Source organism: Zootoca vivipara, chromosome 1 (assembly GCF_965207765.1).
Source record: "Zootoca vivipara chromosome 1, rZooViv2.hap1.1, whole genome shotgun sequence".
Taxonomy (NCBI): Eukaryota; Metazoa; Chordata; class Lepidosauria; order Squamata; family Lacertidae; genus Zootoca; species Zootoca vivipara.
Window position 1 is genome coordinate 128,354,786 of NC_142582.1, and position 283,995 is coordinate 128,638,780.

Sequence of the window (283,995 nt, forward strand, 5' to 3'; positions counted from 1 at the left end):
GTGCTTGAACCCCCGCTGGCTTTTAGCTTCCGCTCCTCATTCCATGTATGTCTGCACCTTTCAACCTAGAATAGTACTTTCGTCCTTTGATGAAGAGGGGTTCTAGCCCACAAAAAGCTTCAGCTGTTGTCTTTCTTCAGCTGTGCAGAATTAAAACATTTTCTATTAAAGACTAGCTTGACTTCCTCTTCAGGATTAATGTTGCTTATTAGCTTTAATAGCACTCTCCTATCATGCTTACTCATAAGTAAGCAGCCGAAAAATTGTCCCAAGGAAAGGACTACTCTCAAGTCTAAATGCTGTATGCTTCTCTCTCCCCACCATATCTCATACCTCCAATATGCCTTGTGTGAGCCACTGCTCAATGTGGATAAAGAGATGTTTGTGCTGCAAGGGGAAGCAAGCTGTTCTTTCTTTGTAGTGCAGACGTTTTGTGCCTGTGTTGTATTTCTAGTAAATGCAAGTTGCTCAGAGATCCTTAGTTTTTTTTTAAAAAAAACAACAACAGAAGATCTGCAATAGTCCTCCCACCTTGTTGACAAAAGGACAATTCTTTATAAATGTGAAGAAGAATTAGGAATTTTGTGCTCTCCATCAACTTTCCAAGTGATGAAAAGAAGGTAGCTTCATAAAGGAGTGCTTTTTTGTCGTCAGTAGGGTGGAAACTTCTGCCATGATTATGAGTAGAGCTTTTTACTGAGGATTATAAGAGGATAAAATAAAATTTCATGAGGGCCTATCTCTTGTCTTAGGATTCATGCTTCTTAAATCACTTCGGCCCATCTTTTATGTGCTTGTACTCTTTGCACTCCAGATGTCCTTATGAATGCACTGGTTGTTCAGGATGGTAATTATGGAACTAGGGACAGTGTTCGAAACTCCCATTGTTCTAGGCACATTGTGCGACAGAATTTCATAAGCACAAGCAGTTTCTGAGCTCTGGGCGCAGTACTGTGCCTAAGATTTCAGATTAAAACTGCAGAGTGGAAGGAAAGGGGGACCTCTTTCTGTCTCCTGACTTCCAGCTACTTTCTGAAGACTGGAGAAGAGACCCTCTTAAGAATATTAGGGAGTGGGCAGGGGACGGACTAGACCATGTGAGAAAGGACCATAATATTTTAGCTGCAGTTCATTCATTTTCAGCTTTGTGTTCTTGTTATTAAAAAAAAAGCGCGCCTAGGCATTCTGTTGTTGTGCCCATAACATAGGTTTAAGGTGCCATTTAGCTCCTAGCTTTCATATCAGTTTAAAACACAGGGTAATGCTTTCACTTTAATAGTCAAATAAAACTAAAAGGGTATGAAAATACCTTAAATGTGTCTTTTGCAGAAGCTGTCGGATGGTGATTGGACGAGTGGAACATGGCGGAGAAAAGCCAGGCGAAGCGATTACGGGAGGGAGAAGACAGAAAAATGGACTGGCGCAAATGGAAGCAGGAAAAGAAGGAGGAGATGAAGAAATGGAAGGAGCTGAAGCTGTTGAGGAAACTGGATAAGAAGATGATGCAGGAAGTGACAGAGAAACAGAAAGAGGAGGAAAAGCCCATTGAAGATAAAGGACGGAACTACACGGTCAGCGTTGCCCTTCCAGGCTCCATTCTCAGCAACGCCCAGTCGGCAGAGTTGCGGACTTACCTTGCCGGGCAGATTGCCAGGGCCTGTGTCATCTTCTGCGTGGACGAGATTGTGGTGTTTGATGAGCAAGGGGAGGATTCAAAGACGGTGGAAGGTGAATTTGAAGGGATCAAGAAGAGAGGTCAGGCGTGTGTGCAGCTGGCACGGATTCTGCAGTACCTGGAATGTCCCCAATACCTTAGGAAGTCTTTTTTCCCCAAACACCAGGACCTCCAGTTTGCAGGGCTCTTAAACCCCTTAGACAGCCCCCACCACGTGCGGATAGGGGAGGAATCAGAGTATCGGGAAGGAGTGGTTTTGTCACGGCCCACCAAGCCTGGTCGGGGATCCTTTGTGAACTGTGGAATGCAAAAGGAGGTACAGATCGATAAGCAGTTGGAGGCAGGCCTTCGTGTTACAGTGCGTCTCAACCCACAGCAAAATCCAGAGAGCAAAACACAGAAGGGGGTGGTCGTTTCATCGCACCAGCCCCGAACTACTTCTGGGCTCTACTGGGGCTACAGTGTCCGCTTGGCATCCTGTCTGAGTGCTGTGTTTGCTGAGTCCCCATATAAAGAAGGCTACGATCTCTCCATTGGAACCTCTGAGCGAGGGGCCTCTGTGGACCAGGCAACTCTGCCTCCTTTCAGACATGCTCTGATAGTTTTCGGAGGCTTGCAAGGCCTGGAGGCAAGCGTGGACATGGACCTAAACCTGGAGGTCACAGATCCAAGCACCTTGTTTGACTTTTATTTGAACACCTGTCCGGGGCAGGGCAGCCGCACCATCAGGACCGAGGAAGCAATTCTCATCTCTCTGTCAGCGCTGAGACCTCGGATCGAAGAAGCAGTGAAGAAAGGTAGCAGCCTCTGAACAGAAGCAGAAACTCAAGCATCCAACCTGGGCAGACCGTCATCAATCTTTACCTCTCCCAGCCAACTTAACACCAAAATGTGAAGCAGGACCATCTTCTCTCTCTGGTGGGAGTTCAGGAAACTCACCTCCCTGCTGCCACTGGATGACTGAGAGCAGAACAGGTTGGAGCAGGGGTCAGCCAACGTTTTCAGCAGGGGGCTGGTCCACTGTCCCTCAGACCTTGCGGGGGACTGGACTATATTTTGGAGAAAAAATGAACGAATTCCTATGCCCCACAAACAACCCAGATATGCATTTTAAATAAAAGCACACATTCTACTCATGTAAAAACACGCTGATTCCCGGACCATACGCAAGCCGGATTTAGAAGGCAATTGGGCCGGATCTGGCCCCCAGGCCTTGGTTTGCCAACCCATAGGTTGGAGAGCAGCCAGACACAAACAGAGGGGGAAAGGGGAAAGCACGCCTTGGTTTAAGACCGCTTTGGTTTGAGAACGGAGTTCTGGAAGAGATTAAGTTCATAAACCATGGTACCACTGTATTGGGGTTTTAGTCTCTGGTTTTTCGCTTTTTGAAATGCTGGGTCTGTAGGTGGAAACATTTTGGTTCAGTTAAGATTGTTTGGGCCAGCTTCATTAATTAGCTATTTGGGTTTGCTTTTGGTCGAAAAAATGTGCTGAATATTAAATCATTAATGCCCTATCATTTTGAACAGAGAACATTGCTACTGAGCAGTTTCATCCATTGTATGAAAGGAATTGTTTCTTATATGGTTTCCTAGAAGTATTTCATATGAGCTTAAGTATATTGTATAATTTACTTTTGTACTTCCACCAGTTTGAACTCCATCTTGTACCCCACTTTCAAGAAGCACTTGTTTGATATTTGTAGGGGGAAATATGCCGGCACCTCCTTCACAGTATTTAAATTGTTTTAGTTAAGAAGGATTTGCAAGCAATAGAAATTTACACCAGTTTTCAAATCAACACAAAATAAAACAGTTGTGACATTTACAGAGAATGAGGTAGATATTCATCATACTTCTGGCTGCATAGTCATCTTGTCATCTGTGACACACAAGTTGGAATGGGGTGGGGAGAGGATGTCCTTCCTCCTTTGTAATTTACAGTAGCTTAATTCTGCCACCTGTGGCTAACTTGCTAGGTGTTTCTTTTTGCAGGTTGGATACAGAAAATACAGGACTGTTCATGAAGGTTTTAAGCAGGGCTCCACAAATTGCTGGGCTTAGTAGTAGTGAGCCATTTGTATTGGCCACTGGCTCCTCTCCTACACAGAATCCTCTGGCACACATGGGAAGGAGCTGAGTCAGCTTTTCACCTACACTGGACTTTCTCAACACACTGGAAACAGCAAGAGAGATGCTTGTAATATCTTCCAAATGAGGTACTAAAAGAGGCAGGCTCCTTCTTTGTGTGTGTCAGAGAACTTGGAGAGAGAGAGAGAGAGAGAGAGTAGAGTCTCTTTCCAACCTGTTTTGAAGAATGTCTGCAAAGAATGCAAATGAGGTAGTGTATCTTGCTTTGTCCAGGACAGGCACCCCCAAACTTAGGCCCTCCAGATGTTTTAGACTACAATTCCCATCTTCCCCGACCACTGGTTGTTAGTTAGGGATCATGGGAATTGTAGGTCAAAACATCTGGAGGGCCGCAGTTTGGGAATGCCTGGTCCAGGACATCTAGGAATTGCCAGAAAGAGACCATTAGTAACTGCTGGTCACGCTTGACTGTATTTATGGATGCTTGCACTTGACTACCCAGGACAGTGGTTTTCAAACAGTAGGGCAGCCTCCCTTTAACATGTGGAAAGAGAATTCAAAGTCAAAAAGAGATAGATCCTTAAGCCATGTAGAACCTTCCTATCTAGCAGGCCAAGACATGATGGGCTGAACACCCAAGCAGAAAATCTTCATTGATTCATACTGAGTTTAAGTGGATGAGTGAGCTCCTACCTAATTTGGCAGGAGCTTCTCCCTTTTTCTAAAACTGTTACCTTGTTGGAAAAGTGTCCCACATGCAAAGACCTTTGCATGCCATGAGCAGACTGTTGGTTCTGATTTGACAAGGGGAATAATAGGACAGAATTGATTGAGAAAGGGGTGGCAAGTTCATACTGAGCTGGGGTCTATAAGCTCTTGTACAAAATGCTGATACTTTGTATCTATTATTCCAGCAGCAATTTCTTTCTTTGAAACTTAACCCAATGAGGCATCAGAGGGACGCGTTCAGCATGGCGATGACAAATAAACTTGGGAGCACCTTGCAAAGGACCCTGTGGTGCCAAATGGCATGTAACGGAGGATGCTGCCGCCGTTGTGAAGCTGGGCTATCTAACTCAAGAGGAAGATAATCCGCACGGCACATAGGATGAGCGGGACAGCTGAGTGAGGGCTGCTGCACTTTATATGTTGATGCCGCAGACAAGATGGCTGTAAACTACGACTGAGACGGTGGGTCTTAGCACTGGCTCTGAATAGTTGATCCCGATATACGCAGTACAGTGTATTTTTTTGCATTGTGATTGCAGTTGGGGGAGGAAACACAGCTGCACTGTAGGTAAACCAAATACTCCAGCCATAGACATTGCCTGCTAGTAGACAGCTATTATTAAAGCGACCCTGCTAGGTAGATGGGTGGGAATGGGGTGTGAACTTCAATCCTTACATAATATGAAAATAATAAAGACCGAACTATCACAAGAGTATTCTGTGTCTTTGTAAAATAAACTTGTATCACATAGCAAATTAGTACTTCATATCATAGCTGACATGCTGTCCTTCGTGTAGTGAATGCTGTTTGATGTCTGTTGGGAGACTCAGTTCTGATGCTTTTGGTTTTTGTTACGCAATTAGGCTTAACTTAGGTTATTTGTTCTAGCTAGCATATATCTGAATAGGTCCTCATAAACCTGGGCACCAAGAAGGGAAGGAAATGTATGTAGCTGCATTTTTATTTTCCTCTTCTGTTTTGCCTCATGTCCCAGTTCTTAAATGAAACAAGGTGTGAGTGTCTGATTTTATTTTAGGGAGGGGGACGCTAGCTGGGTTGTACACTTCAAAGGAAGTAATTATCCTTAGACGCTCAGATGTTCGACTTGGGCAGTTGCCACTGTAGGCTGCATCAACTTGTTGGACATCAGTTTCTTTAAAAAAAAACCTTGGACATTGTACTAACTCAGAGTTTGTGGTACAAAAAGTGGCTACAGTTGAATACACAAATTCATGCTATTAACCTATGTGTAAAAGTCTACTTTTTTTTAAGAAACACAGTGAACACAATGGGAGGAATGAATGGCTTGGTTTACATGTTGGGTTGGGTTTTTGTTTGGTGTTATGTGAATGAGGCTTGAGCTTGTGTGCTGCCCCCTCCCCCTGCAGGCTTTGATTTCAACCTCCTTATGTGAAACCTTGATTTACTGTTAAAGTCAGACCAGCAAACTAGTAGATGTGCTTTCCCTCGTATTCAAACCAGAATGCCTGAGAGCCCAAGAATCTCTCACAATGCAAAAACATTAACTGCTGTTGTGTTAGAGGTGAGCCAATTCAATGTGAATCAGCTCCCATGCTGCATTTCATCACAAGACTGCTTTTATTATCATAGTTTGAATAATAATAATAATAATAATAATAATAATAATAATATATTTATTTATACCCCGCCCATCTGGCTTTCTCCCAGCCACTCTGGGTGGCTCCCAGTCGAGGGCTGCCTTCAGATGTCTTTTAAAAATAGGATAGCTGCTTATTTCCTTGACATCTGATGGAAGGGTGTTCCACAGGGCAAGCACCACTATCGAGAAGGCCCTCTGTCTGGTTCCCTGTAATCTCACTTCTCGCAATGAGAGAACTGCCAGAAGGCCCTCGGTGTCCAGGCTGAATGATGGGGGTGGAGACGCTCCTTCAGGTATACTGGACCAAGAGGTAACTAGAGCAAGCACCACTCTGGCGAGACAGTCCGCGGGCAGGTAGGGTCTCAGCCTGCGTACCAGATGGAGCTGCCCTGGACACAGAATTAACCTGTGCCTCCATGGACAGCTGTGAGTACAAAATGACTTCCAGGCTGCAGACATGGTCCGTCAGGGGCACAGTTACCCCATTCAGGACCAGAGAGTCCCCCCCCACCCGCCTGCCCCCTATCCCCCCAAAACAGTACTTCTGTCTTGTCAGGATTCAACCTCAATCTGTTAGCTGCCATCCAACCTCCAACCGCCTCCAGACACTCACACAGGACATTCACCGCCTTCACTGGTTCTGATTTGAAAGAGAGGTAGAGCTGGGTGTCATCTGCATATTGATGAACACCCAACCCAAACCCCCTGATGATATCTCCCAGCAGCTTCATATAGATATTAAAAAGTGATATCCAAGAATAGGCTACAGCTCTTGCTGCTTTGTGGCACAAAAAATATATTGGGAAAGACTGCTAAGACTTCATAGAGTAACACTTTTAATCTGCAAAACCTGAGTGTGTCCCACCCACTGTGTGCTAAGGTAAGAAGGAAGCAGCTGAATAAATTCCTGTTGCTTGCACACTCCACCATTGCCGCCTGCCTTTTTTCCTGCTGTCTGCTCACTGCTTTTCTCCTGCCCATAAGAGCTACTAACAATGATTTTTCCAAAGAAAGAAAAAGCAGTTCAGCTCTATAGCAGCTGTAACATATTTTTGTCATGCCAGGCTCTCCGTGGCTACTTGATTGAGATGGAGATGAACAGTGATTAGAGAATCCTGGAAAAGTTTTGGGTGTCCCTCCAGTTACTGATCTGGCTAAATTGGACATTAACAGTTTTTAGAAACTTGGAAATATAGTTTGAACAGATACCTTTTAAAATGCATTTTAAAATTAATACATCATAAATAATTTACATGCTGCTGTGAATGTTATGATAATGCCAAAGGTATAATACTTGTTCCAGCCTGAGCACCCCCCCCCCAAAAAAAATCTGTCTTGCAAACAGTGATTCAGGCACCTTCCTTCTGTTTTTCTCCAGGTTCTGGTCTCTCAATTGCTGCCTCTCCAGAGCAGTATTCTAGCTCCATAACACCACAACTAGAAGAAAACTTTATATTACCAGTTGGTGCCCTTTAATGCTGAAAGCAGTAATGTGCACATTGATAATAGAATTGTAGAGAAGGGACCACAAGGATCTTCTAGCCCAACCCTCTGCAAGGCAGGGATCTAAGATTAAGAGCCTCACACTCTACCGACTGAGCTATAAGAGGGTCTAGACTGGTAATGACAGCAGTATAGAGAAGGAATAGGCACTGTCAGCTGCTGGAGGATTTTACTATAATTTATTGAACCAGGCAACTTGGAATACAGATATTGCCATTTGTGCAGAAGCGTTAGAGCAGAGGGAATGCCTAGGGGGAAAACAGCCAGGCTTTCTAGAGTTGTAACTTCTTTTTCTATTTGCTAGGTGCCTTTCAAGTTGCTTACCGTCCTGTTCCAGAGAGCATTTGGAAATCAGTGTTTTGTTTATCCACCAAGCTATCTGGAAAGGTAAGATAATTTCTCAATATTTGCTTGCTATGTAGTGTGAAGGTTTTTCCCTCCCCTTAATTTGCATGTTGCCTTTTGTGCTTTGTTGTGTCAGAATTGAATAATCATATATGCTGATAGTGAACTCATTCTCTAAGTGCTAATCCTTATGGAGCTAGTCCAACACACAAGTAAAATCCAATCATAGGCATCCCAATGTTTTTCCTCTGTAAAGCTCTGCTTGTGTGGAATAATGGCACTTTTTCTTCCATCCTCGCTGCAAGCAGCAGCAAATGAAAAAGCAGCTAGACTGATTTTCATTGCTGGTTTTTTTCTTCTTTGTGGAATGCTCCTTGTAAGGAGGTCCCTGGATGCCTGTCGGAATGGATAGCTAAGAGCCTGGTCAGTCAAAGTTGCTAATATTTTTTGTGTTTAATGAGAAACCAGGCATTTTGCAAAGAAAAGCAATGTGATCTCAGAAATAGCTCTGCATAGGGTGATTTAAGTTTGGTTGACATCCTCCTGGAGGGATGTGGCTGATTAATCCCATGCTGCTTGGGAAACACCTAAAAATACCACATTGTATAGCTTTGTCTACTGCCTTGGTTCAGCTGATTCCTTCCTACTCATAGCTATACAGGACAACCACCAATGGGAATTGGGGGGGGGGGGAGGTAGAAGGGCAGAGAAAAGTTATGTGATGTTAAGATTACAAATAGTAATGGTGTATTGCAGAAGCAAATGTTTAGTTTTGGCTTCCACCCAAGCTCAGTAGCTCTTTTCTGTATTCTCAGCTTATGCATTCTATTATGTGCAAATAATTCCTTTAATTGTATGGTGTTAGCTATGTACTGTTTGATTTTTCTCTCTAAAGGGGACAGGCTTTTTTTTTTTTTTTTGCCAGTTGGACACAGTATCTTCAAAACATTTGTGTGATTTGTCTCTTCCCCTTGGATGAGAACATAGCGCTTTCCCCAATATTTGAATGTTTGTGTCATTTTAATCTTTTCCTTCAACAGAATTGTGACCATGAACGTACAGATCCCTGCAGAAAATCCTTCCCAAGGCACAGAACGGTGTGAGCTTGTGCGTATGGCCGGAACCATGATGAAACATCAGCTATCTTGCTTGCGGGATTCAGTAAATTTGTGTTGACTGCTTATAAACTGTTCTTCATTAAGCTTTCATTGTATCCAAGCACTGACAGAATGTCTCAAGATGAACAGATACTTTAAACACTGATGATTTATGGAATAAAAGCCTATTTTATGATTACATTGGGCATCTTTTGTTTACCTTGCAGTAGCTAGGTGCTTGGACAAACATGCTTTGTGGATGTTTAAGACTCTCTTCTAAGGGTTGTGCATTTGGGTCCTAATGTGTGAGCACCACAGCTGCTTCTTGGATGCTGCTGCTTTCCGGCTGAGGAGCCGTTTATGGATAAACAAGAGAGTAGCCATTGAAAGACTAATTGTCTGCTGCACATGTAGAAGACCTCTAGCTCCCAATATAAATCCTGTGCATTGCATCTTAAGTCCTAATAATAGGGTTGTCTTGCCTGTTTTACTCACTGAAGGGTCACTATTGGCAATAGTTGCACCTCTTAATTTAGAACGAGAGCTCCTTTTTTGAATGAGACCTTGCGTCTCCAGCTGTTTTTGAACTACAGTTCCCATCCCGGACCACTGGTCCTGCAAGCTAGGGATGATGGGAGTTGTAGTCCAAAAACAGTTGGAGACCCAAGTTTGGGAAATGCTGGCCTAGACCAGCCTATCTGAAGAAGTGTGCATGCACACGAAAGCTCATACTAATGACAAACTTAGTTGGTCTCTAAAGTGCTACTGGAAGGAATTTTTCTATTTTATTTTTATTTTGTTTCGCTGGGCTAGACCATCATTCACTGGCCCTGCTCAGCTTTTGCCTGTTTGGAAGGTATCACTGAATTGTGCTGATGCTTCTTATTGTCTGGCTGTGTGTAAGGAATATAGCTAAGAGTCCCATCTATTGCTGCAACTATTTTACTGCTGATCTCTACTACCAGAATGTGTCTCCTGCACTTGAGTGAATGTGGGATCTTGGGGTGAAGGTTCCCCATTCACAGAAGTAGAAGCTTCCCCTACATTTGTAAAGAGGTTTCTCATACCTGCTGGATTGCACATAATAACTCTTCTCTTTACGTACAAATTATCTGTAGCACATATATAAAGTTCATTGTGCTGTGAATCACACAGTGCTTGTTTGCATCCTGCTTAGTCACACTAATTTATGACGTAAGCAGGGCTGTGGTTTGGGGATGACTGACGAGAAACTGGAAACATGGTCTTGAGTACAGGACTGTAAATACACTGAGAAACCTTTTTTTTAGGAACAGGAAGTAGTAGTGAGTCAAGTGACAGTGCCACTGGTCAGCTGAATTATCATTAATAAATATTGTGTGGTTCAGCATCTTCCCAGTAGGAAGCTGCAATCGTGATTGTATCAAATTCATAGGTAGAAGTATGATAACTCTTAATTGGTGAAAATATTTCCTTTCACCTTACTTTTTTTGTAGGAAAGTAGGCAAAAATATCTCACCACTGGCAGCTCCTTCAAAACTAGTGCTCATTCAAGAATGTCAATACTAAATTATTCAAAAATAAGCAGGATCATGTAAGACATGCTCCAGTCCATGTACAGTGGTACCTCGGTTTATGAACACAATTGGTTCTGGAAGTCTCTTCATAAACTGAAGCGAGCTTTCCCATTGAAAGTACAATGGAAAGTGGATTAATCTGTTCCAGATGGTCCGCGGAGTACTTAAACTGAAGTGAGCTTTCCCATTGAAAGTAATGGAAAGTGGATTAATCCGTTCCAGGTGGGTCCGCAGAGTACTCAACCGGAAGCGTACTTAACCCGAAGCATGGGTGTAATTGGTTCCGGAAGTCTGTTCATAAACTGAAGCAAACTTTCCCATTGAAAGTAATGGAAAGTGATTTAATCCGTTCCAGACGGGTCCGCGGCGTTCATAAACAGTGTTCATAAACCGAGGTTCCACTGTACTGATTTATGTAAATGATGGCAGAAAGCTGCTGTGGGAGAGAATGTTAAAATAACCCTGTTATTCACAGGGGCAGCTGAGTACACAAGTTGGCTTTGACTGTAGACAAAGTAGATGGAGAACATGAGGAGATACGTAGCATCCCATGCCCCACTTATGGCCTCAAAGGCATGTGGCTGGCTGCTGGACCACCTGCATCTATGGTCAGTGTAAGCAATTGACAAAGTATCTGAAATATTCATGAATGCCAAGATTGTCACAAAATAGTGAGCAAGCTTTTGTATTTTGTGTGGGTGTTAAGCAAAAGTGGGCGAGTGGGTGAAATGGTGGCTTAATCTGCTAACTATGAGCTGAAAACAACTTTCTGGACAGGAAATGCTAGGCCTCCCACTAATAGGCTTCCCCCAAATTTGCCCTGGAGGGTTCTCAGGTAAAAAAATTAATTTTTTTTCATACTAGAAATTTTGTTTAAGCATTGCCATCTAAATGAGTGTAATAAATTGGAAAGTTAAGTAGTTTTTGAACAACAGCAATCTCATCTGAGCACAAAGTTCTGGTTTCTCTCAAGAATCTGGTGTGAAAATCTCACTGTAAAATCATAGCATTTTCCAGCTACTGCAAAAATTAGTTGAAAGTGATCACCACACTAAAGCACAGCACTACACAAAATACTGCAACAATTTTCTTCTTTCAACCAGGGCTCAGATTACGTTTTCACAACCACCACTCTGTTACATGAAGCCAGAAATCAACACCCAACAGCATTAGTCAGATCCCTTCTATTCAAGCATGACCAAGCTTCAGGCTCACTATTTGCCCTCAAGCCATCCCACCTGAATTGGAAGAGGAAAGATAAAGCTTGAGTGTGACATCTTACCATATAGCAAGTGTGACTTTTCAGACAGATACATATTGTTCATGCTTTATACAAGCTTCTTACATGCTGCATGAGTACTTGCAATCTCACAGCAGCAGTAATCATATCTACTATAATACAATCCAGACAACAGGAAAATTGGACTGCTAGGTAGGGAGGTTGAATCATAAGCTTGTCCAATGATGGGATACAGCCCTGATATTCTTTGTATGACCAGGTATCTGGGCTGCTACCTTCTGACCGGAGGGAGCAAGTTTTTTTTTACCATTTCTTTAAGGCCTGGATTCAAGAAGGCTGAGGAGTGTAGTTCTCTGAGTAATGGGTGCAATCTAGCATGCTACATCAGGGTGCCCAATGTGTTTTCCTTCAACAACATACTTTCTCCACACCACCACCCATGTAACAACCAATTTGCTTTTGGAAATTTCAAAAGGGTTTGCTATGTAGCACTGAGGAGGGAAAATACAGTTGTGGCATTTCAAGACAAGCTGCAAGTCGCCATCACTGCACAAAATTTATTTGGCTCCTAGCCAGGTATATCTTCCTGTTTTCATTAGGCTCCTCCATCAATCCCTTACTCCCATTGTCCTAGCCTTTGGACAAATAATTGATACTCAAATATAAACAGTAATTGGAAAAAATTTTTAGTGCAAGTTGGTCACTCAAAATAGTCTTCCAGCACATACATCATAGCAAATACATACACAGGCCTGTGGTATAGATTAAAACATTTGCTTTAAAGTAGCAATGTCCTACATATTTTCATCATCTGATTCATCTTCTTCTTTCAGAGATTCCTGTAGAAATAAAGAGAAAAGATCAGGTCCTACTGCTTCCTTGCCAACAGACAGCAACCTGTATGTTACACATACACCAGGAATCTAGCTGTCCCCACAATTTGTGGAATTAAATAGCTGAAATTTTATAACTACTTTACATAAAACGACAAATTCTACAGCAGCCTGCATCATCACTTCTCCAAGGTAACTGGTATTATAAGACCCAACAGTTTCTGGACCAGATTATCTTTTGTAAACTAAAATTACTTAAAAGGAATTAGAAGAGATGTTTTCCTCCCAGGAATGTAAGCAGAAGGTCCCCAGTTCAATCCCTGGCACCTCCAGCTGGAATAGACTACTGAGCAAGATGTACCAATGTATGATGTCTAATGCAGCTTCCTATGTACAACAGCCAGTGAAGTTCCAGCACTTACCTTAGCGTATTTCTCTGCTTCTTCCTTAATGTCTTTCGGGACAATTTCATGTTTTCCCTTGGTTACTACAAATGAAAGAGAATTTTTTTATTTTTATTTCAGAATGCAAACCTATCTTCTAAGTCAGGCATCCCCAAACTTCGGCCCACCAGATGTTTTGGACTAAAATTCCCATCTTCCCCAACCACTGGTCTTGTTAGCTAGGGATCATGGGAGTTGTAGGCCAAAACATCTGGAGGGCCGCAGTTTGGAGGTGCCTGTTCTAAGTATATACAAATGTGCCACAAACTCATTTTGTGGTACTGTTTCCTGAAAAACAGTATGGGCTACAGTCATACAGTAGACTCATTAAAACCAACTGACTTAAGTCACGGCTTCTGATTTCAATGGATCTACTCCTGAGCAGACGTTGTATACAGCCATGTTATTTAGATTATGTACCCCCATACGAGGGCACATGTCTTCGATTTTAAGTCAAGGATGGGGAACCAGAGACCCGAAAGCTGTTGTTGGCCTCTAACCTCCAACAACCCCAGCCACCAGTCAGGGGTGATGTGAGTTAGAGACTGGCAGCATCTGGAGGGACACAGGTTCACTGTTTTAGATACGCTGTTAATTAAGGAGAAATCACAGCAAGTTACAAAATTAACTATTTTCATAAAGCAGTAAACAGTAATGAAGAAAGAGAAGATCTGAACGATACATTACTTTCTCCAACCCAACTGAGTTCAAGTTCAAAAGCTTTGTCTTTTACTTCATCATGGACTATGTAGATTCTAGAAAAAGTTAACACAGAAAAAGTAGTTATTCCAAGTATCTATCAAGAAGTATAGTAAAGGTAAAGGGACCCCTGACCATTAGGTCCAGTCACAGACGACTCGGGTTGTGGCGCTCATCTCGCTTTATTGGCCGAGGGAGCCGGCAGACAGCTTCCAGGTCATGTGGCCAGCATGACTAAACCGCTTCTGGTGAACCAGAGCAGCACACAGAAACGCCATTTACCTTCCCGCTGTAGCGGTACCTATTTATCTACTTGCACTTTGATGTGCTTTCGAACTGCTAGGTTGGCAGGAGCAGGGACCGAGCAACGGGAACGGTAGTTTGAAATCAAATAGGGTCATAATATGGATGTCCATTTTATCTGAACTGCTAGATCCCAGCCCACCATCCAAAGACAATTCAATGTAAGAACTGCCCCAGTGAATCAACCCAAACCAACATTGTAAGAAACTTACATTTTTGCAACTTCTTTAACAACATCACGGCAAGTCATATCTTTCATCTGTGGATATACAAATACTGTGAGCATTTTAATCACATACTATTGTGTTTACTGTCTTCTCAAATAAAGCTCACAAACCCAATGCACTATAGTTAAGTGTGAAATAAATTCTCAGGAAGCTCCTTTCTGCACCAATCTAATTCCTGAAGAACCAAGATTATATCTACACACATCCTTTGTTATTCACAAAGCTCTTTGAAGGTCAAGTTTGAACTGGTGACAGCAGTCCAGTATTTTACTGAGAAGGCAACACTTCTAGATACCTGGATGAATAAGCCCAGAAAATTCCTGCCCTGTGGAAAAATTGTTTCAGATACACCTGGGATGTTTGTTTAGAAGCTAAGTCTCAAGGCAATGACTTACCTGGAGCTTTTCAATCTCTGTCTTTGCAGCTTGTCTTGCTTTCCCAATGGCACATCCCCAATAACCCTGTAAATGCAACAGAAACAACTTTAAACCAAACAATAGCTGTAATTATTGCGAACGTTTTACATAGTGTTGGAATATCACAAACAAATGCATGCATGTGCCTTATCAAACAGCAGTGCAGTTCTAACCTAAATTCAGACGCAGTTCATACTGTGTCAGTCCTATTCCAGAGACCTGCACAAGTATCCTGAACATCTGGCGATCTTCTGGACTAGGGATCAGTAAGCAGCACAATACCAACCGCCAGCTGCTCCCCGCTGCCCCAAGCACTAAACTAAAGGACTTCAGTGGAGGAGCAAGAGTCACACAACTGCCTATCTACTAACTGTTCCCCACCTATAATTTAACTCACGTATGAAACGCCTGATGGGTCTATCATGTATAGCTGAGCACCTTCATCATCACCATCATAGGAACCCAACATAAAGCTGGAAATGTAAAAAAATTTGTTAGAGGAATTGCCAGACAGAGAATAAATGACAAAAGGTCTGCAATCCTACAAACACTTAACAAGTACCACTGAGTTTAATGGGGCCTACTTTCGAGTAAGCAATTTGGGAATGTTTCACTGAAATCAGCTGCACAAGCCACAGCCCATGACTAACACAGATGTGTTTCTATTGGGAAACTTCTGTATGTACTTGCCACCCTATTTTGTAATGTACCATTGGGTTCATATTTAACTACTATAACTTGCCTACTATAGGCATCACTTTGCCAAATGGTAAATATAGTTCTACCACACTTCTCTTCACTCAGATAACACTTACTGGAAAAGCTCTGTTCGTGGTAGAACAGCACAAATAAATATCTTCCCGAATTATTACATGTGGACTATGTCAAGATGAGAATAGTTGCCTAAGATCATGGAGCCTTAAGGTATGTTTTGCTGACCCATGGATACTTAAGATGCCCAATATTTTTTTAGCTTTTAGCATACCCAGAATTTTAACAGAAAGGTTAAGATGTCCAATATTTGTTATTCCAAATCAGAACTTATGAGGGCAACCATTTTTATTCAGCTGATTTAAAATAAGCTATGCATATACTTCTAGGGGTAGGTCACATACTGAGGAGAGAATAGGATTTAACCTATTCTTACTAGTGAACTGTGAATATATTCGGTTGGATCCAGAATTGCATGGAGTGGAACTCTGCTAATTGGACGCTCCCTTGGCAGAGGAAAAACAGGCATTTTTTGACAATTCCCCTCACCATGCTGTCCCTCAATGCCTCCAAAAGTCTAGTCTGGAGGGTTGGCAAGCCCTCGAAAACAATGTGAGAGAAGAAACTGGGCAGAAATCATTTTTAAAGCCTTCTTTAAAAAAACAACTGCTCTTCAGCCAAGAGAGACTTTCAGAGAAGCTTCAAGAGTCAGTCATAAAAAACTATCTCCATCCAGAAGGAGTTTCAATTGGATCCAATGCAGACAAACAGAAAGAGTAAAACAGCAGGTCTGGATCCAAGCCATTGAATATTCTTAGTAATGCTGAAAGGATTTTTTTTTTATAAAACACACTGACACATTTTGAATATAATCCAACAGAACCCAGAGGAGGCACATTTTTGAAAGCAGAACTTATTTCCCCTTGAGGAAGGACTCTGTCAAAACATGCCTGGCTAAACTCTCCATCTAGCACCAGGTTGTGTTTTTCTTCCCTCCCTCCTTGCCCCTCCCCTTTTGGCTGATGCTTTCCTTTTCTTTTTCACTCTTAAGCAGTCTTGGTGGATTTTTTAAGAGACTGTGTTAAGTAAGCATTCCAGATTCCCAAGTTCAAGCAGCAAGAGTGCATTCCTGTGGAATGCCCTCCCACCAGATGTCAAAAACTACCTGACATTTAAAAAACATCTGAAGGCAGATCTGTTTAGGGAAGTTTTTAAAAAAATTATTAAAGATTTCTTGAATTACAAAGGTGTGTGCAGTGTCATTTTAATGTATTTTAATTTTTGTTGGAAGCCACCCAGGGTGGCTTGGGAAACCCAGCTGGATGGGTGTGGTACAAACAATAAATTTATTATTATTATTATTATTATTATTATTATTATTATTATTATTATTATTACTATAGATGTGGAGATCGTGCCTTCTGAAGCTTGCAAGAATCCAGCAGAGCATCTTCACTTGATTATTACCCTTGTTTGTGCATTTACTGCTCAGAGATAAAGGCTTTTAAATTGTGTTTTACAAATGTATTTTTTTCATATACAAACACACATTTTAAGTTACTGTCTGGTCTGAACTCTGGTTGGCAAGTGTGTTGTGAATTGCAGTATAAATGAATAAAAGCTCTTACCTGCAACCAAAAGGTCTGACAGCACTGTACAGAGTATAGGCGTGGACATACATAGCCACTCTGTCTGCAAGATGCTGTTGGGAAGGAGGGAAGAATGGTAAGAGCACTGGAAATATTTTTAAATAAGTTTCCTGCAAAGCATCTGACGCATACTGTGCTTTTCATAGGTTGCATATGGACAGAAGCAAAAAGAAACAAAGCTCCTTACTTTCAATGGAATATTATAACCATAGTTGGATCTGAAGTTAGAAGCTTCTTCCCTCGCTATGTCAGCCAAAGAACGGGCATCAGCCAGGAGTCCTGCGACTGCCTGAAATAAACATCAGCCATCTTAGAACAAAAATCAAAACAGAAATGTGAGTCAACATACCATACTTCCCATGTATCACTCTGGAATTATCCTTTACAACAGACACATGATTGCCAGGCACATGTTTCCAGAACTGGTCAAACTAGCATTTCCAACCTTGCAAGTTGACGCCTCCAGCTTTCCTTCCTGGTTACAAGCTAAAAGTTACCAGTGACTTATCCAAGAGGCCATTTGACAGGGGGATAAGCCTCAGCATGTGCTAAACAGCAATAAATGCTCAAAGATACCAAGGACCAACTCACCATTCCAACATGTCGATCGACATTAAAGAGCCGTTTATTGGATCCTTCTTCGTACAGTTTGGACAGAACTAATTTTTCGACTCCGAAGACTACACCATCTTTACACCGTATCCCAATTGCTGTACTGAAAAAAAAAAGTTACGATACAGTAATCAGTTAAAAGTATTTCTTGCTAGGACTTTTCAGTCCCATTTTCAATCAGAAGGTGTTCAAGGAAAAACAGGTTAACAGTACTTTTAAAAACATCAATAAAAACCAACCTAATTAATTTAAAAAACAAACAATATGACCAATCTACAATAAACACTATCCGTAAGTGATGAAAACGAGCCCAGTTCAGGAAAGGCCTGCACATGATGCTTATAAGAGAACCACAAGGTATATTATATGGCTTTGGAACTAAAATATTACAGTTTTAGTATTTATTCAAATTTTCATCTTTTTAGGATAGTACTGGATCAAGATAAAAAGCTACTACTATCAAATACAGTAGAGAAAACATACACATGTACTATGGGAGGAATTCAACATCAAGCTAAGGCAATTGTTCTGTTAGGTTACATACGTTGACTTTCCAGTCAGAACACCCAACCCTCTCATTATCCCCCCTCACTGTTCTCGGGGGTTCCAACAACTCCCACAGAGCTAATAGGGTGGGGGCACAAGCAGAGGAAAGAGGGAAAGCCTGGTTAAACAAGTCCTGGAGCAGGGCTTCCACTGATGGGACACATTACTTGAATCCTATCCATTTTGACAGAACTTCAACTTAGTATAGCACTAACATTTTGAACCACCAATGGAGCATGTGTTACCTTGCCTAGTACAGTGGTACCTGAGGTTACAGACTCCGCTAACCCAGAAACAGTACCTCAGGTTAAGAACTTTGCTTCAGGATGAGAACAGAAATCGTGCGCCGGTGGCGTGGCGGCAGCAAGAGGCCCCTTTAGCTAAAGTAGTACCTCAGGTTAAGAACAGTTTCAGGTTAAGAACGTACCTCCAGAACGAATTAAGTTCTTAACCCAAGGTACCACTGTATGTGCAACCTCACTGCACTGTTTTAAAAAAGCTTCCTCCTTATGGTATGAAAATATAGCCTAAATGAAACAATACATTTCATAGACACTGATTTCCTAAGAAAATCATATGTGTATACACTGACTTCAATAATATCCAAACTTCTTACAGCTAATTAAAGTTTTACACCACCATGTAACTTTTTTTTTTAAAAAAAATCATCAAATCAAATGAATTTTATAGCTGTCAACTGCAGTCCTAGGCACACTTCCATGTGGGTAAGTATCTCTGAGGAAACATGCACAGACTGGGCTTTAGATGAAAGTACTGTAGGTTCGACTGAAATTAGTTTGACTAACTGCCATCATATCATGTATCTGCCAAGGTGGAACAATGAAAAAGCAGCAATCCTGTTCCCTACAGAGGTTCAGAGCAAAACATTGGTTGATTTTAATGAAAACAGAGGCTTCACATTATTCTATTGTAATTTTATTGGTGTGAGCCGCCCTGAGCCTGGTTTTGACTGGGGAGGGGGGGGGTATAAATAAAAATTTATTACTACTACTACTACTACTACTACTACGTACCTTGGAGTAAAAATGTATAATGGCAGGCTGTAAAGCTAAAACCCAACTTCACTCATTGATGTCACTTCCAAATAGGACTTACAGTCATACCTCGGTTTAAGTACGCTTCGGTTTGAGTACTTTCAGTTTAAGTACTCCGCGGACCCGTCTGGAACGGATTAATTCACTTTCCATTACTTTCAATGGGAAAGTACGCTTCAGGTTAAGTACAGACTTCCGGAACCAATTGTGTACTTAAAACTGAGGTACCACTGTATTCCCAAGTAAGCAAGGTACAAGAATGAGTTCACAGAATTCAAGAGGTCAGAACATATGCATATAAAGACATGTAAAAGTAGGTAAAGGACCACTGGATGATGAAGTCCACTTAAGGGCTACTATGGGGGACACATGTGGCACTGTGGTCAAAACCACTGAGCCTCTTGGGAAAATAAAAGCGCCTGCAGTTCTGTGGAAAAACCCATGCTTTGCATGCAGGACCAGGTAGCTGCATGTAATAGGAAATATCTTTGTCTGACGCTGTACAACAAGAGTGGGGAAGTGTACGTGGCTAGTGGGCTGGATCCTTCAGTACTCCACGCCCTGTAGATCAACTTTGACCTACCAATCACATGTCAAAAGTAACGTCAGATGACAACTTCAGAGGGGCTCAGTGTAATCGCCAATCAGCTGCTGCAGCAAGCCCTTCTGAAGTCCATTTGTGGGCACAATTCTTCAAAATGTGCCTGCAAACAAAGCAGGGCTTGCACAAATAGAGCTCATTTTAAGCCCCCAATTGTTGCCTGCTTATACCCATCATATATGATGGCAGAGGGTCACTATTTGTGGAAGATTGTCTCAGGGACCACATGCCAGGCCTAATTAGGCCTGTGAACTGGAAAATTCCCAATCCACTAAGGATAATCCACTGCCAGTCAAAGGAGGCTATACTGTGGTATATTGTCTAGTGGTATGATGCAGTATAAAGCAATTTCATTTGTAAGTTCTACTGTTTAGTCTCTGCAAGTGTGTTATTTTTAACATTATGTTGTACTGTATATCAGGTTTTAGTCATTTAAAAAAAGGTTTAAATAAATAACAGGTTTTACTCTTACCTGCTATTCTCCACAGCTTTCATAGCATATTCTACTTGAAATACTCTGCCATCTGGAGAAAATGTAGATGCCGACAAGTCATACTGCAAAAGAGAAGAATACATTTGCAGATTTCCCCCCAAAGAACAGCAAGAGGCAGTAGAACTGGGATTCCTTAGTCAATTTCACTGCAGGCCTCACTGTATAAATAAGGTGTGTTGCTCTCCTATTATAAAAACAATCCCTAAATTTGCACATTTCTCAAACTGAATATTTGTTTTATTTAATTTAAACATTATTCCACTTAACTGCAATAGATAGCATACAAAATAAAAATCTGTTAAAACTATGTATTTTATGATTTACACATGAAACAAATGCAATAATGGAAGAAATCATTCTGCCCAATAAATGAAAATCTGGGGGCTATGGCCTATAGAAAGCCAACTTCTAATTCCAAGCACATTTACTGAGCACTGAGTCGCACAAAGTTCAAAATTAGGGTTGCAGCCTTAGAGAACTAAGCTCCTATGTAGCCAACAATTGCTTAACATTTGTAGTCCCTCTTATATGGAAAGAGAAAGAAAAAGATGTTTGAAATGTATGCATACTGAAGCAAATAAATATTCATGTTTGACATAAAAATAGAATGTATGTTTTGTGTAATTAATTTTTTGTTGTCACTCTCACATAAACTAAGAGCAAGCAGTAATTATTAAGTGCACATACCGTGCACTATTTTCTGAAATTGCAAAGCATTCTGCATATACCGTATATATTGAGACATACCCTTAGAAGTGGCACAATATATGATTCAAGCAATTCATTACACACTTTGTATATTTAGGAAATATCTGAAAATGCTAATTCAAAAAAAAAAAATGATTTAAGTTGTGTCTTTTCTTGTCATTTATAAACTACCTTGATTTTATTAAAACAATCCACACTGTACTATAAACCAATAGCATTCCAGAACGGCCAGGAAAGCACAACAAGCTGTTCCACAATACAGTAACATCTAGTCACACTGGACAGTTTGAATCACCTCATACTTCAAGAACCCCATCCCCACAAAAGGGAGTTCCTGAAGCAGAGTAAGGGTAGGAAAACTTGCAGTGCAGCAACACAAGTCTGCATCTGACATTACAGGGAAGAAAAACAGGCAGCATGGGGCTGCTGTTTTCTGCTGCAGCCCAAGTAACATGAAGGCCTAATTTCAGTCTTAGAGAATCACTGAGGCAATGACCTCAGTTGTCATCTTAGACACTTACACAGTATACCGGTAGTACAGAAATCAGGCATTTGTTTGGAGTGTGTTTATTCATCCTTTGTTTGAGACCTATCAATTATTGGGTGATAAAATAAATATATTGTCTGTTCACCAGTCTTCAGCAAGTTTTCAGGTGAATAAGGCTGCCTCCTGGGTTTTTGTATTTGGAAATAAATGCATTTTGTTTTAATTATATTTATATTATGCATGTATTGCTGCCTTTGTGAGCTCCATTCTCTTTTTCTTCTGCAGAGCTACAGTAATTGGTTCTTGGTACCATGTGTAGAAACTTCAGTGACTTGGACGAGTCAACAGCTACCTCTCCTGGCCAACCAAGAACTGCAGTGACTTTCTTCCATTTCAACTTTTCCTCTTAAAAGACCATTTCACACATTATACAATGGAAAATCCAGATCATTATTTCAGATGTTGGGTGTGGATGTAAATTCATGTATTTTTTCATAGGCCTCTGGCTAGCCCAGCCTAAAAGCTAATGTACAAGCTTCTCAGAAAAGATTGCAGTGCTAAACATTGAGGTTTGTAAAGGTAAAGGGACCCCTGACCATTAGGTCCAGACTCTGGGGTTGCGGCGCTCATCTCGCGTTATTGGCCGAGAGAGCTGGCGTACAGCTTCCAGGTCATGTGGCCAGCATGACAAAGCCGCTTCTGGCGGACCAGAGCAGCACACGGAAACGCCGTTTACCTTCCCGCTGTAGCAGTACCTATTTATCTACTTGCACTTTGAGGTGCTTTCAAACTTGCTAGGTGGGCAGGAGCTGGGACCGAGCAATGGGAGCTCACCCCGTCACGGGGATTCGAACCGCCGACCTTCTGATCAGCTAGCCCTAGGCTCAGTGGTTTAACCCACAGCGCCACCCACGTTTGAGGTTTGTAGCAGTAGACAAAGTCTATTCCAATGAAAGCTTGCTTAAAGTTTGAGACAGTGACAGAAATTGCACATCACACCATGACATAGATTGGTCCTCACGACTTTATAGCTCAATGAGAATCTGGGGTGGGAAGGCCAAACAAATCTTAGTGCCAGAGTGCACGAAAACACCGTTTACCTTCCCACTGCAGCAGTATCTGTTTATCTACTTGCACAGGTATGCTTTCGAACTGCTGGGTTGGCATGAGCTGGGGCAGAGCAACAGGAGCTCACCAAGAAGCTCAATGGTTTTAGACCACAGCGCCACCCACTCCCTCCAAACAACCCATGTGTAGACCTCCCCACAGTTTGGTATGTTTCCACCCACTTCAAGAAAGCCAGATCCTTAATTATCCTTTAATGTTATATAAAATACTGTACAAAAATATATTTAACAGTTTAGCCATCTACTATCCTTTTCTTAGGGACGCAGGTGGCGCTGTGGGTTAAACCACAGAGCCTAGGGCAGGCATCCCCAAACTTCGGCCCTCCAGATGTTTTGGACTACAATTCCCATCTTCCCCGACCACTGGTCCTATTAGCTAGGGATCATGGGAGTTGTAGGCCAAAACATCTGGAGGGCCGCAGTTTGGGGATGCCTGGCCTAGGGCTTCCGATCAGAAGGTTGGCGGATCGAATCCCCGCGATGGGGTGAGCTCCCGTTGTTCGGTCCCAGCTCCCAGCCAGGCAACAATCAAAAGAGCACTTTAAGGCTCCTGGTTTATGTCAGACAGGCCCCCTCCCTGTTGGCCTTCCCAAATACTTTTAAAAAAATAATCCAGTAAAGTTTTAACTGACTTCTGATTTTTTGTACACCGTTTAGAGACATTTTTGATTAAGCCTAGTTTATAAATTGATGATAATAGTAATTACTCCACACAAGTTCTTATACATACAAGTTTGATTGTATTTTTGCGCCTCTTTCCGAAGACATGAATCCCAAAGCGGCTTACAAACAAGCAACAACAACAACATAACAAAACATCACAAGCACAGCATAAATCATAAAATAATTAACGAAACATCATTTATAAAACACTTAGCAAAGCAGCAACTGAGAAATAGGCTAAACATCACAATTATAGCGTTAAGTCCTATTTATATAAACATTTATAATCCATAAAACGATATATTTTGTATGGAGCAGGTTGGTGTTTGGTAGGGGGGATGGACTTAGCGGGCCAAATTAGACCCTTGCCAGGAGAACACTGGCCCACAGACCTGTCGCTAATTTAAAGGATGCACACCTTTTAATCACATCCCACGTTTTCTCTCCTCTCCCAGCTTCTCCCCAAAAGGCCTTTTGCTTTCGGTTTCCCCCAAGTGACTCAGCAGCAGTAGCAGAGTCCTCCCCCCTCTCGTGACGTCACACGCCTCTCTTCACAGACCCCCTTTTGCGACAGAGTCCGCTGAGGAGAAAGAAGGCCGCCCTTTCTTCCTGCCTCGCCCGCATTCCAAGCCCCTCAGGGGCTTTCCCCAGGGACAGCGCTCCCCACCCCCGCCTCCCAATGCTTCTCTTTCCCCTCAGGGGTCACTCACCCCGGTGCCGATCGAACTCATGGCGGCGGAGAGCCGAAAGCCGAAACAACCGTTTCCTCCGCCTCCTCGCCAGCCGGCCTGCTTGCCTTTCCCCTTCGCCTCTCCAGACCCCCTCAGGCAGCCACCCGCTCGCGCTTCTCACCCACCGCTCAACAACGCGCCCGCCCATTGGACGGGCACACCGCGCTCCTGGCCAATGGCCTTTCACGCTGGTGTTTTGCGGCTGGAGGGCGGAGCCACGAACGCTTTGCATGCGCGCTCGTAGAGACCGCCGAGTCATTGCAGGAAAGGGCGGAGCGCGCACGCTCGTCAGAAGCGGAGATGGAGTACGCACGGGTAGCTCAAGTAGACCAACAACCCTTCTCGGAAGCAGCTTTGCACACTGCCCGGCTAGCTCAGTCGGTAGAGCATGGGACTCTTAATCCCAGGGTCGTGGGTTCGAGCCCCACGTTGGGCGCGGTTGTTTTTTCCCCTTTTCTTTTGTGGTAGTTTATCTACAAAATAAATGCATGCAAAATAAAACCCATTGAGCAAAACGAATCGTTTCTTCTCTCAAGAGTTAACGAGTCAAACTGTTGGAATCTTGCACACACACACAGTATTCCCTGGGGACTATGATCTACAGTATTCGTTTCTACAGCTCGGATTCATCCTTCCAAGGGTGTGTTGTAAATGTATTCGGCTGATTATACCGCGCAACCGAAACCAATTGCAGAGCGCCTGTCATTTCTGCACAATTTTTCAGTTTAGCCTAAAAAAGCATGCTTCGTTTTTAAATGGCAGGCATTGCAATAGGTGTCTCCCCAAGAGAGCTGTTCTTGCTGCTGAGAATCTCTCTGATAAAACAGAAGTTGATGTCTACTCCCAGGTAAACCTACATAGGATTGCCACCTTAAAAGAGAAGCACATGGGGTGAAAGAGATTAAGTAAAATGTGTTTCGAATCAATGACGATTTGAATTTATAGGAATTCATAGGGAGAGAAGGGAAAAGTAACATATATACTTCATGTTACAGGTAGGTAGCCGTGTCGGTCTGCTGTAGTCAAAACAAAATAAAAAAAATTGGCTTCCAATCACCCATTCCCACCACCCTTCTGAGTAATACCCCTCCCCACCCTCTCACTATATATAAGGGTCTGGTGACTTTTGTTTCAGTGTATTTGAAGAAGTGTGCATGCATATGAAAGCTCATACCAACGACAAACTTAGTTGGTCTTCAAGGTGCTACTGGAAGGATTTTTTATTATTATATATACTTCATGCACACCGAACTGTGTTATAAACTGCGCTATATACTGTTCTTCAATATACCTCATTGTTTGTATAATCAATGCAACCACACCAAATGGCATAAATGCTGTGTTTCTTTTAGCCTCTTGCTGCTTTTATTCTTTGTGTCAATTTCCCCAATAATGCAGTTTGCCAAATCCACAGGGTGAAAAGGGTTCCCCACCCCAGGTTTAAAATATTTTTGTGGCTGTTTTCCATAGCTCAGAGCATATTATGAAAATGAAATTAATGTAATACCCATTGAAACACAGACAAAAATAAAACTAACAAAAACCAAAGCTACAAAACCACAGAACTAATTGTGCATGGAGTGATCTAGTGCCCAGCCTGTCACTAAAAAGCCAGTCAAATCCATAAACCAAAATATGCCTGGCAGCCCTTTAGAAAGGCAAGTAAGCAAATGGAACTGTATTAATCCCTGCCTGTTGCAAATTCACTTGGCTGGATGAAGAGAAGCAGAGCTGGGAATATTTAAAGTGTGACCCCAGCACATGGGAAGGATGACCTTGAGGCTTCCCATCAATCCCACACCATGGATGCTTCCTTTCTGTTCCTCCCTGTGGGAACTTTGCACATTCCAGTGGAAGAAATGTAGTGTTACATTACATCATCGATTGTGATTTCCCAACACACAAACACAGAGAGAAAATCTCATTCTTCCTGCAGATGCCAAGTTTCTCTGTACTGTACAGTGCATTGACAGAAGAGGGAGCTCTTTTCCTTTGAAAGTAGTCAAAACAAAGCAGAAATATGTCTTCAGGGTTGAGGCCCCATTGAAAGAGATGAAATAGGAGTGGATAGATAGGCAGAAGCAGCACATTCTTCTCACAGGGATTGGTGAGTAAAGGAGCAGCCTTTGGACATGTGCTTTCTTATTAATCATCCAACGAAAAGTGTGACCACTGCAGTGGGAAAATGCAATAGTAATAATCTATTACACCCAAAACATGCTGTAATGAGCTCCGTATACCTGGAAGACTGGGGATAATCAGGTTCAAATTTCCCTCTCAGCCGCAAAGCTCACTGGGTAACCTTGGGCCATTCATTTTCTCTCGGCCTAACCTACCTCACAGGATTATTGTAAAGATAAAATGCAGAGAAAAGGATCACCGTGAACCACTGGTCCTTTTTTTTTTTTTTTAAATATTTTTATTAATTTTCCAATTAAAACCAATTATATCACATTCAATATTTCAAATTATACACATATATATATCAATCAAACCGAATGTTATGCCAAATCATCTAAATAATTTATTTTTGGGTTCCCATGCTTCAAGAAATTGGGAATTCCTCGCAACTGTCCACTGCCGTCTTATTTCTAAAGTTCAAATCGTCCTCCAAGCTCATAATATTCCAAATCTTCCCCTTACAGTCACATAGGTGTTTTCCACTTTCATCCGATTGTTCCAGCTGCTGAGATAAATATCAAACGAAGTTTCACAGATGTTCTTTCTCCTGTGTGAGTTAATCAGTCCAGCCTCCCCATAAATCTTCTTAGTGGAGCTCGAACCACTGGTCCTGAGACACTTGCAGGAAAGCCAGGACTCATTTCACCAACATTATTTTCATAGATTTGTAGAGTTGGAAGGGGTGACAAGGGTCATCTACTCCAACCCACTGCAATGCAGGAATCATACATGACAGGTGGCCATCCAATCTCTGCTTAAAAACCTCCAAGAAAGGAGAGTCTACAACCTCCCGAGGGAGTCCGTTCCACTGTCAAACAGTTCTTACTGTCAAAGTTTTTCCATATGTTTAGTTGGAATCTCCTTTCTTGTAACTTGAAGCCATTGGTTCGTGTCCTACCCTATTGAGGTAGATGACAGAACTTTATAAAACCATGTGTGGTATGGAGAAAGTGGATAAGAAAGTTTTCCCTCTTACTTCATATGTTAGAGCTCAGGGTCATCCATCCTGGGAGTGACGGGGTGGGGGTTATTGTTTTTGTTGGATACTACATTGTGCATTTTTGTGGTTCAAACCACTCTGCAACCTTTGGATAACAGGCAATATAGAAATTAAATAAATCAATAAATCCATATCCAATGGAACTGAAGGGTGGGAGGTTCAGGACAGACAAAAAGGAAGTAAATTACAGTATCTGACAAGGGTACAGTTGTAAATGTATGGCATTTACAGCCACAGAGGATAAGGTTATCCGAATCAGCATGACTCTGAATACCAGTACAGTAGCTTGGAAACTTCCCAGAGGCAACTACAGCAGTTGCCCGCTGTGGGAACAGGGCGCTGGACCTGGTCTGATCTATCAGTGCTCTCATGTTCTTACCATTGTACATAATTCATTTATCAATCCTAATGCATATTGGTGTGTGTGTGTGTGTGTGCGCGCTTTTAAGAATTATGTCTGTTTCATTCCATTTTTATTACTGTTTGCCAGCTGCCTCAAACCTTTGGAGAAATAGGTTAGGATAGAATTTTTTGCGGGGTGGGAGGGGGTAGCTGTTGTACACAGAATCATAGAACTGTAGAGTTGGAATGGACCCCAAGAGTCATCTAGTCCAACCCTCTGCAATGTAGCAATCTTTGGCCCAACAACTCTGAGATTAAAACTCTCAAGCTCTCATGCCTCTTGGCTCGACATCACTGGAGGTGATTTTACGGGGGGACATAGAATTTGAGGAGGTGACACGAAAGTGTTCAATCTGTCCTTTGGACCACATCAACAAGACCAGGGGGGGGGGGAGAGGGCCTTGTCATCTGGGCAGCCCCGGACCTCCATATACACTGCCCAGGGTTGCACCCTGGGGAGGCCACTCTGCAGTTTGACTTCATCCCCAGAGGCGCACTCCATTGTCTCTCAGGGACAGAAGGATGCCAACAGTAAGGGCACAGCAGCAGCACATGTGCTAGTCACCTATTAGAATCATCGAATTGTAGAGTTGGAAGGGATCCCAAGGGTCATCTAGTGTGGCGCTGATAACACCAAGGTTGCAGGTTCGATTCCCCGTATGGGACAATGAAAAATTCCTGCATTGCAGGGGGTTGGACTAGATGGTCCTCAGGACCCTTCCAACTCTACAGTTCTGTGACAGGTGACCAATCCAACCTCTGCTTTGATGCTGCAGTCATTGGACGCTGCCAGACTCAGGGCACAGGAGGCCAGTTGAGGCCACCGCCTCAGGCAGCATGGTTCCACAGGGGCAGCAGATCCCTGATGCGGATCTCTACCCCCTCACTCACCCCTTCTTCCCTGGTGGACCATTTTGTGGCTCGCCCTGGGGGGGGGGGCAAATCATTTGGCCCGTGTACCTCAGTGCTGCCTACACGGACGGGCAGCAGCATCTCTGCAGGGCTCCAGCCACCCAGCGACGGAAGATGCATGTGGGAACCAGCCCCGGGCGGCCCGACCCCATCCACCTCCCATAGAAACTCGGTCGAGGCTGGAATCAGCGAAACGAGGCGGGCAGCTGGGGGGGAGGCGGCGCGCTCTGCACGTTCTCAGAGGCACTCTTTCCCACAGGTGCCCCTGAGGATGTGCAGAGCGCCGTGAGGCGCGTGGTGGGGGGCAACCCGAAACCATGAGGCACTACGGGGGTTCAAAGTCCCGCCGCCACCGCCGCCCCTTTAACGGGCGGGGAAGCGGGGGGCGTCTGCCTGCCTGGATGAAAGGCCGGGCCGACGCCGCGGACGTGCCGGTGCCGCCTCTCCCTCCCTCTCCGCCCCGAAGGCCCGTCGCCGTGTGAGGAGGAGCCGTCGCCGCCTGCTCACGGCTGCCGCCGCTCCGCCTCCTCCTGCTGCCGCCGCCGCTGCTGCCCTTCCTCCTTCCCTCGCTTCCCCTTTCCTGACAAGCCGCCGGCCGGGCTCCTGCTTCCCCCTCAGGTACGTCGCGCTCCGGCTTTTTCTTCTTCTTCTTCCTCCTTCTCCTCCTCGTCCTCCTCCGCCGCCACCGCCTCTCCTCTCCCTCGGCCCGCGAGGCCGTCTCGTTAGTCAGCAGCCGGGCCCGCCCGGGTGTCTCGGCCTAGGCCGGCGGGCCCTACGGGGCTCCGTGAGGGGAAAGAGCGGCGGGTTGGCGGGGTCTCCCGGCCCCGCGGATCAGGGGTCGCCTCGTGGAAGAGAAAGGGGGGGCTCGGAAGAAGCCCCCACCCACTCCTGTGCAGGCCTCGCGGGGTTATTGGGGGGGGGGCATAAGGGCGGAGAGGGGGAGATGGGCGGCACTCTCGGGCGTCTTCTGCTTCTGCCGCTCAGGAACAAGGAATGGGGGCTTTGGGGGGGGAGGAAAGGGGGAACCCCCAAAATAATTAAGTGGGAAGTAGTTTCCTCCAGAGTCGGGGAATCCTGTTCTCAGACTGTTTCCCCCCTTCCCCCCCTTTTAATAGGAGAAATATTCCCCCCACCCACCCACAAATTCACCCCTAGAAGTCCCCACCCTTCTGGTTAGGAAATCCTGCGGAGATGTAAGGAAGGGTTGCTTCCCTTTTTCTAGCCTGTGCTGAAGGAATATAGGGAATCTCCCCCCCCCCATTTTAAAAAATTGTTTGGCCTTTTTAGTCCGCATTAAAAAAAAAACCTGACAATCCAAGTTGGGGCACACCTGGGCTTGAGCTCTCACACCTGGGAGTGTGTCCTGTTGAGCACAGTGCGATTTGCTTCTGAGTAGGCATTGCTTTGCGCTGGGAGTGGGACTAGAAAATGCCAGCCTGTCTGTGGGTGTACCTGAAGGGTGTGTGTCCCTCCAGCCCCATGATAATAAATCTGGGGTGCTAAACCTGTGGTCCCCATGTGTTCTGGATCTTCTCACTGTTACCCCCCCCCCACATAGCTGCCAAGTTTTCCCTTTTCTCGCGAGGAAGCCTATTCAGCATAAGGGAAAATCCCTGTAAAAAAGGGATAACTTGGCAGCTATGCCCCCCCCCGCCCCTCCGTTCATAAAAGCTAGGGGTCCCTAACTGTGCCTTCAAATCCCTGCTGATAAAATAGTTTGGGGCGGGGTCTTCTGTTTCATAGAAGAAAGGGTGCTAAAGTTGTAAGGAGGCCTTCAAGACTAAAGGATATGCTCTTACCTATGGAGCTGTGTGTTTTAAAATTTATATTTTATTTCATTGATGTCCTGCTTTTCTCCCAAGGAGCTCAAGGTAGAATACCCATCCCATTTTATGCCCACACACCCCATTTTATCCTCACAACAGCACTCTGGTTAGACTGAGCACTTTCAAGGGTCACCCAGCAAGCCTCCTAATTTGAACCCTGATCTCCAGTCATCATCCAATACTCTTAACCACCATTGCACACACAAGTTCATTTTAGCTAAAAGATTCTTTAGGGATAGACTTCCTGGGATAGACTTCCTGGGTGAAGGCGATGGCAGTCTTCGGAAGAAAGTCCTGTGGGAATATGGAGGGTGAATTCTGAGTGACATGGTGTAATTAATGAGAATCTGATTAGAGTGCAATATCTTGGGGAGATGTGTAGTATTTATGAGGAGGGATAGGCTGAGGTGTGGACTCCTAATTTTTGAAGGGCTCAAGGGAATGGAATTCATGCCTCGCAAGTTTGCTTTGCGGGAAGATGATCCAATGCTTGGGGGTTCTATGCTCCCAGTGCTATGGTTCCTTCGTTGGCCCTGAATGCATTTCTGGTTCACTCCTGGAGTGTTGGAATTCCTTCAGGAGTTCATTGCAGGTTCGTCTAATTATCGGTGCTCCCTCGTGACACTCTCATTGTGGACTTGATGGATCTTGATGATAGAGTGAGATGTAGACTTTGCGTCCAAGTCTCAAAGCAGACTTTTCTCTGCCTTGCTTTAACTTATTTACATTTGGATCAAGTTCTCAGTGCTGGTTTAAGTTTCAGAAATGAAATGTCAGCGTTCAAAAGAAAAATTGGCTGTGGATTTTGCCCTTCACAGGAAATAAGAAATTATACGTTGGTGGGCCCACTTTGGAAAATAGTTCTCATTGTGCCTGTGCTGTTCATATATGGTTCCTGGAAGATTAAGGAAATCTTGTGCTATACCTAAGGTAGACTTTAGGTGGTTTCTTAGGTATGTTGGCTCAAGCCTTGGTGTGAATTCTTCTTGGAAGGCTGTTCATCTGTGCTTGGCTGAACATGGGTGGGGGAAACAAAGACTTGGTTCAGGCAGGCTAATGCCTAGCAGTACAGGAACGAACTGGCACAAGCCTTGCGCTTGCATTCCCTTTCTCCCCTTTCTCCATGTTAAAAAACGTCCACTTCAGAGCTAATCACAGTTGCTCATGATGTTGGAGCACAAGGAACTGTGTTCAGATCCAGAACAGAAACTTTCTATTGGCTCATGTGTGATAGGGAAAGGAAGGAAGGGGATGTTTACATACCTTTGTCTAAACCTGGCTGTCAGTCTTCCTCTAAATTCGTAGAGCCTAGGGCTTGCTGATCAGAAGGTCGGTGGTTCGGATCCCCGTGATGGGGTGAGCTCCCGTTGCTCAGTCCCTGCTCCTGCCCACCTAGCAGTTCGAAAGCACGTCAAAGTGCAAGTAGATAAATAGGTACTGCTCCAGCAGGAAGGTAAATGGCGTTTCTGTGTGCTGCTCTGGTTCGCCAGAAGCAGCTTTGTCATGCTGGCCACATGACCTGGAAGCTGTACGTCGGCTCCCTCGGCCAATAACACGAGATGAGCGCCGCAACCCTAGAGTCAGTCACAACTGGACCTAACGGTCAGGGGTCCCTTTACCTTTAATGCCATGGTTGACCAAGTGAATTGTGAAAGAACATTGTCACCAATTAAAACATTTGAGGGAGGAGAGGCATTCAAGCAAGTGAACTAAATAGTTCATATAATAAAAGAAATGTAACTGCTGAAACAGATCAATTTCGTCACTTATTCTAAGGCATTTCTCTCCTCCCTCACCCCATTTTACTTTATTGAAAGCACTGCAATGTGTAAGTGAGGCCAGTCCTTCAATTGCAATGAAAAGTGAACATCGTTTTGCTCTTTATAAATTCTGGAACAGGGACTTGAAAAGCTTATGTTGGAGGAAGTAGAAGTGTACTACGGTAATAGGTTCTAGGCATAACTATTTCTATAAAGGTACCCCTCTTCACTCTTGCATGACAGCTGCATGAGTCTGCTATATACAGTATGCACCATGGCTTAATCATCAGGTTTAGCTTGATAAAACAGTTTCAGTAATAGATTCTCTGGGTTCCCTTTACTGCTTGCTGGGAATGTTGTAGGGACTTGGCATCTTGCATTTCTTCAAAAGATGTGGCGTACAGTACTTTGCTTCAGATGTCACTGACTTTAGGGAAGCAGTAGCTGTTAATAGAGCAGCAAATGAAGTCTTAACCCTCCAGTCCTAAATATACTTCTCTTGGACCTGTCCCATTGATTTCAGTGAACTTCCAAATATGTATGTGCTTAGACTACAGCCTAAAACGAATAGATCGTGTAGTTCTGTTTTCCTTGTATGTTAAAATTACAATAGTCATCTTCATCTTAAAGTAATGGAAAAGGTGAATATGAAGTTAAGGCATTTGTGTGGAAACTCTGAGTACAGTAGCTCTAATTAATTACTACTCGGCCTACAGCCTCCCTTTCAGGCTATGATAAAGTCTCAGGGATATGATTCTGAAGCTGCCTCCCCACCCCACCCCTGGTATATATGTGGGCAAATGTGTGAATAAACGAGCAATGAGCTTTCATTGCATTGCTTTTCTGTTCACCAACCTTGGATTCTTTTTTATTTTGATTTATGTATTTTGTGGTTCTGTAGTGTGATTTTATCCTGTGAACTGCCCTGAGACCTGCGGGTATAGGGCTGTTTACAAATTTAATAAATAATAACAATAACCTTGCAATTCAAACTCTAGTACAGGCTTCCTCAACCTCGGCGCTCTAGATGTTTTTGGCCTACAACTCCCAGGATCCCTAGCTAGCAGGACCAGTGGTCAGGAGGGGTGATGGGAATTGTGGTCTCAAAACATCTGGAGGGCCAAGGTTGAGGAAGCCTGCTCTAGTAGTTTACTTCTTGCCTATGTGTGCTATAATAATAATTAAATGGTCCTTAAATTTATGGACTTTAAAAATGAGCTGTTATGATTTCTAAGGTGATGTCCTAGTAATAATGTAATTCTCCCCCTAATCTGTTAGATGTGGAGTCCAAGCTTTGTTTACTCACTACATAAGAAGATAAGAGTTCTGCTGAATCAGGCCAAGGGCCAATGTAGTCCAGCATCCTGGTTTTCACAGTGGCCAGCCAGATGCCTATGGGAAACTTGTGAGCCCTGAGCGCAACAGCTCTGCCTCCTGCTATTTCCAGCAACTGGTATTCATTCAGAAGCAGCATGCTGCCTGCAATGGTGGAGGTAGAACATAGTCTGTCAATGGCTAATAACTATGATGGCTATTGTCAATTGATTAGTCTAACCTGCTTTTAAAGCTATCCAGGTGAGTGGCCACCTGTGCCTTTTATGGGAGTGAATTATATAGTTCAGCTATTTGCTATGTGAAGAAGCAGATTCTTTCAAATCCAACATTCATGTCCACCAGATGTCTGCAAGTTTGAGTGTTTACGGGAGTAAACCTCACTCTTAAGTGTGTACTGGAGTTTTTAGTTTGTATTCTAGAGCTAAACAATTGTATGAGTAGAACGTGTTCTGCTTGTACAGCAGGCTCTCCCCCTTCTGCCCTTGCACCCCCCCCTAAATCTGCTCTGGAGGAATCTGCAGAACAAATTTAGAGAGTATGTGGGGACAGGAGAAGGGGAGAGCATTCTGTCGCACAAGGAGAAATCTTTGTGCTGACAGAACTTTCCCCTTAGCTCTGTGTTGAATACATCCTGAAGCAGGGATCCCCAAAGCAGGGGGCCGGATGCGGCCCAATTGCCTTCTAAATCCGGCCCGCGGACGGTTCGGGAATCAGCATGTTTTTACATGAATAGAATGTGTTCTTTTATTTAAAATGCATCTCTGGTTATTTGTGGGACCTGCCTGGTGTTTTTACATGAGTAGAATGTGTCCTTTTATTTAAAATGCATCTCTGGGTTATTTGTGGGGCATAGGAATTCATTCATATTTTTTTTCAAAATATAATCCGGCCCCCCACAAGGTCTGAGGGACAGTGGACCGGCCCCCTGCTGAAAAAGTTTGCTGACCCCTGGACCTGAAGTATTGTAAAAGCCTGATAGAATCCCCACCTACAAAAAAAGTTGAGATTCCTGTCTCTTTAAAATTGTAATCAAGGATAAGACCTAAAATGTGAAGGTGTTCTTGAGGAATCTGATGCATATGCCAGATACTGTAAACAGGCTACAGAACTGGTAACACTGGAAACAACTATGCCATGCTAACCTTTTAATCTAACTAGCTGATCCTTTTTCTATACGCAGGATTTTCTCAACATAAGGAGTTTAGCAGCGGGTGGCTCGGAGGAAGACTCTTACAAGGGCCAGGAGTAGATGCTTAAAGCAGTGAAAATATTGGTAACGCTCCTTGTCCTATGCAGATTTAGTTGTGCCTAAACCTGCTGGGATCAACAGGCTTGGAAATGCCTGACATTGTGAAGGAACAGGCTGCCAGGAGTACTTAACTGAAAATCAAGCTGAAGATTGGTTATTTATTCAAGGAATAAAGTGAAGCACTCAAAATAGCATATACTGTACATAAATAGTGCCTACAGGACAAGTATATTGAAGTATGGTACTAACTCCTGGTAATGGAATAATGTTTGGTTTGGTTGCAATATCTTGCCGTCTAAAGAATGTGTATTTTAATGGGATTATTGGTTAGTAAGAGTTGGTAAGAACAGTATGCAGGAAGCTGGCCCTTGAGGATTGCGTGAACTGTTTAACAGTGAAATCAATTACTAGATGGGGATTTCCACACACACACTGCTAAATATAGTAATTTAAATTCCTGGTCCTTCAGCCTCAAAACTTTAATGAAAAGAAAGCTGTTGCACCTACAACACATTGGAAAGGGCACTGTTTAAATCTAAAATAGCATGCCTTAATCCAGTGCTTGCTTGTTGCAAATGCTGTCATTCAAGCTGCGCACAACGCAAGTGGGTTTTTGTTTTGTTTTTCCATTTGCTGTGTGCTCCAATTGAACTGCAAGAGCAGCTTACCAGAGGTCAATCAGTCAGTCTGTGACTTAAGATGGTTCTTCTAGACTACACTAGCTAGCTTTCTAAACCAAGTTACTGGAAAGTCAGTGCAATCAGAAAATGGCTCTTCCTCCTCTATTAAGGTTTGGCAGCTTGGTGATCCCCTAAGCATAACACAGGGATTGTCAACCAGCTGTGAAGGGTGCAGAATGTAGCCAGCAGGCTGCATCTGACTTGACAGATCAGAAGTAGTGTATACCTGACCAATATATGGGAGTGATAATGAAAACTTTATAGGGTTGTCATCAAGATAAATAAGTGGGAAATGTTGCTGCTAGTTCAGAGCCTTAAGGAGAAGGTAGAGTGCCAATTTAAATAACCTTAATAACTGTGAAGAAAGGCAGTAGTAACTGTGTTCTATAAAAACATGAGCCACTGTGGCCCTTCCCTCTGTTAAGTGGTGCAGCAAATACCGTAGCATGCCTTTGGTCATGAATTATTTCTATTGAAGACTGCAAACAAGAGTTTAGCATGCAGGCTGCAATTGTGAACCCACTTACCTAAGAGTAAGCCCCACTGAATCTGTGTTGCAGCCATAATTGTTCTGAATATGTACCATAGTTTCAATAGAGGAAAAGAAAGCACAACTTTCCTCTTGAAAAGCCTTTGCTGCTTCCTTTGGAAGGAATTGTAAAAGCACAACAAGTTTGTTTGGATCAAGGTTGGCTCTGTTTTGGGGTTCTCAACTAGAATCTCTCAGTTCTCTGTGTGGCTGTTAAGCTTGCAGGCTTCCCACAGGCAACTTGGGAGAACAGGATGCTGGACTAGATGGGCTATTGGCCTGATCCAGTAGGCTGTCCTTGGGAGTTGAAGATATTCCAGCATTCTGAGTCCTTGGGCAACCAGATGGTATGATCAGGAAAGAGCTGTACCTCGGAGTGCTGGGGCCCATAGAAGGCCTGTTCATTTGTTTATAGCATTTTTACCTTGCTCTTTGGTCAAGAAGGCTACCCCCAGCAACTTAAAAGAACAGCGGACAGTCCCTGCACTCAGGCTTAACAGTCTGAACAGGCTGTATTGTTGGATGCTGTGCCCAGGTCCTGCTTGCAGGCTTCCCACGGGCATCTGGTTGGCCACTGTTTCCTCAGGTGGCACAATGAGTCAGTGCACCTGACTGTTAAAACGGGAGGTTGTTGGTTTGAGGCCACCCAGGGATGGCTGTGGGCAGGATCCCTGGATTACTGGGGGTTGGACTAGATGACCCTTGGGATCCCTTCCAAATCTTAAGATTCCATGATTCTATGTGAGCAGGGTGCTGGACTAGAGGGGCCATTGAATGGATCCAGTAGGCTCTTCTTACAGTATGCTCTTAACCTTCATAATTAAAATATTTCCCCTTTTCTGCATAAAAAGGTGGGGAAACTGGTTTTTGGAGGAGATAGCAAATCTACATTTATGTAAATGTGTGTAAACGGTATCGCTGTTCTCTCAGTAAACACTCCGGATTCTCAATTAGTCTCTTAAGATGTTTTGATAGCATTTGCAGAACTTCCTTATTTAATGCTTGTCTGTTAACAATTCTACTTCATGTGTCTGAAGGCTGAAGCCTTGGAGAGCTCTTGCTTCAAAGTTAAGCGCTCAGGCTTCTTTAAGGGTATTCTCTCTTCCTCTTCAGAGAGTAATATTGGGAGCTGTGCCACGTTTCATACCATGTAAAAGGAAGAGCTAGACTGAGCTTGCAGAGGGCGGCGTGATTATGCAGCTATAGCTGTGTAGCAGCTCTCTCCCCTGCCCCCTTTCCACTCTTCCTGTGCTCCACCTTTTTCTACTTCTGAGATTAGATTATCATAGGTCAAAGTACTTCTAGTTGCTGTTTGAACCAGATTACAGTATGGGCGCTGGGAAAACTGAGCAGTTTGTGTTGGGGAACTTTAGTAAAAGCAGTAAAGTTTTCATTCCTCCCTTCAGGCAAAATGACTTGGGGGGGGAGAGGGGGGGAAGCTTTTCTGTGCCAGGGGTACAAGATAAGGGGTTGCTGAAGCAGCTTCCCCATGGAAGTCATAAACACATCACAGTGAAGATAATGAAATGGTGGTTTTGGTTCTGGAAAGATTTTAAAAAGTCCCCTTGCAGTGAACAGATTGAAGTCCTACTGCTCACTGCTGTTTCACAAAGTGGAACTAACTCATTTTTTCCCCTTTGCCCTCTTTCACATATGCTCAGATTTAGACAAAATACTTCAGATTCCTAAGAGTCAAAAGCAAATATTTATGGCTTGGCTTGTAGAACATTGAAAGAGAGACCCGATTAAATATTAGAATGCCAGCCCAACATTTTTAGAAGCCTAGGGAACCAGGCACCCAGGGTTTTTTACACCATGACATGCATATTTGACAGCCCTTTGAAAGTTAAATTAATCACTTTCTTGCAAGTAACATAAATTGCTCTTAAATAATGTTCCAGGTGGGTGGTATTAAACTGAGTTTAACCCACTGAAATTAATGAAAGTGACTAAGTTAGGTCCATTAATTTCAGTGAGCCTGCTCTGAGGAAAACTTAGTTGAATACCACCCAGTGTTGTTAAATAATTTTGATGGAAAAACACTGAAGTTTTGTAGCTGTCAATTGATGGTACAGTACTTTAGAGCCCACCAAAAGGTCACACAGCTCCTTGAAAGCACATGGTGTTTACAGGGTAACATGAGCAAAAGCCAGGACCCTGCCCTGAAGAGCTTACAATCTAAATATATACTGTGGTGCGCTGAGAGGTGGGGAAAGAGATGCAAGGATAAATAGTGATGATTGTAAGCAAATGCAATTATGCATCTTTAGAGTTTGTTACTGTTGGGGATTATGACTAACGGGATGAGCCAAAGTACTCGGTGTTTAGGATCTGCTTTTTCCTGTTCAGGTTTTAATAAGCCTTAGGAGTTGTTTTGATATGTGCTTTGCTCCCATATCAAGTGATATTATGAACAGTATGTTTTCCTGTTGAAACTGCAGGTGGTCTGTGGAAGTCTTTAAACCAGATTAAACCAGTGTCTGTCTTTGCCTGCCCCAGTTTTCATGAAGTTGGGAGTAGTCTCTGCATTCCTTTTTCCTAACTCTTTATATTTTAATGGAGGAATATAAAAAGCCGACTAGGAAATGTTTGCATTCCTTCCTTTTAAAGTATTTCTTTCTCCGTTGTGCTGGGTGATTGCTCAACATTTGAAATGTGGAAGTGTGTGCCACACAGTCCACGTGAAAAAAGTTTGTGTAACACTCGGTGCCCATCTTGGTCCCTTTATGAGTTTGTTTTGCAAGAGCTGAAAGTAAACACTGCAGCACACAATTCATAATTGCTCTGCTGCAACTAGCTGGACTTAATGAGTACTGTAGCTTAATTAGATTATATTTGAATGAATACATAAATTCTTCAAAATGAGCTTGAAGAGATATTAGTACATCAAATAAAGATGGAGAGATTTCAAATTTGCCTCGGTAGAAGCCTTCAATGAAAACCATTGTAGGGCAGTGACTATCCTAGGCCTTCATAACTTGTTTTATCGGGCTTTATGCAACCCAACAGCCATACAGGACCACCTCCAGTTTTAAGGAAGCTCTGGTGCCCTTTCATGGACCCCTCTGGTGGAGCGGTAGACAGATGCCTATGTGAAGCCCATAAGCAGGAAATGAGAGCGACATCACTCTCCTGCCCATGAAAATCCCCAGTAATTGGTGTTCAGAGGCCCACCATCTCTGATACTGGATGCAGACTACTTGATTAATGGCCATTGATAGACTTACCCTTCATGAATTTGTCTAATTCCCTTTTAAAAGCTGTCCAAGTTTATGACCATCACTACATCTTGTGATAGCATACTCAGTAGTTTGCCTGTGCGCTGTGTGAAGAAGTCATTTCTTTTGGCTGTCCTGATTCCTGAATCGCCTACCATTTAACTTTACTGGATGTCCTAGGGTTCTAGTATTGAGAGAGAGAGAGGGCGAGATAAGCTTCTCTGTATCCCCTTTCTCTATACCACGTTTAATTTTATACACCTCTGTCATCTCCCCGCTTTACACACCTTTTTTTGCTAAGCTAAGCAGCCCCAAACCTTTAGCCTTTCCTTACAGGGGAGTTGCTGTAGCCATTGATCATTTTGGCTGTACTGTTCTGCACTTTCCCCCAGCTCTACGATATACTTTTCAAGGTGTAGCGAACACCGTTTTGTACACAGTATCCGAAGTGCTCTTTTCATTCCCTTTTCTACTGATCACCAACAGGGAATTCACCTTTTTCATAGCTTCCTTGTATTGGATATTAGCAAGTTATTCACCGCAGCCCCAATATCTCCTCCCCCCTACTTAGTCACCACAGGTTCAGACCTCAGTAGTGTATATGTGAAGTTAGGGTTTTCTTCTTCTTCTCCCAAATGGAATCGGCTCTTCCTTACACTGAATGGCACTTGCCATTCTGCTGCCCATTCACCCAGTTTGGAGAGATGTTTTTGGAATTACTTGCGTTCTTCTTTTGTCTTTCCCACCCTGAATAATTTGGTATCATCAGCAAACTCTATACATATGCATGCAAAAGAATGTGCTATATTCAGAAGTAAGCCCCATTGAATTCAGGGGGACTTATTCCCAGATAATAACACATAAGATTGCAGGCTGAAGTTGCTGAATCAATGTCTACTCAGAAGATAGTCCTATTGAATTATTTGAGGCTTACTCGTAGGTAAGGGGGGATAGTATTGCAGCCTTAGTATCGGAAGGGATTGTGGGTTACTGATCCATCCCTGGTTTTAAGGAAGTGTACTTTATACATAAACCTTTCCTGGAAGGTGTTGCTTGTTTCAGCTTGGCTGGCAATCATTGTGTGTGTCATCCTTTCTCCTCAGTGTAATTTGGTTGTCTTTCCTGACTCAGCTAGAGCTGTTTGCTTTTTTCTTTTCTTTTTTTCTTCCTTTTTTCTTCTTGTTTTATTTCGCAATATTTTGCAATATTTCATTCAGTAACATCTTTAATCATTCCTTCAGTAGCACCTTAAAGACCAACTAAGTTTTTATTTTGGTATGAGCTTTCGTGTGCATGCACACTTCGTCAGATGCCCTGACGAAGTGGCATGCACACGAAAGGTGCATGCACACGAAAGCTCATACCAAAATAAAAACTTAGTTGGTCTTTAAGGTGCTACTGAAGGAATTTTTTTATTTTGTTTCGACTCAAACCAACACGGCTACCTACCTGTATCTTTAATCATTCTTTGCAATACATACTATACATATCTATCTATCTATCTATCTATTTTCCATATTTGTACCATTATGACTTCCCCGCACCCGTGCTCAGCTTCCATTGTTAGAGCTGTTTTCTTTTGTGGACCAGTTTCTCTGACTTACCAGGCTGAACTTGGATGAGGAGGGGTCTTCCTCTGAGCAGTGAGATGGGCTAAATTTTCATCGGGTCACTTCCCGTCTATCATCCCATCATTCACTTCCTCACTCCAAGCATACAGTGAGATGATGTTCTGTAGCAGTGCACATCCCGGGGGTAGAGAAGGCAGAATGTGATATGAGAGGCTGTTTCAATAATACATAGGCCCTAAAGTGAAATAATTGTCGTTTCATGGACAGAAAGATGAGTGTAATTTAGGATCCAATTCAGTCATGCATCCAATGAAGTGGACTGTGGTCCTCAAAAGTTATGTCATAATAAATTTGTTAGCTTTGAAGTGTTGCAAGACTCTGTGGTTGTTGTTTTTGTGTGTGTGTGTGTGTGTGTGTGTGTGTGTTTGTTTGTATGTTTGTTTGCAGCAACAGGCCAGCTGGAAATTGCCCCAGTACAGTATAACAAAATTGCATGCAGCTGCTGAAAACCAGCTGCAGCCATTACATTAACTCTTAAGGAATTTGGTGTGTGCTGGCTAGAGCTGAGATGGAGCAGAAGCAGGGAAGCAATGGAAAGGGGAGGCTCAAAAAGCAGGGAAACAGCAGGGTGGAGCTGGATTTTAAGAAGGATTTGGCATTTTGCAGTGGGAAGGAAGTGATTCACAAGTCTGTCCATTTTTGCAAACAAATCCATGAAAACTAAAAGCTGAGACATTTTTACTAGCATTTGACAGAAAGCAAATCATTTGGCTCATTGGCGTATGTGTGCTGAAAGCAGGGGAGAACAAGCTCTCCTACAGAAGTTTCCTCTCTGTCTCTTCAAGCTTTTCATAGCTGCCTCATTTATATTGATAAAGAGTCTCCAGTGCACTGGATTGAGGTGACCCTTCAGACCTATTGCTGATTTCTTTTTCTCCTCCTAGGTGTAGCTTAACCTCAGGAGATAGGAAGGAAGCTTTTATAACTTGTCATGCGTCACTAGTAGAGAAATACGGTATGTCTCTCCTTATATTTATGGTGCTTGATTCCTCCCCCCCCCCCCGCTTCCTTTCACAATCGTTCCACCAGATGCCTGGGAGTTTTATCAGCAGCATTGGGTTGCTTGCAGGATGATTTGAGCCTAGTCACAGCTTATTTCTGATAGTTTTGACCCTGGGAAGATGACTAAGCAGTTGTGTGCCAATGTAAATCCTTCTGGCATAGCTGTAGGCAGGACTTGGACTTGCAGGTAACTGATGGGGATGGCAAAATGTCCTTAAAAGCTTGGATTCATCTTTGATCCCAACTGAAGACCTTCCTCGCCACCACCCCAAATGACTTTAAAGAAAAGTCTTAAAATGGAAATGGCAAGTGACAAACTTCAGAATTTCATGCAACGTGTATAAACTGCAAGTACTGGTGGCATTTAAAATTGGTGAGGGATTTGGAGTTGAAGGATGAACAGTGAAGGAATCAAATTTGCAAGTGGAATTGAGTTATTCAGAATGAGCACTGTCTTAACTGGTTGGCTAGCCAGCAGAATGGCAGAGGAGATCTAACCGTAAATGGGCAGAACAGTGCATATTGTGTGATGACTCATCTCGATTCTGTGTGTGTTTTTGTGATTACTTGTGAAAGTGATCTTGGTTATATTGGAAAGATCTCTAGAATCTCAAGCGCAGTGATGTAGCAGTGAAATAAAGGCAGAAACGAATAAGGAAAGGGTTGACGCTAATAACAGCAAGTAACAATGGTGCTGTATAATTGTTTCCATGGACATGAGTAGAATGCAATGTATAGTTTTGGGTTCCTCATCTTGAATGCAACAGCTCAGTGAACATAAGAAGCTGTTTTCTAGACCATAGGTCTGTCTATCCCTGTATTGTTGACTCTTGCTGACAGTGACACTCCAGAATCTCAGGCGGGGTTATTTCCTATTGCTGTATGCTTTTTTCTGTCTAGAGATTGTAAGGAATGAACCGGGGATGTTTGGTTTTACAAAAATTCCTTCCAGCAGCACCTTAAAGACCAACTAAGTTTTTATTTTATTTTGCACACTTTTTCAGATACACACAAAGGTAAAGGTAAAGGTAAAGGAACCCCTGACCATTAGGTCCAGTCGTGACCGACTCTGGGGTTGCACGCTCATCTCGCATTATTGGCCGCGGGAGCCGGCGTATAGCTTCCAGGTCATGTGGCCAGCATGATAAAGCCACTTCTGGCGAACCAGAGCAGCACATGGAAACGCCGTTTACCTTCCCGCTGTAGCGGTTCCTATTTATCTACTTGCATTTTGACGTGCTTTCGAACTGAGCTCATACCAAAATAAAAACTTAGTTGGTCTTTAAGGTGCTGCTGGAAGGATTTTTTTTTTTGTTTCGACTACGTCAGACCAACACGGCTACCTACCTGTAACTGGTTTTACAAAGCATGTGCTCTGCCATGGAGCTATGCCCCCCACCCCCGCCATTCAAATGTTACCTTTGTGTGGGAAGTGCTATGGCTCAGTCTGATCCCATTGACACTCTGTGTAAGATATCCTACCTCTCTATGGTGTTGTCACCGACTTTGCATGAGAAGTCCTTTCAAAGTAGAAAGCTGGCACATTAAGCAAAAGGCTGAGCTAGAGCCTCCTGTGACCCACTAGCTTTCTGCATAATAGCTATCTGCATGCAGAAGTCTTGAGAAAATACAATCCTCTGTGTATGTTTCTAAATTGGGCAGACTTGGGAGGGTTGAACACATCCTCCACCCCACCCCACCCCCAAGCATCTGAATTAGCTCTGACTTGGTCATGAAAATAGAACCAGGCTTAAAATCTCAATTTTTCATTGCTCATGTGGTATGACTTAAACTAAAAGGGCAGGTTTGCCCTACTTCATATTATATCAAAACCAAATTTAAGCAATTATTGGTGCAACACTTGATGATCCAAGAAAATGTCTCTCAAGATTTATTTTGGAGCTCTGGTACAAAATTGTGAATAAAGTTGCAATCCTAACCTCACTAACTTCAGAGTAAAGGTAAAGGTAAAGGGACCCCTGACCATTAGGTCCAGTCGTGACCGACTCTGGGGTTGCGCGCTCATCTCGCATTATTGGCCGAGGGAGCCGGCGTATAGCTTCCAGGTCATGTGGCCAGCATGACAAAGCCGCTTCTGGCAAACCAGAGCAGCACATGGAAACGCCGTTTACCTTCCCGCTGTAGCGGTTCCTATTTATCTACTTGCATTTTGACGTGCTTTCGAACTGCTAGGTTGGCAGGAGCTGGGACCAAGCAACGGGAGCTCACCCCGTCACAGGGATTCGAACCGCTGACCTTCTGATCAGCAAGCCCTAGGCTCAGTGGTTTAACTTCAGAGTAAGTCTCATTTAATTCACTGCTAGCACTCGTATTTGCTTTGAAATTGCTATGGTCTATGTAAGAAATGTCCCTTGGAGCCAAGCGGTACCTAGCAACATGTTCATGAAGATTCTCAGCTTTCTGAAGCTTTAGTTCTAAATGGAAAACTCAGATTGGTTTCTAGAGTCAAATCGTACTGGAGTATTGGCAGAGTTATTTACCAACAATTCTGATTGCACCATTGAGGGCACTAGGAGAAGGGGACGACAGAGGACAAGATGGTTGGACAGTGTTCTCGAAGCTACGAACATGAGTTTGACCAAACTGCGGGAGGCAGTGCAAGACAGGAGTGCCTGGCGTGCTATGATCCATGGGGTCACGAAGAGTCGGACACGACTAAATGACTAAACAACAAAGATAAGGACAGCATGCAAGAAGCTGAATTGGTCTTCTGAAGCCAATGCGTATACCGACTCTTGTTTTTGTCTAGAAACAAAAAATATTCCTGTAGTTCTTACTGGTAATAGAGCATTGAACATGAAAAATGCAAGTTTTGCTTCTGTTTAGCCCATACTTGCACCTCCACTATATCTGTCCACAAGCGGACTTCCTTTGAAGGGTATGTAAAAGAAAATACTGGTACTTGTAAGTTTCCTCTAAATCAGGCATCCCCAAACTTCGGCCCTCCAGATGTTTTGGACTACAATTCCCATCTTCCCTGACTGGTCCTCATAGGTAGGGATCATAGGAGTTGTAGGCCAAAACATCTGGAGGGCCGCAGTTTGGGGATGCCTGCTCTAAATGTTCTAATGCTAGTAAATTTGTTGGGGAGATTAAAGTAATGTGTGTGTAGTTCTGAATTCTCATGGGACTTTTCATAGATAAAACCCCTATGATACATTACTGGTGTAAGGTTACATGCTAAACTTAGTACTGTACCATGCTTTTGGCATGGCAAGTATACAAGAGGAGTAGCAGTATTTATCTTTTCAATGAGCTAGTCTTCACAATATGGAATCATTTGTTTCCTAAACTGAAGCTTGTATGGGTGCTATTCTCTGACCTTGAATATTACTGTTTTTAAAAAAACCCACATTTAAACACAAACTCTTCAAACACATACAGGGAATTGGTGGGATAAAGAATGATATTTGAGGGGGGAGTGTTGGTTAAATTTTATGTGATTTGGTTAGAGCAAATATATTAAATGTAGAGCAAGTGTATTAACTGAGCAGCATTTTTTAAAAAGTCATACTGCCTATGGAACAAATGTCTGCAGGTGGGTGAGAGAGACTCGATCAGTGCATTAAAACACTCTTCCCTTTATAGAACTTTCTTTATCCTTGTGTGTCTTGATGGGAAGCCTTTTGCTCATTTTCCATGTCCTGATCTTGTGTGATGCTTGAACTGAGCCATTCAGAGAGGCAAATTTAACCATACAGTACTTCATATAGCTGAGGGCAAAATCCTTTCTAGAGTAATCTTCCAAGTCTCATTGAAACAGGCAGAAGATTTGCTACAGTGGAGCTCAGCTCCTGCTATGCTTATAGTTGTTCTATCTAAAGTCACGCAGGTCTATCCACAAGCCCTGCATTGGTGGAATAATGCCTGTGAAATCACATGGAAGCTGCTTAAAACTCCTCTGGGGAAAAGCTGGGCCAGAGAGTGGCATGTTAAGTATTGAGCTGGGCTAGTTGAAATGCCCCTGGTAGATTGTCACTGTCTCAAAACTACCCTAACTCAATTTAGAATCTTGTGTGCTGGTTCATGTGTAACCCTTTTTCTCTTTTGGAAAATTCTTCCATGCAGTCAACATGTATTACTAGAACTGCATATGCATGTATTGTACATTGTTTTAAATGTGGTCTAATTGACTTCATCCATTTGCATTTTATTTATTTATGCCATTTCTATACCACTGAATATATATATATATATATATATATATATATATGGTGTACAGACAGTGAAAGCAGCAGCGACAAACAGACCACTCGAACAATAAATATTACAGAAACACAGCTGCATGTAAAATGTTGCATTAATGCAAAATTACTAGCAACCACAATGCAGTTATCAATTCCAAGACACCTCCTCTTTCATGCTCCTGGCTTTTACCCGGAACTCCACCCATCACTCCTGGCTCTTACTTAGGGCGAAGACAAACTCACAGCCTCACCCATATAAATCTCCCAAAGCGGAGAATTCCTGGAACCTGCTGATATCACCTTAGTACAGTGGACCCTCCGGATACGAACTTAATTCGTTCTGGGGGTCCGTTCGCACCCCCAAAATTACGCAAATAGAGGCGCACCTCTGCACACACACACACAGCGCAATTGAGCGCTTCTGCGCATGCACAAGGTGCACAGAGCTCTTCTGCGCATGCACGCAGCGAAACCCAGAATCGTACACTTCCAGATTTGCCATGACCGTAACCCGAAGATTCCATATCCAGAGGGATACATAAGTAGAGGTACGACTGTAGTCTCTCACTCTAGGCTTGCTTTTCATGGGCAGGCCCAAGGTAGATGGAGCATCCTCAGGCTGCCCCCAGCTGTGTCTCATTCATTCTCTGCAGCCAGCCCCAGGTATAGCAAATTTGAAGAGTTTTCCATGGAGTCCCAAGGAAAGACTAAAAAGACACTCTTCCCAGTTCTTTCTCTAACCTCTGCCCATTTCTTCTTTGTATATAGCGACTATCAAATGTGATTAATAAAAATAATAATTATACAGGTTTGGAAAAGCAGGGTAAGCAATATGCAGATGTTAGTGTGCTCTGTCTCTGCTTGATATGTGTTGGATTACTGATGCCTACAGCTTTTGATGAACATACTTTGGCATGTGTGTAGAAATACCCTCTTCATACTAATTTGCTAGGTTGGAATGGGTCATTCCTCCTTCAGTTCCACGCTATCAGTAACTCCTTTCATTCCTCCTACTTAACAATAGAGCTATTGAATCTGCGGAAGGTTAACGAAGCATTTTTCTTCGTCAGCTGCCCAGTCTCTTTGTATGTGTGAACAGCAGACTGAATAGAAATAACAGACAAAATGTTACCGGGTCGCTGTGATGCGCGCTTTAAGTTGAAGGCCTGTTTGGGTTTCCAGATTGCCGGCTCCCTTGGGGTTTTGTTGCAGAAACCTGAAGTACTCCATAACATCTTTTTCCCATTTTGTTTTGTTGTGTCAAAACATAGGAGTGTGCTTCACCAGGCAGACTTCAGTTTCCAGTTGAGAATTCTTCTTAATCGCTTCCTCCTCTTTTCCCCAGCCTCAGATTATGTCTGTCCTTCAGGATGGAGCTCAATATCATTCTGCGTCAGCTACAAGTCTAGGGAGGTGTGATGTCTCTCCCATCTCTGGGTAGCAGAAACGGCCGTGAACTGTCCTGAGACTGCATGCTAGGGCCCAGACTACATGTATCTTTGTGTATGTGTGTGTGGTTTTTAAATAGGAGCTGCAGCTGGGGAGGGGGAAGAAACATTTGGATCAGGGTCATGCTGTGCTTGATTTTTGTTGGGAATGAAGCATGGATCAGGGAGCCCTTGTTGCTGCTATTAAAAAATATACACCAATGAACCCACCCATACAACTGTATGCAAACATGTCTTTGATTTAAAGTATACTTTTGGGGGGCCCTAGGAAATGAAGACTCAAAAACATAAGAGCAGCCCTTCTAGATCAGATTGATGTATAGTTATAGCATCTACGGTATATAGAACCTTCAGGTCCAAGAACAATATGCCTCTTAATACCAGGGTTTTTTTTGGGGGGGGGAGCACTTGGGATAGTAGTGAGAGTTCTGGAGGTGTGCTGAGATGAATACAGGAAGCGGCCAGTTTAGTGTTAAAATGCTAGACAAAAAGCACAGGAAACTCTTCTTCAGGCAGCCCATAGGGTGGATAGGATGTTTATACGCTCCAGGTTGGGGGAAACCCTCCACCTACGTCGGCATCTGTTCTCACTGAAATTTCTGTTCTCGTCTGGCACTTGGAGAAATAATGTTCACTACTCATAACTTCCTCTGTCGTATTCCTGCTAACAACTCTTAGTTGCTTATGTTCTACCCAAAAAAGCACAGAGATCTCACACATACACTGCCTCTGCTCTTTTCAAGCTCCCCCCCCCCCGCCTCACCCAGTATAGAGGTGAGATTGGTCTTATAGAGCTGGAATCCTGTTCTGATCCAAGGTGGATTTTAAAATTCATGTGCTTTTTATCCGGGAGTAGTGAGGACACTGATTCCTCCATCCTTTCTCTTGTTCATCTAAAGAAATGATGTTAATAGAGGGTGAATGTTCTTTCTAGTGGTGAATAGAATTGAGCCAGCCCTCTGGCTTGTCTCTGAAGAATAGCTGAACTCGCAATTGTCCAGGGTATTACTGCACTGTGGTGTTGGCTAGTAAGTGTAAGAATTGCAGCTATTCCCTCTCTTCCCTCCCTCCCCTGATCCCAAGGCCTTGGGAGCTTTGCCAAACAGCATTCTTCTGTGCATGTATGTGGAAGATAGGAATGCAGAGCATCCTACTTGCTCACTGGTTAAATTTTGGTCATTGTTTCGCATGAAGGAAGTTGACTGCTCTGTTCTCAGACGTACGTTATGGGCAGCTCAGTCTTTGCACAATCTTCCAGCATAACCCCTGGAACCCTCAGAGTTATCCTGGTGCTGAACATCTGGTCAAATCAAACACCTTCTGTCTATATCATTTGCTAGGGTAACCCAAGGCTTCGCGTGAACAAGGGTAGGTACTGTAAGCCCACAACTTATGTGCATTTAACTTGTACAGTTTCCAGATTTACACACATGAGGGTTCTGGGAGAAGAGACTTTGGGAATCCCATTGAACCCAGTGTATTTTCACTATACATGACTTTGGTTTTAGACACGATCCCTGGAACGTAACCCAAGCGAAAATTGCAGGGCAGGATCTGAAGAGTAGTTGGACAAGACATTCTAGGGTTGATTACTGCAATACGCTCTTCTGGGGGCTACCATTGGAGACTCTGAAACATATTATCAATTGCTAGGGTACATTCACATCCCCCCCCCCCTGCACTGGCCAGTTACACAGGTTGCTAATTTGCTTCTGGGCAAATACAAAGTGCTGGTTCTAAGCTTTTCAGTCTTGGACGCATACCTTCAAGTTCACCTTTCCCTTTTTGATCCAACCTACCAGTTGAAGGCAAGTCAGAAGGCACAATTTGCCATCCTCTCTTTACGGTGGATCTTTATAGTAATGGCTAGAAACAAGAGCTTCACAGTTATGACCCCACAAGCGTTGGAACCTCCTTCCTGAATAAGATAGGAAATAATAGCAGAAGCAGTTGCCTGATTTACATCGCTACATACCGTACGTAATGCTAGTGGTGGCTTTGAGTATTTATGGAGAAAAGCCTCTGTAGATGTAAAACACCTTGTTTGTTTGTTATGACTGTGGAAATGATGTGGCTTCTTTTTAGACAGAGCTGGCAACATAATTTAAAGTTATGACTGGAACCTATCTTATCACTGCAACAAGTTATACCGGTAGCAAGCTGGGGGATGACACACAAATTGTGAGCAAGTTTCCAAAGCTGTGGATTAGTATACTGGAGAGGAGATTACTACTGCTAAGAACAAAGTTCTTATCCATTTGCTTTTAAACTGCCACAAAGCTAATTTTTGAAGTGTAGTTTTGCCATTAAAATGGATTCTGTAAAACTACGAGTCCTTTCTCCTGGGTGAATAGAATATAATCTTATTTAAACCAACTGGATTTTGAAATAAATCCAACTTCAAAATGGATCTTGAATTAAATATAAACATGTCTAAATTCATCATCACTCAAAATGGAATGCTCTGCTATATTGTAAGTTACTTTTGTTGCGCTGCCCAGGTCTAGAACCTCACAAGGGGTACCGTATATTCCGGCGTATAAGGCCAGGCATATAAGACGACCCCCAACTTTTCCAGTTAAAATATAGAGTTTGGGATATACTCGTGGTATAAGAAATACGACCCGGCGTATAAGACGACCCCCGACTTTTGAGAAGATTTTCCTGGGTTAAAAAGTAGTCTTATGTGTACTTATTGGTTGTTTAGCAGTTAACCATGGTTCGTTGTTTACCAAGATCCCTGGTTATTACCTAACGTGAAGCTGAGATTCTTTGAAACTGAATTCAAGGGGAATGGGGAGGCCTGAGCCTGACACTTAGTTCAGGCTCATTCCATCATGGTTTACTACTCCACATGGTTTACTACTCAGTATTCACAAAAGCCTTCAAAGTTCACATTAGGAGGGTTACTGCTTCCTTGATGGCTCCTGTTCCCAGAGTCCTTTCCATGTTCCTCCCTCCATAGAATCATCTCTGTGTTACTGCCAAGCTGGCTTGAAGTGGAACAGTTGTGGACTCTCCTTCCTTGGAGGTTTTAAAGCAGAGGTTGGACGGTTGTCTGTCATGGGTGCTTTAGTTGAGATCCCTGCATTGCAGGAGGTTGGAAGAGATGACCCTTGAGCGTCCCTTTCAACTCTATGAAGTATAGCTAAGCTTACAGTGGCTGAGGTCAGCCCTTGCTGAATAATAGTCAAGTTTAGGGTGGGAGGAAACACAAAAGGGAAGAATATCATTCAAGAAGTGCTTAAGAACATAAATGAGGTCAGGACCCTTGCCCGTGCAGAAGTCATATTCTTTTTCCTTGAACTCTTTGGAGCTCTTAGTTCAGGCATGCATTGATAATGTTTGTAGGCTTGGAAACCTAGAAGTACCATAGAATGAGCTTCCTGTTAGCTGCCTTGCAAAGCTCGCATGGTGCCTGGACCTAGTTGGCAATTCTTTCCTCCCTTTGCCAAAACATTGCAGCCAGAATAAATCACACCTACAGTATGATGACGGTAAAGCAGCATAATTGACCATAGACCTTAGTGCAGAATTCCATCTTTGTAAGAAGCTGTGTAATTATACTCCTTCCCAGGCTTGGAAAAATCCTAGACATCGAAAAGCTGATGCTGATGCCTAAGAATGTCTCCTTTCTACCCTCCCTGCATGGAACTGGAAAACAGAGGGGGGGATTCCCAAACCCCTAATTCTGGCGCCTGCAACTCTTCCATAATAACAGCCCACCAGCCTGCAAGTCTGTGTTTGCCTTCTTTAAACCACTTTAACTGTGTGAGGTAGGGGGGAGAAGTGCAGTTGGAAAGCCTTTGGGGGTGACAAAAACGGAGGAAATGAGGTAGGGTTGTGACTTCGTGGTAGAACACACGGCTTGCATGCAAAAAGTCTGTTTCATTGCCTAGCATCTCTGACTTGGGCTGGGGATTGCTCCTGTTTAAAACCCTGGAGAGCCACAGCAAGTTGTTGTAGGTCAGGCATCCCCAAACTGTGGCCCTCCTGGTGTTTTGGCCTACAACTCCCATGATCCCTAGCTAACAGGACCAGTGGTCAGGGATGATGGGGATTGTAGTCCAAAAAGTCTGGAGGGCCGAAGTTTGGGGATGCCTGTTGTAGGTCATAGGGAGACAATGTGATGTCCTCAAGATGTTGTTGGCGTCCAGCTCCCATCAGCCCCAGCCTATGTGGTCAGGGATAATGCAAATGAGAGTCCAACATCTTCGGGAGAGAGCGCACCACTCTGGCTACCATTGGTGGAGATGATGACTAGGCTCCCTATGTTCCACTTCTTAGAGTAGCTTAATCATTCACTCTGGGTAGAGCCCTCTCCCCAAATAATATAAGAGAATACTGTTGTTGTTGTTGTTGTTGTTGTTGTTGTTGTTGTTGTTGCCGCCTCCTCCTTCGAGTTATCTGCCAGTGCATTTTATGCCATTGATAGTCATATATTTTGTTCATTTTTTACACCTCTAATATTCTTAAGAGGATCTCTTCTCCAGTCCTCAGAGAGTAGCTGGAAGTGGAGAGGCAGAAAAAGGTCCTCCTTTCCTTCCACTCTGCAGTTTTAATCTGAAATCTTACTGTGCCCAGAGCTCAGAAACTGCTCACGCTAAAGAAATTCCTTGTTGCAAAATGCACCTAGGAACAATGGGAGTTTCGAACACTGTTGTGGACTTCTACTAGAGCTTCTCAATTTCACTGGAAATCTGCTATTTGTGTTCTTGCCCTTCCTTAAACTACCAAGTTCTGCAGGTTATACTGCAGAGCCTAGACTGCAAGTCAGAACCAGAGCACCGAGGTCAGTATAACAGCTTGATGACATCTGAGGGCAGCTCACCAGATGGTACAGATTCCCTGGTATGGTTGGAATGGGAGGCATTTACCTAGAGGGCTGAGATTATTGTGTTCAGCAAATGGCTTCATTGGATCAGTTTAATTGAGAGAACAAGAAGATCTGAGTGAGTCTCTTGTCGTCCTATTCTATGTTTAAAAGCAAACCAAAGGAAGAACCCTTAAAAACTGTATTCCATTAAAGCTTCTCTCTGAGATGTTAAGGACTAAACAGATACTAGCAGAAATTCAGCAGGCTCTTTCTGCCAAAAGTAAAATTACCTGAGTTTCTTTGGGGAATTTGCAGCGAGGGCTGGTTTTTTTGTGTCTCTCTTCTAATCATGGAACAATTTCAGCTTCAAAAAATCTTAAAATTGACGATCTAGTGCTTTTGGTAAGCATTGGATCTGACCATGGCAGAGAGGCTTGCATTTGGCCCCAAATTTAATCTGTGCTGTAAGGGGGAGGGATTACAGAGGAACCCCCCCCCCCCATCAGAAGCAGCCCGTCTCCAAGCAGCCATGAGAGCGAGGGGTCTGAAGAGGTGAGTCAGGAAGCGGAGAAGGAGTGCCAGGGCTCTGGCAGGACTAGAGAGCCCCTGCTCCATAGGCAGGAAGAGAGAGAGGCGGAAAGAGTGGACAGGAGTAGGGCAGACAGAAGACCAGTACCTCCGACGCCGGAACTGCGAAAGAGAAGGAAAGGAAGGCGCTTCTCCGTTCCGAGGCTTTTATGCTGGTCGAAAACGTGAAAGAGTTTAGTGCAGGAATCTGACTCGAGTGGGTAGACATGAAATGAGCAATCCGTTACACTGTAAATAATGTGCACCAATAAAAACGTCTGAAAGACGAGCATGTGGACGGTCGTTACTCAAGAGTAGTCACAACAAACCCTGACATGTGCCTAATGCAAGCTGAGCTTCCCTGGGAACATGTCACTGTATGTTGCCTCCCCTTTGTCAATTTCCTTAAGCTTGAGATGATTGTGGGCAAAGCGGGGCGTTGTCTGTGCAGACACATTTTTGTACTTTAAAGCTGTACTTTCCAGGTTCTGGAGCCTCTGGTATCATGGAACATAACACTGTGGAAGTGGGGACCCACACAGAGAGCAGAAAGGATTCAACTTAGTGCCATTCTTTATTTTCATCTTCTGTTTTTAAACGCTTCACCGCTTATATAAATAAATAACAAACTGTCATTATAGTAGTGACAACAATACTCATCCTACCTTGCACCCTCAATTACTTGCGAAAGCCTGGATGAAAATATGTCTTTTCTAGATGCCCGTAATGAGCATCCATTAATTTCCCCCATTGTTGCCATAGTATAAAACTTGTCTAAATGTAAACAACTGTTTCAGCCCTCCCGGGTTGTAATCATCGAATTGTAGAGTTGGAAGGGACACCGAGGGCCATCTAGTCCAACCCCCTGCAATGCAGGAATCTCAACTAAAGCATCCCTGAGAGATGGCCACCCAACCGCTGCTTAAAAACCTCCAATGAAGGAGCTCTTGCTTCTCCTTGTAATGCAGGCCTCCAGACCCCGTAGCTGCAGGGTTGGGAAAGAAGCTCTGTTAGGGCCCGACCAAAGGACCAGTAATCTCTGTTCATTTAGCTTTCACATCAGGGGTTGGGAGCAGTTTTCACAAACCAAATATGTGAAGTGGATCAGCAGTGGGTATTGTTCTGCAAGAGCAGCTGATTTCCCATATCTGTTGGGCGAGGCAGGGGAGCCAATTGTCTTCAGCTTTGTAGAGAAAGTGGTAAGTAATGGTAATAAAAAAATATTAAAATTAATTCTCAGTGATTTGGGCCTATTGTCAAGCCTAACCAGTAGGCACTGTGGCTCCGCCTTCCAGGGGGGCCTTAAAAGCACATTGACTGCAGATCCAGAGATGGTTTTTCGCTTCCCTTCTCTCTCCTTTCCTCCCCCCACTCTAAAACCCTGAGCTGGGGCTTGTTTTGTACCGGGCATCCAATGTGCTTGAAGCATCTCATCCGTCCTGTGCCCAGAGAGCCAGCTGTAGCCTCTCTCTCCAGATTCAGTTGTTGTGCCCTCCAAATCTCAGCGCAACTATGGGGGTGAAGCTTGCTGCCTACATTTGCCCTAAGCTGCAGCAGAAGGCTGAGCCTCCTCAGAGTAGTGCCTTCTTCCATAGGCCATGGTGAGTAGAATTGTTGGGCCTCTGCTCATTATGTGACTTCAGCAGCTCTTTTATGTATAGGTCCCAGGTCTTGGAGTTGTAAACCCTTGCGGCGCTTTGCAGAGCAAGGCCTGCTGAATTGCAGATGAGTCTTTGCTGCTCAATGGCAGATCATGGGCCTGTCTGATGAAGTTGCATTGCATAGGCTCAATAACCCCCTTGTGCTCTCTTACCAAACAAGGCGTTCTGCCCATATTGCCTGCTTGCTTTTTTGTAAATTAAAAAAGTTCGGCCTGTTCTGGAAAAACCTCAGTAGAAATGGTGGCGATGTGAGCCCATGTATTGCAAGGGTGAGCAGTTTTAAACCTGAGTGAGCGAGGCTAGCAAAGTAAGATTCCTGATAACTTTTATTACAAAATATGTATTTTAAGAAGAACACTTCCCTTGTGAGTGGCTAAGCAAATAACTGAAATTGTGCCTAGGCCTCCCTCCCCCCTCTGCTTCCTGGTGAAAAACCAGAATTTCAACAGATGGGGCAATATATGTTGGCATGCAATTTGGGGGGGGGACACGCCCTAAATTGCATGTAGCTAGGAGTGGCTGGCAGAGAGTAGCTCTTGCATGACTTGCCACCATAATGGAGACAAAACTGCTGCTGGGCCCAATGGACTGGTGGTTGGACTGCTAATAACCATGTCTGTTCGGGCAGCTTTTAAAACCTAAGAAGAGGTTTGCTGGATCTTCAGAGAATATATTCAGCCAGCCTACTATCCTTTCCCAGCAGTGACCAGCTGGCTCATCCAGCAGACCTCACAAACTGAGCATGAAGGCAATAGTTTTTGTCCCCAACACTAAATAATGGGGGGTGGGGGTGGGGTATTTCCTTTCACACCAAGGTTCCATTTAGCGATTCTGGCTGTTAGATTCATCAACTGTTTTTTCCAGTGAATTTGTCTGATCCTTTTTTGAAAAGTTAGCGAAGACGCTAGTTGCCACAGCAGCCACACCTTGAAGTGAATTCCATTACACTTCATTAGAAGTGCTTCATTACCCGTCAGTTTTGCCCTGAACATCATCTCATTACTGAGTTTTAGTATTATGGGAGAGAGGAGTGTTTACTCTTCCCCAATATTATATAATTATATAAACTTCTATTGTGTACTTTCTCAGTTGTATACCCCTCTAAAAATAATAATAATTAAGAGTGGCTGCTCTAATTACAGTTTGCTGCCCTTACCCTAAAGCCAAACGTTGATTGCAGGAAGTACAGACAACAAGGAAACATCCTTTTTTTTTTAATTGTACCTTTGAATTCAAAGCAGCAAGCAAATAAATAGTTGTCATGGGTTATTTATACATTATTTTATTGGAGAAAGGATCCACAAAGAGAGTGCACAACATTCAAATCCTCCGATTTGAAGTCTTAAAACAGAGCATTAAAATTGAGAACAAATAGGGAGGAATTTAAAGCTGCCTCCCAAAGCATGCCAGAACATTAAAAGTTTTAACAACTCGCATAAATGAGAGAGCCAACCTCTGGGGTGTTGCAACCAAGAGGGCCCTGCCCCTTCATTCCTGTGAAAGGCACATCTGCCAGTGCAGAGCCAGGCCTCAGATGAACACAGTAAAAATGGGATGCATTCACATGGAAGAAAGCAGCCCTTCGAATATTCTGGGCTGTGTGATACGTAGGGTTGTGAATGTGTTGGTTGTAAATACATAGAAGGACTGTAGACTATCTTTAGGGTTGGGCAGATGCCTCTGGAGGTGTTATGGATTGTAGACAAAGAAAAAGAAGGGAATGAATGTAAAAGGTTTAGTTCTGCTAAACACTTTGAAGCAGAATCAAACTCTCTGATGATTAGTGACATGCAAATTCTGCAGACCCCCCACATTTCTTGAAAGCATGAGATGACTGCGCTTCCGGAAGTCTTGTCCGGTTATAGATTCCCAGAGAGGTGTTTGCTTTGTGTGTGTGTTCAGGGACACACCTGATCTCTAAACATTGGAGAGTGTGGTTGAGCTGCCATGAAAGCTTATGGGTTTAAAGCTGCCCCCATAACTTTGCTGTGGTCTCTGATACTTTTCCGCACTTTGCATTTCTGACTTGTTGAGTAGTGCTGCTCTTTAATCTTTCTGGAGCTGTGCCCTGGGAGGTAGCTGGTCTTGGCACCAGATGGCCCTGAACTGTGCGAACTTGAATGGGGGACAAGGAAGCCTGTGCATTCTGAACTTGGGTGTGTGTCAGAGCAGCGTCACAGCCTGCGGGGCCTCTACTTTTGCCCCACAGGAGGAAAAAGGAGGGCAGCGCCCATTCCAAACCAACTTTGCCAACAATGGACTGTAAATTTCACGATAAGACTCTCATTGCCAGTTTGTTTGAAAATAGCATTCAGGTGTGTGTGTGTATATGAGAGAGAGAGAGAGAGAGAGAGAGAGAGAGAGAGAGAGAGAGAGAGAGAGAGAGAGAGTGTTCCTAAGGTTAAAGAAACATAATTACAAACAAATTCATCCAGGGGTTTTTGTGCCAAGTTATTGGACGTAGAGGAAGAACCAAAAGGGATTTGCTTCCCTCCCTTGCATTTTGTGGGCATCGATTTTTGGAGGGGATTTTAAAAAATGAAAATGGTGTACAACATCATAGAAGTGCTCCTAGGAAATAACCTGCAAAAATTCAGAAGGATGCCCAGCATTTTCCAACCAAGCACCACTAGCAAAGAGCAGCTTCTAGTCAGAAACCTTGTCCACCACTGATAGTTCTCATGTCGTGGCTCCTTTTAATGTTTTAAGGAATCCTTTCTGTACTGTATTGCTTCTTTTAAAATGGACTTTAAAAAAGGTTTTCTTAAGTAGTTTGCTTATTAACACCTTTCTCTATTTCCTTGCAGATTTATTCTTATAGGCAGTAGTGAACAAAAGCACAATGGAATTCTACGAGTCGACCTATTTCATTGTCCTCGTCCCCTCTGTCGTGATTGCTGTCATCTTCCTCTTCTTCTGGCTTTTTATGAAGGAAACTCTGTACGATGAAGTCCTCGCCAAACAAAAGAGGGACCAAAAGTTTCCACCTGCTAAGGCTGATAAAAAGAAGGCAGAGAAGAAGAAGAGCAAGAAGAAGGAGGCTCAGAATGGGAACCTCCACGAGTCTGACTCGGAGGCCGCCTCTCGAGACTTCAAGCTATCTGATGCTTTGGGGGCAGAAGAGGAGCATCTCTCTCCTGCCCCTTTGGGTGTGACAGAGGCCCCCAGTGGCCTCCGAGAGAGGAAGAAGAAGGAGAAGAAACGCAAAGGTAGCCCAGAGGAGCAGGCGCCCAAAGACCCGGACAGCACCAAGTCTGGAGGGAAGAAAGTGGAGTCAGTACCTGTGACGAAACAGCCCACCCCACCGTCCGATGGAGCTGGATCAAAGAAGAAGGCGGCACAAAAGAAGCAGAAGAATGGAATAGGTATCTTTATGCTAGAATTTGGGACTGGGGGGGGGGGGAGTTGGTTTAGCCCACTTAGGTTCCTAAGCTGTTGGGATGGATTAAAATACAAAATGGCACAATATATCTTTACTGCTTTTTCTCACCTCCACAAGCATTGCCCTAAGCAAAGCTTTGCTCCCAGTTTAAAAGACAAAGGGTGCTTCCAGACTGCCAGTGTTTTACAGATAGGCCTTGATTGATGATAAAATCAGGCTGTGCAAGCAGAGTGGGTTTGGCGCTCTTGCACAGCAAACCCACACCCCAAAAAATTAGACACTTTTGCCGTAAGGAAAACTAATCTGGAAATGCTCTGGAAAGTGTGCGATAACACTAATTGCGTGACGTGGTGTCATATAGTCTCCCTGCAGACTTTGGGCTCCATAAACAGGTCTGAAAGCAGCTTAAGTGTCCTGTTGCAGAATGCTTCCAAAAGAGGTTTGGGGTTATTTTGAGTCCCTGTGGAATTGCTAGCTAACTCCTGCTGCCTCCATAGAATTGGACTCATTTATTTCTGCTCCCCACCCAATAAATCCCACACTTTTTGGTGCTGTATTGTAGTAAGCCACCAATAGCAAAAATGGAAATATAAAAGGAGTGGAGAATAGTTTCAGCACGAGGCACTTTCTTCACCCTGCATTTGATCGCTGCTGTTAAGATATAGTAAAAGACTTTCCAGTATGCTTGAAGGCTAGCTGGTGTCGCAGGTTCAGCATAAAAGTTCTCGCCAAAGCATGCAGTCTTTCCTCATTTCCAGATTACTTCTGCACCAGCATCCTGTGTTGCAATTGCTTAATGCTCTTGCATTATCCCAGATTGTTATCGCTCTACCAGTCCCCTTCCACCCTCTTCTCTCTTCTCTTTATTTTTACAATAAAATTGTGCTGCTTCTTTATGTACACATTTGATGGTTGCTACTGAGGTGCTGCTGCAAGATGCTCTATATGCTGCAGTTTTTAGGTTTTCTTTATTTATTTTTCAATAATGCTGCAGTGATTCAATAGCAGCTCTGTGGTCTGAGCGCAATACAAGTGAGGTGATGTTTTGCAAAACTTAGTTTCAAAATCAGATGCGGAATAAGGATGCGGACCTTGCTGCTTAACAACCCCATGACTTCCATGAGGAAGTGGCTCTTTAGTATTTCAGTAGCGTTGCTATGTAAAACTTCATATTGGCATGTAAGTTTGCCTGCTACCTCTTATATCGGGAGGCTGAACCCCTGATAGTTTTGCACCTCCTGGTGTTCTTATAGCAGAGTTTTGCCTCGTATCTGTGGAGTGCAGCTCCAAAAACAGGCATGTTCGGTTGGCCCAAGCAAGCTTTTGGGCTGTTCAGAACTTGTCCCCAGACCCAGATGTTCAGAGTAAAAACAAAACAAAAACAGTTGTGGTATTTCTAATCCACCGTTCATTCTTGGTTGCAGTTCTGTGTTGACTCTTCTGCTTGCCTATATTTAAAGCCTTCCACACAGGTGCTTCTGATAAATAACAGCTATAACTACTTCTGTTTCTTTAAATATTAGCAACATGTTTGTCATTATGATAGGAGAGGGTATATACGGAGACAGAGCTTGTATATTGTAAGGATCATGGTATTATTATTGATGTTTGTGTGTAAGTGTGTCTCACTTTGGCACAGTGACACAGCATCCTTGGTGGGGGGGCATGGGTGTATATATGTATATATAATCTATATGGATGGCACCTAACACAGGACGGTCTCTAGATTATTTACAACTGAATTTTAAAACATGCAAAATTGTTTGTAGGCTTCCTGTTGATTGCAGTCACCCATTTTTGGGTGCTGGGCAAATTTGCCTCTGCATTGTTCCCAAGTGCAGCGTGTACCTTCTGGCTTCCCTACAGGGGTGAATTCAATTTCATAATTCAGTAAAGGTGAAAACTTGGAAACCAATGGAGCTCAGGGTTTATACCATTCCCCTGCATCTTGAGATCCCAACCATTAACAATTGAGGCTGTTCTTCCTTGCATAGCCTCAGCCTGTGTTCCGTTTCTTGGTATTCCATTTCTTGGTCATGTTAGAGTGTGACAGAATGTTGAGGTCTGTCCTGACAGTGTCTAAATACATACATATATACATGTACACATACCATGTTAGATCACTCTAAAGCCTGATGTGTCTTGTCTTTTATAGATGACCAGGATGCCAAGACTGATTCAGTTCTATCCCCGACTAAAAAGCAGGACCCTCTCCTATTGCATCATGAGATAAAACAAGAAAGTGTATCAGGCAAGAAGAAAGTTTCTGCAAAGAAACAAAAGACAGATAATGGTAATATACAGATTTCTCGTTCTCATTCTTCTTTTCAGATCCTTTCATCGTCAGTGGGGATGGAGTAACTGCCATGAGTTTAATTTTCAGGATTTGTCCTCTGCATTCTGAGACACTACTCAAAAATGTTTGGGAAAATAAAGTTTCTATTGGATCTATCTAAATCTAATGACGTTTTGACCTATACATACAGGATCTTGTTAACTTTTGTTGATAGACTTACGTATGCTATTGCTGTTCTCGTTTCATTTCTCTCTCTCCTTTCCCTGTGTGTGCTCATTTTTGATGTGACATTACAAACAGTTCATTCCTGCATTGATTGTGTGTGCATGCACATGCGTGTAAGCACGTTTACAGAATGACACTTTTAAAATTGTATGCATGTAGTGTGATTGTTTTATTTATTTAAGTTTCTATTCTTCCTTTCCTCCAAGGACCTCAAGGCAGCGTATATAATCCTCTATCCGCTGCTTCCAATTTTATACTCTTATTACCCCTGTAGTGTAAGTTAGACTGATAGAAGGTGACAGGTCCCAGTGAGCTTCACAACTAGTGTTAGAAACTCAGATATATAAGCTGGATGCCAAATAGCTGCTTGAACCAGGGTTACAGGTGCCAAAACGGAATCTCTAGTTAGCATTTGGGAGCCAGAAGGCTCAAAAGTCGTATTTTTCGAGAGAACCTTTTGGTTCCTGAAATTCATTCTGGTTGTGCAGATAAAATATCACAGATAGAATTCTACAGGGTGTGTTGTGAGTGTGTGAAAACAGGCAGGATCCGAGGATCCCCAGGCATGCACCTCCAGAGGTTGGAGGCATCAGGCGCCACCCTGGGGCAGGGCATCTTCACTGGGTCGCAAGTGGCCAGTAGCCAGGTGCAAAATGTGCCTGGCAAATTTTGAATGCTGCTCACAAATGAGTGGGGTTTAGAACCCTGGACTCTCTCTACTCAACCCACAATGCCACACTGACCCAGTCAATCATTTCATGCAACCTGATGAAGCAGGCGCTGCTTCCCTATGAAGCTTTATACACAACAAACTTCTTAGCAAGCAGAACAATTTCATCTGCTCTATATTGGCTCTTAGTGCTTTAAAGCTCAGGACAGGTCGTTTTTTTTGTTTTGTTTTTTGCTGTTACTGTTTTCCCTTTCAGGAATGTGCCTAGGTCACTTTTCTAACAAAAATGAACATCAGGCTCTGGTCCATCAGTATTTATCTGTCTCTGAAATCTCTATTCTGTCTTCCGGTAAACTGCTCAAGGCGGTAGGGTTTGACTCATGGGTCAAGCAATGGTATGTCAAGAATCCAGGCAGTAACTCTATGTCTGATTTAATAGCAAGCACTGCACAAACTTTGCTTCTTGTCCTCTTGGTCAAGGTGAGCGGGCTGGAGGTGCTCAAATGATTCTCTTGAAGGGGCTGAAACAAGTCTATGTGGAACAGCTACTCTGTGAGGTTACTTGTTCTCATGGGTGCAGAGGAGCCTAGTTCAGATGTTATTGGCCAAACCATGATTTGTGACTGCCTCGTGGTTCCCCCCCCCTTCTCTCACATAGAGTTCCTTCTCCCTTTCCTTCCCGGCCCTGACCATGGTTTGCTGTGACATCCAAATTGGGCAAACCATAGCTGCCTGCCACTAACAAGGAACTTCAAACCATGGGCTCTATAAGTCCATTTCGTGGTTTCAAATGGTTGTTTCTGTGAAAGCATTTCTGATCTGCTTTCCGGGTTGTTGTTGTTTTAAAAAAATGCCTAATAATAATAATAATAATAATATTTATACCCCGCCCATCTGGCTGGGTTTCTCCAGCCACTCTGGGCGGCTTCCAACCGAATATTAAAACAGTACAGCATTTGAAACAGTAAGAAGTTTCAAAACAAAACATGCAAGAACAACTAAGCGCAGTCAAACTCTGATCAGATTGAAAGTCTGTTTTCCAGTGGCATCAGAATTAACCTCATGGTGCAGGGCAGCTAAGTCTCCTGGGCAGGGAGTTTCACAGCCTGGGTGCTGCACATGTTCCACTCAACAGCATCCTGGAAGATGGCAGGATATGCACAAGGGTTTTCCCAGTTAATCTTGGTGGAGTGACAGATTCATATGGGGAGAGATTTTTTTGGGGGGGTGAATGTGCTGGTTCCAAATCAATTAGACTTTAACTGTAATGGCCAGCACTTTGCATTGAGAGTGGTCAGCAGTCCACCAGCCTGCAAATTGCTAATGACTGTCAACCTCATGGCTTGGCTACATCCAAAAACACGCCAGGGAGAACGCAGGCATCAGCTGTGACATGCACTGAGCAGGAGTTTGAACCCTGCATTAGGGACACCCCGCCCCCCGAAAAACTCTAGCTCTCAGGATAAGGAACTGATATGGTTCAATTAATGCTTTCAAATCATTTTTTTAAAAAAATTAAAAATAGTGTCATGGGGGGCATCTTCCACTTCCCTAAAGCTTGTAACCTATACACTTGAAACTACCGGTATACTACATCATGTGATTAGAAAAAACTCAGAAAGTTTCATCAAATGGTTGAGGAGTGGGTGAGAAAGAGACATCTGTGCTGAATGGCAAGCCTAGACATGAAAGAGTTATGCAATGGGGAAGGAAAAATCTGATGACTAGTTCTCTTGGTGCCTAGGTGTGGATGCGGATGGCGGTTCCTGTGTCAAGGTCTGTTGGTGCAGTCAGAAGAACTGTGCTGTGTCGCTGTAGGTTGTCCAAGTCCAAGGAATGGGGTTGGTGGAAGGAGTGTTCAGGCATGCTCCTTTCCCACCCCTGCAGCCCAAAGGGGCCAGAGAGGAAGTACAGCTCATGTTGGCCACATGAGCAATAATTGTTGCTTGGATTATTAGACTTGCTTATGTAGGTGAAAGATGCAAGGTTAATATTTAAGGTGGTTGCAGCACCATCTGCTGGAACTGTGGTTTTAGGCAAGGGTTTAGCAACTCTGATGGCCTAAGCTTTTTGTGTTTGTGTGCATGTCAGGTGTATGCAACAATGCAGTCACTGGTACATGCGCAGCTTCACATGCCTTGGTGTACTGAACCAAGGTGTAGAGAGTTGTGGGACTTGCAGTGCAAGGAGCCAAGCTTGCAGCTCCACAGTCTCCATTGATGGTGCCACATCTGACAACCATGTTAGCCATACTCTACAATTAAAGCTCTACAATTGAGGCTTTTCAATTGTTCTCTTCCATGCATATTTGTGTGTATGTGCACTTTTGGGTGCACTTAGGTCTGTTCCCCCTATGAACTCCAGCGGTGTTGCATAATCAATTGTGAGCTGTGATCTTTAGTAGTGTTGCATAATGACTTCTGATGACAAAGTGACAGCCACAAAGTTCTTACCCCATTCTTAATTAAAGTTAAAATAAACTGGAATAATTTAGGGTTTTCTTACTCTGATACAATGTGTGTTGGGGCTGGTCGGTATCTTGTTTTCAACATCGCAATATATGGCAAAGTCTGAAATAAGGATGGAGCTTTGTAGAGGCATTGGCTGGCTTCATACCAGGTCAAACATTATGAAACTGATAAATTTCTGAATAATTAAAGCACCTTTTGCCTGTGTTCCCTAAAACTCCAGCCATGACATTGGTAGACGAGCCTTTGATTCATGCAACGACTTATATCCCTTTGATGGATAATGCTGACCAGAACTTGGCAGGGGAAAAGAGAGAAGCGGCTGACTTGGTGAAACAAGATGGGATTGAAGCGCTGCAGAAAAGCAACTCCAAGAAGCTGAAGAATGAAACCGACAAAGGTACTGCGGTAGAGGACATGGCAGGGCCAAGGGAGGCCTGTGGGGTTGTGCTGCAGAGCGTGGAAATGCGGTCAGTGTGGCGAGAGCTGAGGTTTCCTTTCCATCATGTTTCTCTCCTTCATGGTTGAGGAGAGATGTGGGCAGATGTGCAATTTCCTGTAAATGGGCAGGAAGTAGAGGGAATCTTTCGGAGTTTTAGTCTTGCGATATAATTGGCTCCGCTCAGTCACCTTCTTCCCTTTCCCCACCAGATGTGCCTCTCTAAATGACGTTTGAATCTCGTTAGCTGTAAAGTTGCAAACCTGGGGCTTGGAGGGAAGTATGGCCCTCCAAGCCTATATGTCTGGCTGGCCCCAGGAGCTCTCACCAGGCTGCGCTCACTGCTGGTCCTGCTTTGCCCTCTCATTGCGTGTGTTTGCCTTGCTGGAATATGCCCTTGAACCTGCTTGCCTGGATGAGAGGGTAGAGGGGGTGGGTGTACCTAGGAACTAGCCTACTCCAGAAAGGTGAAATTTGCATCCATTGCCCCACCCACTTTTGCCTCTGGCCACACCCACCTTCGCATGCCCCCACCCTGGAAGGTCGCCCAGAAGAGAATGTGACCCTATGAGAGACAAAGCAGGTTTCGCTGAAGGTTTTTACTACTGGTTACATCAGTTTCCCCCAACTTGGGTCTCCGCCTGTTTTTGGACTACAACTCCCATCATCCCTAGCTAACAAGACCAGTGGTCAGGGATGATGGTCCTGGAGACCCCAGATTGGGAAACACTGGGTTAAATTGTACCAGAAGCACAATGTGACTACGTGAGCATTGGTGCAGGTGGCAGATAATATGGACTGAGTGCAATCCTGCATGTTACAATTGCAGCAGGACATACTGGCCAATCTTTTTGGCACAGGATCCTTTTAGCAGGCAATGCGAATGAAGCAATGCTTGTGTACACACACACATCTCTTGCAAAAGACCCTTGTGTGAACGGTAACAAATCAATGTGTCCTGCAGCAGTCATAACATGTGGCTGGCTCTGAAGCCTAGACCTGGCAAACATGCACATTGGTAATCGCGCCACAGTTTTTTCAGTGTTGCCTCTGCTCTCCCTTCCCCCGCCTCCGCCTCCCCCCCCCCATTCCTCTAGCTCGGCTTCCTTATGCCATTCCAGGTTCATTGTTTTCTTTCCTACCCTTCCCATGCTGTTGATGCCATAATTTGCAGCCTTACTATTATTATTGATGTTAAATTTCAAGGAAAATGGAGCTTAGTGGCTACACAGAAAAGAAAGATAAATAGCGGCCGATGGTTGTAGTTTTAGACATTCCCCATATTCTGTAACCTTATTCAAATGTAGCTAATTCTTTGGATTTGCTGACCCAAATTAGACACACTCCCCTCTGCAGATCAGTAGTAAGCTGCTTCTTGGGGGCACCAGAAAAGGTTTTTCCTGTCTTTACTGGGAGCTCTGAGGACAAATGCTTTGAGCCAAGCTTTCCCCTTGTCAGGACCTGGTGCTGCCTTGCTGTGATGTTTATGTTGGGCTAGCCTCTTTGCTTAAGGTTTGATCCTGCCTTGCTTTAAGGCAGCTGCCTGTGGTTGTTCCAGAGAGGGCATTATTGCGTTGCTCCAGCAGCAATATGGGACTGACACAATCCTGCATGGATATTTTTTTAAAAAAATTGTTGTTGTTTAGTCGTTTAGTCGTGTCCGACTCTTCGTGACCCCATGGACCATAGCACGCCAGGCACTCCTGTCTTGCACTGCCTCCCGCAGTTTGGTCAAACTCATGTTCATAGCTTCGAGAACACTGTCCAACCATCTTGTCCTCTGTCGTCCCCTTCTCCTAGTGCCCTCAATCTTTCCCAACATCAGGGTCTTTTCCAAGGATTCTTCTCTTCTCATGAGGTGGCCAAAGTATTGGAGCCTCAGCTTCACGATCTGTCCTTCCAGGGAGCACTCAGGGCTGATTTCCTTAAGAATGGATAGGTTTGATCTTCTTGCAGTCCATGGGACTCTCAAGAGTCTCCTCCAGCACCATAATTCAAAAGCATCAATTCTTCGGCGATCAGCCTTCTTTATGGTCCAGCTCTCACTTCCATACATCACTACTGGGAAAACCATAGCTTTAACTATACGGACCTTTGTCGGCAAGGTGATGTCTCTGCTTTTTAAGATGCTGTCTAGGTTTGTCATTGCTTTTCTCCCAAGAAGCAGGCGTCTTTTAATTTCGTGACTGCTGTCACCATCTGCAGTGATCAAGGAGCCCAAGAAAGTAAAATCTCTCACTGCCTCCATTTCTTCCCCTTCTATTTGCCAGGAGGTGATGGGACCAGTGGCCATGATCTTGGTTTTTTTGATGTTGAGCTTCAGACCATATTTTGCGCTCTCCTCTTTCACCCTCATTAAAAGGTTCTTTAATTCCTCCTCACTTTCTGCCATCAAGGTTGTGTCATCTGCATATCTGAGGTTGTTGATATTTCTTCCGGCAATCTTAATTCCGGCTTGGGATTCATCTAGTCCAGCCTTTCGCATGATGAATTCTGCATATAAGTTAAATAAGCAGGGAGACAATATACAACCTTGTCGTACTCCTTTCCCAATTTTGAACCAATCAGTTGTTCCATATCCAGTTCTAACTGTAGCTTCTTGTCCCACATAGAGATTTCTCAGGAGACAGATGAGGTGATCAGGCACTCCCATTTCTTTAAGAACTTGCCATAGTTTGCTGTGGTCGACACAGTCAAAGGCTTTTGCATAGTCAATGAAGCAGAAGTAGACGTTTTTCTGGAACTCTCTAGCTTTCTCCATAATCCAACGCATGTTTGCTATTTGGTCTCTGGTTCCTCTGCCCTTTCGAAATCCAGCTTGCACTTCTGGGAGTTCTCGGTCCACATACTGCCTAAGCCTGCCTTGTAGAATTTTGAGCATAACCTTGCTAGCGTGTGAAATGAGCGCAATTGTGCGGTAGTTGGAGCATTCTTTGGCACTGCCCTTCTTTGGAATTGGGATGTAGACTGATCTTCTCCAATCCTCTGGCCATTGCTGAGTTTTCCAAACTTGCTGGCATATTGGGTGTAGCACCTTAACAGCATCATCTTTTAAAATTTTAAATAGTTCAGCTGGAATATCATCACTTCCACTGGCCTTGTTATTAGCAGTGCTTTCTAAGGCCCATTTGACTTCACTCTCCAAGATGTCTGGCTCAAGGTCAGCAACCACACTACCTGGGGTGTACGAGACCTCCATATCTTTCTGGTATAATTCCTCTGTGTATTCTTGCCACCTCTTCTTGATGTCTTCTGCTTCTGTTAGGTCCTTACCACTTTTGTCCTTGATTATGGTAATGTTTGTACGAAATGTTCCTTTCATATCTCCAATTTTCTTGAACAGATCTCTGGTTTTACCCATTCTATTGTTTTCCTCTATTTCTTTGCATTGCTCATTTAAGAAGACCCTCTTGTCTCTCCTTGCTGTTTTTTGGAAATCTGCATTCAGTTTCCTGTATCTTTCCCTATCTCCCTTGCATTTTGCTTGCCTCCTCTCCTCCGCTATTTGTAAGGCCTCGTTGGACAGCCATTTTGCCTTCTTGCATTTCCTTTTCCTTGGGATGGTTTTCGTTGCTGCCTCCTGTATAATGTTACGAGCCTCCATCCATAGTTCTTCAGGCACTCTGTCCACCAAATCTAAATCCTTAAACCTGTTCCTCACTTCCACTGTGTATTCATAAGGGATTTGATTCAGATTGTATCTTACTGGCCCAGTGGTTTTTCCTACTTTCTTCAGTTTAAGCTGGAATTTTGCTATAAGAAGCTGATGATCTGAGTTACAGTCAGCTCCAGGTCTTGTTTTTGCTGACTGTATAGAGCTTCTCCATCTTTGGCTGCAGAGAATATAATCAATCTGATTTCGATGCTGCCCATTTGGTGATATCCATGTGTAGAGTCGTCTCTTGTGTTGTTGGAAGAGAGTGTTTGTGATGACCAGCTTGTTCTCTTGACAGAACTCTATTAGCCTTTGCCCTGCTTCATTTTGAACTCCAAGGCCAAACTTGCCAGTTGTTCCTTTTATCTCTTGATTCCCTACTTTAGCATTCCAATCCCCTGTAATGAGAAGAACATCCTTCTTTGGTGTCATTTCTAGAAGTTGTTGTAGGTCTTCATAGAATTGGTCAATTTCACTTTCTTCAGCACCGGTAGTTGGTGCATAAACTTGGATTACTGTGATGTTAAAAGGTCTGCCTTGGATTCGTATCGAGATCATTCTGTCATTGTTGAGATTGCATCCCATTACAGCTTTTGCCACTCTTTTGTTGACTATGAGGGCCACTCCATTTCTTCTACAGGATTCTTGCCCACAGTAGTAGATATGATAGTCACCCGAACTGAATTCACCCATTCCCTTCCATTTTAGTTCACTGATGCCCAGGATGTCGATATTTATTCTTGTCATCTCATTTTTGACCACATCCAGCTTACCTCTATTCATGGTTCTTACATTCCAGGTTCCTATGCAATATTTTTCTTTACAGCATCGGACTTTCCTTTCGCTTCCAGGCATATCCGCAACTGAGCGTCCTTTCGGCTTTGGCCCAGCCGCTTCATCAGCTCTGAATCTACTTGTACTTGTCCTCCGCTCTTCCTCAGTAGCATGTTGGACGCCTTCCGACCTGAGGGGCTCATCTTCCAGCGTCATAACTTTTATATGCCTGTTGTCTTTGTCCATGGAGTTTTCTTGGCAGGGATACTGGAGTGGCTTGCCAGTTCCTTCTCCAGGTGGATCACGTTTAGTCAAAACTCTCCACTATGACCTGTCCATCTTGGGTGGCCCTGCATGGCATAGCTCATAGCTTCTCTGAGTTATTCAAGCCCCTTCGCCACGACAAGGCATTGATCCATGAAGGGGTTTAAAAAAATAGTTTTTATTAAATATTTCCTTGTGTTACAAAACAAACAGTTAAACAAGGAAAAATACGAATAGCATCTCCACTGGCAATTCATAGTCTTTTTCACAGTTTGTTTACAATTTATTGTAATAGACATTGTGCAATAGAGGGAAAAGAGAGGGGAGGGAGATTGGGGGAGTTAAATGATATTTCATTCTATTGCATGGTGTTTCTGCAGGGTTTTTTTTTGGTTGGTTGCGTTTGCCTGGTTGCAGTGTGATTTGGTTGTATGTGTGAGGAGGGGAGTTGTTGGGTCACATTCTGTACCATAAAAGAATACAGTTCCCTGGTCCTACGTGGCTTGTTGGGTATGGAGAGCCTGTTCTCTGATAGTGTACCACAAATCAGACTCCCTCGACCTGGGGTCCTCCAGAAGCTGTGGATTACAACGTCACCATCCTGGCCAGCACAATGTTGAATTCCTCCTGTAACAAACATGCCCCTGTACAGTATGTTAAATGTTGCTGGTGGGTTTTATTGCAGAAAACGCCGAGGTAAAATTTAAGGACTTTCTCTTGGCTATGAAGAATATGATCTTCACAGAAGAGGAGGCCTTGAGTGTGGTGGAGCTGCTGAAGGAGAAATCGAATGTGATCCAGGATGTTCTGCAGAAAGTAAGTGCTACTTTGGGTCACAGCACTTGACTGGAAAGGAGGGTGTTGGGCTTACTTAGAGCACTTGAGGCTAACACCTCTGGGCAAGGACTGCTTATGTGACCTATCAGTATTTTTTTAGTTTTAATCATGATTTTATACTATGCTTTTACTGTCTTCTCTCATGCCATCCTGATAGATTTACTGAAATCTAGAAGCCTTGCATACAAAATAAATACTAGAGCAGAGACAGTCGTTCTCACACTATGTGCTTCGTGCCTTTTCTGACACTGGTGTCATAAGAATTGATCCTCAGAAGTTGTTTTCTGAAGGTTCCCTCCCGCAGGGCCGAAACATGCATTGCAAGGATGCAGAACTCAGGAAACTCAATTATTATTAGAAGGAATAGCTCAGGCGTTGCTCCTCATGCAGTTCTCTCCGAAGATGAATGACAGTATTCAGAATATGTTGGGCTGCAGAATATGTTGCTTTCCAATAAATAGTTTTTATAGGACCTTTTTTTAGTTTGAGGTTTGCCTTTGTTGCTTTCCCCCCAAGTCATTTCTGCCTTGGGTTGGGTTCTTCCCCCTATCCCAGTCCTAAGACATTTTCTGTCAGTCTGTGTGTGCAGGTGTTTAATTGATCCCCAAACGATCCATGCCCAATATGAGAACTGGATTGGGCATCCTGAAAAACCACGTTTTATTGTGATGCGAACAGGCTGCATTAAGGTTTGGACTCGTGCCCTCTCCCCTGCCCTCCTGCGGCACGGCTGCTTTCTCTTCCATCTTTGACCATCTTTGACTTTCTCTTCCATCTTTGACTAATGGCAGCTTGTCAAAAAACGGAGAAATATAATAAAGATTAACCACAGTTTGTTGAAACAGCCGAGCTTCAAACCATGGTTTATGAAGCTGGTTTGTTTATTATTATTATTATTATTATTATTTCTACCCTGCCCATCTGGCTGGGTTTCACCAGCCACTCTGGGCAGCTTTCAACAGAACATTAAAAATAGACATCAAAAACCTCCCTAAACAGGGCCAGGCCATAGTTATGATTAGTCACTTTTTCGGGTTTGGATGAAATGCTAAACTGTAGTTGATTTTTTAAAAAAACAAAAACCTAGCTGTGGCTGTGCTAGAAGGGGAGAGGGGACATATGTGAGCCTGAGGCTTGAGGCTCATTCCTGTCGTGATAAGCCCTAGAACAGGCATCCCCAAACTGCGGCCTTCCAGATGTTTTGGCCTACAACTCCCATGATTCCTAGCTAACAGGACCAGTGGTCGGGGAAGATGGGAATTGTAGTCCAAAACATCTGGAGGGCCGAAGTTTGGGGATGCCTGCCATAGTCCAGCCTGGCTCTTCCTGCCCTTCATTGTTTTGCTCTTGGTTGTTGCAGGCTAGTAAGGGTGACTCGGCAGCAGCCCTGCATCAGCTTCAAGAAAAGGACAAACTGCTTGCTGCTGTGAAAGAAGAAGCTGCCACTGCAAAGGAGCAGTGCAAACAGCTCTCACAGGTATGGTGGCTCACAGGGCACGCAAGTGCGCCAGTTTGGGTCTGTGATGTTTGGCTTCCTTTGCCATCTTTTCAACAGGGGAGAAGGGAATGTAAGTAAAATGCTACAATAGGGTAAGGAGAAGGGATCAGGGAAACGTGCATAACCCATAGCTGCCAAGTACCCCGTTTTTCCCGGGAAACCCCCCGTTTTTACTTACCTTTTTCCGGTGGTCCCCCGTATCACTTCGTCTCCCGTTTTTCTCCGTTATTTTCTTCTGCCGGCGGCCATTTTTTTTCTTTCTGATTTGCCCTTCTATGGGCACCAAAAATGGCCGCCGCCGGCTTCAAAAGTCGCATCTACGCATGTCCGGAAGTGCATAGACGCGACTTCCGGTTTCGGCGGCGGCCATTTTTGGGCAGAGCGACACCGGAAGTTGCGTCAACACACTTCCTGACATGCGTAGAAGCGACTTTCGAAGCTGGCGGCGGCCATTTTTGGTGCCCATAGACGGGCAAAATGACACCGGAAGTTACGTCAACGCAACTTCCGGTGTCACACGGCTGCCGGTCCCGGATTCTGCAGTCCGGGACTTGGAAGGTAAGGCATAATCATCTCGACACACTCCTAACCCCCACCCCTTTCTGCTTATAATCAACAAACTAAGTTTCAAGATTGTCATCTTTCTGCTCTCAGCTTCCCTATTTAGCTCTATCATGATTTTTCCTCCTCCAGCTCTCCCTACTCTGAGTTGCCCAACCATTTAGTGCTCTTTAAAATGACCCATTGCTTCCCATGCACCCCCCCCCCCCACTTACTCCAAATCTCATTCCCAAAACATGAAGGCTTTGGCTTCAAAACCTTACTCCTGTTCCTAATATTAAGAGAAAATTATGTACAGATACCTGCTCTTGCTGTCATTCTGTCTTTGTCCATCCATTGCATTTGTTGAAGTTTGCTTGTAGAAGTGAGGCATCTTTTTCTTTTTCCTCCTAGGAGCTAGTTTCAGAGAAGGAAAGAAGCAGCTTAGTGGCAGCAAAGCTGAGAGAAAAAATTGGCACCCTGGAAAAGGACCATGGAGTCTTTCAAAACAAGATCCATGTAGGCTACCAAGAAAACCAGCAGATGAAGATGAAGGTAAAAACTTCTCACTTCTGCTTGGCTGAGCAGATGCTTCGGGTGGTGACAATTCCTTTTGCAGAGGACATTGCGTTTTGCTTGTCGAAGTGCCAGCGAGTGAAATTCAGTGTAGGATTTTTATCTCTTCTGTGGAACCTCTCAGGGGCATTTTCACTCTTGAGGCTTAAAATGTTTCCTGCTGCTTTGCAATACCGATGCAGAAATGACGCAGGTGCGCCTTCACAATACAAAGGCCTTTCCTTGACATTAGTACAGAGCAGAAAGCACACGAGGTGATTTTGAGCTGACTTTCCGTCTCATATGTAAAAGCACTTCCGGAGGAGGGCTGGGAGGGCTCTGCAGGTCATTCGGCCCAGCCCCTGCACTGCAGAATCTTGTGGTTTGTCTTTTGGGCCAAGATAGTGCATAGGTTTTATTAGGTATATATTTCGAAGCAGATTTTAATAGATGGGGTGATTTTGTATAACCGTGCCTCTAAAAGTCGTGGAAGAAGAAGGGTAGTGAGGCATGTGGGCTGCTGGAATTCCACATCGCGGGAAATTCCCAGGCTCTTTTCTTCTCCCTGCCTCTCAGCTTCTGAGATTACATCAGACTTTTTGCTCTCATGCTTAAAAGTCTGCCTATGCCAGGGGTGGGGCAAAAGCAGATTAGAGTTTGCTGGTAGATCTCTGGCTGATTTGCAGTAGAATCATCAAGCACTTTTCTGATTTTCAGTTGTTTAATAGCAGCTGCAGCAGTACACCTTTTCATACCTCTTAGGCTGCTGAAAGAAAGCTAACCGGGGTGGACTTAGTCAAAGGATTAGGAGTTCCGCTCAGTACAGTTCTGGAACTGCAAACCAATCACTAGGCTCAGAACCTGCTCAGAGGCACCTTGTTCTTTCATTCTGTCTGTTAGTCTGTTGCACATGGCTCTGGTTCATAGATCTTGGGGTTCTAGGGTTTTTTGTGTGGTTTTTTTAAAAGTAGATCTTACCAGCCTGAAGTCTGCCCGCAAGTGATCTATACAGCTTTAACAACTAGAATCTGCAATTCTTGGGATGCTAAACAATATACTCCTTTTAAAAAATCTGTCTTGCATGAAATGCAGTCCTGCCTCTTTCTGAGCTAATAGTCTGGTTTAAGGAAGTTGGCTGTTGCTTTTTCTTCTCCCTGTGTAGTTTCAGCAAGTTCGTGAGCAGATGGAGGCGGAGATTAATCGCCTGAAGCAAGAGAATGGTATCTTGAGAGACGCTGTCAGTACTTCCACCAACCAAATGGAAAGCAAGTACGCTACTGGTGATTCCATTAAAACATAAGTTTTGTAGCTTTTGCCCTAAAATTATGATTATGAAGTGCCTGGCGCAACGTGTTCTTGAAGGCTGTGGGCCTTGGTTATGCCTGATCTAGTGCTAGCTAAGGATACCTCCATTAGACCTATTGCAATGTATCAAGGAACTCAGGTTATTGAGGAAAAGGTACCAGCCACATCATTTTGTGTATCGGGCTGTGGCGGTTCGTAGAATGATGATGTAGTTTTTACTTCACTGTCCCTGTAGATCTGGCCTCTTCTTCTTCTTTGCTTTTCCAAAATGTACAGAGGATCAGTCTGGTGTGAAGTCTCCTGGTACTCATCGTTCATTAAAGGCTCAGTGTTAATTTTCTATTGTTTTAAGTCCTCTTCAGCTGTTATAGTGGAACAAGGTCAGCATTAGTTTGTTTTGTAATTTAGTGCCAAACAGGAAAGGTTTCGCAGGAGAACTCACTCTCCTAAGTGGATGGACTATGCTCACGTAGTGCTGATGACTATGGCAGTGGAAAGCTGGGGTGCCAGAATGGGGCTAGGGAGTTGGTGGGTGTGGAGTTTGGCCAACTCTTTCACCCACCCACCCCTGATAGCTTTCAAGAAACAGTAGCTTGAGGACAGGGTCTTCACAAATGTTAGGGGTATGCATCCCCCTTAATTCAAGCAGTGGCACTGTTAATGCTGTCAGGAGAGCAGATGTCTTTTGGTCATCTGTTTGTCATACAGTGGTACCTCGGTTTTTGAGCACCTCCGTAGTCAAACGTTTTGGAACTCGAACATAGAAAACCTGGAAGTTAGACTACAGGAAATGCAGCTTCCGTTTTGAGGCTTCCGTTTTGAGTTTCAGTTTTCAAATGTTTCAGAACTCAAATGGACTTCCATAATGGATTACATTCAAAAACCGAGGTACCACTTTATTTTTCTAACATAATGGCTGCCCAGGACTAGAGTTATATCTTCAGGAGTTTGTATGTTTCCTTCTGCTAAGTTCATGGTACAGATTTTTCTCAGCTGCTTTCAATACTTTAAAGCATGAACACAAAGAACAGCAAAACTCACTTCAACAAAAGATTGCTTCGCTAGATTCTGTAGTTTATAACTGGGACCTCAATCCTATCAGTGAATGTGGAATTTTCACAGCAGAGGAATTGACCAGTTCCAATAATTTTATGATAACATATTTCAGGGTAGGTTTTTTTTAAGCACTCAAAATATTTCCTTATGCTGCCAATGGCAGCCGTCTGGCTTTCTGCAGATGCACATTCCCATTGCCAAATACTGCCTTGTAATGTGAAAAACAACCTTCTTTCTTTGTATCTAGACAGTCGTCAGAGCTCAACAAATTGCGCCAAGATTGTGCTAGGCTTGTGAATGAGTTGACGGAAAAGAACAACAAATTGCAGCAGGAGGAACTCCTTAAGAAGAATACAGAACAAGCTGTCAATCAACTAAAGGTGAGCTCCATCTTGCCTTCTGTGGTTGAGGTAACACCATCTGTCCCCAAACATGCCTGTCAGACATGATCAAAGCTGCAAACAGAATTGTGGTTTCGCAAACCCTCTAAGTTGGATAGTTAGCAACAGGGTGCTACATTCTTATTGTACAGCCCTCATTTATTGAAAGAGGCAAAATGTGGACATATGCAAATATGTCCTAAATCAGGCATAGGCAACCTTGGCTCTCCAGATGTTTTGGAACTACAACTCCCATGATCCCTAGCTAACAGGGCCAGTGGTCTGGGATCATGGGAGTTGTAGTTCCAAAACATCTGGAGAGCCCAGGTTGCCTATGCCTGAGGTGTCCCTGAAAGGTACCTCCTAAAGTTTGGGGGATCCCCTGGAAGGGCTTTTCAGAGTCTGTGAGAGGCTGCAGCTGTTCCATGGAGGATATGTTACCTTGACTGTATCTTCTACCTTGCTTCTCTATTTCGGGGCTGGCAAACCTCCAGCCCATGGACCAGATTAGGCCTGATACAGCTCCCACTGTAGCTACAGCCCTGAGGGAGCTGTCAGGAGAGCTACAGCCCTGAGCGCTCACTGGAAGGACAGATCGTGAAGCTGAGGCTCCAATACTTTGGCCACCTCATGAGAAGAGAAGACTCCCTGGAAAAGACCCTGATGTTGGGAAAGATGGAGGGCACAAGGAGAAGGGGACGACAGAGGACGAGATGGTTGGACAGTGTTCTCGAAGCCACGAACATGAGTTTGACCAAACTGCGGGAGGCAGTGGAAGACAGGAGTGCCTGGCGTGCTATGGTCCATGGGGTCACGAAGAGTCGGACACGACTAAACGACTAAACAACAACAGCTCCCACTTTCCCCTATGAAGCTATACCCCCCCCCCACCTCTGCCGACCTACCCTACCCCAGACATCATTTGTGAAGTCAACTGTGAGGTGCTGCTGGACCATCAACCTGTGGGGAACTCCCATCAAGCAGCTGATCCTTGCAGAAAGCAGCTTTTCCAGCCCTATGCTTGCCACTTGAGAAGTGAGAAGTCTTGCCCTGTGCATTGTCCTATGGGGGTGGGGACAAATAAAAAGATCTGGCTCACTGGGCCAGAAAGGTTTCCCATCCTTTCCTACGGAATCTCCATGTTAAGAGGTCAGCAAAGGGCAGTTTGACCCCAAAGGGACTCATGGGCAAATAATGTGCTATTTGTCCAAACAGACAGAATATACAAGTGCTATATACTTTTCTTTTAATAAGTTACCAGCTACAGAAGCTTTGTGACCTGTATGATGAGAATCAATGAGTAATATTTAGGAGGGGTCCTTGGCTGACAATGTAAACTCAGGGTTACATTAATTGTAGAATCTGGATGCACTTCCTAAAGTAGTCTAGCAGTATGGACTATGGGGGCATTTATTATTGTTTTCCTTCACACACCCTTGTGCTGAGTACAGTAGCCACAGAGGGGGGCAGGTAGACGTGCTGTGAAGTGCAAGGTTCACAGCAAGGTAGAGCAAGGGCAGATGAAGCCAGTTCATGCAAAAAGGCATCAGGTGGGATGTTTCATTCTCTGTCTCTCCCCCCCTTCTTGCACATTGGGCTATCTGTTCCTCTTTCATTACCCTGAATCACGTATTAGGAGGATGAAATAAAAATGTAAGGGTTGAGTGCTTTTCCCTTAGCAAATGTAGAGGTTGAGCGCTGCTCAGAAATGACAGCAGCAACAAGAGACATGTGAGGCTCTCTCTTTATCTCTCTCTCTCTCTCTCTCTCTCTCTCTCTCTGTGTGTGTGTGTGTGTGTGTGTGTGTCTTTGAGAGGTGATGCAATAACATGATTTTTCTCTGTTCTCTTAACATCCAGGCGCAACTGCAGGAAGCTGAGCGAAGATGGGAGGAAATGCAGAGCTATCTCAGGAAACGAACGACAGAACATGAGGCAGCCCAGCAAGGTGCATTATTCAATGTCCCTTTTTATCCTTTTCCCATTAGTGGGAAGCATAGCTGCCAAGTTATCCCTTTTTTTAAGGGATTTTCCCTTATGCTGAATAGGCTTCCTCGCGAGAAAAGGGAAAACTTGGCAGCTATGGTGGGAAGAAATCCCTCCACAGGATCCTGTAGAAGCCTCTTTAAAGATGTTGACTGTGGCTTTATGCTAGTGTCAGGGACTGGCTGGACTTGGAGGAGTGGTGCCTGGATACTGAGGAGTGGGCGGAGGAGGAGAAGCGGAGTTTGGAGACTGACTTGGAAGAAGTAGTCAGTGATCTGGGAGAGCCTGTAACGTCCAGAAGACAAGAGGCAGAGGCAGGAGAAGCTGCAGGATTGCAGAGTGAAGAAAGGAGGAGGGAGAGAGAGGTCAGGCTGGTGTAGAGTCAGAGGCTTCCACACCTCCTCCTCCTCCTGTCTCATCTCTCCTGTTCTCTTGTCTCCCAGGACCAGGAGAGGATTGAAGAGGGAGGAGCAGAAGCAGGTTATATGTGGGCATAGTCTGCCTGATTGGGTGGGGGAGCTACATAAGCTGGGGTTGGGGTTGGAGCCTCTACATTGCAGCAGCTACCTTACTGGATGCACACCTAGGAGTACCTGAGAGATGTAGGACTGGGAGGCATGCCTTTTCCTATCTTATAAACTTTCTTCTTACATTTCCAGCAACTATTTGGTTTTGATTTATACATTTTGGCTAATTTACATTTCAAGAATTCCCAATACATGAAGTCTTACTTAAAATATAACATGTGCAACTCAATATCTCAAAGCCAAACACTCCAAATATTTCTGAAATATGTCCATGAGAACAACTCTCTCTATGTGTCCTTGTGCGATCCCAACAGAACTCTCAACAATGAGATACCCGGATTTCAATCTGTTTCTTCTGGTCGGCCTGAAAAGGAACACTACAATGGCAATTCAGTTCTCCACTAAATAAGTCTGTTCCAACCTTAGAATGGCACTCTGCTCTTTTTTGAAAAGGCCTTTGTTGCTGTTCTCATGGATGTATTTCAGAAATACTTGGGACTGTTTGGCTTTGAAATATTGCATTGCGCATGTTTTTATTATCAAGACTTCATGTATTCGAAATTGTTGAAGTGTCATACATTATTGTTAATGAATTTCTGTAAACTATAAGTGTATATACCTTATACGTGGTCCACCAAACTAACTCTTATCTGTCTGTACTGTTTAAAACAAGGATGGGCATTTCTGAAGAGGGCCACGCTTCTTTGGAGTAAAGGGCTGTGGCTGCAGCCCAGTGGTGGGTGAGCTTGCTTTAAAATGGCAAAAGCGGTGAAGGGCAAGGCAAGAGGAAGGGCCCTTGCCCCATTGATCCACTACTTAGGGGCTTCCCAGGTGGATCTGGCTAACCACTGCGGGAAGCAGAATACTGGAAGAGTCAGACCCTTAGTCCAATCCTGCAAAGCTGACATTTTCTCTTACTTTTGTGGAGTGTGCACTCAGTAGCCAGCCTGGGTTTGTCGCCATCAGGTGCCCTTCAGTCCAGAGGGAGGGGGAAAAAGTAAACGTAACTTTTGCTAAGTCTTCAGTTGCCTATCAGTTCCCATATTGTTCTTCTCGTGGCAGATGTGCAGAGCAAGATTGTGGCTAAGGACAATGAGATCCAGAGTCTGCACAGCAAGCTCACCGATACGATGGTATCAAAGCAACAGCTGGAGCAAAGGATGATACAGTTAATGGACGCAGAACAAAAGAGGGTGACGGCGGAGGATTCAATACAGAGGCAGCTTCAGGTATGGCTCTTATCTCACCCACTCGATGCGCCTTCTAGTTTCTCAGGTTTTTCTTCACTACACCAGAGCGGTGGAACTCCTTTCCGCTTTACAGGCAGATAGCTTGTGTTACCATGGTTAACCCATAGCAGTGCAGAAATCCAAGTGCGCCTCCTGGCTTTGGGGCTATCCATTGGCTGCTTCCTTCCAAGCTCAGCAGGATTAGAACGCCAGAGGTTCTGAGCTTGTGACAGATTCTGTGCTTTAGCATGTTCTGTTTCCACCTTCCAGAGACCATTCTAGTGACCGTTTCACTGGTCAAGCTATGTGCCTCCCCCTCCAACAAAAGCGGCTTGCCGCAAACCTTAGCTAGGTGCTCTTTCACGCCCACCCCTGCTTTATCATGAAGTGCTAGATGACACAACACCATCTACTTCTGACATTCCTATATCTTGCTAATCTAGTGTGAAGACATCATTGCAATGGCTTACAGACAACGAGAGAAATGAATTCAACATAGGTGAACTTAAGTGGCAGCGGCATCACAGTGTTATGTTCCAGCCACCCAGTTGCTGGCTCGAAATATATATTTTCTAAATATATTTTCTACATAAATACATGCTCTCTGCTTGAGTGAGGCCAGTTGAGGGGCAGGGGCAGGCTGGCCTTCCTGGGCCAGGTGTTCTCAAAAAAACCAGCTGCCACCTGGTTGCTGCCTGTGCCCTCTTTACTTTGTTGACTCTGTATGACCTGGAGGTGTGCAGGTGACGTGTTTTGAAAAGGGCTTGGATGGAAACTACTCTGAAGGCAACATTGAACAATGCAATATTGGGTACAATGCCAATTATTCAGAATCCAGTAAACATCCTTCACACAGCTTATGATAGCTTCAGCAGCTTAGGATTTTGTATCGAATCTCCCCCTTTCTTTTTCTGCAACCACGATGCAGACTGGGGCAACTTCACGATACATCCAGGTTTTAACCATTTAAGCAGAATAATCCTACCGGTAGTAGGGCTGTGTTATCCTTTTTCCTATACAAAGCCATTTCAGAACAAAATGTTCCTAAAGGTGCTACAGTGGTGCCTCACTAGACGAATTTAATTCGTTCCACGGGTCTATTCTTATAACGAAAAATTTGTCTAGCGAATCCCATAGGAATGCATTGACATTTTTTTTAAAAAAAAAATTGCCCATAGGAACGCATTAATTGAATTTCAATGCATTCCTATGGGAAACTGCGATTCGCTAGACGAATTTTTCGTAAAACGAATTTGTCTAGCGAGGCAACCTCCGCTAGAAAAATCCTTTCTTTAAGCGATAATTTTGTCTTACGGGGCGTTTGTTAAGCGAGGCACCACTGTACTTGCTTGACCTTTTGCATCTCTTTTTCCAAAAGGAGCTGATGGAACAGAACGAGGCTTTAAAAGCTCAGCTTCAGAAGTTCCATTCCCAGATAGCAGTCCAGGTATGGTAGCATCGGAATGGCTCATAGCGGTCATTGTCGCCTCTTCTTTCTCCTTTGTGTTCAGAGCTAATGCCAAGTACCTTGGAACTGAACTGGTGCGGCACGGAATACCAAGAGTAGCTCAGTGCCGTAGTCCACATTACGATGACACACAGCATGTTTGTGCAATCATGTGGGGTGGAATCTGCACAAGCATTTCCATATGACAGGCAGAACAATCCCCCCTTCTCCACCTCTCGCAACCTCCTGACACCCTCTCCCGCAGGCAGGTGTCCTTGCAGAACTTGCTGGGTAAAGGCTGTACGTGGTGCCTGACAGAGTTTCATAGTTAAAAATCGATGATGCCCCAAGGCTACAGTTGGGAATTTTGGGTAAGGTGATGAGACAAAGGCCACTGGGGAAAGGCGGGGTTTGAAGGCAGGGAGGTATGAAGAGCCCCTTCTGTTCTTGGAGACCTGAAACAACTGTATCACGATTGCATAGTCAAGTCCTGGTTGGGCTTGCTTGGAATAAGACTGGTGTTGAGCAGGGTGGCTCCATTTTTACCTAAAGAGATCCATTTACAATGGATTGAAACCTCCTTTTCAATCTAGTTTTGAAATACGAAGCTAAATGCCCTTAAACATGGTGATGCCTGATCAAGTGTTCAGTTCAGAACACCAATTTCATCTGCCTCTTCTCTCTTTCAGAGTTCAGCATCAGCCCTTGCAGAAGAATTGCACAAAGTGTAAGTATTATTTCATTCCTGGGTTTGTTATTTGCTTTGGTGTGTGTGTAGGCACTTCAGTTACATGGGAGAGATTTTTCTTAGAGGAAATGTTGTCATTTCCAAAAATCATACCCGCCATTGTTACAGATTCCCCTAAGAAGCCATAACCATCTTCCTAAGGATTTCCCCTCCATGCTTAGCATTTGCAGTACATTGTATTGTGTGTTGTTTTAGCAGGAGAAAATAACTCTGCCCCCTCATTTTTAAAAAATACAACAAAATACCCTAGATTCAGTTGAGTGACCATGAAATTTTTGAGTGTGGCTGTGGGTGAGGTTAGAATAGTTTTTGTGTATGAAAGCTTTTTTTGTAGCCTGTTGCACAAACCAAAATCCTAAACTTATATGAGATTCAGACTTTGGGTCCATCTCAGGTGGTTGCGGCACTCTGATTAGCAGCAGCTCTCCTAGTATTATGGCAGGGATAGGTATTTTGTGGAAATTTAGATTTTTAATTGGGTATCTGACAGAAGCGCTTGAAGAGATTGTGGAGTCCAGTAAGAAGCGAATCCTGGGGAGAATCGTGAGGACTAAATAGAGAGTCCTGGATGCTGATACCTAGTTATTGATGTGCTGATTTCTTTTTTACAAAAAATACTCTAGCTCTGGTTCTCCCTACCCCCGTTTGCATTGATCTTCTTTCTTTCCTTACATCTGTATGATTAACTTCCCTGTTGCAATATGTTAATGTAAACCTGATACCACTTCGGTTATGCAACATGGTAGGTGAAGTTTGGCCCTGAGCAGAGGCCAGTGGTTCAGAGGGGAAGCTCAAGCTTTTCTGGGGCAGATTAGTCTGACCTGCCTTGCTTTTTGCCCTCTGCCCTGTGAGAAGGAAGGTCAGAAGCAGAGACTAAGATAAATGGGGTCACAGTGACCTCACAGGGTTCACTAAAGTCACCATGGGAGTGGCAGTGGAAGGACACATTGTCCTATAAGCTGCCCTTCCGCAGCAGCCTTGAGCTTCTGCTCCTGACAGTGGATACTAGGAAACCGTAGCCATGGATTGACACTCTGCTCTCTGGCCCCATCAAGGTGCTGGTTTTGGGGAGCTGTTTGTTCTCCTGGGAACTGTCTTGACCTCTCACTATAGTATTCTGCATTACGAATTGCTCCTCCCGCCCCAACATACATCAGTATTCGGTTCTGTAGCAGTCCTTAAAGGACTGGATCTTGCAGTATTATCACCCTGGTCATCAAAAGCTGAAGTGCAGAATTTTGGACAAGTCACGCTGGGGGTGCAGCTGCAAGCTGTGTGCATTTCTGAAACCAACAACTTACTGATCGTCAACTGCAGTTGAGCAGATTCTCATTACCTCTTTGTCGGCTCTGCTTGTCATGATGATACATTGCTAATGGAGGGGTGCCCTTTCATTCTGTTTGTTTTTGTATTGCAGGATTGCAGAAAAAGATAAACAGATAAGCCAGGCTGAGGACTCGTTAGCCAACGAACGCATCAAGCTAACCAGCAAGGAGGAGGATCTCATGGTATAGCAAGAGCTCAAGTGTTGCGTGTGAAAAGTGGAGGCTTTGATGATGATGAATTCGTTTCTATACTGCCCTTCATCCGAAGATCACGGGGTGGTTTGCAGTATAAAAACACAAAACCACATACCACAATAACACACACACACACCACGAAAAATTAGTTGTTATTGAACCACTATTGAAAATAGTGGCTGCACAGATGTTCTATATTTATCTGAATAAGCTATTCGCATTCCATGCAAAAAGGAGACCACCTTGCTTCTTCCTCTCCCTTTGCCAAACACCACAGACGTTGTGACTGAGTCATGGTGGGGTATGGCTTTTCTCCTTTCCCTCCTGTGCTTGCACATCTCAGCCTTGTGGCCAGAGGTAATTGGCTGCACCTGCGGCTGGTTCTGCTTTGGTTTGGAGACTCCCAACATTTCCTACTCCCTTGCTTCCAAGGGCAGAGATTTGCCTGAGCAGGTGCAACTGAGGTGATGAAGAGGAAAGAGTTGCGGCAGATCTAAGATGGCAGGAGCAAACCTCTCTCCTAAACTGTTTGACCTGTTTCCTCTGAGGTTGTATTACCTCCTAGTCCTCAGCCTCAAAGGTCAGGCCATACCTGTGGGTGTGAAGTGCGGCAGGGTGGGAAATGGCTTAATTTCCAGGATCTGGGAAACCCTTTTACAGTGTCATTTTAAACAACGTGGTACTGAATAATCTGTTGGTTTGCAAGTGCACAGGTGGAATGGGTATTGCAAGGGCACCAAAGGAAACGCATGCAGGGAGAACTAAGATCGGTGGCGGCAGCAACCCTGCAAGCTCAAACTCTTAATAATAATAATAATAATAATAATAATAATAATAATAAACAACTCCCTGAATGTGTAAATGAACAAACAATCTTGCACATTGGAGCAAGCCCATCTTGTTCCCTTCTGGGCTTGTTTTCCAGAGGCTGTCCTGTTTGTTTTTTGCCATGCAAGGCAGCATTCAGATATATTTGGGCTATGATCTGAAGCAGTACAGAGCATTTTACTGTCTCATTTTCTCACTTGTTAGCTAACTCGGGCAAGCTTTGAATTTTAAGACAGCAGGTGGTCTTCAAGCTAGCATGGAAAATGGAGAACTAGGTATGCAAGCAGGATTGCTTGCCCTCCATCTTTTCCAGATTTTGAAATCTAAGAAGAACTGGGAATATATTTTGTGGTTAGGATTTATTGGTTATCTTTCTTCAGAAGAAATCAACAATTAAAGTGTCTTTCTTAAAAATATATACATATTTGAAGGATGCACTAAATGTTGCATTGAGTTCGCTGTTTTTCAACTGTGTGAAATAAACAAGTAGCAGCCGCAACTGCAGAAATCTCCCCAATGTTGGGAAAGTAGGGGAGAAGATGGGGTTTTAACCTGCCTGTGGAAGGAGATGAGATGAGGCTGTTTCTTAGCAGGTACATGGAATGTATGTTTTGATTGCTGCAGATGAGGAGCCCAAACTTGAGATTGGTGCAAAATAAAAAAAAATCCTTCCTTTAGCACCTTGGAGACCAACTAAGTTTGTCATTGGTATGAACTTTTGTGTGCGTGCACATACCTGAATTGAGAACTAGGTATGCAAGCAGGAATGCTTCCCCTCCATTGCTTGACCAACTAAGTTTGTCATGCACATGAAAGCTCATACCAATGACAGACTTAGTTGGTCTCTAAGATGCTACTGGAAGGAATTTTTTTATTTTGTTTCGACTACGGCAGACCAACACGGCTACCTACCTGTAACTGAGGTTGGTGCAGTCGAAAATGTAGAATTGATCTTCATGGCTGCACCCTGTAATGTGAAACCTGTTTCTCCCCTCTCCAGGTTGTACAGAACATGAACATGTCCCTCAAAGCAGAAGTGCAGAAGTTGCAGGCGCTCACCAACGAGCAGGTTAACAAACCCATATTCATATCTTGACAAGTGCTGTGTTCTGCCATTCCACTGACAACACTTGAGTATTATTTGTGCTGAGTAATATTTGTGCTTAGCACAAGTTAAGGAAAGCTGGCTCCAAATGTAAAAGGTTGGGATCATTCAGTGCCACTTGGGAATGATCTAAACTCAAAAGTACTAAAGGTGTGCTCAGTTAGAAGGACACCTCAAGGGGGTGAGTTTCATCTCTTATCTGCTGTTCTTTGCACAAAATCTTGAAATGAAAAGCTTTGGCTCACACCTGATCTCACACATGGAAGCCCTTTTCCCCCTGCAGTCAAAAATTTAGAGGCTGGTTGGAGTTGATCGTTAGCGATAGGGAAATTTTGCACATGCTCTAGAGCCATAGCTCAGATTTTGTGCTGCACATTCAGCCCGAATGTGTACTTAAGCATAGTATACAAATGCAACAATTGTTTATCCAGCCTAGGCCTACATTCTGCTTACTTGAGCTTCTCAAACAAGAGCTACCGGTACTAGTTTTTGACCGCCTGGAAAAACCTAGTGATTTTTGTTGCTTAGGATGATCCACCTTTGCCCTGGACCCTCCTTTCTTCCTCAGTTCCAAACATCTACACAATTTTTTGTTTTGTAATTAATCCACTGCTACTGCTAACAAGTTGTGATAAGAAATCGTGCTTGCCCTGCCTAAACAGATGAGACAATTTGAGATCTAGGACTTTTGAGGGAAACTTGAAGGAAACAGTTGACTATTTTTAGTCAAGTAAATAAAAAGCAAGAGTGGAGAAAATCTAGCCCTCCTTACGTTGTTAGACTTCAGTTCCCATCATTCTCAGCCAGAATGGCCAATAGTCAGGAATGATGGGAGTTGTAGTTTGGCGACGTTTGGAGGGCATCTCCTTCCCCACCCCTGAAATAAAGTGCTGCACAATGGGAGACTCTTGTTCTCTGTCCTTGTGGGCTTGAACTGAGTGGAGGATGGTTCAGGATAAGGCCATGTGTAGCAGACTAAGGAGACCCAGGTCCAGATCATCTCTCTGCCCTGGAGCACGCTGAGCGATGGCGCACCTCTCACTGTTTCTCAGCCTAAAATAACTCGCAAGGTTACACATACTTTCCATCGCAGTTGTGCTTCCTGCAGCTGGCGCACAGAGTAGGAAAGACAAATGTGCTCTTCGTTCACCTATGGGCACGTGCCGGAGAGCTGCAGCCCAGTCGGGTTCCAAGCACGTGTCTACCAATGCTAAAGGGCATGTGTCTTATCATTCATCCTTTCACATCTTTTCAGACAGAATCTGTGTTAACTGCAGCAAATGCAAGTGCCGTACAAAGCGTTGAGTCACTTTGGGGAATTAAGCAGTGGGTCGTTTCATTGCAGGCGGAAGTTACACTGTGTTTGTGGCTTCAGCCTGCTTTGAAGCTCCTCCAGCTTAAGGGGGAAATCCTCCTTTTTCCTAGATTGCAGCTTGGAGTCATTTTCATAATATTAGAGTAATGGAGTTGGTACCCCCCACACTGGAATGACTCTCTGCCCATTTGTGTGCAGATATCTTCTCCCCCCACCCCCGGCTCTGTGGCATTTCCTTTAATGCAGTCATATACATCATTATCCAGGGCAACAGTGCCCTGAGCATTTCCACTTCCTAGCCTGTTACCTAAAATAAAGTGCTTTCTTTCCTAGATTTGAAAGCATCGCTGCAGAGCACAGTCTGATGAGCAGATTACTGAGCATGTGGCGGTGCCTTTTTCGGAGATGGGCAAAACATGTGTCTCCCCACCCCTTTTTTCTTTTTGCTTGTGGCAGAAAAGGAGGGGCACAGCAAGAAGCTATATTTCATGGGCTCAATCTTGGCTTTTTAATATTGGATGTGGCCGTGTTTGCTGACTCTTGCTTGGATGCAACACACTAAATAGTGCTAATCCTCTTTCTATCTAGGCCGCTGCTGCGCATGAGCTGGAAAGGATGCAGAAAAGGTAAATAAACAAAGAGTGCCATCTGATAAGCCATTGTTCTTTGATTGTTATGTGCTTGGCCTTGTAAGCACCGGGGGGGGGGGGGGGGGCTTCTTTTCCTTTCACTTTAACCTTCCCCCCTGTTTTTCAGTACTCAGGTCAGAGATGAAAAAATCAGAGCGCTGGAGGAGCAGCTTCAGGGACACCATGCCAAAGCTTCAAGTGCAAAAGAGGAACTTCAGGTAGTGTGTGTGTGTGAGAGTGTGAGTGTGTGTGCGCGTGGCGCGCATTGCCTTATTCACAGCGGGACAGCTGACAACTTGGCAGCAGGACTAGGGAAGGGCGCAGGAAAAAGTGCTGGATGGTAGTGTAGCAGCACAGCGTCCCAAAAACAAATGGAGATGCGGATTGAAAAAATTGCTGCCAGTGATGCAGGAAAGAAAAGTGAGGTGTCTCATCACAAAATTGTGGCTCGGCATGAAGTGAGCAGAGGGGCACTGCAGTGTCTATGCAGATCCCAGTGCTAAGAAGCTTCTGAAATGAGTGGGGATTTCAATACAGTGCTACCTTGGAAGTCGAACGGAATCCATTCTGGAAGTCCGTTTGACTTCCAAAATGTCCAGAAACTAAGGCGCAGCTTCCGATTGGCTGCAGGAAGCTCCTGCACGCAATTGGAAGCCACGCCAGATGTTTGCGTTCCAAAGAATGTTCACAAACCGAAACCCTCACTTCCGGGTTTGCGGTGTTCGGGACCCAAAACATTCGACTCACAAGGCGTTCAGGATCCAAGATACGACTGTATGAGCAAAAGTATACCCTGAGTTTGATTAGCATCCCCTCCTTATTTATATTTTTAATCAGGGGACTTAAGGTCTAAACTGCGTGTTATGATATTCAATATTTTTAAAAGTGTGCTTAAACTGAACCCTTTTATTTTGAGGAAAAAGTAGCTGCAGGACATATGATCCAGAAAATGCTCCAATCCAGATCAGGCTTGCAGGGTTCCCTGCTGGAGAATTATGATACCCAGAGGTGCTGTTCACAGCAGTGCTGCTAGTAGAGGGCAGGATTTCTCCCAAATGCTAGATTTGCTTCCACTTGCTAGACCTTTAGGATGTTTTTTTTGGGAGGGGGGATCCTAGTCTACCCCCTTCCCTGGTTCCCTAGTTTATTCTAGTTCTTTCTTTGAGCAGCCCTCCCTTCTGGCTTGATGCTGTTGAAATGTGATCTCCTGCATTCAGGAAGAAGGTCCAGAGCTCAGTTGTGGATCATCTGTTTTGCATGCAGAAAGTCCTTGCTTCAATCCTTGGCACCTCCAGGTTCAGGACCTTCCTTCCCCTTCTGAACTCCTGGAGAATTGCAAGCAATACTGAGCTAGATGGGCCCAGTGGTCTGATTTGCCATAAGGCAGCTTCATATGTTCAGTGTCTCTTTCCACCCCATCCCCCAAGATCAAATTTGTACTTCCTCCCCTTATTCCTTCTGCTCCATCAAAGCACTTTCCCCTGTGTTCAAAGCACTTCACATAGGCTATTCCAGTAAATCTGTGCAAAGTGCCCTTTGGGATCGCCTGGAGCAAGCTGGTATCGCCATAAGCGGGTTAAAGCGAAGCCCCTTCCTAGAAGTGCTATCATCATCATCATGGTGGCGATCCACTCTTTTCAATTCAATGGATAGATAGCCAACCCGAACAGGAACCGGGACTCTCTTAACATTTCTGTCAATTGCTGTTCATCAGAACCACCGTTTCTCTTCCAATAACACAAAGAAAATTGCAGGAGCAATGTCTGGGTACAGAATTCCGAACTGACAGTGCCGTCTGGTGATTTCATTTCAGGTTCTAAAGGATCAAAACAAAGCGCTGCAGTTGGAAGTTCAGAAGCTGCAGGCTCTCTTGTCTGAGCAGGTATGGCAGACAAATTCCTGCTAATAATACTATCTTTGTTCAGAAATGGCTGTTGATGTAGATGCAGCTGATTTTGTGGGTTGGATGTGGGAGCCAGCAGAGGGGTTAAAGGATGTTTATCCTGTGTCTTCCAGTTGCTTATAGAGCTGAGTTTGGAACTACTTCTAGTTAGGATGCCGTGCTCCCCCCCCCCCAAACAACATCACACCTGAGAAGGGAGGTTATATGCTCAGAAATCTAGTATCTAATTCGAATTCTGGAGCTGTCTTTGGTGGTGGACAATACTTGCTTGGTTAAGTGAGCTCCACTCCCCAGTTAACTTATTCAGTATTTCAGGAGGACAGGATGCAGATCCACACCCAACTCACATTTAAAACACATGACTTCCTCCAAAGAATCCTGGGAACAGCAGTTTGCCAAAGGTGCTGGGAATTGTAGCTCTGGGTAAAGCTGTAGTTCTCAGGATTCTTTGGGGGAAGTCATGTGCTTTAAATGGCATGGTGCAGATCTGCCAAATAGTTAAGCTTAAAAAAAATCATATTTTTTTTTTTGAAAAAGTGGGGCATAAATGTTTGTGCCTGCTCTTGTCCTTTGCTTTTGTATCTAGATTGGTATTACAGTATTTGCTGCATGTTTATGCGTGGTGTTTGGAATAGACTGGTAAAGGGTGCAAGATCTTGACGATTTCACCATTTATTAACAATTTTTTAATGCTCCTTAATATGCATGATCCATAAGCTATTTATGTAATACTGTATATTAATGAATTAATTACATGATAAATTAATTGGAAAATAAGATTCTGGTCCTCCCATGGGCATAGTTAGAATGCATGCAGCAAAAAGCATCCCCATATAATATCCAGTCTTTTTCTCTTAATTATACAACTTCAGGGTAGGAAGCAGCCAAATGGATTCCCCACTTCATTTGGCCACTATTTCTTCATTTGGCCAAAATAAAAAAAATCATTCCAGCAGCACCTTAGAGACCAACTAAGTTTGTCATTGGTATGAGCTTTCGTGTGCATGCACACTTCTTCAGATACACTGAAGCAGAAGTCACCAGATGCTTATATATAGTGAGAGGGTGGGGAGGGGTATTACTCCCTCCTTGTGGTGGGAGTGGGTGATTGACTGATAGCTGTTGACGACTGTTAATGGCTGCAATTGGTCTTGCATGAGAAAGCAAGGGGTGAGATGGCTAAAGATAGCTTTATCATGTATAATGAGAGAAGAATCCAATGTCTCTATTCAGACCAAGTCTCTCCATGATTTTAAGCTTGGTAATAAGTTGCAGTTAAGCAACTTCTCTTTCCAGTCTTTTGTAATAAGAATTTGGCCACTAATTCCGGCATTGGAAGGGGTTGGACTAAATCAGATGTTTTGGCCTACAACTCCCATGATCCCTAGCTAACAGGACCAGTGGTTGGGGAAGATGGGAATTGTAGTCCAAAACATCTGGAGGGCCGAAGTTTGGGGATGCCTGGACTAGATGACTCTTGGGGTGTCTTCCAACTCTACGATTCTATGATTCTTACCCTCTCACAATACCATTGTGTCTTTGGGGGACCGGGGGAGTTGGAGTAAACAATCTGAAATATACAAAAATGACGCATGCACATTGAGAACATCTGGGCCCAACAACTCTTTGGAACACACTAATAGGCTTTTCGTGCTTCGCAAATGCCAGCGGTGCTCTAGGTGATGTTTTCAGTAATGGATACCTTTAGTTGCTTATGCAGTACAGTACTGTATTACAATATTCAGATGGGTGAACAATACTGTGATAATCAAGGTTGCTGCTTCCTTGGCCAGGGTGGAGAGCACCAGCTGCTTGTGTCATCTACTAGATCTTGCTGAATAGGCCAGACATCAGTGGTAGGTCTTTGGTGCAGGGTCTGAGTAAACCTTAGCTTTACTCTTTCCTTGGATAACAAGAGGGTTTGGTTTGCATTTGAGGCTCAGGGGCTGGGAATGGAGATGTTGGGGTCACCGAATGTCTTGCCTGCTCCAGATGGCAGGGCATAAGCCCCTCTGATCTCAGGCTACCTGACCTAGAAATGGTTGTTTTGGTGCGGGACTACAATGCTGCTGCTACCATCAGCTAGCTCGAAAGGGAGCATTTTGGGAGCAAGAGTTCTTTCGGCTTCTTTGATATCCTTGCCCTTCACTTCTGCCACTAAGGAGCAGCCACATTTGGGTGCACATGTCCTGCAAATGCAGCCGGCCAAGTTGGCTCTTGCCAACGTCTATGCAACAATATCCCATTGTAAGTAACTGGGAGATATCTCCAACATAGTCTTACTCAGAGTAGACCCATTCAAATTACTGGACCTAAGTGACCCGTGTCCATCAATTCCAATGGGTCTTCCTTGGTCTGCCGCAGAGCTCATCGTTTTATTTGCTACAATAGTTTAACTCCGGGGTCGGCAAAGCTGGCCCTCACGGCTTTTCTGCATCGGCACTTCAGAGAATCAGCACAAATGCAAACAGCCGGATTCTGAGCAGCTCTCTTGCTCGCTAGAGCTGCAAACCAGCATTAAGCATGACTTCTCTCTCTTTCTCTCCTGCTTTCAGACTAATAAGGATTTGTTGGAGCAAATGGAAAGAAGGTAAGAGCTGGGGCAGTAGGTAGCCTCTCATTTATTTCACAAGCAAACTTTTTTTTACCAAGCAAAAAGAGCAGCTAATCTTACTAAGAATAATAAATCTGTAGGTGTTTTGTGCTAAGTACCTGCAGCCTGGCAGGGGGAGGACCCCATACCTCTGTGCTAAGGTGCACGCTTGACATGGAGAGGGTCCCAGGTTCCATCCCTAGCATTTCCAGTTAACAGGTTTTCAGTACCTGGTCTGGGAACAACCTCTCTGCCTAAGACACCCCGAGAATCATCATCTGCTAAATGAGACAGTGCAGGCCTAAACGACTCTCATTTTAAGGCTGCTTCGTATGTTCTTGCTTGCTCACCAAGCAAGGAAATACATCCATACAAATGAACATAGGATTGTCGTCCTGGTAGCACCAGTTGGTTTTGAGTTGAAGTTCATAACATCCTTTTCAACTCCTCCTCAGCATGACAGACAAGGATGACAAAATAAAGACGGTTGAGGAACTCCTTGAAGCTGGACTCATAGAGATGGCAAATAAAGAAGACGAGCTAAAGGTAAACTCTCTTCTTAAGAGTCAGGCGTGCCCAGTGCATGAACAGTGTGGCATTGCGTGCTAATACAGTGTGTCTCGCTCCACCACGGGGTAGCTACATGCCCGGATTATAGCAACAGCAGCTGCTGCTTCACTTTTGTCCCAAGCTCCCCTTTTCCTCTGTTCTGTCTCTCCATAGCTGTCCTGCCTCAGTTGCTCTGTTCTCCTCCCCACTCTCTCTGGAAAAATATTGGACTAATCCAGCAACTCGGCTTAGGTCGAGGGACAGTGAAAGACTGGCAAAGGAAGAGGACTACCTCAGCCCCATCTTGAGTCCAGTCACAGAATTCATTAAATATCTTATACAGCAGGAGGTGGAAGTCAGCTACTGAAGATCTTACTGAATGCGACAGTGGCAGACCCATGTTTTGTAGTCTATAAAGGGAGGGGACCATGATGGAGTACCGCAGCTGCACCAAATTCCAGATATAGTCGTACCTTGGAAGTCAAACGGAATCCGTTCCGGGAGTTCGTTCGACTTCCAAAACTTTCTGAAATCAAAGCGCAGCTTCTGATTAGCTGCAGGAAGCTCCTGCAGCCAATCGGAAGCCCCGTTGGACGTTCAGGTTCCAAAGAACGTTCACAAACTGGAACAGTCACTTCCGGGTTTGCGGTGTTCAGGAGCCAAAATGTCCGAGTACCAAGGCATTCGGGATTCAAGGTACGACTGTAATCTCTGTCTGAAAAGCAGCACAAGCTTTTTCCAGTTGCAGTCCCTTTAAGAATGTAGTTATGGACTGGAATCTTACAGGGCAAGCTTTTTTCCTCTGGCTTTCTTCTTTCTACACTTGAGAAAAGTGAAAGCCTTCAGCGTAAGGTAACAACCATCCATTCAGACTCTCCCGCCTGACCCATTGGTACTTGTCTTTAAGGAGCTTGTGATGCTTAGATCTTGGGAGTGAAGCGCTTCCTTTGACCTGCTTATTCTGTTTGGGCTGGGTAAATGCTGCTGAGCTCCTTGCAGGCTGAAACCCAAGGGCACATATCAGTGGATAGGAGGACTAGGACAGACTTTTCCTGAGATGTTTCACAGGGTGAGAACCACCACTTTAAAGGTTTTATTCTTGAGGAGAGATGCTAGGGTACAAAACCAAGATTATGTCAGGAAAGGGACCCAGCCATGTAAACCGTGACTTCCACACGTTAAAAATGTTGTCAGGTAAGTCAGCAGCGATAATAGAATGTTGTTCTTGGCAAATGTATCACTTTCCTTTTTGTGGTTGCAATTAACTATTCCAAAGTGTCAATACTGTGTTGAAAATGTTTTCCTCTTAAAAGGCACTGAGAACAGAGAACGCATCCTTGAAAAGTGAAGTTGAAAATCTGCAGAGGGTACAAACAGAGCAGGTACGTTGCCTTGGTTTTGTTCTGTTAAGAAAGGTCTTCAAATTGGTTGCTGTTAAGTCAATCCCTGTCGGAGGATTTCGCCTGAAATTGCTGCTTCCATTTTGCAATGTGCCTCATTGTTTTTGCCTTGCGCTTTTTGTTCAGTTGGATTTCAAAGAATTGGGGCCTTGAAGAGTTAACTGCTGACATTACTGCAGTCTGCTAACCCCTGTAAATAAATGCCTTCACAAATGTCTTACTCCACACGAGCAGAGGAATAGTATAAAGAGCCAGTGTGGTGTAGTGGTTAAGAGTGGTAGACTTGTAATCTGGGGAGCCGGGTTCGCGTCTCCACTCCTCCACATGCAGCTGCTGGGGGACCTTGGGCTAGTCACACTTCTCTGAAGTCTCTCAGCCCCACTCACCTCCCAGGGTGTTTGTTGTGGGGGAAGAAGGGAAAGGAGATTGTTAGCCACTTTGAGACTCCTTCGGGTAGTGATAAAGCGGGATATCAAATCCAAACTCCTCCTCCTCCTCTTCTTCTTCTTCTAAAGAGACGCTCTCAGAAGATCTCCGTGGCCTACTTCCATGATTAGAAAGATTGCATGTGATTGTTTATGCGTAAACGGCAGTTGCAATTATGTCGACATTAGCCCTTGTGTGACAGGTGATGCAAATATTGCTGCTGCTTAATCCGATCTAAAAATATAATTGACCAACATTCTAATCTGTGGATACCCTTTACATCAGCAAAGCTAGCGAGAGGTGATGCCACCTGTTCCAAGTTCAGCCCTCCATCCTTTGAAGCCCTTTCAAAGCAAGGCGAAGGTTTCTCTAAACTTGGAAGTGGTCGCTGTGACTTTCTGCAAGTCCTACCCCAGCACTGCTGGCCCTGGAGCAGCCATTGACTCTTGATGCAGTTCTGCTTGCAGGGTTTGTCCTTGTTGACAAAGGGAGAAGGGGTTTAATGTCGCAAACTTGTCAACATCTTTGGAGAAGTCAAACAAGTGAGCCAAGCCACATGTGGGAAAATAGGCAGCCGTCCAAGTCATTGACCCAGTTGGGCTTGTGGAAAGGCTGCATTCAGCCTTGAGCTGGGTTGTTGACTGTCTTCAGAGTGTAAGCAGAACTCGTCGGTCAAGCCATGCAAAGGTAAAACCTTTGGCCATGCAGCAAAGTTCCACACTTTCTAGCATTGCAGAAGAAGGGAAATTGTGGGTCTCAGCGAAATTCCATTAGAACAGGAGCTTCCAAAGTATCCTTCATAGAATCATAGAGTTGGAAGAGACCACAAGGGCCATCCAGTCCAACCCCCTGCCAAGCAGGAAACGCCATCAAAGCATTCCTGACAGAAGCTGCCCTACCTCTCTTTGGTGAGGACACCTGTATTCCTCAAGCTTACTCTTAAATTTTGCAAAGAACTAATTACAGGTGCTGCAAAATGCTACAGTTTAGTCCGATTAAAACAATAGGACTGATTAGCTCTCCAAAACGAATTGCATCAGCAAAGTTGGTGAGAGCTGGTACCATCAGCTAGATCCAGTATTCTGACTTCCTCTCTAAACATCCGTCCTCCTTGCTTTTGTTCCCCAAGGTTTCCTTTGCAACGTTGGTGGAAGAATTACAAAAAGTGTAAGTAGAAGCACGTTTCCTTTTCTTCAGTTTGAAAGCCCTCTTTACCCTTATGTTTCTGTTATCCACGAAGCCTGTGGGGGCAGGCTTTTACTACAGAAGCGCCCAGACTTTAGAATGTAATCTGTGCAGTGGGATGTTCGAAGTTGCTGCATTTGACTCTTCAGAAGAAACCATGATTGTGAAATGAAGGGCTTCAGGGTGCAGCCTAAATTCAGGCTCCTGCCAAGCTTGACAACGGGGGTGGAAGGGAGGAGGACAGGTAGATCACTTCACTATTCAGGAGCTAGTACAGTAGTCAGAACTAGAGCAGACCCAATGCTGTCATGTGACCATAATGGAGCCAACTTGGGATCCAGCTTTTGGGCTTTCCTTTTTAAAGTCCCAGGGAGCTTTCAAGTTGGGTGCCAATAGCTGCACGGACATTGGGTGAAAACCTAACCTTGTTTTAAAACCAGAAAGAATGTCCTGCGGTAATAGTAGCAGTGCTGTATTCTTTGAAGAAATTGCTTTTCTTTAAACAGAAGTTTCTCTAACAGCAGATGCCACCCTACTCTTTCAGTTGTGAATCAGTTTACTTTATACCTAAAAAATACCAACTTGATGCTTGCTCTGATTCGTTTGGGCAGTATTGCATTATATTCCTCAGCAACTTCCTGGAGCATTTCTTTCCCACCCTGCGCAAATGCTTCCCACCCTTCCAATGCTGTTTCTTAACCCCTCTACTCTTTTCTCTCTCTCTCTTGGCTAAAGAATTAGTGAGAAGGATGGGAAAATCAAGTCTGTGGAGGAACTGCTTCAGGCTGAGGTCCTTAAAGTTGCCACCAAGGAAAAAACTGTCCAGGTTGGTGCTGGATCTGCCGTGCGCTGCCTTTTGTGTGTGTGTGTTTGTGTGTTTGCCATTGCATTGCCCTTCTTGTGGTCGAATTTTTCGCACCCTTCATTTTTCTCATTTTTGTGGGATGTGTTGTCTCCATTGTACAACCTTGTCTTGTTTTGTCATTGAAAAGGGTTTGGCACAGGAAATAGAGGCCCTGAAAGAAGAAATAGGAAAGGCCCAGCTTGGAAAGGACACACAGGTAAAGTGGTATTGAGCTGGCAGCTGGAGGGGGAGTCCTTTGCTTTGCAGTCTTCCTCTTCCTGCAGTATGGCTCCTCCTTTCCTATCTGTTGGGGGGGGGGCTCTTGCTGGGAGAGGCCTGGCTTTTTCATGCATTGCCATTGAACCCAGAGGAGGCTGGGCCACTGGGTTAAGGGGGTGCTGCCCCACCAACATCAGCCAGACCCCACCTGCCTGCCTTCCGACTTACATCCAGTCCAGGAGGTGGCATTGACTGCCATCTTAGCCTCAGTGTTGCCCTTGTAGAACTGAGCATCAAGAAGGATGGAGACAAGACCAGAATTTGCTTATTCTTCCTGCCATTGGCTGTTAGCTGCCCTTACCTTTTGTGCCCTCTGCCTTGTGCCCTGTTAGTCCCTGGTGGGCACCAGCTGCCACTGATTGAACCATGAGATATATGTCTTAATCAATTAAACATTCAGATTAACGATTAAAAGCCTGTCTCGGCGAAAGAGGCATTCTCAGCTAATCCGCCAGGCGGCTTGTTAAAAGGAAATCAAAATTTACGAGCGCATAATAAAACTGCGAGTGATTTGTTTCACAGTGCGGTTTGAAAGCCTCTGCACCCACGTTTAAGCAGTCTCCTCTGCCTGGTTGCATGCACAAGCTTTGAGGAACTGATTTCACATTGCGTCCGAAACAGTCCCAGGAGTTTCCGCTGCGTAGAGTAAGGACTGCAGTCGTATGCACACCCTTGGGGAGACAGCCCTGTTTAAGTTCCTGGGAGTGACTTCAGACCATACATGTCATCTACCTCAGTATTGTCCACTCTCTGGGATCTCGGCAGTGGCCTTTTCCTCCACCTGTTACCTAATTATTTGTCTGGAGAGACCAGAGTTAAAGCCTGTCCCCGCCCACAACCTGCGAAGCACATGGGCTACAGCTGAATTGCCACAGCACTCCCTTCCCTTCATGCACAGCCCTGCAATCCTTAGCCAAGCAGTGGTTGTTATCTTACCCTTACACTGACCACTTGCAAAGTCGTCTTGGCACCTGTCAGGAGCTGAGCAAAGCACCCTGGGGCATTGCCTAGAATTCCCTGCCAGATGCAGAGAGCCCCATGGCAGGAATACACATCTATGTGGAAATAGTTTCAGCAGGAAGAAGCTTTCAAAACTTATTTTTATTACTATGTACAGTCATACCTTGGATCCCGAACGCCTTGTGACTCGAACGTTTTGGCTCCCGAATGCCGCAAACCCGGAAGTGAGTGTTCTGGTTTGCAAATGTTCTTTGGAACCCGAACATCCGGCGTGGCTTCCGCAGCTTCCAACTGAGTGCAGGGAGTTCCTGCAGCCAATCGGAAGCTGCACCTTGGTTGTCAGAACGTTTTTGGAAGTCAAACGGACTTCCGGAATGGAAGTTGTCGTTTGACAACCAGGGTACGACTGTATTAAATTTGTACACTGCCCTATACCCGTAGATCTCGGGGTGGTTCGAAACCACTGGAGTTACGTGTCCAAGAGTATAGCACCCTCTTAGAATCATAGCATTGGAGCTCAACTTTATTTTCTTTTTGGAGGGGGAACAACGTATTGGGCTACATAGAGCATATTTGGTCTCGCCATGAAATGTTGCTTTCTTAATTTGTTACGGAAGAGGGCACCGTGAGGTGAGCTTGGCTTCTCTGAAAGCAGGGCTTCGGGGGGGGGGGCTTGGCTTCCAGATAATGCCCCGTTTTCCTTGGGGGGAGGCACCCATGAAGCTTGATCTTTTCTGCCTCACTGTGTGCTGTGTTCATAGGTTCATACGCAGGTTTAGGGCCATAGGAGGCGTTTTATATATTCAGGGGTAAATAAACGTAATAATTTTAAAAAATAAAATAAATGGCAGCCGGCACATTAGTTTGGGTGGTTGGTGCATGAGGGCGTAAAGCATGGGAGTGTTGAATGGGGCAAGTGTGTGAGCAAGGGGCCTCTGGCATCTAGCTGAGCCTGTAGCTTTAGAACGCCCTTGCTCTTCCTTCTGAACTGCGTGGATTCCTTGTCATCCCAGGAGGTGTCTTCACTATTACTTACTCTCCCGTCTTAGGCAGTGTGAACTGTTGCTCTCTCTGCAGCATTTGAACATATGCAGCTAAGGGCCTCGAAGCCACATGGTGGCATTTATTGGGCGGCCAATACCGTGTTTCTCACATTATAAGTCATGTCTTATATTAATTTTTTCCTGAAAAAAACACAGCATGGCTTATTTTCAAGGGATGTCTTAATTAAAAAATAAGTACCGGTACCGGTATCTGTGCAGACGACAGACCTGCTCCCACCGGGTCTTCGCGCGCGGCAGGCAGAGGCTGCAGCCGGGTCCTGGGGCTGCGCGCGCGGCAGGCAGAGGCTGCAGCCGGGTCCTGGGGCTGCGCGCGCGGCAGGCAGAGGCTGCAGCCGGGTCCTGGGGCTGCGCGCGCGGCAGGCAGAGGCTGCAGCCGGGTCCTGGGGCTGCGCGCGCGGCAGGCAGAGGCTGCAGCCGGGTCCTGGGGCTGCGCGCGCGGCAGGCAGAGGCTGCAGCCGGGTCCTGGGGCTGCGCGCGCGGCAGGCAGAGGCTGCAGCCGGGTCCTGGGGCTGCGCGCGCGGCAGGCAGAGGCTGCAGCCGGGTCCTGGGGCTGCACGCGCGGCAGGCAGAGGCTGCAGCCGGGTACTGGGGCTGCGCGCGCTGCGCGCTGAGGCTGCAGCCGGGTCCCGGGTGTCCGTGCGCAAAGGCTACAGCCGGGTTCTGGGGCTGCACGCGCTGCGCGCTGAGGCTGCAGCCAGGTCTCGGGGGTTAACGCGGCAGCAGCAACCCTTCTTTGCCACAGACCTTCTTCCACCACCCGGTACGGCTTATTTTCGAGGTATGCCTTATATTTTTCCACCTCAGGAAAATCCTGCCATGCCTTATTTTGTAGGGATGCCTTAAAATATGAGAAACACGGTACAAGTGTTGCACTTGCGGTCTTAAGATTGCTTTGTGGGAAATCCTGACATACTGCATCTTCTCCCTTGGCCATTCTAGCTCTTCATCTTGGGACTAAAATCCAGAGAAGGGGGAGAAATAGATACTCGAGTCCAGGGTTTCCCAAACTTGGGTCCCCAGCTGTTTTTGGACTACAGTTCCCATCATCCCTGACCACTGGTCCTGCTGGCTAGGGTTGATGGGAGTTGTAGTCCAACAACAGCCGGAGACCCAGGTTTGGGACTTTGCCCTAGTCCCTTTCTTCCATCAACCCCAAGCTGGACTTTGTTCTGTTACTATAAAAGCCCTTTTGACCCAAACCTGGCTCTGGCATAGTCATCTCACTAAAAGTTTTTAATTGTATTAGCGAGATAAAACTTGACCTTGATTTCAGAGGTGGCAATGCATGCCAGTGGTTAAAGCAGCCTTTCTCCACCTTGGGTCCCCAGGTGTTATTGAGCTACAACTCCCTTCATCTCTGACCACTGGTCATACTAGCTGTGGGCGATGGGGGTTGTAGCCCTACAGTTTCTGCAATACCCAAGACTGGGAAGGGATGGGTTAGAGTGTGATGCTTTAACTTTCAAACCTTAATTCCTTCAAGCTGGTCTTAGCCTCTGGATGGCCTTAAAACAATCTGTTATCTCTCTGGGCTGCAGATCCTCCGGACTGTGAGACTGGAAGGACAGTGGCTAATCTCCTGACATTTGGGAATAGCAATAGCAAGTTAAAGATGTGTTGATTTAATGCATTTAAAATACTTGTGCTCATATCTGCATTCAAAATGGCTTAAAGAAACAAGAGCTTTTCCTAATAGTGATTTGAAATGTGAAAGAAAAGATATAGGCAGATTATTGGACCATAGAGTTTAACCCCTTTCAGTTACTTCTAGAAATTCACATTTCTTCTTCTTCAGGGGCTACTTCTCTTTTTGCATCTTTTTTGATAAATGGGCCATTGGTTTGTTATCCTCAGATCTAATACTTTTGAGGGGTATAGGGGCATTGCTGTTTACGTTTACTTAGTACTTCTTTTCAGAATAACTCTGTGTTGTGTACTCTTTCTGTAGATATCAGCTGCCCAGGAAGTCAGAGATCTTCAGAATCTGTAAGTGTTTTTTGCTCGTTTATAAAACTGCAGGTGTCCTTGTTAACATGATAATGGTGTGTTTTTTTCTACAGGTGCCTTTTTGTAACTGAGCTTGATTTATGAGCAAACAGCTCTAGAATCTGAGAACTTCTTAACCTGCCTTCAATCTCTGAATTGGATTGTGTGCTTTGAGGTTAATCTAAGGCTAAGACTTTAAAAGCAAGGGGAAAGCACTAAGACAATTTTGGCATTAGATAAATTGCCATTTTCTGTAACAAAGAGCACCAGTACGTGGAGATTTTGCATCCAACTTAGGGAGTTGGATCAAGGGGTTCAGAATACTGTTAACTATTTCAGTTGGTTTCTGATCATGTGGATTGCGGTCGGTGCTGCATAAGCAGAGAGTCCCCCTGTTTAGTCCTTGGCGATTCCACTTAAAAGGATCTTGGGTTGCTGAGCTGGCGAAAGATCCTGCAGCTTTGTGCATTAGTATGAGCTTCAAGGAGTAGTAGCATCACAATAAACTGAAAACAACATATGGCTATACATTTTCTTTGCACTTATTGTTCCAAAGCATGAACAGCAACAAAAAGCACCGATGTGCCCCATAGAGTTCGTCTGCCAGCATATTCTTGTAATAAGCTAATTTGATAATACCATTGTTCTAGTTACAGGTAGGTAGCCGTGTTGGTCTGAGTCAAAGCAAAATAAAAAATTTTCCTTCAGTAGCACCTTGTTGTTGTTGTTGTTGTTGTTTAGTCGTTTAGTCGTGTCCGACTCTTCGTGACCCCATGGACCAGAGCACGCCAGGCACTCCTGTCTTGCACTGCCTCCCGCAGTTTGGTCAAACTCATGTTCGTAGCTTCGAGAACACTGTCCAACCATCTTGTCCTCTGACGTCCCCTTCTCCTAGTGCCCTCAATCTTTCCCAACATCAGGGTCTTTTCCAAGGATTCTTCTCTTCTCATGAGGTGGCCAAAGTATTGGAGCCTCAGCTTCACGATCTGTCCTTCCAGGGAGCACTCAGGGCTGATTTCCTTAAGAATGGATAGGTTTGATCTTCTTGCAGTCCATGGGACTCTCAAGAGTCTCCTCCAGCACCATAATTCAAAAGCATCAATTCTTCGGCGATCAGCCTTCTTTATGGTCCAACTCTCACTTCCATACATCACTACTGGGAAAACCATAGCTTTAACTATACGGACCTTTGTCGGCAAGGTGATGTCTCTGCTTTTTAAGATGCTGTCTAGGTTTGTCAGATAGCTGAAGAAGTGTGCATGCACACGAAAGCTCATACCAAAATATAAACTTAGTTGGTCTTTAAGGTGCTACTGAAGGAATTTTTTTATTTTGATAATACCATTGTCATGATATACCATTCCCCCCCATCCATTCAAAAAGGGCTGTTTAAAATAAACATAAATTGATAGCTGCTGCATAAAAATAGCAATGGCAAAAAAACGGGGGGGGGGGAGAGATCACAATGTTAGGATCTCTTACTTGCGAGTAGGACCCTGGCAGAGACACATGCCCGACTGGCAGGTTCTGTCCCTCCTTGTCGATTGTTCGGGAGCTTCAAAAGCATTCTTCAGCCCAAACATCGAAGCGACTGATGCCAAGAAACATAAGCACACTTACGGATCCGCAGAATTTGCGCAGTTGCGTAACAGAACTCAGTAGCTCAGCATTTGGCCAATCTACTTTATTTACATATAATCATACACGGAGCACTGCAACATGGCTCCTTCTCTCTCTAGCATCAGGCAGCCAAAAGAAAGAACAAAAGACAATAGTCCCACTTCAGGAAACACAGTAACACAAACATCCTGTTTTCGTCACGTCCGACTCTGTGGAATGAAAACATACACTATCATGCGATAGACAACAATCCCATGACAGCAGGCACGGGGAATGAATCTTCAACACACAACGCCCTTCCACTTTTTTTAAAAAAAACACAAACCAAATTCCAGCTAAGAATCCACAGAGTCATAAAAATTCCAAAGCATAACCTCCTAAATTCAGTTCAGCATAAACCAATAAAATCAAAATGCTCAGCGGCACAAATAAAATAAGCCGTATCACTGCCTAAGGTCATAAGAAGTGCCTGCCGGATCAGGGCAGTGGTTCATTTAATCTGGCATCCTGTTCTCACGGTGGCTGAGCAGATGCCTATGGATAGCCCCAAAGCAGGATTCGAGCAACTCTCCTCCTGCAGTTTCCGGTAACTGGCATTCAGGGGGCATTTCTGCCTCCAGCTGTCGAGGCAGAGCAAGCCGCCATGACTGGCAGCTGAAAATAGCTCCCTCCTCCATAAGTCATCTAAGGTAGTGGTTCTCACTGCCTCCTGTGGGAGCAAGTTCCATAGTTCCAACTTAGCGCTGTGTGAAGAAGTACTTCGCTTTATCTGTCCGTAATTGTCCAACGTCCAATTTTGCTGGATGTCTACAAGTTCTAGTGTTAGAACTAGGAAATGCTTGCCTCTCAAAATGCTTTCCAGGACAGGAATATTTTGGCCCTTTCCTAAAGAAGAAAGTGGAGAGTGCCAGCCAGACAACAAGGCCTTTAAAAACCACAAGAGTTCTGCTTTGGCACATAATTTTGTTGTCGTCGTACTTCTGCTTCTATCCATTGAACTCCCGCATGCTATGGGCCTGAATTATGTCTATGCTCTGCCTCCACAGTCAGAGGCAGTAATGCGTCTAGGTATCAGTTGCTACAAACCGCAGAAGGGGGAAATGTTCTTGCAGGTTTCCCGCAGGCATCTCGGTGGCCAGTCCGAGAACAGGGTGCTGGTCTAGATGGGCCACTGGCCTGATCCAGCAGGCTCTTCTTGTGTTCTTATGGGCAGACAGAACAAAAGACCTTGACCCACGTTATAAATGCTGGCCAGTTTCAAGGCAACTGCACAGTAACACAGTGGCGGCACACCAAAAGCTTCTAATGACATCTTTTGACTATTTTTTTTGCCTGTGTTAAATGAGACTTTTCTCTTCTTGTGCTTCCTCTTGCAGATTGAAGAGGAAAGAGGAGCAGGTGACAAGTATGGAGGTGTCGTTGAGAGAAAAGGAGAGTGAGATTGCCAAGAAAGGAGAATGGCTTCAGGTAAAGTCTTGCAAAGTGCTGAAAGCTCTCTTGGAGCCTACAAGGGTACAGAGTTTGCATGTTTGAGCTGGTGTCCTTTCTCCCTTAAAAAAAATGCCCATAGGGACAACAGGATACGCTGCAGCACTTGAACAACAAAGTCAAGGAACTCGAGCAGCTGAACTCTCAGCAGGTGGGGGGCTACTTGCTGTGCTTCCTGTCCTTCCTTTCAGAGTTTGTTTAATGCACCCTAAAGCTTTTGCCGGGAAAGGCAACACCTTAGTGACAGAGCACCTGTGCTGCTGACAAAAGGTCCCAGGTTTACTCCCCAATATCTTCAGGTGGGAACAAGACACACTACCCTCAGCAAACCCCGGAGAGCCTCTTCCAGTCAGTGTTCACGATACTGAGCTTCATGAATCAAGGGTCTGACTGAGTATAAGGGAGCTTCTTGCATTCCTATCCTTGCCCTATCTAAGCAGTCATAACCAGGCAGGGGTCATGACATTGTTAGCTAAACTGCAAATCCTTTCTTCCTTGTTAGGTTTCTGCTTCTTCGTCAATCAAGGACCTCGAGGCTTTGTAAGTAAACCGAGCGGAGCATCTACCACAGTTACTTTGCTCTTTCACCCAGCTTTGTGTGATGGCTAGACCAGGCATCCCCAAACTTCGGCCCTCCAGATGTTTTGGACTACAATTCCCATCATCCCTGACCACTGGTCCTGTTAGCTAGGGATAATGGGAGTTGTAGGCCAAAACATCTGGAGGGCTGCAGTTTGGGGGTGCCTGGGCTAGACTCTTGATGTGGTATGGGGTGTGTGTGTGTGTGTGTGTGTGAGAGAGAGAGAGAGAGAGAGAGAGAGAGAGAGAGTGCACTCACGACCACATTTCAATTATAATTTGGCATTGTCTAGAGCTGTGTTTCCCAAGCTTGGGCCTCCAGCTGTTTTCGGACTACAATTCCCATCATCCCTGACCACAGGTCTTGCTAGCTAGGGATGGTGGGAGTTGAAGTCCAAAACCAGCTGGAGACCCAAGCTTGGGAAACACTGGTCTAGAGTAGCATTCTGCACCAGCCAAAGGCCACCACCTTCCTGAAGAGCTGCTTCTCTCTGATCTCCTTCAAATGTGCAGTGAAAGTTTGGCACATCATTTGTTGCCAGGCAGATGAGCAAGAGCAGCAGTCATCAGTTACTTGGGGAAAAACATCCATGCAAAACTGTTTCCATACAACTCAGCCCAAACTTTGCTCCCTGGTCATGTAGAATAAAACTGTTCTGTCTTGGGCAGTGTGTCAAATAATTCAGTATCTGCTTGCCAGTTCACATGTCTGCCACAACACAGACTGGCAAGAATTATCACCTGAGCACTTAATGCAGAGAAATCTGGGAGGTTCTGTAAATACTGTGATCTTTCCTTAACGTACATAAAACCAGCATGTTACCTGCTCTGCGAACCACTTTCGGCTTATACCGTCAAAGAGAATTAGGATGCACATAACAAAAGCAACCTCAATAAATTGAGTAAATAAACTGCAGATCTGATTGTATGCGAGAAAGGAATGTGAATTAACTTTTAAATTGTGTCCGCAGACTGAAAACGAAGCAAGAAGAAATGCAAAAGATGGAGATCTTACTAGATGAGAGGGGGAAAGAAGTCTCTCACCAAAGGAAAGAGTTGCAGGTGTGACAGCATAGGGGCCTGAGGAGGAGAGGGGCAAGAGAGGTGAATGGGCAGCCATGTCTAACACATCATCCTGTCTTGCAGGTTGTACAGGAGGAGAATCGGTTACTAAGAGCACAGATTCAGGAAATAAAGCAGGAAAATGGTGAACAGGTATTTCTCCCGGTTGCTGATTTGGGGTGCACATAGAGAGAAATGGGGTAGTATGTTGTATCTGGAGGCAAAATCTACGGGGAAGTAAGATCTAAATCACCCGCAGTAACTGCTTCCTGTGTGCTGTTGAGGTAGGGAAGGACACATTTTCCTGCATGATTTCTTGGTGGATTCTCAGGGAGGGAGAGGTTTTGGCTGTCTCTCCCTTTGCATTGATCCTTCTGCAGGCTCCACCTGTGACCTGTCACCGCAGCCTCTGTGTTTTAGCCTTGAGAAGCTGGTCGGAAGAGAGACGTATTGACAGAGGGGCTTAATAAGCACCCACTCTGCAGCTTGTGCATATCCCTTGCCTATTGACCACGAGCTGATTGTGCAAACCAGGTTGCAGTGTGGCAAACCAACCTTTGGATGCTGCAGCCGAAAGCAACATACTGCTGCATAATTAGTACTGATAAAAGCCAGTCATCTGCCAGCCACCTACCTGCTTCTGTTTAAATAAGGTGTCTTAATCTCTTTCAGGAATCTCTGGCCATCAGGAATGAACAGCTTCTACAGCTGTAAGTATTGGTAGTCAATTAGAAGCCAGTTTTAGCAAGTAAGCAGCAATGTAAATCAATCTGTAATAATACTGTTACCCCAATTAAACTGTAATATTCCCTTTTCACGGGTGAAGGCAAATATGTTTATTTTGGATGGAATGGATAATACTGCGTTCCTAGTTCTCTTCCCTAGCTGGTCTTCCCTGCTTAAATTGACTCCCCGCTCCTGTTTTCTCTCCCACCAGAAGTGCCTTTTTCTCTTCCTAAATATGCTGCCAGGCTGCCATTAAACACTGTCAAGTGTAATGTGTAGTTGAGTCCTATAGGGGCTCTCGCGTTTATAAACTGTGCAAGCTTCTAGCCTTCATGGCCCAAGGGAGAAGAACCTTGACATTTTTCTGGGCATATTTTCCATGGAAGGGCACAAATGGGGTGGGGGTGGGGGAGTCCTCCAGAGTCACAGAGCCATGTTCTGCGTGGAGGGGGGGGTTCTCAGGGTTTCTGACGCTTTCTATTTCCTATGGATTCAGCATCACAGGGAAAGAGGGTGAGATCACCAGCCTCCAGAAGGAGCTGGGCTCCTTGAAACATGCGGTGGAGCAGCAGAGGCAAAAGAACAATGTAAGTAGCCTGGAATTCACTGGGGGAGCTTGACTCTGCTTTAAGGTGCTTCTTGCCCCTCATGTGGCTGCTGAGCAGGAAGCGCTCTCCTCTCTCCTTCCTGTAACAGCTAGAGCAGCCTGGCTTTCCCAGTAGCCAGAAACGGATCCGGCTCTGCGTGGTAAGAGACTGTTGCACGCAGCCTACTGGATTCCCACCATTGGGGGCAAGTTGAGCTCTGTTTTGCGGGCAAAACCTCAGAAGGCCGGAACTGAGCTTTGCATGCCTAGGTGTGTGAGTCTAATGAATACGAGGAGGGGGAAGGACTTTGGGAGGCCGTATGCAAACGTGGGCAGACCTGAGCTACAGAAGGTCGGGGAGTTCTTGCCAAGTCCAGGAAAGCAAGCTCTTTTCACCTTGTTGTGTGCCTTAATTTCACCTGTTCCAGAGATCCTTTGGCTTGGCTTGGTTTCCTTCTTAAATTTGGGCAGGGGAACCTGTGCCTCTCCACATGGCGTTGGTCTGCCGCTTCCATCATCCCAGGAATGGCTGGGGCTGGTGGGAGCTAGAGTCCATCATCATTTGGCGGGGCCACAGGCTCTCCATCACTGCTTTAAATCCATGCGTTTTCATTTAACCAAGGCTGAAATGTTCCGGGCAATCAAATACTCTTTTCTAAGGTGGGCTTTGTGTGGTGCCTGTCTGTGTCCTTTAGAACTTCCCTTTCAGCCAGCTTTTTTTCCTTGGCAAGTGGAGTACAAATAACTAATCGAAATAGAAACAGACTTTCTGGGTCTCCTCCCTGAAATTCACGGGGTCCAGCAACACACTGGAACAGAAGGGTGTCCTTGATTAGCGTTTGCAGACACTTTGCACCCTTGTTGGGAACGGGTGGGAGCAGAACTGATGCATGGGACCAAAACTGTTCTCAGGGAGCTGTGTTATCCTTTCAAGCTTTCAATGCCTGTGCAAAAAATATCCCCCACTCTAAATTTGGGATGGACGTGATACCTGGGCTTTTTTTCTTTCTTTTTTTCAGTAGCTAGAACTTCTTAGGAAGTTTTCTAGCGGACACCAGCTTAGCTAGAAAACGAGAAGCAGAACACAGCCCTCAAAACAAACGGATGGATATTCTCTGGGCGACTAAAGGCCACTTCAGCCCTATAGTCCACTCATTATTTGTTTAGAGCAATGTTGGCTTGTGCTGCTTATTCCGCATGTGTCTCCAGAAGTCTGCTCCATCTGTTGCTTCCTCTATCCCAGGAGCATTTGGAAACCCTGAAATGAATCAAACAGTTACGTTTGCAGATGGCACTTTTCCTCCTACAACCATGTTCTCAATTTTTCTGTGTTATTTCATATCAGTGAGAGTTGAGATTTCCCTGAAGAGCTGAGCTTGTGAGGCTGGGTGTCTTCAGGCCCTCCCGGCCTGTGTGTTGAAGCCCTTTGAACATGTTACAGTGCTACATTTCTACATTGCAGGGGGTTGGACTAGGTGACCCTTCCAACTCAACAATGGGTGTTTATAGAATTGTAAACTAGTGAAGTAGCACAGTTGCAAAAAAAGAAAGAAAAAAATACAATAAATAAGCTGAAGTATCACACCCCTGAAATGCTTTTCATGTCCCTAAGCTTCCTTTAAGCCCAACCATCCCACAATATAAATAATATAAAAAATAACTTTAAAAAATATTAAATGTGTCCCTCTTCAAACTAATTTAAACACACAAAAACTACATGCACACATTCCTAGTTGTGGGTAGTGCAGTTGGGTTGAGGCATGGCTAAAGCAGGCCCTCATTGAGCCTGCCTAGTACCAATAGGACACCCCCCCCCCCCAAAAAAAATCATGCAGTCCTAGGTAGGCAGCAAAAAATGAGGTTTATAAAGCCCTTGGTGGGCCATCATATGCTGAAGTCAGCTCGGTGGAGCAGAAGTTGCATAGGCCTGGTGCACTCGATCCTTCATTCCACCATAGTTGATAGTGGAGATCTGCCTCCACTCTCAGAGGCAATATGCTGGGGTTCACATGGGGAGAATCTTGTTGGACCCAGGTCCTGGCTGGCCACTCTGGGAGCAGGATTCTGGACCCAATGTACCTGTTGCCTGGTCCGAGCAGAATGGCTCTCAGGTTCTTATAAGAAGCCACTGTAGAGTAGCAGGAATTGCCATTGCCCTGGGTTCAGGGGCAGGCGGGTGAAATGCAACAGATGCCAAAGGGATCCTCTCCCACAATTGCTAATTTCAGGAGTCAGCATGGCGATGGGAGTAAAGCCCTTCTAGTAGAGTGGCTGAGAAAAGCATAGAAATGATACAATTTGACTTACTTCATTAGGATACTGCTTTGTTTGCTCTCTTTGAAATACAACATTTTTGACGCCGACAAAAAAGTTAGCCCTCTAGTCTGCCTCGTGGTCCAGCCAATGCAGCACGCCTTTCACCTTCTCTTGGAAGCCACCTGCAATTTGGTAGGAGGGTGAACGATTAAAGCTACTAGGGATTCAGCCTGAGACCATGGCTGGATCTACACAGATAAAAAAAAAACCTTATTGGAAAAATTAGCTCCCAATGCAATTTACCATTGACTTCGGATTGCAGCTCTACATCGCCCTCTGGTGTCACATTTCCACAACACATTTATAATGTAATAATTGGCCTGTGTAGCTGAGTCCCTTCTGTATGCAAAGGATCCCCTCTGTTTCTGAGCTATGCACCCTCCCTAGGCTGACGGCCCTGACTGCTGCAGGTGACACTGAATTGCTGTTGATTTCTGGGTTACACAGGTGAATTAAAGCTTGGTTGGTCCCAGGGTGTGTGTGTATTGCTCACTTTTGAATACTCCTCCTCCTTCCTCACAAATGCAGTCAAAGTGGGGGGGGGGTAGGGGGGTTCCTAGTAGTGATGCTGCAGGCAGAGCCAGGAAATAGAATGGCAGGACATTGGGGAAGAACAGCCTTTTTTTTTGCTTTTGAAAAAATCCCCCCACCCAGACAAATTCTCTTTCCCTTTTTAACATCACACTTTTTTTTTGCTAGTGTGCCTCATCTTAATTGACCACCCAAATCATTTTGCAGTAACCTGCGCTTAAATGCAAGCGCTCTCTCGCTCTCTGAAGTGAAAGCAAGACACCGTTTGATTATTGGCTGAACTGAAACCATATCTTTCTAAAAACGATTAGGACCTTCGAGAGAAAAACTGGAAAGCAATGGAAGCATTGGCCTCAACTGAAAAATTGCTGCAGGACAAAGTGAACAAGACTGCTAAGGTTGTAATACTAACTGCTAGAAACAACTGCATTGAAACTAGAAGTGATTCGGCAGCCGCCTTTTAGAATCAAATGGAAGCATTTAGCTTTTACTGCAATTTTAAATACACTCTGTTCTGAATGCTCTCTCTCTCTCTCTCTCTCTCTCTCTCTCTCTCTCTCTCTCTCTCTCATACTGCACTTTCCACCTCTGCTTGTGCATGCATGTCATCTTAAACCTTCTCTTTATTTTATGTCCCCCTCCCCTTTTGATTTGTGAGCATGCTGTCTACTCTTGTTTTGCTTGGAACAGTTGCTAGAGCTAATAGGGCTGTGTTCTCCCTCTCTCCGCCCCCCTGGAGTTGGGAATCACACCTGCCAGCATCTTGTTGGCCACCCAAACATCCTCTCACTTTTGTGCCCAACGAAACCTGTCCGTCATGTAAGGACTGTCATACTCGGTGCCCTTAAAAGAATGTTGAAATTAAACACGCAGGCCACGATTCAAGCCGGTTTTAAAAAAACAAAAAAACTTTCCCATTTATTTTGACAAAAGAGTTAATCACAAGCTGCACACTCTTTTACTTCATTGGTCTCAGCAAAGGGTATTGCCCAGCTGTGCCTTTTGGAGTGTTTCCTTACGGTCCAGCAAGGGCTGCTTTTGCTTTTCATGCACACGGTCCTTGAAATGGCAACGATTTGGAAGCGTTCAAGCCAGGCTGGGATTGCAACGAAATTGAGATACCTGCTGCCACGGCATCTCCCAGTGGAGTGTCACTGGCCCACTTTAATTTTTTTTGCAAAAGAAAGGAAACAGCATAAACGGAATGTATAAACGGGTTAAGCAAAATTTTAAATCTCAAAATAGCCTCAAATGTGGACCCATGGTGTGAAGTTTTGACTATGGTGTGAATTTAGATGTGGCAACCCAGATCTGGCAGCTTAAGCGGGAAATTCTAAATTTAAAAAGTTAAGTGTTTAATATAAATGAACAAAATACACAAACTGGGGGAAATGCTTATCAGTGGTCTGCAAGGAGTAAATATTGACACACAGACAGCTAATAGTGTGCCAGTTTGGGGTTGTATCCAGTGGGGTTCCACTGCTATGACAGGACTTCTGTTTCCTCTATTTTCCCTGTATACCCCCAAAATCCACTCTAGAAGGTCCTCAACCCTCCAGAGCTTTTGAGGATGCACAGTGATCTGGGGTGGACTAGAAAGGGAGAGGAAGTTCCTTTGCACCAGCAGAACTAGAGTGACGGATACAACCCATTACAGTGGTGCCTCACTAGATGAATGCCCTGTTAGACAAATTTTTCGCTATATGAATAGATTTTGCGATCAGAGGTTGCCTCGCAAGACAACGAGGTTTTCTATGGCTGCCGCTTCGTCTTGCGAAGCGTGGCCATAAAAACCGCCGATCACAAAACCTACAGGGCATTCCTCTAGTGAAAGGGGAACAAGCTATAGCGTGGGAGGAAGGCAACGGAAGATGAGCTGTCAGCGCCGGTCAGCTGATCTTCCTTTGCCTTCTGCCCGCACTGCAGCTGGTTCTTCCCCTTTGTGTTCTGCTGGTCTCTGCTGATTGCCGCGAACAGTGAGGGGCAACCGGCAGAGATCAGCGAAACACAGTCCGATCACGGCTGTGTGACAGGCGGGGTGGGGGAAAGGCGGAGGAACAGATCGTTCCTCCGCCTTTCCCCCACCCCGCCTGTCACACAGCCGGGGGACAGAGCCAAAGATCGGTGGGCGCTGCTTGCAGGGGTTGACAAGCCCCGACAAGCAGCGCCCACTGATCTTCGACTCCGTCCCCCGGAGCCGTTCCTTTGCCTTTCCCCCACCCCGCCGGTCACACAGCCGGGATCGGATCCTCGTCCGATACACAGCGAGGGTCCGATCCCAGCTGTGTGACAGGCGGGGTGGGGAAAAGGAGCTTCTCCTGCTTCTTCCCCCCCCCCGCCTGGCACACAGCTCTCTTGGCTGGGGAAGGCAGGCAGGCAAGAGAGCAAGCGCCTGCCTGCCTGCCTGCCTTCCCCGCCGCCAGTCGCCCAGAGCCCATAGGATCGCATTGATTAAGTTTCAGTGCATTCCTATGGGGAACCACGACTCACTAGATGAATTTTTCGTAGGACGAATTGAGTCCTGGAACGAATTAAATTAGTCTAGCGAGGCACCACTGTACCCTGTTTCTCATATTTTAAGACATTCCCATAAAATAAGCCATAACAGGATTTTTAAGCATTCAAGGAATATAAGCCATACCCCGAAAATAAGACATAGTGATAGGCACAGCAGCAATGCCGGCCGCGGCAGGAGGAGGAGGAAAAAAATAAGACATCCCTTGAAAATAAGCTATAGTGTTTATTTATTTTTTGAGGAAAAAATAAATATAAGACGTGTCTTATAATATGAGAAACACGGTATATGAACAGATTATAAGGTCTGCTGGTATTATTATTCTGTTTCAGCTTGCATATTTTCTTCATTTAAGTGCAGTTTTGTGATTTAGGACTCCTAGTTTAAATCTCGTCGGATTCAGGTTGCTGCAGCTGAATTCTCACTACCCTGTCAAATCTCCACAGGGTTCAGTAACTTACAAATACCTGATTTTTAAAAAATAATAAATCTGAGAAATCTGAAGTCTTTTCAAATGCTTAAGAGAAACAGATATGTAGTTTAAACTACATAAGTAAAGAATAGCCACCGTCTCCTGCCCCTTTAATTTGCAGCCCTTTATGCACATGGAATCTTTCCCCCCAGCCAAACTGACAATTCACTTCCCTGACAGAAGTGCTACTATTTAAGCTTATTTTAAAAATCATATCTTATCTTTTTTAAAAAAAAAAAACTTAACTGAAAAAATTTAATATAATCGTATCATCCACTTACTGAAATTACACAGAATTTGGATAGGATATGAAAGCCATTTAGCTGAAGAATAAGCTGCTTTGAGGCATGGGGCTGTAGAATCTCCTTCCTGGAGGTGTTTCAAGAAAGGGTTTTTCATTGGTGTTCAGTGCAATGCTCCACAGGGCCAGGAGTTTGAACTACGACAACGGACTTGAACAAGCTGCCCGCTCCATTGGAGTTCCTTCAGGCTTTGACTCAGCAACTTTTGTGAAAAGCCCCAACTTTCCACCCACCCCAACAAACAAATTTAAATAAAAGAAAATTGCAGTGGAGATGGTTTCAACCTCTGGCAAAACTTGGGGGAAATGAAATATTTAGACTCCTCCACCCTGGCCTCAAAGACTGAGGATTTTTTTGCCGGGGGTCCCCCCCCCTTAAGTTTATCCACAGACCTGTACCTTCTTTAAATTCTTACTGCTGAAACTAGGAGGGCAATAAAGCATTGGGGGGGGGGTTCCTGCCCTGTCTCTTGTGGCATATCGGAGTCTGCAGTCACGAGGAAGGGATGCATACAAGATTGCCTTGATCATTGGAGGCCGTGAGCATTCACGTTGCTGGACCGATGACGATGAGAGGAAAACGCTGCCCAGCTCTATCAATTGGTTTCTGTTTTGCTCTGCATTCTGGGGAAAGAAAAGGCATGGTGCGGGTGGAGATTGCCTCTTAGTCTTAAGGAATGTCCCGTAGCATTTTTGAAAGGGGCAAATCTTTCGAAAGTCCTTAAATCAGGGCTCGGAAACCTGTGGTCCTCCCAGACATTGCCAGGCTCTGAGCTTCCCCTGCCCAGCTGGCATGGCAAAAGGTCAAGGGCTAAGAGGAGCTAGAGTCCAGCACCATCTGGAGCCAACACCTGGCTCAAAAGTCCCATCATTGGGAGAGACCTCTCTGGTTTGCCAAAATTTCTTCCTGGTCTGATTCTTTGGGGGGGGGGGAGTTTTATTGTGAGCAGCTAGATCAGCAAAGGGGAACTGAGATCATCTCCAGGCGATGATGCGCTATACTTGTGATTGGGTTTTGCACTATACTGTGCTCCCAGACGTGCTCCCCTGGGGTACACCCAGCCAGATGGATGCCCTGGGATCTGCTGGAGGCTTTGAGAATCCTGGACTTAATAAGTCTCAAGAACATGTCCTGAGATGGGCTTCATATACGGCAAATGGTGAAGGGTCCGTTGCAACAAGAGATGCTTGAGTGAACTAGCTACCTGCCCCGAAGCCCCTAGGCGTATGTTTAGTGCACTGTAAAAATGCTAAGTTGTAGAGATGTAGTAGAATGGCTGCCTTGCATCCCCTCCCAGGATGCAAGAGCCAAAGGGAATAATGGACAGAACATACATGCATATCCATCATCTGATGACTTGGAACACCTGAAGGTACCACCTCCCACCCAGAGATCATTACTTTTTCATAGTTCTTACCTGGGGTCACCTCAAAGGAAGCACTCTTTTAGTGGAGATGATTCACACGCTCGGCTGAGATTCAAGTGATAGGAAATCAAGGGGAGTGCACGCATGTGTGAACTAGCCCTAACTCCTTCCATAATAAGTGACATGTAGATGGGAGCTGAAACTCCCCACTTACAAAGTGAGCTTTCCAGACGGCAGTTTTAGTTGCTGTACAACGTTGAACCGAGTTTCCACCCCCCACCCCCCCCACCCCGTTGACAGAAAGGGGATAAAATGGGGAATATGGGAAAAGCACGGCCACAAGAAATCTCACTTTGATGCCCGCTTCAGTACAGAACATTGTTTTCTTGTGATGTCTTAATGGCCAGGTAAATAATATGCTTTGCATCTGATCCCTTAATTACTTGGGCCTTTCAGAATTTGCGGCCCATATATGGTCTAATTCAAATGGAAATCAAGGATCAGGGCCAGAACTTCAGACTGTATTTTGAGTGTGTATTCACTGGAGATGGGGGAAGTAGCCATGTATTTAAAAGTCAAGGGCAACAAAGGATGAGCAATATAAGGGGCAGGGGAAAGGTTTTGGCCCTCAAAAAATTTCTAGGAAAAAAACCCAGTTATAGTGTGCGTAGGTGGGGGTATACCACAGAATAACTTGACAGTCATCGCCCCTTGATAAAGGTCCCATCAAAATGTGTTGGGCTTTGCAATAATATCTCTTCCTGGCGCCTCTTTGAGGAATGCTTCTTCCAAAGTGAAGAGCAGGAACCTGTGATCTGGGCCTCCCAGAGTGTGGGTTGACCTAGCTGCCAACCCCACGTGCCCCTGGCATTCTGCCTCCCTAAGCCCCTTAAGCTAGGGAAAGAAATGAACAGACTCTGCGGAGGCTTCTTTTGAGAACTCGCTGAAAGTACAAAACGACACGAAGGCCAAGCCCTGAAGTGTTTTCTGCGGTGTTAATTCAAGGGTCGATGGGTGAAAAAACTGTTTCTGGCCCCTCGGAAACAGCAGTGCTCAATTAGGGAAGGAACGTTTAGCCCAAGGAGGGAAATTTTATCTTGCCATCTGGTGGAAATTTTGCACTGACTCGACCCTTCCTCCTTTCACTCTGTCAATCCAGGAGAAGCAGCAGTATGTGGAGGTTGTTGAAGCGGAGACAAGAAGCACACTGCAGAAGCTGTTCCCCATAGTGTCTCTTCCTTCCACCTTGGTAAGATGTGCCGCGATTCTGTGCCTCTCCAGTTGCCAGCTGGCTACAGTGGAAGCAACGCTGTTTGCTTTGTAGATGCTCCTGAAGAGTGGAGTGACTAGGCTTCCTGGCTCAGAGCTGCTGGTGTGCACCTCCAGGGGCTCCTGCTAATCTGTTTCCCACTGCTCGCTTGTATGATCTAGCGGCATTGCGCATTTAAAGGCTGCTTAGTTTTGTATCCCTGTTTTATGCCTAAGACTCCAAGCAAATTGGTGACGTTTCCTTATCTCTTCCATGCAAGCGTAAGAGCTGAATCGGACCGTTGGTCGGTGGTCTAACTTGGGCTGTAGTTCAGTGGTAGAGCATCTGCTTGGCCTTCAGAAGGTTCTGGGTTCAATCCTTGGCATCTCCAGATGGAGCTGGTCTTGGAAAGCCACTGCCAATCAGTGTGGGCAATACTGAGCTAGATGGACCTACCGTAGTGGTCTGACTCTGTATAAGGAAGCTTTCTGTGTACTGCTCTCCCAGAAAGTCAGGCAGAGACTGAACATGAGGTGCCTCTGAACAATCTTCTTAGGCGATCACTTGTGTAGCCAAGTAGGATTGTCTTCCATGAACACAGTCTTAACAGTGATTCTGTAAGTGACTGTGGAGGCCAATTGTAGATCCACACGTCCTTCCACGGTGGGGACATAGGTTTCCGGGCAGAAGTTGATCACGGTGAGGGCTTGCCAAGCGTGCCTTCCTCTTAGCACGTTTATCCCTTTTGTCATGAGTTCGAGGTTCTTCAAAGCCCATGACACCTTTGGTAAAGGCTCTCGCAGGCCAGTGTTTCCCAGTTATCAGTGTTATCTGCCTCTTCCAGATACTGTGTCTGGATGGAGGATAGGAAGAGAAGTGTGAGTAGAAACCAGCCTAGCTTAAAGAGGTAGATTTTACATCCAGATGGAAGGGCAGCTCTAGCTAGCTGGTTTTTGTCATTCTCGATTATCCTCTCTTGCGCAGAGCCACAGTGACTGGATGTGTGGGTTTGAAAACGCAGTAAGAGAACATACAAAAAATACATCTCGACCAGAGGAAATTAAGGTTGGTACAAGCGGCATATGTGGTGTGTGTGTGTGTGTGTGTGTGTGTGTGTGTGTTTTAAAAAGCCTTAAAGGAAGCTCTGCTCAGGTAAGCCAAAATTAATCTTAAATTTGCCATATACAGTCGTACCTTGGATCCCAAACACCTTGTGAGTTGAACATTTCAGCTCCCGAATGCCAAAAACCTGGAAGTGAGTGTTCTGGTTTGTGAACCTTCTTTGGAACCCAATCGTCCGACTCGGCTCCCACAGGTTCTAATTGGCTGCAGGAGATTCCGTGCCTTGATTTCCAAATGTTTTGGAAGTCGAACGGACTTCTGGAACGGATTCCATTCGACCTCCGAGGGATGACTGTAATGGGAAACTCCCTGGCTGATTTAACAATAGCTTCAGCTCTGGCTACGCTTCAGGAATTCTGGACGATGCATCTCTACAAAAGTGACCATTTAGTTACAAATAAGAGAAACTGGTTCCCTCTTGAAGGTCTCCTCAAAATTAAAACCTACTTTGGAGTGTGATACTGTTGCTGTTTAAAAGTAGCTCAGCTGGTTAGAGCGCGGTACTGATAATGCCAAGGTTGCAGGTTCGATTCCCCATATGGAACAGCTGCATATTCAGGTTGGGCTAGATGATCCTCGGGGTCCCTTCCAAACTCTGATTGTATGATGAGGGTTTTGTACAACCACCAGCCGCTGAATCTGGAGACCTCCTCAGACTCCTGCACCTTCAATCCTGGCGGCTGACCTGAAGGGATCACGAGAAGCAAGAGAAGCTCTTCTACATAGCAGAAAGCATATGGCTAATACAGGAACAAGTGCACAGACCTGTTCTTGCCTTTGCTGGAATAAGCCTGGAAATTGGAGGGAGATTGTAGGTGGCTGAAGAGGGGAGGTGGGGAGGGGAAATGTTCCATCCATGAATTTTGTTAGGTTAACTTGGCTTAGGATCCAAGCCATCGATCTCAGGCCAATAAGAGCAAACTGGTTGCTTTTTCTTGCCAACCTGCAAGATATTTATATGAGATTTATTTTTTGCCTTCACAGGCCATGGAGCAGAAGTTGAAGGAGGCAGAGGAGATGCATGTCATGTTGCAGCAGGAGTGTGAGAAGTATAAAGTGGTCCTTGCCGAGACGGTAGGAGTGTGTCCTGTGAAATTTACACACCCACACCACAATTTTCTTATGGGTGTTTGGTAACTGAATTTCTGTGTTGCTAGGAGGGGATCTTGCAGAGACTACAGAGGAGTGTGGAAGAGGAGGAGAGCAAATGGAAAATAAAAACCGAAGAATCGCAGAAGGAACTTCAACAGGTATTGTGGGGAGATCCTGCTCCCAGAGCTTCACTCTGGAGTTTCTCCTCTCTGCCCCTCTAATTTCTGGGGGTGCTCCATTTCCAGCATCAAGGGGCAGATTTGGGGGGAACACTATCTAAAACGCTGCTCGGGATTAGACGATGGCTCTACTGGCTGCTCCACTTTATGTAATTTTATCTGTGTATAAAATGTGAAGCTTGCTTTTCAGTGCAACGGCCCTTAAGTTGAGGGACAAAGGTAGAGATGCAGTTTAAAACATCAGTGCAACCCCCAATATGAAGAGGATGAGATAGGGAGCAATGGCTCATTTGTCATCAACACTAAATAAGAGACTGTAGTGTCATCAGCCTAGTCCTGTGGAATGCTCTGCTAATAGAGATTGAGCAGGCACCTTCTGTTTCAGCTTTTAAAAGCTTTCCAAAAATGTTTCTATGCCAAAAGGCATATGCCAGCAATTAGGAACACCTGTTTCCATAATGGTTACGGATAGCTGGTGGCTTCCACTCTGTGTGGCTTCCAACAAAGATTTAAAATACATTAAAATGTCACACATTAAAAACGCCCCTGAACAGGGCTGCCTTCAGATGTCTTCTAAATGTCAGGTAGTTATTTATCTCTTTGACATCTGATGGGAGGGCGTTCCACAGGGCAGGTGCCACTACCAAGAAGGCCCTCTGCCTGGTTCCCTGTAGCTTTGCTTCTCGCAGAGAGGGAGCCACCAGAAGGCCCTCGGCGCTGGACCTCAGTGTCCGGGCAGAACAATGGGGATGGAGATGCTCCTTCAGGTATACTGGGCCGAGGCCGTTTAGGGCATTTCAAATAAAAGCACACATTCTATTCATGTAAAAACACCAGGCAGGCCCCACAAATAACCCAGAGATGAATTTTAAATAAAAGGATACATTCTACTCATGTAAAAACACGCTGATTCCCGGACCGTTCGCGGGCCGAATTTAGAAGGCGATTGCGCCGGATCCGGCCCCCGGGCCTTAGGTTGCCTACCCATGGTTTAGAAGATCCTATGCTAGAGCCCAAATATATCAGGGCTGCATGTGGGGCTTCTGTTCCCAGCTAGAGGAGACAGTTCCAGACTGGAGGGGCTGAATGTTCTGATTTGAGGAGCCTCACATATTCAGTCTTATGGCCCGAGTTAGTTGCAAGCAAGGATCAGTCACGCCTCCTGAAAACAGCATACTGAAGTAATCAGCCTCTTGTACATTAGCTGGCAAATCTGCGATCGTGTATAAAAATAGCAGCACGTTCTTGAAGTAATATCAAGGGGATTAATCCTGTTTTTGAAAAGCAAAAAAAAAAAAAAACACCAACGCGCCACCAGTGGTGTACTTCTGTGGCCTTCCTTTGCTTTCATCAAAATAAATTAATCTCTCTTAAAATGATTCGGATTATGCATCCAGGAAGTGCTCACTGAAGCAGACTTGATGCAAATGGGGAGAGTCCCTACGCAGCCCCACCCTCTGGCAGCAGGAGACCAGCAGCACTTCATTGTTAACTAGGAAAGACCATCTGCCGCTGCATCTCCACCTTCCGTGGAGTTAAATGATCTGGGTTTAGTAATCTCCAGTTCACGGATGGGAGCTGTCTTTGCCACCTAGATGAAGGAGGTTTGTTAGCCCTCTCTGGTGTTCAGAGTGCTACGCATAACATTCGTGGTGACCTTTATGGGTCACAAAGGCCAAAGAACTGAAAAACAATGGACACTTACTGTCAGTGCAAGGATTTCCACTTGGGGCTTCCCTCCTCCTTCCCCCGTATGCTGCAAAGGGTTGGGGGAGTGTCCCTGGAACCTATTTAGGAAGGGGGGGGAGAGTGCTCCTGCACAAGTGAAAATCTTTGCACGGACAGATCTTTTAACAAAAGATTGGGAGTCCATCTAATTATTCGCAACTTGCAGAGTGTAAATGGAGAAACATCTCCCTCTCCTGTAGCGTAGGAACTCTGTGTTGCTTGGCAGAATTGATTGGAAGGAGATTCAGAACGCACAAAAGGAAGCTTTTCTCATAACGGTAATAGTGAGCAGCCACGGCAACCTGAAGCCAGTTGGAGTCTAGCGAAATCAGCAGCCCCTGATCGTCCTTTTCACAGTCTTGAAGAATAAGATGTTCATGTCCTTTTAGTAATAATAATAATAGTTATATTTTGTCTGATTGCAGATGCGCTCATCGGTCGCTCCTTTGGAGCAGGCGGTAGAAAGATTAAAGGAGGAAGTCAAAGAAGTTGACTCTGTATGTTTCGTTTAATCTGTACATGAAGCGTTACTTTATCCCAAACCTTCTTGGGGTGTTTGTGTAAAACTGGCCCAGTTCAGACATAATGATCCCAGTTTGAGAAACAGTGGACTTGGAATGAGCAGTGTGCCCACATGGCTCTCCTTGCCCTGACCCCTCCCTCACCTCATGCACCTGTCTTTGGCAAAGATTTCCTAAGCCACCGTTTCACACGACATCTGGACTTGGTGCAGGGGCACTGTCACAACGGGTCAATATATTTTTATTTAAAAGCTAATTTTTAAAATGACAAAGTTTTGGGGGCGGGAAACCAAATCTTTCCATACTGGCCATGGGCTAGTCACCCCCAGCTGCAGATTAAATTGCAGCCGTTTTGTCCAGAACTTTTAAACGTAGCCATTATGATATAAACGCTAGTTGCTAAACACCCTAGTTTTCAGTTACCATGGCTGGGTTTTTTTATTCATACCCACTGAAAGATAGGTCAGATCAGGGTATGAAATCTGACTAGCATTTCAGGAATTGGTGAAGCTGGTGATTAATGTAGTTCATGGTTAGCACTGGAAGAATGACTTTCAGCTTGGTGGTAACAAATGGAAATGTCTGGAAGCAGAGCGGACACCTTAGTATAAGGTTACCAGATTTTTTTCCCAATGAATCTGGGGATACTGTTCAACTTCAATGGATTTTGTATGGGCACTGATTTGTAAATGCGGGGACGGTCCCCAGGAAATGGGGGTGTCTGGTAACCTTACCTTAGCTTCATGACTTCTTTGCCTTTTTTTTTGCAGCTTAAAAAGGAACGAGAACATCTGGAACATGAACTGGAGAAGGCAGAAATAGAGCGATCGACGTACGTTTCAGAAGTCCGGGAGGTAAGCTGCCTGTCCAAATGCAGCAGTTATTTTTGCTCTCTGTTGCACTCAGCGCATGGCTCTGGTTGGCCCAAGGACAAAATGTTTGCTCCCCTCAGGGGCGTTTGCTGTGTGTTTGTGACTTCTAACCACGGAGCCAGAACAGAGGGAAAGGGGGTGGCAGAAGGAGATGCATCTTAAAGCCTCTGAAAACTTCATTTCAGCTCAAAGATCTGTTGACTGAATTGCAGAAAAAACTTGATGACTCATATTCTGAAGCAGTAAGGCAGAATGAAGAGTTAAATTTGGTAAGAGGCCTGTCCTCCTCCGCTGAATACTGCTTACTCCAAAGCGGAGGGAACCTTTCTGAATCCTGTCTTGTCTGCTAACCACTCCAGCTCAGCCTTTGTCTGCTTCAACCACTTTTACAGCCCTTTCCCTGCCTCTTAATAACAACATCAAGTGTGTTTGCTGCTCCCTCCGGCCCTTTTTGCCTAAAGCCTTAACGCTTTCGATGGTTTGTGAATTCAGAAGCCTGCTTTCTCGAAACGCAGAGGGTCTTGGCTACAGGTGTGGAAAGTGCTGCTTTGCCTCAATTCGGTGCTGGGTGGAGCTGTGAGACGAAAACGGGAGTGTCTGCTTTTAGGCTGCACCTTTTCCCTTGAAGGAAGTCCCAGTTTCTGGAAGGTGAAACTGGACAGTTTTTGTATTTGCTTACAAAGAGGTTAAAGCAGGCAAGGGACACAGAATGTGGCATAATGTAGCTTACTAGCTTGAGGAAGGAGTAGTCTTTCTGCCCTTCGAGTGCAATGTACGTTCTTAAAGACAGGAGAGGGAAGCACTAGGTGCCCCAGAGAGAGACTGGTCAGTCTCATACTGGTCCTATGAGCCACTGTCTATTGGGCATAGAAAAGAAACCAGACCAGCCTGCCTTTGCTGAAGCTTCTGGCATTATGGAATTTATTCGTATATTTAACTCTCCAGCTGAACTGCGTCCAGCTGGGTTGCTGTGAGTTTCCCAGAACCCAAAACGAAAGTTTGAGCATCACCAAGGATCACGTGGAATAGGAAAATGTCATTAAAAACGGTGACTTCCTCCCATCCTGTCATTCTTGGGTGAAAGTGGTTTCACCTTTATGTCTCTCCACGTGCAAAGACCTGTATTAGGTGTCATATTTGAAAAACTCTTAAAATTACCAGGTACTTAATGATTACAATCTTTTGGGGGTACTGCTTTTTTGGTGAGACCAGGCTATTTTGGATGCCCTTGAGTAAAATTATGAAGATATCAGATGGCTAGCTCAGAGGGGTAGCCTGTGAGTTCCCTGGAAGAAAATGGGAGAAAGGTTGTGTGTCAATGGCTTTAGTCAACTTGCTGTTCCTCAGGACTTTTAACTAGCTGTTCCCAACCTTGTGGCTTCCAAATGTTTTGGTTTAAGGCTGATCTGTGGAACTGATCTGTGGAGCAGATACTCACTTGTGAAAAGCTTTGTGCAAATGCCCTGATAAGGCTGGTGAGGCTTGGATAACATATCCATTTAGAATTTTCTCACTGATTCTAACCTATAGTTAGTTACCTGTAGCTTTCTGTAGTTGTTCTTTTTCATCTGTCTTGCAGATGGACTCACTTTGCTGCCCAACTCTCCTTGTAGTACATGTTTGATGACTAATCTTCACTCTTCCTTCTCGTGTGTGTGTGTGTGTGTGTGTGTGTGTGTGTGTTTATACTTGTAGCCACCTCTTATTCCCTTGCTCTCACCCAAGAGGGATGTGCTCAACTGGCTTTGTCTTATCTGTTGCAGCTGAAAACCCAGTTGAACGAGACTTTATCCAAACTCAAAACTGATCAGAGCGAGAGGCAGAAACTAGCAGTTGACTTGCCTAAGGTAAGGAACTGGTCTCTAAGTGGTCTAGGGGTGCTCAAAGATACAGTGTTTTGTTGCTTGGGGCCCAACTGCAGCCTGTGTCACACAGTGTTTTCCTCTAGCTTAAGTTACTGTGCCAGTTATGGCTCTCCCTCGCAGACAGAGGAGTCCCGGTCACAGTTATCTATCCTTTGCCAACCTCTAGGCTACGCTGTTGCAGTGTGTTTCCTGTGGGGCTTCTTTTTTAAGGCTATTCAGAAAAGCCTTTCCAAAATGCTGCTTCGAGGTTATGAACAAGGGATGGGCTGTTGGGAACATAGCTCACCTGTTCTCCAACAGCTTCTCTAACCCCAGGTCTGTTTCCCCGAGAACAATTAGCTCAGCTGGTTAGAGCATAGTGCTGATAACGCCAAGGTTGCAGGTTCGATCCTCATATGGACAGCTGCATATTCCTGCATTGGAGGGGGTTGGACTAGATGATCCTTGGGGTACCTTTATGATTCCATTCCATTCTAATTTAAAGTCATTGTGCTTATTTTTAAAGCCCTGTTTTATCCCATCTGCCGTGTCAAACTTTCTCTGCATTAGGATGGTGTCTTGAAAAGCTTATCTGGTGTGCGTCTCCCTTTCAGAAATTAGGCAGGATGTGACTCCCTTTCAGAAATTAGGCAGGTGTTGTGGAGCCAACACCTCTGTCTTTACAGCACCAGGCAAAGACTTCTTAATCTCTGGCTATTTATGGGTTTTTCTGGCTGCTGTGATCTTAGGCTGCTTGTGATGCCATTTTGCTGACTTCTTTGGCTGCCTCGAGAGCATTTGTGAAGAAGGGTGAAAGCATCGCCTAGAGCACCTCCCTTTCAGATGCCCAGATGGACACTTGCATCGCCCTGTATTTGTGCAGCTTGTGAGATTGTGACTCACAGAAAGTGCTTGTCCAGGGATGCTCAAGAGGGAGCCATAGCCACTCCTGGATTCCTGATTTAAGCGAGCCCACATGACGCCTGTGTTTGGAAGCACATCTGTTGCATCCATGCTTCATATTTTCAAATACTGCATTATAAGTCCCTAGCCCACAAAAACAGTCATCAGCATTCTGGTTTTTTCATCCTGACCTGGAAATTCTCTGTTTCCCAACCTTAGTAGCTCACAGTGATATCTGGTGTTTTACTATTTCAACAAGCCTTCCGCACGGAGGTCTTTATCGCAGTTGGTGTCCGTGTTGAATTGAGTTGATTCTGTTCTTGTCTACACACACACACAGTGTTTATACATGGAATTGTTTTACCTGCTTTTATATGTGTATCTGTTTTTTAGATGTTTATATTATATTGTTAATCACTTCGCACACAGTGTTTATACATGGAATTGTTTTACCTGCTTTTATATGTGTATCTGTTTTTTAGATGTTTTCATTATATTGTTAATCACTTCGGGGCGCCTAACAACAGGAAGAAATTCCTAAACGAAACGCACAATAATACTCAAAGTATTTCCTCTGCTGCTTCTCCCTTAAGGCCCAGGAATCGCTCGTTACTCTAGAAAGGGAAATAGGAAAAGCCGCAGGGGACACCAATGTGATTGAGAACAGTGACGTCTCGGTGAGTGTTACCTTGGGCACATAAAACGCCATATGATGCGCAGGCATTACCAGAATCCTTCAGCAGCAGCTTCGCTGGTGTGTGTGTGTATATGTGTGTGTGTGTGGCCAAATGGCTGTATTTGGCTACCAGCCGGAATGAATTGTTGCTTAATCCAGCTCTGTAGGGTCCTGCCTGCATGGCACTTTTGCAGAGATCCTGGAAGATGTAATGTTCATTAAAGGGCAGAGCCAATTAGCCATGGGCTCAGAGCGCCTCTTCGCACTCCTCTCTGCCTAGACATTGCCCATGTTTTTCTCTTTCTGCTTTTGAACAGCTGCTAACGGGGAATCCTAGTCCCAGCCCGTTCCACGTCACTTTACGACTGGGTGGCCCAGCGCAGTGTGTTTGTGTCAGGCTGTTGAGGCCCGTGGTGGTTGGAGGGCCACTTTCAGAGATCTGAAGGTGGCACGCAGCACTGTATTTTTGTGTGTGTGGTTCGCAACTCTGGATGAATGGAACGAAGGCCAAGTGCTGCTCTGTCCCACCAGCAGGTGGCAGGGCAGCTGCGTATTGGAAGGCCCAACTCATTTCTAACCAAAGGTAGTTTTCCCCTCCCGGTTGCAAATTATACCAAGTCAGAACCTAATACGAAGGAACCTAGGGGCCTTTTGCCCTAGGGGCTTCTTGCTGCGTCTGGGCTGTTCCGCTTTGAATTGCAGGGGGGGGGGGTTACAGGAGCGAATGACCCTCCGTTAAAAATAAACCAATCCACACACATAGAATAGTAGCATGCCAGGGGAGAGCAGTTCTATCCCATCCTTACTCCCCTGGCATGCTAGTTCTCGGTGCAGAGGGACTTTTTATTTTCTTTTTCTTTTTGTACAGTGGACCTGAGAGTGTCCTTGCCCTGCTGTGTCCTGGGGGGATCACTTGGGGAACAGAAGGGAGACCGTCAGCCTGCCTTGCTCTTCGTTCTGTTCCAGAGGAGGGGCTTCACCCTTTCGTTACGTGTTATGAGATGTCTTAAGTGGTGCAGCCTTGGGCATGGCAAACCCCTTCAGCCTCTCGCTGATTGCCTACCTTGCACTCTAAAATTCAGTGTTAAATCTCCCCACCTGCCCACTCTCAAGCTGTTCCGCCCACCGCGACTCCTCTTTGCTAACTGCTTTCTCTCCCCTCCTTTCCCCTCTAGGCAGGGCCCGATAAAAGCCTCAACGTAGCCATGAGTCTGAGCCAGGATGTTGCCCATCTCAAGAAACTGCTTGCGTCAGTCAGCCAACTGCTTGCGAAAGGAAAAGAACACTACCAGCTACTAGGTAGGAGAGTTCCCAGGGAGGGTCACCACCTGCATTTCCTGGGGGTGGGCAAAAAGCAGGGCCGGCCCACCCATGAGGTGGAGTAGAGCAGCTGCCTTGGGCAGTGGAATACCACAGGGTGGTACACCCGCAGGCGCCCTGCCTGCCGCTGTTGCTGCCGAGGTTTTGTGGCGGTGGTAGCTTCCAGCAAGGTTTTGTGAGATTTCATGGAACTCTTGTGAGATATAACGAGATCTTGCCGGAAGCCGTCCCCACTGCACAACTCTGGTAAGCAAGGCTGCAGCAGGAGTGGCACCGTTCCCTTTCACCTCAGGCGGCAAAACAGGACAGGCTGTCCCTGGTAAAAAGAAGAGCTTTGGGAGACCAGGCAGCAGAATGAAGTGGCATAGAGTGGAATGTAGCATCTCAGGGCCGCAGTTGAGTTGACACCATTGTTAAAGGCTCCCTAATATAAAACAGCACATCAGAAGAAGAGGTTTGAGACAAGACCATTCCCATCTGTTAAAGCGAAAAGCTTCTCAGGAAGAATGCTGTGTGTGTGTGCGTGTTACATATAAGAATATTTTCCTCACGGTCTAAAGTGGTACAGTCCTCTTGACCCCCTTACGATTCAGCTGTGTTGTTGTTTTTGCATGTGTAGGCTAGACCTAAGTGCCTCCACATCCTGAGTCTGGTCTGATCATGTTGAGTTGAAAATAATTTCTTCCTCTAGTTAAACTGCCAAGGGGTCCTGGGAGATGGGCTGCTTCCCATTTGTGCAGCTTGACTCGCTTGCAGGAGCCACTTGGACAGTTAAAGCTGCAGCTTGTGACTCTCGCCTTTCTGGACAGAACATCCCACAGGGCTTTCCCAGCTGTGACTTTTGTGGGCTGCTCCCATAGACTCAAAATCAATTCCGAGGAAGGATTATTATTATTATTATTATTTATACCCCGCCCATCTGGCCGGGTTTCTCCCGCCACTCTGGGCAGCTTCCAACAAATACCAAAATACATTAAAATATCACAGATTAAAAACTTCCCTAAACAGGGCTGCCTTTAGGTGCTTTCTAAATGTCAGGTAGTTGTTTATCTCTTTGACCTCTGATGGGAGGGCGTTCCACAGGGCGGGCGCCACTACCGAGAAGGCCCTCTGCCTGGTTCCCTGTAGCTTTGCTTCTCGCAGTGAGGGTACCGCCAGAAGGCCCTCGGCGCTGGACCTCAGTGTCGGGGCTGAACAATGGGGGTGGAGACGCTCCTTCAGGTATATAGGACCGAGGCCGTCATGCCTGTTGTGATCTTGGGATCACACAACTCCTTTTAAGTTCCATTTGCAAACACACGACTTTGATAGTTCAGTTCACGACAGTCTGGGATTGTGAATTTTTGGCTTTCTGAATATGCTGTTTAAGATAATAATAATAATAATAATAATAATAATAATAATAATAATATGCAGCCCATCTGACTGGGTTGCCCCGGCCACTCTGGGCGGCTCCCAGCAAAATATAAAAAACACAGTGAAGTATGTTTAGAAAAGTTTTGAAATGCCACTTTTGAGTTCCAATGTGTGTTAGCTCTGAATATTCAGAGGGTTTTGAATTTGAGCTTATTGTGCCTTTTCCCTCCCCTATTTAAAAAAATCCTGATTCCTATTTTTAAAAACTTCAAAGGCTTCTGGATATTTATTTATTTGGGGTTTTTTTGCCCTTCACCATAGGATTCCAGGCCGGGTTACAACGGTACCATATACTATGATAATAGGCAGATACAATCATTAACAATTTATAAAACAAGTAAAAACAGTTCCAAATGGAACAGAGCAGTATAAAGTCAACCAAAGAGGTAGGGCCCACAAAATGAAATAGCTCTGCTTCAATAAGGAGGCGTACCTTTAGAATATGGTGTTGCCTCTGTTGGCTTTTCAGTGCTACTAAAGACCTACTAAAGAAGACTGTTTAAGTAGAGACCTTTTCAAGGTCCCCCTCCGCATTGCAGATTTTTGGGGGTTTTTTTAGGTGCTTTATGGTTTGTGTGTTTGCTGCCCTGGGTTCCTTTGGGCGAAAGGGTGGGAATATAAATTTAATAAATAAATGAAATAATATGGCGAAAGTTTGTACAGTGAAGATGTTTGGGTGCCCCTCTTTGGGGAAGGAGTTCCACTGTTTATGAACTGGCGCAGTGAAAGCTTGGGCTGCCATTTCTCGCTTTATTTTTCTTCTATTTGGAGTTTATTTCAGTTTATAAAAACAATTTTTTAAAAAAAGTATTTTGCAATAGCTACTTTCTCATGCACCCCCCAGGCTTACCTTACCTTACCTTTCTTTTCTTTTGTTTCTTCTTCTTTTGCAGAATGAAATCATGGGGAGACCGTTAATTTGGGGGTAGCAGAAGGCACTGTATTTTATATTTTGCCAAATTAAAGCCTTATTTATGTGTTCACAACCCTTTCTACTTCGTCAAACACTGAACAGAGTTTTGTCTTTTCTACTCCTTGTTAGACTACTGATTTAAACAAGATGATGAAGAAGAAGACTCTGCAGACACCTCCAGAGTTTAGTTTTATAATAAATAAATAAATAAACAAAACAGTTTGGATAAATTAGAGCTTTACATTCCTGGAGCCTACAGTGAACGTATAACCTCTTGTCTTTACTATGCTCAGTAAACTTGTTCAGACACACCCACCTGACGTGGTAACAGCAGCAGCAAACAGTAACGTTTTAATACTGACAGTCTACACTGTTTTACTTAGATACATTTCGGGGAGTAGCGGCCTCTGACTTCCACCTTCAATTAAACACTCCTCCCCTCCCCTTCTCTCCCCTGCCCCCTTTTTTTGGTTGCTAATGTAATCAGTTTTTGTAATGGTGTCGGCGAATAAAGGGATGCTTATTACTCAGACTGTAGTGTTGCGTGTTTGATTTGTGACTGGAGTGAGCCAGCAATAAATCACACAGGGAGTTAACCCTGTATTAGCAAAAACACGATCTGTACAGGAGTGTCAGGCCTAATGAGCACAGCAACTCATCTCTGGCAGGTCTTGCCCCCATGAAGCAGTTGCTGAGACTGAAGGTCCCTGTCTCCCCACAGCTGCCTAAGTCCCCTCCTCTCCAGGGTTTCCCCAAGCAATCTGAGACTGTGCCTATGTGAAGCTAACTTCACCTCTACCCTGTTCACTCCTCTGCTGGTTCTGGGAAACCAGGGGGAGGGGAGCTTGTGGCAGCAGGAGGGGGAGACACCTGTGCCTCTTCCCCAGTTGGACTTATCTCTGCCGCTTGGCCTCCTGTCCGGCTTCAGCTTCTGCCCCTGAATCTGGACTTCTTTTTTTAACCACAGACTTCCCATGCTCGCTCAGCCCTGTTACCTGAGCTTCTGACATCTCCTCTCCCCAGTCTTCTCCCTCTGACCACTCATCACTGTCTCCCACCACCAATCCCCTGGCTCTGAGGAGCCTTCTTCCCTTGGCAGTTCCCCAGCTGGTTCCTCCCACCTTTCCTCTGCGTCCAACCAGTCTGGGATTTCCTGGAGGAAGCTGGCACCTGCCAAGTCGCAGTGCGCATAAGAACATCAGAAGACAGCCCTTCGGGATCAGGTCAGTGGCCCATCTAGAAGAGCATCCAGTTCTCACAGTGGCAAACCTCATGCCTGTGGGAATCCATCAAGCAGGACCTGCGGACAAGACAACTTCCTCCTCCCGTGGCTCCCAGCAGCTGGGATTCAGAAGCGTTGCTGCCTCCAGCCATGGATGAGTGCAGAGAGCACCACAGGTTCGCGGGGAACCCCTTTGTAGACGACCTGATTCTGGGTCAAGGTTTCGGATGTAGCAGAGCAGCTCCTTTGCGGCGATCTATGGAAAGTCAGCCCTCGACACAAGTGATTGTTTATCCGACACACAAATAAACTTGCAGTGAACCTTGGTTAAGCTGATGCCATGACAACGTCAGGAGCAGCTCTGCTGGATCAGCCAAAGGGCTTATTTAGTTCAGCGTCTTCTTTTCCCCAATGGCCAGCCAGATGCCGAAATCTGGAATGGCCAAACAAGACATGAACGCAACAGTCCTCTCTGTTTCTTCAGCTGCTGCTGTTCCGAGTCGTGCTGGCTATCCGCAGCCTTCATGACTAGAAGCCAGATGTATGTAGCTTTATCCTCCACGTGTTTGTTTAATCTTCTAAAGCCATCTAACCCAGGGTTGCCCACACCTGGGTCTCCAGCTGTTTTTGGACTACAACTCCCATCATCTCTAGCTCGCAGGACCAGTGGTCAAGGCTGATGGGAACTGTATTCTCCACAAGAGGTCCAGAGGGTGGCAACACAAGAACAGGCCTTCTCTGCAGTGGCTCCCCATTCATGGAATGCTCTCCCCAGGGAGGTTCACCTGGCGCCTTCATTGTACACCATTAGGTGCCAGGCAGAAACGTTCCTCTTTAACCAGCCCTTTGGCTGACTGACATTCAGTGCCCTTTTAGAATGTGTGTGTTATTAGGTGGTTCTTGTTTTTATTTTGATTTATGTGTTTTGTGTTTTTATATTGTGATTTTATCCTGTGAACTGCCCTGAGACATGCGGGTATAGGGCGGTATACAAATTTAAATAATAATAATAATAATAATAATAATAATAATAATACTGTAATAATAGTCTAAAAACAGCTGGAGACCCAAGTTTGGAAAGCCCTGTTCTAACCCAACAGCAAGCACCATGACTTGCGATTGCAAATTCCATAGTTCAGCTGCGTGAAAATGACTTGCTTCTGCCTCTCCTGTAGTTCTAAGTTTTTTTGCGGGAGGGAGAAGACAAACTTACCACCACTTTCTCTCTTCTCTACACAACGCAGACCACATTTCCCCCACAAACTAACCCCATTTAAACATATTGTAACAGGTGGCGCTGTGGGTTAAACCACAGAGCCTAGGGCTTGCTGATCAGAAGGTTGGCGCTTCGAATCCCTGTGATGGGGTGAGCTCCCGTTGCTTGGTCCCAGCTCCTGCCAACCTAGCAGTTCGAAAGCACGTCAAAATGCAAGTAGATAAATAGGAACCGCTACAGCGGGAAGGTAAACGGCGTTTCCGTGTGCTGCTCTGGTTCGCCAGATGTGGCTGTCATGCTGGCCACATGACCTGGAAGCTGTACGCCGGCTCCCTCGGCCAATAATGCGAGATGAGCGCGCAACCCCAGAGTCGGTCATGACTGGACCTAATGGTCAGGGGTACCTTTACCTTTACCTTTACCCTTCCCTCATAAGGCAGTTTCTCCATCCTACTGATCACTTCACCTGGACCTTTTCCTGCTCTACGGTAGCCCTTTTGAGGTGTGGCAGCCAGAACAGAACACAGTATTACAAGTTGTGTAGAGCAGTCCTTCCCAAACCTAACACACCCACCCGCCTAGACCACTTGGAAAATGGCCGAGGGTCTTACCGACTTGATGAGTTTTCTGCCTGTTGTTGCAGCTGCAATAAATAGGCTGTGCTAGATACCGTATGATTTCTAATTGCATTTTTATTGCTTCATTTGTTTTCTTACATAATGCATTCCAAATTCTTATAGGGCAGCATAACAACATAAGAAATAAAAGAAGCAATTAAAATACAATTGGAAACCACCATGGATAGTAAATGTAATGGGTGTGTTGTCTTCTATCTTCAACCACAAATCCACAGTTCTAGTTACAGGTAGATAGCCGTGTTGGTCTGACGTCGTCGAAACAAAATAAAAAAAATTCCTTCCAGCACGCAATGCGTCCGCAGAGAGTATGATTAGGCAGGGCACGGAGTTGTTGCCGAATTAAATTTATTTTTTAATATCTTCTGCATATCCAAATTAACTTAATTTGCTCATTTATTCATCTACTTTAAATATATACTGCAGGTTATTACAATAATCCTGCCAATGTTCTTATCCAGGGGTCCTCAAACTACAGGCTGTGGGCCTGATGTGGCCTGCCAGAGTTCTGAACCCAGCCCACCTGGCAGGGGCAAACGAAGCGGCGGCAAAGCGTTCTGACTGAACGCAACAAAAGCATTCGGCAATAGGGGCAGTACAGGATTCCTTCTGGTGTACCGACCTCCTCGCTGCACCAAGGATTCCCTGCCCGAGCTGCTTCAGGTCGTGGCGGATGTTCTCCTGGAGACACCTAGTTTGGTTGTCCTAGGGGACTTTAACATCCATGCCGACACGACCTTACAAGGAGCCGCTCGGGACTTCGTGGAAAGCATGGCCTCCATGGGGCTGTCCCTGAATAAGTCTGGCCCAACTCAAAGCCGTGGACATGCCTTGGACCTGGTGTTCACCTCTATGGATGTTGGTGATCTGACACTAAGCAAAAGCGAAACTAAAGAAGTGCCATGGTCAGATCACTACCTGGTGCAACTGGACTTCTCCGCGACCCTTCCCCTCTGCAGGGAGGTGGGACCTATCCGGATAGTCCGCCCCTGCCACTTAATGGATCCAAATGGTTTCCAGAGAGTGGTAGGGGATGCTTTATCCCATGTTGATGGCCTTTCAGCCGATTCCCTGGTAGCCCGCTGGAATGTGGAGTTAACCAGGGCTATTGACTGTCTGGCTCCGAAGCGCCCTCTCCGATTGCATGGAGCTTGGACAGCCCCGTGGTTTTCCCCAGAGCTGATGGCAATGAAACAATCACTGAGACGGCTAGAGCGCCAGTGGCGGATAATTCATTCTGAAGCTGACCGGACACGGGTTAGAGCTCAGTGTCGAGCCTACAAAGTGGTGGTAGTGACGGCGAAGAAGACTTTCTTCACCGCCTCTATTGCATCTGCAGAAAACAGCAGCAGGAGACTCTTTCAGGTGGTTTGCAATTTAGCGGAACCACCTGCTCCATCCGGGCCCAACATGATCTCCTGCAATGATATTGCAAAGTTTTTTGCAGATAAAGTCACTCAGATTCGGGAAAAGGTAGGCTCCACCGTGGGAGCAGGGCCAGGGCGAGGGAGTGCTAGAGTCCTGTCTGGTCAAATTGCGTGGGATCAGTTTAAATCTGTTACCTCTGAGGATGTGGACAGGCTGCTTGGACGAGTGAAACCAACCACCTGTCTCCTTGATCCTTGCCCATCCTGGCTTATAAAAGCTAGCCGGGAAGGGCTGGGTGATGGACTTTGCGGGGTGGTGAATGCTTCTCTCTGTGAGGGAGCCTTCCCACACCTGCTGAAAGAGGCGGTTATTAAACCGCTTCTTAAAAAACCATCTTTAGATGCGGCCAATATGGCCAACTATTGCCCAGTCTCAAACCTTCCATTCTTGGGCAAGGTGGTTGCTGAACAACTCCAGGCACGCCTGTAAGAAGCGGACCATTTGGATCCCTTCCAGTCGGTATTCAGGCCTCATCATGGGACTGAAACTGCCCTGGTCGCACTGGTCGATGATCTCCGGCGGGCTAGGGACAAAGGTCAGAGCTGTTTCCTAGTTCTGCTGGATCTCTCAGCGGCTTTTGATACCATCGACCAAAACATCCTTCTGGACCGTCTAGAGGGGTTGGGAGCTGGGGGCACTGTCATACAGTGGTTCCGCTCCTTCCTCCTGGGCCGCGTTCTGAAAGTGGTGGTGGGGGGATGAGTGCTCAGATCCCTGGGCTCTCACTTGCGGGGTGCCTCAGGGTTCTGTCCTCTCCCCCATGCTCTTTAACATCTATATGCAGCCGCTGGGAGAGATCATCAGGGGGTTTGGGCTGGGTGTTCATCAGTATGCGGATGATACCCAGCTCTACCTCTCTTTCAAATCAGAACCAGTGAAGGCGGTGAAGGTCCTGTGTGAGTGTCTGGAGGCGGTTGGAGGTTGGATTGTAGCTAACAGATTGAGGTTGAATCCTGACAAGACAGAAGTACTGTTTGTGGGGGACAGGAGGCGGGCAGGTGTGGAGGACTCCCTGGTCCTGAATGGGATAACTGTGCCCCTGAAGGACCAGGTGCGCAGCCTGGGAGTCATTTTGGACCTCACAGCTGTCCATGGAGGTGCAGGTTAATTCTGTATCCAGGGCAGCTGTTTATCAGCTCCATCTGGTACGCAGGCTGAAACCCTACCTGCCCGCGGACTGTCTCGCCAGAGTGGTGCATGCTCTAGTTATCTCTCGCTTGGACTACTGCAATGCGCTCTATGTGGGGCTACCTTTGAAGGTGACCCGGAAACTACAATTAATCCAGAATGCGGCAGCTAGACTGGTGACTGGGAGCAGCCTCCGAGACCACATAACAGCGGTCTTGAAAGACCTGCATTGGCTCCCAGTCCATTTCCGAGCACAATTCAAAGTGTTGGTGCTGACCTTTAAAGCCCTCGCTCTGCCAGGGAGGTCCAGTGCCGGGGCCTTCTGGTGGTTCCCTTGCTGCGAGAAGCCAAGTTACAAGGAACCAGGAAGAGGGCCTTCTCGGTAGTGGCACCCGCCCTATGGAACGCCCTCCCACCAGATGTCAAAAAGAAAAATAACTACCAGACTTTTAGAGGACATCTGAAGGCAGCCCTGTTTAGGGAAGCTTTTAATCCTTTAAGAAATTAGTGTATTCTAATATTTCTGTTGGAAGCTGCCCAGAGTGGTGGTGTTGTTGTTGTTGTTGTTGTTGTTGTTGTTGTTGTTGTTGTTATTATTATTATTATTATTATTGCTGGGACTTCTGCTTCTTTCCATTTGGGGGCGAGTAACATTCTTGCCGCTGTAGTAGCATACATGAGTAAGTTTCTATACAGTTTGGGTAGTTCTGTCCCTATAATTCCCCTATAATTCTGTCCTCTATAGTTCTTCTGGGAATTTGAGATCTCTCTCTCTCTCCGAGCTGTCTTTGAGCCATACTATTAGTTACTTGCAGTCATGCAGCCAGGCCAGCAAAAGATAACAAGTAGGTTCTGGGGCTGAGTTGGGGTTCATCTCTTTTGCCAGCCCTGCCCTGTAGTTTAAACTTGCCCCCGATCTTTCTACTTTTGGGGGATAAGCTTCAAAGCCCTGTGCATCCTTTGCACCCGTTGACTTCTTGTTCTCCATGGTGAGAGGTCAACAGGGACCCTTCCCCTTCCCCTCCTCCTCCTCCAGGCCCACCAAGAGTTTCTAGTACTTTTTTTTTTTTAAGTATGTGTATGCTTTGGATTAAAATGCTTGGCTGAGCCAAAGAGGTGGCTTTTGTGTGGGGCCCGGAGCATACAGAGGGGTGTTATCCCCGTTGCCACAGCAACGCGCATTTGAATTCAGAACAGTTGACTTGGCACCGTTTCCAGGCACAAGGCCTGGTTCGAAAGCCCTCGTAACCTGCCTCAATAGGCCTGGTTGTTAATGCGCTCGACACCGACGTAATCATTAACTGCGCAATTGTGGCAGCTCGCATTTCTCTGTCCTCCTCCTGAACTGTGAAATTCACGGGACGCAGAGTTGCACCGTGCGGGAGATGCTTGCCCTTCGCCTCCTCTGGGAGTCATAAAGCATATCGTGCCCGTCCTGCCCTTTTCGGAGGAAACCAAAGTTTGCATTTCAGGCGCACAGGTCGCTGCTCAAAACCATCTGTACCCGCAGGGTGGTGGCGCTGCGGAGAGAGATGTGTTTCGTTCCTCGTCGTCTCATTAGAAGTGCACAGATGGTTTTGCTCAGGAGGAGGTTGCCCCCTTCTCTGCGAGGACCTGTAAATGTGGGATTTATTTTGGACTTTCCGCAACCTGTCTCAATGATAGTGGTTTGGTAGGGCTGGAAGAATCGTTTTGCTAAGTGTAGGGTTCTGGGCAAATTGGGAGCCAACCGCTTAAGTAATGCCATTACCTTTGGGACGGTCCTAATGTGCAGGTTTGCAACCTCAGGCTCGGAGGCATCTTCTGGTGCATCTCGGCTTTTGAGATGGAAAAAACTATTTACAGTCAGAGTCCGTGTGCCACATCCAGTGTGCTAACTGGAGTACCAGTGGGGCATGTGGTCCATTTTGCCCCATGAATTCCACAGTGTGTTTGTCTGAACCCCTGACCACTCATTTCTTAGTGGTGTTGCTAATAAAGTTATTTAGTAGCTGAGATTCCTGCGTTGCAGAGGGTTGGGCTACATGACCCTTGGACCCCTTCCAACTCTACAGCTCTTTGATTATTTACAGCTCCCCGGCAGGGAACTAAATATGAGCCTGCAGAAAATGATTGTCCAAGGTTGTCAAGGCTCACCTGGACTACAACTAGGAATGCCAGAGAATTTCATTGGAAGTGGAAGTGAGTGGAAATTGCCAGTGTTTGCTTAATTGTCACATACCGGCAATGCAAACCAGTCCTGCAAATATGATTGGCATTGGCCGCTGTTTTACCTTTCAGTCCATAAAGCGTTAGGTAATTGATTACATTTCCCACACCCATCCAAATGCATTGCATTTCCTTGAAACAAATGAGGTGTTATAACATAATGACTGTGTCATCATGTAAGTTATGTAATAATGTAGTGGGGAGACTTTCCTCGCAGGGGCCACATTCAATTCTGGGCAATCTTCCAAGGGCCACCTGGCAGTAGATGGGGCCAGAAGCAAAATGGGTGCAGCAACAAGTAAATTTTAGCATTGTGTGGTAGGCTGCTTTCTGTACTCGCCCTTCATCTGTCATGAATGCTTTAGCTGAGATTCCTGAATCGCCCCCCCCCCCTGCAATGTTGACTAGTTGGACCAGATGACCCTTGGGTCCATGCCAGCTCCAAAATTCAATGATTCTGTATCCTCCATACAGGCAAGTCAAGGCTATTATCAGAGGTCAAGGACACAGTCTAGCTAGACAAGGTCCAGTGAGGGGTGTGGTCTGGGCAGACTTCCAAGGGCCAAATGGAAAGGCTTGGAGGGCCACATTCAGTCCCTGCTTCTGAGGTTCCCCACCCCTTCATATGTCTGGGGCAGGTGCCAGGAGCAGGTCAGCAATAACCCACACGGTTACCGTGAAGTTAACTCTTTATTCAAAGAAACACACAGCTCAGAAGGCCAGGCTATGTGAGAACAGCAACTTTTCCCAGTATGTACATACGGGTCTGGCTACTTCTGTTTCAGTGTATCTGATGAAGTGTGCATGCACACGAAAGCTCATACCAAAATAAAAACTTAGTTGGTCTTTAAGGTGCTACTGAAGGAATTTTTTTTATTTTGTTTCGACTCAGACCAACACGGCTACCTACCTGTAACTCTTCCCAGTAGGTCTTGCCCCAATGAGGCAGTTGCGAGGCCTGAAGGTCCCTGCCTCCCCACAGCTCTCTAAGCCTCCTTCTCCCCCAATTCCTTCCCAAGTGATCTGAGGCTCAACTGTCTTGCCTGTCTTTGCTCCTCCCTCTTCATGCCTTTTCTGGTTCTGGGAGACCAAGGGGGAGAGGCAGTTCTGAGGGTGGAAGATCCCCGCCTTCCCATCACTCTTTTAAGGCTCCTTCTCCCCCAGCAGCCTAAGGCTCCTTTGTCTTGTTTCTCTATGCTTTGCCCTCTTCATTTGTTATGGGAGATCAGGGTGGAGGGGAGCTGGTTGTAACAGGAGGGGGAGACTCCCTGGCTTCTTCTTCTTCATCATCATCATCATCATCATCAATAATTTATTATACCCCACCCATCTGGCTGGGTTTCCCTAGCCATGCTGGGTGGCTTCCAACAAAATATTTAAAAAAATACAATGAAACATCAGACATTAAAAACTTCCCTAAACGGGGCTGCCTTCAGATGTCTTCTAAAAGTCAGGTAGTTGTTTATTTCCTTGACATCTGATTGGAGGGCATTCCACAGGGCGGGTGCCACTACTGAGAAGTCCCTCTGCCTGGTTCCCTGTAACCTCACTTCTTGCAGGGAGGGAACCGCCAGAAGGCCCTCGGAGCTGGACCTCAGTGTCCGGGCTGAATGATGGGGGTGGTGACGCTCCTTCAGGTATACCGCATGCCTCATCCCTGTCTCCTGGCCCCTCTCTTCTTCTGCTTCTGTGTCTGTCTGGGCTGCTCTCTGGCACAGACTCTTCCTGCTCACTAAGCCCAGTCACCTCCTTGGCTTCCAACACCACCTCCTTCTGGTCTGCTCCCTCTTCTCCCTTTGATCACTCGTCACCAGTGCCCTGGCTCTGAGCCTTCTTCCCTTGGGGGTTCCCCACCTGTGGCCTCCCGCCACTCGTCTGCATCCAGCCAGTCCATGACGCACGACCCCATTCTATCTCTGAGCACTTTGTGTTCATGCTCCTTGATGCGACTGTTGACTCATCACAAATATTAAAGCAACCCTGTAAGATGGGTCAATATTACCCCTATACTGTGCAGGAGGTGGGGCCTCAGATTGTGAGATCCCCAAATTTCCAGCTCCTCTCATTTCCAAAACCCAGAGCACGAAATTTGGCTGCCTCTGAAACACGCCGTAAGCATTCACAAAGGAACACACTGCCCTGTCCCCCCCCCCGCCAAGTGCTTTCCAGCCTTCTCCTAAAAATAGGCCGTCTGCTTCGTAAGGGACCGTGTGTCCAATTTTCCCTCGGACAAATTACGATGCAGTTCGACGGGATGATGGCAGCTGGCTCCATTTGAGCTGCCCCATTGTTCTGCGTTAATTTGATTTCCATTGTGTGCGTGCCGGTATTGATAAACTCAGTTACAATTCCTGTGGCCACCACATGCCCTCCTTTCAGAAGGGCTGAATTGCAGCCGCACTCTCATTATTATGCCAAGCGGGATCCAGGCCAGCCAATCGGGTAAATGTGTGTGCATGGGGGGGGGGGAGAAGGGGGTATTCAGTGCCAAAATAAATAACCCTTTTGTCCAATTGGAAAGCAGCTTGTTTATAGAAGCTCGGAGCTGTTCGAAAACACGATTGTCCATAGACGAGACGATAATGCACACATTCGTGGTATACACAGGGCCTCTAGGTGAATATTGCAACGTAAAGTCCAGAGCTCCTACATCTCTCACGTGGAACAGTTAAATTTGCATCAGTCCTCAGATGTAACAGGGACAATGGGTGCCATGCAGTTGCTGCTGCTATGGCATGTCCACATTCAGTGGATGTCCATTAGCACTGTTAATAGAATGAGGGTCCATAATTTATTCCTCTTTCAAAAATGCTGGGGTCTCACCAGCAGGGGAAGCCATTTATAGGGCAAACAGTAGCTTGCTCCCGAGCTCTTACTCCTTAATTGAACGTAAATTAACCTTTTCCACAGGGAGGGGCAATTCCTCACACAGGAAGCAGAATCCATGTGTGATGTGAAATTTGGAACGGCAATGTACGAAATATTGTTTTGGTACTGGATCGCAGATCTGTCTACGGTAGGGCTGCCACTTTTTATAGGCAGTAACAGCCACCGACCTAGAGGGTTAGGCAAATTGATGGAGGAGAGGGGTATCAATGGCTGCCAGCTGTGATGGCTACACTCTGCGTCCAAAGAATTTCTTCGCACAGCACATAGTTAAACTGTGGAACTCCCTCCCGCAGGAGGCAATGACGGCCAAGACAAATAGATTAGACAAATACACAGAGAAGAGGGCTATCAATGGCTATCACTACCTCCACGGTCCAGCTTCCCATTGGGGCATCTGGTTGGCCCTTGTGAGCATGGGATGCTGGCCTAGATGGGCCACCTGCCAGATCCATAGAACCTCAGAATTGTAGAGTTGAAAGGGACCCGGGGGTCATCTAGTCCAACCCCCTGCAATGCAGGGCTCGTCTTATTTTCCCGTGTACCGTATCTTAGCAGAGACACGGGGGTCTGGTGGGAGAGTCCCTAGGGGCCATGGGCTGGTGATTCATGCCTGGCTCACCTCACGAGGCAGTTGCAAAGATAAGGAGGCGGGTGGCTGGCAGAACACTCGCTCTTCTCTGAGCTCCCTGGAGGAAGAGCAGGATGTGACCGCCATCAATTCTTACCTTCTCCCTTTTGGAACTGTGAACGAGTATACAGGCCCTTTAATGCAACCCAGTAAATCAGCAATTTTCCTCTCGGAAGGTGGCTGTGTCATTGCCACCTCTTTGGCTCTGCGTGAAGCAAACTGCTGAGAGCTGTAACTTATCCCTTGCTTTTCCTGTTCATACAAGCATGAATGGAAATCGAGTCCGTCGGGGTGGATGAACAGCTATAGATTTCTCTTCCTCCAAGGGAGGGAAGACAAAGAGATGAAAAGCACCCTAAAAGCTATCTAATGTGAATAATAAAGTATTTAGGCAAGCGAGAGTTTCCCCTTCCCCCTCCCCCCCCCCGCAAAAAAATTGTACCCAGAATATAGGATTACTGTTTATATTTCTGGATGGAGAGTAATGTGGGTAATAAAGGGACATTTCCAAGGGGAAATGGGAAGCAGTCAGGATCCAGGTGTAGACGGCAGGTTGCGGGAGAGTTTCCCACTTAGGCTAGCCACTTATGCATTGCCAAAAAAGAGGGTGCAAATTTGCATATACTAATACATTATACTGCAATGGTGCAAAGTTAAGAGACAGGGACTGTAATTTAAACGGGAAAGTGCAACTCTCTGTGGTGAGGAGGTCTGGGACCAGGTATCATGTGTGCATCTGCTCAATCCGCTGTCAAGGTGCTCACCATTGATGGGCCTCTGAAGGTCTCTGTTCTTGGGTGTCAGGAGCCAGGGTTTTTGTCAGGTCAGCAGTAAAATGCCCCTGTGTCTTTATTCAGCTCGGTCCTTGTGATCACAGCAACTCTTCCCAGTAGGCTTTGCCCCATGAGGCAGTTGGGAGGATGGAAGGTCCCTGCCTCTCCATCGCTCTCTAAGGCTTCTCCTTCCCCAGCAGCCTAAGGCTCCTTCGTCTCGTCTCTCTTTGCTCCGACTTCTTCATTTCTCTGCCTGTTCTGGGAGATCAGGGCGGAGGGGAGCTGGTTGCAGCAGGAGGGGGAGACTCCCTGGATTCTTCAGCAGCTGCCTCTTGGCCCCACTCCTCACCAGCCTCTGATTCTGCCTCTGATTCTGGACTGCTCTCTGCCACAGACTCTCCCAGCTCACTAAGCCCTGTTGCCTCTTCAGCTTCCTACGCCGCCTCCTCCCAGTCTTCTCCTTCTTTTCTCTCTGACCACACATCGTTGTCCCAAGACCAATCCCCTGGCTCTGAGCCTTCTTCTCTTGGGGGTTCCCCAACTGATGTCTCCCACAAGTCCCCTGCATCCAGCCAGTCTATGGCATTGAGTTGCATAGAATTATAGAACTGTCACGTTAGAAGGGACCCTGAGAGTCATCTAGTGACCAGGCATGTCCAACAGGTAGATCGTGATCTACCGGTAGATCACTGGACGTCTGTGGTAGATCACTGGCTGCCCCCAAAGAAGCTCAACAACTTAGGCTTGCCCAAAAGAAGCTCAATATTTTCGCCCTGCGACCCCCCAAAACTAGGCTTCCCTCCTCCCTAAAAAAGCTCAGCAACTTTGACCTGAACCGCAAAAAATCACTGCCAGTTTTTAAGTCTGTGAGTAGATTGCAGTCTCTTGGGAGTTGGCCACCCCTAGTCCAACCCAGCCTTTTAAGCCAGGCTTCCAAAAACAACCAGATGTTTTTGGCCTACAACTCCCATGATCCCTAGCTAGCAGGACCAGTGGTCAGGGATGATGGGAATTGTAGTCTCAAAACATCTGGAGGGCCGAGGTTGAGGAAGCCTGGCTTAAAAGCTTCCAAGGAAGGAGAGTCCACCACTTTCTAAGGGAGACTGTTCCACAGTTTTACCACCAGAAAGTTCTTCCTTTAACCTGGACTTGGTTCAGGCCGCCCAGCAAACAGAGGACGCCTTCAAACAGAGAGCAGGTATCTGACAGCCTTTCAAATACGTGTGGAATTTATGTTATGTTTTTCGTGACCTCTCTGAACAATTGGAGTAACCATTAAGCACCATGGTAGGATTCTAAGCTAATTGTGAGCAGCTTAGACGGCGCAGGTTCCTTATCTTTAAAGCACGTTTGGACCAGGCAGGCCTTCAAACACAGGATGCTTTCAGATCTTCTCTGCAAAGTAGGACACATGGACACCCTACTTTGCAGCTCACCTTTTCTCCAAATAGAGCAGTAATTTGGTTTTTGTGCTGCAGCTGGATTTATGGAGGGAGACAAAAATTTCGGGCCCTTTATGCTATTTATATCGGTTTCCACATTTCATGTTGAGCATGCCTTCATTTGATGATGGAGATGAGGGGCAGAGGAGAGAATTCAGCCCAGGTTTCAATACTTTCCACAACAAGAAGCAAACACAGCTATCCTTTTGCGTGCCTCTGAATTTTCTGGCACGGTTCTACACCCCAACAATGTTTCCAAGAATGGGAAGCGTGCAACAGATGCATATATCAATGAAAATAACATTTAAAATGCATTACACTGAGGAAAACTGCTTGCAAAAGTATATAGGACAGGAAAACTGCATACAAAAATGTATTTTTTGAGAAACCCATCATTCACATGGTGATGAATTTTCATGAGGACTCTTCCTCTCTCTCTTCCTCTCTCTCACACACCACTGATGCAAAACTGAACTTGAGACCAGAGAAATGAGAAACTGGGAGAAACCAAAATTGGCAGATTCCTCCATCCCTGCTTGACGATGAACCCAGGCATGTAAAGCAATTATTCAAGAGTGGCAATTGCTTCAGGGTTTACTGAAACATTTCTTATTTATTTTATATCCAATATTTATAGGCTGCTTTTCACCCTAGATCAGGCATGTCAAACCTGCGGCCCTCCAGATGTTTTGGCCTACAACTCCCATGATCCCTAGCTAGCAGGACCAGTGGTTGGGGAAGATGGGAATTGTAGTCCAAAACATCTGGAGGGCCGCAAGTTTGACATGCCTGCCCTAGATGGTTACAAAGCGGCTTACAGAACAATCAGCCCAAACCAGTGGATTTGAGTAAAGAGAAGGGAGATTCTGACTGAACACCAGGAAGAACTTCCTAACAGTAAGAGCTGTTTGACAGTGGAACGGTCTCCCTCCTTCCTTGGAGGTTTTCAAGCAGATGTTGGAGGGCCATCTGTCACGGATGCTTTAGCTGAGATTCCTGCATTGCAAGGGGTTGGGCTGGATGACCCCTGGGGTCCCTTCCAACTCTACCTTTCCACGATTCTTACCCTTGCATATTATTATCCCACCTGTTTTAGCAGAAAGCTGTGTGCACCCCATACAATTAAAGCACATTTTATTCCCAGAATCCTGGGAACCGCAGTTTATTAAGGGTGCTGAGAACTGTAGCTCTTGGGGAGCTAAACTACAGTTCCAAAGATTATTTTTGGGTGTCTACGGATGTGCTTCAAATGTATGACACGTATAAAGTGTGTGGATTAGGGTTGGTGTGTGTCATTTTTGCCAATGGCAAGCTAACACTCCCCTTCGGTGCAGCTCCCAGCTCAGTGGCATTGCTGCTACGGTATTAAAAATAATAATATTGATATTTTTTTTATTAAAAAAGAAATCAATAATGTGTGTTTTGTTCAATGCATTTTATTGGTTGTTCCACCACTATTGGAAACAGTCCCGGTGAGTTCCAAAAAGCCCCTTGGCGCATGCAGCATAGCAAACGTACTGTATTTCACTCTCTCCAAAGTTCCCCATGTGATCGTGGTGATCTTTTCGTTTGGTCGTCCCTACGAGGTGAAAGCTTGCCAGGTTTCGTAGGACCAGCCAGCGATGGCCTCCCGTTCCCCCTTGGCAGCATGCGGCCGTGCTGCTAAACGAGTGGCAGAATACTAGCCTCTGGCTGTTGGTGGCGCTGGGCCTCCAGCCGCCGAAACCGTAACAAGAATGCTCTTTCCCAGGCAAGAGGATTAATGAGACGCGACTTTCCGGAGCTAATGTGCTCTCTGTGGCTGAACTGTTCTTTTTGCCAGATGAGCCTGACTTTGCACCCAGCTGCGAAGGCTTCCTCCAGGGACGCTTCTCCCGGTGTTTGAGAGAGCGCCACACTTGCCTTGCGCATTACTTACAGCTGGCCGGAGGCGCCGAGGAAGATTCCCCTTCTCTCCGTCATGCGCAATCGCCATGGAAATGAAAAGAGGGGCGGGGGGGGGGTAGGACTTTTGGTGTTACCAGCTGACACTGTTTATTCATAGAATCATAGAGTTGGAAGAGACCACAAGGGCCATCCAGTCCAACCCCCTGCCAAGCAGGAAATTCATTTTAAACCTTTGCCATTGCCTTCACCCGGTATTGCCCCATTGGAAGAATCACGAGTAGCAAAATGGATGGATTTCTCCATCCCCATTGCTGCATATTTGGTTATTTGCTATTTTATAATCTTTTGATTACCCAGTACTTGCAGTGCCAGATTTACGTATAAGCTAAACAAACTATAGCTTAGGGCCCCACTCTCTTGGGAGCCCCCCAAAATGAAAAAAAAAAACCCACTGGATGTACATTTCCAAAATATAAGATAGAAAACAAATAAAATAAAACATACAGCAACAGTGTTTGGTGTTGTGTAGGCTCCTATGATGTAAGTCATGGGCCCCAAGTGCTTGCCTGCTCCCTAAAATACCACTGGTTTTCTCATTTCTATACAGTAAATAGGGTGCTTACATTCTGCATGGACTGGTTGTAACAATTACTTTGATAAAATACATACTTTGTTATGTGCAAATGACTTTAGATACCTATTAGGTCCATAAATTACCACATAGCATATATTCAACACAAAAAACAGTGACGATTTGTTGTTGACAAAGGACAGCTGGACAAATAAAGGGCCCCATTACCTTCAGTAGCTTAAGGCCTCATCATACCTAAATCTGGCCCTGATTACTTGGTGGTGGTTGGCATCCGTCTATCTCGGGAGACAATGGAGGAGTGTTCCTTTGGGGGTGAAGTCAAACCACAGCAGCTGCTGTGGCTGTAGAGACCGATACAGGAGAGACATGTTTTGTTGCAGCCGGGGCAGAGGAAGGCGTCCGGTTGTGCTGCTGCAGATGCACCATGGCTATTCTTCTCTGCAATGAATGCCATAATTTAACTAGGCACTCTGTGAAGAAATACTTAGTTTTGACTGTCCAGAGTCCCATGTTGGATTTCCCTGAGTCATAGAGTGACACCAAGGGTCATCTAGTCCAACCCCCTGCGATGCAGGAATCTCAGCTAAAGCACCCATGAATGGCCATCCAACCTCTGCTGAAATACCTCTAAGGAAGGAGAGTCCACCCCCTCTCATGGGAGTCTTTTCCACTGCCAAACAACGCTTATTGTCAGAAAGTTTCCCCCGATGTTTAGTTGGAATCTCCTTTCTTGCAACCTGAAAGCCATGGGTTCGAGTCCTACCCTCCAGAGCAGGAGAAAACAAGCTCGCTACCTCTTCCATGTGGCAGCCTGAAGATATTTGAAGATGGCTATCATAACTCCTTTCAGTCTCCTCTTTTCCAGGCTAAACATAGTTAGCTACTTCAACTGTTCCTCATAAGGCTTAGTTTCCAGACCCTGGATCATCTTGGTCTCCCTCCTCTGCACATACTTTCCAGCTTGCCAGCATCTTTCTTAAATCGTGGTGCCCAGAAATGGACACAGTATTCCAGGTGTGATCTGACGAAAGCAGAATAATACTTCTGTTGATGAAGCCTAGAATAGTGTTAGCCTTTTTTGCTGCTGCATCACACTGTGGACTCACAGTGATCCACCAAGAATCATAGAAACATACAGTTGAAACTCAGAAAATTAGAATATCGTCGAAAAGTGCATTTATTTCAGTAGTGCAACTTAAAAGGTGAAACCAATATATGAGATAGATGCATGACATGCAAACCAAGATATGTCAAGCCTTTATTTGTTGTAATTGTAATTATTTGTCATTAGGCGGGTCAATTATAAATGGAATGTAATTAATGAAATGTAATAGCGATGTTTATTTTTGTATTATTGTAACTATTTGTTTTATTACTGTGGAATTTCCAAAAGAAAGCATTTGTAAAAATTAAAAGAAAAAGAAAAAATAATAAGTTGCATTAATAATAATAATAATAATAATAATAATAATAATTTATTATTTATACCCCGCCCATCTGGCCAGGTTCCCCCAGCCACTCTGGGCAGCTTCCAACAAAATATTAAAATACAGAAATCCATCAAACATTAAAAGCTTCCCTAAACAGAAATAAATGCTGAAAAATAAATTAAATAAATTAAATAAATAATTAAAAATAAAAAATAAATACTGAAATAAAAATATAAAATAATAAAATAAATACTGAAATAAATGCACTTTCCGACGATATTCTAATTTTCCAAGTTTCACCTGTATAATTGTAGAGTTGGTGGGAACCCCAAGGGTCACCTAGTCCAACTAGGGTTATCTGGCCCCCAGTCCTGGAATATAACGAGGGCGAAGAACTCCCTTCCATCCACACAACATAATCTGACACATTCATATGACGTGCCCCTCCCCCTCCACATCCCAATATTTACTGCCAAAGCAAAGGGTTAATGGGAGTAGCCCAAGCAGTCAGGAATGTGTTTTGTTTTCCATCCATTTATACAGATTTTTTTTTTTAAGTGGTGGAAGGAAGTGGGTGTTTTTGCCGTTTTGTTTGATGGGAAAATAGCAAATGGGGGGGGGGGAGGGACGAACACAATGTGGTTCATCTTTCCTGAAGCCCCGGCAAGGCATTGTTTTTACAGCAAACGTGATTTCCACCCCTCCCAGCGGCAATAACACTACACAGTTATCTCTTCTGGAAATCCCATAATAGTTCCAGGCGGTGGCTGGATCCAGCTGTGGTTTGTGATGCGCTGGAGCCAAAGGCCTGATTAAGTTGCTGAGGAACTGCAGGTGCTCAGCAGTTATGGAAAATTGGGGGCAGCGGGGCGGGGGGGACTGCCATAGCCGCGGCTGTGAGCATCTTTCCGCTTGGGCCTTGGCTGTGCAGAGGACGGGTGGCTCCCATGCCCTCTCTCGCCCTCCCAGATCTTGCCCCCCACTGCCAAGTCAAGGCCAAATGATGCAAGAATAGTAATGGAGTTCTGGGTTTTTAAAAATTAAAAACCAACAGGGGAATTGTAATTGGAGTTCAGGGAGGGGAGGTTATAGCTTTAACCTAGCCGAGATTTCACGAGCTTCATCATCCTGAGACCTCCCCCCCCCCCCCCGGCAAATCCCATGCAGCAATTAGCATCAGGAAAAAAAGAAACTAAGCTCCCTTGGTCATGCCTGGGGAGGAAAAGCTTAAATCTCCCCTCCTTCCACCCTGCAGTGCCAATGACAGCCCCCTGCCCCACGTTGGGAACTTAATGATGAATCATAGAATTGTAGAGTTGCAAACGCCCCCCAGGGTCATCTAGTCCAACCCCCTGCAATGCAGGATTCTCAGCTAAAGCACCCATGGCAGATGGCCACCCAACCTCTGCTTAAAAGCCTCCAAGGAAGGAGAGTCCACCACCTCTCGTGGGAGACCGGTCCACTGCTGAACAGCTCTTACTGTAAGAAAGTTTTTCTGAATGCTTAGTCGGAATCTCCTTTCTTGTAACTTGAAGCCATGGGTTCGAGTCCTACCCTCCAGAGCAGGAGAAAACAAGCTTGCTCCCTCTTCCATGTGACAGCCCTTAAGATACTTTATTTGAAGATGGCTATAGAATCCCTCTTTAATTTAATAGCTCTTTTCCCCAGTGGCACAATGGGTCAGTGCGTCTGGCTGTTAACCAGAAGTTTGTTGGTTCGAGCCCACCCAGGGATGGCTGTGGGCAGGGCTTTGGGCTAAATGACCCTCAGGGTCCCTTCCAACTTTACAATTCTATGGTTCTGTGGCTCTCATATCTTCTCTCATTCTCCTCTTTTCCAGGCTAAACATACAGAGCTCCTCATAAGGCTCGGTTTCCAGATCCTTGATCATCTTGGTTGCCCTCTTTTGCGCGCGTTCCAGCTGACATACTGTTAGGTTTCTATTCCTCTCACTGTGCAGGTCACATAGAATCATAGAATCGTAGAGTTGGAAGAGACCACAAGGGCCATCCAGTCCAACCCCCTGCCGAGCAGGAAACACCATCAAAGCATTCTTGACATATGCCTGTCAAGCCTCTGCTTAAAGACCTCCAAATAAGGAGACTCCACCACACTCCTTGGTAGCAAATTCCACTGCCGAACAGCTCTTACTGTCAGGAAGTTCTTTCTAATGTTTAGGTGGAATCTTCTTTCTTGTAGTTTGAATCCATTGCTCCGTGTCCGCTTCTCTGGAGCAGCAGAAAACAACCTTTCTCCCTCCTCTATAACACATCCTTTTATATATTTGAACATGGCTATCATATCACCCCTTAACCTTCTCTTCTCCAGGCTAAACATACCCAGCTCCCTAAGCCGTTCCTCATAAGGCATCGTTTCCAGGCCTTTGACCATTTTCGTTGCCCTCTTCTGGACACGTTCCAGCTTGTCAGTATCCTTCTTGAACTGTGGTGCCCAGAACTGGACACAGTACTCCAGGTGAGGAGTACTGTGTTATGCATTCCAGCAAAGATGGTTGGAGTCACGGGAGCGGATGTTTGCTGTATTCTGTTTCCATTTGATTTTTCTTCTTCTTCGGACTTCTATCTCTGAGAGGAGACATGTTTTCCTTTTGTTCTGCCTTACACTTAATAAAGTAGCTTTTAGTACACAACCTCCGCCTGGCTCCGCCTGCGTTTTATCTCTGCTGGACTCTGAATAGGTGCTCAGTGTCTCCAAGACATGAGTCGTAATAAATCGTCAGGAAAGGGCTGTCGGAACTCTCTAGAGCTGCACGCCCAACACTGATGGTAGATCAGGGGATCGTTCTTGCCCCCGGCTGACCCGACACATACATCATGCTTAGTCAGGACCTTGAAGCAGGCATGGAGTTCATAGAAGACTAACCAGACACCCCACAGGTCAGGGACCTTGAGGAGCAAGCAGGGACCCCTGACTCAAATACAGAGGTTTCCCTTGAGTTGCCGTCTGGGTTGGATCAGGCCAATGGCCCCTCTAGTCCAGCATCCTGTTCTCACAGTGGCCAACCAGATGCCTGTGGGAAGCCTGCAACCAGGATTCGAACACAAGAGCAACTCTCCCCTCCAGCGGTTTCCAGCAACTGATGCTCAGAAGCGTTGCTGCTGCTGACTGTGGAGGGAGATCATACACCTTGTGGCTGGTAGTGAGATCTCGCGTGAACATCCCTCATTTTCCAGAGCTGGTGCACTAATTGCTACACACACACACACACACACACACACACACACACACACACACACACAACACACAAGCAAGGCAGAGAGCTTAAAACCTTTTGTGTGTGTGCCAAGAGGACTCAGCACAAAAAGGGGCTTGGAGCTCCCTGCCTTGCTTGGGTTGCAAGGCCTGATCTGTGAATATATAGTAGATTCTCTCCCCGCCCCCCACGAGTTGTGGGGCGGCGCCAAGGCTCTTGATATACATGAATTTTGTGTAAATGCTGAACCCTTGCAATCGAACGCCCACATGAGATGTGGCAATACTGTACTTTGGCACTTTGGGATAGTTCAGTCGGTCGAGCATGAGACTCTTAATCTCAGAGTTGTGGGTTCAAGCCCCGCTTTGGGCAAAGAGGTTTCTGCATTGTAGGGGATTGGAGTAGACAACTCTTGTGGTCCCTTAGGGGTTTCCTCACCTAAATAATTGTCCTACTTTGAAAACCTGCTGTGCATGGAATGGAAGGTGCCATTCTGGTTTACATTAAGACCCACACTCAGGGAACAAATTTGCTATTGTTACATACGATAAAATGAATCCATGCACTGTCTCAAGGCTGAAATGAGTGGGTGATATTTGACCACTGGTGATCTTCAGCAGCTTGTAATAATCTAGATAAAATTCTATCTTGCAGCGGCTGCTACAAGTTGCATGTGATTTACAACCCAGAGGCAGACTCCAGCTCCTCTACAGACCTGTACAGTCGTCAATATCTGCCTGGGAGGTGCTCTTGACTGTAGGGAGTTGGGGATGAATTCTGCTCAGTTTGCATTCAAAGGTGAATCCCCCACAATCTGTACCCAAAACAATATGTGAACTGAGATACAGCTATCCTTTGAAGTTCAAATTCCTCTGAATTTTGCAATGCAGTTCTCAAACCAAGCAATGTGCATATATATATATATATATATATATATATATATATATATATATATGCTTATAAAACGTATTATATTAGGCAAAATTTAAAAATGCGTCTGTTGGTGAAAATAACCCACAAATATGCAGTACATTCAGAAAAATGGCTCGGAAAGATGTTTATATTCGGAGAAATTCACATTAAAATGGTAATGAATTTACATTAAGAAAAATCTTAAATGGTGTCACGTGGAGGAGGGAGCATACCGTACTTGTTTTCTCCTGCTCTGGAGGGTAGGACTCGAACCCATGGCTTAAAGTTGCAAGAAAGGAGATTCCAACGAAACATTTGGAAAACTTTCTGTCAGTAAGAGCTGTTCAGCAGTGGAACAGACTCCCGCGGGAGGTGATGGACTCTCCTTCCTTGGAGGTTTTTAAACAGAGGTTGGATGGCCATCTGTCATGGATGCTTTAGCTGAGATTCCTGCATTGCAGGGGGTTGGACTAGATGACCCTCGGGGGTCCCTCCCAACTCTAAGATTCTATGATAGATTTGCCTATCCTTTTTGGGGCTGGGAACAGCCTTCTTGGTGGTGGCACTCCAGTTGTGGAACTCCCTCCCTTCTGTGATATGGCTGGCACCTCTTCTTTAAAGTTTTAAGCACCAGCTGAAGACAGTGTCTCTTGCCCAGCCTTAGAGCGGACTCTGATGCCAGTATGGATGTTGTTGGTTTCGCTGTTGGTGACTTGGCTGCCTTGCTTCCAGTAACTTTATTGTGGGTTTACAGCTCTTTTAATTATAATCCACTCTGAAATTGCTGTGCTGTGAAGAGAAGGCAAGAAATACTTTAAATAAACTATGCCCCTAAATGCCAGTAATCGGACTATGATGCAGTAGTTCAAAATCTTTACCTGCTACTCCAGCTCTAAGGGGGGTTTGCAATGCCTCCTTCCACCAGGAGCCAAGGGAGAAAGGAAAGGAGAGCAAGGAATCAGTTGCATCATTGTAAAATTCCCACCCGCGTCAACATCCACAGAACAAACTGTAGTGATGACGAGGAGCAAATTTCCTTCTTTCTTTCAAAAAGGAAAAGTCTGCATTTGCACAGAAAGCTTAGCACGATTCACAGGTGAGATCGCTAGCAGCTGAACGGTCTTATCTCAGCATGCCCTGAATTAATGATGGCTCTGCCATCTGGGAGAACTTAACCCTGTCTAGCAAGAGTTCGGCTGGTTTAATTGGACACGTTCGGCAAAGGCAGCCCGGGAGAAACACCTCTCTCTCTGCACACACACACACAGAGAGAGACAGTTTGCATTTGAAAGCGAGAAGAGTCTGATCAGAGGCAATGTAGAGATCAAAACTGAGTTTATCCCGAATTTTTCTTCCCAAGAAAAAGACTCTGTAAGCTATAAGAACAGAACAGAACAGAAGAGAAGATCTTCCGTGGAGATACAAGAAGCTAACTGTGATCTGGGAGGGGACCTCTGCCTTACTCCAGAACAGCACCTCATCTTTCTATGGATGCAAAAAATAAAAAAAAAAAGGATTGCAAGAAAGACCTGACAGTGGTGCTTGAATTGTGATGATGATGATCGATGAATTTTAACAAGGAGAAATGTAAGGTACTACACTTGGGCAAAAAAAAATGAAAGGCACAAATACAGGATGGGAGACACCTGGCTTGAGAGCAGTACATGTGAAAAGGATCTAGGCGTCTTGGTAGACCACAGACTTGACATGAGTCAGCAGTGTGATGCAGCAGCTAAAAAAGCCAATGCAATTCTGGGCTGCATCAATAGGAGTATAGCATCTAGATCAAGGGAAGTAATAGTACCACTGTATTCTGCTCTGGTCAGACCTCACCTGGAGTACTGTGTCCAGTTCTGGGCACCACAGTTCAAGAAGGATACTGACAAGCTGGAACGTGTCCAGAAGAGGGCAACCAAAATGGTCAAAGGCCTGGAAACGATGCCTTATGAGGAACAGCTTAGGGAGCTGGGTATGTTTAGCCTGGAGAAGAGAATGTTAAGGGGTGATATGATAGCCATGTTCAAATATATGAAAGGATGTCATATAGAGGAGGGAGAAAGGTTGTTTTCTGCTGCTCCAGAGAAGCGGACACGGAGCAATGGATTCAAACTACAAGAAAGAAGATTCCACCTGAACATTAGGAAGAACTTCCTGACAGTAAGAGCTGTTCGGCAGTGGAATTTGCTACCAAGGAGTGTGGTGGAGTCTCCTTCTGTGGAGGTCTTTAAGCAGAGGCTTGACAGGCGTATGTCGAGAATGCTTTGATGGCGTTTCCTGCTTGGCAGGGGGTTGTACTGGATGGCCCTTGTGGTCTCTTCCAACTCTATGATTCTATGATGATGATATTTCTGTGCCGCCCATCTGCCTGCGTTGCCCCAGCCACTCTGGGCAGCTTCCAACAAATTAGAAAACCACAGTCAAACTTCAGTGACATTGACACATGGGCACGGTGGAATCCACAACACACAGCTGGATGTAGAGAGGCTTTCCAAAGTGATCCAACTAGATCCCTTATATACCATTCGCCAGGTTGGCCCAAGACCTTTTCCTCCCTAAAGTCGGATCCGCAGGTGTTCCCGTCCCTCATGGCCTCTCCACAGTCAAGGTGCATATAACACCCAAGGCTGGTTGAGTTTATTTTGTCACCTGTGGCAGAGAATCCCTCATGGGCCTTTCTGTCTCCCGGGCCGCAAAAATGCAATAAAAAATAAATTGAATAGCTAACAATTTGCTGCCCTGTTGTGACACGTCAAAACATTTTCCTGAGGCGACAGCCTCGCTCAGTCTAATGCTACGGCCAGCCCTGCCACTCAAGACAATTGCACTCGGTCTGAGGTAAAACGGTCTTGTTTAAGGAGTCAGACTAAACTCTATTTTCCCTCAGAGGTTTCTCAAGACCCGCCAACCCCATGATTGCTCATGGACCGAATGCACCCAGCATCTGGGGGGTGGGGGGGTGGGGAGGCAAATAACTGACCCAGAGCATCATTAAAATATTTTTTTTAAAAAAAAAAAGCTTGCACGGAGTCGTATTAAATGAAACTTTAGTTTTTCCCCAAGGCCCGGTGCTTCAGTCAGAGTAGTAAGTTGTCAGAATGAATATTCCCCAGGAGCCATTTGAACCGTATGCAGGGGTCTATTCAGGCTCTGCCCTCATCTGTTCCTTTATTTATCACTTTGGTTTGCTGCTAAGAAAACATCTAGAGAAAGAATCGGTTTTGCCTAAAACAGGCAGTAGCCAAGAATGAGAGCAAAAAATACTTTAGAGCAGGGCTCTCTGACTATTGCTGGACTCGACCTCCCATCAGCCCCAGGTAACAGGGCCAATGTAGTAGTAGTAGTAGTAGTAGTAGTAGTAGTAGTAATAATAATAATAATTTATTATTTATACCCCGCCCATCTGGGCCACTCTGGGCGGCTTCCAACCGAATATTAAAAACAGTACAGCATCAAACATTAAAAACTTCCCTAAACAGGGCTGCCTTCAGCTGTCTTCTGAAAGTAGAATAGTTACTTATTGCCTTGACATCTGCTGGGAGGGCGTTCCACAGGGCGGGTGCCACTACCGAGAAGGCCCTCTGTCTGGTTCAAGGGCCTTCTCGGTAGTGTTCAAGGATGATGGGAGTTGTAGTTCAGGAACTTCTGGCATTCTACAGGTTCCTTAGCCCTATAGATTGCAGGGGGAATACACTTTTCATATTGCAACCAGGGATTTCCCTTTTATCTTTAACTCTGCTACTTACTTGTATGGACCCACCCACCCCCCAAAAATCCTGTTTGCTACTGACAGTGGAGGGAGCAGGTTAAAAGTTTTTCGGGGGGTGCAGAAAACTGCTAATGCATTTGCAAAGCTAAGCAGGCTCTGGTACGGTTTCAAATTGGATGAGAGACCGCATGTTGAAATGCCTGCGTTGCAGGGGGTTGGACTAGATGAACCTCAGTGTCCTTTCCAGCTCTACGATTCTAAGACATGGGAAATCTTGAGTCCTGATTTTAAGGCGCAAGCCAAATATCTGGGTTGAAACCTGGACACCCGAAAGAATTCTAAAATGAAGTGATGACTCATTATATCTGGGCACCTTTACTTACTGTCTTAAAAACAAAAATCTTACTTTTAAGTGTCTGTCACAGTCGCACACCCCAATGCTCAGAGAGCCGTCTAGCCACCTGCTCTGATGTGAGCAAATAATTGTTTAATTATACTTTTATATCCCCAGGGCCTCAGGTGTCAGGGTTTATTAACGTGGCCTGTTGCCAAACATACATCAGCCTTCCGTGACAGGCGCACGTGATTGGCGGGCGGAGAGGAAATTAAATGGAAACAACCTGATCTGGGGTTGACAGGCCGGCCTTTTCTATATTGATTCTGTCCAATCCCAGGCCTGCGTGAGAGGCTGGAGGTGTTTTTAATTACCAGCGAGCCAAGTCTAGGTCTGCCTTCGAGCAACGCTTTCACCTAAGAAAGAAAGGAATTAGAGGAGGCTGCAGAAATTTCTAAAGCGTTCTGATCTGAAAGTCATGTAGAGGTTGCTTCCTTTTGCTCAGCCAAGGCTCCTAGCACAGATCTCTGATCCCGGAAGAGTAAGAGCTTGTCCCATGCCTAGAAAGCATTCGCAAAATTCCAGGGGGTCCCGAGGCTTACCCAAAGTCTGTCTTTGATTTTCTGAATGAGTCATAGCAAAGGATGCTATATGGTTGTTGTTGTTTAGTCGTTTAGTCGTGTCCGACTCTTCGTGACCCCATGGACCATAGCACGCCAGGCACTCCTGTCTTCCACTGCCTCCCGCAGTTTGGTCAAACTCATGTTGGTGGCTTCGAGAACACTGTCCAACCATCTCGTCCTCTGTCGTCCCCTTCTCCTTGTGCTCTCCATCTTTCCCAGCATCAGGGTCTTTTCCAGGGAGTCTTCTCTTCTCATGGGGTAGCCAAAGTATTGGAGCCTCAGCTTCAGGATCTGTCCTTCCAGTGAGCACTCAGGGCTGATTTCCTTCAGAATGGATAGGTTTGATCTTCTTGCAGTCCATGGGACTCTCAAGAGTCTCCTCCAGCACCATAATTCAAAAGCATCAATTCTTCAGCGATCAGCCTTCTTTATGGTCCAGCTCTCACTTCCATACATCACTACTGGGAAAACCATAGCTTTAACTATACGGACCTTTGTCGGCAAGGTGATGTCTCTGCTTTTTAAGATGCTGTCTAGGTTTGTCATTGCTTTTCTCCGAAGAAGCAGGCATCTTTTAATTTCGTGACTGCTGTCACCACCTGCAATGATCATGAAACCCAAGAAAGTAAAATCTCTCACTGCCTCCATTTCTTCCCTTTCTATTTGCCAGGAGGTGACGGGACCAGTGGCCATGATCTTGGTTTTTTTATATGGTTACTCACACCTATACGCAACCCGAGCCAACGATTGGAGGGGTTCACAGCATTAACAGCCCCAAGGGGCCTTGTGTCTCCCATAGCCTTGGATTCAAAGAGAAACCAAGCATTGCTCTGACTCTCTGTCCAGCTTGCTGCTTTCCCCCCTCTAGCTCACATCACTGCAAACTCTCTGCTCTCGACTCTTGCTGTGTCCTTCCAACTAGCTGGAGTTGAGGGGCCCCAACCCATTTGCTGTCTCTCACAGAGCCCCTTCCTTAACACTTGCTGGATCCAGGGAGTGGAAGGGTCTTGGCATAAATAAACCCTAATGCCCCAAACTCATAACAATGCATTTAGAGCACATTTGTATGGCTCTGAGTTTGAACAAGAGCAATGGTTATATATGCACCACTGGCCAGGTGGACCAGAGAAGGCTCAGAAAAGAGATGGATAACGACATTATACCAAGGAGGATCGCATGGGGGAAAGGTTATCACGATTGTTCTCTGCTTTACAGAGCAAAGACATCAGCGTTGCACCTCCCATCTCCACAGTGAATGGTACTTCCAATATCTGCCTCTAAAGGCAGAGGAGGAATATAGTAGAGATCTGGGAGTCAGTGTGGCAAAATCCTAAAGGTGACTATTTTGCCTTAAGGATCCCCAGAGCTTAAGAATTGATGCTTTTGAATGGATGCTGTCAGAGGCGCTGATGCGGCTACTCTAGAGTAACGACTCCTCGCAGCATAGTCCTTTTAGACTTTTATTAAGTGCTGATTATTTGCAATGATGTTTTCCTTTCAATAAACTTCTGCTACTTCGCCAATTTTGCCCAGAACTTATTTAAAAGGACCCTGGAACTTGAAGTCTTAGGAGCCAGTGTTTTTATCTCTTACACATTCATACCCCTATTCCCTCCATAGAGTTACAGTTCTCAGAGTGCCCTGTAAAGAGGGATATATTGTTAAACCACTTTAGACATTGTAGCTCTGCGAGGGGAATCGGGAATCTCTTAACAACTCCCAGCCCCTTTAGCAAACTGCGCTTCCCAGAATTCTTCAGGGGAAGCTGTTTAAAGTGGTGTAATACTATCCAGCAACCCGACGTTTTTCTCAATCGAACCCTGCTTGCTACACTGAATTAGGGAGGGGAAAGGGTAAAGAGGACAGTGGACAACTGAGGCAGGAAAAGCAGGGACCTGATGCTCTCAAAGGATTAAATGGTAAAGCATCTGACAACTTGATTTTGTTTCCAAGCTAGGATTTGGAGCATGTGTCTTAAATTGATGTTTCAGAAAGGTGTGGATGACGCATAAAGCCTAGCTTATTAAATACACCAATGGCACTATTCTATATAAATGATGAATTATTATTGTTTGGTTGAAAGCAATGTAGCACTAGGTAAATTCTTCCATCAGCGCAAGGATTTCTGCTTGCGCAAACTGTTCTGGACTTTCCCCCACTTCTCCTGAGCAGATTTGGGGAGAGCATGGGAGAAGGAGAGCGGGGCAAGTCTGAGTCCTTGAACGAATGGAATGAGCGCATTGGACGCTGTGTAGTGTTTTGATTCTCCTGCATTGTACCGCAAAGCGGAAAAAAGGGGCTTTTCTAGCAATCCCTAAACCCAGCAGCAGAACTAAGGTTACCGTGTTCAGATATGGGCCTTGAATAGGCTACTCATTCGCTCATTTAACAACACTCCTGGGGATGTTTGCATGTACAACTGCCGCAGCAATTAATGGAACTGGGCTGGCAATTACTGAACAGCATGAATGCATGTTTCCCCCCAAATGTTTGCAGTCCTGGTGTGCCGGTGGGCGGGCCAGTGTGCTCCCACCTGGGCATCATGCGCTACCTTTGTGCCCCATTATGAGGCTTCCTCGGGAGGGACAGTTTCATCTTAACTGTAACGAGAGACGCAGCAAAATGGGCTCTTTCAGGAATCATGTAATTAAGCTCCAAGGAAACAATTAGGGTGAATGTGCCGATTAGCAGCTAATTGCGCCCGTAGACCATTAGCAGGTGCCAGATCTGCCTTGAGGGGGACCCAAATCTTCCTCTGGAGAAGCTGGATGGAGATTACAGCTCATGATAAATGCTTCGTGGTGGGGGGAGGGGAGAGATCTGCCTTTTTGACAGTTATGTGTCAACCCTAAAGGTAAAGGTAAAGGGACCCCTGACCATTAGGTCCAGTCACGGATGACTCTGGGATTGCGGTGCTCATCTCGCTTTATTGGCCGAGGGAGCCGGCGTACGACTTCCGAGCCATGTGGCCAGCATGACTAAGCCGCTTCATATAAAAGCTATGAAATGGGCAACAAGAACAGTTAAAACCTAACTTCTGAAACAATTTTTTTAAAAATTAATTAATTAAGGTTGGCAATATGCACAAATGCCGGATAAAAACACATGTCAACGTTTTGCATGCCCAGATAGGCTTCCCTAAGTAAAAAAATGCTTTTAAGCAGGCGGGCCAGAAAGAGTACAGCGAAGGCGTCTGCCTGTTGTCAATAGGCAGGGAGTTCCACAGTGAGGGCGCTGTTGCTGCTCCAGAAATGTGGAATGAGTTCTAAATGTCTATACTGCGCTTCATCCGAGGAGCACAGGGCGGTTTACAATAGAAAATAGCAAAAATACATACCCTGGTAACAGGTAATAACAATACTGTCCCCTGTCCCCCCAATTTAACAGGTCATCAATTGTTTAATTAGTCAAAATCCAGGGAGAAGAGGAATGTTTTTGCCTGGCGCCTGAAGATGTGCAACTTGCAACAGTGCCGTTGTTGCCATCATTGTAGGTAAGATGGGTTGTTATAAAGAAGAGGAAGAAAGTGGGCCCTGGGCTGCAGTCTCTCGGGGGACTTTTTATCTCCATCCTTAAACAAACCCAAAGCCTTTGTCAAAGCTGGTCAACATATTGCTGCTGCCAGGGCTGTTGCCTTCCCAGAAAACTCAATTGCCAAAGATAAACAGAAACGGGATTAAAAAGAAACCCTAACCCAAGAGGCTTTATTTAACCAAGAAAACCGAAACCCTTTTTTAGTCAATGCTTGGAGTTTTACGGTGTGTTTAGGATCGAGTCCAGACACCCAGATCTTTCCCATGCACTGGGAGATCGGGCCTTTTTTTAAAAAAAAAAAACACATAGTATTATCTGCTCTGTCAGCCATCCTTTCTCCTCTTCACTTGCTTTTCTGCAAATCGAAAACTTTCTTAAACGACCGTCGATGTGAGTTAAACAGTGCTTCAAGAACATATCGACCACCTGCGTCTTCATAAAGATTAAATTGATGTGGTCCACAGGCTGGGAATATCGAGAACGGCCGTGGGGTGTTTGCGTGCCGTGCATGGAAATGTGAGATGCCAGGAACTCAGAGGCTGGAAACGTAAGAGAAATAACAGGATGGCTGGCACTCTTTACTAAGCTTGTGCCTTCCAAGGGGTTGGGACTACGACTCCCAACAGCCCCAAGCTAGCAAGGCCCAAGTCCAAAAAAACTGATTGGCACCAGGTTGGTGAAGACGGTGCTGTAGGGGTGGGCATTAATAATGTGTTCTCCAATCAGGGTTGCACCTCTCTTCCTTCTTGTCACCCTGGCTTACAGATCAGATTGACTGACAGGTAAGGTAAAGGTAAAGGGACCGTTAGGTCCAGTCGTGGGCAACTCTGGGGTAGCTCATCTCGCTTTACTGGCCAAGGGAGCCAGCGTATAGCTCCCTTTTCCAAGTTTTCAATTTCAGACATCCACATTTCCAAGTCTGCATTAAAAAAAGTTGGTATGAATTTAGCTCTTATTTTATTATGCATTTTGTGTTCTTTATATTGTAATTTAATGTTGTGAATTGCCCTGAGATCTATAGATGAAGGGTGGTAGACAAATTTAATTAAATAATAATAATAATGCAATTTTGTATGTTATCTTCACTAACACATTCATTTCCCCCCATATATGCACAATATAGTTTTGCCTAATATCATGCATTTTTGTATGCCGATTTTGACAAATATACACATTTGTATGCACACTTTACCCTAGTATATATGGCCTTTTGTACATGTTACATAGCTGGAGAACTGTGCTGCAAAAATTCAGAGAAGTGCAGGTGTTGAAGGGCGGCTGTTTCGGTTTGTGTATCATTCTGGAAATCACGAATTAGGTAGGTTCACCGTTAAATGCAAACTAAATTGGATTCTGCTCCCCCCACCCCCCAAATCCTTAAATGGAGCTGGGCAACTAGCAATCTTCTCTGTTCAGGCCCACCACTCCACCCCCTGCCTCTCCTGTAAAAATAACTTTTCTTATTATTATTTGCAACGCCAGAAGTGCACTTTGCTAGTACCACAACAAAGGGCATACTCTTGCACTGTTCCGGGTGTTCCTGCATTTTTCTATTTTAATCACTGGCTTCACTGGATTATAGTAAAAGCATTGCTGCTAGGCACATTGCTCAGGAGTATTTGGGTTTAAGCCAAATGGTAGAGTTGTTGTCTTTTTAAGGTAGCAGCTCTCAAATAATTAGTATGCTGACTCTCTCGGATCCCCCCCCCTCCCCAATATGGGGTCCAAATGTTATGTGGAAGAGAGGACTAGGCAAAATTATCTTTACAGCAAAATTGTACAATAAGTTAGGCTGGAAGGTGCTCAGATGCGGGAGCATGAAAAGCTGCCTATGATGAGTTGGATCCTTGCGCCGTCTAGCTCAGTATTGTCTACACTGACTGGCAGGCGGGCGGTTCTCTGGGGTTTCAGCAAAGGTCTTTCACTGGAGATGCCCAGAATTGAACTTGGAAACTTGTGCACACAGACAGATACTGTCCTGCTGAGCTGGGGGAGAGTGGGGGGGGGGGGCGGTGGCACATTTCTTTTGTAGAGGATGTTAAATGAGTGTGTCGGGAAAATACTGGGCTCTGGTCATTCAAGAGAATCACAGAATCATATCTCCAAGTGGATAGCTCATTTGGTTAGAGCAGGGGTCGGCAAACTACGGCCCACGGGCCAGATCTGCCCCAATTGCCCTCTGGCTCCTGCCCGCAAACGATTCTGCAATCGTCGCTTGGATCGGCATGATCGCCATTTTTTTCGGGTGCCATTTTTCGGCAATTTCTCCCCCGGACTACATCTCCCAGACTTGCGCGACGCTGGCCAATCTGAAGCCTTAGCAACCTCAGGCCTCCCCTCCATTGGTCGGTTTGATGCGAGCCGGCGGCCAATGGTGACCCTTCCCGAGACTCGCTGCTCCAATCGCGGCGAGGCGCAGGGCAGGGCGCCTTGTTGACGTCTAGCTCCGAGAAGGGAGGAGGAGAAGTGAAGGGGCGGGAAGAAGCAGGAGCAGAGAGCCTGCGAGGAGGGGGGAGGAAGAGAGGAGGAGGACTTTTCTGTGCTGCTCGGCGGTGGCACATTAGCAGCATGATCATGGACACTCTGGGGTAGGGGCCCTTCCCGGCAGGGTGGCTGTGGCCCCTCCACGCAAGCCGAGACCCAGTGCCGGCGGGGCACCCCCTCTCCAGCCCAGCCCAGCCCAGCCTGCTCCATCTGAACGTGGTGTGTGGAGGTATCTCAGTCGCTCTGTCTCCAAGGGAAGGAAGGCGTGTGCATGCGCGCATGCGTGCACATGTGGTCTGGCCCGCCACGAGTTCTGAGGGACAGTGAACCAGCCCCCCCCCCACAGGAAAAGTTTGCTGACCCCCGGGTCAGAGTGTGGTGCTGATCCCTGCATGGGGCACCTGCATATTCCTGCATTGCAGGGGGTTGGACTAGATGATCCTCAGGGTCGCTTCCAACTTAGTGATTCTATTATATAGTTTGAGCCCATCTAGTGCAAAACTCGCTCCATAGGTGAGGGACCCTTTTCAGCATCTTCAGGTAGAGATAGGAGAGGTTGCATGCTTGAAACCCCTGAAGAGCCGCTGCCGGTCAGTGCAGGCAGTACTGAACTAGGTAGACTAATGGTCTTAGCTGGCATAAGAAGAGAAGAAGAAGAAGAGTTTGGATTTGATATCCCGCTTTATCACTACCCGAAGGAGTCTCAAAGCGGCTAACATTCTCCTTTCCCTTCCTCCCCCACAACAAACACTCTGTGAGGTGAGTGAGGCTGAGAGACTTCAGAGAAGTGTGACTAGCCCAAGGTCACCCAGCAGCTGCATGGGGAGGAACGGAGACGCGAAACCGGCTCCCCAGATTACGAGTCTACCACTCTTAACCACTACACCACACTGGCTCTCTTCCTAGGTTTCCAGTTCATAGAATCGTAGAATTGTAGGGTTGGAAGGGATTGTGAGGATCATCGAGTCCAACCCCCTGCAATGCAGGAATATGCAGCTGTCCCGGGGATTCGAACCTGCAACCTTGGCATTATCAGCACCAGGAAAGGTTCATATCTCAGTTGCAGAGCACCTGCCTTGCAAGCAGAAGATCCCAGGTTCAATCTCCCAGGCAGAACTGGGAGAGACTCCCTGCCTGAAATCTTGGAGAGCTGCTGCCAGTCAGTGTAGTCGACACTGGGCTGGATGGACCAATGGTCTGACTCAGAATAAGCCAGCATGCTCAGCCTGTGCAGAATGATAGTTCCCAGAGGAGGAAAGAATGGCTAGCTCAAACCTGATTAAGTTTGGAGTGTGTGGAAATGCCCTCCCTTTGTGCTTTATAGAGCTTATGCAAATGTACACATACATAAAAATCTAATTACTCTGAAGAGCAGAGAGGGCAGAAGAGAGCTGCAAAAAAGATCTCCCTCCCCCTTGGCCAAACTGCTTTTGGCAGGTAAGGAAACGTCTGGCAGTGGTGAGGGTCAAAAGGCAGGTGTGGAATTTACAGGTCACTGACAGGTGTCAAAGGGGAGAGCAGGTAACGCCCACATCAGAGATTAGAATGCAGCTGTTTTGCATTAGGAGAAGATGAAGCCATAACTGCGGAAACTGAAGGACATAAAATGACATGAGGAAGGGTGTGTGTGTGTGTGTGTGTGTGTGTGTGTGAGAGAGAGAGAGAGAGAGAGAGAGAGAGAGAGAGAGAGAGAGAGAGAGAGAGAGAGAGAGAGAACACCAGGTTGAAGCAAGATCACTTCCTTTTGTGGCACTTGGAAGGCCATCAAATTTGTTACAGCACAAGCTTTTGTGGACTACTACATCAGATGAATGAAGTGTTATCCTGGCTTACAGGGGTAGGTGTGTGGGTACTCACACACAAAAGTTTCAGGGAGGGGATTGTAAACTTGAGGTCAGAGGAAAATGGTTCTTGCTGTGTCATTCCAGCTTGCCTGAAGTGTTGCTGCAAATAGAGAGTGGTGGGGGTGGGGAAGAGGAATTCCCGGGTGTCAAGATCCAAGTTTGGGGCAAGTACCCTTTGGTAATCAGCCCTGAGTGCTCACTGGAAGGACAGATCGTGAAGCTGAGGCTCCAATACTTTGGCCACCTATGAGAAGAGAAGAATCCTTGGAAAAGACCTTGATGTTGGGAAAGATGGAGGGCACTAGGAGGAGGGGACGACAGAGGACGAGATGGTTGGACAGTGTTCTCGAAGCTACGAACATGAGTTTGACCAAACTGCGGGAGGCAGTGCAAGACAGGAGTGCCTGGCATGCTATGGTCCATGGGGGTCACGAAGAGTCGGACACGACTAAACGACTAAACAACAACAACCCTTTGGTGACTGAACCCTAGCACAAAACATGTCACAAAACATGAAGCAAGTCATAAAACATGCAGCAAAGTAAAGTGTGGAAATATAGGCTGGTAGACTTTTTCAATTTGACCTTCCAAGTGATCCAAAATCCCCCTCTTTCCCCAGTGCTGGAAAAGACCACATGTGTGGTAAGTTAAAAATTGGTTTACTTACGAACTCTTCAAAAGTCGAGTTCATGTGCTTTCCAATAAATGAGTCAGAAAAAGTTGCACCGGTTGTAATGCTTAGCTTAGTTACGAAGCAGTAAAAGAACCACCTCCTCCCAAGGGAGACCGTTCCACTGCTGGACAGCTCTTACTGTCAGAAAGTTCTTCCCGGTGTTTAGTCGGAATCTCCTTCCTTGTAACTTGAAGCCATTGGTCTGAGTCCTACCCTCCAGAGCAGGAGAAAACAAGATTCAATATGGCTGTCATATCTCCTCTCACAGTCTTCTCTTCTCCAGGCTAAACATACCTAGCTCCTTCAACTGTTCCTCATATGGCTTGGTTTCCAGACCCTTGATCATCTTGGTCACCCTCCTCTGCACACGTTCCAACTTGTCAATATCCTTCATAAATTGTGGTGCCTAGAACTAAACACAGTATTCCAGGTGTGGTCTGACCAAGGTAGACTAGAGTCCCTTTGGCCTTGCCACAGAGACAGATTTAGTGAAGTGGGGCCAGTTCGCCTGCACTGGGCTGGACTTAGAATGGAAGACGAGAGGTGGAGGGCATCAAATTTGGGGGTTGCCCAGAGCACTGCTTAAATTTGAAGCCCCAAAGTCTGCCCACTGCTTACCCTAACAGATATTTGGGCAGATCTAAGATACAATCTTGAGTTTGACCAAATTGCGGGAGGCAGTGGAAGACAGGAGTGCCTGCCGTGCTATGGTCCATGGGGTCACGAAGAGTCGGACACGACTAAACGACTAAACAACAACAAGATACAATCTTAGTATCTTACGTGAGTAAAAGTGAGTGCTCACTGGAAGGATAGATCCTGAAGCTGAGGCTCCAATACTTTGGCCACCTCATGAGAAGAGAAGACTCCCTGGAAAAGACCCTGATCAGGGCCGGCTCGTCATAGACCCCCGGTGGCGCAGGGCACCATGGCGCCGGCCCGCCAGGAGGGCGCCGTGAGCTGCGCCCGCCCGCTGGCCGGCCGGTCCGCCGGTCCGCTGCGCGCGGCGCCCACCTGCCCACCACGCTGAGAAACGGGGCGGGAGGGCGCCGGAGGGATCACGCTGTGCCTGCCCGCCCACCGCGCAGCAGCGCCGCGCCCACCCGCCCACCGCGCCGCGAAATGGGGTGGAAGGGCGCCGGAGAGATCCGGCGCACCATGGCAACAGGGGCGCTTAAGACGGCGCTGACCCTGATGTTGGGAAAGATTGAGGGCACAAGGAGAAGGCGACGACAGAGGACGAGATGCTTGGACAGTGTTCTCAAAGCCATCAACATGGATCTGACCAAACTGCAGAGGCAGTGGAAGACAGGAGTGCCTGGCGTGCTCTGGTCCAGGGGGTCACGAAGAGTCGGACACGACTAAACGACTAAACAACATGAACAAGATACAACCAGGGACACGGGTCGCGCTGTGGTGTAAACCACAGAGCCTAGGGCTTGCTGATCAGAAGGTCAGCGGTTTGAATCCCCGCAACGGGGTGAGCGCCTGCTGTTTGGTCCCTACTCCTGCCCACCTAGCAGTTTGAAAGCACGTCAAAGTGCAAGTAGATAAATAGGTACCGCTCTGGCGGGAAGGTAAACAGCGTTTCCGTGCGCTGCTCTGGTTCGCCAGAAGTGGCTTAGTCATGCTGGCCACATGACCCGGAAGCTGTCTGCGGACAAACGCCGGCTCCCTCGACCTATAGAGCGAAATGAGCGTGCAACCCCAGGCTGGACCTAACGGTCAGGGGTACCTTTACTTTTACCTTTAAGATACAAACAGACCCCTCACAGGCTCTCTCCAGAGAGTCCTCTTCGATCTCAGAGAGGCAGATAATGTGTGTGCCATCGCACGATAACACAAGCCCAAAGATCTGTGAGCAAGCTCCCAGCATGAGCGTTAAGAAAAGGCCGCAAAGGAGCAGAAGTGCTTCCTGCCAAATAAAATTACTGCCTGGCTAAGCTGGGAATAAAGTCACTTTGTCACAGTGTGCGGGCTGGGTCTGTTTGGCAGGGGATCAGAAGCGATGATTGTTTTCTATCTCAGGGGAAGGTTATATTGAAACATCCTTCACAGTGCATTGAAGCAGTTGCCTGACCCCAGATGCACAGAGGCAGCCGAGACTGAGAGGGAGAGGGGAAAGTTGTGTCACGTTATTAAAACTTCAGCTGGATCACGCTGCTGCCGGAGGAGCCGGAGGACTGGAAAGAAAGAGCATGGAATGTCAAAAATTCCTCCCCACTCTCATATCCTAGCTCAGCACATCCTGCTGATGTGAGGTGGGAGAGTCCTGGGTATGTTTGTGGTTAGAAGGGACTGTACTACTTCAGATTAGAGGTGTAGAATCAGCACAAAACACACACATCCTCAGGGATTTCCAATATCTATAGAATCACAGAACTGTAGAGTTGGAAGGGGTCCTGAGGGTCATCTAGTCCAACCCCCTGCAATGCAGGAATCTTTTGCCCAATGTGTTACTCGAACCCACGACACTGGAAAAATTGTGAAATATAAATGAAACAAAGAAATAAGCATATGGCAAATTTGACACACACTGCTTTTTTTGGCCCAAAGTATTAATACAAAAATAATCAAACAAGGCTGGAAACTTCAACTCCGCTCTGTGGGGATTCCTTGCAGATGACCGCAGTGCCTGGAGACGGGCATCCACAGGAGCGACCAGAGGAGGAATGACCACTGGGAGGAGCACACAGAGAAGAAATGGTGCACCTGCAGCAGCACAACTGGATGCCTTCATCTGCCCCGGCTGCAACAAAACATGTCTCTCCTGTATCAGTCTCTACAGCCACAGCAGGCGCTGTAACTCTCCAACAGTTGGACATTCCTTCATTGTCTCCCAAGACAGACAGATGCCAACCAACCAACCAAAAGGATATAAAATAGCAAATAACCAAATATGCAGCAATAGAGATGCAGAAATCTGACAATGCCGCTACTCTAATTCTTCCAATGCGGCAACTCTGAGTGAAGCCAGCAACAAAGGTGCTGCAACAGGTGTGCCCTCACAGTGAACGCCACAGGTTTTGCTTCCTGCAGAGGCGGGTTTAGTGGAGCACAACTGCTTCGCTCACACTTTGCGTCGAGCCAGCGCAGCAAGGGGATGCTGCAACAACGATGATCGGCGGAAGGCGAGAGGTGGGGAGGCGCACCAATTTGGGGCATTGCTGGAATTTTCAAGTCACTGCTTTCTGCATGCAGCCACACCACACCTCCCTCTCATGACTCTCCCTGCAGGAAAGCAAGAGTCTTAATCCCAGGAACTAAAGCACTTGAGTCAGGCCATTGAGGGAAGTAGGAGGTGGGGGCCTGGGCCTAGGGTTCTCTTCCTCTGCAGCAGAGCATAGGTGCCAATTTTTTACTGTGGGTGCCCAGCCGGGCGACCCAATGAATCGCATGCTGTTCCGGGGTGCTCCATCGGGCCCTCCCGCTGTGGCGGCAATCATAGAATCATAGAGTTGGAAGAGACCACAAGGGCCATCCAGTCCAACCCCCTGCCAAGCAGGAAACACCATCAAAGCATTCTTGACATACGCCTGTCAAGCCTCTGCTTAAAGACCTCCAAAGAAGGAGACTCCACCACACTCCTTGGCAGCAAATTCCACTGTCAAACAGCTCTTACTGTCAGGAAGTTCTTCCTAATGTTTAGGTGGAATCTTCTTTCTTGAAGTTTGAATCCATTGCTCCGTGTCTGTTTCTCTGGAGCAGCAGAAAACAACCTTCCTTCCTCCTCTATATGACATCCTTTCATATATTTGAACATGGCTATCATATCACCCCTTAACCTTCTCTTCTCCAGGCTAAACATACCCAGCTCCCTAAGCCGTTCCTCATAAGGCATAAGGCAATGTATGATGTTACACATGTGCACCAGGCCCCCACGATGTTGGGTGGAACCCTGCACACCTGCACCAGAGCCTCAGGTAGTAGCAACCCAAGACTCGGCTATGTTAGCCAATCAACCAAAGTGTTGCTGGCTTGCCCAGAATTCCTGCACCGTGCCAAACGAGTGCATTTATTGTTCTTAGTCATGGAGAGAGAGAGAGAGAGAGAGAGAGAGAGAGAGAAGACTCAGCGCTCAGAGAAATTTGTTAATTCCTGCTGGGGCTTGCCAGAGCCTCCGAGATGGATCCATCTCATTAAAAGCGCCAACAACTGGAATTTCTGGAATAACATCTGCCATCCTCGTAAAAGAGGCATTCCCAGAACTTTTGGGACGCCATCCCTTTGATTTCATCCTGACTCTTTTGGGAAGGGCTGGGGATGCATGGAGAGAATCCTTATGCGAGAAAGATGGCAGGATGACTTATAAATTAGCTTTTAATCAACAGATTTAATATTAATTAATAATGCATAAACAGCTCGGAGGAGAACGCGGCATAATTACGGCCTGTCTTCAGAGCCCAAAGTGTCCATTGCAGGCTGCATAAAATGTTAATTAGCATAAAATGCAATAAGGAGAAGCCTCTTTTAATTATGTAATGGAGCTCATTACAATGCATAATCAACAAAGCCGCCAAATGAGACCCGGCAGCGGCGTTTATCTACCCCTCTCCCCGTGTGTGTGGATCTATGTATGTGTGTGTATATAGCAAATAAAGTTTTGTTTGATGAAGGAAATCTGTTTGAATGGACAGGTTTTTAATTGCCTTTCGCCCATAACTCTGTCTCCGTCTCCGGGAATGGAGCAAAAAATGACGAGGGCTTCTTTTGTTTCAAACCGAAAGCTTTTGAAGCTGTGGAAATAATTGGCAAGTGGGGGAGGGGGAAATTAATAAATATTGGCTTTGTTTGGGTATCTCAGTTTCTCATTGTTATTGGTGAGCAACCCAGCCATAAGAACAGTGCCATAAGAACAGGAGAAGAAGCTCTGTTGAATCAGGCCAATGGTCCATCTATCCCTGCATCTTCTTCCTACAGTAGCCACCCAGATGCCTATGGGAAACCCGCAAGCAGGATTTGAGCCCAAGAGCCCTCTCCCTTCCTCTGGTTTCCAGCAACTGGCATTCAGAAGCCTTGCTGCCTCCAACTGTGTTGGCAAAGCAAAACCATCATGGCTAATAGCCACCATTGCTTTGCTGTTTTGTTGGCCTGGGCTCCTTTGGGGGAAAGGGGCAGGACATAGTTGCCAAGTACCCCGTTTTCCCTGGGAAACCCCCGTTTTTTCGTACCGTTTCCCGACGGTCCCCCGTATCAGTTCGTCTCCCGCTTTTCTCCCTTATTCCGCTCCTGCCGGCGGCCTTTTTTTCCCTTTCTGCTTTGCCCATCTATGGGCACCGAAAATGGCCGGCACCAGCGCCGGAAGTCACGTCTACGCATGTCCAGAAGTGCGTAGACGCAACTTCTGGTGTTGGTGTCGGCCATTTTTGGTGCCCATAGATGGGCAAAGCGACACCGGAAGTTGTGTCTACACACTTCTGGACATGCGTAGACACGACCTCTGTTGCCGGCGCCGGCCATTTTTGGTGCCCATAGATGAGCAAAGCGACACCGGAAGTTGCATCTACGCAACCTCCAGTGTCACGCAGCTGCCGGTCCTGGATTCTGCAGTCCAGGACTTGGCAGGTATGGGCAGGAAAGAAACTTAAAAATAAATAAGCGAATTGTCGAGTTGGAAGGGACCCTAGGGGTCATCTAGTCCAACCCCCTGCAATGCAATACAGGAATCTCAACTAAAGCACCCGTGACAGATGGCCGTCCAACCTCTGCGAAATAAACAACCGAAGCCCTGCTGGTCCGGCAGGAAGTGGGGCAACCCCTCGCCCTCCCTATGAGCCTGCTGCCTGAAGAAATTTTCTCTATTTGCCTCGTGATTGGGTTGGCTGTGCTCTGGAGGGTGGGGTTGGGGTTTTGTCCAGGGCCCAAGAATGCTGACCCTGGACCCAGGTCCACTCCCTGCAGACTGCCATTTCCTGTTTTGCAGAATCCATCTTAGATGGATGCAATAGGGCATTCTTGGCGAACCTCTGAGCCGAAAAAAGTGGAACAGGTCTGCTTGCACCCCGGAAAAATGGACCTCAAAGGAAGATGGGTTGGACTAGATCAGGCATAGGCAACCTTGGCTCTCCAGATGTTTTGGAACTACAACTCCCATCATCCCTGACCACTGGCCCCGATCATGGGAGTTGTAGTTCCAAAACATCTGGAGAGCCAAGGTTCCCATTGCCTGGACTAGATGAACCTTGGGTACCTTCCAACTCCATGATTCTATGAAGGGGAGCAATTTCCACCCCTCCCTCCATTTTTGAGCTGATCTCAGCTGAGTCATTTAAGCTCATCCCCTGCTTTACAGCAGACTCCTGTCTATGCTACCAATCAGGTCAACAGCCTCTTAAGCTTCAGAAATTGTTTCCAAACTGCTCCTCGGGTCCAGAATGAAGGTCTTGTGCGATTGCTGTGCATAGGCCTCCCCCCCCTCCATTTCTCCCTGCATGACTAGTTGTGGCTCCTCATAACTCCACATTAAAACCCGGCCCCACCACACATTTCAAAAAAGAAATAAATCTTGGCTCTTCTCTTCAGCGAGTTTTGCCAGCTCCCATTCGACGTCTCAGACTGGATTATTAATTTAGATTAGAAGCAGCAGAACTCCAATTATCCCCATCCTCTGGAGTCCACCTTTAAATACTCCTTTTAGCATCCTTGACAGAAGTCCTCTCAGGGGAATCTCAGCCTTCTAGATTAACCCTATCCTTGCTGGCACTGGTTTACCTACGCCACTGATCCGGAACACTTGCTAGCTCCCACGGAGACGTTTCCTTGCATTGCAGTGATTTAAAAAAAATACCACTGGCAGCTGTCTGTCTCGAGAGACCATGGACCATGGGGTGAAATTGCACCAATGGAGGATCACAACGCCTGCTGTGGCTGCAGAGACTAACATAACAGCTGCTTCCCGCATGGCTTTTTGTTGCATTAACAGCGTCAAAGTGCATTTTGCACCGATTTCATTTTGCTGGGTGCACATATCTTCTGCTCCCATCGGAGCTCACAGGCAAAGATCCTTCTGGAAAGGGGCAGGGCATGACTCAAGCATTGTCTCTAGCAGGAGTGCCAACTTGGCCCCTTCGACTGCAGGTGCCCGGGGCTATGGGTGCCATGCAGGATGCATGGCCCTGGCACCAAAATTTGTGCTATCATGGGGCCTTTTGTGGGTGCTTGGGCACCCAGGGCACCAGCTCCTATGGTCACCAGTCTCCGCCAATGGCATTCATTCCAAGGAAACCAACCCAGAGTATGCGCAAGAACTGGGATGTGCATAAAAATATCGTAAGGAGAATGAGCAGCAGCCCTCCTCTCCTGACCATTGCTTAAATAGACCAGAAGTGTGGGAATGTGCAGGGAGGCAGGAGAGGATATATTGTTTGTTAATATCCTTCCTAACTTGCACTAGCAAGTTCTATAACTTGTTGTTGTGTTGTTGTTTAGTTGTTTAGTCGTGTCCGACTCTTCGTGACCCCATGGAGCATAGCACGCCAGGCACTCCTGTCTTGCACTGCCTCCCGCAGTTTGGTCAAACTCATGTTGGTAGCTTCGAGAACACTGTCCAACCATCTCGTCCTCTGTCGTCCCCTTCTCCTAGTGCCCTCCATCTTTCCCAACACCAGGGTCTTTTCCAGGGAGTCTTCTCTTAGAATCATAGAATCATACAATCATAGAGTTGGAAGAGACCACAAGGGCCATCCAGTCCAACCCCCTGACAAGCAGGAAACACCATCAAAGCATTCTTGACATATGGCTGTCAAGCCTCTGCTTAAAGACCTCCAAAGAAGGAGACTCCACCACACTCCTTGGTAGCAAATTCCACTGCCGAACAGCTCTTACTGTCAGGAAGTTCTTCCTAATGTTTAGGTGGAATCTCCTTTCTTGTAGTTTGAATCCATTGCTCCGTGTCCACTTCTCTGGAACAGCAGAAAACAACCTGTCTCCCTCCTCTATATGACATCCTTTTATATATTTGAACATGGCTATCATATCACCCCTTAACCTTCTCTTCTCTAGGCTAAACATACCCAGCTCCCTAAGCCGTTCCTCATGGGCATTGTTTCCAGGCCTTTGACCATTTTGGTTGCCCTCCTCTGGACACGTTCCAGCTTGTCAGTATCCTTCTTGAACTGTGGTGCCCAGAACTGGACACAGTACTCCAGGTGAGGTCTGACCAGAGCAGAATACAGTGGTACTATTACTTCCCTAAATCTAGATGCTATACTCCTATTGATGCAGCCCAGAATTGCATTGGCTTTTTTAGCTGCTGCATCACACTGCTGACTCATGTCAAGTCTGTGGTCTACCAAGACTCCTAGGTCCTTTTCACATGTACTGCTCTCAAGCCAGGTGTCACCCATCCTGTATTTGTGCCTTTCATTTTTTTTGCCCAAGTGTAGTACCTTACATTTCTCCTTGTTAAAATTCATCTTGTTTGCTTTGGCCCAGTTGTCTAATCTGTTAAGGTCATTTTGAAGTGTGATCCTGTCCTCTGGGCAGGTCCCAGGACCTGAGAGGAGCAGGATGCCAGTCAAAGTGGGAGGTCTAAGAAGAGCCTGCTGGATTGGGCCAAAGGCCCAGGTGCCTGGAGTGAACCCGCAAGCAGGACCTGACCCACCGCAGCACCCTGTCCACCTGTGATTTCCAGGCAACTGGGATTCAGAAGCATTCCTTCCTCCAGCTGTGGAAGCAGAGCTTACGCAACCATGGCTAGGAGCCACTGGCATGTCCGCCAACGCTTCTCCGATGAAAATAGGGGCATCCTCTTCTACATCAGGAAGCTGCTCCCGCGTTTGATCTCACCGCACACACAGACCCCATATACACATCTACATCTGTCATTTTGAGCCCACTGCAGCTTCTCCACCGAACCTACCTCGCAGGGTTTTTGTGAAGAAAAAATGTGTGAGGGAAAGGATCTTGTACAAGGCCTTCAACAGATAAATGGAATGAAATATTAGCTGTAAGCTGCCTTGAATCCCTGTCAGGGAAAAAGGTGGGATGTTATTATTATTATTATTATTATTATTATTATTATTATTATTAGAAACTGAGAATGATCAGGAACATAAAAGGTAAATAAAAGGTAAAGGGACCCTTGACTATTAAGTCCAGTCGTTGACGATTCTGGGGTTGCAGCGCTCATCTCGCTTTACTGGCCAAGGGAGCCGGTGTACAGCTTCCAGGTCATGTGGCCAGCATGACAAAGCCGCTTCTGGCGAACCAGAGAGTACCTGGGAGTAAGCTCCATTGAATACAGTGGGACTTATTTCTGAGTAGACATGTAAAGGCTTGCAGTGTAAGGCTCAATTTGCAATAAAGTGATAAACACTCCAGATATTTCCTAAAAAATGGCTGGTTGCTGAAGCATCGCAATTAAAGAATTTAAAGCAGTTGGGGACCTTTTCCTTCAAAATTATAGGAAGGGCTTCGTATGCCATCTTCACCGTTTCCTTCATTTGGTGCCGGTATTTTATTTTCAATACAAACAGGACTCTCTTTTTTGCAAACACACACACACACACACACACACACACACACACCACTTTTAATTGTTCTCCAAGATGTGGAGGGGAGGAAAAAGGAAATCTGGGACATTCTGGGATCAAATCATAAACTGTAATTCTAGGGCTGTGCCTGGAAAATACGGACCCTTGGAGGGTATGCATTGATAGCCTCACCTTCCTCCATGAATCTGCTGAATCTGCTTTTAAAGCCATGCAACTTGGTGACCACCCTGTGGGAGTGAGTTCCGTAGTCTAACAATGCATCATGTGAAGAAGTAATTTCTTTTGTTTGTGCTGGACCGCCCAACATTCAGCTCCAGTGCATGTCAGTGAGTTCTTGTGTTATGTTTTCACGCCCTAAATCTCTCTCTCGTCCCATATGTCCTCAGTAGCATTCGCTGTGGGCCAGGGATCAGCCAGCAAAGTGGGGGGGGGTCCCTCTCCCTGCCATTGGCCCAGCTCTTGTGGAGCCCCCTTGAAAACCCAGTCCATCATTTTCAGACCTTTGAGCCAGTTAACATAACCGGCGCTTGCAATCCCTGTGCTAATCTTCAAAAGCTTCCCTCCTGCTCTTTGCCCATTAATCTTCGTTCGGGCTTCGGGTTCCTTTGGCGGCGGAGCATGTTCAGGTATTCAGGAAATTGAGCTTATAATTGTGACGGAGTGGGGAAACGGGCACCGGGGAGGGTGGGACAGCCCAAAAGGAGGGGGTGAGGAGCAGAAAAGGAAGCGCCGCACTCGAAATGAAGACCTTCAAGACAAGCCGTACTTAGGGCAAGTTGGAGGCTATTCCAGGAATTGAATCTGTGCTGGGTCCAGGAATTTGAAGGGGCTCAGACGTGGATCTTACCATGGGCATAGTCAAGGGGGGGGCAGGGGGGCACCTGCCCCACCTAAATCCACAAATATTATTGAAAGGCATTGAAAGTACAGTGGAACCTCGGTTTATGAACACCTCGGTTTACGAATTTTCAGTTTACGAACGCTGCGAACCCATCTAGAACAGATTAATTCACTTTCCATTACTTTCAATGGGAAAGTTCGCTTCAGTTTATAAACGCTTCAGTTTATGAACAGACTTCCGGAACCAATTACACCCATGCTTCGGGTTAAGTACGCTTCAGGTTGAGTACTCCGCAGAGCCGTCTGGAACGGATTAATCCACTTTCCATTACTTTCGATGGGAAAGTTCACTTCAGTTTATGAACGCTTCAGTTTAAGTACTCCGCGGACTGTCTGGAACGGATTAATCCACTTTCCATTACTTTCAATGGGAAAGTTCGCTTCAGTTTATGAACGCTTCAGTTTATGAACAGACTTCCGGAACCAATTGTGTTCATAAACCGAGGTACCACTGTATTCAATTATCTGAGGTTCTGCCCGTAACAGCAAAAGCCTGCCCCCTTGCAATGTCCTTTTTATGGGGGTATTTTAACAGGTGAGTTGCCAAGAAAAGCTCAACAACTTTGATTTCCTAAAAAGCTTTGGCTGCCCGCCCCCCTCCCAACAAAAACGCTGGCTATGCCCATGCAGTCTACCACAGTGGCGGAGCAAGACTATCGGGCACCTGGGGCGGAGTGGGGAAGGACGCTCTGTGCGGCCTCCGAGGCATCTGCCTGCCTCCTCTCACTCAGCCACCCTACAGCTGAGGAGGTGGTGGCGGGCGAACTGTTTGGGGCAGCGCAGAGCCTGCAGGTGCCCAAGTCACCGTGTCACTCCCAGGAGAGACGCATGGCTCAGGAGTGCTGCAGGCCCTGTGGTGAGTGCCGCCTGGCATTTTGTCACCCCCCTCAGTCATGACACCAGGGGTAGTCCGCACCCACCGCACCTCCCTTTCTCTGCCCCTGGCCCACCACTCCGCCAAACACTATGATAACATCAGGAAAAGGGGAAACATGCAGGGAAGGGAGAAGGGCCCATGAGTGGCAAAGCAGATCCTTTTGAAATCCTCCCCCCTCCATTCATCCCTCTTTCCCCACAAAGAACAGTCTTATTTCTGGGTGCCCTTGGTACCTGGCAGTAACGTGGGAAGTGGCGGCAATTAATTTCCAATTTTGCGCAGGCAAGCCTTTTCTTCTCTGGCTGAGAAGGAAGACAGACCCGGGGGGGGGGGGTGAGCCTTTTTTGGAAATGCATGAGCAACCGGGATCAGGGTGCCAACCTTTAAATTAAGAAATGGCCGTGCCTACAATTGCAGTCCAGGCAAAGGCGCTGCCAAGAGAAGGTGGCAAAGGCTTTGCACAAGACGACTGGTTTCTCCACAAAAGGACCACCAGAGGAGAGGAGGATTTTGCTAAAGGAATGAAATCACCCGCAGGCAACACAATGCCATTGGCCTGATCCAGCAGGCCCTAATTCTTATTTTCTTATTGCTTATTCTCTTCTCTGGCAGAGACAACTCTTGCATACCTCTCGAGACTACCTCCCAAGACCCCCTCGCCTTGTTCAGCCCTCAAAGTAGCCAACATTTCCCCATGGCTTCCATGGACACTTTGCCATCCATCTTGTGCTCCCCACACCCTCTCCCAACTTTGCCAAGCTTGCAAAATCCGAAAAGATAGCATCACAAGTACTTAGGCTGATAACAGAAGTAACAGGAGATTTTCTTTTATTTTCCTCCTTTCTAGATGAAAGGTGTTATATGTTTTCAGGGCTGAACGTTACTGAAATAATGTTTTTCTACATGAGCTGAAGGAAATCAGATAGAGAACGCACAGAAACAAAATTAATGTGTTTGCCTGGTGTTCTTCCCCACGGTCTGTTCGCTGCATTTTTTTTTCTTGCTGGAAGATTCATGTCAGATAACAGAATCATAGAACTGTGGACGTGGAAGAGACCCCGACCGTCATCTAGTCCCACCCCCTGCAATGCAGGAATCTCAGCTAAGGTGTATGCCAGTTCAAGACATAGGCTCAGCATCGTACAAAATATGAAATAATTCCAACAGACCTAGAGAAGAAGAAGAAGAAGAAGAAGAAGAAGAAGAAGAAGAAGAAGAAGAAGAAGAAGAAGAAGAAGAAGAAGAAGAAGAGTAGTTTGGATTTGATATCCCGCTTTATCACTACCCGAAGGAGTCTCAAAGCGGCTAACAATCTCCTTTCCCTCCCCCCCCCCCACAACAAACACTCTGTGAGGTGAGTGAGGCTGAGAGACTTCAGAGAAGTGTGACTAGCTCAAGGTCACCTGCATGTGACAGCAGCTGCATGTGGAGGAGCGGGGAAGCGAACCCGGTTCCCCAGATTACGAGTCTACCGCTCTTAACCACTACACCACACTGGCTAGAAACAAAGGTCTGTCTCTCCCCACAGCCTGCATCTTGCCTTAGGCTCTGCAGCTCCTGGAAGAGTCATTTACATCCTTCCTCTCACAGAGTCTGAAAACAAAAAGCTCCAGCCACTACCCTTCCAAAATGGCAAATTTGCAATTCAATACCTTTCAGGTGATCTAAGGTTAAACACAACCGTGAGAGCTACCTGAGAACAATAACAGTTAATTACCAACCCGTCAAGGCAGCTCATAGAGCCCTTTTTGCTCTTAATTTAGCTACAGTGGAGTCTTCCAGTTAAACCAGGGGTCAGCAAACTTTTTCAGCAGGGGGCCGGCTCACTGTCTTTCAGACCTTGTGGGGGGCCGGACTATATTTTGAAAAAAAATATGAACGAATTCCTATGCTCCACAAATAACCCAGAGATGCATTTTAAATAAAAGGACACATTCTACTCATGTAAAAACACCAGGCAGGCCCCACAAATAACCCAGAGATGCATTTTAAATAAAAGCGCACATTCTACTCATGTAAAAACATGCTGATTCCCGGACCATCTGTGGGCCGGATTTAGAATGTGATTGTGACGCATCCGGCCCCTGGGCCTTAGTTTGGGGACGCCTGAGTTAAACCCTTTCACCAATGCACATCAGCATTCCCATTTCAGTGTGAATTAAACCAATTATACTTAACAGGTCACAGATTTCCAAAGTACCAGCTTGTTGGCTCTTTGCGGTAGCAGGTGCCCAGGGCTGATCTAGGCTACCAGACTATTCTGCCCTGGAAACCACCTTTGAAATTCACCAGCCCTCACTCGTGCAACGCTAGCGCTGAATGGCCTCAGGGAAGTTTGGATTGATGCAATATTCATAAAACATTTAGTAAGGCATAGTCCATCTTGCATTTTTCAAATCCAGGGAGGTGGAGAATCTGTGGTCCTCTGGTGAGCTGTGCATCCATCACCCCTAACCATTGGACATGATGGCTCAACACCTTGAGGGGAACGGGGTCCTCGTCTCTGGTTTCATAAAACTGCTATGGAAAAGGTTCATTAACCCGCTAAACTAATGTTTGTAGAGAATTCACAAAGGTGTATGGGTATTTTTATGCGGCACTTAGCGAGATCAATACTTGCGAAGAGTTCAAAGAGAAATTGGAGCCAATGAAACGATCAACAAATACTTCGGAGTTTTGTACGGGGCTCTTTAAAGATTTAAAAACCAATTCATTCCAAAGAGAAGTTGCGTGAATAGCCTAACAGGCTGAAAGAAAGATGGGTTCAGAATGTAGTGCGTTCCAGAAATGTCCTTTCACCACTGGGGCCTGGGAATGGCATCATCCTGGGAGGGTGGAAGGATTTCCTCTCGAAGCATTGGGGCTGGGAAAGTGCCATAGCTCAGTGGTAGAGCACCTGCTTTGCAAAGAGAAGGTCCCAGATTCATTCCCTGGCATCTGCAGGTAGGGCTGAGAATGTCTCACCTGAAACCCCGGAGAGCTGCTGCCAGTCAGTGTAGACAATACTGAGCTAGATGAGCCGATGGTCTGATTTAGTAGAAGGCAGTTCCCTGCGTTCCTGTGTGTGCCCTATTTTGCAGAGGGCCTTGAAGCTGCCCACCAACTGTGAGCACCCAGACAGCAGAACGAAGAGGCCACAAATATTATTATTGTTTAGAGAAGTTTTTAATGTTTGATGTTTTATTGCCTCCTCCTCCTCCTCCTCCTCCTCCTCCTCCTCCTCCTCCTCCTCCTCCTCCTCCTCCTCCTCCTCCTCCTCCTGTTGGGAGCCACCCCAGAATGGCTGGGGAAACCCAGCCAGATGGGTGGGGTATAAATAATAAATTATTATTACAGTGGTACCTCTACTTACGAATTTAATGCGTTCCGAATGCACATTTGTAAGTCGAAAAAAATTGTAAATCGAATCCCATAGGAATGCATTGGGAGAAAAAATCGTAAGTCGAAGAAACCCTATCTAAAAATTCGTAAGTAGAAAAAATCCTATCTAAACCGCATCCAAGATGGCGGGCGGAGCTCCATTCGTAAGTAGAGGTACCACTGTATTGTTATTTAGATCACAATGGTGCTTCTCTTTCAGCTGTGGGAAGCATTTCTAAGTTTGCATCTATACATGTCAAGAGCCGGAATCAGGCGTAGGTCAGCTCTAAAACAATAAATCGCCCAGTGCCAGTGAAGTTAACTCTTGAGTCAAAGAAACGAAAACAGCTCAGGCCTAGTGGTCACAGCAACGCTTCCCAACCCAAGTAGGTCTTGCCCCAAGTAGTGAGGGCTGGAGATCCCCACCATCCAATCCCCACTTTTTAAGGCTCCTTCCCTGGTCCCCCTCCCAGCAACCCTCATGCTCCGTTGTCTTGTCTCTCGTTCTTCTGCCCTCTTCATTTCTCTGGGTGTTCTAGGATACCAGGGGGGAAGAGGGGAGCTGGTTGCAGCAGGAGGGGTGGGGGAGACTCCCTGGATTCTTCAGCATCCTGCCTCATCTCTATCTCCAGGCCTCCTTCCTCTCCTTCCTCCGATTCTGGACTGCTCTCTGCCACAGACTCTCCCCGCTCACGAAACCTTGTTGCCTCTTCAGCTTCCAACACCTCCTCTTCCTAGTCTTCTCCCTCTGACCACTTCTCATTGTCCCACCACCAATCCTCGGGCTCCGAGCCTTCATCCCTTTGTGATTCCCCAGCTGGTTCCCCCCACCCAGCCAACCCATGACAATACATATACATCATTGAATACAAAGGGTATGCAAATTTGCATCCTCTCTTGACCTTTCTTTGGTGTGTGTGTGTGTGATGCATTTCTTCCTTTTGGGGCAATGCATACAAGGCCAGCTTCATGGTAGGGGGAGTCCATCTCTACCCCCTCCCCCGAGCTTTCTTTCACTCTCTGTTGCGTTCTGAAAACAAATGGGGAAATCGATGGGAAAGGGAGAGCCTTTAGAATGCAGGAGAGAACAAAAATCAAACAGTGGTGAGCCATTTTATATTGAGCGCTCGTGCAAAATATATACCCAGGGAACAATGCTGCACTTGAACCACCCGGTTTGCAATAAAATAAGTTTTTGCACTAATGTATGCTGCCTTATATGCCTATCATCTATGGTCGAAACAAAATAAATTTTCCTTTTCTTCCAGTAGCACCTTAGAGACCAACTAAGTTTGTCATTGGTATGAGCTTTCGTGTGCATGCACACTTCTCCAGATTCATCTATGGTGACAGTCATACAAGGCATTTCTGAGGCACAGACTAGGGTGGAGACAGAGGGGTTGGGATCCGGACATGGAGATTATCTCCATTCATAAAAACTGGGGGGGGGGGGAGCTGCCCTCCCGTTTGATTTTTTAGCCTTGGAAACCTCCCAGCTCTTTAGCTCAACTGACCACGGCAGTCCCCCAGCTGGTGAGGAGTGCATAAATAAATCACAGAAAAGACCCACAACGCCTTCGCACATCCCACCCCCCCCCACCGAGGAACCATTAGGAACATCTGCTGCTTTGTAGGACATCTGCTGCCTGTCATCAGGGAGGCGAAAGAGGTGTCAGAAACGAGGGTCCTGAGGTCAGAAGGAAAATAACATTTTCTAGAATAGCAGCCCCACATTTGCTGTAAAGCATCGTGGCAGGTTTGCTGCAGGGACGGAGGGGGCCTTCCTTAAACCCATCGTTCAGTTTAGATAGCTTTGAAAGGGAATCGGACAGATTCATGGAGGATATGGCTATTGATGGCTACCAGCTATCATGGCTATTGCTCTGCGGTTGGAAGCAGCAATGGTTCTGAAAAACAGTTGCTGGAAACCACAGGAAGGGGAGCGGGCTCTTGGGCTCAGGTCCTGCTTGTGGGTTTCTCACAGGCATCTGCCTGGTCACTCTAAGAGCAGGATGCTGGACTAGAGGCGGGGCCATTGGTCTAATCCAGCAGACTCTGCTTATGATCTTATGATCCAGCCAAATGTCAGGTTCTGCACTTAGGCAGGAAGAACCAGCTGCATAAATAGAAGATGGCGGACACCTAGCTTTCTAGCAGTACATGTGAAAAGGATCTGGGGGTCTTAGTGGACCATAGAATCGTAGAATCGTAGAATCATAGAGTTGGAAGAGACCACAAGGGCCATCCAGTCCAACCCCCTGCCAAGCAGGAAACACCATCAAAGCATTCTTGACATATGCCTGTCAAGCCTCTGCTTAAAGACCTCCAAAGAAGGAGAGTCCACCACACTCCTTGGTAGCAAATTCCACTGCCGAACAGCTCTTACTGTCAGGAAGTTCTTCCTAATGTTTAGGTGGAATCTTCTTTCTTGAAGTTTGAATCCATTGCTCTGTGTCCACTTCTCTGGAGCAGCAGAAAACAATCTTTCTCCCTCCTCCATATGACATCCTTTCATATATTTGAACATGGCTATCATATCACCCCTTAACGTTCTCTTCTCCAGGCTAAACATACCCAGCTCCCTAAGCCGTTCCTCCTAAGGCATCGTTTCCAGGCCTTTGACCATTTTGGTTGCCCTCTTCTGGACACGTTCCCTCTTCTGGACACGTTTTGGACCACAAGCTGAACATGAGTCAACCGTGTGATGCAGCAGCAAAGAAAGCGAATGCTATTCCAGCGGTGTAGCCAGCCGCTTGCTTTTTCAGGCAGCCTGGAGCCTACAGGTGCCCGAGCCCAGGAGAGACGCGTGGCTCGGGCACGTTGCAGGCCCCACGGTAAGTGTCACCCCCTGTGTTGTGGCGCCCAGTGCCCCTCCCCCCTCAGCTACATGTCTGTGCTATTCTAGGCTGCATCAACAGAAGAATACCATCTGAGCAGGGGAAATAACAGCCCCACATTATTCTTCCTTGGTCACACCACATCTCAAGTACTGTGTCCAATTCCGGCCACCACAATTTAAGGATATTGACAAGTTGGAACACGTGCAGAGAGGAAGGCGACCAAGATGATCAAAGGTCTGGAAACGAAGCCTTATGAGGAATGGTTGAAGGAGCCAGGTATGTTTAGCCTGGAATTAGAGCTGTTCAAAACGGCACCAAACCAGCACACAACTTGAGCTCCCATTTGCAGTCCATCAGAGGAGGTTGGGCTGCTGGCCATTTACTTGAGATCCTTGTTTGAGTGGCAATTGCTCAGCTTAGGGGGCGGCACAAGACGCAGGGTTTGCAGCACAAAACTAGCCCTAACCTTTGGCTAGTGCTGGGGGCGGGGGGATCTGAACTTTCGGGGTCATACGTTAATGGAGCAACTATTGCAAATCCTAGCAGCCGCGGCAAAAGGACTGACTTGGAGCCGTCCTGCCAAAGGTCTCAGAAACAGCCTGACACACCTTATATTCCACGGATTAGGATCATCACTGTCATTATCCTGTCGTTAAAGATCAGATGTGTCTGGAGCATTAAAGGCAGCTATTACCGTATCTATTGGGTGGTGTATTAGAGCGTGCCATTTAATTAAAAACCTCATTTATCTGTGCATGAATATTATTTAAGGATTGCTGTGGTACATTACTTCCCTTAGTTAAAAAAGAAAAACCCACCCTCAAACACTTCACTCAGCTGCTCCAGAAGATGATGAACCCTCCAAGTGCCCCTATTTTCCAGGGACAGCCCCGGATTTACAGAAGCCGTCCCAATTTCTGATTTGATCCCAGCGTTCCTATATTCACTGGAGAAATGTTGTAGGGTATGGAGTTACTCGACCACCGAGGAGGTAAGTCACTATACTACCTTTGGAAGACATCGGAAGGCAGCCCTGTATAAGGGAGGTTTTTTTTTTAAAAAAAACTGTTTAATGTTATATGTAGGAAGCCACCCAGAGTGGTTGAGGCAACCCAATCAGGTGGGCGGGGTATAAATAATAAAATTGTTGTTGCTGTTATTATGGAATAGGTAAAGGTAAAGGTACCCCTGACCGTTAGGTCCAGTCGCGGACTACTCTGGGGTTGCGGCACTCATCTCGCTCTATAGGCCGAGGGAGCTGGCATTTGTTCGCAGACAGCTTCCGGGTCATGTGGCCAGAGCAGCGCACGGAAACGCCGTTTACCTTCCCGCCGGAGCAGTACCTATTTATCTACTTGCACTTTGACGTGCTTTCAATCTGCTAGGTGGGCAGGAGCTGGGACCAAACAATGGGACCAATCCCCATCACGGGGATTCGAACTGCCGACTTTCTGATCGGCAAGCCCTAGGCTCAGTGGTTTAGAGCACAGTGCCACCCGCATCCCATATTATGGAATAGGACATCCCTATTTCCAATGGAGGCAGTGAGAGATTTTACTTTCTTGGGTTCCATGATCACTGCAGATGGTGACAGCAGTCACGAAATTAAAAGACGCCTGCTTCTTGGGAGAAAAGCAATGACAAACCTAGACAGCATCTTAAAAAGCAGAGACATCACCTTGCCGACAAAGGTCCGTATAGTTAAAGCTTTGTTTTTCCCAGTAGTGATGTATGGAAGTGAGAGCGGTGGGTGGGGGGTGGACTGGACTGGACTGGGGGGGCATCATGTGTGTGACATCATGCATGTGTGACAGGGCCCCCCTCTAATGTTGGGCACAACTCAGCACACCTATGAGGAACGGTTATTACGTGGCACCTTTATTCACCAAGCCCAATCTCTGCCCGTTAATTTCGATGTTGCTTGCACAGAACTTGGGTCTGGCAGAGTTTGGCACCAGGAAAACCTCTGGAAGGGCCATGGCTTAGTGGCGGAAGATCAGTTTTGCACGCAGAAGGCCTCTGGTTCAATCCCCAACATCTCCAGTTAGGAGATGTAGACAATACTGAGCTAGGTAGATCAATGGTCTCCCTTGGTTTAGCCGAGTTTCCTCCGTGCCTCCGCTCCATTGAACTGAATGGGAAACGCCATCTCCAAAATATGGGGCAAAATTCTATGCAGCATACAGATAATTACAATAGAAATTTGCCCAAACGGACCTGCCTGCATTGCTTGTAGGGCTTATTCAAACTGACCTCTCCTTTGCGCTTTCCAGGCAGTAGTCATGTTTAACCTGGTCTCTCTATGTTGGGACAACTGCAGTTTCTGAATGGTGTTGCCCCTTGTGCAGTGTGTCCCAGTTGTCCAGCCTAGAAGCCACCTATCCCCTGTGGCCAGGTCAGAACTGAACAGCAGCATAGGCCACGGTGGGAAGCTGTGTTCGGAAGGCTCCACTGGGATTAGGTCGCCGAAGGGATGGGTGGGCCGTTGTTGCTAAAACAGCCCACTTTGTCAGCTCTCCTGTTCCCCCAGCCTGGTGGGAAACCGGACAGGAGGATTATTGCGAGGCTTTGGAAAGACAAAAAGTCCCTTTGAAACGAATGGCAAAGGAACTGAGCTGTTGAAAGAGGAACATTTGTGTGCATCAAAGCAAAAGATACACACGGCAATGTCCCTTTTTAATATCTGAAGCTCATAAGAAAGCAAACTTCCACTGCGGCAGCCTGGAGAAGGAGGCCCAGCCGAAGAGAGAATCGGCGCCTTTGTTTAGAGCAAGCGTGCGAGGCCAGAGGTCCTTCTCCGGTGGTGTAAATCAGTGTGTGCACGCACACACACAGAGAGAGTGCGTTCTGAAGCTTGTGCAACTCCTTTTGGGAATCAGCTCATGAATGTGTTTGAAGGGTACAGATTAGGAGCGACAGAATTTCTGTGATAGCGTTTGGCTCTCCCGAGAATTCAGAACTGAAAAAGAGAGTTCTAAAAGGGAGGAGGGGGAGGAAAGAAGAGAAGAGAAGAGGAAAAGCATTTATCTGCTGTTTCGCCCTTTACAAAGGCCACTTCCCCTGCCAGATAGAAACGCCGTCTGCAGCAGCACATCCAGATGCCATCATCTGCCCCGGCTGCAACAAAACATGTCTCTCTCTCGCATTGGTCTCTGCTGCCCCAGCAGGCGCTGTAACTCTCCAATGGTTTGACTTCACCCCAAAAGGCACACTCCTCCATCCGAGACAGACGGATGCCAACCAACGAGGAAAATAATCAGACACAAACAGGCAAAGGAGGCAATTGTTGAACTGAGCTGCAAAAAAGAAAGAAAGAAAGACCTTCTCAGTGGGCGACACAGCTGGGTTCATCCCATGCAGGCAGGGGAAGACTTAGGGGTTGGCTAGGCCGACCCCCACCAAGGGCACATGCCCAGGAGGGTGCAAATATCACACCTTCCCACCCTGGCTTGGAGTGGCAAGGAGCCTGCCCACTTGCTCCCTGGGTTGCTCCTCCATGCAGGCTCTTCTGGGCTCCTTGCGGAGTCGCTGCCATGGGCTGTTGCAGGAGTCCCGTGTGGCCCACTCAGCTGGTGGTGCTATTAGAAGTGTTAGTGGAGAGCTCAGTGGGGCTTGGAGGAAGAAAGATGGAGAGAGCGGGCGAGAGTTGCAGCAGGAGGAGGGAAAAGGAGGGGAGGGAGAAAGGAAGGAAGGAAGGAAGGAAGCAGAATCATAGAATTGTAGTCGGAAGGGACCCCAAGGGTCATCCAGTCCAACCCCCTGCAATGCAGGAATCTCAGCTAAAGCATCCATGGCAGATGGTCATCCAACCTCTGCTTATAAACCTCCAAGGAAGGAGAGTCCACCACCTCCCGAGGGAGACTGTTCCATTGCCGAACTGCTCTTACTATCAGAATGTTTTTTCTGTATGTTTAGTCGGAATCTCCTTTCTTGTAACTTGAAGCCATTGGTTTGAGTCCTGCCCTCCAGAGCAGGAGAAAACAATCTTGTTCCCTCTTCCATGTGACAGCTCTTCAGATATTTGAAGATGGCCATCCTATCACCACTCAGTCCCTTCTTTTCCAGGCTTAACACCCCCAGCTCTTTCAACCATTCCTCAAAATTGGCAGAGGAGACCTGACCCTGATGGATACAAGGGAAGGCAATGGCAAAGTGCAAAAAATGACAAAAAGGATACTTTTGGAGTTTCCGGTCCATGGTGTCTCCCAGCTTCGGAGGTGCCAATATAGGGAGTCTAGGTACTCCCTATATTGAGGGCACTAGGAGAAGGGGACGACAGAGGACAAGATGGTTGGACAGTGTTCTCGAAGCTACGAACATGAGTTTGACCAAACTGCGGGAGGCAGTGCAAGACAGGAGTGCCTGGTGTGCTCTGGTCCATGGGGTCACGAAGAGTCGGACACGACTAAACGACTAAACAACAACAACAACAACAGGTACACCTCTGCATGCAGGGCTGGATTTACAATAATGCAGGGTATCAACAGGGTTTTTTTTGTTTCCTGGGCATGCAACATCTAAGCACAGTGAACTTCCCTGGGAAGGAAGTTTGGGGAAACAGAGGCTAAGGAAGCACTGGACTCTGGAGACAGGAATCTCTGCTGCAGAAATAACAACAGATCTTTGATTTCCCCACCCACCACCCACTGCAACTCCAAATCATTACATTGCTGGTCATAACTCTGCCATGGTGTATCTATGTCCATTTCTCTCAGGGCACTGCAATACTGCCCATTACTTTGCGGTTAGATGCAGAATCACTTTAGCTGTGATTCTTGTGTTGCAGGGGGTTCAATTAAATGACCATTTGGGTCCCTTCCAACCCTAAAGGTAAAGGTAAAGGGGCCCCTGACCATCAGGTCCTGTCATGTCCGACTCTGGGGTTGCGGTGCTCATCTCGCTCTATAGGCCAAGGGAGCCGGCGTTTCTCCGCAGACAGCTTCCGGGTCATGTGGCCAGCATGACAAAGCTGCTTCTGGCAAACCAGAGCAGCGCACGGAAACGCCATTTACCTTCCCGCCAGAGCGGTCCCTATTTATCTACTTGCACTTTGATGTGCTTTCGAACTGCTAGGTGGGCAGGAGCTGGGATCGAGCAACGGGAGCTCACCCCATTGCAGGGATTCGAACCGCCAACCTTCTGATCAGCAAGCCCTAGCCTCTGTGGTTTAACCCACAGGGCTACCTAGGTCCCCCCTTCCAACCCTACAACTCTATTATTCTATGAGTGGAAAACAGTGCCTCTGGCATGTGCAAAGGCTCTCCCCCCCCCTTTATTATTATTTTGCCTCGCCATCAAATAGCAGCATCGCACCACACCTGGGATGAGTAACCTGGGCTTCTGAGTCAGACAGGTGTGGCCTTCAGGCACTCCTCAACCCCAGCACCTCTCCTTTTAGAAGCGAAGCACCAGAGAACGATAACAATGTGGGGGGGGGCACACTCTTTTGTTTGCTGTGCTCAGAGCTCATGGTTGCTAAGGCTGGCGGCGAGTGGGCAGAGCCATGCCGGCTCCTCGCAACGTTCCTCCTTGGCTGCGGAATGTGAGCAATGCTTTTCGCTGGGCACCTCACCTACACGGCCTGACTCAGCGACCCGGTTTCTGAATGGGAATTTGTTTTCCAGAGCTGCAGGGGTGGCACTGTTCGAGTTTTGTCGTTGCTCCTCCCACGGCACAAATTCATGGGCATCCCACCATGAACATCGTGAAGCTGTCTTTAAGAAAAGAAAAAGAGTGTGGTTTGTGTGTGCAAGTGAAATTGACTAGACCAGAAGTTCCTTTGACTGGGTCCAGTCAATTTCATGACTCCATCCACCCGCATGTGTTACAGGGAAGAAGGTGGCATTTGGATTGGGAAAATGAAAGGAACAGGCTCTTTCTTCTCTTGTTTAAAGACTATTTTTAAAAGGTGTGTGTGTGAGAGAGAGAGATAGAGAGAGAGATTGAGAAGGAGTCTCTGAGCTTAGATAACTAGATAGTGTTTAGTGCATGGGTAGGCAAACTAAGCCCCTGGGGCCAGATCTGGCCCAATCGCCTTCTAAATCTGGCCCGCAGATGGTCCAGGAATCAGCATGTTTTTACATGAGTAGAATGTGTGCTTTTATTTAAAATGCATCTCTGGGTTATTTGTGGGGCATAGGAATTTATTCATCCCCCCCAATATATAGTCTGCACCCCCCACAAGGTCTGAGGGACAGTGGACCGGCCCCCTGCTGAAAAAGTTTGCTGACCCCTGGCTTAGTGTCTTGGGAGAGTATTTAGACAGGAGTTAACTAAAGGGCTGAGTTTGAGCTAGGAAATGTAGAGTTGTGAAGACCCAGTCTACTCCTGAGGCAGACGGATGCCAATGTTTCAACGTATTTGTATACTGCTGCACCATAAAAAATATCTCAAAGCAGTTTACGGCAATGAAAACATAAAACCATACAATAAAAAGCATTTTTAAAAATTAAAAATGCACGCTAGGTTTACATAGGAAGCTGCCTTATGCAAAGTCGGACGACTGGACTGGGCCCTCTGGCTCGTACGCCAGCCTTCGCCAACCTTGTGCCCTCCAGAGCTGATTGCGTTACAGCTCCCATCAGCCCCAACCAGGTTGGCAAAGGGTGGTCTACGCTGACAGTGGCGGCTCAGTCTCAGGCAGGGGGAAACTTCAAGCCCCTCTACCTGGAGATGTCAGGATTTGAACCTGCGACCTTCCGAGTGCAAAACAAGATGCTCAACCACGGAGCCGCAGGCAACTGAACGCATTATTTGGGAACGATCCAGCCCCCCACCCCCACAACCCCTGTTTCCCTCCCGCAGCCCTTGACCTTATTTAACAAGATCCTTGTGCACATCGGGATAAATGGGGTTTGTTGTAATCTAATCAAAGAGCTGCTTTGTTGTGCTTAATTTCGGCTGCATTCTCGGCATTCCCCTACCTACTCCGGGAGACACCCGCGGGGAAACAACAGCAGACTCTCTCCCTCTCTCCCTCCCTCCCTCGCTCTCTCCCCCCTCCCTCCCTCGCTCTCTCCCCCCACCCCCCACACCAGGGAAATCATCAGCCCAGCAAACCAACTGGTATTACAGCTGGCCCTCCTTGCCTTTGAGCAAACAAACCCTTCCTAAACTCTCTTGCGCATTTCACATCAAACGCAGCAGCGTGTCCAATTAGAAATGCCACCATTAAGCTAATGGCTTTCCCAGCTTCGAGGTGGGAGGCAGGCAGGCAGGCAGGCAGGCAGGCAGGGTGGGTGCTCCTCTTTCTGCTATTGCTGGTGGGGGCTTTTTGCATCCACTTCGCAGCAGACCAGCCTTTTCCATTCTGCCAGGGCTGCTCCAGCTTCAGCAGCTGCACGGGGAAATGGAAATTCAACAGGTAGAACTTTCTGCAGCAGTGGAGAATATCTACCTGGCTGCCTGCCTGCCTACCTATCTTATTTACATCCTGTCTATCTGTTTATCACATTTAAATAATAATATTGGGGGGAGGCATTATAGTTTTTGTTCGTTACTATGGTATACATTTGTGTGTTTTTTTATATTGCAAATCGCCCTGTGATCCTTGGATGAAGGGTGGTATATAAATTTAATAAATAAAATAAAACTGCACCTTTCGTTCAAAGAACTCAAGGGGGCATGCATTTTATCTTCACAACAACCCTGTGGGGTAGGCTTAGGGTGAGAGGCAGGAACTGGTCACCTGTTGAGTTTCATGTTTGAGCAGGGGTTTGAACCCTGTTCTCCCAGCCGCTATGGCAAAAATTAGGAAAAGTGCAAATTGTGAAGGATGGCAGTTTCAGTTTGTGCATTGTTTCAGAAACAGCGAACTAGGTTTTGTTGTTGTTTAGTCATTTAGTCGTGTCTGACTCTTCGTGACCCCATGGACCAGAGCACGCCAGGCACTCCTGTCTTGCACTGCCTCCCACAGTTTTGTCAAACTCATGTTCGTAGCTTCAAGAACACTGTCCAGCCATCTCGTCCTCTGTCGTCCCCTTCTCCTAGTGCCCTCAATCTTTCCCAACATCAGGGTCTTTTCCAATGATTCTTCTCTTCTCATGAGGTGGCCAAAGTATTGGAGCCTCAGCTTCACGATCTGTCCTTCCAGGGAGCACTTAGGGCTGATTTCCTTAAGAATGGATAGGTTTGATCTTCTTGCAGTCCACGGGACTCTCAAGAGTCTCTTCCAGCACCATAATTCAAAAGCATCAATTTTTCAGCGATCAGCCTTCTTTGTGGTCTAGCTCTCACTTCCATACATCACTACTGGGAAAACCATAGCTTTAACTATACGGACCTTTGTCGGCAAGGTGATGTCTCTGCTTTTTAAGATGCTGTCTAGGTTTGTCATTGCTTTTCTCCCAAGAAGCAGGCGTCTTTTAATTTCGTGACTGCTGTCACCATCTGCAGTGATCAAGGAGCCCAAGAAGGTATAATCTCTCACTGCCTCCATTTCTTCCCCTTCTGTTTGCCAGGAGGTGATGGGACCAGTGGCCATGATCTTGATTTTTTTGATGTTGAGCTTCAGACCATATTTTGTGCTCTCCTCTTTCACCCTCATTAAAAGGTTCTTTAATTCCTCCTCACTTTCTGCCATCAAGGTTGTGTCATCTGCATACCTGAGGTTGTTGATATTTCTTCCGGCAATCTTAATTCCGGTTTGGGATTCATCTAGTCCAACCTTTCGCATGATGAATTCTGCATATGAGTTAAATAAGCAGGGAGACAATATAAACCTTGTCGTACTCCTTTCCCAATTTTGAACCAATCAGTTGTTCCATATCCAGTTCTAACTGTAGCTTCTTGTCCCATATAGAGATTTCTCAGGAGACAGATGAGGTGATCAGGCACTCCCATTTCTTTAAGAACTTGCCATAGTTTGCTGTGGTCGACACAGTCAAAGGCTTTTGCATAGTCAATGAAGCAGAAGTAGACGTTTTTCTGGAACTCTCTAGCTTTCTCCATAATCTAGCGCATGTTTGCTATTTGGTCTCTGGTTCCTCTGCCCCTTCGAAATCCAGCTTGCACTTCGAAAGCGAACTAGGTAGGTTCACCTTTAAATGCGAACTGTCCACTGCTTCTGATGCAGAGTGAACAGGAGTGTGTGCCCAGCCAGAGTGTGGCCATCCCTAACCCATGGCACACTCTGTAGCAGCTTTCTTGTTTGGGGGGCGGGATGCTTGCTTCCTGCCCCCCCTTCTGGTACTGCCCATGAGCAAACAGCATGTTCACAGAGAACTTTGTGCTGAAACACAAAAGCTGAGAAATTATTTCTGCTTGCAAGTTCAAAAACTCCAAGAACTTTTTCCAAAGTTCTTTTTCCAAAGTTGCTTCTACTAAGTGTGGGTATAAAACAACAACATGGAGGGGGGGAGTTTGCTGAGGGACTCGTGTGGCACGTGTGTGTCTCCTCTTCCCGTTAGGCAGGCTGCAATGTCCTCTTTCCCGGCCACTTCATGATATCATGTTAATTGGATTAAGAGAGAGGTGCTCATTATCAAAGGAAATAGCAAAGCGACCGAGGCGGTCCCAATTACTTCTCTGCAAAATCTCCGATATAATTTAATAGTGGTGTTAATGGTTACAACACCAGCTGAATTAATTGGAAGGGTCGCCACCGGCCTACATTGAGGCTTGACTCCCCCCTCCCCCTTTATTGCAAGGTGCTAATGGGGGATAAGGCTGTTTCTCAAGCTGAGCATCGTTGAAGGGAATTGACTCTCTGAGGCTCCTGTCAAAGACAACGCAGGAAGCCAAGACGGGCATATTTCTTGCATTCCTTCACCCGCTGTGTGTGTTTTCTGTTTTTCTTCCAAGAGGTCTCAATAGTTTCGGATGAATGTGAAAAACTGGCTGCAAGGCCACTTTCAGTTTTTCAAATCATGGAAGAGAGAGTCACCCACACAGGTGGGGCTTCCAAAGGAATATGCAACCAACACGGGCTTGATACACACCTGAGCCATTATCTACAGGTAGGTAGCACTTCTTCCGAAGAAGTGTGCATGCACACGAAAGCTCATACCAATGACAAACTTAGTTTGTCTCTAAGGTGCTACTGGAAGGAATTTATTTTTGTTCTGAACCATTATCGTCATGGTTCTAGGCCAGTGTTTCCCAACCTTTTTTTGGCCATGCCCCACCTAAGCATCTCTAAAATCCTGATGCACCCCCTCCCCATGACACATAGTTCTTATTATTCAAAAAGAGAACTCCTATTCAAGTGGAGAAAGCCTAAAAGACCATTGTTGTTGTTTAGTTGTTTAGTCATGTCCGACTCTTCGTGACCCCATGGACCAGAGCACGCCAGGCACTCCTGTCTTCCACTGCCTCCCACAGTTTGGTCAAACTCATGTTCATAGCTTCGAGAACACTATCCAACCATCTCATCCTCTTTCGCCCCCTTCTCTTTGTGCCCTCAATCTTTCCCAACATCAGGGTCTTTTCCAGGGAGTCTTCTCTTCTCATGAGGTGGCCAAAGTATTGGAGGCTTAGCTTCAGGATCTGTCCTTCCAGTGAGCACTCAGGGCTGATTTCCTTCAGAATGGATAGGTTTGATCTTCTTGCAGTCCATCCTTCCCACTCTGCTGTGATCTCCCCTCCAGGTCTCTCTCATCCATCACAACCTCACACAAGCTGGCTCCTGCTCCCAAGCGCTCGTGATGCCGCTTCAGAAAGAGTGATCTTTGCATCGATTGCTTCCAAAGGTGCAGGGAAGCTCCAAGGCAGAACAGTTAGCCTGCTAAACCTCTCTCCCGGCAGGGACAATTGGTATGGCCCGGGGAGAGTGAAAATAGGCCTCGCTGTCGATTTAGCTGAGTTGTAAACCTTGAAGCGGGATTGTTTGCAAGCTCAGTTTAGGCAGGCCAAATCCTGTTATCAGTATGACCCCAATTCTGCATCGTAGAATCATAGAATTGTAGAGTTGGAAGGGATCCCATTGGTCATCTAGTCCAACCCCCAGCTGCAATGCAATCTAGATGACCGGACTGGTAGATGAAACTTAGGCTTTAGGCTGTGTGCATGTTACTAGTTTAACATGCATCTAGATCAGTGGTTCCCAATTAGCTAATTACTGAGGACTCCCTATTTTTAAAATGCCAAGCCACGGACCCCCTACTTTTGAAAATTTAGATAACTCCATGCTAGTTACCTGTGCAAAGCAATTCGTTGAAGAAAATGTGGGGTGGCCCCTAATAAGCAAAGAATTTTTAGATATACTAAAAAACGGACCATAAACTTTGTGATATTACCACAAATTGCCAATCCCCAGACAGCAGGAAAAACTCGTCTCCATTGCTCATTACAACTGAATAATAAAAAAGCCATTGTGTCCCTAACTTGCAAGTGTTTTATATATGCAGAGAGTATTCAAACATGCTATTCCTTACTTGTAGTCTGAAATGGTACATCTTAGAAAAAGGCTTGGTCAGGGCTTGATAAAGTTTTGATGTAGAAAACAGCTAGAATTGTGCAGTGTTGGTAAAAGTAGTAGCAGCAGCAGCAGTAATTTATTCTTATTCTTATTTTTTTATTCTTATTCGTATTCAGTCCTCCTGTGCCCAAGTTTCACCCTGGGCTTAAAGAGATTAATTAGTTAAATACAGTACAGTGGTACCTCAGGTTACGAACTTAATTCGTTCCAGAGGTCCGTTCTTAACCTGAAACCGTTTTTAACCTGACGCAGTGCTTTCGCTAAAGACTCTCCTCCCTTCCAGAGGGGAGGGATTGCGCGCAGGGCCCGCCTCCTGCAGGGGGCGTGGTCGGCCCCGTGCACCTGGCCCTCCCCACTGCCGCATCATACCCCTCTGCCAGCCAATAGGGCTCATCGGGGGCGGGGGTGGAGTCCAGCTCCATTTAAATGACTGCTGTGGCGGGAGATTTTTCTCTTTGCATTCCTGCGCTCATCGGATCACCCTTCCTGGCTTTTCTTTGACCTTGCTGTGGACTTCGGTTGGTCACCTTGGTTGCCCAAGGGGCCTGGTAGGAGTTTTTTTTATCCATTTGGCAAATTGGCACCAGCCTCTTGGTTTTTTCGCCTACCTCATAGCAATTCGTCACAACTTTTGGTATTGGCGGTTAGGCATTGGATTATTCAATATGTGATGTATCTGTGTTGTGTGTCGGAGGTCAGGTTAAGGCCATCACCTACCTCCTAGGGGTATCCCGTTAAGGGGATCCAGTGCTTGTGGATCCCGTCGGATGCCCTATTGGGGTTAGGGCCATGCCACGACCCCCGGTGACGTCAGGGGAAGCTTCCAGTTGTATTTGCATCAACAAGCTCCTCCCACTGTTCGTTAACCTTTAAGTGTCTCCACACCGGTTGGGTGGAGTCATGTGTTGTGTTCCCGTCCAATGCCTAAGCCAATACCACTCACATGCTATAACCAATAAAGTTGTGGCCTTTATTTACCCATTAACCTAAAACCATGTGTCCTTGTGTCTTATTTACTCCACGCGGGTGACGGGTCATCAACGCACAATGGGGCCTCCCGCTGCCTGCACACAATATCCATTCTCATCCTGGGGCGAAGTTCCCAACCCGGAGCAACTACCTCCGGGTTAGCGGAGTTTGTAATCTGAAGCATTTGTAACCCGAGGTACCCCTGTACTTATTTGGAGTGAGGTTTTTATTATGCGGATCACCCAATAGGAACAACCAGCTTTTGAATTTATTAGGATTCTGCTGCACATCTGTTTCCTCCCACCCCAAAATGTAGCCACATAGCTTCCCACAGAAAACAACATCCACACAGGCTGCCTTTTGCTCTGAATAGGCCTGGGTGATGTAATAATAATAATTTATTATTTATACCCCGCCCATCTGGCTGGGTTCCCCCAGCCACTCTGGGCGGCTTCCAACAAAACATTAAAATACAAAAATCCATCAAACATTAAAAGCATCCCTAAACAGGGCTGCCTTAAGATGCCTTCTAAAGGTCTGGTAATTGTTCTCTTTGACCTCTGGTGGGAGGGCATTCCACAGGGTGGGTGCCACTACCGAGAAGGCCCTCTGCCTGGTTCCCTGTAACTTGGCTTCTCGTAGCGAGGGAACCGCCAGAAGGCCCTCGGCGCTGGATCTCAGTGTCCAGGCAGAACGATGGGGGAGGAGACGCTCCTTCAGGTATACTGTATTGATACATCTTCCAGAACTGGTAAGAGGGGCAGACCGCGATGGCAGCTTCACTTGGCGGTATATCACAAGTGAAATCACCATTGCTCTTGGCTCCCTCCAACTAGTCTGGGGGCAGTTTCACCAGCGATATACCACCGAGTGAAGCCGACATCCTACTCTGCCCTCATAGCGGCAGTTGTATTGGGCCATGTATCTAGACTGCTTCTTCCTTCCCTAAGGCGGGAAGAAGCAGCCGAGATGAATTTCAGTCATCGTGATAATATCAGCACATCACAATGCTGAAAATAAAGCATCACCCTCAGCCCTAGCGCTGAACTAAATCGTCAGAGGTTGAGCTGATGTGCTAATCCTAGTGGCGATTTGCTTAGCTATTTCCCCTCTTGGACTTCCAAGATGAGACATGAATCCCAAACTGAAATATTAAGGCAAGATTCAATGAAAACCCTACCCAGTGCTTTTTTTCGGGGGGGGGGGCGCATACCCCTAAACATTTTGTGAATCTTTGTACTTTTGTCCATTTGCTGTATTTATCCCCCCCCCCCCGATTTGAACTATAAAATGGTGATTTTCTTGTATCAAAATGAGAGTACCCCTAAACATTTTTTTAAGAAGAAAAAGCACTGACCATACCTACAAGCAGTGGGAGAGTCCCCTAAAGTTGATAGTCGTTGAAAGCAAGCAATAAGAAGATATTTTCAGTCAAAAACTAGAGAGCAAGGGCAAGGAAGCTCTTACATATACAGTGGAACCTCGGTTTATGAACACCTTGGTTTACGAATTTTCGGTTTACGAACGCCGCGGACGCATCTGGAACGGATTAATTCACTTTCTATTACTTTCAATGGGAAAGTTCGCTTCAGTTTATGAATGCTTCAGTTTATGAACAGACTTCCGGAACCAATTGTGTTCATAAACCGAGGTACCACTGTATATATATTTTAATGATAAGCATGTGAGTTGTTTGCACTCTCTCCCCCCTCTCCCCCCCCAATTGCAAGAGCCCTAAGAAACTGTGTCCGAGGTTTGTGCCCAATCCCAGCTCGCTTGCCATCCAGCAACTCTTTCACAAGTTTTTCCCCTGCCAGCAAGCAGGCGCTGGTTTAGAGCAGAGGCTGGATGATCCGTGGAAGGCTTTGACTGTGCAATTATCAAGATTGAGTCCCTGGCAGGGGGGGAGTGCCGTGCTGCGGACCCCCTGGGAGTGTTCCGCAGACTCCCAGGGGTTCCCCGGACTCCTAATTGGGAACCACTGATCTAGATGGTTCTTTCCCCTCAAAATTGTGGGTTGCAGTGCAGGGCCAGCTCCACACTCCTGACATATGGGATGGATTCGGTTGCTAGTGTAGATGGCTTTATCTAAGCACATTACACAGAGCTTGTCAAGACCCAAATATGAGCGGATTGTCAACATGCCTCTGAATATGGGAACCCTGCAAGTTGGACCTGAGCCCAACAGCCCTCTGCCCACTTATGATAGTGAAGGGCGCATAAGAAATCTATTTTTTTAATTAATGAAATCATAGAATCATAGAGTTGGAAGAGACCACAAGGGCCATCCAGTCCAACCCCCTGCCAAGCAGGAAACACCATCAAAGCATTCTTGACATATGACTGTCAAGCCTCTGCTTAAAGACCTCCAAAGAAGGAGACTCCACCACACTCCTTGGTAGCAAATTCCACACTCCTTGGTAGCAAATTCCACTGCCGAACAGCTCTTACTGTCAGGAAGTTCTTCCTAATGTTTAGGTGGAATCTTCTTTCTTGAAGTTTGAATCCATTGCTCCGTGCTCCAATAACATATAACATGCCATTGCTCCAATAACATATAAATATTGTTATATGTTATTGTTTTACTATATCATATTATTTTTATTTTTAGAAATAACTGATAAAGGTAAAGGTAAAGGGACCCCTGACTGTAAGGTCCAGTCGTGACCGACTCTGGGGTTGCAGCGCTCATCTCGCTCTATTGGTCAAGGGAGCCGGCGTACAGCTTCCAGGTCATGTGGCCAGCATGACTAGGCTGCTTCTGGCGAGCCAGAGCAGCACACGGAAACGCCGTTTACCTTACCGCCAGAGCGGTACCTATTTATCTACTTGCACTTTTGACGTGCTTTCGAACTAGGTTGGCAGGAGCTGGGACTGAGCAACGGGAGCTCACCCTGTCGTGGGGATTCAAACTACCGACCTTCTGATCGGCAAGCCCTAGGCTCTGTGTTAGACCACAGTGCCACCTGCGTCCCAGAAATACAGTAACTGATATTTATTTTCATATAGCATTTGTACCCTTCAGCTGAAAGGGTTTCCAGAACAGCTTACATACAATCAATACAAGACAGTTGCTACCCTTAGGCTTATGATCTAAAAATACACAACACACAAGGCACAAGCAGCAAGGCAGGAAGAGGAAAACAAAAATCAAGACTCAGGCACCCATTTCGAAACAGCTGTTCCTATACTGACCAGTTCAGGGATAAGAGGTGTCTAGCATTATGCTTAAAGGTAAAGGTAAAGGGACCCCTGACCATTAGGTCCAGTCGTGACCGACTCTGGGGTTGCGCGCTCATCTCACATTATTGGCCGAGGGAGCCGGCGTATAGCTTCCAGGTCATGTGGCCAGCATGACAAAGCCGCTTCTGGCAAACCAGAGCAGCACATGGAAATGCCGTTTACCTTCCTGCTGTAGCGGTTCCTATTTATCTACTTGCATTTTGACGTGCTTTTGGACTGCTAGGTTAGCAGGAGCTGGGACCAAGCAACGGGAGCTCACCCCGTCACAGGGATTCGAACCGCCGACCTTCTGATCAGCAAGCCCTAGGCTCAGTGGTTTAACCACAGCGCCACCTGGGTCCCAAGCATTATGCTTGGCTGTTCTTATTTTTATATATAAGCCGCCTTGAGTCCTTGCCAGGGAAAAAGGCAGAGTATGTATGTATGTATGTATGTATGTATGTATGTATGTATGTATGTATGTATGTATGTATCAGGTAGGTAGCCGTGTTGGTCTGGATCGAAGTAAAATAAAAAAAATTCCTTCAGTAGCACCTTAAAGACCAACTAAGTTTTTATTTTGGTATAACTTAGTTGGTCTTTAAGGTGCTACTGAAGGAATTTTTTTTGTATGTATGTATGTATAATTAATAGAGTATTATTATTATTATTATTATTATTATTATTATTATTATTATTAGCATTTATTAGGTGTATGGGGGGATCACACATACACCAAATTCCTCATTTAACTATGAAGCCTCAGTGGAAAAAGCACACATCCACCTGTGGAAACAACATTGCAGGGGGCTGGACTAGATGACCCTTGGGACCACTTCCAATTCTACAATTCTGTGATTCTTTGCTCTTGTTTGGCTTTCCATGCGTTTCCCAGGCTCATCAGGAACTAAACGGTGTTGGCGGGACATGAGGGCGTGGGGGGGAGCACACAATAAAGAAAGGCAGCCCTTTTTCAGCCAGCCGACGGCGCCTTGTCAATCAAAGAAGAAAGGAAGCCCAGAGAAGGACTCTGGGGGACTCTGCACAATATTCCTTGTCAAAAAGTCCTTGCGAAGACAAAAATCGGCTTCCCACAAACTGTGGCATACAAGCAACGGGAGTGTGTGTGTGTGTGGAGATGCTTGCACAAATAAAATAACAAAAGCTCCTCCAGGACCTTCTCAGAATATCCGGGCCACCTTGAATCTCTGTAGGTGCCCGGAAAATGTGGAAGAAATCTGGAGAATGTGAAAGAGGACAGGTTTTCCCTTCCTTCTCTCATCATGCTAGAACCCAGGGCCATTCAATGAAGCCAAATGTTGGATAATTCAGGAAGCACCAAATGTACTTTTTTCACACAGCGCATCATCCTTTGACCCAAATGGCATGATGCTGAATTCCTTCCAGTAACAGTAAATCCTGACTAAATGGGAGCATGGTGGAATATGAGGTAGCATTTTGAGAGGGGCGAAGTTGTGAAGAGGCTGCCAAAAACTTGTGTGGATGTATGGCACCAGGGCCGTCTTAAGGGTATCCAGCGCCGTGGTGCAAAATACCTCCGGCGCCCCCCCCCCGCTTGCTAGGCGCCGTTGGAACGGCAGCTAGCAAGCCTGCTGTTGCGAGGGGGCTTGGCGGGAACAGCATATGGCGGAGGATACAGTCTACCGCCCCCTGCAAGTGCGACGGAGGAGAGGCAGTGGCAGAGCTAGGCTGCTTCAGCAGCAGCACCTTGCTCGCTGCCTCAAACATGAGCAGCGCGCGGGGCTGCTGGGCACCCCAGCCCAGCGCCCCTGATGGGGAGGCGCCCTGGCGCACTGCGCCACTTAGCCAAATGGAAAGAACGGGCCTGTATGGCACAGAGTCCACAATCACTTGCCACGTGGGACAGGGTGGCCCAGCCCAGAGGCCAAGAATGGTGCCCAACTCAGGTGGCAGGATCCACCAGGTGGCAGATCCCAATGCCAATCTTTCGTCGTCGTCCCCCCTTGTTACTGGTGTAGATCTCCCCTCGCCCTTTCTTTGGCAGGGAGGGGGGATTCTGGGGTCCATCTCCGGTGCCAAAATGTATTGGGCCAGCCCTGATATGGGAATCTAGCCCTGGGTGCCTAGATTCAAAATGTGGGGCTTTGCACACTGTCCAGCAGGAGAGAGCCCCCAGCAGCAGAGTTTAAACTCACAAAGTCAGGCAGCAGTATAGCGTGGGAATGTAGGCCATTAAACCCTTTTCATATCCTGTTTAGTTGCACACAGCACTCCCAGTTTTCTACCCCTCTTGCAATGAACAAACCACACACCGTTAAGTAAGTTTAAAATGCTTTACTTACAAAATGTTCCAAAGGTCAGATTCATGCATTTATCCAAACAGCAGCAAGGAGAACACAGGCAGAATACTCCTGAGTAGAAAATACAAAAAGATAGGTTCCAACGTGTGCTTCACTTCCTACCTCACGGGGGAGGGGGAGTGGCCTAACTGAGTCTAGGAAACACAGCTCTATTGTCTTAACCCCTTCGTGCACTAGCTAGCCCTATGTGTTTGACTGCAATTTCCCACGAGCACCTCAGTAAGCATCTTATAGCAAGCAGAGTGGGCAGCCTGGCAGAGCGTGGAGTGGCATCAGGGTCAGCCATGGGGGCAGTGTGTGCATGTGTCTCTGTGCTTGTGCACATGCACCAGAATAAAGGAATGATTGAACAAACAAATGCATTTGTGAATGAATGCTAGATTGACAGGGAGAGCTGCTGTTGCTTTTCACAGGGCACAGAATTTACTCGAAAGAGCTCTCCCGCGTGGCCTTCCCCCACTTCTTCTCAGCGTTGTTTTCTTAATGACAGAGTTGTTGTCTTTTCATGGCGTGCTAGGGAGAGAGGTGTGCCTTGAATGGGCTGCACTCGCAGGATGCGATGATAACGGTAGAATCCCATCTTTGCTGGCGATTCATAGATAATCACTAATGTTCCGTGGAGATAATAGCAGGGCATTCGTTCTTCACACTGAATTTTGCAGGAAGTTGAAAGATCCAGTACTTCTTTGAGCTCTTTGTAGCATCACTGATGTGGTAACACCCCCTCCCCACATATCCACACACACCCCATCACAATCCTCCACTATCCTACCGTAGTTGAAGGACACATTTCAGCTGATCAAAGGCACTTGGGGGGGAGCAGGGCCGGTGAGGGGTGGGGCCTGAAGACAGAGGGACAGGTAGACTCAAAGAATTGTACCATTGGAAGGGACCCTGAGGGTCATCTAGTCCAACCCTCGGCAATGCAGGAATCTTTTACCCAACTTGGGGCTTGAACCCACAACCCTGCAATTAAGAGCCTCACGCTCCACCCATTGAACTATCCCAGGCCCAACTGGAACATTGGATTCACTCTCTAGGTCTGGGGTTCACCGCCCCTGACCAAAATTGCCAGCCCATGCCACTGGTTTGCCATAAGAGTCATTTGCATTTCCTTATTAGAAGCAGCATGCAAGGCAAAAAAGTCCCTCTTTAACCAGGCCTTTGGCTGTTTGGCACTCAGTGCCCTTTCAAAATGTGCTGTGGAAGCAGGGATGATTGGATTGCCTTTGCATTTGCTTTTATTATGTACTCTGTTTTTTATATTGTCATATTTTATTGGATTCTAATGGATTGTTGAATATTGCTTTTGTTGTTGTTGTTTAGTCGTTTAGTCGTGTCCGATTCTTCGTGACCCCATGGACCATAGCACGCCAGGCACTCCTGTCTTCTACTTCCTCCCGCAGTTTGGTCAAACTCATGTTGGTAGCTTCGAGAACACTGTCCATCCATCTCGTCCTCTGTCGTCCCCTTCTCCTTGTGCCCTCAATCTTTCCCAACATCTAGGTCTTTTCCAAGGATTCTTCTCTTCTCATGAGGTGGCCAAAGTATTGGAGCCTCAGCTTCACGATCTGTCCTTCCAGTGAGCACTCAGGGCTGATTTCCTTCAGAATGGATAGGTTTGATCTTCTTGCAGACCATGGGACTCTCAAGAGTCTCCTCCAGCACCATAATTCAAATGCATCAATTCTTCGGCGATCAGCCTTCTTTATGGTCCAGCTCTCACTTCCATACATTGCTTTATTTGATATAAATTGTTTGTTTTAAAGTTATTGTGACTTTTTTTATTGGGTCTGACTGTTACTATTAATATTTGATGTTTTTTTTAATTATTTTTATGTGAGTTGGAAGCCGCCCAGAGTGGCTGGGGCAACTCAGCCAGATGGTCGGGTATTAATAATAATAATAATAATAATAATTTATAAACTGCCCTGAGATCTACAGGTATAGGGCAGTATACAAATTTTAACAGTAATAGTGATAGTAATGTGGGCCATTGTAGGTCAGACGGTGGTTACCACATAACTGTAGTTTGTTCAGGGTGCTGGGAAATGTAACTCTGGAGGGCCAACTACAGACCCCAGGGTTCTCTGGGAGACGCCGTGTGCTTAAAATGTGCTTTAAATGCATTGTGTGGATGTGACCGATATGTGCATAGTTCAATGAGTAATGTTTAAATCTGTGTTAGATCTGAGTGAACCGTATAGGAGTTAAGCCACCCTCCTTTCCATCTGCACTTTTGGGCGCCATCTGGCCCTTCCTACGGAGCAGGGAGGGAGGCACTTGTTCCGCACGCTCCTCTTGTCAGCATCATCCAGTGATCTGTAAATCAGTCTCTAAATATTTACCAAGTGCTCTTCCTCGGAGTTAAGAGGGAGTTTCCCCTCTCCCTCTCTCTCTCAGCCCTCATCTGTGCAGGCATATGGTAGCTTTGCAGAAGCGACAGCGAGTCGTGGAGCGTGAAGCAGATGCCCCAGTTAGTAAGAGTGAACTAACAGACCGAGGCTAAACAGGTATTTACGAGACGTCTTTGGCACCGCAACTCTTGCACTCTGCAGAGAGCACATCACAGAGCATCATGCACGGTTTTGCTGGATTAATGCTAGCAGCAGAGCCATCCAGGATCGTCTATCTGTGAGTTGAGCAGCCCCACCAGGGCCATTGCCAATCAGGGCTTGAAGGGCAGAAAGCAGAGAGTTAAATGACAGGCAGAGCCAATTCATTCCGGTTTTGCCCCCCTTCCTCCCCGCTGAGTTCTGCAAGGGCAACACTGAGACCAAGGAGGAGGGAGCTGGCTGTCAGTGGGGACTGGCTGAGGGCAGAGTCAGGTTGGTGGGGCAGTGTTCCACCACCAAGAGCTACCTATGAGGCCAAGTTTATTACCGGTAAAGAAGCGAGCCAGCAGTAAATCACACTGTGCAAGCTGGAGTTAACTCTTTATTAGCAAGAACATGATCTGCACAGGCTTGGCGGCAGTGTGAGGCCTCATGAGCACAGCAGCTGTTGTCCAGTAGGTCTCACCCCATGGATCAATTGCCGAGACTAAGTGCCTTTCCCCTCCACACAGTTCCCTCCTCTCCAGGGCTTTCCCCAAGCAATTGGAGGCTGTGCCTGCGTGAAACCAACCTCTCCTCCGCCCTTTTCATGCCTCTCCTAGTTCTGGCAGACAAGAGGAGTTTGTCAAAGCAGGAGGGAGAGACTGCTTTGCTTCTTCACCAGACTCATCTCTGCCTCTTGGCCTCTTTCCTCTCCTGCTTCAGCTTCTGTCTCTGATTCTGGACTTCTCTCTGCCAGACTCTCCCCGCTCACTAAGCCCTTTTACCTCTTCAGCTTCCGACACCTCCTCTTCCCCCTCTTCCCTCTCTGACCACTCATTGTCATCCCGGCACCAATCCCCGGGCTCTGAGCCTTCTTCCTTTCAGGGTTCCCCTGCTGATTCCTCTGCACCCAACCAACCTGTGACATTATCTGAGACTCTGGAGAGATTCCAGGCCAGCCCCTTTCTTCTGCCATTCCAACAGGTGGAGAATGACTTTCTGTTGTGCATTGCTATTGCAGGGATGGGGAACCTGTGGCATCCCCCACTCCATATGTGGCTGGACTACAACTCCCATTATCCTTGATCATTGGGCATGCTGGCTGGTGCTGATGGGAGTTCAAGCCCAGCAACATGTGCAGGATCTCAGGCTGGCCCATCGTTGAACAAATGGACTGCATCTTTCCTCCTGACAAGGCTGATGTGTGTTGCATTTCTAGTTAAACTGCAATAATCGCTTCTACTCACCTGGCTGCCCAGTCAAAGTTCTGTGCCACTGCAGGAATCCTCTTGTCATTGTCTGTCTATCTCGAGGGACAATGGAGTGTGCCTCTGGGGGCGAAGCCAAAGTGCTGGAGAATCACAGCGCCTGCTGTGGCTCCAGAAACCGGTAACTCGTAACTTCCGCACCCCATGCTGTTTTTGCTGCGCTAGCAGCACAGAAGTGACCCCTCCAGGCTGCAAGCATGGGCAGTCTGTATAGAGGTCCTGGGTTGCCCAGACAACAAGACCCCTGCCTTTCAGTCCAAAGGAAAGCAGAGCAAGATGTTTGGCACCAGCTTGGCTGCAGGAGTTGTCGGAAGGAGGCACACAAGGCGCCATCCCACTGTCTTACAGACTCCACTCTGGATTTGTGTAGAGTCGACTCCTTGGTCTTTTCTTCTCCCAAAGATATCCCGCAAGGCAACTGGTATGGACTTTTCCTTGGGGTTTACTCCCAAAGCCTTTCTAATGAATGTCAGGTTTTGGAGAACTGGTTTCCTCCCCTGTAGCAATAAATAAGAGATCAAACGAAAGGAACGTCTTACCAGTTAGAGTCTTTAATAATCACAGTGAGAGACAAAGAACCTGTCTACCTGGAATGGCTGTGCTCCCAACTAAGGCTCACACCCCTCTGTCCCTATTACTCTACGCCACTCCTACGTCTTGTAAATCTGAGCTTGTACCCTCTGTGCTTTCTGTTCTGAGACTTTCTGAGCCTTTCTCAACCTTGGTGAGGGCACTGGAGGAATGCTGTCCAAAGAGTATGAATCTGTTAACCCTCTCTCTTCCACTGTTTCTTCTGCTAGCTGTTCCCCATCCAGAATCCCCCAGCTTCTGCCTTCTGAACTATGCCCCTCTGCAAACCACTGTTCCAAATCTATACTGTTCTCCTGCTCCTGGGAAGATTCAGAAGCAGGAGCAGGGGGGGGGGGCTCCCACCATTCCTCCTCAGTGCAGCCCTCCTCAGCACGGTCCCTGACATGAATGAGCAGTGAAGATCTGGGATCAGAGTTTTCCTTCTCCTATTTGAATTCGCTTCCATGGAAACTAAACCTCTACATACCAACGCAGCCCCACAGAGGCGAAAAGCTGATGGGTTTTTTCTGTAGCCCCCACAGGTTTGTCTGCACCTTTGAATTGGGCCTGAATCCATTTTGTTCCATGTCGTTCTCAGTGGATGATTGAGCAGAGAGCAGTCTTGTCCTTTCTGACTCTGGCGCAGGACTCCTTCGGCAAACATCATTTCACAAGCAATTTGCTGTGCATTTGTTGAAAGTAGAAAAGCAAACAATGGGCATTAGTAGATCAATTAGCTTGCGACGATTATATATTTTTAGAAACCCCCAATTGATTTTTCTGAAGGAGCCGACAGAAAGGCGAGCCCTGAATTATTTACTAGCCTGAGCTTATATGTAATGTCTGAATCAACAAAGCTCCTGTTTGCTTATTGAAGATTCAAACAAGGGCAACAATAAGCTATCTTTAAAAAAAAAAAAACTCCAGGATTCAGCGGCTGGGTAGAGATTTCTGCGCAGATACTTAAAGGGGGAGGACTTGGTTTGACATGGGGGGGGGGGAAACATGCAGGAATTGATAGAATCCTTTGGAGTGGAAACTATATCTTGCCAAGGTCTGGATCAATAGAAGCATGATGCCTAACAGAACCACCTCAAGACATTACGTTGCCTGAGGCGGAGAAGAAAGTGCACCCCCACCCACCCACTAGGCATGGGGGAGCAGTGTAATGTAATTTGCATTTAAAGGTCAACCTACAAAACTCCCACTTTTCAAAACAATGTGCCAACCGAAAACATAGCCATCCTAAGAAATTCACAGGTCTCTGAATTTTGCGATGCAGCTCTCCAACCCAGCAGTGTGTACAAAAACAACCCCCCCCCCTAAAAAAAGGCATAAATGCATTGTATAAGGGGAAATCACCTAAATGCATACATACACACACGTGTATTTGCACTGGAATGCAAATGGTTGTTGAAATGTGGGGAACGGAACTTAAGAGTGGAAAAATGAAATATTTGAAATAGAAGGGTGGAATATTTATTAGAATGCAATATGTAAATGGATTGGGATTAAGAACAGCGTGGAGGGAAAGGCATGAAGTTTAAAGAGAAATGTATAACAAATTTGGAACCTGGAGATTATATGTAAATATATATGCTGTAAACTGCCCAGAGTGGCTGGGGAAACCCACCCAGATGGGCAGGGTATAAATAATAATATTAGGGGGGAGCTATTGGGTTGCTGTTTTTATTTTTATTTTGAATTTTGTGGTTTTATATCTTGATTTTATTCTGTGAACAGCCCTGAGACCCCAGTTATACCTCAGTTCCTGAACGCTTCCATTTTGGAACGTTACGGCTCCTGAACGCCTAAAACCCGGAAGTAACTGTGCCGGTTTTCGAATGATTTTTGGAAGTCAAACGTGCTACATGGCTTCCGTTTTGAATTTCTCTATTGTATTGAGGCTTCCGCTTTCAGTTTTCGGTTGTCAAACATTTCAGAAGTCAGACGGTCTTCCTGAACGGATTACGTTCGACAACCGAGGTTTGACCGTATGATAAAAATGACTTGAAGAGTGGAAAAACAAAACAAAACCCCTGAGAGAAACTGAAGTTGGAGGATTCGCCCTTCCCTGTCCCTCATCTACTGCCAGCCAGATGATTTTGACACTTGAGGTTGGCGTTCCCACAGGCATCTCTCCTGCTTCGTGGAGGTAAAATAATATCTCAATAATACAGGTAACTTGATGAGCCATTCCCTGCCCTTTCTTGACACCCCAGAGCAGCTTCCTCTGGTGGCTTTCACACTTCGCCTAATGTTATGGCCGGCCCTCATTATCTGAGCACAAGGTGGCCAAGTGATACCGCTGCCAGAAAGGAGGGTGGGCATAGCTGGTGATAAAACCCAGGCTGGGAGAACAGGGCAGCGCCTGCCGCCCAGATCTTTCCTCAGAACAGGAGAAGGGTATGTCCTTCAAATTGCTGAGCCAACACCTTCGCCATCAACTGCACACACTTAGTGCTGTTTGCTCATTAAAGCAGCCATTTACCTTTGGAAGCAAGAGGTTTGTTTGTTTCTGATGACTCCTAAGAGTTGGCAGCCCTTTGAAAAAGTGGATGCTTAGCCATGTGGAGAGCCCAGCTTGGGAGAAGATTGCTTGGCAGCACAGACTATGACAAGGTAGTGAGGAGGGAGAAGCACATCAGAAAAGCCCATTTGGTCCAGCATCCTGCTTCCCGCAGTAGCCAATCAGATGCCCACAAAAAGCCAGGGGCAGGGCATGGAGGCAAGAGCCCCTTCTTTTGCTGTTGTTCCTCCTCAGCGGCTGGCATTCAGAGAGGTACATGACCCCCAAATGTGTGGGTTCCAGCTCTCCCATCGTGAGTAGCATGAAGCCATGAAGTTGGGGCAACTGGGGTGCAGGATCAGGGTGCAACATCTCCCTCGGGAGGTCATGGACTCGCCTTCCTTGGAGGTTTTCAAGCCGAGGTTGGCTGGCCATCTGTGGGAATGCTTTAGCTCAGTGTTTCTCTACCAGTGTGCATCCAGATGTTTTGGGACTACAACTCCCATCATCCCTAGCTAGCAAGACCAGTGGTCAGGAATGATGGGAGTTGTAGTCCCAAAACATCTGGAGGCACACTGGTTGAGAAACACTGCTTTAGCTGACATTCCTGCCTTGCAGGAGGTTGGATTAGATGATCACTTGGGGTCCTTTCCACTCCTCACCATAATGACCACATAACCTTTCCCCCTAAAGATGGGTAGGAGAGCAAGCAGAGGGTGGGGAGCTAAGGGTTGCTGGACAAATTGACTTATGCACATAAATGCCCAGTAGGACAAGTTCGCTGCAAATTATATAAGGTGCCTTTATCCTTACAGCCTCTCCAACATGTAGGAGAGAGGATCTGATTTATATAACTCAACCAGGCTGGAGATGACTGGGCAACCATAAAATTCAGGAGTCACCATCTGTGTGCTGCAGCTACAGTGGACCTTTCCCCTCTCTGCCGTGCCGTGTGGCATCAGGGGAGGTTGCAATTTTGCTGTCCCCCCAGCCCCAACTTGCTACCTGGGGCACCCCCCTTTGCCCTGCTCCTTGATCCAGACTCCTGTCTGTGCCAATTCTTCTCATCTCATTTCTGATTAATCTGTTGCTCAGATATTATAGTGGGACAAAAGAGAGAGAGGAAGGGCGCAAGCACCATGGACCATAGCACGCCAGGCACTCCTGTCTTGCACTGCCTCCCGCAGCTTGGTCAAACTCATGTTCGTAGCTTCGAGAACACTGTCCAACCATCTTGTCCTCTGTTGTCCCCTTCTTGTGCCCTCAATCTTTCCCAACATCAGGGTCTTTTCCAGGGAGTCTTCTCTTCTCATGAGGTGGCCAAAGTATTGGAGCCTCAGCTTCAGGACCTGTCCTTCCAGTAAGCACTCAGGGCTGATTTCCTTCAGAATCGATAGGTTTGATCTTCTTGCAGTCCATGGGACTCTCAAGAGTCTCCCCCAGCACCATAATTCAAAAGCATCAATTCTTTGGCGATCAGCCTTCTTTATGGTCCAGCTCTCACTTCCATACACCACTACTGGGAAAACCATAGCTTTAACTATACGGACCTTTGTAGGCTCAGATATTATAGTGGGACAAAAGAGAGAGAAAGGGCGCAAGCACCATGGCCAATTATTTCAAGAGTCAGTGTGTTGTGATGGATATAGAATGGGGTGGTACAGGTTTAAATCCCTGCTCAGCCATCACTGGATAGCCTCTGAGTCATCACGCTGTTTCAGCCTAGTCTGCCTCATGGGGTTGTCATGAAGGTAAAATTTGTTGCGTTCTACGTAGCGCAAAGGTGAACATTTCACCATTGCCCAGATTCCTGCTTGTACAATGGAGCACTGTTCCCCTAACCCTCCCCCAATCTGTTCTGTGGTATATTTGAGGGTGGCATGGGATGTGTGCAAGGGGAAGAGAAGGGGAGAAATGTGGCTGTGCCGGTTCTAATCCTTGCACTAGCGCAAGAAATTGAAGCTCACCAAGTGACCTTGGAGTCAGTCACCATCTCTCAGCCTAACCTACCTCACAGGGTTGTTGTGAGGAGGAAAATGGGGGGGGGGAGAAGGACTGTGAGCACCACCTTGAAATCCTTGCAAGGTAATGGTGGTATATAAATGCAATGAAATGAACACCACTCTTAATAAATAAAAATTCTCTGCCATACAAACGTGAACCTCCTCCTACAATCTCCCAAGCACAATTTCGTAATAGTTCAGGTAGGCTCTGACTGGATTCCACCCCCCCTCCACATAACACCCCTCCCCATGGGTGGGCTATGCATTCATTCTGCCACTGAATCCCAATAAGATGCGTGTGGGTGTTTGAACACAAACCCAGAACTGTTTCTGCTCTGCTGAGCTTCGCTTTCAGAACAAAGATATGTTTTCCCATCTGTGTGTGGGGAAACACAGTTTCCTTCTCTGTTTCGGTTGTTCAACAGAAGCAAACAACTTTGTTGCTTTAGCCCCTTGAGGCATTCACAAAAACGGATCAAAACTTCGCTTTTGTTTTTCATCTGGATCAAAAGGACGGCAGCGGCGGCTGTCAGAGTCAGAAGCACCGTTTGCAGAATCAGAGGAAGCTGTTGGGTGTTGGGTCAGACATCACAGGCCCACAGTGCTCAGTATTGGTTATATCCTGACTGCCAGCAGGGTGTCTCTCCCAGCCTTATCTGGAGATGCCAGGGATTGAAGCTGGGGCCTTCTGCACTCAAAGCAGATGCTCTGTGATTGCGCTACGTCCCTTTTCTCCCAAACAGCCCAGGAAACAAATACTGTAAGCACTCTGGTGTTTTGTTGCGCCCCCCCCTAAATAAATAAGATAAACTGTGTTTTACAAATGGCACAATGTAGGGCTGAATGAATGTGAAGGAGATGTCACCTGTGTTTTTTGCCCCCCCCCCCATACTCTCAAGATGTCCACAGTCTCTTTCGGATTTGGCACATTTCCCCCAACTGCCAACGAACAGGTCAAGCCTCTAAACTTCAGGAATTATGCTTATCACTAAACGAGAGGGAGAGTTCGTCTTTGGTAATTGCTCAAGCAGGAATTTGGCAGAAAGAGGTACTTCTCGTCTCCTGAGGAATTAGACCCTATTTTTACATGGACTTGAAAAAGACCTGGTGCTGAAACGGGATTTTGCCATTGCTCACAGTATTTATTTGGATGCATTATAATAGAATAACTGGGTGTGTTGAATGCAACTACACTTGGGCAAAAAAAAATGAAAGGCACAAATACAGGATGGGAGACACCTGGCTTGAGAGCAGTACATGTGAAAAGGATCTAGGAGTTTTGGTAGACCACAAACTTGACATGAGTCAACAGTGTGATGCAGCAGCTAAAAAAGCCAATGCAATTCTGGGCTGCATCAATAGGAGTATAGCGTCTAGATCAAGGGAAGTAATAGTACCACTGTATTCTACTCTGGTCAGACCTCACCTGGAGTACTGTGTCCAGTTCTGGGCACCACAGTTCAAGAAGGATACTGACAAGCTGGAACGTGTCCAGAGGAGGGCAACCAAAATGGTCAAAGGCCTGGAAGCAATGCCCATGAGGAACGGCTTAGGGAGCTGGGTATGTTTAGCCTAGAGAAGAGAAGGTTAAGGGGTGATATGATAGCCATGTTCAAATATATAAAATGATGTCATATAGAGGAGGGAGACAGGTTGTTTTCTGCTGTTCCAGAGAAGCGGACACGGAGCAATGGATTCAAACTACAAGAAAGAAGATTCCACCTAAACATTAGGAAGAACTTCCTGACAGTAAGAGCTGTTTGGCAGTGGAATTTGCTGCCAAGGACTGTGGTGGAGTCTCCTTCTTTGGAGGTCTTTAAGCAGAGGCTTGACAGGCATATGGCAAGAATGCTTTGATGGTGTTTCCTGCTTGGCAGGGGGTTGGACTGGATGGCCCTTGTGGTCTCTTCCAACTCTACGATTCTATGATTCTATGTGTTAAGATTTCTGCAAACGGGACATGAAGGCTGCAAACATCAACCCTGCTGGGTGGGAATGCCTTGCAGATGACTGCAGTTGTCCGGAGATGGAAAGTCATGTTGTGCATTCATAGCAGTGAGCAGAGGAGGAAGGACCATCGGAAGCAGCACAACTGGATGCCTTCACCTGCCCCAGCTCCAAGATCTATGACAGAGGGCCATCCAATCTCTGCTTTAAAACCTCCAAGGTAGGAGAGTCCACCACTTTCCAAGGAGGTCCACTCTTCTGTTGAACAGTTCAAAGTTATTCCTGATGTTTAGTCAGAATCTCCTTTCCTGTAACTTGACTCCATTGGTTCAGATCCTACCCTCTGGAGCAGGAGAAAGCAAGCTCACTCCATCTTCCATATGGCAGCCCTTGAGATATTTGAAGATGGCTATCCTATCTCCCCTCAGTCTCCTCTTTTCCGAGCTAAACATATCCAGCTCCTTCAACTGTTCCGAAGAAGGCTTGGCTTCCAGACCCTTGATCATCTCGGTCGCCCTCCTCTGCACACATTCCATCTTGTCAACATCCTTCTTAAATTGTGGTGCCCAGAATTGGACACAGTATTCCAGGTGTGTCCAATTCCTATCCATTCCTATCCATTCCAAAGGAAATCAGCCCTGAGTGCTCACTGGAAGGACAGATCCTGAAGCTGAGGCTCCAATACTTTGGCCACCTCATGAGAAGAGAAGACTCCCTGGAAAAGACCCTGATGTTGGGAAAGATTGAGGGCACTAGGAGAAGGGGACGTCAGAGGACAAGATGGTTGGACAGTGTTCTCGAAGCTACGAACATAAGTTTGACCAAACTGCGGGAGGCAGTGCAAGACAGGAGTGCCTGGCGTGCTCTGGTCCATGGGGTCACGAAGAGTCGGACACGACTAAACGACTAAACAACAACAACAACAACAATTCCCTTGATCTAAACCAGTGTTTCCCAAACTTTGGTCTCCAGCTGTTTTTGGACTTCAGTTCCCATCATCCCTGACCACTGGTCCTGCTAGCTAGGGATGATGAGAGTTGTAGTCCAAAAACAGCTGGAGACCCAAGTTTGGGAAACACTGATCTAGACACTAGAATTCTGTTGAGGTATGAATTCCTGCACTTCAAAACTTCCCACTACACCACCGAAGTACATCCCCTACTTGTTAATTTCTACATTAGAAAAGGCTTTGAAAGGACCAGACAGGTTCATGGATGATAAGACTACCAGTGGCCATTAGCAAACAAGGGCTGTGTTCTCCCTCCACTATTGGAATCTGAGAGTGTTGTTGTGCTCTGATTCTGCTTAAGGGGTTTCCATCATCCCCTGGCTTCCCACTGTGAGAACAGGGTGTCGGACTGGATGGGCCTTTGGCCTGATCCAGCAGGGCTCTTGTTATAGTCTTACAAAACATGGATTTCAACCAGGTGGTCCCAGATCAGCTCTGTGGTCCTTCCAGCCTTGCTGGTTACAGTCCAGATTTTGCTCTGCGAGTCCTTCAGCATACAGGTTGGTGGTGGGAAGAAGCAGCGGTTTCAAGAGCTTCAAAGAAAGGTCTAATCCACTGATGCTTTTCCAGCTGCACAGCCTGTGTTCACTTTCCGCGAGCACAACTAAATTCCAAAACAGTAGGAGCGAGCAGTCTGGAGCACTTTAGACTTAGCTTTGCCTCGTGGAAGTTCCCCAAAAAAATCCACAGGCTAGAAATAATCTTTTTCAGGTTTATTTAAAGAAAACCACATATCATATCATCATACCATATCATAGCATACCCTGCTCTAAACACAAAACAACTTAAGGAGAAGCTGCCACTAAGTAGAGGGGGGGGGGAGCAAAGCCAGAAAACCAAACACCTCCCCATTCAGGCAAATGGGGGGCTATTTAAAGGCTGCCGTTTGAGTTTCCACCAGCAGTATTTTGATGCCGTTTCAGGAAAGGATGTAGACATTAAACAGGTGATTACATTTCTAGGTAGCAATACAAAGGGACGCTGTTCTGTTCAGTGAACTGCCTAGGGAGGGAGGGAGAGAGGGGTGCAAAATAAACAGGTCCGGTTTCAATGATATGGCGGCACGCAGGTTATTTTCTCTAAAACCCCCCCCCCCCATTTTCCCAGGCAGTTTCCTGTTTGGGGAATGCAAGCTCAACACTGGCATTTAAAAGAATCTGGAGTTGCTGGTGAGTCAGCAACCAGCACGACTCGCCCTCGCTGCTGTTGGGTGTCACGTAGCATTGCCTGTTTTCCTTCAAGGCGGCTCCATGCCCTGCAAACCTATTCTGATAATGCTTTGCTGCTCGCTCACTTATGCTTTGTGCCCAGGTCAAAGGTAGCCTCCTTTGTGTGGCTCAGCATTGCAGCCCAGGGGATGCTTCTCCCAAAGGATGCTAGGGTGCTGACAGCCAAGGGAGAGCCACGCCACTGTCCAGGCAAGCCAGCATTGTATGGAAGCTCAAGAAACCATCAGGGAAACCCGAATACAGACCCTCCAAGCAGCGGCAGAACTTCATGCTCCGCCACCGGGGGCGGAGAGCAGGCGTGCGGTCCCCAGTGACGTGGCGCACGTTCTGGGGGCGGGGTGCGCCATGCATTTGGGGGGCGGGGCGCGTTGTACGCAATGACGTGGCACGTGTTTTGGGGCGGGGCATGCCACGTTTTGGGGCGGGGCATGCCACGTTTTGGGGCGGGGTGCACATTTTTGGGTGGGGCGCAGGGCCGGCTCTAGGTATAGTCCCGGTGGAAGCCATGCTGTGCGCTGCGAGGGCGTGGGCGCTGGAGCGACCTCCGCGCCTCAGTGCCAGGGCGCCCGACCTGCTCGAGACTGCCCTGGTGGGGCGCACTGTGTTTTGGGACAGCGCGTGCCTTTTGGGGGTGGGGCGGGCAGCGGCGATGGCGCCCCTGGGATCACGTCGCTCAGGGCGATCCACCCCCCCTGCCCCTATCTTCCTTCGCCCCTACCTCCAAGTGTCCCCATTTTCCAGGGACAGTCCCAGATTTACAGAAGCTGTTTCTGATCCGACCCTGGAATGTCCCGCTTTTCCTTAGGACATCCCTAATTTCATCAGAGAAATGTTGGAGGGTATGGAGTTATGTGACAACAGAGCCAAGGAATTGAGTAACAATATAACTTTTTGAAGACCCCTGAAGGCACCCCTGTATAGGGAAGTTTACTGGATGCTTAAAGTTTTATTATGTTTTTATATATGTTGGAAGCTGCCCAGAGTGGCTGGGGCAGATAGGTGGGGTACAAATGACATCATCATCATCATCATCATTGAATAGGACATCCTTATTTTCATTGGAGAAATGTTGGAGGGTGTGCATCCCTGTTCTGCAGTATTGCATTTCTCCATCTGTATTCTTTGTTTTCCAGAATGGGATAGGGAGGGGAGTCAGTCAGTCAGATTATTCTCCTCCTTTTCTATACACTTTGAGAAGGAAAGCCAAACACCATCCAACTCCAGACCCTTTAGAAGCCTCTTCCTTTATGGCCATCTTCTGGATTTGGAAAGGACGTTGTTGCGTCTGTCCTCTCCAAAAAAAATGTTCTGGCCCCGCAGCCTTTTTGGAACAGGCCCAAAGTCACTAATTAGATGTTAGACACGGTGGAGGGCCTGTTCCGGAGACTTCCGCAGGCCTCCGCTCTGTGCAGTTGGCAAGCTGTAATTTTAGCCGAGGAGGCTGCAGCGCCGTCCATGCGCCTGATGTCAATGCAGCCTATTTAAAAGCAAAGATAAACAGAGATGTCCCAAATAACCCAGTTATTTACCAGCGGCTTGGAGTGTATTTTTAATCAATGTGATGCAAAGGGAGAGAGGGAGGAGAGAGAGAGAGACCAACTCCATGCTGGGATGGTTGAAAAAGGAAGGCAGTGAAATGCAATCTGCTCCAGATTGGAATACAATTGCAGGATTAATTCAGTTTAAACCCCAGGGCAAATTACTGGAAAACATATACCTGCTCTCCAAATGTGACACAGAAGGAAGATGGCTTTTTTTCTGCTGCAGAGGATGCTGTCAGGGGTGAGGGGTCCCAGTTAGAGGATATATCACGGCTTTTCACCAAAGGAGGCACCAGCAAGGCGAGGGCTGAAGTCAGACACAGCACAGACGCCACCTCCCAGACTGGTACTCTCAAACCAGATGCAAAATCTCGTATTCTACACTTGATCTTAGCCAAAAGGCCGAGAAGCGATAAAATCTCCTATTGGCTGAGGATGCTTCCTCACTTTGGCTTGTGGGATGGACAGCTCTACAGAATCCCTTGTGAGATAACAGAGCCGTCATGTTGTTGTTTAGTCGTGTCCGACTCTTCGTGACCCCATGGACCATAGCACGCCAGGCACTCCTGTCTTCCACTGCCTCCCGCAGTTTGGTCAAACTCATGTTCGTAGCTTCGAGAACACTGTCCAACCATCTCGTCCTCTGTCGTCCCCTTCTCCTAGTGCCCTCCATCTTTCCCAACATCAGGGTCTTTTCCAGGGAGTCTCCTCTTCTCATGAGGTGGCCAAAGTATTGGAGCCTCAGCTTCATGATCTGTCCTTCGAGTGAGCACCCAGGGTTGATTTCCTTCAGAATGGATAGGTTTGATCTTCTTGCAGTCCATGGGACTCTCAAGAGTCTCCTCCAGCACCATAATTCAAAAGCTTCCATTCTTCGGCGATCAGCCTTCTTTATGGTCCAGCTCTCACTTCCATACATCACTACTGGGAAAACCATAGCTTTAACTATACGGACCTTTGTCGGCAAGGTAATGTCTCTGCTTTTTAAGATGCTGTCTAGGTTTGTCATTGCTTTTCTCCCAAGAAAAGCGGAGCCGTCATAATCCACATCAAATCCACCCGGTTGAATTCCTTGTGAAAGCAGATTTTATGTTTAAATTTCAAGGGAAATGGGAGAGGTTGTTTTTTTTAAGGGGGTGACATCAAATGTGGATGTTTAAACTGAAAGTGGGGGATGGGGGAACCTAGCTAAAAATTGCGTTCCAGCAAAAGTCAGCCCACGTTGCCCAAATCCCAGTAATGTATTCAGCCCCATTAAGATGCCTGTAAATCCTTATTTGTATGTTAATAGGTTTCAAATTAATGCTGTGTCGCTAGCTAAGAATTAGTGCTGAGTCGTCACACACCTCTTCGCCACATCTGATTACGAGGTGCCCCTCCCCGCCCCCCTCTCGTATAATCTCAGCTCATCTGTGGGCTAGGGAGCACCAGCACCATTTCACTTGGCGGCTAATCTTCCACGTGGGCCTGGCAATCCATGAGCCACAAAAAAAGAACCTCAAAAAGGGCAGAAGGGTTTTCGGGATCCCTGTGAAGTAGTGGTCAGTTTGGTGGCTGCTCTCTAGTGATGAACAGTACTGGAAAGCTTAGACCAGGGGTCCCCAAACTACGGCCCCCGGGCCGGATGCGGCCTAATTGGCCTCCCAATCCGGCCCGCGACGACCCCCGCCGCCCGCTGCTGCCGCCCGCTCTTACGGCGCGCGGCGCGGCGGCGATCTTCAAAATCAGCAAAAAATCGCCGAAAATCCGTTGTGCGCATGCGTATGGGCCTCTCCCGACCCAGAAGAGGTCATTTCCGATGCACTTCCGGGTCGGGGGAGGCCCATACGCATGCGCACAAGCGATTTTCGGCGATTTTTTCCCGACCGTGTGCGTGTGCGCATGCGCACAAGCGCGCACTCCCCCGCCCTCCGGCCCGCTGCGCGCGCACTCCCCTGCCCTCCAGCCCGCCGCGCGGTCGGCGCGGCGGGCACCGGCCCAAAGCCCGGTAAGTCTGGGGACCCCTGGCTTAGACTGAGAGTGGTACCCTATATAGCTCTTTATTAAGTGCTCTCTTTGAAGATAGCTCAGTTGGGTAGTGTAAGGGTGACTCCCTACAGGGAGCCAGCCCCCATCATCCTGACGTCCACCTCGCCAAGCACAGGGAGCAGCAGTGGGTCTGAAGCAGCCAGAGGGGAGGGGAAAGACTCGGAGGGAAAGAGAAATCAGCGTGAGGAACAATGGGAAAGCTCGGGGTGTGTGTGGAGAGATGCAGACAGGAGCTCAGGGATGTTGGAGAGCCCTGTCACCGACCGCTCAGGGAGGAGGCTGAGAGGGCATCGCTCCTTCCGGCGCAAGAGTTAAGGAGAGCACCGCGACGCAGGTCAAGGGGGAGGCGTTTTGGGATGCTCCAACTACTTTGCTGGCGTAAGAACAGACGTACGCCATTGCCGGATTCTGATTCGGGATGAGAGGTCATGTTTTAAGTTGTCCCTGCACTGTAAATATCTTGCACAATAAAAGCCTTTAAAGACAAATTGGACTCAAGTGGAGTTACTCTAGAGTAGCCATGACGACCCTCTGACAGGTAGATTGTGGAGCTGATAACGCCAAGGTTGCAGGTTCGATCCCTAAATGGGACAGCTGTCTATTCTTGCATTTTAGGGGTTTGGACTAGATGTTCCACAGGCTCCCTTCGAACTCTACAATTCTACGATTCTATAATATTAATACCTAAAATCCCATTGGTGAGGAGGCATAGCTCAGTGGTGATTTGCATTCAGCCCTCCCCCCCCCATCCTGTCCCCAGAGAGCTGCTGCCAGTCAGTGCAAACAATACTAAACTAGATGGAAGAAGGGCCTGACTTGGTACGAGGCAGCTACCATAACTTTGTCCAATCCATTGTCAGTTTGCTTGCTTGTTTATTTGCATGCTGCTTTCCAACCAAGATTGTGAGTTGCTCTCCCTCTCTCATGACACCAGAACCCAGGGGCATCTGATGAACGCTAGAAGATTCAGGGCAGAGAAAACAAAAAGGTACCCCAAGGGGCATCTAGTCCAACCCCTGCAATTCAGGGATCTCATCTAAAGGACCCAGGACAGATGGTCATCCAACCTCTTGTCCTGCTGCTTTGTCCCGGGGGAAACCACTCCTTAGTGTTCAATTGGTTCAAATGGCAATGTTATTATGATTATCATATTATTAGGGGGGGATCTCAAAGCAGTTTGCAACCTACATTAAAAAATCAAATAGAACAACACAGAATAAAACATTACTGAAGAAAGTCAATCATAAAGTATATATTTAAAGACAATTAACATTCATTCAATCATAAGTAACAGGAAACTAAAATATTATCCTAAACTTTTTTAAAAAAACACTACAGAGGAGGTCAACTGCAGAATGCACATTAAGCAGAGCAAAGTTAACAAAAAAATTATCTTAAACATTTCAGAAGAAGGCATTACTAAGTAAAGTCAAATAGAAAAGGCACATTTGAAACAGCGTAACTAGCAAAAGAATAAAATATGAGGTTTCTCCTAGATGGGCCACCTTCCCAAGTGAATGAGCCCCAACTGCCCCTTGCTTCCCTCTACAGAACATGCAGAAACCACCTTCTTGACTGTTGGACCCCCTCTTGGTTTCTTCTCCCCTTTCCTTGCTAATGGAGTTTTGTTGTGGGAGACAGCAGGCGGCGATGTGACATGCCAGGGCATGGGCAAGAGAGTCGTGCGGGGCTGAGACATGACCCATTCTTGTCCCTGTTGGCGAGGACAAAAGATGCCCTTGTGATCTCTCCCCACCCCCATGCCACCTCTGCAAGGCACCAGGGTGAATGGACAGAGGGCAAGTCAGATCCTGGGCTCCGGGGTTAAAGGAGCTTTATCAGCACAGAGGGACCGCGGAAAAGGTTGTGCTTTGTCTACTGCTGGAGAAAGTCCCTCTCGGGAGACTTGGCAGCTATGGCCAGTGTGCCTCGAGTTGTGCTGCAAACATGTATTTCTCTCAAGCACACAAAAAGTACGCAACTTGTCCTTATTGATGTGCACTTTGCGATTGCAAAACCCCACACTTCATAATCCACCCATCCCTCATTGCTGCAGGCACCTCGCTTTGCCTTTTCTCTTTCTGGTTTGTGGGTCAAGTGAGCATCTCTGGGAGATACCAAGTGAGCTTTTCTGCGTGGAACCAGAGCGGTTTGTTGATGGGGTAGGAGGGGGCGACTCATTAACAGGAACTTGAGCGGAAACACACCGCTGGCAGGTGGAAGACAAATGCCGTGGCGACTGTGTCATTTATCAAACCAAGGGGGGAATGACCTTTGCTATCCATTTAGAAGGGGATGGAAAGCTTTGAGGTTTTTCAGCTTGCCTGGAGTGGAGGCAGGAGGCTCCCGTTGCTACATCTCCAATTGGTGCTTTGCCCAGATCAATCAGAGAATACACTTTCCAAGCATTTAACCAGAGGTTGTCCATAGGGATGAGTGGGTCTGTAAATTTCAGTATTTCTATAGTTTCTCCTTGTTTTCCAGCCTTAAATCCCGCTCTTCACATTTCCACATCGGTTCGCTTTTTTATATATATATATAAAAGTCTTCATGCAAATTCATCAGCATTCCAGTGCAAATTTCTCCTAAAAACTTTTTCATGCAATTTTGCCTAATAGACACATTTTTGCAAAGCAATTTCCCCAAAGGTACAACATTGTTGCATCCTATTTTCAATATGGGTATGCATTTTCTGCACACTCTATCCAGCTGGTGTTTTTTTTTCTTCTTCTTTTACACATCACTTGGCTGGGGAACTGCACTGAAAAAATTGGAGAACTGCAGATTTCAAAGGATGGCTGTGCTTTGGTTTGCATTTTGTTTCGGAACATGTGAATTAGGTAGGTTTGCTTTTAAAAGCAATATGGAACTGAATGTCTCCCCCAGAACATGCTATTTTTAAAAGAAGCCTTCAGAAGCCAGTGTGGTGTAGTGGTTAAGAGTGGTAGACTCGTAATCTGGGGAACCGGGTTCGTGTCTCCACTCCTCCTCATGCTGCTGCTGGGTGACCTTGGGCTAGTCACACTTCTTTGAAGTCTCTCAGCCCCACTCACCTCACAGAGTGTTTGTTGTGGGGGAGGAAGGGAAAGGAGAATGTTAGCCGCTTTGAGACTCCTTCGGGTAGTGATAAAGCGGGATATCAAATCCAAACTCTTCTTCTTCTGTTATTTGAAAGTCTCTCTCCCCCCCACAACTCCAATTTATCTGAATGCATATTGAGCGTTGTAATGGTCGGATTCATTGATTAAAAGGTAAAGGTAAAGGACTGACCATTAGGTCCAGTCGCGGACGACTCTGGAGTTGCGGCGCTCATCTCGCTCTATAAGCCGACAGCTTCCGGGTCATGTGGCCAGCATGACTAAGCCACTTCTGGCAAACCAGAGCAGCGCACGGAAATGCCGTTTACCTTCCCCGCCAGAGCGGTACCTATTTATGGGATGCAATACAACGAAGCCTACACAATGAATTCTGCTAACACAACGGGGTTTCTCTACCCTCCTTCCATCCACCTCCCCACCCACAAGGATGCGCAACAGATCTATAAGTCTAAGATAGCTCCACATATATTACCAATCGCATCAGGAATGTATAGTGGAAAATTTAATCTAGGAAAATTGGGCACATTTGTGATCTGGAGAAGAAATGAGTGGAGCTTTAGCAAGATTGGGCACAAGTTCAGGCCTATGAAAAAGCAATGCAGAAAGTTCAATGCGATTCCTTCTCTTCCCCCCCCCCCCTCCAGGTTATACAAATAAAAAGCCTGTTTAAATAGATTAGGCCAAAGGCAAACGAAACACAGAGAACAAGTTGAATTTGGGAAACTGTTAACAGAGAACAAGCCAAAAATGTTCTCAAGGTTATGTAAAATTTTATCTGATGTAAAAATAAAAAAAATTGCAAGGCAATATGTGATAGGGGGTGGTGAAGAACATTACAATATACCGGCACAAGTTTGGAGCTTTTTATTTAACAGAGGTTCTACGTTTCTGGTTTCGAGCAGTTATAAAGAAAACTGTTTTAAAATGACACACCAGTGTCACTGGACTCTTTAGAAGTCTTTTGAAGTTGGAAGAAGAGGTGGCGGTAAGTGTTGGCACCGTGGAGCAGATCATGAAGGTGACATTTCTCACCGTTGCTGGAGATGCAATAAAGTGAAAGTCTTTGGGCAGGTGGTTATTACTCTGTGAATGAAATCTTTGGACACCCGATTCTACCGGACCTTCTTCTGCGCTCGCTAAACTACGCGGAAGGTCATGCAGGAAGATGCCATTCAAACCAAGTGTTATATATTGCAAGGCAGGCTGGAATATTAGATGCTAAGTCATGGAGAAATAACCAAAATCTAGTAAAATAGAACTTGCAAGGAAGTCAAAACGTCTAAATGTTGCTAAATTAACAGCCATGTTTAAATAAGGAGCGAAGAAGAATCTGGTAATGCAATCTGTAAAAAGAGAGCTGGGAGTCCCAGGATGGGGAATTATAACATTTACCCATGAAGTTAAATAATGTTAACTGTTTTGGGTAAACAATAGTGTGAGTTTTTAAAAAGAAGAATCAGGAACTAGTCACCAGCTAGATTACCTACCTTATATTAAGTAACTGTATTGCAAATGCATATCTTTGTATTTTGTGAACTTTGAAAAGTTTCTCCCCCTCCTTCTGCTGGGTGGTATCCAGCAAACACGTCCAATCAGTGTAAGGATTTCCACTTGTACTACTGAACTCCTTCATATTCTCCCCTGGCTTGTGCCAACGCCCTCCCCCAATCTGCTCCAGAAGGCTGGGAGAACCCTTACAACAGATTTCGGGGAAATGTGGGGGAGAGAAGAGGGTGGGAAAGTTCTGTCGCGTAAACATCCTTACGCTGATGGAACAAGTCACGGCCTGCTACTTCGGATTCAGCCTGCTGTTTAGATCTTCATGCCACGCTTTGTATTGATTATATGGCATAAATGTCAAATAAATAAAGGATCAGACCAGCCTTCCTCAAACTTGGGTTCCTGGATGTTGTTGGACTCATGGGTGTACCCAGCATGGGGCAGGGGGGTGCAGCTGCCCCTCCCTAGAGAAGCAAAAAAAGGGGGGGAAGCTCCCACGCAGCAAAAAAAAAAAAAACCAGCCGGCAGCGGAGAGCGGAGTTGCAGTGTTCATCCTCAGTGTGGACCATTCCCTGGGACAGGGAAGGATTGCTGGGTCACCTCTGTTGGTTTTTGCATCGTAAAGGTTCCCTCTTACTCCCTTTCTAGCCAGCAGCTAAATCACTCTAATCCTAGTTTCTTTGTTTCCCTGATCGCCGTGCAGTCCTGTGTTGGGCTGAACTGCTGCTTAAGGGCTTGGAAGTTTGTAGCCAGCAGCTAAATTACCCTAATCCTACCCTACCCTACCCCCTCTTTGTGCATAGCCTCGGGCCCCTTTTATCAGATTTGTTTTGGCAATTGCTCTTTCACCATATGAGAAAGCTGCATATTATTGTGGTACAGGGGGTTGGACTAGATGACCCCCAGGGTCCCATCAAAACTTTGAGGTACTATTCCTGGGTTGACAGGATAATAGTGCTGATAACCCCTATGATGCAGGTTCAATCCCCGTTTGGGCAAGCTGCATATTATTGGTTGGCAGGATAGTAGTGCTGATAAAGCCAAATTTTTGCAGGCCCAATCCCCATATGGGATAGGTGCATGTTCTTGCATTACAGGGGGTGGGACTAGATGAGCACCAGGAGGAGATGTAGCTTGGGGGTCGCTTAACACCATAATCTTCAACATTTTCTGAGGGAAAGAGGGGCACCCTACCATACTCTCTTCCGGTGAGAGTACTCCTTAATTTTCCTACATCTTTAAAAGATGTGGTTATTGAATTCAGTTTTCTTCCCGGTGAAGAGTTTGTGTAGCACAGTAGTCTGCTTTAACCAGTGCACATGGTGGCAGGACTGTATATGCATTACTATAACCACACAACTGCTGGTTTGTTTAGTCCAGGTACGTAAAAAGGCCGCACCAAACAAACTTCAATATCTTCTTCAAACCCAAGAAAAATGATACTAGTATAAGACATGTAATTAGAATAGAAATTTTTAAAAATTCAAGCAAATAATTGTAATAACTACCATATAACTACCGTAATAAAACACTGCTATAATTATATATAATAAAATTTTTGTTTCATTCGCCTTTTCCGTGCTGAAATGTCACAACCTGGATGACCATGGCTTGCCCCCCCCCCTAGATTTGTTCCTGAGTACGCCCATGTTGGACTACAACTCCCATCACCCCTGACCACTGGTCGTGGTAGCTAGGGATGATGGGAATTGCAGTCCAACAACATTGGGGGAATCCAAGTTTGAGGAAGGCTGGATGAGACAAATCTACCCATGACTGTTTGTCACAGCCTCCAGACTGAGAGGCAGTAGACCACTGAATGCCGGGGGCTAACAGTGGGAGAAGTATGTGGCCTTATTGCCCTCCTTGGAGGCATCTAGGTGGCCTCTGTGGGAACAGGGTGGTGTCTCAGCAGCGTTCTTCTCTTACGTTCTTCACCCTGGATGCAAGTTGCATCCACCCCCTTCAGCTCAGAGATTTTAACTGTAGGAAGAATGGGTGGGGGAGGTGGTTGAGCAAGTATATAATAATATATACTCAAATAATAATAATAATAATAATAATAATAATAATAATAATAATAATAAATTTATACCCCGCCCATCTGGCTGGGTTTCCCCAGCCACTCTGGGCGGCTTCCAACAGAATATTAGAATATTAGGCATCTTTCAGACGAAGATTGCGCATGGACGAATTTAATGATATTTGGAATGTATTTCCTGAAACAATAGTGACATGTGAACTGATGTATACTAGAGGGAAATGAGAAGCTCATCTATTTACATATATACTACATAGTTTTGTAACCTTAATTACATTTTATTGTCATATCAATGCTGGCATTTTCCTCTGCTTTCTTTTGTTTTCTTTATGTATTTTTACATACCTCTAGGCCCGGCCTTTGGCTGATTGATATCCTATTCCCTTTTAAAATGTGTTGGGGAGGGGGGGATTATTGGGTTGTTCTTGTTTTTGTTATTATTATGTATATTCTGTTTTTATGTTGTGTTGTGAAACCCCCTGAGTTATAGGGCAGTATACAATTTTAATAATGTTGTTGTTTAGTCGTTTAGTCGTGTCTGACTCTTCAACCATGGACCAGAGCACGCCAGGCACTCCTGTCTTGCACGGCCTCCCGCAGTTTGGTCAGACTCATGTTGGTAGCTTTGAGAAGACCACTGTCCAACCATCTTGTCCTCTGTCGTCCACTTTTCCTTGTGCCCTCCATCTTTCCCAACATCAGGGTCTTTTCCAGGGCGCCAAAGTATTGGAGCCTCAGCTTCACGATCTGTCCTTCCAGTGAGCACTCAGGGCTGATTTCCTTCCGAATTGATAGGTTTGATCTTCTTGCAGTCCATGGGACTCTCAAGAGTCTCCTCCAGCACCATAATTCAAAAGCATCAATTCTTTGGCGATCAGCCTTCTTTATGGTCCAGCTCTCACTTCCATACATCACTACTGGGAAAACCATAGCTTTAACTATACGGACCTTTGTTGGCAAGGTAATGTCTCTGCTTTTTAAGATGCTGTCTAGGTTTGTCATTGCTTTTCTCCCAAGAAGCAGGCGTCTTTAAATTTCGTGACTGCTGTCACCATCTGCAGTGATCATGGAACCCAAGAAAGTAAAATCTCTCACTGCCTCCATTTCTTCCCCTTCTATTTGCCAGGAGGTGATGGGACCAGTGGCCATGATCTTAGTTTTTTTGATGTTGAACATTATATAATAAAATAATAATAATAATAATAATAATAATAATAATAGTGCTTTTCTTCACTTTAATTCACGACAAAACTCTCATTTTTTTAAAAGAAAGCACCTCAAATTCTCCTGCAAAGGCAGAAAAGGGACACCAAGTTGCCAGGAAGAAGTAATTAGGAAATAGAATAGAATGGAAAATAAGCAATGCATGAATCTTTTGCCCAACATCGACCATGAGATTAAGAGTCTGACACTCTACTGACTGATCTATGAAACGCTTGCAGAATATGGAGAAAGTCGGAAGCACTTTTCTTGCTCATTTCAGGCGGAATTCAATTGCACACTTGAAAATTCAGGATGCGCAATTCAAGCGGAGTCCATGCTCTCTTCCAAGAAACCCTGAACTTTTTGCGGTAAGGAAAGTGACAGGAACTTTCACTGGGAAGTGATAACATGAGCTTGACACAATGTCGTTTCTGCAGGGTGTGTGTGCACACACCTTCATTTCAAATCCTTCTTTGCTATCTTCAGCTGTCTTTAGCAATGCCAAAGAGTTCTCTGCTGCAGAGAACTTGATATCCCCCCCTTCCCTCCTCCTGGAGCTGAGCAATGGCTGGTTTCCAGAACCTGGTGCAGAAATCTCACCTCGGCAATAATGGAGCAGCGATGCTTCCTTCTCCCCTCCGGTAGCAAATTAAACACAACTTTGTGGCTTTGGTGGTTTGCTGGGAAGCAGCAGCGCGGAGCTCCCTATTAATAGTTCATGGCAGGGTTCCTCTAGAGTTTCCTTGGCAGCCAGGAGTGCCTTGGCCTTAAATCCACTTGTGGCAAAAAAAAAAAGAAACAACAAAAACATTTTAGGAAAGAAAATCCATCTTTGGGGGTCAGGTGAACTGTGTAGGGGGCTGCCTGGGTCTGTGACTCCCTGCATCTCCTGGTCTTTGCCTTCTGGCTAGGAAGGTCCAAAGGAGGACTTGAACCACGTTCAGTTGAACGTGGTTGGAATCCCCACACAACCGAGAACTCCTGTGCAGATTTTATTTCTTTATTCATTCCTTCAACAAGGTTTAAAGGTAAAGGGACCCCTGACCATTAGGTCCAGTCATGACTGACTCTGGTATTGCGGCGCTCATCTCGCATTATTGACCGAGGGAGTTGGTGTACAGATTCCAGGTCATGCGGCCAGCATGACAAAGCCGCTTCTGCCGAACCAGAGCAGCACATGGAAACGCCATTTACCTTCCCGCTGTAGCGGTACCTATTTATCTACTTGCACTTTGACGTGCTTTCGAACTGCTAGGTTGGCAGGAGCAGGGTCCGAGCAATGGAAGCTCACCCCGTCACGAGGATTCGAACCGCCGACCTTCTGATCGGCAAGCCCTAGGCTCTGTGGTTTAACCCACAGCTGCTTAATCATACTGCTTGTCAGCAGGTAACACCTTTGCTCAGAGGTCTGCAAAGGCTGCTGATTTCCTACGGGGCCAAGTTCAAGGTGTGGCTATTGGTATATATATATATTTTTAAAAGCACTCCAGTTGGAGAACAGCCTCTACCACAGGTGTCATGGGCTTTGAAGACACTCGATCTCACGCTTGGCAAATCCACACCGTGATCAACTCCTGCCTGGAAACCAATGTCCCCACTGTGGAAGGATGTGTGGATCCAGAATTGGACTCCACAGTTACTTATGGACCCATTGTTAAAACCATGTTTATGGAAGACAATCTTACTCGACTATGAGGGATCGCCAGAAAAGAAGACTGGTATATAAACAACTTATATCCCCCAACTTTTTCTCCAAGAAGCTCGAGGTGGAACACATAGTTCTCCCTCTGAATAAGAGGCACAGCTCCTTACAAGGATGGTGTAGTCTGGCATCTCATCACACGATTTTGGTTCCAAGATGGCAGCGGCAACGGCTTCCCAGTTGGCGACTGAGGCAGGGAGTTTTGGCACGTCCCCCCCCCCCGCCAATTAGCACTGCTGCTGCCCATAGATAAATCACAACTGTTCCAAGAGCAGTTAGCTGGAGTTTAGGCTGGGCTGCGACGGCCGCTATTAGCCCCGGACAGCAGGCCAGGAGGTCTCCCTGGAGGTTGTGCCAAGTAATCTTTCTTCTGTGGGCCATCATGCCTGGCTGCCTCGCAGTCGCTCGGATGTCAAGTGAAACCAAATGGGCTTTGACCGACAGGGCAAGAGAAAACAGATTCATGGGGTGAACTAAAATAAACCCCCACACACCGGGGTGGGGGGTGGGGTTAGAGCCATTTATTTTCACTGCCGCCCTCCTGGTTTCAGGATGAAATGTGAAGATTGAGTTCGTTGGGGTTTTCCTTCTGTTCTGCGTGCTGGTTTTCCCTGCGCAAGCCACAGATCTATCACTGGAAGACTTTGCCTGCCTCTTCCAAGATAGTGGCGCAGGCCTGGTCTGTAGTCATATAATAAAATTTGGGGGTGAAGCCCTGAGGCACGAGGCCAGGCCCACCCACCCACCCACCCTTTCCTGCCAGTTTTCTGCCTCTGGCCCATTCTCAGTCTCCCCCCCCTAGTCCCCTGGCTCTGAGCCTTCTTCCTCTGGGGGTTCCCTTGGGGCAGGGGCACCATATAGGGTGGCCTAGGATCCCCAAACATTTTTCAAAGAGGGGGCCAGGCCCCTTCAATATTTCTTGGCCTGCAACGGGCTCCACTGGGCCTACCCACAGCTAGCAGAAGGTTGCACCGGGAAACACGTGTGATATCACACGCCACATGTTTAATAACAATAATAATAATAATAATTTATTATTTATACCCCGCCCATCTGGCTGGGCTTCCCCTGCCACTCTGGGCGGCTTCCAACAAACATTAAAATACATCAAATCAGGGCCGGCTCTAGGGGTAGGCTGGGTGGTGCGGGGCGCCAGGGTGACAGGCCGGCAGGGGGTCGCCGTGTGGTTCGCTGTGCCCGCCCACTAGGGCGGGGGCGCCGGAGCGATCTCCGCACCACGGCGCCAGGGCGCCCAACATGTTTGAGACAGCCCTGTATCAAATATCACAGATTAAAAACTTCCCTAAACAAGGCTGCCTTTAGGTGTTTTCTAAATGTCAGGTAGTTGTTTATCTCTCTGACCTTTGATGGGAGGGTGTTCCACAGGGCGGGTGCCACTACCGAGAAGGCCCTCTGCCTGGTTCCCTGTAGCTTGGCCTCTTGCAGCGAGGGAACCGGCAGAAGGCCCTCGGCGCTGGACCTCAGTGTCCGGGCAGAACGATGGGGGTGGAGACGCTCCTTCAGGTATACTGGACCGAGGCCGTTTAGGGCTTTAAAGGTCAGCACCAACACTTTGAATTGTGCTCGGAATTTTATATCACATATGCGTGCTGGGCCCCTTCAATCTTGGAGGCATCCTGGCGCCTGTGCCCTGGGGGTTCCCCGGATGGTGCCTCCCACCGCTCCTGAATTTTGGCCTCGCACAAGGCACTGCTGAAATTTGAAAGGCCAAAGTCTGCCCCTGATATATCCAAAAGACCCCACAGTCTCTGCTGATCTTCATTCCCAAGGGACCCAGAACCTGGAGAAGGACTTGGAACGCCCGGAGTCTCCCATCACTCATAGATTGGGGTGTTAGACAAATAATGTTGGTTTTTTAATTATTATTATTATTAAAAAGATGATTCTAGTGCTGAAAGGCAACCAAGCTAGAAATGGTTCGTGCGGGGCAAGGAAATGGAGTGGCAAGGCTGGAACAAACCTGGGTTCATCGTCTCTGAGTCCAGCACAGCCATCGCTTTTGTGCTTCCCACCTCTGCTCAGAGTGTTCCTTGTTAACAGTGGCGCATTTCAAGAAGCAGGAGGAGAGAGGGGGAAAAGGAGAGGCTTTGTCTCTGCAGCCTGATGGTGCCAGCCATACTCTGTGGGCGAAGGGCATAGGGGCGGGGGAAGCCCAAGAGGCGACCAACCCCCTTTGGCACCACCGAGTGCCTATTGATCCGTCCATCAGCACAAACAATGGGGGAGCAAGCAGGCTGGAGACTGGTGGCTGCTGCTGCTGCTGCTAGGAAGTGGCGATGCTTATTGGATCCGGCAGATGTGCTTATCTGATGCTGCAGATAAAGCCGCGAAGGAATATGGTTCAGGCGCGGGCTGGAGATGGGGGCAGGGCAGCATGTTGCACAGAACTCAGGACGCCTGCCTAAAGTGGCAGGCTCAAGTCAACCCTTTGGTAGACATGGAACAATTCATGTCCCCACATCTTCCAGTGTTAGTGGTTAAGAGCGGTAGACTCGTAATCTGGGGAACCGGGTTCGCGTCTCCGCTCCTCCACATGCAGTTGCTGGGTGCCCTTGGGCTAGTCACACTTCTTTGAAGTCTCTCAGCCCCACCCACCTTGCAGAGTGTTTGTTGTGGGGGAGGAAGGTAAAGGAGAATGTTAGTCGCTTTGAGACTCCTTAGGGTAGTGATAAAGGGGGATATCAAATCTAAACTCTTCTTCTTCTTCTTCTTCTTCTTCTTCTTCTTCTTCTTCTTCTTCTTCTTCTTCTTCTTCTTCTTCTTCTTCTTCTTCTTCTTCTTCTTCTTCCTGCACTTACGCAGGAAGAACCAGATGCACAAATATAAGCCGGGGGACACTTGGTTTACTAGCAGTACATGTAAAAAGGATCTAGGGGTCAACATGAGTCCACAGTGTGATCCAGCAGCAAAAAAGGCTAATGCTCATCTAGGCAGCATCAACAGAAGTATATTATCCAGATCAAGGGAAGTAATAGTCCCACTCTATTCTGCCTTGGTCTGGCCACACCTAGAATACTGTGTCCAGTTCTGGGTGCCACAATTGAAGAAGGATGTTGACAAGCTGGACCATGTGCAAAAGAGGGCAACCAAGATGATCAAGGGTCTGGAAACCAAGCCATATGAAGAACACTTGAAGGAGCTGGGTATGTTTAGCCTGGAAAAGAGGAGACTGAGAGGAGATATGAGAGCCGATATGAGAGCCATCTTGAAATATCTCAAGGGCTGCCACATGGAAGAGGGAGCAAGCTTGTTTTCTCCTGCTCTGGAGAGTAGGACTTAAACTCATATCATCTCTGAATCTCCTCTTTTCCAGACTAAACATCAGGGATGCCAACTTGAATAAAATATCTGGGGGCCCAAGTAAGTCCCACCCTGCATAATCGATCACATGATGTGGTGCACACATGCCACTTGAGTTGCAATGCCCATCAATTGGAGGGGGCAGCCCCCTCAAATATTATTTATTGGGGGGGGGGTAGCAGTGAAGGGAACTCGACCCCCAGAAGTTGGCTCCTATGCTGAGCATACCCAGTTCCATCAACTGTTCTTCATTAGGCAAATCTCACCATTACATATACACATTCTGTATTTTGAGTAGGAGAACACACAGGGAGGCCAGCCAAAAATAAAATTAAAATGCAGATATGATAAAGGGGAGGAAAAATAAAAAAACCTCCTCCATTTCCATCTGTAGGCAGTGACCTTTGCATAATTGGGGACTTGTTCCTCGTGGTAAAAGTGACGGGTGGCTGCATTGCTTTGGTTGCTCTCAGTCTTCTCTCTCGGTGGACTGGAATTCCGAAAATGATTGATTGGCTGCACATTTTTAACATTTCAGGATTTATAAGCAGTGAGTGTTAGCCAGAGGCCCTGGGAAGGGAGAGCTGCAAGGGCTTTTGGATCACGACTGCAGATGGAATGGGAACAGGACGGAAGTCACTGTAGCATATTCAGTGCAGCTAGTAAGAAGCGCATCGCCTCCAGGCTCCTTCAGAAGGGTGGGGTGTTTTGGGGTGGTTGCATTCTGCAATATGTAATTGATGCCTTTGTAGTGGATTTATGCTGGAATGTGCGCACGTCATTGGGCTTTGTTATCATTTCTTCATTGCATTTTTTTGCATCCCATCGTTTCTCTCCGAGGAGCTCAAGGTGGCATATCCATGGTTCTCGCTTCCCCCCCCCCATTTTATCCTCACAACAACCCTGTGGGGTAGGCTAGGCTGAGAGACAGTGAATGGCCCAAGGTCACCCAGTGTTATGGACTGGTTGGACAAAGAGGAATGGTGGGAGGAACCAGCTGGGGAACCCCCAAGGGAAGAAGGCGTAGCGCCCAAGGAGTGGTGGTGGGACAATGAAGAGTGGTCAGAGGGAGAAGACTGGGGGGGAGGAGGCATTGGAAGCAGAAGGGGTAACAGGGCTTAGGGAGCAGGGAGAATCAGTGGCAGAAAGTCCAAAATCAGAGGTGGAAGCTGAAGCAGGGGAGGAGGGAGGCCAGGAGGCAGAGATGACTTGGGCTGGTAAAGAAGCACAGAAATCTCCCCCTCCTGGTGAGACAAGCTCCCTCCCCCCTAGTCTCCCAGAATCAGAAGAGGGCTGAAATGGGCAGAGCAGTTACAGACTGCACACAAACACAATCTCTGATTGCTTGGCGACTTAGCTCTGAGGAGGAAGGAACTTCCAGTCTTGGCAACTGATTTCATGGAGCAAGACTACTGAGAATGAGCTTCTGTGCTAATTAGGCCTGACACTCAGCCAAGTCTTTGTGAACTGAGTGACTACTAACCAGCACACTCTGTGACACCCAGTGAGCTTCAGGGATTTGAGCTCTGGTCTCCTCGATCCTAGCCTGAGACTCTAACCACCACAGCACACTGGCAGTGCTTCCCCTGGTGTTATTCCATTATTGCCATCTGGGGAGGCAACAAAGGCAGGACAGAAAATAAACCGGAACATTTGTGGTATGAGAAAGAATTACAGTATTTTGGCAGGAAGTAATGGGACAAGCCCTGCTTGGAAACGACGCAATCTTTCTGCCCCAAAACTTTTGCAGGTGCTATCTGTACTGAAAACAGGATCACATATTACTGCCCTGATAACCATGATAGGCAAAAATAATATTGAATGCACAATGAAAAATGTCTTGGTTAGCGGCAAATTCTGTTAGATGCACAGGGCAAAACACATTCAGTGGAATCTGTGCGGTTGTTTGGATCTGGGTGCTTAAATATCACCACTATAGGACAGTTTGCGTCTTTCTCATCTCTCCTAGCAAAGGAAGTGAATGCAACAGGTCAAATTCAAATAAGAAAGAAAGGAAAGCTTGCGTCCCTGTGTGAGTAATTAATCACCGGAAAGAGCCCACCCAAGGAGGCTCTGACTTTGCCGTGGTTTGCATTCTTCAAATCAAGATTTAATTCACTTGCAGAAAGGGGTGCTTTTGGCCAAACTCAGCAGCTCGATCGAGGAGCAGGGGAGGAAATTCTGACACTGCAAGGCTCTCGCTGGGTGCTTCTGGTTTTTAAATTCAAGGCTCAGCCAAGGCAAATTAGGAGCACTGACAACTGAAGGCTTTGAACTTGCATGTAGATTGAGAGTGCGAGAACACCAGGAATCCCTTCTCGCCCTTTTCCGGACAGATGTGCAAACCACCGCCTTGCATTCTGCTTGGGTGAAGCAGGTTCTTCCAATCTGCAGAAGGAACATGGCTGTGCAGAGTGCTGATTGGCTGGCTCAGTGGCAGAAGGTCTCAGGTTCAAACCCAGGTAGGCAAATGTCAGGGTCTCCTGTCTGAAACCCTGGAGTGCTACTGCCAGCCAGGGTAGACAGTACTGAGCTAGATGGACCAATGGCTCTGACCTGGCAGCCTCTGAGGTAAGATCTGGTTCATGCAGCACGGAATGTAGCCCAAAGTTCGCTGCCCGTGTCAGATGAGGAGCAGCAGCCACCCAAACCGGCATCAAAAGCTCCAGGCCAAAGAGCAGTGACAGCATGCATCTGTAGACCCAGAGTAATTGTGTGGCTTGTGAGTATGGGGTCTGCTCATGAGTAAAGAGGTCCCTGGAACTCCTTTATTACCGGTGGCTGCGTTAGGGTGTGAACTAGTATGTAAGGTCTCCCTGTTGAGCCTTCTAGCTGATAGAAACAACATGTTTCTGGCTCCTTTCCCCCCTGTTTCCCCCTTACTGTTGAGCTTCCTGCGATAATTGTCCTTGGGCTGTTTCCTAACCTTAGGTTTGTAGAGTTGGACTGATTCCTTGACGGCAGTTTTGAACCCCTCTGCTTCCTTCTAAGTTCCAGCTGAAAGCAATGTTGAGTCGATGATGGAGGAGGAAGAGGAGGAGGGGGAGGGGGAGGAGGAGGCTGGCAGGCAACGCCACTCCCTGGAAGAAGGCAGGGGGGTGAGGGCAGGTTGAGGCTTGTGGGACAATGCCTTTTGCACTCTAGGGGACCATCCTCCATTGGCTGGGTCAAAGATCAAGTTCTACTTAGACTGTTCAATGGAGGTTCTACTTCCCTGTGCTGCGGTTGTATGGGAAGAAGCCACAAATTTTGCTCAGGAGGAATGGGCACCACCCTAAATGACCTCTGTAGGACTCCCTGTTGAACACAGCCTTAGTGCTAGTTGACGAGCCATTTTGAAATGGGTTTGGATGGCAAGCCTGCTGGCTTTCACTTATATAAAGGTAAAGGAATCCCTGACCATTAGGTCCAGTCGTGACCGACTCTGGGGTTGCACGCTCATCTCGCATTATTGGCCGAGGGAGCCAGTGTACAGCTTCCAGGTCATGTGGCCAGCATGACAAAGCCGCTTCTGGCAAACCAGAGCAGCACACGGAAACGCCGTTTACCTTCCCGCTGTAGCGGTTCCTATTTATCTACTTGCATTTTGACCTGCTTTCGAACTGCTAGGTTGGCAGGAGCTGGGACCGAGCAACGGGAGCTCACCCCGTCACGGGGATTCGAACCGGCGACCTTCTGATCAGCAAGCCCTAGGCTCAGTGGTTTGACCCACAGCGGCACCTGGGTCCCCTTCACTTATATACCGTAGTGCTATTACAAGGGCTTATGGAGTTCAAGATGATAAACCCCTTCCCCGAAGAGATTACAATAGAAATACTTTATTGTCAATGTACCACTTGTTTACAGTGAGATTAAACGAGCCCCCTCCCCCCCAACAATCTCTCAGTCCTTCTTACACCCTGTGTGCTGTTGTAAGGCCACCAACCCCGAACGCCAGCTGCAATGTTGCTGTTTTCCATTCAGCAGCCTCACGGCCCTTGGGTAGAAACTGTTCTTTAACCTGTTGGTGCGGCTTATCATGCTTCTATATCTCCTGTCCGAGGGCAGGAGATTAAAAAGGTGCTGGCCAGGGTCATTATCTTTAAATAATGATGCAACTCTCCACCTCCAGGCCAAGGGATCTACCGGTATCTCTCCACTCTGCCTGTTCTCTCTCCATTTCCCTTCTCGACCCCTCTCATTGACCTTTGGCCCTTCCCTTCACAGCATTGAAGCAGTTCGGCCAATGGCAGCTGGGGCTAGCCCTAGTCACTCTGTGACATAAGGGCAGCTCAGCCAATCAGCATCAGAGGCTTTCTCACCAGCAATGATGAGCGTCAGTATCGATGAGCACATGAACGGTGGCTGGGTCATGAGATGGCAACCCTAAACATAAGCCCTTTCTTGCTCTGTCAAAACAAGAAGCCAGATTTATTTTATTTTATTTTTTTGTAACCACTGCAACGATGCCAATGGCAAAACAGAAAGGGAGGGGGGGCGGGCGCGGAAAAAGAGAGGCACTTTTGCCAGAGCTATTTGTAAATGTCAGTACGGAGGAAAACTTCAACAAAAGGCCTCCTTCACCACTTTAGGAAGTCGGCATGAGTAATCCCAAAAGCACAAACCACGAGATATTTAAAGTTCTTGCCGATAATTGACTGCAGCTGTGAGAACACTCTTAAGCAACTGCTGCATTTGTTGCTTCAGTTACAAGGAGGAATTTTCTGCAACTGTTGGAAATCATGGTTACTGTTCCTCCTTGCGGGAGGCCGTGCTGGGAGGACGAGTTGACCCACAACGTATGAAAGACACAGATTGGGACTTTCTGTTTCCAACCTGCCTGACTAGCCACAGGAGCGAGAGAGTTTTCATGTCAAACAGACCTGACAGCCACAGAGTGGCCTGGCAGGGCTTCAGAAAGGCTGGGGAGCTGGGGTTGTTTACACATCACAATTCCATAATCACACAGCAAGGCAATAATATAGTAACAATTTCATAACAACATAGCAAAACAATAGGAAATGTAATAACACAATCCTCACTTTTCAATGTTATAAATACAGTGGTACCTCAGGTTGCGGACCCGATCCATTCCAGGGTGCCGTTTGCACCCTGAAAAGTCTGCACCACAAGTCGCACTTTTGCGCATGCGCGAAGCACGCAAAACGCTTCTGCGCATGCGCGCGTGGCGAAACCCGGAAATAAACACTTCGGGGTCCTCCGCGTTTCTAACCTGGAAAAACTCAACATGAGGTATGACTGTATAAGATTACTTAAACAATATGCAGCATGTGATAGCAAAAATAACCAGGAAGCGCCACAATTCTACCTTAGTCCTAGAAACACCCTTCCCCGGAAATTGCTCACAGTTTCTCTCTAGCAGCAGCTTCTTACGAGGCTTCCCATGATGTAACTGATGCAGCAAACTCTCATCTTAAGTTCTAATGTCCACGTTAAATATTCACATTGATTTTTCATGGCGTTCTATTGCTTCTTTTATTTCTTGCAACACAACATGAGAAATAAAAGAAGCAATAAAAACAGAATTTCAAATCATGCAGCTGCTAGCACAGCAAATTTAACTGTTTCCACAACAGGAAGGAAAACTCATTAAATGGCCCACCAAGGCTATCAGCAATTCTTAAGTGGTCTGCAGGGCAAAAGAAGTTTGAGAAGTGCTGCTCTAGGCAATGCTGAGCTAGATGGGCCATTGGCCTGACTCTGAATAAGGCATCTCTGAATAAGAAGAGCCTGCTTGGGGAAGGGGCACCAAATTTTAGCGTTGCTGCTGAAATTTGCAAGCCCCAAAATTCACAGAGTATAGCCATCATGGCTAGAAGCCTTTGATCATAGAATCATAGAATCATAGAATCATAGAGTTGGAAGAGACCACAAGGGCCATCCAGTCCAACCCCCTGCCAAGCAGGAAACACCATCAAAGCATTCCTGACAGATGGCTGTCAAGCCTCTGCTTAAAGACCTCCAAAGAAGGAGACTCCACCACACTCCTTGGCAGCAAATTCCACTGCCGAACAGCTCTTACTGTCAGGAAGTTCTTCCTAATGTTTAGGTGGAATTTTCTTTCTTGTAGTTTGAATCCGTTGCTCCGTGTCCGCTTCTCTGGAGCAGCAGAAAACAACCTTTCTCCCTCCTTTATATGACATCCTTTTATATATTTGAACATGGTTATCATATCACCCCTTAACCTTCTCTTCTCCAGGCTAAACATACCCAGCTCCCTAAGCCGTTCCTCATAAGGCATCGTTTCCAGGCCTTTGACCATTTTGGTTGCCCTCTTCTGGACACGTTCCAGCTTATCAGTATCCTTCTTGAACTGTGGTGCCCAGAACTGGACACAATACTCCAGGTGAGGTCTGACCAGAGCAGAATACAGTGGTACTATTACTTCCCTTGATCTAGATGCTATACTCCTATTGATGCAGCCCAGAATTGCATTGGCTTTTTTAGCTGCTGCATCACACTGCTGACTCATGTCAAGTTTGTGGTCAACCAAAACTCCTAGATCCTTTTCACATGTATAGCCCTCTCCTCCATGAATTTGCCTCTGTTTTAAAGCCATCCAAACTGTTGTTTGAGATTCTGGGATCGGGGACAGACTGGTAATATGGAGCCCTGAGCAAGGACAAAATTTGGCGAATGCACTCTTGCAAATATTTCATAATTCCTTTTGGTACAGTTGCTTTTATGGATCTTCTCAGTAAGTACCTGTATAAATGTAGGCATGATGATGAGGATTATGGACCCTCTGCTTACAGCAAACTCTAGAAATAGTCCTAGATAGAAGGGAGATCATGGTTGGGTGGCGGGTGGACCCCTAGCCAATTTCTAGTTGTCCACTTCGTGTTTTCCAGCTGTTGAAATTCTTGCTGGACGAGATGAACTTTGCCTTGGCCTGATCCGTCCAGGCCATAGCTGTCAAGTTCTCCCCCTTTTTTTAAGGAAATTCCCTTATGATGAATAGGCTTCCTCACGAGAAAAGGGGAAACTTGACAGCAATGGTCCAGGCACTTGTGCTTCAACCATTAAGAGGTCCTGAGTACACACTCCTATTTTGCAAATTTACAGTGCTCTGGTGGACCACAGGTATGCAAACAAAGAAGTCAGCCTGCCCCTGCCTACAATGGCTGAATCACAGCAAGATCAAAGCGCAGCTTGGAATGTAATTCCACATGAACTCTTAAATGCTCCCTTTTCCATTCCTGCAGATTGGGTAGGTCGCAGACTCTCCATTTATTTAACAATGGCAAAAACAAAATGCCTTTGGGGTTTTTCATCTCCTTCTAAGTCGGGCTGCTGAAATAAAGCAAGTTCTGGGGGGAATCAAGAGTGGAATTTATTTATTTATTTTTTTGCAAAAGGGACGAGCACTCAGTTCTGGTACAGTCAAACCTCAGTTGTCAAACGTAATCCGTTCCAGAAGCTCATTCGACTTCCGAAATGTTCGACAACCAAGGCACGGCTTCTGATTGGTTGCAAGAGCTTCCTGCACTCAAGTGGAAGCTGCGTCAGACATTCGGCTTCTGATAAGCATTCGAAAACCAGAGCATTTACTTCTGGGTTTTTGGCGTTCGGGAGCCGAAACGTTCGAAAACGGAGCCGTTTGGGAACTGAGGTTTGACTGTAATGGAAAAAATTCCCTGGATTGTGCATGTGCTCAGAGGCACTCTGTTCCTGCGTATTTGCCCCCCCCCCCGATCTAATGTTTTCTTGATGGACCTTGGTGTTATAGACAACCATCCCCCCAAATATAGCCCACAAGTCTGACATCTACCCATTCGTGCCCTAGATTATAATAGATTATAAGCCTGTAGACAATGCCTTGTTCTGTTCTCTTTGTAGACTAGTTTGTGTTTTTTTTAAAAGCACTTGATTATTCATATTATTAATGCCCTTGGACCAGGTCCAGAAGCACCAGCTGGTGTAAAATGCAGCAGCTAGACTGTTGGTGGGGGCAAAGCACCTCTGCTCCAGCAACTTATGGGCTTAAGAGCTTGCATAGGATGCCCGTCTGTTACTGGGCCAAGTTCAAAGCGTATTAATTTACAGGGCCCCTAACAACTTGGGTCCAGGGTACCTTAAGGCACAAGCACGGCTCCTTATATCGCTGCCTGATCACTTCAGTGTCAACCTCCTTAAGTGATATGTAAATTGTTCAGATCAATCAATAATCAATCGAATTAATGCAATACTGTACTTGGTTATCCTTAACATTATCCCTAAAACAAACAAATGTCTGGTGCCTCTCCACCCGCTCCTTCCATTGCTTATTTATATTTTCTGGATGTGAGGCTGCCTCTCGTCTCTCTGCCTTCTCCTCCCTCACCCCCCGCCCCTCTGCTCTGAAGTAGAGAAAATGTAATTTAAAGATGAAGAGGCTATTATTCCGCCTCACCCTCTTCGCTGCCCCAGCTCCGTAGCGGAGACAGTTCCACATAAGTCACTGTCAAAACAACAGACAAAAGCTTTTCGAAAACAAAAAAAAACCACATTAACCCAGTGCTGGATGCCTGGGCTCCTGAGGTTATCTCTGAGGCAGATTCTGCAAGTAATGAGAAGAAGGCAAGCCTTTAACTCTTCTTTTTTAGCCAAGCCAGCTCTGATCCAAATGGGTGGAGTTTCCAGATGTGTTGGCTTCTAACAACAGGCTTGTATTTTGCAACACGGGTTTCCAACAACAGCAGCAACAACAAAAAGACGCCCCTTTGGAATAACCCTGGTTCTGATGTCACCACATCAATGTCAGTCTTCTGACTTGACCAGACATGTCCCGTTGTGATTACTCACATACCCTCTGATATTTCACAGCTGGAAAACAGGGACACCTTCATTCAATTGTATCACCCCCCCCACCCCCAATAGCAATGGCACATCTGGATATATGATTTAAATTAAAGAGTGTTATTTCGGTCAATAATGTACGCCAGAAAACTGGGGTTGTCCTAAAATATGTTACTGGTTTGAGCAGTTCAAAGAGAATCTCCCCAGCTGGAATGTGTTAAATGGCTACCTGGTCCCTTAGTATGCATGCGTATGGGGGAAATTTTTTGGGGGGTGGGGGAAGTCCACCCCAAAACTAGATTCCATCCCTATAAAATCAAGGGAGAAGAAGAGAATTGAAATCCTGAGGATGGAAACTCCAGCAATCCGTACCTAAGAAATTTAAAGAAGGATTCTCCAGTCATTCGGTTCACCTTGGCCTGTAAGCATTCACAAATGTACCAGAAATTTTATTTGCTCAAACAATGTGAATTAAAGTGCTCTGCTGCCCCAATGCAACAAATCCACCTAAAACACAATGGACTTTTTGCAGTTAGGAAAGTGATGGGGAAAACGCACTGGAGAGTATGGGATGAACGAATCATCAACAACCCCATGAGCGACACAAGATGAATCCCCATTGTCGTATAACTGCCCCTCAAACAAATAAGGACAAATGCTCAATTAAACACCTGACGTAGTCTAACCCCCGTGTAAGTCTTGTGCAAGCAAATCAGGATGAAGGCTCAGTAAGTAGGTCATCTGCAGGCACCCACAAAAGCAGAATGTGAATAAAATTGGGACGATGATTTAGCAGCAGCACGTATTGCAGAAGAAGATTTCTGTCCAGTAAATCAGGATAGTTGTAGCAAGCGTAGCAAGTGTAGATTTTTGTGCGTAGCACACCCCGGGTGTTAGGGCTGAGCCATTGGCAGCTACTAGAGTGAAGTCAGGGCCAAGTAATAGCACCAAAGAGCAGAAACGCACCAGAGGGAGGACGACTGTTGTTGCCCAGGAAGAGTCCCCATCCACACAGGAAGCTGTTTACAGTATAGCTCTTCCTGCCCAGGAGGGCCCAACAGCCAACCTGGGAGGATGGAGCTACAATGGAAACTTGACTGCAGGGGCTGAGGAACTGTGGATCAAGGTCTCCAGGTCTCTCCCTCTCTGGACCTCAGAACTTGCCCTCATCAACCTTGTTCTCCACCCTCCTTTGGTGTTGCTGGCTGGCTGGAACAAGTCCATGGACTGTAGGAACATAGGAAGTTGCCTAATACCAAATCAGACAATTGGTGCATCTCATACGCCTCAACTCTTCTTGGTAAAATCAGGTCACCCTGTTTCTTCACACGAGAGCACGGTGACCATTGGGGGCGCTGCGATCGCATCCTGAAAAGGTGCTTCTTCTGGAGCTACGATCTCACGAGGCGCCCCAAAATGTGGGGTTTTGGGTGCTGTGCTCTCGTGAGAGAGCCCAGCCACCCAAAAGTATGTCTTTTGGGGGCATGATCTTGCATGGGTCACGTGACTCACATGGGAGCCCAGCCACAGGGGACGTGTGTCCTGGTTTTTCGTGCATCCTGGTTGGAGGGTATGCTACCCAGCTCAGCACTGTTGGCACCAGCCAGCAGTAGCTCTTGGGAGTTTAAGGCAGGAATCTTTCCCAGCTCTACCTGGGGATAGCAGGGATTAAACCTGCCAAGCATTTGTTCTGCCCCTGAGCTAAGGCTCCTGCTTCTGTATTAAGAGCCACATATCACAGAATCATAGAATTGTAGAGTTGGAAGGGACCCCGAGGGTCATCTAGTCCAACCCCCTGCAATGCAATGTTTCTCCACCTACTTTTGCCTCATCTACACACCCCACCCAGACAAAAGGGTGCAAAGTAGGGCTGGTGAAGAGTGCGACCTTGGAAGAGGGGGCATGGGCTGTATAGTTTCCTGGCGGCCAGGCTGAGGCACGTGGAGGGCCGTGTATTGGAGTAAAATGTGGGGGTGCTCAATGAAGGGTTTGATTTCTCATGTTGCTTGCCAAAACGTGTTCGCTTTCTCTGACAGCGAGTTACAGGCACAACTTTCTTCAACGCTAACTTTGGCCTAATAAAGAAGATAAATCTGTAATAATTCAGCTCCTGGTTTTTAATAAAATCTCATCTTTCTCCCTTCTCCCTGGAAGACGCCAGAAAAACCCTCAATGTTTTTAAGATTAGCTGCTTCCCCCCACATTTCCTTATCTCTGTAAACGACAGGGGCATGTCTGCGCCAGGGAAATGAATAGCTAGGAGATCATTTCAGTCAAGGAAAGCCAAAACCCCTCAGTCAAGTGGGCTAGTCCTTTGGGTTCCTGAAGCCTTTTCACCAGCCTGAATGTCCTTAATGCATGGAGGGTTTGAGACGCATCGGCTACCCTCACCTGATTTTGCTGGCCAGTCGAAGACATTTCCCAGGGTGTGGCCGCTGTTGCACGCTGACAGCTTCTAGGAGCCACAAAGAGAGGCGAGTGCAGGGTGGGGATTAAATTATATGATTCTATGAAAGGTGGACAAACTATCCCAGAAGGAGCATGAAGTGCCACACACCAGAGCTAAAACCCCTCCCTAATAATAATAATAATAATAATAATAATAATAATAATAATTTTATTTATACCCCGCCTTTCCCAGTCAAGACCGGGCTCAGGGCGGCTAACAACAAGAATATCAAAGCAAGCATAAAAGAAACAATTCAATTAAAATACAGATTAAATACAATGTTAAAATTAGAAATCTACAAGTGCAACCTTATTTAAATATCTCTAGGATAAAGCCTTAGGGGAGGGTAACACTGGGGTCAGACTGAGTCAGTCCAAAGGCCAAGCAGAACAGCTCTGTCTTGCAGGCCCTATGAAAAGATGACAACTCCCGCTGGGACCTTGTCTCCTGAGAGAAAGCGTTCCACTGGGTCGGGGCTAATACTGAGAAGGCCCTGGTCCTGGTCGAGGCCAGTCTAACCACCTTGTGACTCGGGATCTCCAGTATGTTATTATTTGTGGACCTTAATGTCCTCTGTGGGGCATACTGGGAGAGGCGGTCCCGTAGGTACGAGGGTCCTAAGCTGCATTGGGAGCCAATGCAGATCTCTTGGGACCGGTGTTATATGGTCCCGGCGGCCGCTCCCAGTCACCAGTCTAGCTGCCGCATTCTGGATTAATTGCAGTTTCCGGGTCACCTTCAAAGGTAGCCCCACGTAGAGCGCATTGCAGTAGTCCAAGCGGGAGATAACTAGAGCATGCACCACTCTGGTGAGACAGTCCGCGGGCAGGTAGGGTCTCAGCCTGTGTACCAGATGGAGCTGGTAGACAGCCGCCCTGGACACAGAATTGACCTGTGCCTCCATGGACAGCTGTGAGTCCAAAATGACTCCCAGGCTGCGCACCTGGTCCTTCAAGGGCACAGTTATCCCATTCAGGACCAGGGAGTCCCCCACACCCGCCTGCCCCGTGTCCCCCCAAAACAGTACTTCTGTCTTGTCAGGATTCAACCTCAATCTGTTAGCCACCATCCAACCTCCAACCGCCTCCAGGCACTCACACAGGACCTTCACCACCTTCACTGGTTCTGATTTAAAAGAGAGGTAGAGCTGGGTGTCATCCGCATACTGATGGACACCCAGCCCAAACCCCCCGATGATCTCTCCCAGCGGCTTCATATAGATGTTAAAAACCCTACCATCCTATGCAAACCTCCAGCCAAGTAATGTGTACAGTGGTACCTCGGTTTATGAACACAATTGGTTCCGGAAGTCTGTTCATAAACTGAAGCGTTCATAAACTGAAGCGAACTTTCCCATTGAAAGTAATGGAAAGTGGATTAATCCGTTCCAGACGGTCCGCAGAGTAACCGTTCATAAACTGAAGCGAACTTTCCCATTGAAAGTAATGGAAAGTGGATTAATCCGTTCCAGATGGGTCCGCGGAGTACTTAAACTGAAGCGTTCATAAACTGAAACATGGGTGTAATTGGTTCCGGAAGTCTGTTCATAAACTGAAGCGTTCATAAACTGAAGCGAACTTTCCCATTAAAAGTAATGGAAAGTGAATTAATCCGTTCCAGATGGGTCTGCGGCGTTCATAAACCGAAAATTCATAAACTGAGGTGTTCATAAACCGAGGTTCCACTGTACATGAATGCTTATGCATCGGGGTAAAGTGTGCATCTCTTAGTGAAAACAATAAAACAAGACGTGTTATATTAGGGGAAAATTGTGCTGCAGAAATGTGTACATTAGGGGAAATTGCATACAAATGTGTGCTATATTAGGAGGAATTTGCATTGAAACGATGAGGAATTTTCACGAGGGCTTCTTGTTGTTGCAGCAAACTGATGTGGAAATGTGGAGGACCAAACTCAAGTGGAAAAATTAGAAACGGAGAGAACCCGAAATGGACAGATTCACTAATATTCGAAATAGTAACCATTAACTGCACATTTATTCAAACAAAGGTGTCTGCGAACGTGACGTATGAAGGCTGGTAACATCACCCCTGCCCTGTGGGAATCCCTTGCAGATGACCGCAGCGCCTGGAGACAGACAGGTTGTGCATCCACAGGAGTGACCAGAGGAAGAATTACCGCTGGGAGGAGCACAGAGAGAAGAAACACCATGGTGCATCTGCAGCAGTAGCACTGGACGCCTTCATCTGCCCCAGCTGCAATAAAACATGTCTCTCCTGTATCCGTCTCTACAGCCACAGCAGGCGCTGTAACTCTCCAACAGTTTGACTTCACCCCCAAAGGCGCACTCCTCCATTGTCTCCTGAGACAGACAGCCAACAACAATTGTCTTTATATTGCATGCTGCCCTGTAATGTATGTAATGTAATGCCCTAGTGATGTATGGAAGTGAGAGCTGGACCATAAAGAAGGCTGATCGCCGAAGAATTGATGCTTTTGAATTATGGTGCTGGAGGAGACTCTTGAGAGTCCCATGGACTGCAAGAAGATCAAACCTATCCATTCTTAAGGAAATCAGCCCTGAGTGCTCACTGGAAGGACAGATCGTGAAGCTGAGGCTCCAATACTTTGGCCACCTCATGAGAAGAGAAGACTCCCTGGAAAAGACCCTGATGTTGGGAAAAATCACAAGGCCACAAGGAGAAGGGGATGACAGAGGACGAGATGGTTGGACAGTGTTCTTGAAGCTACAAACATGAGTCTGCCCAAACTGTGGGAGGCAGTGGAAGACAGGAGTGCCTGGCATGCTATGGTCCATGGGGTCACGAAGAGTCGGACATGACTAAATGACTAAACAACAACAGCAGCCCTGTAATCCTCGGATGAAGGGTGATAAAGAAAGGTAATAAATAAATTATTTAAAATAAATCCAGTTAAAACAATCTAGTTAAATCAATTCAACAAAATTGATGAACCGGCAAAACCAGCTTTTTAAAGTCTGATAGTCATTCACACCTCCAGTGCTCCCCTCTGCTACCCCCTTGCCTCTTAGTACCCCTCCTATGTAATCCCACCGCCCCCTATGGGAACTACAGATCTAGACGTTTCCCTGAGACCCAGACCGAGCTAGGAGAGGACACCCTGTCTTTTCAATACAGTGCTTCTCCAACTTTGGTCCCCTGCTGTTGTAGGACTACAACTCCCATCATCCTGAAGGCTGGCCTTGCTAGCTAGGGATGATGGGAGCTGTAGTCCCACAACAGTCAGGGACCCAAACTTGAGAAACGCTGGTTTGGTTGGTGGGGCAAAAGCCACATGCAGATCCCGAGGACGGGGGTGGCGGCGGCTGTGTGGGGTCAGCAGAGAGGAGGTGTGTTGAGTTTGTGGAGGCTGGGAAGTTCGCATGGGGAAAAGGAGAAGGGTGTCAGGGAAGGGCTTTGAGGGGAAGGGAGCCCAGCCACGGTAGATGAGCAATGAATGACAAAGGACAACAGGAAGTGGGGGAAAGATGTTCCTATTCTCTGAACTGTTACTTCTGTTATTTTATCTGATTTTTTTATGTTATTAAGCTGGGTTAAATGCTGTTTCTTTTATCAATGTGGAGACCTCTTTTTATGGGGGATATATTTATTTTGATTCAGATGCTTTGATTATGTGTTTTGGATTGCAGCCAACTTAAGTCCTACCTGGTGTAGACTCATCGAAATTGTTGAATCCGAGTTACTTGTGTCCATTAATTTTATTGGGTCTGCTTTGGCAAGGACTTGCACTGCATAGCAGCCCTTTGTGTTTTTCGTGTGCTGGAAGTGGACTTGTGAGGGTTTGACCCTAAAAGGCGCCTTAAAACTTCCCTTGAATAAAATAAAATTAAAAATAATGGTTGGTATTCAACTAAATAATTGCATGAGCAGAACAACTTCTACCTGCACAGCAGCACTTTCCCCTTCTTCTCCCCTATGTTGTCCCCAAAACTACTTGGGAGGGTTGGGGGGGCTCCCCATAATAGATTTGGGGTGTGTGTGCGGGGGAGGAGGAAAGCGGAGAAAATCCCATTGTGCAAGTAGACATTGTTCTTCTTGTACAGTTGTTTAGTTGACTACCACCCAATGAAGTTAAGGGTTGCATTCAGCCCGAGCTAGCCCAAAGCATTTTGCTGCCTGAGGCAAAGGACAAAATGGCGCTCACTTTCTATATTCAGAAAGTGACCGGACTGAGAGCTGACTCAAACATCAGTGCTGGCAACAGGATATCAGCATCCCCCAGCACGCTTGAGGGCTGGGATATGGCAGGCAACCTGGCACACCTCTTCTGCCTTCCAACAGAGGAGAAGAGTCAAAGAGGGACTATTGCTGCCTCCCCTCAGCAACTGCCACCTGAGGCAGTTTCCCACCTCTGCCCAACAGTCACGTCGGCTCTTTATTCAACATAGGACTATGGAGATTGTTCTGTCACTTGCAAGCATTTCTGCTACCCAGATGAAACAATCTGCCCTTTTCTTCCTCTGCGTGCTGCTCTGGGGTTTTTCCTGAACTTCTGGACAGGGCCGGCGTGTCCATTAAGGCAAACTAGGCAGTTGCCTAGGGCGCCAAAATGGAGGGGGCGCTGGCACGACGGGGAGTGCTGCTGGCTTCGCAGGACTCGGTCTGCTGCGCGGCCACTGTGCCCCAATGCCACCTACTCGCGTCCAGGGCGGGCGGCAGCAGCGGTGCTGGTGCAGCCCAGGCGTGCCTGGAGCGCTGAGGGCAGCAGCGTGTGGAGGACACGTGGGGCGAGAGCAGTCCCTTTCCGCGGCGCGCACGCACCAGAGCCGGGCCTTCAGCTCCAGGCGCCGTCGTCGTGCTCTACTTCTCAGGCAGGCGGGAGCAGCTGCTGTTGCGCCTGGGGGTCTGTGGCTGAAGCCCGAGGGCAGCCAGAGCAACCCAGCCGTCGACGTCGCAGGTAAGCGGGAGGGGCGCTGGGAAGGGAAGGGGGTGAAGGCTGGGCCAGGCCCGCAGGGAGGAGGCAGATGCCGGGGTGGTGGTGCCAGAAGGTGATCTCGCCTAGGCACAAAAAACCCTAGCACCGGTTCTGCTCTGGTTGGGGAGGGCATGCGGGCGAGAAGATGGGGGAGAAAATCCCATTGTGCTAGCAGGTATTGCTGTATATACAGCCCAAGGTGGGCAGTGATTCTAACTAAATTATCAGGAGATTCCGACAAAACATCAGGAAGAACTTTCTGATAGTAAGAGCTGTTTGACAGTGGAACTGCCTCTCACAGGAGGTTGTGGGCTCTCCTTCCTTGGAGGTTTTTAAGCAGAGGTTGGATGGCCATCTGTCACGGATGCTTTAGTTGCAATTCCTGCATTGCAGGCGGTTGGACTAGATGACTCTTGGGTTCCTTCCACCTTTCCAAATCTATGATTCCTAAGAGGTAGCAGGGAGCAAGGGCTGAATGTAACCACCCTGATTTGAAAACAAACCAGGGATCAGGTATCCCATAAATAAGTCATACAAGCCAAATGTTCCCATCGCAGATGCTCAAGGCAGGAAAATAAACTTGGCTTGGGATATCTACTTGTCCATCACGTAGCCCAACAGACATTGATAATTTGATCAGCTGCTTTTATCCAGAAGTCTAAACCAAAAAATGAGAGAGAAGGATGGAGAAAAATGTTCCTTTATGTAGAAAAGAGAGAAAAGAATGATATAAGAATCCTGCTCAGCTCCCTAAAGAGAAAGAGCTGTAAAGCTCAGGATACTTGTTAAGGCTGGAAAGATAAAACAGCATATAAATGACTCCAAAGAGGGAACATGGACTTTAAACATTTTCACTTTAAATTGTTCATTTAAAAAGTGTGTGTGTTTTTTTCTTTAAAAAAAATAGAACTCCCTGAAGAACAAAGAATCCAGCAGTTAAGACAATTTATTTTCGTCTCAGAAGATGAAACCGTATGGAAGCAGTTGAGACCAGAGAATTTAAAACTGTCATTTCCAATTGCTGATGAATTAAAGCCCAGAGAAGAAAAGTCACTTTCCTCAGCTGCACACCCAACTTTTTGATCCCCAAAACAAGCCACACTGGATTTAAACTGGCACTTCTTCTCTGCCTTTGATGCCCTTTTTAGGGGAGACTCCACATTACACACAGCTGGATATTTCTTTCCCTTGATTTTTCTGTATACTGTACTGAAAAGCAGGCTTGGTGGCTGGCATCCTGAGCAGAGTGGCAGTGGAAGAAAGATTGCTTAAATCCTGCATCCGCTGTAGGTAGGAAAGCAGTCTGTGGTGGTTGTGGGGTTTATGCTGATAGTCAAACACTATTGCCATCCTAAACAGATGCACAAAACTTTTCTTCTATGTTACTGTTGTTTAGTCGTTTATTCGTGTCCGACTCTTCGTGACCCCAACTTAAAAAACACAGCTAGGTTGGTCCTTTTCTCAGTTTGGATCAAAGCTGGTTTGGGGAAAAACACAGAATCACAGAGTTGGAAATTGGCCATGGCTAATGCCATGTGCTCCTTGGATGAAGGGTGGTATATAAATTTAATAAATAAAACAAATAAAATTAAATGTGGACAATGCTTTCCAAACCAGCACAAACCAGAGTCAATTGGAGAATGTGTACACAGCCTAAATCTTTGAAGGAAAGCTATTGGGGCACAAATTTAAAAGCCTTGTTTTTTTGGGGGGGATTAAGTAGGGCAAGCCAATATTTCCTATCTTATGGGGCAGTGTGCACTCACTAGCCCTAGAGCTCTGCCTTCCTTGCTGCCATTAGCTCTACAGTTTTAATGGTGCTGTGCTGTTTTTAATTGTAATAATTTGTATGGATTTGTATAGATTTTTTTATGTGTGTGTATATGATCTTGTTGAAATTCCCGCATTGCAGGGGGTTGGACCATGTACCCTCAGCGTCCTTTCCAACTCCACAGTTTTTGATTCTATGATTCTATAAATTTTTTTGTTTTGCTTTGTTTTTGTTGTGCATTTTGAGTTTTTATCTTGTATCTTACTGCCGTGAACTGCCCTGACGTCCATGGATGAAGGGTGGCATACAGGTTTTATGAATAACTAGCTGGCCCGGCCACGCGTTGCTGTGGGTTTTTGTGTTAAATGGACCTTTTCCTGTTAAATGGACCTTCAGAGTCTCCCTTCAGAGTCCCCTCACCTGCCCTGTCCCAACCCTGACTCCCCTACTGTAAATTTCAAAAATAAGACTCCCCCACCCCTGAAAATGTCCCCACCCCCACTGCTTTGGCTGACTCAGGGTCCTACCTCCCCCCCCATGGCTATGTGTTTCCCCCCTCCCTTTGTTGTGCCTCATCCCTGTGAGCCCCCTCTCCCGTTGTTGTGCCTCATCCCTGTGATTCCCCCACCCTGTGAAAGGCCCATATTCTGTTTGTTTTTGCCTGTGGCCTACTGGGCAATGTTGCGGCCTACTCAGTTTTCCCTGTCCCAACCCCCCCCCACTGCTTTGGCTGACTCAGGGTTCTTCCCCTCCCCCAATGGCTATGTGTTTCCCCTCCCTCCCTTTGTTGTGCCTCATCCCTGTGCCCCCCCCCATTGTGAAAGGCCCTATTCTGTTTGTTTTTGCCTGTGTCCTACTGGGCAATGGTGACGCCTACTCAGTTTTCCCTGCTGGGCAATGCTGCAGCCTACTCAGTCTTCCCTGTCCCAACCCACCCCCCATTGCTTTGGCTGACTCAGGGTTCTCCCTCCCCCTCCCATGGCTGTTCCCCCCTCCCTTTGTTGTACCTCATCCCTGTGCCCCCCATTGTGAAAGGCCCTATTTTGTTTGTTTTTGCCTGTGGCCTACTGAATGGTGCGGCCTATTGAAAAAGCTGGGCCTTGTTGCTGCAAAAGGACTGTTTTCAGTTGGTTGCTGTGGAATTTTGTGATTTCATCTGGCGGCGCAGCTTTGGAGGCGGCAGTATGCGATCTGCCTTTCTATTGGATGCTGCTGGAGTCTTCAGAGCTTCTGGTGGTGGCATCTAATTTGGGCGCCACTTTTTTGTGTTTAATCATTATTTTAGGTGTGAAAGCTGTGGCTTTTTGGAAAAAAAATTGTGCCAGATCCCTCCCTGATGGGCAAGGTACGTTGTGGCCAAATTTGTTACATTACGGTTCAGAGGTTACGGTGAAAGACTGTTACATCCGTGTGTACAATGCCTACATTTATATATATATAGATAAAAATAAGATAACAATGATGATATATATATATATCATTGTTATTTTATTTTTATCTATCTATCTATATATAAATGTATCACCTAATCAGGTGACATATATATCTATATCTAGTTTTAATTCTATAAATTTTTAATTATGTTTTGACAGCTATTTCCACACCTATGTTTTTAGCTGTTCCTATTCTTGTCTACAAGCCGCCTTGAGCCAGGTGTATAGATAATAATAGATAATATAGATTATTATTATTATTATTATTATTATTATTTCACGCAGTTTCCAACATCACCTCCTCCTCGCCCACTCCCAATCCTATCCCTATGGCTTATGAAAGGCTGCATTGACTTGAAGAGGCGGCGGGCCCTTTAAGCGCCTCCCCCTCCCTTCCCCTTTACTCCTATGTTTACATAACAGAGCGGACGATACCATCGCGGCTTTGGGGACGGGAACGGAGGGGTGTGTGGAAGGAGAGGATGAGAGCCGAGGGGGCGGGGCCATTCCACGCCCCCTCCCCTCCCCCTCCTCGGAGGCGGCGCTTACTGACTTGGTCTCTCCCGACCTCCCCCTCTGGCAGTTGGGGGCTGTTGTCGCTGGGCGCTCGCTGAGGAGGAAAGAGAAGAGGAGTCCGCGGCGGGCGGGCGCGCGAAGAGCGGGGGGGAAAAACGGGGGACGATTTCGACCGACCGAGCGACTGACTGAGGGAAGAAAGAGAGAAAGAAAGAAAGAGAGAGAAAGGAAGAGGGCCGAGAAGCGGAGGGGAATAAAGAGACGCCGGACGGACTTCTTTTTTATATAGATAAATAATAAGAATAAATTATTATTCTTCATCTTACCCGCCCCCCGTCAGATTTTGTTGTTGTTGTTGTTTGTTGTTGTTGCCCCGCATGGGATTATAGCGGAGGCGGCGGCGGCGGCGGCCCCATGTTTTCTCCCAGCCAGGAGGAGCACTGCGCGCCCAACAAGGAGCCCGTCAAATATGGGGAGCTCGTGGTGCTCGGGTGAGTCGACGCGCGCGCGCGCGCACCTCTCTCTGTGTGTCTCGTGTGGACGCGCGTTCACGTGTGTGCGCGTGTTTCGCGAGGAATCCCGCCCGTGGTGCCGTTGCGATGTGTGTGTGTGTGCAGACGCTTGTTTGTTTGTGGGGGCCCCCTCTATTGTGTGTCGTGTGGACGCGCGTTCACGTGTGTGCCCGTGTTTCCCGAAGAATCCTGCCTGGTGTTTTGTTTGTTTTTTAAGGAGAGAGGCTTGTTTGTGGGGGGGGGGGAAACCCCCTTTGCGTGAATGTATGATAGAAAGGGGGTTAAATTCGAGAGGGGGCGGCGGTCTTTTTTGAGGGGTGGGTGACTCATTTACTATGGGGGTGCCTGTTGTGATTGATTGGCCTTGTTGAGGGATCCCCGTCTTGTGAATTCACAACATATGAATGTGTGTTGTAATGTTGTGTTGGTGGGGTTTTGCTCAGAGATTCGGGTCTCTCTCTCTCTCTCTGAGAGCCTCCTCTTTTTTGAAGGGTGTGTTGAGAAATGGGGGGGACGTTGGTGCTGGTAATGGGGTGTCCCTTGGTGCCTCCCTGACCCTGTTTTTTTTTTGGGGGGGGAGGCGCTTGGAGTTGGCCTGGGTGTGGGGGTGTTGACAAAGTGGAGAGATACTTGGGGGGTGTCTTGTTTGTCTTGGAGAAAACCGAGGGGGGTGTCTGTGGGGCAAGAGCTGCTAGCACCCCGGGAGGTTTTTTTGGGGGGGGGGCTGTTCAGAAAGAGTGCCTGCGAGGGGAGCCAGGACCCTTATGTGTTTGTGTAGAGAAGTAAGTAATATATTGGGCGGGTGAGGGGGGGTCTTATTGGGGGATCCCTTTCTTCCCAATTAAGGGACGGGTGAAGGTGAGGAATGTGCAGGGGGGAGGGAAGAGAAAAAGGGTTTCCCCCAGGAAATGACTCTGGAGTGGGACCCAGAGGTGCCCCATGAGAGAGACCCTTGAAGTGATGGGGAGGGTTGGGCGTGCAAGGGAGGATATGTGTTAATCTCATGTGTTCTTTCCCACCCATCTATAGCATATAATATAGTAGTAATATATCTGTTACTATGACTGTTTGCTTTGAGATACAAATGGATCTTGGGAAAGGATGGTTGGAAAAGATTGTGTTTAGCTCTTGGGGTGAAGGGTGGGGTGTGAGGTCGCTTTCCCTTGGAAAATGACATCTTTCTCCCCCCCCCCTAATTTTTGGAAGCAGGAAAGCCTCTGGGGGCTGTTGGTAGGATGGGAAGGCATCTGCCAGGAGTGTGTGTGTGTTTGTTCGTTTGTTGGGGAGAGAGAGAGAGGAGTCTTGTGTGTCAGCTGGCAGGGAGGAGGTAAAGAGGAGTTTGGTGGCTAGAGGAAGACCCCCCTACAAAGGGAAAGAAGCTAAAAGGGGGTCTAGTCGGTGTGAGAAGTAAGCAGAAGGGGGATGGGGGGGAGGCAGGAGGATTAGTGAGTGTGCTTGAGGGGTAGGAGTAGTTTGCATGTCGGAGGGGTGGAAAGGGTGCAGAGGGAGGGGCAGGCAGGTGCTAGCACGCCTGGGGCCCTGTGAGCTTTGTGCTTGAAGTTAACAGATAGAGACAGATCCTAAAGTTGATTTGTTCATGTTTGGCTTTAGAAGAGGAGCCCCCATTCATTAACAGGGGGTTGATCCGCCAGCTGTCTGCTCCTCATTTTCTCCATTTTCTCCTGGGATGTAAGGGTGTGGGAGGGTGCACTGCTGAAGAAAACACCCCCAGGGTGAAGTGAGGAGGGGATTCAAGGGACTTCTTAAACTTTGGCCAATAAGCATGGCTTTTGGGCTTTTGCGTGTGTGTTGGGGTTAGGGACTGGTTGTGTGGCCCTACAATTGTGTGTCTTGCTTTCTGCAGACATTAGTCAAAGCTCGTCAGGAGGACATGTGCTTTGGTTAATCCTTGACCCACAGCTTAGTCAGTTCCCTTGGAGCTTGTGTTTGCCTCTGGCCTAATATGTATCTAGGACTGAATTCTCCCTCCTATCTTGGCTGAGCCTGCAGGATTTCCAGGCATAATAGCTTGGCTTGTTACATGGGAGCAGTAGAGCTGAGGGCTGTGTGCTCAGCCCTCTCAGGCATGCCACTGTTTCAGGGCAAGGGAGAAAGCTATCAATGTCGTAAGATACAGGAGCTGCTTCCAGCTTGGACAGATCTCAAAGAAAACTTGCAACGTTCCCAAGTATGCAATATGACAGCAGCAGAGATGGTGACAGACTCTCTCTTTCTAAGTTCGTCACATACAGAGGAATGTGCAAAAGAAGATTATCCATTTCTGCACAGATCCTAGTCTGCAGATGGCTACTCCCTGCCTTTATGATGCTCTTTGTAATTAAAGGCTTCGTGCCATCCACTTCCTGACTCCTGGCAGTGTATTATTTACTGTGATAGACATTGTTTTGTTTCCCCAGATGCTATGTGGTGTTGGTGATGTATAGTGGATGGCAGATGGGGGGGGGAGGGATATATATAAGAGATGGACGACACTCCTCCTTCATGGGGAGGGGGTTATTTGTGTAATCCGCTTGGTGTTATGCTTCAGCCCCTGCTGTTCTAGCTTGGAGACTCGCTGCTGAGTGCCACAGAAACTGATGCTGAACGTAAGGCATCTAAGCCCATGTTCACTGAGCCCCAGCGAGCCCTGTAAGTGTGTTTAATCTTGATTGCTGAGCATGCATATGATGTACAGCGGGCAAGTGAACTTGTTTGATCAAATAAACAAAGCATGAAACAGTCTGTGAGGCATAGTCCTCTGCATGGAAAGCCCACCCCATCTATGAAATAATGTTCTGGAGTAGACTCCAGTAAACATTAGCTGTTTTTGGACATATCCGAAAGGATATAGGATCAGTGGGCTTGAAACAAAGCCAGCAGCAGAAAACTGCTCTTACTTTAGCCTTCTGTTCTTGGTAAACCTTTGTAGCCTGTGGTGTGAGTTTCTTAACACTATTCTGTGTTTGGAAGCACAAGGAATCTGTCAAAATCTGGTTACTAAGGAATGGATTATTTTAGCAATCGCTGTGAAAATGTAACACGACTTCAAATACTTGAAAGGCTTGAGTTGTGGCAAAGCTGTTTATCTCAGCAGTTTCAGGTGGAAAAATCCATGTTAAGTTGCTAACAGCAGAGAGTGGTTTACTTGGAGTGGTGGCATGCTGAAAGCAGAGGGGGAACCTCAGCTGTGCTGTTCAGGTTGTGTCATTTCTGGAACTCCCATTTAATGTCAAATTCTTAATTTAATTAGGTAGGACAGATTCATTTTGTGCTGCAGCTGCTTGCTTGTGCACAGCTGGAATGGAAAAGAATTAGCTGTTGTGGTTTTTAATAGTAATTGAAAGTACAGAAGTGCAGGACACTTTGGTTGCAATTTGAACTTTGGTTTAGTTTCAAAACACTTGTTAAGGGATATTCTTATTGATTGCTTTCTATGAACAAATGTATCCTGTAGCTGTGTTTTACTGCATTGTGAAATAATAAAAACAATGTGTGTCCCCTTTCTCAGTAGTCTGCAGTGTTGGATTTAGGGTATTGTGTTATGTGCCCCCCCAAAGAAAAACCCAGCTCCCCCAGCTGTGTGTTGTGAAGCATTTGAGATTTTAAACTATGTCTACGTAACTGATACACAATTTTAATTATTTTATAAAAGTACCAACTATCAGTATTAATAACACTGATATTAAAGAAGATTTGCTTTTTACTGAAGCAGTTCTTCAGCTATGCCAGTGATACGTCTAATCCTCTCCTGGCTGGATTGTAGCAAACCACGTTTTGAAACACAGGGTGCCATTAGGGCTAGAATATCTGGACAAAAAAAAATCTGTTGAGCAGACTGAGGGTGATGTTTTCTGCTTGAGCCAGAACCAATTTATAGTAGTCTATTTTGGAAAATCCTGCCAACCTAGCAGTTCGAAAGCATGTCAAAATGCAAGTAGATAAATAGGAACCGCTACAGCGGGAAAGGTAAACGGCGTTTCCATGTGCTGCTCTGGTTTGCCAGAAGCGGCTTTGTCATGCTGGCCACATGACCTGGAAGCTGTACGCCGGCTCCCTCGGCCAATAATGCGAGATGAGCGCGCAACCCCAAAGTCGGTCACTACTGGACCTAATGGTCAGGGGTCCCTTTACCTTTACCTATTTTGGAAAAAGAAGAGATTTTAAGTTGTTGTTTTACTCAAAACATCTTCCTGTCGTCTTTTTTCAAGATGCTTAATCATTCAGTAGTGCTACAAATAGCATTTTGCTATTTCTCCCCCAGAATTGGATCATTAGTAGGAAATAATCACAGAACAGCTTGAACATCTGTTCAGCATTCGGAGGGGGGGGGGACACAGAATAAGTAATCTTTGTGTAATCTTATGCTATTACCAGTGCCTTAAAATGAAGAACTCCAGGTAACAAGGTTTTGAATGAGATAATCACATCCTTGGAGGATTAGAAATAACTTGAATGGTTTGTGGTTTAGAGGTGTTAATGTAATCATAACAGTGCATCTTGTTGCGACAATTGCTGAACTGTGGATATAGTAAAGTGATCTGCTTAAAAATAAACAAACAAGCAAAGAAACAAATAAAACTAGCTAATTTCCCTTAAATAGCAAAGACTGGTTGTGCTGGAACAAACTTTAAAGATATAAGAAGTGAGTCATTAGTAATACTAAAGGAAATAATTTCAGACCTGCCTGATTGAGTTATCTCTACCCTTCAGTGACTGCCTCACATTCAGACATGTCTGTATAGGGATGTACAAATGTAAACTTGGGAAAAATTAATTGTGCTGGAAGAACTGTGCACATTTGCCAAAAGTAGCATGTTATTGCTGCTGTAAATGCATTTTAATGACCTTTCCCCAGTAGCCTAGCTTGAATTCTTTGTAAATATAAGTAATGTGGTAGTAAATGTGTGGGAAAGGCTTTCTTGTAATGTATACTTTTATGTAGCTGATAAGAAAATGCATGCTCCTGTAAATTAAGCCAGACCAATAAAACAACTAGTTGAGAAGGACCCTCTTTGTGATTTGTAAGAATATCCAGCAGAGTTGCCTATTCCTGATAATATATATAATACACTAGTTGACCCTCCCACACGTTGCTGTGGGTTATCCTTGTGGCTGCCCCCACCCTGTGACGATCCATGACGTGTTGCTGTGCCTGACTCAGGGTCATAGCTGTCACGTTCTCCCTTTTTTAAAGGGAAATTTCCTTATGCTGAATAGGCTTCCTTGCGAGAAAAGGGAAAACTTGACAGCTATGCTCAGGGTCAATGTTTCCCAGGAAAGGGGGAGGATGTGTCCATTTCCCCCTGGACTATGTGCCCCCCCCGGTTGTGTCTCATCCCTGTGTTTACTCCCATCCTGTAGCGACCCATGAGTTATCCTGTCCCCTCCCCCCCCCCACCCTGTGGCTCTCCCAACCCTACACCAGCCCATGACCTATTTGGGCCCCTCCCCCACCCCCCACCAAGGGCTCCATTTGGGATAGTATTTAAAGGGCTGTAGAGCTGAGGCCTAGTCTGTAAAGTGGGGCCGAGGCCTAGTCTGTCGGCCTTGGCTTGGGCTAATATTTAAATGCGAGCCGAGGCCTCCGCCCTGTATCTTCATTCCTTGGCCCTGGCCTGACTCTGTGGGTTGTCTGGTAATGGCCGCCTTGGTGGTTTCAGTTGCTTGGTTGATGACATCATTATTTGGTGCCACCCTTCAGAGCTTTTGCTGGTGACAGTGCACGATCTGCCTTTCTATTGGATGCTGCTGGAGTCTTCAGAGCTTCTGCTGGTGGTGTATAATTTGCGCGCCACTTTTTGTGTTTAATCATTATTTTAGGTATGAAAGGTGTGCTTTTTGGAATTTTTAAAAGGCCAGATCCCTCCTTGATGGGCAAAGGTACGCTTTGTCCTAATTTGATGCAATTTGGTTCAGCGGTTACGGAGGAAGGGTGTTACATCCGCACACGCAGTGGGAATATATATATATATATATATATATATATATATATATATATATATATATAGGTCCACTAATTGGAAAGCAGAGCAGCCTGCCTCAGATATGAAACCTAGGAAGTGCAAGAGACTTAGCCAGTCAGCAAGTCTGTATCCATGTATGTGTGTTCATGTAGGTTTCTAACACATATATAACTTTGGGTGAATAGGCACAGGGACAAATATCAATCCCTAGGGATAGCACTGAACTGTTGATTTTTCCTACTCTGTGTTTTCTCTTTCTTAACCACAGGAGGACTTCTTTTGTTCCATAACTGTTAAGGTTACTCAAGAGTCTTTGGCAAGGTACTAAGACTTTTAAAATGCTTCTGACAAAGTACATAGTGTCAGTTGAATACTCTATTTTAGTAAATAAATAAAAATCCTTCAGTAGCACCTTAAAGACCAACTAAGTTTTTATTTTGGTATGAGCTTTCGTGTGTGTGCATGCACACTCCGTCAGATACGAAGTATTTTAGTAAGTATTAGGGATGGTTGAAGCTGTCCAGTTTTGTTTCTCTCAGTTTCTCATTTTCCCAATCTTAAGTTCAGTTCTACACACTTTCACATCAGTTTGCTTTAAAAAAAAAGTCATGAAATTTCACCAGCTTTTTCATGCAGATTTGTCACAATACACACATTTTTGCGAAACGATTGCCTTCCCGATATAATGCCACTTTTTAAATTTATTTTTAAAATAATTATATGCATTTTAATGCACACTTTACCTCAGTATATTTTTGTATGCATTACTTGGTTGGAGAACTGCATTGCAAGATTTGGAGAAGGAGTGGAAATTTCAAAGGATGACTGTTTCAGTTTCTGTATAGTTTCAGAATGTGTGAATTAGGTGGGTTTGTCTTTAAATGTGAATTTATTTCCCCTTGCTTATCCTTGAGAAGGGTGGAAAAGCATTTTTATAAGTATAAAGGTAAAGGGGCCCCTGACTGTTAAGTCTAGTCACGGACGACTCTGGGGTTGCGGTGCTCATCTCGCTTTACTGGCTGAGGGAGCCGGTGTTTGTCCGCAGACAGCTTCCGGGTCATGTGGCCAGCATGACTAAGCCGCTTCTGGTGAACCAGAGTAGTGCACGGAAATACTATTTACCTTCCCGCTGGAGCGGTACCTATTTATCTATTTGCACTTGACGTGCTTTCGAACTGCTAGGTTGGCAAGAGCAGGGACTGAGCAATGGGAGCTCACCCCTTCGCGGGGATTCGAACCGCCGACCTTCTGATCGGCAATCCCTAGGCTCTGTGGTTTAGACCACAGCGCCACCAAGAATCAAAATGGCTGGTGATTTTAAGCCAGGGCATGCTGTTTGAGTGTGCATGCTTACTTTTACTTCTGGCATGATGTTGCTGATGCAAAGCAATCTCTGTCCTCATATAGTAATCACTGGTTTAAAGTCAGTAGGATGTATAAGTAACAGAAGCATGGAAGCCCGGGTTTCTCTGCTGTAAGGGAAGGCAGAAAAGAAGCTCAAGCCTGGACATCATGTTGCTCCTGAAGTCAGCCTCAAAATGTTTTGTACCATTTGTTTAACATTTTAAATTGTAAACCAGCTTGGGTTCCTCAGCAGAAAGGCAGTATGTAAATGCAGTAAAATAAGTAAGCAGCAACCAATAGTTTGCCTCTATAGTGTGTATAAATGTTTAAAATAGACAGCATACCTTTAGGTGCTTTGCTTTTAGAAAAAGGAAAAGGGAGGGGGAGAACTAAAGGTACAGATGATGGCCTATTGCCCTGAAAGAGTTCTCATGCTTTGAGCATACTGAAATGTTTAGGTGACAAACACACTTTCAAACGGCCCTAGCACTCCGCATCCTGTCCTCTTCAAATAATCAATTTTTATGGAAGATGCAGTATATTAAAAGGGCACTTGAGAAGCTTCTCCTTAGGATTGACTTTGTTCCTCAGGCGTAATACTTTGATGCAGAGCACATGTATTTCAAGGGATTTAGAAACTGCCTTCTAGAGCTACAGTCCAGCTAAAATGGGAACTCTTGTGCCCCTGGTTACATTAGTACCAGCTATTTGGTATCCTGTGCTCAGCCAGCACCATCTTGCCCACTCCTCCGCCAAAAATCACAAAGTTAAACATAATGCAAGAACTGGGACATGCCCACTAGAGCCCAGTGCAACTGCACATTACTGCACAGTCTGCCAGTCATGCTTGCCATACCTGGACACAATCCCTAACACCAGCACCAGTCAGGATGCCAAAAGACAATTCTATGTTGCTGCTACCTCCTTTACCTCCTTTTGTTTTCCCTTTCCTCACTTTCTTCTGGACTGCTGTGTTGAAATTGTTCTTTAACTTGTGTTCTTGTTCTTGTTGATGTTTAAACTCCCTTGAACACCTTTTGGTTGATAGGCAGGATACAAATGTAACAAAGATTCAAATAAATAAATAGGTCTTCAGGGGTAGGAAATATTCTTAATTAGTCTTCTCAGCCTGGAGCTGAGAAACTATAGTATCCTATATAATAATGTCCAAGTTGTCCCTGCGTCCAAGCTGTCCCGTGTGTCCCTGGGTCACTGCGCATGTGCCCCAGAGATACAGGGATTGGACAGCAGAGACTGCGCGCGCGCACTCTCCCCCCCCTCTGCCTCCTCCAACCGCCGCTCCCGCCGGACACCGCCTCACTGCAGGGCACGTCAGGGAAGCGAGGGTGGAGGCCGGCGAAGGCCTCCTCACAACCCTCCCTGGCCGTGAGGAGCGGCGGTTGGAGGAGGCGGGGGGGGGAGAGTGTGCGCGTCCTTCCGGTCGGCGGCTGGGGGAGAGGAACGGAGGAGGAGAACGCAGCGCTTTCTCCTCCTCCGTTCCTGTCCCCCTGCCGCCGACAGCAAAGACAGGTCCCAGGGTTCGGAGAAGCGCTGTGCAAGCGCTTCTCCGAACCCTGGGGTGTCTTCTTCCTGTCGGCGGCTGCGGGAGAGGAACGGAGGAGGAGAACGCAGCGCTTTCTCCTCCTCCGTTCCTGTCCCCCTGCCGCCGACAGCAAGGACAGGTCCCAGGGTTCGGAGAAGCGCTGTGCAAGCGCTTCTCCGAACCCTGGGGTGTCTTCTTCCTGTCGGCGGCTGCGGGAGAGGAACGGAGGAGGAGAACGCAGCGCTTTCTCCTCCTCCGTTCCTGTCCCCCTGCCGCCGACAGCAAAGACAGGTCCCAGGGTTCGGAGAAGTGCTGCACAAGCGCTTCTCCGAACCCCAGGATGTTCTAGCGCCCGTTATTAAACGGGCTGAAATACACTAGTAACATATGAAACCCTTAAAAGCTTTGCCCAGCTGTGGATTTTGGAGTTCTTATTTCTAATGGATTGTGATCAACCTTTGCTATTTATGGTTTCTCTCCCCCCCCCCCCATGTGAAGTTTTCTGAAGGAAAAGAAAATATAGTAAATGAATAAGTCTGTATTGATGGGTTGGGTTTGTGTAAGTACGTTCGTGAAGATGCTTGGGAGCAGTGGGTGTTGATAGAAAATTAGTGTTTTATTGAACTGTTACACAGTGCATTTTTACTGATTGGATAGGTAACTAACAGAGGCAAAGCTGTTTTCCTGAAGGTCAAACACCTGTATTATCCAACAGAGTTGTCTGTGTTTTGTTTTTGGTTTATTTCTTTGTTTGGTTCATTGTTTTCTCCCTAGCATTTATTGTACTACAGTCATACCTCGGTTTAAGTACGCCTCGGTTTGAGCATTTTCAGTTTAAGTACTCTGCGGACCCATCTAAAACGGATTAATCCACTTTCCATTACATTCAATGGGAAAGTTCGCTTCAGGTTAAGTACGCTTCAGGTTAAGTACGGACTTCTGGAACCAATTATACTCATAACTCGGGTTAAGTATGCTTAAGGTTGAGTACTCCGCGGACCTATCTGGAACAGATTAATCCACTTTCCATTACTTTCAATGGGAAAGTTCGCTTCAGGTTAAGTACGCTTCAGTTTAAGTACTCCACGGACTGTCTGGAATGGATTAATCCACTTTCCATTACAGTGGTGCCTCGCAAGACGAAATTAATTCGTTCCGCGAGTCGTTTTGTATTGCGCAAATTTCGTCTTGCGGTTTTCCAATGTAAGCAAAGCAAGCAAAAAAAAAGCAAACAAATTCGTCTTGCGAAGCGCGGCCATAGAAAACTTCGTCTTGCGAGTCAATAAAAAGATAGCAAAACGCTTTCGTCTTGCGAGTTTTTCGTTGCACAAGGCATTCGTCTTGCGAGGTACCACATACTTTCAATGGGAAAGTTCGCTTCTGGTTAAGTACGCTTCAGGTTAAGTACAGACTTCCGGAACCAATTGTGTTTGTAAACCGAGGTACCACTGTACTTGCATCTTTGATGAAACTCATTAAAAACCCAGGTGTTCTTATTTTATTTGTGCAGTGTTGTTACCTATTCAATACATTTGCATGTATTCATACAAGACAGCCATGTGATGAAACCTTGAGTGGCTGACTTGACTGTACGATGGATTTATCCCCGGGTCAGTGGGAGTGCTATTTTTTGGTGAGTGTTTATGCTGGCAATGTCCTTCCTAATAGTAATAGCTAACTGTTCTCTTTTCACACACGCATACACACACCCCAACATTGAGACATTCTACTTCCTCTTTGCTTCTGCGAGTCTGATTAATTGATCTGGAAAGAGACCAGAGGCCATCGAATCAGTATCCTGCTTGGTTTCATCTACCACCAGTGCCCCCCCCCTCCTAAAAAAACCAAAACCTTACAGTTTGTATGCCAAAACCAGAAAGCCGGTATGCTGCAGGAAAGCACCGTTACTATTTGGTTGTGGCTTCAAAGACATTGACACTCAAGGTCTTAGTAAAGAATGCAGATAGGTACTTTAGAGATGCTGACTAACCTCACTTCCTGTCCCCCCCCCCCCACATCTGCAGTGACAAAATATTCAGTCTACAGTACTTGGATGCTTTGAAAGAGCTCTTCTTCTCCCCGCTCGGGATTTGCTTCTCAAATTATTTAGTTTAAGAAATAGGGTACAGTACATTTATATCAGTCAGTCTGAGGATAGATGGGAATTGCAAGACCTCCAGCTGATTCCAAGAAAAGAATCTTATGTATATGGCAGGACTTTTTGCTCACAAGGTTTTTCCCCCGCTCAGAGACAGATGTAATAAATGTATGTGTATATTATACTTCGGGCATGACACGATAAATTGCTTTTAGATCATAATGTGCCTTCTAAGAATTTATCTTTTTTTTTTAAAGTGAGAACTGACCCTGAGCAGACAAAGAAAAATTGTTTAGGTTTTTTTTTCCAAGCATGGTCTGGTTCTTATTTTCTTTCTTGGGCCCATAAATGTATCAATAACTAGCCCTTTTTACTAGTCCTGTGTTCTAAAATGTGGGGTCCATAATGCAACACCACAGCTTTGAAGTTTTTTTTTTTTAATGGTAAGCAATAAGAATCAATCTGGGCATGATCCCAGATTTTCTTCTCAGTGTACATGTAGAGGATTACATTGAACTCACTATGATTTGCTCCTGGGTAAATGCAGACTATCCCTTTGTAAACTTACCTAGAAAATTAATTTTATTTAAAAAATGGAATATACTTCAGAGTAAACCTACATAGAATCATAGAATTGTAGTGCTAGATGGAACCTGAGGATCATCTATTCTAACTTCCTGCAGTGCAGGAATCCTGCCCACAGCCATCCCTGGGTGGGCTTTAACCACCAATCTTCTGGTTAAGAGCCAGACACACTGACCCATTGCACCACAGAAGAACATAGGATTGTGCTGCACATGTCTTATTTGCCTTTGCTTCCTTTGCTGTAGCTTATCTGAACTTAAATTGCCAGACTTTTACCCTGATCTGGCTGCACTAGGGAAAATAAATATTAAATGAAACAGAGCCTTTTAAATTTAAACATTATTCTAGCAGTTCACTCCTCTTGAACTGTGATTTAGAATTTTTGAAGAGATCTGAGAATGGATTTAAACTGAACATTGCCTCTGGGCAGAAAATGACAGCATTGTTTTCACACACACTCGGCTTGAACAGTCTTCTACAAGTTGTAGCCCTGAGGCTGTAGTTTGGATAGGAGGAGTCCCGGAGGCTTCACTGAAATTTGCAATCTCCCCAGCCCGTCTGAAAAGTTCCTTGTAAACCTATTACAGTTAGATATTTGTGGACTTCTCCTCTTTAAGTTTAATTTTATTACATAAAGCAATGGCACACAATGCTAAGCCAAACTATGATTTAGCATGAAGGAGCAAGTGAACAGTAAGAAAGTCACAGCCACTTTACTCCTTCCTCTGTCCTCCTCCTGCTGCACTAAGCCATGGTTTGTTCTTAGCATTGTATGTGTTCCAACTCTGGGTTGCATAAAACTAGTTACAAACTGTAGCCAGGGTTTGTTCTTGGCTTACCGTGTTCAAATTTCAAAGTGAGTTTTCCATTATTCTTCAGTACAAATGGGGATACAGTTGTACCTTGGATCTCAAATGCCTTGGCTCCCAAACAAATTGGCTTCTGAACGATCGAAACCCGGAAGTGAGTGTTCTGAGTGTTTTTGAACAATTTTCGGAAGCTGAACATCCGGGAGACTCCCGGAACACATTCTGTTCGAGAACCAAGGTATGACGACTGTATTATATACTGCACCACACAGACATGTATGTACCTTCAAGACAACTCATTGGTGTGCTCTTTCCTAACTTGTTGAGACGCTCAGAGGACCTGAATCTCTGCCTTATCTCTGATAGAACTGCATAATACATTGCTGCTGCTCTCTGATTTATGCAGTAACTGGGTTAGACATTAGTACTGTAGTAGCTGCCTTGGGCAGCATTGCATATGAGTAGTTGTTCTACCTGATTTGTGGATTTAGTATACGCCTCATTGTACTCCAGATATGTGGAACCAATCTGTAATTTTAGGTTATACTTTTAGCACTTTATCTTAATCATTATGCTTTTTATTACTTGCTTTTAACATTGGTTTTTCTGACTTTTTAGTGCATGTTTTATGTTCCATGTAAACTGCTTAGAGGTTTTCATTACAGTTAAGCAGTATACAAATTATGTTAAATAAACAAATTGCAGTCACCTACTGTCAGGGGATTGTTGCGGCTACTCTCGAGTAAAGACGCGCCAGTCTGCACTGTCTTTAAGAGTTTTATTGTGCATACTATTTACAGTGCAGAGATCATGACCGCCTAGTCTGATTCAGAACCTGGCAATGGCTGCCGCCTGCTTTTCGGCTGGCATAAAAGCCTAGGCACCCCAAAACCCCTTTGCCCTACATGTGGGCGTGTGCCTCAATTCGGGCGCTGGAATGAGAGGTTTCCCCTCTTGCTGGCTCCGACGTCTCACTGGGCTCCGACGTCTCGCTGAGTCCCTCATCCGCTGACCCTCAACCAGAGCAGAGCCAGGGCTCTGACACGTCTCTGAGCCCTCTCTCCAAACCGCTCCATTCCTCATTCCCTCCTCCCGACTCGCTGCTTGTGCTGTAGCTGGGCAAAGTGCTGGTCAGGATGATGGGGGGGGGGAGGCTCCCTGTAGGGAGTCCCCCTGACACCTACCAAGAAAAGTCAAACATAGCTGCTGCTTAAGGAAAATTAAATATGATAGTAAAATATGCACTGTAAACCTTTCTGATAATGCTAGTCAACTCGTGACTTCTGATAACAGCAAACTATGAGCATACATTTTGCAGTTCATATACGTAGTGGAAAGTTTCCCAGCTGTTTTTAAAACCATGTGGTTGTTTTTCTTCACTTACCTTGCCATAGTGAGCCTCTTAAGAGAAAAAGTTTTGTTAGCTTTCATCAAACTTAATTTAGAAAAAAGTTGACATTCCTTCCTTGCAGGTAGGCAGGCCTTTCCTCCATCCCCAGTCTCCTTTGTCTTCCTCTCTGCCACTGCATGACTAAATGACTAAACAACAATGGCAGGGTGTGTACATGTGAGAGCCTCTGCAATGGAGAGGGATGGGGAAAATGTGCATGGTGGATAGAGTGAGACAAGATAGAGTGGGTCTTCTGGTCCCTGCTACATATTGTTCCCCTAGATTTGGGAACTCATGAGCTGAAACCACATTAGGTTTCTGGCCTGTTGTGTGTATTGAATTACTAATGCAATAACTGGAGTAGAATGTCACACTTTCTCCCTGCTCTGCTTCAAGCCAAAAAGAGCATAACCTGAGTTTCAAGTTCTAAAAGGATTTGAGGCTTCCAAAATGTACTGTAAGAGGAACGTTTTTCAGCAAGCATAAAAATTACTGCGTTGGTATGTTGCTAATATAACTTAGTAGGTTTTCCAGGATCACTTCAGGACATTGCATGTCTACTGATATATAATAATGTCCAATATCTTTAGCTCTCTCCTTGTGCCAAGAGAAAAGTGAGGACTCAAATTGTGTAGCGGGTGCATATGCCCTGCCCCAGTGTCCCTGTGGATGTGGGCCTTATGTCCTCCTACCGTAATTCACAAAGAACTGAAGAGGAATTGTTTTCTCCAAACCTCACTGCCTGCTCCATGCCTGTCACATGTAATGCCAGGTTTGGAGATGATTGCAAGATAACAATTGGGACTCTCAAAATGTGCTCCTGATTGTTCCTTGGCAAGGGAGGATTGCTGTCAGTGCCAATGAGACTTGCAGTAAGCTCTGGAGGGATTTGCTGTGCTACAGGAGTCCTGCTCAGGAACTCCATAGGGAAGTTGATCCCTTCCCACAGTGGGGCTTGCTGTAAGCACAAATATTCCTTTTTATCACCAGCTCAAATTCAAGCAGGTTATGCAAAGATGTGGTTTGAGCTGTGCCTGCATTTGAAAAAAAATATGTATTCTGGCATCACCTAATAGATTGTGGCACTAGATGATTGACAGGTGGGCGGCCTGTCAAAATGACCCGTGTTGGGTCAGATTCCCCCACCTCTGGCTTAGAATGTTTCGATCCTCATGGTGTGAACTCTAGATTCTGTAGGGGAAGGGGATTAAAGCCATGGGCTAAATAAATAATATTCAGTGTACTTTGTCGTTTAGTCATGTCCGACTCTTTGTGACCCCATGGACCAGAGCACGCCAGGCACTCCTGTCTTCCACTGCCTCCTGCAGTTTGGTCAGACATATGTTGGTAGCTTCAAGAACACTGTCCAACCATCTCGTCCTCTTCTCCTTGTGCCCTCAATCTTACCCATTCCAGGGAGTCTTCTCATGAGGTGGCCAAAGTATTGGAGCCTCAGCTTCAGGATCTGTCCTTCCAGTGAGCACTCAGGGCTGATTTCCTTCAGAGTGGATAGGTTTGATCTTCTTGCAGTCCATGGGACTCTCAAGAGTCTCCTCCAGCATCAATTCTTCGGCAATCAGCCTTCTGTATGGTCCAGCTCTCACTTCCATACATCACTACTGGGAAAACCATAGCTTTAGCTATCTGGACCTTTGTCAGCAATGTGATGTCTCTGCTTTTTAAGATGCTGTCTAGGTTTGTCATAGCTTTTCTCCCAAGAAGCAGGCGTCTTTTAATTTTGTGACTGCTGTCACCATCTGCAGTGATCATGGAACCCAAGAAAGTAAAATCTCTCACTGCCTCCATTTCTTCGCCTTCTATTTGCCAGGAGGTGATGGGACCAGTGGCCATGATCTTAGTTTTTTTATGTTGAGCTTCAGACCATATTTTGTGCTTTCCTCTTTCACCCTCATTAAAAGGTTCTTTAATTCCTCCTCACTTTCTGCCATCAAGGTTGTGTCATCAGCATAACTGAGGTTGTTGATATTTCTTCTGGCAATCTTAATTCCGGCTTGGGATTCGTTCAGTCCAGCCTTTCGCATGATGAATTCTGCATATAAGTTAAATAAGCAGGGAGACAATATACAGCCTTGTTGTACTCCTTTCCCAATTTTGAACCAATCAGTTATTCCATATCCAGTTCTAACTGTAGCTTCTTGTCCCACATAGAGATTTCTCAGGAGACAGATGAGGTGGTCAGGCACTCCCACAGTGTACCTTAGAAGTTGTTTTTTCCCTATTTTTTCTGTTTTGGTGTCATCTTTTTTCTTGTTTTGCTTCTGAGAGGAAAACCTAGGACTGTGTCTGCCTGCCTGCCTCTACATTTCCTCTGTCTTTCCTCTGCCTTAAGGCTCTTTTTAGTGGGAAAGAACTTTTAAAGGCAGGTGTACAGATTGATACAGTGGTGCCAAGTACCAGCATGCAGCTGCTGGAAATACAGCAGGTGTCTTGATCGTTTGGCAGGACTTTTGCCTTCTCTAACCCTCCAGCAGTGGCTCCCATGGTTGTCTTTGCCTTCTAGCACAAGGCTGAGGTGGCAGCCCTGCCCAGCTTTCTGCTTTAGCAGTAAGGCAGGGAAAGAGCTGCTTGCTTAGGAAACTTCCAGACATGAGTTTATTGTGGAATTGTGTGCTTCTGGTGCTTGGAAGTTTTTGCACTGTTCGCAGGATCTCATAATCATCTAAATGCCAGCCCATACTTTATTCACCGTAACAGCCAATCCAACTTTTCCCCTACTGAGGAAAATCTGACATGCACAATGGGTTATTTTTACATTATCAGATGCTGCTGGTGTGAAAGCCCATTAACATGTTGTTGATGTTGTTTAGGGTGTTCTGTATGTTAATGTTGCTGTTGCTGTTGTTGTTTAGGGTGTTTGTTGTGTGTGTTAATGTTTCAGTTGGTGGCCTTTATTGCTACACCCTGCTTCCATTTATTCTTCACCTGAACATAGCCTAGCCATGGTTTTATAGTGGTGCCAATCTACATGAAGTTGGTGGAAGTAGCCATTATGAGATTCAGGGAGATATGTCACTAGAGTGCTGATGATACTGAGCTCTATTTCTCTGGAACAGTGGTTCCCAACAGGTGGTCCGGGGACCCCCAGGGGTCCGCGAGCTATGCCAGAGGGGTCCGCAAGATGCTATTAGAATAAAAAATATATTAAATATATTTCGTATGATAACAGATTTTTTGTTTTGGCCGCTTCCTGCATGAGCAGAGTCTAGCGCAAAACTAGAATTACTGTAGATAGAGGCAGTAGTTCTGCTGTATGCCGTTAGGTGGTGCTTTACAAACACTACTGTTTTGCAAAGAGGCAGCGCGCACATTCTACTAATGCTCACCTCCCCAAGATGCTTTGCGCGCGTCGGCTTCATTTGTGCGCTACTGCGCAGGTACCCTGTCTTCTCCATTCCCCTCCCTCCTCCCTGGCACGTGCTGCCTCTTTGCAAAACAGTAGTGTTTGTAAACAAAGCGTTGTTTTTCGCGGAAGCTACAGTTCGCGTAGTTAAAAATGGACCGTTGGTTAAAAAGTGGTTTGTTAAAACGACAAAGGCCTATAGATGAAGAGGAAGAACTGTAAAAAACGTATAAATATAAAATATAAAAAGACTCTTAATTTGGCTCTCACTTTTTAATTTTAGGATTAGGAATTAATGGGGGTCCTTGTCACAATAGCGGCTCGATGAGGGGTCCTCGAGAAAATTTTGTTGGGAACCCCTGCTCTGGAATATCTCAATTGGGAGAAGCCATGCAAGCCCTGGGCCAGTGTGCCTGCGCTCAGTGGTGGGCTGAATGAGGGCCAGACAACAACAACAACCCTTTATTATTTATGTCACCCATCTGACTGGGTTGTCCTGAACCCTTTCAGAGTATTTGAGACTGATTCCTTTTCCAGTGAGATAAAAACTATAAATAAGAAATAAAGAATAATACACAAAACAACCATGCTGATTACCTGATGCTTGTTTTTAAAATAAAAAGCCATGTTTGGTAAGAACTAAGGTGCTGGAAGAGCGGGTTTCCACCCCTTTCTGCTCATGGTGGGAAACAGCAGGAGCCCCCTCAAAGCAAGGAGAGAGACTCCTCCTGTTTTATTTTATTTTTTATGGCAACCAAACACAACAAGTGCCTAGTAAGCTAAGCCAACATTTATGGAAATCTTTAAAAAGATAACAGTATTTACCCCTGCAAGACAAATGACAACATGAGAATGAATCAAAAATCACGGGGGGTGGGGTGCCAGAAGGTGATCTCACCTAGGGTGCAAAAAACCCTAGCACCTAGCTTGTCCAGTAGCTTAGGTGTGTGACCTTTGACTCTGAAAACCATGTTAGGGAAGGGGGAAATACGGTATTGAACACTTTTCACCCAGCACTATGTCTAATCAAATTGGCAACCCCATTACTGCATTTCACTAAAAAGAAGTTGGTACTGTAGATCCAATTCTGGATCTTTCGTGTAACATATAGGTATAGGCTTTAGGGGCCTAGTTTTGCTTTTCATTATGTTTATTTTCAGGGTCTCTTATTTTTTTGTGTCTCTTTAATAGTGGTGTTTTCATAGGGGTGGTTGCTTTTTTGTTTTTTTGGCAGTCATAGTCATTTTGCCTGCACAGGTTTTAAACATATATTTGTAACCATAAGGGTTGAACCATAAAAGCTGAGCTATTAAATATATTACATTTCTACCAGTTCTGTGATCACCTTTTTGTGCTTAGACAGAAACATGGAACATGTGCTGTATCTTTTTTTTTTGGCCCATGCCATACAGAGGGTGAGAGAGGGTTTATTTCCAAGGGCAGAGTTTGAAACTACCAGCATAGCCCCAAACAAAGGCAAAATTGTGTTTGTGGACTTAGTAAACATTTGGGCATAGTTGGTCTAAGAGATTACTGTTAAGTCTAAGAAGCATGTCATGTGATGGAAATTTTTTGAACCCAGTAGCTGTGGATTTTTTTCTTCTCAAAGTTCAAAGGGGAATTTTTTTTGCAAGCCCTCATAAGAAAATTTATCACTGCTTTCTAATCTGTAAGAGTGTGTGATGCAACATTCCTTGGAGCAAAGAATGGCTGTGTCCTAGTCCATTAATGCTTCTGCGGTGCACGGTCATCTTTTTGGATACCCTCAGGAATGAGAGCCATATTGTTGAAAGCAACTTGAAAGTACCGTAAATAGGGACGAGAAGCTTCTTTCCCAGACAGACTTCTATGCTTTTTGAAAGGGAGAAATCCAACAGTTGAAGATTTCTGGAGATACAATACGGAAAAATTTTCACCTGCTGAATTTTTGTCTTTTAAAAGCATAGGGAGCTGGCAACCATAAACTCTCTTGGATATTCTTGGCAATCTGTTATGTCTGTTTTGCTGCTTCTGCCTTTCCAAAGCTGGGGAGACCCCTTCCCCACCTGAAGTTTTGAGCTGACATAATCTTTTGCATTTTTTTGCATGCTCAGTGTGGCATGAGAATCCCCTGCCCATATTCTCTTCATTTCATGGGGAATTGAGGGCAAGGAATTTGCTTGGCATCCTGGCCAGAGGCTATTGCTCTCCGTGATCAAATTTGTGGAGGTCTTTTGGGATTACACAGATGATGAGCTTGTAGCACCAGAAAGTGCACCAGTTTTACAGTACTGCTAAGAGGGTGATGGCGGAAAGGCAGTTGAAGGAACATTGTTCTTGAATACAGAAGAAAAAGGGCCTCGAGGCTTGTTCATTAAACACAATGAATATGTAATCGTGCTTGTTTTTCAAAGCCCCAGAAAGGCTTGTGGGAGGAAAACTGCTTACCTTGAGGAACAACTCATTTAATATGTGGGTGGGCAGAACATGGATTGCAGGCTAATTTCAGGTTGACTGTCTTTAGCACCTTGCTTCTGGCTATGGCTATTGAGGCTTCCTGGTGCTCAGAATGCTTGCTACCTGCTCTTTCATGTCCCTTTCTGAGATACTGAAAAAGATGGGGTGGAGTTCATTGGCCTAGTGAAGGGTAAATACATGAAGTGCCTTTGTGGAGATTGGCTGAGGAAATCAGTGCGTTGGTCTAGAGTTGGAGAAGGTAGAGATGGTAGATCATGTAATAGATATGGAGCAACTGCAGATGGCTAGGATATAACAGTGGCAAAATTCCAGGTGTGTCACATAGAGCTTGATAATATTGTGGTCAATGCCATAGGAAACTACTTTCTATTGGATTACAGTAGATTATTTGTTAACTGATGCTTTTTAATTGGTGATATTGAGGTTTGAACCTAGGACCTTCTGCATGCATGAACTGAGCTCCCACCCCCAACAAAAATTATGGGTCAGAACCTGGACTGTGATTCCCAGTGATAGAATGATTTGGAACTTAGTCTGGTTTACAAAAAGCTTATCAGGAGAGGAGATGTAGTGAGACAGATTAAGGCATCCTAAATGCCATCTGGCCAGACCTAGGACTTGTTGGACCTACCGTCACATGTCCTCATGGGTCCCCTTTAGAAAACATCAAATGTTTTGCAAGTCTGTGTTGAGAAGTGGCAGGTGGCCTTAAGAGAGTTGTGTTGGGTGGGTGAGTTGTGCATTTCCTGGGGAAATGAGCAAGGTGTTCTGAACCATCTTGGGTTCCTCTCTACTGCCTGTTTTATGTGACTTGGAGTGGAGAGCTTCGCAGATGTGTTTGTCCTCTCTTCTCTATGCTAGATGAAAAACCTAGATGATTTATCTTTCCAATGGACACATTGTATGGTTTCCATTTTTAATGCAAAGAACAAACATGGGTATCACCCAGTTGAACTTGAAATATTGTTTACCATAGTAAAGAATCTCCAGCTTTTCTAAAGCTATTTTAGCTCTGGTGTGTTACTGGAATATTCAGTTTTTCCATCCTGAATACTCCCCCCCCAAGTGTGATTGTATTTTATTTACAACAAGTAATAGCTTTTGCTCATTAAACTAAATTACTTTATACTCAAGAAGATTGTCCTCTTTCTGCAATCTCCTGAAAGTACCTTCCTGGAACCTTCTGAATATATACCGGTAAATTAACTTACAGTTAATCTTCTAATTTTAAAAACTTGCTTCTACTTTTTAAAAGTTGTGTTTCATTATGTATTATATGTCCTTCAAGATACACCCAGACATACTTTCAGTAGTGAGCTTGCTGTGGAAACAGTCTTCCTGCATTTTGGACTGACCTACAGTTTTTTGTCAGATGTACAGTAGCTGGAGTGGGAAACTGTTCTTCCTGTTTGGGGTTTAATAGACTGCACAGTGCAGATTGTCCATCACAATACGCAGCTAGGAAGCCATCTATTCCCTCTCACATTTCCTCATCCCGTCCTTGAGATTTCAAAATGCTGATTTAAATGAATAAAGCTCCCCCCAAAATTTGACTGGATAAAAATGCTTTGCTCACAGTGGTAGACAAAACAAGACAGCCCTCTTTTCAGCACGAGAAGAGTTGTGAAGCAGTAGCAGCAATCAGCATTATATCAGGAAGCTGTATGCATGTTTAGAAAAGTGAAAGGGGGCAGGGATAGGAAGGAGAGATAACCTTGGAGCAGAGAAACACCCCCCCCCACCTGCTTCCTTTTGCGGGTTTGTCTGTATGAAACCTTGTATTTATCCAGCAGAATAAGAATCCTGTGATTAGTACAGGAAGATCCTTAAGAACTCAGCTCGCCAGTCAACGTATTTGAATGAATCTGAGTGCATGCAGGTTATTGTTTTTTCTTGACCAAGAACTTGAACTAAAATGGTTTTGGGGTTCTGAGGGATTGTTGACATACCTTTTCTGCAATGACAAAATAATTCACATTCTAAATCCTTGCAGTTGTTTCTTATGTAGGATACTTCTGATGTAGCTTTTGTGACTGATAGTATTTGTGAATAATGGACGTCAGATCTTTTAAAAAATTCAAAAACATAAACAACCTAGGAAATTATTTATGGAGAAAGTTTTATAAAACGCTTAATTGAAGAGCTCTCTAAGCAATGTGTATACAGTGGAACCTCGGTTTATGAACACCTCGGTTTATGAATTTTCGGTTTATGAACGCCGCGGACCCATCTGGAATGGATTAATTCACTTTCCATTACTTTTAATGGGAAAGTTCGCTTCAGTTTATGAACGCTTCAGTTTATGAACAGACTTCCGGAACCAATTACACCCATATTTCAGTTTATGAACGCTTTAAGTACTCTGTGGACCCGCCTGGAACGGATTAATCCACTTTCCATTACTTTCAATGGGAAAGTTCGCTTCAGTTTATGAACGGTTACTCCGCGGACCGTCTGGAACGGATTAATCCACTTTCCATTACTTTAAATGGGAAAGTTCGCTTCAGTTTATGAACGCTTCAGTTTATGAACAGACTTCCGGAACCAATTGTGTTCATAAACCGAGGTACCACTGTAGTTAAATTGCATTTAAAACACAGTTAAAATTGTGCCGAAATAAAAAAATATTCCTCAGGTGAAGTTTTGAAGGAGTCGGTGGCTAGAGTAGGTAGGGGTTGTTGCATACCTGTCACATATGCTGCCTTTGCCACCTCCCTCTCTGCCTTGCTGTAGGAAATGAAGAGGTTGTGAATATTGCTTGCTATGTGGGAGGCAGCAGGGACAGCAGCCATGGCCACTGATGCCGCTTATTTAGCTCTAAGGGACAGCCTTGGTCTTGGGTAAAGCAGAGTATATTTATCTTCATTCTTCATTCTTGCCATACTCTCAGAACTCTTGAATTAAGGAAATATGTGCCTGCATGTCGGGTGCTGAATTAAGCCATAGATTGTTGGAGCTCCTTCACTGTTTTTGCGTAACACAGGGGTCCCCAAACTTACCCGGCTTTGGGCCGGTGCCCGCAGCGCTGATCGCGCGGCAGGGCGGGGGAAGCACACGTGAGCACGCACCCATACGCATGCGCACACGCTGTTTTCGGCGCACTTCTGGGTTGGAGGAGCGCTGGAAATAGCTTGTGCGCATGCGCACGGGCCTCCTCTTACCCGAAAGTGCTCCAGAAATGGCGCATGTGCACAAGCTATTTCCGGCACCTTTCCAACCTGGAAGTGGGCAGCCGCACCGCACAGCAGGGGTTGCTGGGGGCCACATAAATGAGCTTTGCTGGCTGCATCCGGGCTGCAGGCCTTAGTTTGGGAAAGCCTGGCTTAACGAATAGATGACAAATGAATATTGTTCCCATTTCGGGTTTGTTGCCCAGGTTTGCAGAAACGAAGGGAAGCAGAAGTGATGTGCCTCCATTATAATATTAGCATTGGTCATGGCTGTTCTTTGCAGATGCCTGGCCATAGTAAATACCTTCCCTACAACAACATGGATCACTTCAAACTGGATACAGGTTTGCATAGAGTTGTTGGCATGCAGAGGGTCAAAAGGCCAGCTGGCTAGCCCCCAGCTGGGTCATCTCCTTCCAGCCTGCTTCCGCTGCACCGGATACATTGGCCTCTGGCTCCGACATAAATCAGTGACCCAGGCCTCCCAGGCACTGGACACACTTTATCAGCAGAGCAAACTGCGCAAACAGAATAGGCGTGAGGCTTGTGGAAGCACACTACTACTACAGATTTATTAATCATAAATCAAAACAAAGGAGCATGTCATCTCTCTGTCTTCTCGGCAAGAGAGTCTCAAAAGCAAAAGCAACAACAACATAACAGAAGTTCCGCTTGTTCCAGCAAACAGTGCTGGAATGTAAACGGGCATGTGACACACAAGAATCCCATGTCTGCAACTAAAGGTGGAATGGAATTTTCCAACAAGAATTTGAGTTTGAAATTGCTAAAGAAATCTGTCATCCTTGAAGGAAGATTGGTTCATCAAACTCAATGTTATCTACTATGTCAGAGATCTATCTTCTAGTCAAATGATCTCAGGTCAGAGGGTCAGAGGATCTCTGACCTGAGATCATTTGACTAGAAGCATAAGGAGTCCTGATTCATCTAACTATGGCTCCTCAGTGTCAAGTATATTGTAGATTGAGAACAATAGCGTTAAATGTCAATGTTTTTCTTTGAGTGTGCAGAGTTTGCTTAAAACAGAGGTTCTTGTAGATGTAGCTGTGTACTTAATTTTATGACCAGATTTGCAAAAGAACCCATTCTTCTGCTAATTCTTTTCTTCATTCTTCCTGGTCCCTCTCACCCCAGTTCTACTTAAAATAAAGCTAGTGACCAGGTGGAGAGGGGGGGGGTCATTCCCTCTTCCTTTGCATAAAAGCTTATAAAAGGGCAAAAATAATGAATTATGCATTTGCATTAGATCTTCCCTATAGCAGTGTGAGAAAACTGGGATAGGAAAGCTATTCGGGCACAGGGTACCTGGAACCTGGGTTTTGGGTGCCAAAACAGAATGTCTAGCCGTATGTCTTACAGTACTTGTGATAAGACGATAATGATTTAGGTTATGGGATCGGGATCAAGTACGAAGGTTAATGAGACTATGAGCGGTAATTAGAGGACAGTATAAGAAATATTGAAGGGTAAACTCCTGTGTATAGCGCGGTGGAAGTGTTAGAGGACGAAATGTATTTAGTTGAGAGATGACTGTTGAATCAGTCCGAATCGTCTTTCTTTTGTTCCTTTTCTTTTTATTCTTTGTTCTTTTCTTTCTCTCTCTTACGACTTTAGATTTTTCCCCCTTTTTTTCTTTTTTTATCTTTTTTTTCTTTTATCTTTCGTCTCTTTTTTCTTTTTTCTCCCTTTTTTTTCTTTTTTTCCCTCTCTTTTTTTGTTTTTTTGTTTTTTCTTGTATTCTCCTTTCCTGAGATATTTCTTTAAATCTCCTCTTTTAAAACCAAAAAAATATTTCAGGTTAGGCCTTAGTTGCTGTCTAGTTTGTCCACTACTTTTTTCTCTTCCTATCGAGCTTTCCTTATAATTGTCCTATTGGACTTTTAAACTTTGACAAGAAATTTGAATATAATTTTAGCAATATAGCTCTATAGGTAGGAATGTAATGTGTGTAGGTATGGCATGTTAGTGTAGGCAATTGATTTTTTGTTTATGTCTTGTATGACGAATGGCATGAATGTATGTGTATGTATTATTCTTTGTTTTATCTATGTGCAATAAAAAAAAAGAATAAAAAAAAAGAATGTCTAGCCGCATTTGCTCAACACAAAAAGGTGCATGAAGCCAGGTGGAGAAATCAGGTACCAAACCTGGCATCCAGACATCTCCACTTCCTTGCAAAAGTCCGGTTGCCAGTTGTAAAATGTGACTAGTGCCCGACTTGTTTCGAACGCTGCCCTACAGCAACCCGGAACTTAAGTTTTAGTGTTGGACACACTTTCACATGGCTAACAAGTTTCTTCACCTCAGCAAATCTATAGGCAGCAGATGCTGTGGCAGTTAAGTCTCCAAGGACTTTCAAGCCCACTCTGATATGAATGGAGGATGTTTTGAGGTTATATAACATCAGTGATTGGTGATTATCTGGTGTGTATATTCCATCTGGTATGCAAATGAAGTTGCTTCTTCTTTTTACAGTTGCACAAATACTTCATTTACTTAATTGCTCTTAAAATTAATACTCCATTAATTAGAATTAATACTTAGAAATAAAACAGGGTGGGAAATCTATCCTTCCCTAATCTACAGTTCCTGCTAATATGGGTTCAGCTGTGCATGCTACCTTCTTGACTCGGATATAATATTGTAATTAATGGAAACTGTTAGGTTGAGAACGGCATCAGATAAAACTGAGCAAGGTGGGCTGGTGTTTCCAACCATATCATACCGTCAGGCTTCAAGGTTTTTGTTTTCAACGAGTTGCCTAAAATGTAGCCTCCTGAGTGCTCAGATTAGTTTGTGGCTACGGCAGAGCAGTCAGATAGGGAAACCAATGGCTTCCTTGGGAGCAGGCACTGAGTTTAAAGACACTTCATGCAGTCTTTTTATTTCCACATGCTTTTATTATGGAGATCTTTTCATTGTTTTCCCATCTCTCTAAGATGTAAACACAGTAAATATTGGTGGTGGAGGAGGAAGTGCAAATGCAAATCATGATGTAAACATTCCTGGCAGATAAATGCACACCACAAGATACTGTATTGCCCAGAAAGTAATCAGGCTAAGGTTCAGGTTCAACTAAGCTTTTTTTTGGGGGGGGAAACGGTTTACAGTTGGGGTGGGGAGCCTTGAGTGCTCCTTTTTTTGGTATGCACCATTTGTATGTCACACTCATGAAGTGAGAGATTATTATCAGGACTGTTTCTCATCTTACTTTCTGACAACTCAGTATAGTCTAGTGAATGATACCCCGTATTTGAAGCTATGGGCAAATGTAATATGAGGCAGTAAAAGATCTGTGTCTGACTCGGAGCAAAGAGACCTGCGTGTGACAAGACACTAGAAGCTGGGCGCCTTTTTCCACAGTTTATACCTGTAACATTCACATGCCTGGACTCTGATGTTTACCAACTTGCTCACCCGCACTTGTGGTGTTGAATTTCCCTAAGCGGAGATAAGGATAAAGGAACAGATGACTGACTGTTCAGCCTTCAAATTTCTTAGGCCTTCAAGTTAAAACCGCAGCTTGAATTGTGCCTCAGCAACTACCGTAGGAAAGGTGGGTTCAAGTTCCAACCCCTTTCCTCTTCTTCTTCTTCTTCTTCTTCTTCTTCTTCTTCTTCTTCTTCTTCTTCTTCTTCTTCTTCTTCTTCTTCTTCTTCTTCTTCTTCTTCTTCTTCTTCTTCTTCTTCTTCTTCTTCCTAAAATCATTATTAAAAACAGCATAGATAAACACAATCATGGGCTGTCGTGGTTTAGTAGGAATGGTGATCATCCTCATCAAAGAGGCCACCATTGTGTAATGATTTCTGTTACGAATGGACCTACAGAACGGATTAAGGACGTAACACGAGGTACCACTGTATTTTACCTGATACCCGAAGGATGTTAATTATGGTGCGCAAGAGGGGAGCTACAACTGAAAAGGACCTCTCCCTCTTTTGCCATCTTCGGCTGAAGACTAAAGGGCCTGGGTAGGTTCATATCAGGAGATGCATTTTGGAATACTGACTGAGCTTTACAAGGTTTTATAGGTCAAAACCACCACTTTGGACTGGACTTGAAAATATACATGCATCCAGTGCAGCCATAGCAGGGTCAGTATTATATTTGGCTTGCCTACAGACTTGGCAGTTGGGTGGTTGCATTCTGTACTAGCTGCAGTTTCTGGACAGTCTTCAAAGGCAGCCTCATGTAAAGCACCCTGCAGTAATCCAGTCATTACATTACCATAACACAGATTACTGCTGTCAGAAATCCTTATCCAGATAGTGTTGTAGTTGGGTCATCAGGAATATACTTTGTGCCCCCCCCCCCAGGCTGTCTGTGCCTCAGGTAAAAGCAGTGGATTTGTGTATTTTAATCTTTTGTTGGAAGCCGCCCAGAGTGGCTGGGGAAACCCAGCCAGATGGTCGGGGTATAAATAAATAATAATAATTATTATTAATAATTTATTGATTCAGGAGGAACCCTAAACTACAGAACCTCTCTGTCATAGGGCATGTGACCCCATCAAGAGCAGGGTGAATAATATAATGGCCAATGGTAATGAAAGCTGCTGAGAATTTGTTTGTTTACGATACTCAAACCTTCCCATTTTCCTCATGAAAGTCCCCCCACCCAGTCCATAACACCAGGGTTTGAATTAAACATAGAATGTTACCCTTTGTTCTTTCTGGTGGCTGCTTGATTTTCATGGGAAGAATCTGATGCACATGCCAGTTGCCCTGTCTGGACTGGGTGCTCTTTCTGGGTTAAGTGATGAAATAGTGACAGGGCAGCGCTGTCACTATGCAGAAGTGAGTGAAGTTCAGAGTTCTGTGAAGATACTTAGGTCTTGTACTTAGGTCTTCTGCATGTATTTCCACTATCAATGCTGGAAAAAATGCAATGGCACAATTCAGGCCACCGGGCGAGCAGCACCCGTGTGCAAAGAGGGTGAGGGGAGCTTGAGCTTTACTGGAGATCTCTTTCCCGCACTTGTGTGTATGCCAACATCTTGCAGTTGCATGGGCCAGTGGTGCACTGCCTGGTCTCCAAAGCCTGTGTTCCAGATCATTTTGTTTTTTAAAATGTGAATGCTTATGAAGGATGTTGCTGAGACTCTGGAGTTCCTTGTTGATGTGGAGTGGTCAAGACTTTTACTTTTTATTCCATAAATAACCTCCCTTGTTTACAACAGTTATCAGTTGCCTTTTGCACAGTCTCATTTCCTTTTATAATTAACCAAGATGGGAAGCACCAGCTCTTCAGATTATGGCTTCCTGTGGTGGGAGCAGAGCCTTGCCAAAGTAGTTCAGTTAAATGGTATTAAATCCCCTCTTCCCTGCTCTCTTTCTCTACAGTGCATAGAGTGACAGAGAAGGCTGTTTTTCCTACAGTAATTATCTGCCTTACCTTAGAGATGTGTGCATTCATAGTCCCTCTTCAGACTATGGAAATGCTTTTAGAACCCTGCTGTGTTAATTTCTGAAATGAATTTATTTCTTAGACACAGCTCATTGGTAGAGCATCTGCTTTGCCTGCAGAAGGTCCCAGGTTCATTCCCCAGCATCTCCAGGTAGGACTGGGAGACAGCCTCTGCCTGAAACCCTGGAGAGCTGCTGCTAGTCAGTGTAGACAATACTGAGCTAGATATACCCAGTGGTCTAACTCAATATAAGTTAGCTCCTTGTGCTCCTGAGTATCCTGTCAGTAACAAAACATTGAACTTGTTAGCTAATATGCAGCCAGTGCCAATCTTTCAACTCAACTGGGTGTCTCTAGCAGCTGCATTTTCTGCTTGCTGCAGCTTCTAAACCAGGTGCAAGGGTACCTCCACATACAGATCATTACAGTTGTCTGATCATGAGGATACCAATATATGAATGACCATGACAAGTCTGTCGCTGCTCAGTAATGGTTATAGTTTGTGCACCAGCCAGAAGTTGGTAATGAGCTCTCAATGCTGTTGTATAATGAGCGGACCAGGCAGAATCTCTCATGTATTGTCAAAGGTTATTTAGAGGCATGCCTGCCTCTCTTGTCCCTTACTTGCAATGGCATATTTATTTCACAACTATGCAACTAAGCTACCTGATCCATCCTGCCACCCCTTGTAAAATGCTACACTTTGGACATGAAAGCAGCAGATATACTCAGTGATAGAGTCAAAACTCAGCAGTATGTTTTCCTCTGTAAGGCTTCTGCTGCAGGGTTGTCAACCTGTATTATGTTGCCTCTCAAAGAGAAGTTGATGAAGAAAATGCAGTTTGCTTGTCTTTAACAGATGTCCTCCGAGGAGTCTTTGTTGTACAGTCATGTTTGTTTAGTCGTTTAGTCGTGTCCGACTCTTCGTGACCCCACGGACCATAGCACGCCAGGCACTCCTGTCTTCCACTGCCTCCCGCAGTTTGGTCAAACTCATGTTTGTAGCTTCAAGAACACTGTCCAGCCATCTCATACAGTCATACCTTGGTTTAAGTACGCTTCGGTTTGAGTACTGTTAGTTTAAGTACTCCACGGATCCGACTGGAACGGATCAATCCACTCTCCATTACTTTCAATGGGAAAGTTCGCTTCAGGTTATTAAGTACGCTTCAGGTTAAGTACGGACTTCCAGAACCAATTACACTCATACTTCGGGTTAAGTATACTTCAGGTTGAGTACTCCGTGGACCCATCTGGAACGGATTAATCAACTTTCCATTACAGTGGAACCTCAGGTTATGAACACCTCGGTTTACGAATTTTCGGTTTACGAACGCCGCGGAACCATCTGGAACGGAATGTTCGCTTCAGTTTATGAACGCTTCAGTTTATGAACAGACTTCCAGAACCAATTGTGTTTATAAACCGAGGTACCACTGTACTTTCAATGGGAAAGTTCGCTTCAGGTTAAGTACACTTCAGTTTAAGTACTCCGCGGACCGTCTGGAATGGATTAATAAACTTTCCTTTACTTTCGCTTCAGGTTAAGTACAGAATTCCAAAACCAATTGTGTACTTAAACCGAGGTATCACTGTACTCACAAACCCACTCTCCATCTCTGTTGCTAGCTTCTCCCATGTTTACAAGGGGTATTCCTCTGGTGGTCATGAAGGAATGTAGGAGAAAGGTGTTTTTCCTACCTCTTGAGGAGGAAAGGTTTCCTCTTGAGGGAAGAAGCCTGAGTGTCAGCTCCTTAGCTTGAGTACTAGGTAGGTTGCAAATGACAGTCAGCATAGGAGCAGTATCCCTATCTGTGTGACTGCACAAATGACCCTTTAAAGAACATCACTTACAGGTGAACAACCTCCTTTCTCCAATCATTATTTCGCTGATTGGAATCTGTAGACAGAAGAATATTTTTAAAAAGCTATGTTAAATAAACTGGCATTTCCCATTCCAAAGGGGGTGATTAAAAATCTCTCAGGAGTTTTCATAGTAGTACTGGCAAATTTAAAGAGTGGGATTTTATGAATCCAACTTTTAACAGAACACATAGCAATAAAGTAATTGATCAGATGCATTTAAGTCTATCTGCAGTGCAAATGGAACATGCCTAAGGTTCTACAGAGTGATGTGTGCACATTGGGAGGTGGTTTAGAAAAGGGTCAGGAGATACAGTACTAATGTTCCTCTTCTAAGAATGTGCAGGCACATTATTCATATGCTTAAACCTCAATGAGAACAACAGTTTCGCCCAAACTTGTTAGACTGCCATAGATCTTTATATATAGGGATCAGTGATGGATGCAATACAACAGTGTTATGGCCTTCCATTACTGACTTGCTGCATAACAAACTAGAGTTTGATATTTTGAAATGGTGAACAGAGTATCCCTTGCTATAAATAGCTGGGCATAGCCTCAAATGGTTGTGAATTTTAAAAGCCTTGCATAATGGAACGCTTAAACGCTTTTAGTAGTTCTTTAAATTATAAGCTAGATAGATGTCATTCCAACATTAATGACATATGAAAGCCAGCAGTAGTGTGTTTTGTTGTACAGTACTGCTATTTTTTAAAAACCATTCCACGAAGGACCAAATGTTAAAGCTTGCTAGCAGCTTCAGGCCTTCCAGGCAACTTTTTTTATACATAAAAAAATGTAGCTTGTACTGATAAAAAGAAGAAAAAAGCAAAGAATGCTCAGATTAAGAATTACTACTACATATAAAAGATTGGTTGTGCTAACTTTTCTACAAATCAGGTATAGCAAAAAGGTAGGCTTAGAATATTAGCTCATGGGATCTTTTGTGTATTTCACTTACATCAGTACAGTGTGGGGCTGAATTCAAAGTTTACAGAATGTTGTCCTAATAAGTAAGTGGAATGTTCAGAAGCTTTGGTTTTGGGTTGAGTTGAAATATCAGATTGCCTTTTTTTTTTTTGCAAGCTCAAACCTGCATGCATATTTTGCATTTTTTTTGTAGACTTCCCGTCTATAACTACTTTAATCAAAAATTATTCAAATGATTTCATATGATTTTTCACAACTCAAGGCATTATCTAACTTCTTGATGCCTGGAGTTATTGTTTCATACCTTTCTGGTTTTGAATGTGAAATGTCGTCAGCAATGGCATTACTTGCAAAGTGGCTTTTGATAGCTCAGTTAAGTGATATTTTATTTAGAATACTAATCTGCTTTGCAGCCTCGAGAGGCACTCTCATAGCAGCTTACGAAATGTTCTCAAAGTAAAATCATGCTAAAATCTAGCACAGCAGAGATGGCAAAACTGCGACCCTCTGGATGTTGTTAGACCAACTGACATTGTATCCTGCTATCACGGCCTAATGGTCAGGGCTAATGGAATTAAAGTCCAGCAACATCTTGAGGGCCACAGGTTTCTCAATTTTGTAGTGTAGTAACAGAAATTACCAAACTGCGGGAGGCAGTGCAAGACAGGAGTGCCTGGCGTGCTATGGTCCATGGGGTCACGAAGAGTCGGACACGACTAAACGACTAAACAACAACAAACAGAAATTACAAGGTTCCCCTATGGAATGAAGATTATTCATGCAGTATTTCCTGCCTTCATTGTCCTTTACTGGTCATACCAGGCAGCAGCTCCCAGAATTGTCTTAAGTTGCAGGATATCACTCAGCTGATAATGGAAACAGTCCTTCCTTCCTGGCAGTTGCCTCTTCTGAGGCAAGGGAGTTGGGGCCACGGAGATGGAACTTGCTTTGCCTAAGTATAATTCTGAGTCCTCTATTGTTTTAGGGAATCAGAGCTAGGCCAACATGTGGAAAGCAAGTGGAAAACTTTCATAGTTTGAGCCCATATCTTGTTGCTTTTTTTCTCATGCTGCTGTGGTGACTTGTATATCTTGGAAATACATGACTAGGACCAGTCCTATAGTTCTCTTCTACCCTGAATATTGTCTTCTCCCAGTCCATCAATATTTGAATGGGAAGCGATGATTCAGTTGACCCCATCAAGTCTGAATGGCACAGTCAGAATCATGGCTATTTAAGAAGGTATTAGTGTCAAATCTGTTTTGCTGCTCTGTGGTATGGGTTATTCTCTGTTCTACTTCATGGTTTTGGTGTGGTCATACATATTGATTCTGTGCCTACGTAGTTCCTTATTTGGGAACATTCTCAGCCTGGGCTATGTGCCCCCATCGGCCCACCATCCAATTTTGTTTTGACTGTCACTGCAGAATCCTTGTAGGAAACTGCTGTCTGATAATTATCTCAGGGGGACAACATTTTCATTCTTTGTATATTTCCACTTATACATTTCTCTGTACTAGTCCATGTTTTAGTATTAGTCACCCTTTGGTCATCGTCCAGTTGGCTTCAGTCACTATGCCTTTGGTGAGGGAAGAGTTCTTCTTTGAAGAACTATTTATTTTACATTCTTCCACTGTGTGTCTCTTGGTCTATCTGATGATTAAAAACAAATGTTTTGTTAGCCACTTTGACTTTTACGATAAAGCAGGATACACACACACACACACACACACACACACACACACAAAGAGATGGATAAAGTGAGAATTTGCAGGATTGAAATATGCCTGTGAATCAGTTCAAATGTTGGAGGATTCAAGATAGATAAAATAAAGTATTGTTTTTTTCCGTCTATAAGATGCCCCCATGTATAAGACGCCCCCTATTTTGGGGTATTCAGATTTAAGATAATGGGGGATGGCTCAGAGCATAAGACGCCCCCTAATTTTTGACATTATTTTTTAGGGGGGAAACCTAGTCTTATACACGGAAAACTGTGGTACTTCTTCATGCAGCACATGAACTGTGGACTATGGAACTCCCTCCCACAGGAGGCAGTAATGACTACCAACCTGGGTGACTTTAAAAGAGGTTTAGACAAAATCACAGAGCACAAGGCTGTCAGTAACTACTAGCCATTATAGCAGTGTTCTACCCTCATGGTCAGGACCCAGGTGGCGCTGTGGTTAAACCACTGAGCCTAGGGCTTGCTGATCAGAAGGTCGGCGGTTCGAATCCCTGTGACGGGGTGAGCTCCCCTTGCTTGGTCCCAGCTCCTGCCAACCTAGCAGTTCGAAAGCACGTCAAAATGCAAGTAGATAAATAGGAACCGCTACAGCGGGAAGGTAAACGGCGTTTCCATGTGCTGCTCTGGTTTGCCAGAAGTGGCTTTGTCATGCTGGCCACATGACCTGGAAGCTATATGCCGGCTCCCTCGGCCAATAATGCGAGATGAGCGCGCAACCCCAGAGTCGGTCACGACTGGACCCAATGGTCAGGGGTCCCTTTACCTTTACCCTCATGGTCAGCATGCCTCTTAATACCAGTTGCTGGGAATCACAAGTCAGCAGAGTGCTTTTGTCCTGCTTGTAGATGTGCCATTGGCCTGATCTAAAAGGCTCTTCTTACATTCTTAGGTTGTATTCTTCAGCACTCCATTCAGTTTAACTTGCTTCTTTTATGGAAATACTGTGAAGGCCGTTAAAGTGCTAAATGCCTCATCTTGTTTCTCTTAATCATTTTTCCGTGGTACCTTCCCTGAATAACGGCTGCAGAGTGAAAGACAAAAGGGAGAGGCATCGAACATCTTACTGTGTGTAAACACAGTTCGTTTGTGTGCAAGGCAATAATAATAATAATAATAATAATAATAATAATAATAATAATTTATTATTTATACTCCGCCCATCTGGCTGGATTTCCTCAGCCACTCTGGGCGGCTTCCAACAGAAATATTAAAATACACTAATTTCTTAAAGATTAGTTGAGGATAAATGTAGGGTTACTTTTTATTTTAAAATGACACAGCAAGGGCTAATTCATAAATAGTGTTTACAGTTAGCATCATTGTGTTTTGACAGTTTTTTGTTTTTTTTTGTAAGAACTGGGTTGTAGGATGAGTGAAGGGGAGTGAAAGCGGCATACAGTAATTGTCTACACTCTTCCTATAGTAAAGAGTGATGAAATTGTGCAAATATAATAATAGACAGGGCTAAACTAGCAGACTGTTGATGGGCAGGATGGTCAACATGTGGTGCCACCTTCAATGAGTGGCTCAATTTGTGTTTCGCTGCTGGGACATGGTGTGTGTATAAATATGAATGTAGAATTTCCACTGGCAATTATTCCTTTCAGGACTGAATGCTAGGATTCTATCATTGCATAGCTAACAACCACTAATGGAAATGATCTTGTTGGGGTTATTGGGTTGTTGTTTTTATTTTGATTATATATTTTGTGGTTTTATATTTTGATTTTGTTCTGTGAACTGCCCTGAGCCCTCCAGGTATAGGACGGTATATAAATAATAATAATAAGAAGAAGAACAAGGTTTTGTGCTTATTGAAATCAGCTCCTGTGCTTAAAATCCATAATAAAAACTGAATATTATTCAAGAACTAAGGGAATGTGTGGTTTAAAAAACTGCACTGCAAAGTGTTGGTTCTAAGTAATTTATAGTGCGGAGTTCTCAGCACAAAGCAAGCAAAGTCATATTTCCATTGAAATTGGGTTATTCTTGGGCTATATCTGAGCTGGTGTCAGACAGATGAGTGCTTGTGGGAGATTTTGGAAACATTATTCCATGATGAGCTTTCGATTAGCTAAACAGGTATGGCTAAATCAGCATGTCATGAGCTTTCATATTGGTATGGCTGGCTGGGCAATTTTGAAGCCTTTTGTTGGCAAGCATTAGCTGTCTCCTGCAACCTCTGCTCTGTTTTAACTAGACACAGTACTCGAATTAAGCAAAATCTTGTACTTAGAATACTAACAGGCTTAGTGAACAGTAGTCTATACGATCATGAATGCCAACCAGCTTAACAAATGTTTTGAAAATGGAAGGACTACTTCCATTTCCATAGAAGCAGACCAGTGGTTCCCAGGCTTGTTCTTCATGGGCCATTGAACATTGCTGATGCTCTTGGTGGACCACTTAATGATTTTTGTGCCTGTTGTAGCAAATGTAATACACTTTGCTGGATCCTGTATAATTTTTAATTGCATTTTTATTACTTGTTTTATTTCTCATGTACAGTATTACCATTTCAAATTTATAGAATTCAGATTGTCAAGAGCTTGGGTGTAACCTTCGACACCTCCCTTTCTATGGAGGTGCAGGTTGCAGCTACAGCAAAGGCGGCATTTTTCCATCTCCGCCGTATTAAGCAGTTGGTCCCTTACCTTTCTTGCCCTGATTTGGCCACAGTGATCCATGCGATGGTCACCTCCAGGCTTGATTACTGTAATTCACTCTACGCAGGGCTGCCCTTGAAGCTAACTCAGAAACTCCCGCAGGTGCAGAATGCCGTGGCGAGACTCCTTACGGGGTCCTTGCCGTGGGATCACATTCATCCAGTGCTTTACCAGCTGCAGTGGCTCCCAGTGGAGTACAGGGTCAGGTTTAAGGTGCTGGTTTTCACCTTTAAAGCCCTATGCGGCCTAGGACCCTCGTACCTACAGGACCGCCTCTCCTGTTATGCCCCGCAGAGGACCTTAAGGTCCATAAATAACAACTTTGGAAGTCCTGAGCCCCAAGGAGGTTAGATTGTCCTCAACCAGGGCCAGGGCCTTTTCAGCTCTGGCCCCGGCCTGGTGGAACGCCCTACTGCAGGAGATCAGGGCCCTGATTTGACATCTTTCCGCAGTGCCTGCAAGACGGAGCTGTTCCACCTGGCCTTTGGGCTGGACTCAGTCTAACCCCCACTATCATTCATTTATTTATTTGATGGAACCCCTTATATGGGATTTGCATATAAATTTTCCCTCGGCTCTTTTTGCTGGCCCATGTGGGACCAGCATGGATAGTTGGCCCCGGTGAATATTTGACGCCCCCCCCCCTTATGGCTTTGATCTATAGGCTACCACTAAAACGAGGCTGCATTTTAAGCTGCATTTTAAACTGTATTCTAACATATTTTAATCAACTGTTTTTGTTTTGTTTTTTTGTTTTTTTGTTTTGTTTTTAATGTTTTTACTGTATTTATACTCAGTGTTAGCCGCCCTGAGCCCAGTCTTGGCCAGGGAGGGCGGGGTATAAATTAATTTTTTTATTGTTGTTGTTATTATTATTGATACAATAAAAGAAGCAACAAAAATACAATTTAAAATCTATATAAATAGTTAATACTTTGGATATGCCATCTCCCATCCCCTAGCCACAAACCCACAAACATACCACGGGTCATCTGAATGAAGTTTGCATGCATACCACTGGTGGTCCACAGTCCACACTTTAGGAATCCTTGACTTAGACCAGGCTTCCTCAACCTCGGCCCTCCAGATGTTTTTGGCCTACAACTCCCATGACCCCTAGTTAGCAGGACCAGTGGTCAGGGATGATGGGACTTGCAGTCTCAAAAACATCTGGAGGGCTGAGGTTGAGGAAGCCTGACTTAGACAATGCATCTTTCACTGCCGTATTTACGATTTTCAACTTTCTTTTCCACTAGAGTAAAACAGTCTCTCAAATAACTTTTGCATTTGTCTTCCTAGGTACAATGGCTCCCTCCCTAATGGTGATAGGGGGCGTAGGAAAAGCAGGTTTGCTCTCTATAAGAGACCCAAAGCAAACGGCGTCAAACCCAGCACAGTTCATGTGATTTCAACACCTCAAGCATCTAAGGTAAGCACTTAAGTCTGAGATTGCAAAAGGATTCTGATCTTGCAGAGTATTGGTGATTAGGGGTGGAATTCAATGTTGCAGTCTTCCAATCATTTGAGAGCACTGCAGTTTGCCCAATGGAATGATTCCCTTCTCCTCCCCCTGCATGCTTTTCTTGGATATTTCTCTCTCTCTCTCTCTCTCTCTCTCTCTCTCTCTCTCTCTCTCTCTCTCTCTCTCTCTCTCTCTCTCTCTCTCTCTCTCTCTCTCTCCCTCTCTCTCC

The 283,995-nt window shown here is 45.9% G+C and overlaps 3 protein-coding genes, 1 long non-coding RNA gene and 1 other non-coding gene across 26 annotated transcripts; 4 read left to right on the forward strand and 1 right to left on the reverse strand.

The window, feature by feature from the left end:
- Window positions 1–1,337: 1,337 nt before the first annotated feature.
- LOC118079594 (28S rRNA (uridine-N(3))-methyltransferase) lies at window positions 1,338–9,260 on the forward strand. The gene is given in 6 exon segments (XM_088674384.1): window positions 1,338–1,395; window positions 1,397–2,650; window positions 3,670–3,893; window positions 4,683–4,956; window positions 7,924–8,006; window positions 9,005–9,260. Coding segments are annotated over 2 exon segments (1,146 nt in total). The 5' UTR covers window positions 1,338–1,339; the 3' UTR covers window positions 2,487–2,650; window positions 3,670–3,893; window positions 4,683–4,956; window positions 7,924–8,006; window positions 9,005–9,260.
- Window positions 9,261–12,520: 3,260 nt separating this feature from the next.
- PSMA3 (proteasome 20S subunit alpha 3) lies at window positions 12,521–24,294 on the reverse strand. Its single transcript, XM_035103896.3, has 11 exons — window positions 24,141–24,294; window positions 20,425–20,507; window positions 17,730–17,853; window positions 17,326–17,427; window positions 17,118–17,191; window positions 15,176–15,251; window positions 14,758–14,823; window positions 14,348–14,394; window positions 13,821–13,888; window positions 13,113–13,177; window positions 12,521–12,696 (listed from the first exon to the last, which is right to left on the reverse strand). The coding sequence occupies exons 1-11, from the start codon at window positions 24,159–24,161 to the stop codon at window positions 12,652–12,654; spliced, it is 771 nt and encodes a 256-aa protein (XP_034959787.1). The 5' UTR covers window positions 24,162–24,294; the 3' UTR covers window positions 12,521–12,651.
- LOC148687756 (uncharacterized) lies at window positions 12,691–17,765 on the forward strand. The gene is made up of 3 exons (XR_015951119.1): window positions 12,691–12,882; window positions 15,583–15,702; window positions 17,285–17,765. It is a non-coding gene; the product is annotated as an uncharacterized LOC148687756 (long non-coding RNA).
- Window positions 24,295–24,524: 230 nt separating the features above from the next.
- TRNAK-CUU (transfer RNA lysine (anticodon CUU)) lies at window positions 24,525–24,597 on the forward strand. Its single transcript has one exon. It is a non-coding gene; the product is annotated as a tRNA-Lys (tRNA).
- A 4,570-nt stretch (window positions 24,598–29,167) lies between these two features.
- Window positions 29,168–127,382, forward strand: KTN1 (kinectin 1). 22 transcript variants are annotated; one of them, XM_035103800.3, is made up of 45 exons: window positions 29,168–29,274; window positions 57,394–57,951; window positions 60,124–60,261; window positions 63,851–64,027; window positions 69,445–69,575; window positions 70,957–71,073; window positions 72,049–72,189; window positions 73,352–73,458; window positions 74,798–74,930; window positions 76,790–76,877; window positions 78,505–78,671; window positions 80,050–80,118; window positions 80,808–80,845; window positions 82,284–82,374; window positions 84,215–84,283; window positions 86,223–86,260; window positions 86,391–86,481; window positions 88,077–88,145; window positions 90,722–90,756; window positions 91,215–91,305; window positions 92,622–92,690; window positions 94,264–94,301; window positions 95,055–95,145; window positions 95,312–95,380; window positions 99,415–99,452; window positions 102,449–102,539; window positions 102,643–102,711; window positions 103,063–103,100; window positions 104,111–104,201; window positions 104,286–104,354; window positions 104,874–104,911; window positions 105,424–105,514; window positions 108,672–108,758; window positions 112,947–113,021; window positions 114,175–114,264; window positions 115,249–115,329; window positions 116,371–116,460; window positions 116,544–116,636; window positions 118,811–118,882; window positions 119,677–119,760; window positions 119,964–120,047; window positions 121,542–121,625; window positions 123,119–123,202; window positions 124,377–124,500; window positions 126,831–127,382. In XM_035103800.3, exons 2-45 carry the CDS (start codon window positions 57,429–57,431, stop codon window positions 126,833–126,835), a joined length of 4,158 nt encoding a protein of 1,385 aa, XP_034959691.2. In that variant the 5' UTR covers window positions 29,168–29,274; window positions 57,394–57,428; the 3' UTR covers window positions 126,836–127,382. The 22 variants fall into 22 exon arrangements, with proteins under 22 accessions (XP_034959691.2, XP_060127017.1, XP_060127014.1 ...); XM_088674400.1 differs by lacking the exon at window positions 29,168–29,274 and adding an exon at window positions 41,571–41,839; XM_060271034.2 differs by lacking the exon at window positions 119,964–120,047.
- Window positions 127,383–283,995: the final 156,613 nt, after the last annotated feature.

Bases quoted from the DNA above. Each gene is read 5' to 3' on its own strand.
- PSMA3 (XM_035103896.3), bottom strand. From the start codon at position 24,161: ATGAGTTCGATCGGCACCGGG. The intron at 14,824-15,175 runs GTGAGTTAAATT...TTGCATTTACAG, and splicing joins ACCCATCAGGCGTTTCATAC to GGTTATTGGGGATGTGCCAT. The intron at 14,395-14,757 runs GTAAGTCATTGC...GTATATCCACAG, and splicing joins CAGAGATTGAAAAGCTCCAG to ATGAAAGATATGACTTGCCG.
- KTN1 (XM_035103800.3), top strand. From the start codon at position 57,429: ATGGAATTCTACGAGTCGACCTATTTCATTGTCCTCGTCCCCTCTGTC. The intron at 80,846-82,283 runs GTAAGTATTATT...TTTGTATTGCAG, and splicing joins GCAGAAGAATTGCACAAAGT to GATTGCAGAAAAAGATAAAC. The intron at 90,757-91,214 runs GTAAGAGCTGGG...ACTCCTCCTCAG, and splicing joins TTGGAGCAAATGGAAAGAAG to CATGACAGACAAGGATGACA.